Here is a 223,021-nt window from a genome sequence, read left to right on the forward strand (position 1 = left end):
TAAATTGGCGGACGGTTTCGCGTGAGAATTTATCGGGCATCGTTTCCAACAAATTCTCGTCACGGTATGCAAAAAAAGAGTGTCAAACGCAGCACCAGCGTCGAGCCCGGCGATATTCCTCTTTCATCTTCGCGATCGTGAACGTTTTCGCGCGCACCCTACCTCGTGTGCCCAGCGACGCAAGAATGAATGAATCTATACGTTCGCAGAAATAGGAAGGCAGGGCTGGAAAGAGGGAGGGAGGTGGTTGGCTGCTGAAGCCCGATAAATCTGGTCATCCCGAATTGAGAATGTAAAATACATGCGGTCCGCATCTGCGCGAGCGTGCGCGCAGAGATTTATCAGTACCGTGCTTTCGATGGGCAGGTACTGCCTCTAATTTATTCGTCTGTTTCATGGACTCGGCCCTGATAGCGCTGCGTCTTAATTCGGCCGATTTTGTCGAGGCGGTGCCGAGCCAACTCGTTACCTCCGTACTTTAATAATCTTCCCCGATGATATATCTCGCTAGCCACTCGTCTCGTACCGAGCGGTATCGCTAGCGTCGCAAGCGGTACAACCTGCTCGAGAGAGAGAGGATGATCAACGCGCGCTATCGATTAAACAGTGCCAGCTGGATCGAAACGGTAGGAATGAAATTTTTCGATCGTACGTAAGCTCGTTTTGAAAGACCAGTTGTACCGGCTGTTACGTTACGCGGTCCGCGAAGCGAAGAAATTCAGGATCCGTTACGATCGCAAACATTGCGTAACTTGACGTCCGATTCTAGACTGCCTGTGAACTTGTCAGTAAGGCTGTCCGGCGAAACCTGCTTCGGACGAGACTATTTATAACCGCGGAATCGATCCCTTTTTAAGATTACAGAGTATTTCTAAACGCGAACTGCTTTCGAAAGATGCTCCCGAAACTTTATTCCCTCGATGATTGTACTACTTGTTTATCATTTTCTATCGAACACACACGATCTTTGTCAAGAATGGATCACGAGTCTGTATACCTGTGCGTGGAAAGTTTCCAACGAATCGTGTACAATAAAGTGATCGAATAACGATGAAGAACCCCTTTACTCGAAAAGGATTCCTACGTGAACCTACGTCGACGTATTTTCTTAACGTTAACGAGCACCAAGAGCTTCCGATACCCGAATAGTCTCGTCCAGGTGTCACTGAGCATCGCCACGGACCTCGATGCTCGTTTTTACGAGGAAAACGGAGCGGACTGAAACTCGATTAATAATTGTAAAAGAATGTTCGATTATAATATCCGTTGGGGCGCGCACGGTACACCGGTAGGTTCACGCGGAGGTTACAGAAGGCAGCTAGTACCTATAGCGGTAACTTCTGGGCCTCTAAATCAGCCTCCGTGTCGTGATTCATGGAGGGCAACCTCCCGGGCCCCCCCTGCCCCTACCCGCGCGCTGCTCCTCACCTAAACCTCTTCCCCGCCTGTGATTCCTCCTTACTCCACCCCCTTTCCTCGCCCTCTTACGACTCCTTCGGCAGTGACCTCATGGGCGACCCTTTTACCTCTCGACTCCCTACCTACACCTTCCACCAATCGACGTTCTACACCTACCAGGATTGCCCCGCGACTCGGTCCATCCATTTTTCTCGATACTCGCGATTAATTTTCATCGAGATTCACGCGCACCGCCGATATTCCCCGCCGAGATTTCGCGATTCGTCGCGCCACGGATAAAAGCGTCGCGGTCGTCCTTTTACACGGGTTCTCCACGCTCGATTAATTTGCATCGAATACTCGCGACGGTAGGAATATTCGGCGGGAACTTCTCGTTTCGTCCTAACGGAGAAACGAACCGGCCACTCTTTGCCCTTCTCGATTCTACTCGGTTCACTCTCGCGCGTTTCTTATTAGCAATCGAGATTTGAATTCTTATCGGTCAACCTCGTCGCTTTGGAATCACTGGGAATCGACGAGTTCGTTATTTGTCCAGTTTACCTAGGATCGTCGAGATGTTTGCAAACACTTCGGGGAGAGTACTCGATTAACTGTGTTATTATCGCATTCGAAAGGACGAAATATCCGAAAGGTCTTACTTTTCGACGACATAATTCGCACGCTATCTTGTGTCTATTTTTACCGTGCAATTCCTTTCGGTTGGATTCACTCTATCGATAAGAACGCGAAGAATAAAATCTAGAAACGAAACGTTACTACTTTTCTTTGCTCTTGGAACATTAATAAGTCGATATACGGAGTATTAATAAGAGCAACGATACGATACACCCCTCCTGCGATTAAAAATTAGATTTCACCGAAGAACGTCAACGAAGCTTATCACCGACTTATGGACAAACGAAAATATCAAAGTGTGGTAATCGCGTCCTCTATCGTCTCTTGACAATACTTGAACCATCGTGTTAATTTTTTACGTACAACTTGTACTGCCGCGTTTTACCTACTGGCGGAGCACTCACCCCTTTGTAACCTTTCAAAGTCTAAACTGAGTATTTTCTATCTCCAATTTTAATAGTTCCACCCTCTGTCTACGACAAAAAGAAATCAGATTCGCGCCTCGTAACGTCGAGGAGGTTAACGGAAACTCTATAGCGCGAGTTTAAAATGAATATGCTCGGGAATAAACCGAGCCGTAAAACCAACGCGAGAAAATAAGTTCCAGGAGCGATAAATCCTCGAGACAGTCGAAAATTCGGATAATCGGAACGTATCCAGATGACGCCGTTACGTGGTTCGTGAGGGTGGGGGCGCGGTACATCAAATCCAATATTATTCCGCTAAAGAATTGGCGCTTAACAATACAGATACGCGGTATTAGAAGTACAGCGGGTCGTGCACCTTCGTAAAATATACCCCGTCCACGGAATCCCCTCGAGATATCTGTTGGAGAAGGCTATTTTCGAGCTCATTGAATAGACAGCCATGATTCTATGACCGCAGAGCGTGCCAACTCCATTGTAGCGCCCTCCGCCACTTTATTCCCTCGTTCTCTCTCTTATGCTGAACCTGCTCGTACATTTCGCTATGGTACCTTAACTTCAGGCCTCGCGAGCTTCAACGACACCACCTCGTACACCGGTGTACAGGGTGTCCCGCCAGAAACAGCCCACCGTTACGACTTTCCGATTTTGAACGATGGGAGGCGAGCGTCGCTCGCTGGGGCATAGTACGACGATCGTTTCTTCCTTGGAGGGGAATCGCGAAGAGGATTTTAAGGTCAAGTTCGTATTTTTAAAGACTCGATCGTCTTAGGAAGCGGATGGTTTGATAGATTTCGAGAATAAAAACGTTAGAATCGATGCGTCTCTGTAGTACGAATAGTTCGTTTACATCGAAGGTGAGACTTTGCGCGAGTTTGATATCTTGGAAGCTGAACGTTTCGGGATTTGACGAAACGTATACGAAAAATTGAAATTGAGAAAACAAAGTCGACCTCCGAGTCTTCTCCACACTTTCGCGCGTAAAATTACTATTGTCGCGATCTTCCACGAATCGATGCAGCTTCTGCGCTCAGTCTCGTCCCCGTTGTTCGAAGACATCGATACGAGCCGTTTACGGTGAAACACCCTATACGTGAGTACGTCCTCTCGTTCCGATTCGCGTGTCTCTATCTCCACGTTCCTCTGCGATCTCGCGAGTCTTCGTTGCGCAACGAGCTGTGTTTTCGTAATTTCTTTCAAGTTCGAGCAGGACCAAACAAGTCGCGTCGAATATATGAATTTTAATTTTCCTGTCGTACGTTCTCCAGGTCCCCACGGCGGACTCGAGTTTCGTACTTCGTCCCTCCCCCTTTGTGTCTCCTCTGCTCGACTGACATAGTTTCGTCCTCGGCTTGCGCACAGTTTCGATCAGAATTAGTTACTTCGAGTAACTTGCGTAAACTTTGGAAATTGCACCGAATATTCTTCGCCCCGTACCGCGCGAAACGAGTGTACTCATCGGATCGTAGAATGAAAAAATTGTTTCCTTCGGGTTAGGTTGGAATAATATTATTTCGGCTAAGATCGATTCGTTGAATTCGCGCTACCGTTGTTACCGTTCCATTTCGCTATTTTACATCCTCGATAAATATTATCTCCGATGAATCCACTTCCACTTGGCAACCTTCTTGAGGAAAATCGCTGCAGCGGCGCAGATACACGATTAGCTGGACGATTCTCACCGCGGTGTACGGCTCTTACGATAAATTAATATCGCACGAGTTAGTTGAAGTAGGCGTGACACGATGACGCGTTACAGAGATGCGTGACACACGAGAGTTGTAATAGAATCGCGCGCCGATAAAAGTGTAAGCGTACGACTACGAAAGTGTGCCTCGAATGCGTTCCACGATCACCAGTGTCCTTAACGTTAACTATGGTTGTTCTCTATTGGTGGTACTCAATGAAACGAACTTGAACGCGTTACGATTAATATAATAGATAGATCCACCTTTCGCGTCAGAAACGAACCGTTCCAAATTATTTCCTTCGGATAGCCGTTATTCCGTGATTACTGGACACCATTTCCCGCGCGTGGATCAAAATGGGGTGAATATTTCCCAAAAGAAGTGTCGTCGAGATCTTCGAAAGATCCGGTTTCCGGGAACAAAAGCACGCACGTTGCAGCGAGTGCCGCGACGACGCTCGAATAATTCACTAAAGTCTAAATAACGGATAATGGTTATTAACGGACGTTGATTCACCACCCCCGCCCGGAACCCTACGCAATTGCACACCTGGCAGTAATATCGAGGTTAATTCACCACCGAACCGTTCCAATTAATTATCGCGATTAGTATTAATTGGCTAATGGAAAGCCGAACGCGCGGCGGCGTCGACGGCGGCGGCGTCAGCGTCGCGTCGCCTAACGAGACCGCCGCCACCGCCGCCGCCGCCTCTTTCCTACAGCGGAACCGGCCCTCCGACGACGACGAGCTTTTTCATCGGCGCCGCGCGCACCAGAGGGCACACACTGTGTGTACACACAACGAAGGGATTCGTTTTGTGATCGATGCGACGGAAACACGAGAGAGTAGTTTCTAATTAATGGGCCTACTTCACTCGGGGGTAGACTCAATTATTGTCGATACCGCGGAGAACGAGCTGGAATACGAATTCACCGCGAAGGGAACCACTCTTCGACTCCCTCTCTCTCTGTATTTCTTTCTTTATTCAGTTCTCTCTCTCTCCTTCTCTCTCTCCGTCTCTTCCCCTTTTTTCTCTTTGTCCGTCTCGTATTTGCCTGTTTATGCAGGCGCTCGCGAATCCTCTCCGCGCGCGTGTCGTTGTGTGAGCTCGCGATACGTATCGCGGTTACGTGTGGGCGTACGCGCGTCACTGTGTGCGCGCGTACATACGCGCAAGGATGGAAATACGTAAGGAAGCAGGGCATGAGCAATGGCTGGCAGCGCTCCGTAATAATGTTGTCTTCGTCGGCTCGTTTTATTTGCCGCGGCGCAAGAATGTAGCCTACAGTCCGCCTCAAAATTCATGCCTCGGTTGCGCAACCCGATCGACTCGATCGGTTCGCTCTCCTCCTCGCGGAGGCACCGTTCGGCTCAACGGTTCGCGCCAAGACGGAGATTCGTCCCGCGAGATTTAATTGGCTCGCCACCACCTCGAAGCTTCGCCCCTGGGAGGTTTGAGAACGTTTGACGCGGTTCGCGGAATACGGGACGCGTTCGCGAGTTTCAAACTGGAACGAAGCGTCCACGCTCGGTGTACCAATCGAGGTACATCGATCCAATTATAGAAGTCTGAATAATTAGGGACGTTCGACGCGGTTTGAAAACGTGTGGCGCGAGTGGAACGATCGACTCGACAAGTTGGATCGATTTTAGAGTCGAAATCGAGAGACCGTTTTCGGTGATACCCTTTGAACAGTACAGAAGTGTCCCAATGGAGGAACGTCGCCTCCTCGAAGCTTCGTCGTTAGCGAGATTGACGATGTTTGACGTGGCTCGTGTTCGCGAGTTTGAAATTGGAACGAAGTGTCGGTGTTAGATGTTTTATTCGGTACTGCGTAGGAATGCTCCGATTATCGAAAAACGAACGATAGAGGACGTTTGATACGGTTTGCAAGCGTACGAGAGCGATCGATCCAACGAGAATTATAAAATTTTACAGAGTCGAGATCCTCGGTGACCCATTTAGAACTGTACGGTAGTGTCCCAATGGTGAAACTAGGTTCGGGTGGTTGATCGATTCGGGCTCGCAGGACGGTGATTCTTCGCAGAATTTAAATTTACCGCAATTTGTCGAGCCAATCTGTTTTTCTCACGCTCGGCAGGAATTTGGTCACGAATACGGTGTGGTTATCACCGGACCGTTATAAATATCCTCCTTATTATCATACAAAGAGATACCGAGCGGCTGGCATTAAAACTATGAATTTCCACGGGGCGGGGGATTAATGGCAGATCGAATGCAAATTCGCGACGGTTTAAGAAACGCGGAATCCGCGCGGACAACGCGTACCGCGGAACGAATCGACGCAGGGCGGGATCGTTTCGAATTAAAAGTTTCTCGAAAGGTTGGGGACGACGCGTACCTTCGTACGAAGGTACAAATGCGCGCGCGAAACGATCCCTTCGCGAGGGCACGGATTTACGACCGGTCTCGTAAACTTTCGAAAGAAAAACGATAAGGAAAGTTACGCGGAGCCGAATCAGCTTCCGTTTATCGCGAAGTCATTACGCGAACGAAAAGATTCATCGCGCGGAACACTCGATTCGCGACCGGTAATATTTCCGCGTTCCCGAAACTCGGTCGCGACGATCCTCCTGGAAATCGTCGCGATAAAAAAAATGAAGAAGGAGAAGAAGAAGAAGAAGAAGAAAAAAAAAAGAAACGCAATAAAAACGAGAGAAGAAGAAATCGAGGGGGAAATTAAAAAGGACGGTAAAGTCCCACCTGTGGGCTAACGCGTCGCTTGGTCGGTCGGTCGGTCGGTCGTTCGGTTGGTTTCTCTCCGCGCGGCAACATTTCACGTAGGTGAGGCAAACGACGGAGATATCTGACAATCAAAGCGCCGTAACCGTAGATCATAGCCGGGGATAACGATGGGAATTGGCTCTTGCAAATACATTAGGCGGTACACGCGGCGGGTGGGCCGGGGGTGGGGGCCCGTTCGGTGGGAAGAAGACGCGGAGGACCGGGAGAAAGTAGGGGTTCTCTACGTGGGGTGGGTGGCGGTACTGGCGGCGGTTTGATATCGGCGTAGTATTTCCAACGGTGATGCCGGGAAAGCGACGAGGCGAACGGGAAGCAGATAAAATAGAAAAATCGTCACCGATCTCGCGTCTCGGTTGGACGCGAACGGGAACCACCGAGGGGGCCACCGCCACCGCCACCACCCGAAAAAAGTATAAATTTCTTTAATGGCGCTAATAATTTCATATCGCGTAATTTACTTACTGCGAAACGTAACGCCAGTAGCTACCAGAGGCATTAACGAGGAGCCTAATATTTATGTTGCTGCTCGGTCCTCCGCCACCCAGATAACACCCTTCCTTCCAACCCACACCCTCCCCTCGAATTCTCCGACACCCACACCTCCCGTCTTTCCGTTCGTTCCACCTTTTACCCACCGGCGGAAAGTCTCCCCTCCGTTGTACCTCCGCGCCTTCGTAACTAGACGAAAGAAAAAAAGAAAGAAAAAAGAAAAAAGGAAAAAGAAAGAAGCGCGGTGCCTCCCTTCCCTCGCCACGAGATAAGTAGGTCCTCGCCGCAGCCTGCTCCGACCCACGATCGAGTTAAGGACAACGGGGAGAAAGCCAACGAACGGAGCGCCGGTGATTTAATACAGACATTTTTTTAAGGAGAACGCTCAACCCTCGTCCGCTCCGGGGCGAGGGCTTGTAATACAGGATTCGGGTTAATTTCGACCGAGAAACGTGTCCCGTGGAACGATTAGTTTCAATCAGAGCCATCGGGCCGTAAAGAACGCCTTTATCGGTGCACGATTCGGGCAACCCGGGAACATCTTGTCCATCAATTTCCATACCTTTCGTCGTACGGAGCCTTTTACGCGCTTCGTACGCTTCGAGCGGACGAGCCTCGGGCTCTCGACGACGACCATCGCCGGAACTTACCCGCGCTACTGTACTTTAAAGGCGTTGCTTTTGACAATCTCGATAAAGTCGAAGGTAAGCTTCGACGATCGACTTCGATTCCAAGAAACGAAGGAAACCATCTTCGAATTTAACCTCCGCCCTACACTGCGTTACAAATACCATACTCCAAACGAACAGGTGTACATCGTGTCTAGTTCCACAGCTTCGGCGCCCACTCCTCGAGAAGGTCCTCGTTAACGAGGTATTGTATCGTTCTTGAAAAATCGACGTTCTTTCGCATCTTCTCGAAGCTCGAGTTATTCGAAAGCTGCTCCCGAGAGATTCTACTTCGTACCGTAACCGTACACTTCGGTCGTTTTCGTCCGATTCACTGCGAGTACCAAATCCGCGTGTAAAAGTTTATCTTCCCAATACCTAAAATTTATCCCATCCTCAGATTCTTTCATAGGGATCAAAACTGATACATCTACGCGAGATACGCAATGATAGCTTGAATAATTTCCACGTTACAAAATTCGAAAAAAGACACGGTTAACCTCTCTCCACTCGGAGTCCTCCTAAGGGATGACCGGTTGAAGGTCCCCGTCCGCTCGAGCGGCGCGTACGTCTCCTGGTCGCGGAAGAAAAGAAGCTCGACGCGATCGAAGGTATCAGATACCGGTTTCCGCGTACGAAGGTCGAATCCTAGCCCCGGAGAACGAGGCTGAGACGAGCGGGGCACGGACCGCTTCGTCATCCCCGTCGGGTTCGTTCTCGTCGGTAGGATATCTCGGTTGCCGGGCGCGCATCCAACGCGGACCGAGTAATTATTGTCACCCGCTAATTGGTGCACGATAAGGATCCGTCGAGTCGCTTTTTCCCCGAGGCGCCACCTTCAACAACCTGCTGGCGCGCGTCGCGGCGACTCGTAGCCGGCGGTGGAGGGCCGCGAGGCGCGAATGTGAGCGCGCGCGGGAACCCACACGTGGCCACCGGCTCGTGTCACGGACGAGAACCGAACCCGCCGCGCACATATCTGAATACGAATGAAAAAGCTTAATGCGCCATTATTTACTTGATAGTGGACAACCTGGTTCCAGGGGTACCAGCACGTGTTTACGCGTTTATAACAGACGTGACGTAGAGTGGTTATATTCCGGCAGGGCGTGTGTGTCGGCCGCGGCGGGGCGGGGCGGGTCGGAACGGGCCGGGGGTGCGACGGAGGAGGGGAAGGGTTAGTCGAGAGAAACCGTAGGGGGATGGGAGGGGCTACCGGGGTGGTATCCGCGGGGGAGGGGTCGGTCGGAGGCGCTGTTTTGCGATGCAGCACGCGCATTACCGGACCGTAATGCGGCGTTGGGTTCACCGGTGCATATATTTTATTTAACACTGACAACGCGACGGAGGGGGGCGAAATTACGCGGTGTTATTAATGAAACTAAACTATTAATTTAAATTCCATTGTTCCATTATAAATAATTACCTGTTAATTACCGGTCGGACCGGGCCGGCCGTGTAATGTGATTGGAGCACAAACGATACGCGCCATTTGTTACGGATTCGCCCCCTCCCCTCGTCCTCGTCCTCGTCCTTCTACCCCCACCCCTCTGACTCCGGCGCGAGATTAATGTACCTTTTTCCGCGACTCGAACCGTACTTTTTCGTTTATTTTTTTTTTTTTTTTTCCGGGAGGACCGACGCTCGGCGAGAGGAGGACGGTCGATTCGTTCGGTGTTCCGCGGTACGCGGACACCCGCGAAATCGATTCGATCGAACGATTTTCGCGCCGATTTTCCCGCTCGACGACCGTGAACGGGTGGCGGCTGGAGGCCGACATTTTTGCGGCCACGCTCGATACGGCCACCCGGTGGAAACGGATCGAGAATTTTCCGAAGAGGACCTCGCGATCCCTTCGCTACGATTCTCCCCCATTCGCGTCTCTCCGCCGCGCGAAAGTTAAATCAACCGCGCGGACACTAAATTCGGGAGGCAATAATTATTCGCGCCCCGGTCGCGCACAAAGCTTGATAAACTGTGTTCGACTCCATTATCGCTGTTCTTCGTTGCATTATTATGTTAATCAAAATTTAACGATATTATGTAAGCAGATCGATCGAACCGCCCCTCGCTCACCGTGATGTTGCGTGCTCCGTCGAAACGGGACGTACGGGAAGAGAGTAATCGCGGGGAAGCTTAATTCCTGCGAGTTGAGAATCGAGCCGAGATGCTCCGAGTGCGTCTGGAAGATAGTCGCGAGTGCACTTCGATGGCCGTTGATTTGTAACAACGAAGAATAATCGGGTACGTACCGTCTTCTACGATTCGTGTTCGTAGCTGTACTACGTCCTGATTGTGCAGAAATGAAAGATGCAAGATGCAACAAAATGGACAGAAAATATATAAAACGAACGAAAATAAAGGGAGTACCTCTGCGCCACCTAGAGTCCGTCTCGACTCCGTTGTCCAATTGGTCGGTCAATTTAAAAACTGTACTCGATGTTCGAGAAACTCCGACGCACTTCAAACGCGCAACATCGGCGAGTGCTCGAGGCATAAGTGCATCCTCGAAGAATCCGCGATGACGACGACACATCGCGAGCTCGTATCTTCCGGTAACGAGACACGGCTCGTACCGCGGAACTCGTCGATTCCGGACCGAGAAGGACCGAAAAACGTTCGCGAAAAATTTCAACGAACGAAACGGTTTCGAGATATAATTAACCGCGAGCTGGCCAGGGACGAGCGACCGTGAATGAACGGCGGTGCGTGCGTGCCAGCAGGTATAAAGCAGCGCGTCTCTTAGGGCGGATTCAATTAATCAAAGCCGCGTCGCCCAGCCGCTGCTGATTACTCTTGCGATGCACTTAGTCGCGTACATGCGATTACACGCTGTGAGATAGACAGATGAGGCTACGTGCCCGTAGTTAATCTTCCGCGCGTCAAACGGTACAAACGACACGAAGTGGAAGGTGTGGAAGTAGGGAGAATACGTGGCCAAGAAGCTCGTGCACGTACACGCGGACGGCGTTCCCGCAAACAACTTCGCGCGAGCCGGCCCCTAAGTGACGCTCGTACGCGTCTAGCGGCCAGAGACGCGTCTTCCGTGATATAGAGCTCTAATATGCGAATGAATTAACCAAATGGAGCCGTATTCGTCGACGCCGTTGCGTTTCTCGCCATACCGGAGCGTCCTCGCGTTCCGCGGACGCTCGCGGTACAGGGCTGCGATCGAAACCCTACGAGGAGACGATTTTTCAAACGCGAACCTTAAGCCACGTTCCCACCTGTACAGGCGGGACCATCTTTGGACGATTCGCGACACGGTGGTTTCGAGTTGCGACCGAACGGAGGATAGAATTCTTCGAACGGTGTAGCGCTATTGGCGAAACTTAAGCCACGTTCTCACGTGGACGGGTGTGATTGTTTTCGAAAGGTTCGTCGAGTTTTGGGATACGAAGGATTCGAGCTGCGATCGAATTTCACGTAGAAGGCGATTTTTCAATCGGTATAGCGCAATTGGTGTACCTTAAGCCACGTTCTCACGTGTATAGGTGAGATTGTTTTCAGTGGGATACGCTCGTTTCGAGCTGCGACCGAATCCCACGTAGAAGGCGATTTTTCAATCGTTATAGCACAATTGGCATACCTTAAGGCACGTTCTCACGTGTACAGGTGGGATTGTTTTCGAAAGGTTCGTCGAGTTTTGGATACGGAGGTTTCGAGCTACCACCGAATCCCACGTAGAAGGCGATTTTTCAAGCAGTATAGCACAATTAGTATATCTTAAGGCACATTCTCACGTGTACGGATGGGATTGTTTTCAAAGGGTTCGTTGAATTTTGAGATACGGAGCTTTCGAGCTGCAACCGAATCCCACGTAGAAAACGATTTTTCAATCGTTACAACACAATTTGCACAATATGCAATTGGTATATCTTAAGGCACATTCTCACGTGTACACGTGAGATTATTTTCAAAGGGTTCGTCGAGTTTTGGGATACGTTCATTTCAAGCTGCGATCGAATCCCACGTAGAAAGCGCTTTTTCAACTGGTACACCACTACTGGCGAACCTTAAGCCACGTTCTCGCGCGAACAAATGGGACTACATTCTTAAGTTTGTCGAGCTCCGTAGGTTTCGAGTTGCGATCAGAGACAATTTTTGAACCGGTGTACTTCACGTGACGAACTTCAAGCCACGTTCTCACATACGCGTAGGTAAGTTTACTTTTAGAGAGCTCGTCGACGCGCCACTGTTCTTGAAATTGAAATTGGACGTTTGCGTAAGTGGACGCGTGGCTTCAGGAGACCGACCCAATCGCTTCGAAAGGAAGTCCATTTTGGGGATTTATTTCAAGGAACCGAGGACAAATTCGGACTTTCCGTTTACCAAAATACTTTATCAGTTCTATACCAGACGCGTTATAAATGATTTTCTAAAAGTTCTTTTGCTTCGGCAGCGATCCAGATTCAAAGATAAAGGTATCGAAGTTTTACCCGGAGATAGGTTACTCTGGAAACCCGTACTTTCGAAACTACGAAAAAAGAAGTTCCTTAAAAATGATCGTAATAACGACTGTAAAACGACGCGTCGTTTTTCTTTGGAAAGAAAGAAACTATTTCATTTTTTTCTCTTCGGAAAGAAAACTTTCCAGAAACTGTACGAAGATTTAGATCGAAGTTACACGCGTTACGGGTGTATTTTTTTCTCTTTTTTTTCCATCTTCGAGTTATTCCTGCGCACGAAAAATCAGTTTACTCGAAAAAGACGTCACTCTCGCAAAGTGCGAGAAAAAAGAATCGATCGATTTTTCCACCGGCCGATTCCCCGAACACGCGAACGCGAGGAACTCGTATTCGGTTTCCGCTTCGCGCTTCCACCCGTAATGAAGTTACATCGGTATCGGTGGCAGCATTGCGGCGAGCGTTTCGGGAAGTGATAAACGATTATGTTATAATTTAACGAAGCGAATCCTATTGGGCGAGTGCGATTTTACGAATACGTATCGAGAGGTCGACAAAATTTTTCGAACCGCTCGAAACGGAAAGTATCCTCGAAAGGAGAGAAAAACTCGAAGAGGCGGGGAAGAATAGAAGTAGAAAGCTGTCTTCGACGATTTCCCGCGCGACTCAGCGAACGGAAGAAGCGACAGCCTATAAAAACGGGTAAAAAAAGAGAAGAGATCGATGGGTACGGTTTTTTCGCTAAAATACCGGGCGGAAGTTGCGGGAACGGCGGGCAACGAAATCCATCGCTCCGTATTTATTTATTTGCGCGCTTCTCACGTTAAATGTAGCATTTGCACTATTCGTTCTGTCTACGGCGGGGGTCGACGCGACGCGACGCGGTGCGACGCGGTGCTCGCACCGTCGATATATTTTTCCGTCGCGCGGGTGTCCTCATCAATTAAGGCAATATTTTGATCGGCCAGGAAGCAACGGAAACCGCCGCGAAATCTATGCGGGATTAATTAATAGTCCGTCGTTTATAATTTACGCGTCACGCACACGGCGAACGATAAATTTTCAACGGCCGTGCGCGCACGAGACACCCGTAACAATTACACGGGCACACCGACGGGACACTTTAAATCGTCCGCGCGCGTACACCGTCGTCGTGTCCGCGCGACGCGCGTCGAATTCGTCGATTCGAGACGACCGCGCACATACTAAGAGGCACCGAGGTTTCGAGGTGAACGCCGCCCGCCCTGGCACACGCTCCGATACGCGTACGTACACCGGCGATCAGGAAATCACGCGCGGGAATACCTGTCCGTGGTTGCGACTCGTTTCGCTCGTAGCGCCAGGTAGAGTCGTTGCCAACGATTATCGATCAGATATCCCCGACGAAGGTACACTCGAGATAGCGAGAATGCGCGCCGGAACGAGCGAAATAACGCACGGACTCGCGCGACTCGTAACCGGAGAACCGACGGAGAAAATAATCGGGTCCGATTTTCGGTAACTTCGGAGCACTCCTAGTTACTTACTTGCGCCGGAATTTTTCGAAAACGCTGTATTACAATTTTCATTTCGATTTTATAAAAAGAAACCGAGTATCGTTTTCCTCTGGAACGCAAAGTTTCCAACGTCTCGAGAATCTCCCCGATCGTTCCGTATCACCGGGAAGACAACGTCACCGAAAAGTGACTTGTCTTTCGACGATCCACGATTTTTGGTAATTCGCGAGTACTCGTAGTTACTTGCGACGGAGTTACTCGGATGCGACGAAACACTGTATTATAATTTTCGATTCGATTCTGTAAAAAGAAATCGAGTACCATTTTCCTCTGGAACGCAAAGTTACCCTCGAGTCGTTTCCACCGTCTCGAGAATCTCTCCGATGGTTCCGTATAACCGGAAAGACAAAGTCACCGAAACGGAGAGCTCTTTCCGCGATCCACGCGCGGTGTTCCCCGAACAAAGTACGTACCAGGCAAGAAACACCTCTCGGTTTCGGTACCGTTCGCGATCGGTGGATCGGGTATCGCATACCGAAAAACTTTTCATCGTAAGGATCGTCGTGGCAACACCGTCGAGATAAATCTCCGAACAAGAGGAAGGAACGCTACCGCTTCTCGCGTCGCTGGTACACGGAATCGACATCGATTTCCAGCCACGGACGGCGTTCGATCCGAGAGAACGGGTTCCGCGAGTTTCGATTCGAGTCGCCGATACAAAGGAAAATTTCGTCCACGGTTAACGAGTTCGTGGGACAGAGGGTGGGGTGGTGTGGGTGTGGGTGTGCGCTTGGCGACCACGAGGAAGAAGAGAGTCAGGAAGATGACACAACGAAGACACAGTGCTGGCAGAGGAGGACGCGATAGGAAGGCATCGGAGCGCACCGGCGCCCTGCCTCGGCTCCGTCGAGGCGCCGGCGTCACTTCCGCCCTCGCATCCCGCTTCCTACGGCGTGGCTGCCTCCGCGAGCATCGCCGGTTCCGCCGGTTCCAACCTCGGGAACACCGTCGAACGCCGAAAAAGAAGAACCGAGACGCGGCGAGAATCGACGGGGGAAACGAGGAGCGAAGAGGGCGACCGAGACTCGTTTTCGCGTGCACGCGCCAGAATCGCGCGACCGCGAGCCGATTCCAACCGCCGCGCCGCGCCGCGCCGCCGATAAATAAATATGAGATGCAACCGGCTAAACAGCACTCGGGTTGTTGATCCTGCCAGCCGCTCGTATATAAATCAGTCCCCCGCGCATCGGGATTCGACTCGCGCGACCCCGACTCGAACTTCCCGGCCCGCGATGCACTTACCCGTGTCCCTCTCGATTCCCGTGGCGCTTTCGAATTCCATGCACCGTGAAAACCTTTCCTTCGCCCTCTCTCCGTCCACCTAACCAACGTCGCCTAACCCTGCCCCGAGAACACCGAGATCCTTGGGATTCCGATTTCGTTCGAACCTTCGACGAGAATTTTCGATCGCGCGTTTTCGTCCGCGTCTCGTCGATTTTCGGGGGCACCGCGGCTGAATTTCTGCGATCGAGGGGGGACGTCCAGAGCTCGCGAGAGACCGGAATATCGATCCGGCGAGTAACGCGTCGATGGAATTCCTCGTAAGGGAACGTTTCCCATCGGGAGGGAACTCGCGATCGATGCGAGACCAGAGTCTCGATGTCGCGGATGTTTCGTCGCGGACACGCGGGCCTCTGTACGGGAACGCGGATGCTCGATCGATCGACGGAGAATCGCTTGTCGACTCTGTTTCTCGAAAAATCGATACGGTGCGTAGCGTCACGACGATTATCGATACGCGAAGAAACGACGGTGGAGAGTGTGGCCGATTCTGGAAATTGGACGTTTCGCGTTAACGGGAACTTCGTTAGAGAAGATGCCTTCGTTGATCTTATCGAGAGCTTCGATTTCGAGTTTAAGATACTTACGAAGTACGACAATTTTTATCGAGATTCTGCGCGATAGAGAGCTTACTTTCGCGTACCCGATTCAGTCCGTAAAATTCTAAACTCGATGAGCGATGGATCGAATCGTTGATCGCAAAGTATCCGTGCGAGTCGTCGCAAATCTAAGCTTCCATCGAGCTCGGTAACTCGCGCTCGTAAACTCGATTCAGAGATCCCCGAAGCCGACGGTGTAAAAGTTGCAACACTTACCGAGATCGTTCGTCTTCGTCGCGTCGCTCGGTCCTCGAATGATCGCGCGATCCGTCCGCGAGCGAAACTCGCTAATTACACGGGTACGTCGTTCTAAAATTCCATCGGAACCGTAACTCACGGTCCCCCTGTTGTAAACTCGATGCGTTCGCCCCGGCTCCCAAAAAAGGGATAATAATCGAGAGGGTTGGCTTCCAAGATACAACGCGGTAGACGGAGGACGAGGGACGACAGGATTCATAATTTCACGCGAGCTTATTGCCGCCGGTTATTTATCCTCCCGGCTCATTCCACATGCAGCTCGCGCCTAAGTGCCGCGATTCTGTTCCGCGGTGGTTTCGTTCCCCCCACGCGTTCGCGTCCTTTCAGCGCTCGGATCTCACGGACCGTTTTCGCGTCGGGTGACTCACCACGCGTCCGACGCGTCCGACGCGACGATGTCACGATGTAATTTCGCGTCGACGACGTCGGTTCTGGCCCCTCGTGCGTCGTTCGCGCAATTATCGATCGATTACCCGTGCCGCTGGCCGCGTATTACCGGGCTAATTTATGAATAATTCCACGACCGGAAGGGACGTCGAAGACCGTCCCGAGATTGCCGCGACGCGGATCACGAGGGGACTGGTGACGAGAAACGAGCAACGAGGGCCCGCGACGAGGATCCGAGGATCGCGGATCGTCGAGGGACGGTTTCGACGTTGAACCCCACCAACGAACACCGAAGGTTAAGCGACGGTGGCTCCTACCAACGCTAGGAGAAATTACGGCCAAGAGCGCACGAATCTCGAGGGACCGATGATATCTCCGCACTCGTTTACGAGTACGTCCGCCATCGAGCTACGTTTTACGTACGTAGCTAATCTTCCTTCGAACGCTCGACGCCTCCCGCGAGCTACGGTTTACGACCAACGGACCAACGACTCGCTTATTACGCCCGCCGGCGAGAAGAGCGAAAATTACGAATCGTACTTTGTTAACACCTCTCGCGGTTACTTATTCGTTTCGAGGATCTTTGGAACGATGAATTTGGAAGCAAAAGCGTCGGAAAATTCGAAAGAAACGGTACAAAGTGGATAATCCGTGATCGCGAGCTCGCCTTCGGCTCGGATTACCGATACGTCGAGATCGATTCGACGATAGAAAAGTCGTACGATCGACGTACCGTCTGCGTCGAAGCGAGAGAGAAAGATACCCCGTGGGTCTCGCGAACGCGCGAAAGAAAAAGTGTTCCCGCGATAAACAATGAACTATTTAATTACCGCGCACCGTCCATCGATAAAACGAAGCTCCCGGATGGACCAGATGACAGGAGGAGGAATATCAAGGTCATTAGTCCCGTATCGCGATTCTTTTCGAGATAGCGGCTTTATTTACGGCCGTCCCGGCGTAACAGTCGGTTCGAACGGTTTCCAGGCAGATTTCGTAGGCCGCGTTCGACGACGATACGAATATTCGGGGGCAGTTCAGTGGCCAGATAGGCCCTCGGCCGCTACGTACTCGCGCTGGAACACGAAGGATAATCCTTGTGGATTATTGCGGTATCACGTGGGTCCATACGTGCTCGCCGGGAGGATGCCCTAGGACGTCGTATTTGTATGCCGTGGTATACACCTACGTGTTTGTATCGTACCGGGTTCTCCATGGAAACCCTTGCTAGGGGCCGGGCCTGCTGCGATACCCTAATTCCTAAATCTGTCGCCATAAGTCCTCGTTACAATAAATAACCCGACCGGTGTGTGTCTGGGGCTTGCGCCTCCTATTCCTCCGCCGCCTCCTACAGTCTTCTCCGGGCTACCTTTGGCTAACCGTATCCCGCGCCGTTCGCCTATAGTTTCTTCCTCGTAGATCTTTTCTATAAAGAGCCGTTGTTCCACGGACACCTCTGCTTTTTACAGCGACACGCTGGGCGGGACGAGTCCGGCCGGGAGTGGACCGTCGAAAACGAACAACTCGAACAACTCGAACGACTCGAGGGACTCGAGGCACTCGAGGCAACGGGTTCTCGTTAATGTACGCGCGGCTCGCTCCCCCCGACCTCGCCGATCGTACGCCATTTGTCCACGTCGCGCGAGACGCGAGATCGAAGGAAATATGGAAATCGATACTCGAGGCCGATGAAACGATCCGTGGTGATCGAGCGAGCGAGCGAGCGAACGGTGCACGCGCGCGACCGCCGCGAAGAAACGCGAACGTGTACTCGCTCCCGGCCAAGGAGTACGTAGACTCCATCGATGAAGACATAAATTCCCGTTCCGGCCGTGGACGGATGGCTAAGATGATAAACAGTTGGTAACCAGTTGTGCCGGTAACCCCGAAGAATGAAAACGAATGGAGAAATACGTCGTTAATAACGGCGAACGGAATTTATGCCCGCCGTGTCAATTATATCTTCCTCGTGGCTCGTAGAGTTTTGCTCGCACCGGTTGATTTACGAGCCGTGCTTTCTTGAGCGCGACCGCGCGATTCGTAATTCCTCGATAACCGCGCCGCGGGTTTTTTCGCCTACCCCCCACCTTAACAACGATGTAACGCGATACGTGCCCGCGGTCCTCTCGAAATTCGCGCGATCGGCGTCGCGTCACCGTCCGCCCCCGATTGACGAGTCTCCTCCCCTCCGTCGTAAAAATATTCCTGCTCGTCGCCGATACCTGATTTACGGGGCGCAATTACGCGCGGCTCGCGTCGCACCGGCTCGAAGATTACGTAGAACAGCGGAAAATAAATTATCGCCGAGCGGCCGGCCGCATTAACGGGGAACGCGCGCGAACCGATCCCGAAACGCGCGGGCGAGTGGCGGTTCTCTCTTTCCTTCTTCGCCCCGTCAGCCGCGTGATCGTTGCGTCTCATTTAAAGCGGGAGAGGGGGGAGCCGCGATAAAAAACGCTTGCCAAGCGTGAAATGATCCGTTCTATAAATCCTAATAAACGTCTACCTGCCCCGCGCAGACGTACATAAATAAAAGCTCGAGTGTTCCGAGTAGTCGCGAGCCCGCCGATCGGCCGGTGCTCCTACGCCAATGTGTGCGTGGTCACGCGCGTGCGCGCGCACCCGTTACAACGAGCAGCGCCGCACAGCTTCATCATGGACGCCGCGAGGAATAGAGTGCTCCGACTCGCTGCCTCCTGGACGCTCGGAGCGCGCCGCCGACAGAGAAAGAGAGAGAAACAGAGAGAGAGAGAACCGACCTGGAAAAAGATGATAACCGTGAACGGGGGACGGGTTTTTAAACGCGCGATGTAAACAAATCGATGCGACTGTTCGTTGCGCGTAATCGACTCCACGACAACGCTATTCTTCTCTCTCTCTCTCTCTCTGTTTCTCGAGCCGCCATCGATGGACGGAAAATTTTACCCATTGGACGATTTCCGAAGCGCGTAGAGACCGTGTTGCTCGAATCGTTGCATCGTTCGTCGAAGAACGACGCACGGTACTCTTTCCGGGCGATGCTCGCGACGATCGATCCTCTCGTTTCGCAATCGAGGAACTTTGTCGTCGGGTTCGCCTATCGTTCGAGGGTCGCGCTCCGTGGCTACCCGAACCTCACCGTTGTCGAGAGGAACGACGAAATGGAAATTCGCGGGGCGAGGAAAAAACGAGCGACGTTCGGGGTCAGGCGCGGTGTACGAAGACACGGTCGTACGCGCGCGCGAGCGCGATCCGCGCAAAGAAGCCAAAAGAAAAACGCGAAGCGGGAGCGAAAGCGAACGGGTAGCCAAGAAGGAGAGAACGCCCGGAGGGGAAACTAGCGACGAAGAGAGAGAAAGAGTGCGACGAAGAGGCGGCCGGGGAAGAAAGAAGAGACGCGTTTCGAAAGTGTACGAGGACGAGCCCGTTAAGGGGTGGGAAAGATGGTGCGCGGGGAAACGAGGGGTGGAAGTAGTAGTAGGAGGAGGAGGAGGAGGAGATGGTAGGGGGGCGGCACGGCGGAGGACGAAGGCAGTGGGGGTGTGCATTGCGGATTTATTCCCGCCAACACATTCATCATGGCGGATTTAGCTGAACCCGTAACGCATTGCCGTGGATATATATCTGCTTCCATCCCCACCACTCTCGCGTTCCTCCAACCTCCCTCCCTCGCGCTACCCCGCACCCCCTACCTATCGTCCTCCCTCCCTCCCTCCCTCCCTCTCACGGTTCCCCCTCGTCCCAATTTCGACCCAATCCACGCCGGTATATCCCGTATTCTGACAAAAACCTCTCTTTTTCAATGACTTCCCGACTCTTTCCGCAATGCGCGAGGCGAAAGTGCAATCCCGCCTCGTTTACGATTCGAGGGCCGTTACGGTCGCGTTACAATACGCCCGCGTTCTTCTTCCTCCCTCCGCTCGACCAACCCCCACCCCGTCCGTTCGTCCGTCCATCGAATCCCCCGTAAAACACTTGCCAATATTTTCCCCTTCTCGCGTTCGCTCGACGATATCGCGGATTGATGAGAGACCCGTCCGCCGCTCCTGGCTGCTTCGCGACACCGGGCATGATCGATCAGCGCCGGACAATTCGCGAATGGTCCGCTCGAAAACGGAATCGGCTTTTAAAATGTACGGTGCGACGCGCGACCGACCGTTGCTTCGACGTCGAATCGATAATTTCCAATTGCCGGGTCGTTTCGCGGACCGATGGACACCGCGAGCGATTCTTTCGAGGAAACGTATATATAACGCAACGACGCGATGCTCCTCGAGTGTAGGCCGAGTTCTCGGAACCACGGGGTGTGTAAATTTCTAGGAACATCGCGCAACGACGATCCACGCGATAAGGGGTTCGTTCGTTGGGCATTATCCGCGTTAAAGGGGAACAAGATCGTTACCACTCGTCACGATTGTTTCTTTCTCGACGATTCTTTGGCAACGCGCGATATCGCGCGGAAGGGCGGAAAGATGAACCCCAGATTCCCCGAAGATCGATCTAGGAAGCGTTGAATGTCGAGCTTGAATATTAATAGACTCGCGCGTCGCAAAAACGACGAGGGATATCGGTTAGATGCTTTTCGACGGATTTCTCAACGATCATCGAACGTTCTCCAAACGCTAATCTACGATACGGAATCGAGATTCGTAATGAAAAAAAACGCGCGTGCCTCGATGTAAAAATACTCGAAAGGTACTCGCGCAACGTCACGCTCGTGGAGAAAAAATGTCGCCGGAAATATCCCCGAGATCGAAGCCTCCTTTGGAAAACCCTTGGCAAATAGGGTTCTCGATGGATCTTTGACGCGTTATCAGCGACCGATCGCGATGCATCATGGGCGTAGCGTTGACAAACCCCTCCGAGCGCTTTCCACCCTTCGTCGCTCCCTCTCCTGCGCGGCGCAGATACGATATTACAGGGATCGGTATAAATCTATGGCTCATCCATCTACATTTTATCCCCGGAGAACCGGAATACCCGCGCAGGAGCGCGCAGGAGCGCGCCGAGACGAGCACGATCGCGCAAACACCGCCGAAGCCTGGCTTCTCCTCTTTTCCTCGTATCCTCGCGATCCCCCCTGTTCGCCTTTTCTCCCTCGAGACGGTTCAAATCCGATCTCCGGGCACGACCCAACCCCTCGCCCTCCCCTCTTCGCCTTCTCTATCGAGATTCCAATAGCGGCCTTATCGAAGGCTTTGTGCGATGAAGGATCGCAAGCCGCCGCTCGGCCACTTTCCGCGGTCCTCTCGATATTTTACCTTTATTATCATATTTCAGGTATTCGCAATCCATTTTTCATCGTAAGAGCGCCACGTTATTAACGACATCGCGGGACGATCTATCCACCAACGGAAAGACGGACGTTTCCTTTTTTTTTTCTTTTCTTCTTTTTTATTTTTTTTTTCCGCTTGCACACACGCCGACGAACGAGATCCCCTCCGCTAGGAGGAACCGGGCATCGCTTCGACCCACTTTTCTTACTACTCGCGGACCACGACTCGTTACAGCTCCCTTTTTGTTAATTTCTCTCCGAGCGTTGTTTCGTCGTTCACCTTCTCGTTTTACCACGTTTTTTCCCAGTTTTCGCGTTCGTGTACGCGCCCCTGCTTTCGCGCTCGTTTCCTCGCGACCTTCCCGTTGCGTTCCCAGTTAGGTAAACCTGTATAAACCGGGCCTCGGTGGCCGTAACTGTAAATTTATCGCTGTTTCCGCGTATCGTATTTTGCTTGATCGATTCGAAAGACGTATCGTTATTATTATCGTTACTCTCGTCGATTGTCGGCTTTAAACCGCGTCTCTGTCCGCCGTGCGTACAGTCGTTTCTCGTTTTCCCACGGTAATACTCATCCGTATATTTTACTTAATTTTTCAATTTATAGCGCGTGCAGTGTACTCTAGAGATTCGAAAAAAGAGTGCCGGTAACGCATCCGTGGATACGGTGGAACGCGAAATTTCAAAACGCGATTTATACCTATCCATCTGACGGACGTCACGTTTGACAATGATGAAAACGGAAGACGCAAAATGGACGGAATCCGCGCGAACGAACCATCGTTACCTCGCAACGCGTTGCGGACCCGCCATTAGCTGGACGATACTCGAAACACAATTTACACATTTTCGAATCCGTGTTACGCGTACTTCGTTCGGATAAGGTAGGGTATTTGCACGCGGTCTACCGATTAATAATTTCGAAGCAACGCCCTTTGCCGAGGGTCTAACGAAGGGCGGTTAATTTTCCCTATTTATTCAAAACTCGACGCTCGGTACAAGTTCTGCGGCGAATTTGCGCGTACACTTGGACTCTGATTTAAACGTTCGAGGTAGACTCGATCGATTCGAGAAATCGACATCTCAAAAACAACCGACCAGTGCCTCTTACAATTAGTAGCACTGTCTTCTACCGAGCTTCGCACACGCTCGAATATTATCGATCGCTGTTTTTTCCCAGCTGGTAAACACGTAACGAAGCCTCAACGACTTTCGTCGAAAGGACGTCGAGCTCAACGACGATAAAAACGAGACGAAAAGAATGCCTCGAACGCTGACTCGATAACGACCACCGAATAGTTCAGTTTAGGGGAACGTCGTTGAATAACTGGTCGTATATTGGCATTCCTTCGATAGGAAAATATGACGCGAAAACCATCGAAATCACGATTACGATTCCTTCGACATTACCAAAATTTCGAGGAAATTTTAACGACCATAGTCGCTCGCCTTCACTGTATCTTAACTATAGGGACTACAGGGACGTTTCAACGCGCAGGGAGGATCGTACGCTTTCCTCGCGGAAAAGGTTCGTTCGAAAGACTTCCAATCGGCGCGCAAGCGTGCAACAAAGTAACGGAATAAATAACGATTTCAAGCTCGATCTCACCTCGGTCTCGTCGATCGGGCCGCGTTTTAACGCGAGACACCGCCTGGAACGGGTGAAAAACGACGCGAGAGGAGAATCCCTCGGCGCCATCCTGCAAATATGGTGGGCAAGTTAGGCGAGCGAGCGGTTAGCCCGGAAAAAAACCTCGGCTAACACGACCGTCCGGCCTCGTCTCTCGTCGTTTCGGCTCGATCGTCATTTCCATCCGCGTGTTCGGTGCACGTGCAAGTCCGGCAAGAAACGCGCGGTCGCTCGTTGCGACACTTTGCTCGACAAAAACACCTCCGAACGAATATCGAGACAGATTTCGGGAACTCTCGCCGTACCGAGTTCTTTCCACTTTAACGCCGCATTCGATACTTCCGGGTGTCCACCGTGTGAACCGATCGCGAACGATTCGTGGTCGATGCGATTTTACTCTTCGCGGACACTATCTTCGGAGAGTAGATACTCGGTCGTTGAATCTATCGAGGAGTAAAATTTGTAGACAAGTTTCCAAGGGAAGATCATTGTTGATCGAACAAAAGTTTAAATTTGAAAGGTAGAAGGTAAGGGAAAATTTGTATCCGTGCGACTGTTTTTAACAACGAGTGAAATATTTCATCGTTCCTCTTCGAATGGAAATTAAAATTTGAATCGTCGAAATATTGAGAAACGAATCGAAATTCAACCGTCCACCGATAAATGTCGCGAATCAATTGCTACGCGTTGCATCTACTCGGAAGGAAACTAAGGAAACGTTTCTAAATTCGTAACCTCGAAAATTTCAGAAAAGGCAGCTCGCGTAGACGAGAACGATTCTGCGAGGAACTCATGAAAAATTAGCACATTTTTGTACGGGGTTGGTAAAGAGAGATCGATTCGAGAATACTCGGTTAGTTCGTGGAGGGTCGATCGGTAATTCGTGCACTCTAAACGGATTACCGCGAGTAATCGGACCCTTGGCGCGATGAACGTCGACGTCGAAACACTTTTTTCAGATCTACGTCTGAAAATCTGACGCGAAAATCACGATATCGAACTTTGGAAAACGCGAACGGCGAGAGTGTAGTGAATCGAATGGAAAAATGCAATCGTGCTAAACATAGTTGCGCGCTCGCGACGAACTGACGTCAGCCTCGAAAAATACGGAGTTAAAAATGGCCGTGGGGTGGGAATGCCGCTACATAGGGAAAACTTGCTCCGACCTATTCCCTCGTTGCTCGAACAAAGTGCGATTCACCATAGGACAACAGCTGTTCCGAGCAGCTATTGCGCTGGAAGACGAGGGGACGAAACGACGAGGACCGTTTCCCCTCCGGTTCTCATCCTGACGGGGAAGATGGCTTTCGATTCCGTCGTTCGAACGGAAAAGGTATTTCCAGTCGAATTTCGGCGCTGACGCGCGCGTCCCGCTTCTCTGAGCGGGTTTCTGCGATCGAAGGAAATATCGTCCTCCGCGGAGACTTCGTCGACGTTTTAACGTCGTTCGACTCTGCGTTCGACGTAAATTCCGGTAGATTGTAATCGACCGTTTCGCCGCCATCGCGGAAGAGCTTTGCGTTCGTAACTTTCGGTGTTGCTGTTCAAATTTCCCTGGATATTTTATTTCGTTCTTAACGCCTTCCTTCGAGACTTTCGAAAGCGAACCGTGAATCTCGGATTAGTTTTCAATTTTATCTCGTCTCCCGCGATTCTCGATGTTGGCTCGTCAGCGTTCCGTTCCACCACCGTTACGTTTTCGTTCCTTTTCGTGCTCGTTGCCACGCCGAAATACAAAACGAGAGAGCGGAATATTTTTCGATTTTCCGCGATAACGTCAAGTTTTTTCTCTAGGTCCGACGACGACGACGGCGAGGGGCTTCCAGCGGAATTAATCGTTCCGGAATAGCGGCGGGAATAGACGACGCGAATTAATCCGATCGGATAGAATATCGAGCGGAAGAAATTCGCTGGAGGTAAAAGTTACATTTATTTACGAAAAGCGAGTAGATTCGACGAGTCCCCCTTTAAAATCGAAAAATACGAAATGGTTCGTCGTTTTCGAGTGAAAAAGAAACGAAAAAAAAAAAAAGAAATCGTTCCCGAGCTCGTTTCTCCGCACGATGCACCGAACGAGCAAAAGGAATCGGTGTCCAGCGTTAAGACGCACGTCCGAAAAAACGCGTTTGAGATTCGCGCGTGGTAAATTGTCCCGATGTAATCTAAATTCTAACGAGGCTCGTTCGTTCGCGTTTCATTATTTTGGTCAACTTCCGCCGGGAGGAGCTCGTTAATATCGTACGGTCGAAGGAGAACGTCAACCCCTATAAGGGTAACGCGGCGGTCGACGCGTTAAATTGCGGTAAAAAGGTCCACGTCGATCGCGTCGTTTCGTCCGGAGGAGAAGATCGATCGATCTTGCCAAAAATGACGCAACGATTTAGCTCCGTCCCGGTGAACGACAAGAAATCGAAACGCGGCCGTTTAATTCGTGCCGTCTAAATCGTCCTTAAATACGATGCAGATGCCGGCGATGAATCATTTGTAAGTGCAGTTTCAAATTACATTAGGGGGCGGCGGAGGAGACGATAACGGGAGGAAGGGAAACGGTAAACCGCGCGCTTTATACGGGAATACGAAATCCAGGGTTTCTTGCCGATTCTCCCCCGCCGCCCCTACCCCGTGGTAAGTTATACGGAGTTCCCGAACGTAAAAGATTTCTTCTCGGCCGAAGTCCAGTTTCTTTTCGTCCCACGGAAACGTGGCACCGGTACACCTCCGGAACGCCGCGCGCCGCCGCGACGCTGCCCGCCGGAGGCTGCCTTCGGTGGCTTCTCTCCTCTACGGGGAGGGCTTCTTAACTTCTGCTTTCGTCATCAAACTTTCATGAGGTTCCGAATGATACGTCGGGGGCGAAGAAAAACTTGCCTCGAAATTACCGCGGTCCTCCGCGACGGAGCCCCGGAGTCGAAAATCGGGACGAAGAAACGTCGCGGGGCGGTGGAGAGAAGCGGAGAAGAAGAAAGAGGAGGAGGAGGTAGAGGAGGTGGAGGAGGTGGAGGAGGCGGAGGAGGAGAAGAACGAAGAAGCGAGGAGATCGGGGAGAGAGACAGGGGGAAGGCGAACGGGAGACAGAAAGGGAAGGGTGGAAAAGAAAGGAGAGCCGGGATACCGACCCAAATCCGAGAGACGAGAAAACTTGGCTCGTCGATCAGTCGGCGGAAGGAAGGAAGTTCCGGTACGAGGACCGCCGCTCGCCTCGACTCCTTGTGTATCTTTGATACCTTCTCCGTCCGCTCCAAGCCCCCGTCCCCGCTCCTTGGTCGCCGTCGACGCTCTTCGGCTCGGTTTCTTTATTCCGCGAGCCAGCCGAGTATCCACGGTTCGATCGTATCGCGCGAGCGGATGGAAAACCATCCACGGACGGGACGTTTCGAAGTTTCGCGAGAATCGCCTACACGACTCGGAATTAAACCTAGGAACGGTCAAAGGTTCGCGAAAGTCTTGTTGGAGAGGACCGGAAGCGCCCGCGACGAGAACGTTTTGAGTCTCGGATCGTTCGAAACGATTAAAAAAGAAATAAAGATCGTTTCAGAGACGAAAAGATTTCCCAGAGTAGCCCGATCGAGACGTTTGCCTCTGCTCCGCTCGCGAGGTTACAAAGTTTCCCCCTCGGAGGGTGCCTGCTCGCTCGGTCTGGAAAGGAATCGTCATTTCGACCGCAAATGTTCGTTCGAAAGTCGTGGAAAGTCAGCCACCGAGAACCGGACCACCGTAGCGAGGCATTCGAGAGAGAAGTTGGCCGGTTCCGGAGCTGGATAACGAACCCTCGCCACGGTGCCACGCGGAAACGCCGAGCACGTTTCAAGGTCGGCGACTTTTTCCAAAACGAGACGCGCGTTGCGCTCTTTCCGCTGATCCAGCGTGATTCTCGGAACCACCGTGAAAAATATTACGTTTCCAGGTTTTTTCGCGCGCCTACGATCCGAAGGAGTCCGACGAGTTTGACTCGTTTCGAGCTCGGCGTTCTCGGAGATTCAATCGGGAGCATCGCGAACCTGGTATCTCGTCTATGGGAACTCGTCCTCGTTCTCGACTCGATTCGCGGGAGTCCACTCTCTCGCGAAACGTATTCGAGGCGATCGTGAGAATTTTCCACGGGGGACGCGTTCCTCCTCGGTTCGAATCACCGGGCGGACGTTCGAGTTACGTACTCGTCGGAAAAGTTCGGCTCCGAAGCGCGCGACGTCGCGAGTTTCTCGCGCGGCAACCGGTACGCGGGGCTCGTCCCGGCGAAGCGGAGGTGGAGACGGAGGCGGAGGCGGAGGCGGAGGTGGTTCGCGGTCGGCGTCGTATATTCCGAGACCGACGTCCCCCGGATCAGGAAAGTCGGCATAAAGAATCCGAGGCGCGATACGTCGCGCGTCGCGCGCCTAAATCATTTTCCGTGACAGAGGTTGGGGGCGGGTTCCACGAAGAGGGGCCAGGAAGGTCGGTCTCGCGCTTTGGCTCGGTCCGGTCGGTGGTACGGTCGGTGGTACGGTCGGCGACGGGCGTCGCTGTCCGTATCTACCGTCGGCCATCAGCATTTTCCAACTTGTCTCACGAATTCCCTACCGCGTGCTCCCTGACGTAAGTAACAACATATATAAAAGTAAGTGACTCGGCTCTCTCGCGAGGCGGTGATGCAGGGTCCTCCTATCTGCGGAGTCTATCGGGCGGTAAACAGCGAGCGGCAGATAAGGCGAGAGATATATTATAGACACGGTGGCCGTCGTAGACGGGACGAGGGCCGGTTGCCGGCTGCCGGCGGAGTCCTCGTACTCGGGGCTCTAGGAAACGCGGCCCTAGCGCCTCCTCGACCAGCCTCCGACACCGAGCTTCCCCGCGCTCTATATATCTCCGTTCTCGGTCCCTTACCACTACGGACCGCGTTTTTCTATCTTTCCTTTCTCCTTGCTTTTTTCCCCTCTCTCTTCTATATATATATATATATATAATTTTTTTTTCTCCGTTTTATTCCGTTCGTTCTTCGCCCTCCTCGGGCTTCGCCCCGGTAAAAACGCCAACGGCGTCTGAATAGTCGCGCGGAGGACGGAAGTCGGTTTGCAAGCCAAGCACGGGGCGGCGGCGGTGGCGGCGGTGGCGGTGGCGGCGGCGCCGAGCTACCCCTTATTTTCCTCCTTCTTCGTCGACTAGCGCGAGTAGCTACCGACCCACACCACCCCGGTCCGATCCGCCACCGAGCTACCCAACCCATCTCGTCCTTCGTTCTTCCTTCGAGCGAGCAACCCCTTCTTTTTTCCTTCGTCCCTCTCGCTCGCCGGGTGGCTGCTGCTGCCGGTTTTCCTTCGCTCGTACGCTCCAAGTCGCCTCCTCTCGATGCTCGAACGCTCGACGCCCGCGATACATCACGTACACGTTGTTGCCGGTTCACCTTTTTTCCTTTCTTTGCCCGGCCACCCCCCTCTGGCCGCCAGCTCCCGTTCCCTCGACCCGATATCGCTTCCTCTTCGTCTCCCGTCCCTTCCGCGGCCCTTCCGCGTCCCTCTTCCCGCGATGGCCTCACCGAGACGCGTCGTATTCGCGTTGTATTCGCCCCTTCGCTGTTACCAACGCCGTAACACCGATTCGGAAAATTTCTTCCGCTCTTGATTTTTTGGCAATCTGCCCCCGCGACGTTCGGTGAACCGTCCACCGGACACGAGCCTCGATTTCGACGTTCTCCAGCGACGCGAGGGAAACTTTCGACGCCCTCCCGATGGATCCCCGGACCCCCGTCGAAACTCTACGGGGACCGGGCGAGGGGCGTGCGAGACGCTCGCGGCTCGTTCACGGTCTCCGCGCGTCCAGGAGTCGAATTTCGTCACGGGGCGGGTCGCAGCCGGCGTGGAAATTATTTAACGCGCAACGAAAGGGTTGGGCTTTATTTCGGCGTTAGCCGAGAACGATGCCGGAGAACGAGGGCGAGTTATTACACCCTTCCGCGATCTGCATAACCATCGCGCAACGTTTTCGCCCCTCGGTGGTACGCGCGTGCCCTCCTCCACGGACGAAAACCACTCGATAGAGGCGCGAGCATCGGTCCACCGCAAAAGCGATTACAAATTAACGCGCCGCTTCTTCGAGTTTATTACGAACGGCTCTCGAATACCCCCCCGCTCCCCCTCTACGCCCTTAGCCAACCCTCCTTTCGCTCCCCGGTCCTCCCGAGGGACCGACTACAATTATCGTGCCTTTTGTTTCGCAATCGCCGCGGCTTCTCTTTTTCCCTCATCCCGGGGGCGAGTGAAATTCCGCTTATTTTTCAACCTGCTCCCCTGTGTCGAGTTTGTCCGGGATTGGCCGAGCGCGACCAAGGCGGCCGTCTCATCCGCCATTTTCGCCCCGTGAATCATTCCCTCGATCGTGCCGCTTGAATGCGAACGAGCCCTTTAATCATCGGCGGGGAGAGCACCGCCGATCGTTTTTCGCGTCCTGACTGATGGTCCGACGTTCCACTAATTGTCCATATATTGCGGAATTCGATAGTATTTAGTCGTTATCCGCGCGACGAGAATCGAACATCAATTTTCGAACGCCACGGTGTATCGTTCGCGGCTCCACCGTCGGTGTATTCGACGAGTTTCGCAACGACCGAAGGATCGGGATTTTATTTCGTTTGTTTATTCGGATTGACGGATGGACACCTTCTCGCATGAGCGACCAGTCGCGAATGAAATTGGCCGGAGACGTTTCCTCCGAAGAAAAGCATTCCTCGCGCTTTTTAACGGTCTGCAAATTTCTACGAGGGCCTCGAACAAGAAGAAAAATTCTCTCCAGACGTCGCCAATTAATTTTTACGTTCTTCGAAACTCGCGAAACTTTTTCCCGGTACGCTTGTACAGGGTCCCCGAATAAATGGGAAATATTTTACGTCCCGATTCGATGCCCAACGACGACGAAAAAAGTTTATCGGAACGAACGTCCCGAGTCGTCTCGTACTCGAGACGTAACCAATTTTCCGTTCTCTCGTTTCGCGGTAGTTCGATAACCATTACGATTGTCATCGATGCGTCTTTCGATATATTTGTACAAATCTATTTTTAACAATGGTAAAATATTACCCCGCGTGTTCGAGGACACCCTGTACACACGTCTTATCCGTGCAAACTTCGAACGCAGCGCGTTCCTCGTTGAACTTTCATTTTCCGTGGGCAAACGAATCCCGCGAGCTTAATAAATAACAACGATATCGCGACATGCTTCCACGGTGTCGTACACAATATCGGTCGTATCAATTTCCATCGAGCAAGAGGTAAGACCGATAAGGTAATCTACGCGGCACGTGTTCGTCCCGGTGAAAGCACACGGAGACGATACTACCGGCGGCAACTGGTTACGCGGTGCCCTCGCGCGTAACGTAGGTACCCCGATCATCGAAATCGGGAAACCGGGCCGATTCTCGATCGTACCTGTGAATCGATTCCCGGACGATTCCTCCGTAGATCGACACCCCCTCGTACGAACGAATCCCGGAAATTGTGGCCGCTCGGGGGCACCGTGAGTACCTCGGGAGACCGTTCTTTGCCTCGGGCCGACGAACGCAAACGCGGGCCAGCGGATCGTTCCGGGAAGAAGTCGGAAAAAACGAACGCAAACCGAGAAATAAGCTGGCAAAAAGCTACCACCCGGGTTGCTCTAGATTTACGACGCCCTTCGTCGGTTCCACGCAACGGTGGAAATAGAGCGCGGGGGCCCCGGGGGCCTCGTCCTCCGTTCTGCCTTTATTTCCCAGGGACAATGAGGTACCGCTTCTTCTTCTTCTTTCTTTTTTTTTTTCCTTTTTTTTCTCTCCACCGACCGGCGAGATAAAGGACCTAACGCGTGACGGCCCGATCGGCGACGTTTCCGCAAACATCCTCGACCGACGCGACGCGTCCCGTTAGGTCACGAATTGTTACAGTTTCGAAAACACTGTCCGCGCGAGAGGGAGTCCACGGTTCTTCGAGCGGCCGAACGGGAACGACCGGAACGAGGGGGTGCGTTAATGCGACCAGTCGAGGTCGACGATCGCGTTCAGGTAACGATGTTCTTCGTCGCGCAGGTGAGACACTACCGTCCCGTGTTTTTTCTTTTTTTTTTCACCTACGAGACGTTCGAGAATATTTCAAGCGCTACGAGTTTTCGTCTACGTGGTCTCTCGCGTCGAGTATTTTCGCGCGCGCTTTCTCCAGACGATCGATAACGTTTCGAGGAATCTCGTACTCGGAGTTTGCGGTGGATAGATCGAGGCTCGTTTTATAGTCGATTCGTGGACAGAATGGAACTTTTTTTTTTTATAATTTTGGTCTTTTTTAAAATTAGTCCGAGCGGACTATCGTTGTAACCGGTGTTCGTGTGTTATTGTTCACTCTACGTTTGCAAAGTGTCCTTTTTTAGTGTATGATCAAAAATAGACCGTAGTGTAAACTGTCCCGATGATATCGACGGAAAAATTACATTTTTCTCACTATTGATCTTGGGAAGAATACATCGCGAACTATTCTAAGGAAAAATATATTCTCAATTTTCGAATATTCCGGTCTACGTGCTCAAAAAATACATTTCCTTTTCCGTTGAGGAGACACCGAAGGCCAGAAAGAATTAGAGGATTTTGTGGCGGTGACCGAGATCGAATCCGTCGCTGGTCTCTTCTTTTCTCGAAACGTCGGAGCCATTCAGAATTCAAGGTTCCCGGGGAACAAGTCCCATCGCCCCAATGAATCTCGACGAGATAAAAACAGCGCCGTACTCCACGAAATACAAGACATCTCGAGGTCAACTTTTACCGCCAGGTAAATCGCGGGATTGCTCTATTTTCTCTTTGTTGGGGCCAGAGGTCTCGACCGCAGTTTCGAAAGAAACGTTTCGTACGTTTTGCGTGTCTTTTCGCGCAATTTCGAGCCCGAAACGACCTCGAATCGGTTCAACGTTGCCGACGAAAAAGATAGAGGATCGCGAATATCGCTATCGGGAACCCTAAACCGAAGAGAGGTTGACAAAGAGAGCAACGATGGTTTCTCGAAGAAGCCGATCGTTCACTTCGAATACGCGTCGAATCGCGCGTTTTACGCTTGGGACGAAACGCTCTGCAAAATTTGTAGCATGTTCCGCGCAACGATTTACTCGTATCAACGAATTCAATTGCACACGTAACGTTTCGAATACGCTCGCGCTGAAAAATCAAGCCCAAAGCGTTCACCCTTCGCACTTACGAGCGATAAATATTGAATCTTTTACCGCGATCGATGCAAATTATTGTCCCTGTGACGCACAAAGGCGGCCGATATTTCTCGCGGTCCGAAAATCCGTGGAGTCGGTGGTGAGTAAAAAAATTGGATATTCGAACGAGGAGAATAAAAATCACGAACGATTCAATGGTGAAAAAGAAAAGAACTCTGGCAGCGTTGTTGGCTACGAGCACCCTACCAACGTATACGATTATGTACACACGGGTGTTCGGGAACGGAAGGTTCCTTTCTCGCGCGTGCACTCGGTTCCCAGTAAAAGGGTTAACAAATAGCGTACGACGCTCCGTGACAAACAAAGAGGCGGGCAAGATTTGCGCGATCGGAAAACAACGAGTCGTTTCGCGCGAAACGAAGACCCCCGGAGCAGAAAAGATGCAACGTTCGAGAATTCACGGCGCAAATATCTCCGTATCTCTCGGCAATGGCGCGGCATCGTCATCAATCGTCCCCGCGATGTCCTCCGCGATCAGGAGCGCTCGCCTTAAAACTCTCTCCTCCGTCTCCTCCGTCTCCTCCGTCTCCTCCTTCTCCTCCCGGCCAAGAAGGGGTTGGAGCTCGCGCCGGAGGAACAATACATCTCGCGACTACGTCGACCGATAACTTAATTCATAATTGAGTTCCACTGGTGTAACGGACACTCTGCGGCCAATATAATGTCTAATAATTCTAATAATTCGCCGGCTTGGATGCGAACCCGGAGCTTCCAGGGGGTTGGAGGGGGTAGATCGGGGGTGGCGCGGATCGCAGGGGCGAGAACGTTTCCTGGAGCCGTGCCCGAGCCAGGGAGCGCGGGACGTGGGACCAAGATGAGACGGAGGGGGGACCAGAAGGGATGGGAAGAGAGAACCGAAGGGAAGGAAGATAGGAACCGAGGGAGGAGAGAAGAGCGGAGAAGAAGGAATAGGTCGGGCGATGGTATGGGACGAGGAAATGGAGGGAAGGCCAATTAGAGGGCGGGAAGATTTATCTGCGGACGACGGGTGTGCGGATAGTAAGGGGTAGCTCGGTCTCCTCTGCCTAGCGAGCTTGTATTATTCCTTAGTTGGACAACCCCGTCCAAGACACCGACGCGGTCCAGCTGCTATTGACTACATTGGTTTCCATCCGGATTAACGATCGCTAATTTTTCAAGCCAACCGCGCGACCACCGATCGAGACACGCGGAGACTATCCGAGAGATTCCCCTGGCGTTTCGCGATATCGTTTCGACAAAGAGATTCGTCTTAGGGACGGTACCTCGGTTACGGACGACCGATGACGATCAACCGTCGCCATAGTACTTTCGAACAGGGATGATTTTAAAGTAAGAACGTTGTAAGAGTGTACTTTTCGAGTCGACTTTGGAGCGTCTGCACCCATGTGAGGAGACTCCATTGTAGAGGGCACGGACGAAACTGTTCTCGAGGAACCACGATAATCGTAATTTCGAACAGTGTTTATAGCGAAGCGTGAATGCTATCCGATAAATGTACTCTTCGATTTAGTTGCGATACACTCGCCATCGACGATTCATCCGCCGAGAGACTATTTTGGGGGGCATCGATGAAACCGATATCGACAAATTTGAACGATTGTACCTCGAGACGCGATAAGTGCGCACGTTGGAGCGTTCGAAATAAGTACGTTACACCGTAAGCGTACTGTTCGATCGAGTACTTTCCTCGGCTTTGTTTCCAGCGTGTGCTTACGTCACCGAGCCCACGATGTTTCACTCGCCGGAGATCGAAGGCCGACGTTCTCGAAAATAACGCGATCCACACACGAAATCCTTGGAGAAACGAGGCGAGTCGTCGTTAACTAGCTAATCCCGAGCCGCGACGCGCGATTCTTCATCGACGATTTAATTCCACGGAGCGTACGGGCGACGCGGAGCCGGGTTATTTCGTGGAAGGGAGTCGTCGGCCCCCGGGGCTTAAATTATTTTAATAAGAAGCCCTGACATCTTAACTGCCCGGATGGCTAGATCAAAGCGAGTGCCAGGTGATGTCAGTTTCTTTCAGTATTTACACGGAAAACACCGAACGTCCCGCGGACGTACGAGAAATCGCGTTATCTTGGTAGACGTTACTCGGAACCGGGGCCGGTGCGTCAGCCTCGACGTTTTTATAGGCCGCGGGCACGGAATTAGAATCCGTTAAAAATATATCGCCGCCGGGGGAAAACACCGCCAATTCCGGTTCCTCCTGAAACGCGGAAAAGAACGCGTCGACGACGCGGTAACGCGTTTCCTCTCCGCGATATCTGGAGAACGAGGTCGCCAGCAAAAGAAAAAAAAAGAAAACGAATCACGTCCCAGGGATTTGGGACGTTCGAAAGTTTCCTCGAGAGTCGTCGAAACTTTTGTATTTCTCGTTGTATCTTCGAGTGGGTAGCCTCGACGTAACGGCGAGATTCTCCCGATGAAAACGAGTACAAACACGACCGTATTCCGATCGCTTTTTCTCGAACGGAAATCGTTTTTGAAAAATTTTTTACCGCACGTAATCGTAACTAGTCGGAACAAGGTCGTGTTTGGACTCATTTCTGACGGGACGGTCTCGTCGATTCGCCGATAACGCTCTCGCGAAGGTACGATGAAAAAAATAAAAATTTTGAATATCGCGTCAACCATCGCGCCGATACTCGAGCGTCGCTCGCGAGTTCACGGTTCCGGGGACGATTTTTATCTCCACGGTGGTAGGGGACGATTCGGTGCGTTTTATCGAGGGTACGAACGCGACGCTTTAACGAGGGATTCGCCGCACCTCGACGGCGCAACCCCGCGTATCGCGAAAAACCGAGCGAAACTCGTCGAAAGACAACGAACGCTCCGATCGAGGGTCAACCCTGTCGAAAATCCGAAATCACCGCGCAGCCCCGAAAATAATCGAGAACCGTGGGAGAATTACGAGCTGCGAACACTTATTTCGAGCGCGGTCGCGTTGTTAGCGCGCCGTGTAATATCAGCGGCGGCAGCAGGGGCAACAACAGCAGCAACAACAGCGAGGACGCCGTCCCTCCGCGTCTCTCGCCGTTCGACCGACCGACCGGCCGGGCCCGCAGTTCGTTTCCGTGTTGTTACATAATACACGCTGCGGTGCGGTTACGCGGATGAGGGATGAGGTGCTGCGTTGCCTAATAACCCCCTCCCCCTTCCGCAACAATCCCCCGCGCAGCAGCACCGGTCGACGGGCAACCTATTCCCACACCCTTTCGAGGAAGACGCGCGCGCGAGCCAACCACCCTTGCGAGAACACACCGACGTCGGAGTACGCCGACGGAATACGCTCGCGGCGGAAGAGGGTGGGATGTCAGGTGTACGTATGCGTGTATACGTGTATATATGTGTGTCCGTGTGTCTGCACGCTCGTGCTCCACAGACCACCGAGCCACGGAGAGAGAGAGAGAGAACGGAGCGTGAAGTAATTATATGAGAGCGGAGCACGCTAGGACTCGTCTACACCTTGCACATCCGTATCGCTCGACCCGAGCTAAGGCGCCTGCTTGAAACGTGAGAATCGTGCATCAGGATTTCGCTCGCGAAGCGGCGGACCTTGTTCGGCTACGCCAAGCTTTTCCCCGGCATCTTGTACCATCGAGACGACACGGAGAGCCGGGATTTTTCCCACCTTGTCTTTCGCGCACCAATCGTCGGGAGAGATTTCGACCAGTTGCGGCCCCCGAAATACCATCCACGGATAAACAGCGACCGTGGAAGGTGTCCCGATCCTTTCCATCGTTGACTTCTAGCAAATCGTCGGAAGTTTTTCACGTTACCGCGGTCCAGACCACTCTTCGATTCCTCGAGAGTCACCGACCAGCCGTTGTATCGCAACTTCCGTGTACTTCTTCGAGAGAGCTTACGAAATATTTCGGCAGCGCCTAGATAGTTTAAACGTAGAATAGTTCGAATTCGTCCACGATCTCGTGCTTCTGGGAATACGGAGTGCCTTCGTTTTGACGTACCTCGCGTCCGGGGTTGAACGGTGAGGAACGATGGAAGGAGAAAACGGGCCGAGAAAGAAGATCGGCAAAGGGGAGAAGTTATACATTTAAGCGGGCACACCTATATAGGGGACGGGGGGATTCTTACTGGGATTCAATTACCGCAACGTTTGCGAGGCACGCTATTCCCACACCCCCGTAAGGGTCTACCCTTCGCGTTGCCTCCACCGCCACCTTTCCATTTCTTCAAGAACGAACAGGTGCTCTCGCGTCTGCTGTAAATTGCACCCCTGTAATCCGAAGTAAAGCGGTCGTTTTATCCGCGCCAGACCGAGATGGATGCCCGCTACGTCTTTCGGTAATGGGTCGCGCTTACGCAGACGGGGCTTTCCATCTTTGATGGAAATCTCGAGGGTTCTTGGCGCTCGTGCAATCGCCTGCGCCGTTTCTCCAGCGATCTCGAAACATCCAGGGGGGCAAGGAGGGAGGGGAGGGGACGTCGCGACGTCCACCGCCACGTGTGGATAATCTTTAAAGCGTTTCCAACCCTTAAACCGCGTCGATGACCTCGGCTTGAACCGATGGTTGTTTTCGCGGTTCGTACGGTGTCTCGGACATCGAACAGATGACTAAGGTCTGTTGTCGCGAGGCTTCGTGAATGTTGACGAAATTTAGGGGACCTCGACGATCCGGCCCAACTTCCTCCTGTTGTATCTCGTCCTCTTCGAGACGCGTCTGAACTTTTGTATACAATTCCCCACCCGTGCTCCGCGTGTTGATAATCGACTCGACTTTCGAACGTTCCGCGAGCCACCATCGCGTCTAGTGCTGGGTGAAAACTAGACTCGTACTCGTGCTATAGTCGGATCAAAAGATGGTTCACCCGAAGGACTAATATTGCATGGAAACGAAAGAAACGATCTTGAATTGAAAAATTGAGTCTGAAAATGTGTGGAACAGATTGAACAAACTTTCACGAGGGTAGGAAGGGATAAGCCGAGGAAAGTGAGCATCGAACGATACCGAAAAACAATTTATTTCAGCATTGCGACCGTGATGCGGACAAGCTACCCAATTTCTTCGCGCAAGGGACTCGGTTTCGAAATTAAATTTGGCGCCGATGATCCAAGAATGGGTAGACTGGAAAAATTCAAAGGACGAAAATGAAGAGGAAAGCTGAGAACGCAAGTTGACGGGAGGTTGTCCATTCGATCCCCGCGGGTACGCTCGTGAGACGACCAGTTCGATGTCTTCGGTCTCGTCGTACGAGCCAGTCCCAAGTACGAGGTACGGAACACCGTCGCGACAGAGTCCGGGAAAAACAGGAGACCGGTAGTGTCGTGTTAACGGATTACCGGGGGAACACGGTTCGCGGGTGTCATTAAGGGGGTCACCCCGGTAAAGAGGGCGCGAGATGCGTGAGGTCACTGGCAAAGTAGAGCCTAGCGGATCGGCGAGCGGCGTTTCGTTCGGGTTCGAACCTAGGTACATAATTCATCGAGCGTGCACCATTGTCGGGAGCTTCATTAATACAAATGGCGTCTGGTGAATTCTGGCCCGACCACACCCCGCGTCGTGCACGATAGTAACAAGGGCGTGTGGGTGTGTAAGGCCAGCAGCAGCAGCAGCACCACCAGCAGCAGCAGTAGCAGCCGGCATCGCATCCCTCTGGTATAGGCGAACCCCGCTGCTGCCGCGCGTCCCCCAACCCACACCCTCTCCCACCCTCTGGTACGACGACGACGACGACGACGACGACGACGACGACGACGACGGCGTCGAGACGCGCGGGACATATTTTTCCAGTCCTTGTCGACTTTCATGAGGGCGTCTTTCCGCAATAACATATTAATATCCCGAGGCATCGCGAGACTTATGGGCTACCGTCGTGAAACCTCGACCCTGGATCAACGCAGCGCCCGTTAAGGCGGATCCGCGTACCGCGACGGGGACACCGAGGACGCCTAACGCGGCGGCTTAAGCGTCGTAAAGCAACCGTTGCACGTTCCTCCGCCCCCGCGTCCCCACCGAGGTTATCGGCCAGGAATTGACAATGATGCCGCGCGCGACGAAATATCTTCCTCGTTTTACCAACTACCCTTAAGTCCAACCCCGTCCGCGGATTTATCGCCGCGTACCCGGTCCGCGATACCGTTCTTACGTAACCGTGGACGACACCGTTGCGTAATCGCGACGAAACTGGGATTCCGTTCGGAGCGGTGGGGGGAAACGTCAACGGAACAACCGTTCTACAAGGTTCTCGACGAGAGAGATTCAAATCGAACCGGCCGTCAACCATGCCGACACGCGTGCAACGGAATGAAACTCGATCGGCCAGTCAAGGCCACTTCCCCTACCGAGATCGTTCTCGTTCTCTTTCTCTCTCTCTCTCTCTCTGGCGACGCACGCCAGTCCGTTTGACGGACAGGAGCGGGTACGCGCTTGCGCGACGAGTCGAGACACGGTGGGGATCTGGTGGCCCAACGATACGGTGGGGGGTAGACTCTCGGTGGCCTTGAACGCCGATTGATTGCGTTCCGACCGTAACGAAGGGAAATGGCGATTAGATTTTTTACGAGACGACCGTCGAAACGTCCAGTTTGCTCGATCATCGAGACCGATCGAAATTGTCGAAGAATCCTTCCGTCGAATTATCGTTCGCTTTGCACGTCTCCGAATCTCGCTCGGATCGCAACCTCCTCTCGCTAGAGGGTTAAATTCAAAGGGTGCGTTAAGGCGAAGCAAGGGGTGGGATAGAAAGCGTTGCGACGATTCCCAGTCCATTTGGGCGTGTAAAAAATGTTGTCGAGATTTTCGGGTAGTTTCGAATCGGTGAACGGGGGGGACAAACGAGTGTGAGCATTTCCATTCTATCTACGGTGCGAATAATAAAAAGCTACGCAAAAAGCTGCTAGTTTCCGTGAACAATAATAGCGCGCGTACGGTGTAACGGGGGAAATATTACGGGAAGCGAGGCTCGCCGGAAGAACGGGCCGGGGAGTGGGGGTGAGCGGTAGGGGACGGAGGAGGAGGTGTTCACGGATGGATTGGTCACGGCCAGGGCCACGGGCAAAAAAAAAAAGCGAAAACAAACGCACAATCAAGGTTTACATCGCATTTATTTTGTTCCTTTTTTTTTCTTAGTAATTGTATAATCAAGGTAATATTACAATTCAGCGTTCAGAACAGCAACCGCCCCTAAAGTCTCTTTCCGTTACAACGTTCACGCATATAGGCAGCAGGTGCGGCCCTGGTCGCTCTCGGGTTACATACAATCAGGATCCAGATTGGTAAACAATTAATACTCTAATATGTTACAAAAGAGGATTGCTGCTTTGCCTTGTTCCGTGTGTTTCTTTCTTCTCGCCACCTTGACAACGTTTACGGATATGCGCGGGCTACCGCACTACGCACGGGTACGCCTACCCCCTAAACGTTCTAGGCCTATGCTCGCCTAAAATCCATTGAAAATGTTACAGCACAGCGGACCGACGAAGGGTAGGTACCTTCTTTCTCTTCGTTTCTTTCGTTTGTTTTCGTTTCGCATTCTTTTCGTATCTTCCGAGATCCACAAAATAAATAATTATTAACATATTACATTCCTCTTAGAAATACTGCGTTTACCTATTACTTTTGCGTGTCTCTTAGCGGCTATTCGTATACATTCGTTAACTAGAATAGTTGTTACTGCTTAGGATAGCGCCACACACACTTCGTGTCTGGGTAGGCGTCTAGGTACTAGGTAGGTACGTACAATGTAGTAAATCTCGCTCGCATCGGAGCGCCTATTCTCGTTCGTATTCTCTCGCTTCACCGAGAACCGCGAACCGAAGGGAAGGAAGCGAAACAATCGATCGAAAGAACAAGAAGAAGCGGAGGAGAAAGAACCCTCTAACCTTCTGTTTTTCTTTTCGGCGTTATTACCAAAAAAAAAGAAAAGAAAATAAAAGCTGCCCGACTCGAGAGGAACGCGAGCGCGCTTCGTATAAAAAACGTTTCTATATAATATTTAACAAAATTATCGAACATCAATATATATATATATATTTTGTACCGATCGAAAGAAACACGTTTTCATCGTGTGCCGCGTTCGATCGAGGGTCTCGCTCCGTATCTTTCTCTCTCTCTCTCTCTCACTCTCACTCTCTCCATCTGAATCTGAATCTCTATCTCTATCTCTCCCCATCCCGATGCAAAAGAGGTGGGGATGCTCGAGAAGCGATCAAGGCAACGATAGAAACGTGTTCTCGTGTCGTTCCGCAGACGATAAAAAAAAAAATTAACAAAAACATAACATCAACAGCAGTCGTAGCATGACACGCTCCGGAAGGGGTGTATCGTCGAGCGCGTACACGTTCGAGAAGCGGAGAAACGATGGTACGCCGAGTAAACGAGACACGCGGGGGAAGGGTAGACGCGATTACGTACCGACGAAGTATCGTTTATTTATTTTTTCTTTCTCTCTTTTTTTTATTTTTTTTTCATTTTTTTTTTTTTTTTTTTTTTTTGCACAACGATCCGCGAGGGGAAAAGAATTTGTCACCGGGATATACCGCGCGGGGAAGGAGTCGTCATCGTCGAACGTCAACCCTCCCCCTGATTCGTTCGAGAACCTCGACGCTCGTGGACACTTCTCTACTTCCTAAGCGTTAACTTACTAAATAGTTTTTTTACCTCTCTCCTTAGCGTTTTCGTTACGTATTTAAGTTTCGGGGAATTTGCGCGCACCCTACCGCACCGTACCACCGTCGGCCAGTAACAAAGCTAAACGGGGGAGGGAGAGAGAAAAAAAAAAAAGAAAAAGGAAAAACAGAAAAAGAACCGACGACCGACTCGATATTTTCGATTTTGCGGTTTTCGTTATACTTTCTTTCTTTCGTTTTCTTTTTTTTTTTTTTTTTCGTTCTTTTCTTTTCCTTCACTTCTCTCCGTTTTCTGTTCTTCGTTTCTTTTCACGGTTGTGTGTTCGTGTCTGTCTTTATTCGTGTTTTTGCTGCGTTGCGCTCGTTCTCTCCATCCGGTCGATCTTTCGCAATTCGAAACTCGGTGGAGATATCCGTGTAAGTGTGGGAGCTACTCCGATAACTCACCCCCTCTATCTACAACACTACTGCGCCAAAGCAGGAACTACAGATAGAGAGACCAGAAAGTGGTGGCTGGAGGGGGGATACTACGACAATACTAGGCTTGTACGGACGTCACTGTGCACTTGGATACTGATTGGTCTGCCGGAATATTGGTCAAAGTGAGCTACAGGAGGTTCCGGGGGGTGTGTGTGGGGGGGCTGGTTGGCGCGGGGAGCGGGAGGCGGGTTCGTCACTCACCGGGTGCAGCATCCGATTCGCCGCAACCGATAAATTGACGATCGACAGATACGCACATCGACCATCTATTTGGCATTACAGAGACAGTGGATGCAGCCTGCCACTCACCTGGAACAGAAATCAGAAACGTACGGGTTAGCTGACGCACGGGTGTTTCGATCGCTCGGAGGCGCCATTCTTTTCTCTTTCGAGGCGCGCGTTTAACCCTTTCGATTTGCAATATCGTGCGAGACTCGTGGTATGGAAATCGAACCGAACGCAAGGACCGAGGGTGAAGCTTAAATTTTTTTCTTGAAAATATTTGAAAAAAACTCGTAATGTTTCCAAAAAAAAATTTAGTTCACGAGGACAGTGAGGGTTGTGATCTCGATGTTGATTATACACGCGCTATCGAAACTCGAATCGTAGGGTAAGGGGTTAAGTACGATTGCAAGTAAACATATAAATAAAGTCTTCCTAGTGGAAGTAGAATATCGTTACACGCGTTGCGGAATAGTTTCCAATAAATTAAAAATGGTTATGATACAATAGCAACGCGTAACGACCATCTAGGATTTCACCCAAACCCTTTTCAAATCTTACGTATCTATTCCACAACGTGTATCGTTCGTGCAAGAATAATGGAGCATCTTTTCGTCCATCGGTATTCTCGTTCCAAAGCTTAATAAATCTAACGACCGATCGAAAGGACCCATGGTTGATATCGTAGAGTCGCTAAGTTAAACTTTCCATTCGTACCCTGTACAACTACAAATGTAATTTAAGATAACAATACTGGCTGCTGCCCACGCGAAACACTAATAAATTACGCGTTCGAAATGTCATCGTACCAAGAATTAGGTATATCCGAGTTGAACTATATCGACGTTGTCTAGGAATATTTGTTATTTTCTCTATGCCCACGGATCGTCCATTTTCTCCATGTTCTCGGCCGGTAGGCAACATCTACGTTGATTTTCTCTCGTCGAGGAGGAGGCGTCGGGCGACAAAGATTTAAAAAAGGAAATACGGAACAGCGCCATTCGTCTGTAGGGTGAGGGGGTGGCGGATTGTCCGTCGGTGCAGCCCGGTCGTTTCAAGGTTCGACTCTTCGGGGGTACGTTCATATGTTGAGCGTGTCGAGGACACGACGGGTCGGGTCGTCCGGCGCTGGTTCAGCTCCTTTTGTAATGGGATGAATGCACGTGGTGCCTTGTCCGGCCACACGCACGTTGAGCCCGAGCTTTCGTGGTGTCTGTATCTCGGGATATCGATAGCTCGCGTTAAGAGCGAAAGGGGTTGGGTCGGGAAGGTCTTAGGGTGGAATGGCAGGACACCGAGCCAGCACGCTGCCAATCCACTGCCAGTTTCTCTCTTCCTTTCTTGCGCCCCTCCGACGTTTTCTCTTCTTTTTTATAACCGTTTCGTGCTTTCCAACCCCCGACCCTCTAACGCCTCCCTTTCTTACCGCGTTTCGATGCTCGGAGAATTCGATGGCTCTCCACTCGCGTACGGCTTCTCCTCCGTTTCTTGGATCTCTTTCGGTCAATTTTTACAGGGAATTACGAGGGTCGAACGACCACGAGCTACACCCACCGCAGGTAAGAGAACGATGAGGAACGTGAGGGCGAAGACTCGTTCGAGTATCGAATTTTTTCGAACGCTCCACCGAAGAAGAAACAATTCGATACCTCAGAGGAGAGCTCTGCCCCTTTCGATTTTGAGAAAAGGTGGGCTACGCGGCACCGGGTCTGGACAACATGGCGGACGCGGTACGACGTTTCGTACGGCGGTGAAATATTTAAACTAGATCGTTGCTTCGACGAGACAACGGATAAAAAATTCCGCGTTGTTCGGGGATACGGGTAATTTCGAAGGTTCTTCCGCGCTAGTTTTCCGGCGTGTTTGCGTTTTTCTTTGTTCGTCGCGACTCTCGGTTGTACCACGGTGCCATCTTTCATTCCTCGAGCGGCGCTCGCGATCGCAGTCGCGGGCCAGAAAATGAATCACGAATGTCCGTGGAGGCGGAAGCGTTGTTCTTTATTTCTGGAAGGATTTCGAAAAAGTTGTTTGCCCTGGCCGCGTCGGCCGTCGTGACAAAAGCGGATAAAGAAACGGAAAGGTAGAGAGGATGTTCCCCCGGGTCTTGGCAAGGTCGGCACATTTTACAGCCGCAAACTCGCGCCAACTGTTCGATCTACCCTCTTATACGACCTGCCTCCTCGCTCGTCCTCGAATATATTCGCCCCGAGCGTGTACATCTCCGACTCGCGTTATTTTCATCGTTCCCATCGATTGATTTTTCGGCCCTTTGCGCAACCCTCTCGAGACCGATATTTATCCAACCGGATTCGACCGATAGGACAAACATCGCTCGACGAACGAAAATAGGTTAACCGATCGTGCGAGTTCGAGCGGATATCGTACGATTCGTTTGTCGAGCGGAATCGAAAGACCCATCGAGCCCTTTATACTCGATGCATCGTTTGTGCATACGCGTGGGTATACGTCTCGAGCAATCTTGACAAGATCGTAATACACGACAGAATGACAGTTACTATGATTATCTATAATAATGATATAAAATTAGATCGTTCAATAAGAAATCGTGCTATCGTCGTTTCAGTTTTCTAAAAACAGTACTACTGTTTGACGAACACGTGCGAAGTTTCACGTAGACCTCTCAACTCGTTCGTACAATCACAATTGTTCAAAGTTCAAGTGTCACAGTATTTTTTAAGATGGAAAAACCGAGAAAACTTATCAAACAACATAGTACATTAGATCACATTCAAAGTGAACTTACCAGCCGACAATTCCAGCAAAAATGAACCGTTCTCTTAATTAAATAACTAAAGAAACGTAACGCAATTACTGTTGTATCCCGATATAAAATTGCACGATAAGGCGATACGAAGTCAAAGCTGGATAGAACGAGTACCTCGAGAGAGAGATACGTAGAACGATAGACGCGACAGCGAAATGGAGTCGAAGGTAAAGTTTTAGCGAGCGATGATTCACGGAGCCCGTAAGTTGATAAAAAGTGGCAAAGTCTTCGACTTCGACGAAGAGCTCGCGCGGAACGAATCGACTGGCAGGAAGTACTCGAGAAACGTATTCAAGGAGATGCTACGGAACCGCCCCGCTGTAACGTTTGTTTGTAACGCGGCTGTATTTCATTTTTGCCGTAGTTTGCTTTTCGGCCTAGAGTCACTTCGCCTTCTAGCCCCCGGGGTTCTCTGGAACGAACGCCGGCCAGCGAGTGTAATGTACGTACACGAGCGTCGCTCCTTCGCGCATTTATCAGGATTTCCGAAGGAAGCCGGAGTTTTTAAGCCGCAATAAATTCCCGTTCCGCGTGCCTTTACGTCGAGAGTCTAATGTTGCTTAAAGCTCGCAAAAACCGAAGGCACAAATCTCGATGCGCCGCGCGGCAAAACAACCTTATCCGTCATCGCGGAGACGGTGTCTGCTCGCGTTACATCCGAACGAATCCTGCGAACGTCCACGACTCCGTCCGGATATCCTGTTCTAACGAGCAACCTTCGCTCGAAAGCAGTTCACGATGTTTCACGAACCATTTCACTGAACCTGGATCGATAACGTACCTGGAAACCAGTGGTCGAAGGAGAGAAATCTTTCGCGGAGTGAGAGTTTGCAAAAATCGTCTCCTTCGAATCGGGGAAGTATTCAGAACGTAACCAGATTCGATCTTTCGAGACACTTTGCTCGAGCGACATCCCGAGATCTCACTCTGAGCAATTAGGTACCAAATATGGACCATCGAAGTAGAGATTTTACAAAGAAGTCCTCTCGAACAAAGTCGTATCGCGTGACGATTGTCACGTTTGTAGCGACCTCGAACTAAAAGTAACTCAAACACGAGAGAAGACACGATAGTCAATGATTCTAGACGCGATGAATCTTTTGGAATTTCAGAATCGTAAACCCTTTTGTGGGATTATGGAATTGTTCAGCACAAGAGAAAATGTAAATAGAACGTTTATTTTTAGATAAATGTAATACAGTCGTGCAGCGGAGTACGGTTACGAACAACTGAAGAGATCGTAACGATCACGTCGGCACACCAACGGAAAAAATAGGCAAGCCGGTTTCGAGCTCATCCACCGTTCCTTGACTTCTCAAGTACTGCATGGTTCGATGTCGTTGTATTCCAACACCTTTGATCGGTGGTTAATCCGCGAGTAAATTAATCCGCGAGTAAATTAATCCGCGTTATCGAGCACGATTCACCGGAAAGTGTCCGAGTCTTGGTCGAGGATAACCGTAGCGGTCGAGAAAGTCGTCCGGATCAATTAGGTTGGCGAGCGAGCGAGAGAAACAACCCCTTCGTAACGAAGAGCTCGTCGGGGCGAATTGAATCGCGGAACGATTCGAGGAGGCGCATCGGGTGCGCTCGAGAGATTCGAAGCGAACGAATCGAGAAAAAATCACCGAAGGTAATATCCACGTGGAAGGACCGCGTTCCGGGATAGAGAGGGCAGAGAGGGAGAGAGCGGGCGAGGGGGAGGCAAGGGATGGGGTTGAGCACGGAGCGGTTATTATCTATCGCTCTCGTTACCACAGGTTGCTCGTAAACCGGCCGCATCAAGAGGGTGGGGCGTTCGGGTTGGAGAGCAGAAGCATAGGTAGGTAGATACCGGTACTCATATCGTTGTCGTCGTCCCGTACCCTCGTACCGCCGCCGGTAAACCCCACTCTCGCTATTTTCATCGGTTACCCCTGCAGGATATCGCGGCGTGGCGAATGGACGGCCGCGTCGAGGGGGCACTTGAAAAATCTCGACTTACGAGTGCCTTTCTTCCATCGATTCCCATCCTCGCCGATCGCTTGTCCCTTCGATCGGTTTTTTTTCTTTTCTTTTTTTTTTTTTTTTATTCTTCTTTTTCACGAAATCTTTATTTCGAAGAGACGTCGAGGATCCCTCCGTACGATAATAATGAATTTTTTCCCTTTCCTTTCGTCCCCGATTCGGTCGGACGTTCCACGCATCTTGAAGTAATTTCAATTTTTGAAATACTTTAAATTGCGCAAGGAAACTGTCACGGATCGAGTCTTTTGGCAATTTTACTTAACGCGTGCTTTCGATTATCGTACGAGTGAAACGTATCGAATATTTCGAGTAGTCGCGGGTAATACGATGTTAACAAACGGACGTGAAATAGAAAATGGTCGTCATCGTGTACACCGAAAGAATTACGACCGTGAATTATATTTACTTTACAGGGTATTATCGATAATATTCCGAATCCCGTTGCCTATATCGAAAGTCACCGACAAGCCGACATTGATTTTTCGAGCTACGTTTAGAAAACACCGTCCACCCCGAAAGTCCGTAAACATACGATCCCCAGGTTGCGCGCACGGGCACATTTTTACGTTTACCGATAAAAGACCATCCCCGAACCCAAGCGTCGCGACTATTCGGTATTCTCGATCGTGAGAGGATCGCCGAATTCTCGCAGGAGATACGTGGAAATCCGCAAACTCCCCGCTAAGACAGGGAACCATAATTTCGGTACGTTCGCAGTCTATAAACGCGTAGGGAACACAATGATGATCGATATTTCAAGTCCGAGGGAAGAGACCGCGCGCGCGAGCGAGAGAGAGAGAGAGAGCACGCGCGGCAACAAACGAACCGTGCGGCGTGTCGAGTGCGAGCAGGGACGAGGTGGAGTTGGAGGAGGTTGCGGAGGAGGTTGCGGAGGAGGTTGCAGAGTAGGAGGAGGAGGAGGACGAGGAGGAAGAGGAGGAGGAGGAGGAGGAGGAGGAAGAGGAGGAGGGTCGAGACGGGTAGACGGGACGGAGGAAGTTCGCAGAAGCATCGGATTGAGATCGAGTCGCAGGTTTTTTATCAGGGCGACGTTGCACGAGCGCGAATTGCGCGTAACCCCCGCGGGGCAACAGCACGCCCGTCGCGACAGGGGGCAGCACCAACACCGTACCGGACCGATACTGCGTGGTGTGTAGTTGCTGCGAGCAGCCGCTGCACCAGGAACTCATAAATCTCCGGGGATATAGATGGCTCTAGTGTCGCGTGAGGTTGCAAGCTACCCCATGCAGGGTGCCGTGGAACGCCCTCCCGCCCCTACTCTATCCCCCGTACCCAACCGGCGTCTCTCTCACCGGTTCTCCGTTCGTCGTCTTTCTCCCTTGGTCGGTCCGCGGTGGTGCGGGTTCTCGTCTCTCCGTCGTTCGAGAGCACGGCCCATCGGTCTTCCTCCGTTCTCGAATGCGTCGAATTACCGGAATCCCACCTTCGAAACCGAAGGTGGTCCCTTCTAGCCGAGCCGTGGCGGTTGCGGCCGTACGGCCGTACCCCGTACGGCCGCCTCTCTCCCTCGTACCGATCGCTCGGGAACCCCGCGATATTTCAACGGTCGAGTTGCACGGTGTCTCGCTACGAGCACGCAATCGTCACGGACGATCGCCTCGTCGAAACGTCGAGTTCGATGGCGCGGTACGCGATGTAAAATCGCTACGGGGAAAAAGAGGAATGTAACGCGCGGCTCTGACCCGCGCGACACGACCGAGACCGAGACCGAGACCGAGACCGAGACCGAGAAAGGAGGACCCGGAGAGACTTCCTTCCCAACGGAGGACACCACCTCTCCTCTATCTGCCCACGCGCGGATCTAAGAGAACCCGAAGCGTTACGGCCGCGCGTCCCTCGCGGACTCCCATCGATCCTGGCGGCCCGCGAGACCGAACACAGTTCCGTGTCTCGTATAATTGAATCGTCGAGCGGAACCGAGCCTCGAGACGGTGGACGGGGTGCTCGCAGGGGACGAGGAAAAGCATCATATTCGATCGCGGGTGACGAGGGAAGACGACGGGAATGGAACGAGCAGGAAATAAGAGGCTCTCGCGCCAGACCCGGCGATCTACGATTCGTGCCCCCGCAGTGTTTACACAGCCGACATTTCCAACCGTTCCCCGGCGAAATATTACCGTATCGCCTCGTGCCGGAGAGTGATATCGCCGGGTAATATATCGTTTCGTATGTTTTATAGCGACGCGTACTCGCCCTTACGGTGGGTGTACCTGGGAGTGCAGATATCTTGGGCCGGGTGCGACCGACACCGACTCGACGACCAACGTCGACCGTACACCAGGGGACCACGGACTTTCGTAATTTCGAGATGATCGATTTTTCAAACCAAGTCTCTCGACGAAACGAGAGTCCTTCCGTGCAACGTTTCAGAACGTTTCGAGCCAACTCGAGTTCCACGTCCATTCGTAATCTCTTCGAGTATCTAGGAAGACACCTAGGCTACGAGTATCCGATGATAAGTACACCGTGCGATATTCGCTCGGATCGTAGAGAAAAAAGAATCGCGAAGGAGTCTCGGATCTTGCGATTCCCGCTCGTCTCGAGAAGCAGAGTGTCCCCTCGAGAGTCGAACGAGAGGGTCTTTCGGCAGCGTGGAAACGCAACGTGAACGCGAACGTAACGCACGCGGATCGTTAACGATACCTCTCTCTTTCTCTCTCTCTCTTTGAAGCGAGAACGCGGAACTCGATTGGACGGACCGCGCCGGAGCAACGGGTCCGTGTAGCGTCGTCGTGGCGTCGCGTAAGGGGGAAACTCGAATCGGGCGGTTGCAGGTGCGAATCGGGCAGATTCGGCGCGAGAGTCCGGTTGAAATTTTAAGCGGATGAGTACGGATATCTCCGGGCTCGCAGACTCCAGGATGTGCCGGGGAGAAATGCGGGAATACCTATAAGCCGACAGCGAGAAAGAGCGCCCTGCCGAGCCAGAACTGCATGTTGGTACGGCTCCAGTGTAGGAGTAAAACGAGTACATAGGTCCGAGAAGGAGGAGACGGAGGACGAGCGAGAGAGAGAGCGAGAGAGCGAACCGACCGTGGGAGAGAGAGGAGCAGACGCGGGTCCAGGGGCCAGAAAGCCAGAAACCGAGCAAGCCGCCGAGCGAGCCAGCCAGACCAGCCAGCCAGCCGAGCCAGAGAAAGGAGAGAGGACGACGCCGATGATGAATCACCCGCCAGGAGTGAGCAGGAGTAAAGGAGAGAGGAGAGCAATAAGAGGGCGCGCTACGCAAAAAAGGCTCGACGCTGGAACGCGCTAGACCGAGTCGCTAACTGACTTATCTACACATCGGAGTATCAAGCCGTCCACGGCGCACGGCTGTGTAATGGGCCGTTCGGGGTATTTCGGTTGGACGAGTTTAATAAGCCGCGAAACGGTGAATATCGGGCCCGTCGAGGATCCCGACGTTTCTTTCGCGTTTTCCTTTTACGTTTCGCGAACGATAACCGCTCTCCGTCGACGATCGAGCGAAGGATTCCGGCCACTATCGAGACCGACTTTCTCGACGCGAATTTCGGAAAAGACGAACGATAGGGAGCGAGAGAGTAGGAGGAGGAGGAGAATCTCTTCTCGTTTGTATTTCTTGCGATATAAATAGGCGTTGATTAATCGCACCGCCCACGGAAAGAGCGCGTTACTCGCGGAAGAAATCGATGCTTCGGCTGAGCGAAATAATTCTCAACATCTCGAGGAAGATAGAAATCCACAGCGTCCGTAACGTACGGCCGACGATCAGTGGTATCCCAATTGAACGCTCGACGCGAGAAGAATGCCTTTCTTCGCATCGATGCTTATTGCATCGTAAATAGTTGTGGACGTGGACGTTCGTTCGTTCGTTCGTTCGTATCGTTCGATCGCGCCGCCCTCGGACACTCCGCGTTAGAGTGCGTCGATTAAAATTATTTTTAACCGCTAGGAAGCTTCGAAATCCGAGCGATAGGGCCAACGATAGTTTGGGCAAATGGACGCTCGACGCGAGAGGAAAGTCTCTTTTTACGATGATGTTTAGGGTGTTGATTGTAAGTTCGACGATGGAAATGGAGTTTCGAAGGTTTAATTTTTCGCGCGACGCGAGGGAAAAGTCTCCTCGTCCACGTGGACGATATTTCTCGCCTCGCGAACGGTCGCTGATGTTCGTTCCTTCGGTACGGTTTAATCGCGCCGCCCTCTCTCGACTCTCGGAACCGCGACTCGTTCTCGTATAGACGGTGATCCGGGCTGGGGCCACTGGAGGGCGAAACTGTGTCGTGGAAGGCGAGAAATCGCGAAGCGGTAACGCGAGTAATCGGTATCGAGAAAGCTGAATCCTTCCCGTGGGCACGCGAGCGGAGGAAAATCCGAGGGTTCGGGTTTCGCGTCGCCGAGGAAATTGGGTTCGTCTCGCGGAGCAGCCGGGGGACGAGGAAGCGAAAGAAGTTCCAGTATCGTCAAAGACCACGCGGATCGTGCCGGTGTGGACGTGTGCACACCGATACGGTTTATATAGAAGTTGCGTTCGCTCGGTCACGGGTAATGGTTTTACGAGCGTCAAGGGTGATATAAAGAAAATGAAAAACACACCGGCGCTGCTGCCAACATGCGCGGGATATAACTATGTTGTTGCCGTCCCCCTCCTTTCCGTCTCCGCTTCTTCTTAAGTTTATACACCCGAGGAGGGAAGCGCGAGCGACCGACCGAGCGCATACGTATCCGCTCGTCCGTTCACCGGCGCGCACGGGCGCACGCGCGCACGCACACCGGCCTACTCAAAATTCCGACCCTCCCCCTGTGATTTAACTCCCCGCGGAGTGCGTCGCAATTAGTTCTCATATTTCGCGCACCACTCGTATCCCCTGAACTTTTAACTCTCCTTCGGCGGCGTGCGCGCGACCGCGAGAACGAGAGCGAGAGCGAGACCGCGGACATGATTCACGCCGCCAAGAAACGTAAACTTTCCTTCGAAACTTTTATTCCATTGTCGGTTTTTAGTTGGAAACGAATAATTCAAACCGAAAACGGCCCGATGCCGGAATAATTTCGGGTTTCGCGACGCAAACCGGGGCCGACTGTTACTCTTTAACCCACTCCATCCCGCCATCATGATTTAGGAAGACGCGCAACTTTCTGGGCCATTGGAATAACGAAGGGACGCGGTGGAAGGGCTCGCGAACGACCCTCGCATTTTTTTTTTAACGCGCTCCGAACCGAATGGCTCGCGTCTAGGGGTGACTGCACCGCCATTGTCTCTTCTGTCTTTTCGCGCGGCTACCAGCTTTGCAAAGTTACATTCTCCGTTTCGAATTTCGACACGTTTCTCGCGAGATCACCGACCACGGACGACTCGACTCGAGTTTCGAGACCTATAAACGAGGACGGAGCGCCTCCTCGATAAAAGACTCTCTCCCCTCTTTAGAGTACAACGACGTCGAACCCTTGGACCACCGAGCTGTACCTCCGTATTCGACCTAGCCAGGTTTCTCCAAAGACCGAGCTCGACCGAGACTCCTTCCGGAGGAAGCCGCGTACCAACGGTGCCTCCGAGAACGGGAAAACAAACAAAAAAAACGAACACACGAGACGGAAAATTCGAGGAATATTTTTCACGCGCGGCAGGTGCATTTCGCCGCTTTTTCCAAACTTTTCGCGCCCGCCAGAAGTGCATCTTTCAGCCGGAAGTCAGAGTCCCGCGGAGTGTATCGCAATTAGGCAGTGTCTTCGCCCCCTCGGCGAACACTCTTCCGCAAGTTCCTCGCTTTTATGCGCGATCCGTGGACGCGGGAAAGTTTGCGGGAACTTTACCAAGAGTCTCGAAAGGTTATTTCGATATTGCAATGTGTGCAAATGGGTCGACGACGTGGACGCCGCGAGGGGGATGCCGATGCATCGGGACTCCTGAAACGCGCGAGGAATCTCACCGACAGGGGGATGCGGGGCCAAGGAACGCTTTAACGTTAACTATAATTCCTAGTTCGAACATCTGTACCGGTGATAAAATTCCGCGGACTTTTTTCCATTCCTTTCGACTTCGAACGGTACAACGATGATTACCTTATCCTCGTCGAGGGACCGAGTTCCTCGTAGTCGAACACCGTTGCGAGTTATCGGCGATTCGTTCCGTAGCATTGTTTTTATTGTTGTTACTATTACGCGTTTACTTCCGTATAGACTTTTGCTGCCAAACAAAACCGATCCTTCAACATTTCTAATTCCCGGTACAAATCCGGCGAACTCTCACCTATTACCTTCAAAAACAAAGCTCGGTTACTCTTTTCACCTTTGCTCGTCGGTACTTTGTCCGAGATTATCAAACTACCACACAGGTAATTCTACTCGTCGCTTCGTTCAAATTTTCTTGAAAATCTGACGCGATCGTTACTTAACTTCTCTCTTCGCCGACGTAATTGTCGTCTCGTACGTTACTTCTCGCTTTTACCTACGATTCTACTTTCTTCGCCGAGTATCGTTGTTTCGTTTCCCTTCGACGCGTACGATACCTCGACGAGACAAAGACGAGGCCCCGTTTCGCCACCTAATCCCACGTACTCGATAAACCCGACTCGATTCGAGTACGAAAGAATAATACGAAAAAGTGCCACGCGCGATGTATCGTCCGCGTACGGAACGAGCTGTCCGCAGGTAGCTTTTAAGGTTAACCTCGGAACTTATCGCGCGAACGGCGACGATTAAGAACGAGACGAACGTGAAAGGGAATCGGGATGAAATTTAAAAAGGAGAAAAGGATCGTTGGTAGACGTCGACCTCGATACGGAGAATCCCGAGGAATGTGTCCGAGGACGGGGCAATCGGTAAGGCGTGAACTACGAAATTGACGGGAGTCCCTCGCGCGGCGGATAGAGACATTAATCTCGTTCCGCGATAAAGTAAAGTGAACAATGATAAATTCCGCGCGGGATATTTATCACGCGCGCGGTCAAGGAACATTTAGCTCGAACCACTTTATTTCAACGCGATCTTGCCTCACGGGTGGTCTGTATAAATAAGCCGCCGTCCGAAACTGGAAACGCGCCGCGGCGTCGAGAGCGAATCGAGCGACTCCGATCCGATTCGTTTTACGCGGGTTTCTTTTTAATTAACGCCGCGCTGACGGCCCGTTATCGGTCGCAATTATTCCTCGCCGGACAGGATATGAGCGAGCCCCGGGAATTGATGGACAACGTGCCCGGTCGTTCTTGCCGCGTTAAACGAACCGTGTAATCGCGCACACGAGACACGTACCAGAAAACCAGCGAGCAGCGAGCAGCGAGCCCCGCGCCTCCCGTGTGCTTTTTCAGCCGCGCCGGAGAAGGCGTAAAACTGCTCGTGAAACGTTCGTCGCGGCGCTTTACCCGCGCGACAACTCGTGAAACACGCCCGCGCGCCCGCGCGCGCGTGCAAACTCGCGGAAGGAGGCAGTAAGTCGACTCGACCATGGTGGGGGTAATTAAACTTTTAGAACGAAACACGACGCCAACGCTCTACAACGAAATCTACGACGAAACGACCCTCGGACGATTTACTTTCAATTCGTTATTTTCGAAAACGATCTCGATGCGATACAGATGTAATTAACGAAATTTTTCAACGTTCTTGGAAAAATATTCTCGCTGTTGGAATTAGTTCTCGTTACGGAAGATCCGGTGAAATTTTGTACGACGGTGGACAAATTTTGAAAAAAAAAAGAAAATGGCGAAAGACGCGAGATCGTTTGGAATTACGTTTCGTCGCGACTCGACGAATCGAGTTTCCAAGTACGCGATATCTTCTCGAGACACCGCGATACGAGGATTTTTGTAGACTCCGCCTTCGTTGGTAACCGCGAGGACAATAAAGTGGAACAGGAACTACCGTTAACGAGATCGGGTTAGGAAATATAACCTCAAAGTTTCTTTTGTTTCGAAAAAGGACGTCGTGCGAGCGGGAGCACCCGTGCATCGACGGCGTTCACTTTTATCTCGTGGAAAAGGATGGGTACCGAGTCAATTAACACTCCCAAGTTCCCGTTTCTGAAAAACAAGACCACGCGGGACACTATATCACCGGTGCGCGATAGCGTTAATGGAGAATAGAACCGGCGGGACGTTGACTCTGAAAAATCGACACCATCGCGGCGACGTCGTGCCTAGAAAAATTAAGCGGTTACGTAAGATAATTTGGCAACGTCGCAGCCAGCCATCACGTTGCAGCCCGAACCGAGCCGGCTCGGTGGTGTGTATCGCGTGTGTTAGAAATATCCAGCCAGACGGAGCGAGGCGTATGCCCGTCCTCTCTGTGGCTAGCCAAGACCCGAAAAGCGAGTAAAAGAAAAAAAAAAAGAGAGAGAGAGAGAGTAGAGAAAAAGGAAAAAAAAAACGAACGACCGAGGCATGGAAGCCTTAGGTTTTGTGTTGCGAGAGGTTCTCTAGTCAGGCTGTGCCGTTGCCTCTTGTCCCGTTCTACGACCCACACCGTCCTAACCTCAAATCCGAAATGGTGGGGGAACGCACGAGGGGAGAGAGACACGAGGGAGACTCGAGGAGGAAACGAGCGAGAAAGAGAGAGAAATAGAGAGAGAGGGGGTAAAGAAAAGATCGAGATGGCGTTACGATTCTCCGTTTCTCTTCTTTTTCATTCGGCGTCTCTGCTGCTCTTTCCTCCGTTGACTTCGGAGCCCGGGGATTCTGGGAGTTTTTAGAGTGCGGCCCCCTCATTGTTGTGTAAATGTGGACCAATGGCGCCGGCAGACGGGGCGCTGCACACGTTTTAAATGCTAATACCCGGCTGTACAAAACCGGGTTTTGCGAAATTCGCGGCTTCCTTCGGCCCGTACCCCACCCCGACCGGCCCTCGTCCCCACGGATCAGCGACGCGGTTATTAAGTTATCAAGCCGCGCGGAAAAGCTTTTGTTTATGCTCGTTCGCGCGCGTCCCGTTTATACGCTTCCGCACGAAATTCGCTAGCCGGTGGATCGTAACGCGGACTAAAATCCACGATTGTTCCTTTTGCCACCGTTAACGCGACAAGTGTGCAACGCGATTCGCGTTCGAACGTTACCACGAGCCGTACGGTTCTTGCTCGAAGACGCGAACAACGAAACGATTCGTCGCGTTAATTTACGCGTCGTTCGTTCCTCGCACAAAGAAGCGATTGTCGAGACGAGAGCCGATACCGTTCGGTAGGCTCGCACTCGAGCTGTCGCGTACCGGCGCGTGTTTAACCTCTCGACCGCCGAGCTCGAGTACGTTTCGGATAACGTTCCAGACACTCGAGATTACGAAACTTTTTAGTTTCCACGGGCCGAGTCGGCCGAGATTGTTTCCTCGACGCTCGCGGGTACACGGGACGGTGATTGTTAAAAAAATAAATCGCCGAATCGATTCAACCCCTACGGCGTCGATTCTTTCCTATAATCGCTCGAAGCGGTCCGAGAAACACGGTAATAAATATTTTTCGTAACGATCGTATTATATTTGTCCGCCCGATCGGATTACAATATTTAGCGAATACCGCGCGAGCGACCCGAACGAAAAGAAACTCGGGTGGGGGGAAAAGTATCCGTCGAGTAAAAGTGAATTGGTGTTCAACGCGCGAACGTTGTTTCGAATCGGCGGGAACGTTTCTCGAAATCCAATTATTCGTCCGTCCGGCGAGAGATAAATTTACTCGGGGCGCGTTGAATTTGCACGGAAATCATCAAGATGCCCCGATACGACGCTCCCGGTCGTTCGCCGTTGAATTTACGACGGAAAGTAAGCGCACGCGAAACGAAAGCGAAGATAATAAGCGGCGGAGCCGAGGCGATCGTTCCGGGCCCAAGGCTACGATGATTCGTCGCGGAGAGATAAGAGTGAACGCGGAGAGTGGGGCCTCGATAAATGAAGTACGGCATTAAGACGTAGGGAACTACAAGGGCGCGATCTGCCGGCCGATCCCGTAACTCGTAAGTCTCCCCACTACGAGCAACCGCCCCGTGGCTGCCGAAGCGGCTCCCCCTACTCCCCTGCTGCCCCTGCCCGAACCCTCGCCCCCGCTCGCCGACGCTCGCCGGGCAAGCGGATGTCCCGGACGAGCCGGATCGCACGGGCGTAGACTTTACGAGAGTTCAAGTGGTATCAGCTAATAATGACGGTCGTAAACGTCGCGATAGAATCAACAACGAAGAATTATTGCCAGCCAGTTACGTGGCAGCGAAAGGCGTAAAATGGTAATGAAGTGTAATCAAAACAAATCATAAAACAGCGGACAGCACCGGCGCCCGCGCCTCTCCGTAAGAGGCACCGGTAGCACGCTTCTGCGCGGAATTCGCACGCACCTGCTGCACGTAAACGGGAACCGCGTAGAATCTTCCGACCTTTCGCGAGGGTTTCACCGAACACTGTCTCGTTGCTCGAACTGGGCTCAGATTCGAACCGCGAACGATGACAGAGATCTTATCGGGATAAGAGTTGGGATAAGGAGTTAAACTGACACGAGTCGGGCGGGATAATTGTACTGGAATTTACTAAGAGAGTACGTCTACTGTTGATCGAAGACATCGGTCCGGGTCGAGTAACAGCGAGATGGTCAAGTCTCTCCTGGAGAAAGAATTTCGAAATTTTTTCGTAAACGTTGATTCCAGACTCTTCGCGAGACGAACGAGTGTCTATTGGTAAAATGTCGATAGACACGGTCGCGAGTCGCGGTTGCTCGAGTCGAAATCTATTTTTCGAAAGTCGCGAGTAAACCGAGGCGGAATGTTCGTTCGCGGGCGGTGGTCGCGTTGAAATTTTTCTAGGACGTCTGCGCGGGAGGTAGGTCAGGGTCTGATTGCAGGAAGGAAGCAGTTAGGCCCGGTTAAAGTCGTTAAGCCAAGTTTACGAGGTGTTACCGGGAGCGTAACCTGTAAATCTCAAAGGCAGTGGAGAGAGCGCGTGCCGGTGGCCGCCCTTGGAAAGGCCACGGAAGGGGTAATGGATATAACTGGGGTGTAAGAACCGAGGTAAGACTGCTCGAGCGCTATAAACGCTTTTATGGATCGTAAAATGTCTTCCTTTACAGCCAATAAAGATCCCCCCCGACCTACCGTTTGACGAGCGAGCAAGCGTTTGAGTATATGCGCGCCAAAGAGAGACGTAGAAAGAGAGAGAGAGACGGAGACGGAGTAGGAATATATCGTGCATCAATCTGTCGGAATCACGCTTTACTGCGCAATAAAATCACACGCTGTCGGTGCTTTATTTCGTCTTCATGAGGCCGGTGGTCGCGGTTATATTGGATTATTGACGAATAGCCGCGAGAATGCGTTCGTCGGGAAAATGCAAACCGTCGAGCCGAGTCAGCAGCGCGAGTGCACGTGTATACGGGTCGCACCGATTCACACGGATTCGCCTCGGCACGGACGACGGAGCCCGACGTTGAGAACCAGAAACAACACTGTAAGTTACTGTACGACCGCGTCGATAAAAACAAACCATAAAACGCATTACCGGCAATCATTGGACTACCGTGGAATGGCGTTAAGCACGGTAAGTAGGAGCGAGCTCTAAATTAAGCGAGGTACCGATCGAGGCGTCGGTAAGGTAGAACGCTCGGTTTATCAGCGGCGAGCGCGTCGGCCCGTGCTGCCATCTGCTACGGAAACGGGCAATTAACGAAAAATAGTGCCGCGGAGTACTACACCGGCGTTTTCCGCTTCGAAAATTTTTCCTCGTCGCGCTCGAATTCGGGACGGTTTCCGCGATTTTTCCACGGTTCGCCGGAATCGTGGCGGCGAGTTCCTAACGAATTTATTTCCGTTGAACGAAGATACGCGTCGATGGACGACGGTAAAGAACGACGAGCCAATGCGACGAAATACTCGTCGCTGGTCGTCCCCGCCTTAACCACGCCCTCGAGAGCCAAGGGGTGAGGCGGCCATAATTAAGCCAGATGTCGTTAAAGCCACTAGATGGCATCGCAATACCGTGAACGAAATCCCAGTCCCTACCAAAATCGCTCGTACTACTTGCCGACCCGTGTTTCGCATCGAACCGCACCGTTCGAGTCGCGCGTTCCCTCTACTTTCTTCGCTCCAATTGCGCGTAACTTGTACACGCGTATCGAAACCGTGCGCCCACGCGCGCGACCATCATCCCTCGGCCGCGAACCAACGGACATCCGTCGCGAATTCCAACCGTTTTTCGCGTCGACGTTGATATTTTTAAGATAAGCGGACACCGCTTCGGCCCCGCTCCGACCGAAAAAGATCGACTCTTCCCTACCGAGAGACACGCAAACCACGCAGAGGAGATCCGCGTACGTTCGCTGGTTCGCTCGCGACCCGCTCGGAAACACGATATCGGCATCGAGACGCCTTTAAATATTTCTAGCTTTTAGAGCCGGGCCAAGCGGACGCGATTTATCGCCCTCTATATACGGGCAAACTTTCCTATATAAAAGTAGATCGCCGAAATTCCTTTAAATTGCCTTTTCTTGTTCACTGTCAAAATTTATCTTCGCGTATATCTGCGCCGTGGCATCGGGCCCGGTACGGGACGGGACGGGACGCGGCGAAGAGAGGGGCTCGACTCGGCGTTGCCCCGTTCTTTATTTAGGCGACGGGAAAAAAAGGTGACATATGGAAGCGCGCCGCTAGAGGTCCGTCAAATTCTTCGGCCGTGACTCCGCACACGATAGCCAGAGTGCGCAGGCCTTTTCTTAATTGGACCCTGTCTTCTTCCTTCACCGCTCGCCGATCTCGCGGACAACATCGGCAAAAACCAACGGGCCCCGTCCCGCGCCGACAATCGAATGTAAATTCGAAACGCAAATTCGACGATCAGAACCGACCGAAAAAAATCCACCCCCAGACCCACCACCCATCCCGATATACGTATATCTCGTAATATTATCAGGCCACGGCGGCGTGCTCGCGAATTTAATGCCGGCCCTGCTATCGATGCGCGATTTAATGAGCGCGCGAAACAATGCAACAGAAACGGCGGCGGGGGCGCGTGCGCGTGCGCGCAACGCCCCGGCCTAACAAATAACGTCATAAATATGTAATTAATACGGTAATATAACTCAAAACCGAATTTATCGTCGCGCTAATCGATTTCCCGTCCCGATACAAGCCGACGTTACTTCCAACCGCGCGCTACAATTCGAGCGTGACGCGATTATAGTTTCTGGCAGTATTCCATGTTCCGACTAACGATCTACTTTGCCTCGTAAAAACCGCGCGCACGGCGCTCGCGCCGATGAGGAACGCCGACGATAAAGAAAGAAGCGAGATATAATCGTCGGTAGGGGAGGAGGGGCCGAAGAAACTGATTATTTCCGGTCGGTCCGAGCCACGAATCCCAGAAACGACGCGTTATCCGGTGAAACGAAACGACGAGGAAATTATAATGAAATCTTGCGCGCGGTCATTGTGCCGCCAATGTCCACGGACACGGAGAAGGGATCTGGAACCTTTCTTTGATCCGAAAATCGCCAACCGAGTTACCGAGAAAAGACCACCCCTATCGAGCGCGCGTTACACTCGGAATAGCCACTCTCCTCTTTAAGTGGCGGACCGACCAGTCCCGAAGACCCTTTAATCTACGCCACTCGCTGCATTTTTACTCACGGAGGCTACAATTTCCTCCGAAATATAACTCGGACGAGACATCGAGAAACGAACCTCTTTGATCCAAAGATCGCGAAACGGAGAACGAAATCTCCCCCTTAACGCCACCTAACCGACACCAGGGGTGTGTTCGACCGGAATAGCCAGCCCCCTCGTCGTTACCCAAATGGCAGACCGACGGGTTCGGAAGACCCTTTAATCTCCAACAGTCGTTGCATTTTTCTCGTTTCCAGTGTACCACAGTTCCACGGTGGAACTTACGGAGAGACATCGAGGAGACTCGGTCGATTCGATGATCGGGAATTAAGAAATCAATCTCTCCCTCGTGAAGCCCCACCACCGATCAGGATTTTTCTCCACTCGAGGCGCAGATTGACGATCGAGACACTTCGAGTCTTCGGTTGTCGATTGTTCGTCCCCCCTCCAGAGTCCGTTGCAATTACACCGCGAGTGTAACTCGAAATTACGGAGTGGGAATCGTTGGAAAAGATTACGTTTTCCAATGTCGTTAGATGCGCTACCAACGATGCTGGATCTACGCACAGGTAAACCCAGGCAATTGCCCAGAGGCGTTCAAACTTCCATAATTCATAGAATTATTTATACCTTTTATTACGCGTCGGTATTTTCCTACTCGCTGTAAAGATATTTCGCGTTTTTTTTTTTTTTTTCTTTTTTATTCCACGCTTCGAAGGCGCAATATTTCCCGGCCACAGACGTAAATGAATAAAACCGGGCTCTGGATACTGGCTCGTAATTTTTCGAACGACAGTGCATCGTAACTCGACTCCAGTCCCATAATTATTCCCGAGTTTAATAACTTCATTCTCGAAAGACGAATGTACTTTCTCGAACCAGAAACAAACGGGACGGAGCTCTATCCGTTCGATGCGTTTCTTTTTTTCTTTTTTTTTTTTTCTCTCTTCTTCTTTATTTTATTTTACTTCAAAAGCGTTAATTGGGATACGTAGAATCGTAGATTCCTCGGTTATCCCGATTTGGCCAACGGTGTTCGTTGCGATAGCGAACAGAGGCGGTAATATCTCTCATTTTTGGCTACGTTTTTCTGCTCAAGCAGTACCCACAGATTATTATCTGTAACTTAGGTTACGAATACCTTAAATTCTGCTCCAAGTGCCTATTACGGTCGACATTTCGGAGTGCATTCGTTGCACGCATTCCGCGACAGAAATTGCAATCGCTTGTATCAGATTCCGATCGCTTGTATCACATTTCTTCGATACGGCCGATCTATTACCCCGATGAAACACCGACGACCGAGCACTTAACGAAACACGGTTAAATTCGGGTTCCCGGATACCGAATTGCGCTCGTTCGTTTCGCGAATCTCATCTTCGACACCGACAATGCACTCTTGCACGCATCGCGATCGTATTTCTAATCAAACCTCGAGCAATTATAGCAGAATCGAGTAGTTGCGTTCCCGAATCTTCCCTGAAAGTTTCCAACCTTTCGATAAACGCGAATTCTACGCGTATAAGTTCACTTCCGCCCCGACAACCGTCGGTTGTCTATTTTAAACGTATTTCGTCGAAGGTAGGCTCGAAAACAACGATTAGCTTTCACGCATTTACACGTTTCGTTGTTTAACCTGCGTTTCGCTGCAAAAAACGCGCAACAACCGTACTATTATCGTTACTAAATTTAGTAACATCCACGATTAATTGTGATCGTGAAAACTTGAGTATTTTATTCGTCGACGCGACGAAGGCAAGAAAATCAACTTAGCGAATCTTTTTAAAGTTTCTTTTACGTAATTTTTCACCCAATGAGACCACGAACAATGAAAAAATAAATGACGTAAACTACTTAATAGAAACTGATATATATGTACACATTTAGGTGTCCTCGACGAACGATAGTCTACGCTATACCGAGTTTCATAGAGACTTTGATGCGCGATGCGTCATGCGAGCAGTGTTCTCGTCGGTGTTCGCGCATTTCGAAGGTACGTCCCGTAGTCTCGATACGGTTCGAAAATCGCGATTCCTTTTGGGCCGTGGTGGATGAAACACGAGTCGAAACGGCGACAACTGGAGAAACGAGTGCATCGATTAAACATCACAGCGGGTCAGTATCGTCGAATCGGGGTCCCGGGCAGCCTACAATTACGATGCAGTTCGTGGAGTTAATTGGCGAATTCCAGTGGCCGGTGAGATACTGCCGTGCACCGGCGAAAGAAACTTTATAAACTTTTCCGTTTATCTGAGCGAGCCACCGAAGAGATATGATTTGGGAGGACCGCGAATTATCGCGCGAATTTCTCTACCTCGTGGGGCGGGGGCGTTAATCGTCGCCCAGACTGATAATGAGATTTCGAACGAGGCCATCGGGAAACGCGCACGCCCTAATCTTATCGGTAATAAAGAACCGAGGACTCTATCGAGAAAAATTACACCCGTCGTTCAACGCGGGTTGGATATATTTTTATTCGCGACAAAAATTTCGTTCACCCGAGTCTAGTTGCGCGTTCGATAACGCTGCTTGAAATTCTCCACGAAATTGTACGTTAGGAAAACATTTGTAGAAGATATTCCGAACGAGCCGGCCACGTTTCTGCACTGTTATTCGAGTCCACTTCTGGATACAATTAGATTCTACCCGGTCAATGAAAAATAGTTTTAACAACCGGGTCGAGTTTCCACGCTGTTATTCGAGTCTATCGCGGATTATTCAACGTTGCAATATTGCGCGTGTTTGGTATCTAAAATTTTATGTAAATTGAAACACAAGATCGACGTCGATGACGCGAAAGCGCTCGGTGCGCGTAGATGTAATGCGCGAAGATTAAAGAAAAATTAGCCACGTGCAACCTGTGACTTTTAATCGTCTGCGAATAAATCGTTCGTTTCGTCGTTAACGAAAAATATTTCCCCGATTTTCGCGGATAAAGTTGTACGAGTTGCCGTTCAATTTCGAAAAAGAACGAACCGAGTTGTCGACCCATGGTACGAAACGTTAAAGAACAAATTGAGCTTCGCGCGTTCGCTACGATGTACCGATTCGGTTAACGAATTCACTCGTTGCAAGATAATTAAGACACTGCGTATAAAAGAGTCGGTTTACGGGCAACGATCGCGTGTCCGGTAAGGAAACAAACTTGCGAGAAACTCGAGAAAAGAATCGCGGAACGACGCAAGCCGAACGCAATAACGAGTCGAAAGGAAAGCGTCGCGTCGCTCGTCCGAGCCGGCACAAAGCGTTCGCGAACGTTTACAAGGAATCCTTTTCTCTCGGCTCGAAACACGGAAAGAATCGTAAAAGCCTGGCCCGGAGCCGGCCGAGACATTCGTGAAAGCGCTGAAAAACCGGGGACTTTTTTTTACAGCCGATATTGCACCCGAGCCGAGCGATTCGAAAGGTCGTTCGTTTCCCGAAAACGAATGGTCGCGCCCCGAACTAAAATACAAATTATACCGGAGAATCCTCGAGGTGGATACAAAAATTTCGCACCACGTTTTTCCGGCCCGTCCACGTTTCGTTTTTTTCTTTTCCTTTTTTTCCCTCCCTTTTCTCTTTTTCCTTTACCTGACCGAAAACTTTCTACTTTCTTTTTCGGCAACCCTCGCGCCTGTTTTCACTTCTGCCCTTTTCTTCTCTTTCACGCTGGTGAAAAGCGGAGAAACACGAATCCCAGTGACTTATCGTTCGAAACGAGGAAAAAGGAGTGGAAAGGTTCGCGAACATTGCACGAACAATTTCTAATGGTTTCTTTACAGCCGGTTCTAAGCGTCGATTTATCACGGGAACTGCTATTATCGTTAGAAATAACTACGAAGTGCGCCAAAAACCGGTCCGTGTTCTTTTAATTTACCCGCGGAATGTAATTTCACGTTCAAACTGCGAACAACTGTTTCGAAAGATCGTTCAAGAAATAAATATACGTTGTCCGAGCTAGTTTCTGCATTTTTGTGACCCGTTGTAACCTTGAACAAATGTTAAAAATGAATTTTATGGAACTGCGCGGTACGAAAATTATACGTTCCGAGTATAAAAATCCGCCTGGCGGACCGACGCGAGTCGTTCCACCGTACACGATCACGCGGCAAAGCTTTCGTTGGCCGCAGATCCGTACTCCAGATATTGAGCTACTACGCAAACAAAGATGGAACCTGACGTGGAAAAACAGACAGAGCGCCCCCTCATGTAAATCCGTCTCTAATTTCTGTGATCGAAAGCGTAGGCTCAACTCGCGAGCCACGAGTCGTAATCATCGGAATATACAGAGATGCTCCACCGGAAACAGAACTCACCCTTATTATCTGATATATTTTTGACCTTGACGAAAGATACTTTGGACACGATGTAGCGATCATAGGTGACAAATACGATACAATGGAATCTCTCGTGGAATTTTTATCCACTCTCCTCTTGGTCAATCTTCGTGATCGACTGGATAAAACTCGATCGAAAAACGCAAACGGATAATTCGTTATATTTCAAATAACCTCGAAACTCCGGTTCAAGCATCTACGATACGTTTCGATCTTCGCGACGAGGGAACCGACGGCGAATTCGAGGGGATTGCGCTTCGTTAACGTTCCGCGATATCCGCGAAAATATGAAAATCACGATGGAGCAACATTTCAGCTCGGCCGTTGCCGCGGCAACCCCTTGAGATGCAAGAAGGTTCAGCGAGCGCGAGTTAAATGCACGCAAACAGAATAACTTAGGGAATTATGAAGGCGCACGCTCGCAGGTGGTTTATCCTCATTAAGTGTACCGGCGAAACTTAATTTTAAAGGCCGGGAACGGCTAAAAGCCACACGCCCGCCATTCGTAACACTCTTTAGCCCCGACATTTTCTTCGGGATCCCGTAACTTCGCGCCGATGATATATCAAGGCGTAATGCGCGCTCACGAGGAACGGTTGTTCAACACCGAGAGAAAATCCATTACGTTCTCGGGGTCGCTTCAACCCCCGTTCGAATTTAGGTTACGTAGGGTTAACCTCCGCCGAACTTAAGATTTCCACGGATCGCGGGCTTCGAGTGGAACTCGTACCGGTTCTTTCGAATTGCGAAGAATTTCGGTTACACGAAGAGAAACTCGGTTTTCGAGTAAAGGGCTGCACTTCTCGGCTGGAATTTAAGGATCCTCGGTGTAACCGTTTCCTTGTTCGACGCTCGTCCAGTTTCCGACATTTCGGGTTTTCCGACGGGTTGTACAGTCGCGCGACAACGACAACGCTGAACCGAGTTTCATTCGAGTTGAAACTCGTCCGAAGAGACCGTAATGGCGGTTGTCGATTCCTTCGTACGATTTCCAATATCGCGCTTTCTCGTAGCTACGTTCTACCGAGACGTTGAATCGAGTTTCTTTATTTCGAGTCGCGAGATAGGTATTTATGTTTTCTAATTTTATTAATTTATGATTCCTAATTTTAGTTTTTTTTTCGCGTTTCATTAACGATCAAAAATGTACTCTACTTGAAACATCAAAGTAATACAAAAGATATAGTGTTTGTGCTGACGTTACTAAATTGGGCCCATTTTCCATCGTCTTTCGAAAAGGGGTGTTGCGAGCGAAGAAAAAGTGTTCCTAATTTATTTTTTCGCGTTTCACTATCGATCAAGAATGTACCCTACTTGAAACATCAAAATATTTAATACAAAAAAAGTATTGTGTTCGTGCAGTCGTCACTATCATAAATTGGACCGATTTTCCATCGTCTTTCGAAAAGGGGTGTCGCGAGGGAAGAAAAAGTGTTCCTAATTTATTTTTTCGCGTTTCACTATCGATTAAGAATGTACCCTACTTGAAGCATCAAAATATTTGATACAAATATAGTGTTCGTGCAGTCGTCACTATCGCAAATTGGACCGATTTTCCATCGTCTTTCGAAAAGGGGTATCACGAGGGAAGAAAAAGTGTTCCTAATTTATTTTTTCGCGTTTCACTATCGATCAAGAATGTACCCTACTTGAAGCATCAAAATATTTAATACAAATATAGTGTTCGTGCAGTCGACACTATCGCAAATTGGACCGATTTTCCATCGCCTTTCGAAAAGATGTGTCACGAGCAAAAAAAAGAAAAGTTTGCCTGCTCTTTGCCGCTTCGACGAAAATTTCGCTCTCGTGGACGAAAATGACGAGTTAATCGCGCGGTTTCGAACAACGATGTCACCGTAGATGAAAAGTGGGCGCTACGCTTCGTTCTACGCAGAGAAGACAATAGGTTGCCGAGGGAGAGGTTCGTCCCGTACGAGATCCGGTCTTTGCGTTATTGCGCGTTCAGTGGGACGTAAGTGGAACGATCCGTTTCGAATTCTCAACATCGAGACGGCAGATCACGGCGGACAATGCGATAGACCAGTTCGATCGCGATGCTCGATCGCGAGCGGCGACGTAGAAAATTGAACGGCGCGATTCGAACCCGGTACCCCGTTCTCCGTAATCCCCGTACGTTTACGATTGAAATTTGTTTCGATGTCCGGAAAACGTCGAAACGATCGTTTCGTCGAAGGAGTCGTCGGTTCGGTACTCCGAACGATAAGCGGAACTTTTCAAGGGCTCCGAATCCTACCCGACAGGTGGAATACGATCGTAGAGAGAGAGAGAGAGAGAGAGAGAGAGTAACGGTCGACACGCTATTGATCAACAAACACGATACGTTCGGTTCTTTAACGTGTTCGAGTTCCGCCGCGAAGCCCGGCATTACTTATGGAACGACCCGGCCGAAATTGGCCGCTGAACAGGTTAAACGGTCCAGAGAAGGAACATCGAACAGAGACGAAGGAACGAGAGAAAAAAAAGGACGGATAATAGAAACATCGGTATCGAAGTCACTCACCTTTAATATAGCTGTGTACATTGCGGTGCTAGCAGAGGGTGGTGTGGATTGGTGGTGGGATGGTCAGGGGGGCTCCGGTGCAGGGCGTACCCCTAGTTGGCCCCCTCCGGTCCCCCACCGGCCGCTTGCTGCTGATGCGCAGCCGCGGCCGCTGCTGCCGCTGCCTTCTGCGCCTGCGCCTGCTTCTCCTGTTCGTTCAGCTCCTTGATCGCCTGTATCTCCTTCTTCAGCTTCATCCGCCGATTCTGGAACCAGATCTTGATCTGCCGTTCCGTCAGGCAGAGCGAGTGTGCCATCTCGATCCGCCTCCGCCTGGTGAGGTAGTGGTTCGTGTGGAATTCCTTCTCCAGCTCGAGCGTCTGGTAGCGCGTGTAGGTCTGTCGGCCGCGCCTGCGCATTCCGTTCGCTCCTGCAACCAACAAAAGCACGAAACGTTCAAACGAGCTCGATCGCGTGTCTTTCGGGTTCGTTTCGTTTCGGGACCCCGAGTAACCGTCCGCGGGCCTACGATACCGTTTACATCGGCCGGCAAACGTTCGCGCGTCGAACCACGGTCCGCGGTCGACTTCCGGTGGAAACGTTGCCGGTCTCTGCTGCGAGAAAACGACACCGAAAGTCCCGTTTACCAGCGAATAGACTCTTGGGCGACCGAACGGACACTTCGTCGAAACGCAGCTTGGTTAACGAGTTTCGTAACCAGGGTTCTTCGAGGATACACCGTTTGCTTTGAAAATTATTTCAAATATCGTGAACACGGTGAAAGCGACCGACTCGATCGATTCTCGTACAAAATTGCCACATGGTCGTAAAGTCGTTGGACGTCCGTAAATCGACAACGAAATTTGAATGTTCAGAGATCGGTAAAGTAATTACTTGGAAACGAAGGTCCGAGTAAGGTCTCACCGATCGGTTGCCCAAGAGCGATAGCTACATCTTTAGAAACGAACGTTGGCGGTAGAACGTTTCGAACCGTTAACTTCCAGGACCCGGTTTCTGTTGCGGCATCTATGGGCTATTCTATGATAATGTTACGCGTCTTACGGTTTTCTGAAAATCCAAACGCGCGTCTCTACGAGGCACTAAGAGACGATCGATTGGATTCGTCGCGAGGTGAGCGCGAGAATCGAGTCGAGGGAATTATAAAAATAATTCGTTCGAAGTAACCGTAACCTGCGACTATAATTACTCAAAAATTTCACCCTACGAACCGTCGAAGATTAACCTCGAAGATAACCATCCCTTCGATTTTAATCGTTCGCCAAACGATCGGTTCCTTAAATTTCGAACGCTTCGTTCGCAGATATTTCAGCCTACCGTGGCAAGAGATCACTTTCCCTCGAAGTCTCGAATTTCCAACGTTAACGACCGCGAGCCGTCTCCGGGTAAACGTTTTCCAACGCAAAAACACACCGTTGCTCGCTGGTTCGCGACTCGTAACCTATACGCGCTCATTGTCCCTCCTAATCCGGTAAACTCGCGCGGAGCGTCGCGCTATAGAATTTCGAAGAAACCACGATCTCGTAATCCCCGTCTACTCGCGACAAACGGACCCGTCCAATTGCGAACAGCGACGTTCAGAGGCGTCCACGGTTCCGTGGAGGACACCGAAATCCCCGTAACGCTCGCGATAACGCCACAAGCAGGATGCTCTTAGGTGGGCGTCGAGGGGAATAGGAAGAAGCAAGAGAGATAGAGTGAGAGAGAGAAAAAAGCGAGAAGAGGCGCGTAAACGGTTTCGGATAGAGCGCGGGTCGTAGTCGGTGGCTCGCCACCGAGAGAAAGTAAGAGAGTGTACGACACCGGGATAGGTACTGTCGAACAGCCACTTGGGTACAGTACCGGAATAAACCCGTCTGTGGGGGCGCAAGCTCACCTTATCGGCCGTTACTGCCTCGTAAAAACCCTCCCGTTTCACCTCTGCACCAGAGGCCGAAGCAACCCCTGCACGACGCCCGTAAGCAGTCCGCCTCTGCCTTTCGCACGACGATTCGCTCGCATACGGTGTACATCGAACTATATAAACGGGCGTAATACGATTTCTGCCGGTCGACGCTACCCCTTTTGCTTTTTCCACCGCCTACCGACCGGACCCACCTCCGACTCGTTTGCTCGGAACAATTAATTTCGGTTAAACGCCACGCACCCGGCCCCCACAGTGTCGCCCCGGTTATTACGCGATAAACCGAGAAATTAATTTCACTCGAAGGGTTTAATTGTTATGAATAATTAATCCGGTAGCGCGCGAACGCGTCCCGTGCTACTCGCCGACGGAGATAAGTGACGCAACGATACCCACCGACCGATCCCCGTTCGACGAGAAATTGCTCCATCGCGAAATCAGATTTTTTTCGGAGCCACGCGAAACGCGAGAATTTTTCAAGTTTCGTTGCGTCTCGCGCGGATCGTTTATGGAAGAATGATCATCGATGGGGTTCGTTTGGCGATACGGTGGTAGTTATGGATAAAAGTCGTTGGCATTGGCGATCGGGAGTCATACTAGTTCTATTTCCGTTGTAAACCATTCGGTGTCCTCGTCGAACAGGACGTCAAAGTTTTTCGATGATGGGCGATTTTCCATCGCGGTAATTACGAGAGAAGCGAACTTACCGGAGAAATCGACCATTCCATCTACCAGGATCGTTAAGGATCGTTAAGGATCGCTAAAGGAGCGCTTCGAAGCCCGTAATTACGATAATTACGATTACGTTCCGTTCGCGAGGCAGCTGTTTACCAAAGTAATCGTATCCAGATTATCGATCTACCGGAGAAAGTGTTACCGACGATTCGATATAGCGGAATTGGCAAGGCATCGCGAAAGGAACGCTTCGAATTCCAATTACGTACTTCCCGGGACTGTTTACAAAAATAATCGCGTCCGAACGATCGAAGCTTCCATTCGCGATCGTTCGCGTAAAATTTCAAAAAAAAAAGAAAAAAAAAGAATTCCTCGTCCAACGATACCGACGTCGAACCCCGCGAGAACTCGATTAAAGCCGATCGAAAAACGTCAGCGAGCGATAAAAAAAGAAAAAAAAAACCAGAACGTCGCGCATCGCGATCGCGATTTTTCGCCGCGTCGGATCGAGGGACCATCGTCGATCGAACGGGCGAAATTTCCCAGGGACAATTTCGATCGAAATCACGGGGGCGAAACAGGGTCGCGAAACGCTCGATGTTGCTTTCGGTATCGGCTCGTCGTGCACACTTTCACGGCCGGACACGAATCGAAACGGCGAGCAATAAACGCGTCATATTTACAATCGTATCCGCGGCGATCTATTATCGACGAAACGCTAGCGACCGAAGTCACAGCGGTCGTGGTTTGCCCGCGCGCGCACGAGCGAGCGAACACCACACACCGCACACTGGACCGTTTCCAGTTGGCCATTACACAATATCGCGCGGACGAGCAACACGACACGGCGTACCGGAGAGTTCATATCGGCGTCATGTATATTATCGCAACGTAATCAAGTGGCTCGCCGTCCGAACGGCCACCCCTGACCGCCTCTTCTCGCGCTCTCCTCCCCCTTTCACGCCCTTCGTCGTTGCACAACAACCCCATGATTTTCATTTCTGGTTGTCGCGCAGAGGGTCGGGCGCACGGCCTCGCGGAGTTACGATACACCGTTTATAAGGGTTATTTGTCACGCGCGTACCTCGGTCGGTGTCTCCTTTCCATCGGCGATCCCCCCCTCGAAGCATCCCTGAAAGTTACATCGACGACGGGTGAACGCCTCCCCTTAGGTCCGCGCTCGAGCTCGGCTTTTCTCAGGGTCGATTCTCCCGATAGAGACTCGCTCGAACTTATAAATAAAACCGGGGCTTCGGCCAATTAAGCCGACCTCGTACGTCTCCGCGAAGCAGAAAACGCGAGAGATTCCCCCGCCGCACCCTCTGCTACGTGTCCGCGTCTACGCGCCCCCAGCCACGACCATCTCACCGGTTTCTTTAATTCTCGATAGGCCGTTTCTTCGCGTCCCTTGGTTCGATACCCACCTCTCGCCACCCTTCTTGGCACCGAGGACCGGATATATACCCAAAAGGGAGGGAAATTTTGGCTCGCGATCGTTACACCCCGTGTCCTCGAGGGTCGCTGGAGAAAGCGGAGAAAGAGTAACGAGGATCTTGGCTTCGTCGCGAGATCTTTCCGAATTGTCGTAGACTGCCGTCGAATCTTCTTCCATTGGTCGTCCCTCTTCCCCGGGACTCGGTCAGCCGTCGCAGAAACCCTACGGCCACCCCCGGGTTACGCGCGCCCCGTGGGAGATCGTGAGCGAAACGAAGTTAGGGGGAGAATTCCGAGAGGCTGCCACGCTCCCGGGAAAGTAAGAAGAGGCGTGCGTGGCTGTTTAACCAAGGGGGTGGATAAATTTTATGCCGAGACCGTGAAACGTGTTTCATCCGGGGAACGAGAAAGACGATCTCGGTGGATGGCGGCCGGGTGAACGGGGACGAGAGGGGGAGGGCCGGAGCCACCACCGTTTGCCGAAGAGAAACGCGAGAGAGGAGAGGAGACGCGCTCAGACCGGGTGAAAATATTTCCACCGTAATTCACGCGTTTCGAGAAAAAAAAAAAAAAGGATAGAAGGAAAAAAGTAAAAAGGAAAAACGCTTTCTCGTATATCGTTAGAAATCCCCTCCGCCCCCTCCGTTGGAATACCTATCTTCTCCCCCGGTGTTTGACGAGAACGAGAAACCCGGAGGGCTGCTGCTTCTCCCAGCCGAAATCGACTCGGAGAAACATCGACTCCCCGAGTGAAACTTTTTAAATCCCACCGGTTAAGTTATAGACCGAAATCGCACTCCATCGCGGAACCGAGCGCCACGGAGAGGGTTCGTTCGAGAAGGATTTCGAAAATTTAAATACGCACGGGGCGTATATACGAGAGTTTGCTCCGTCGCGTATTCACCGATCGTTCGAGGACCGAGAGCCGTGGCAGGAAGCTGGAACGTTTCTTCGTATCGGACCGATCCGACCTTGGAGATAAAGAGAGGTCGTGTTCGCGGCCACGGGACGCGAAACGAGGACAGGAATTTGGAACGCGGTGTAGAGGCGCGGCGATAGGAATGGCGTATACAACGTCGCAATAATCCAAAAGGGAGATTGCTACGGAAGCGGACGACGTTGGAAGATTCATGGCTGGGCGTAGCGCAACGCTGCGGTATCGGGAACGCTGAAAATTCCAGTCCGTTTCGAGTCCGAGTCCAAGGTTTTCCGAATGGACGCACGAAGGTCGAACGACGACGAATCGAATCGAGACCTGACGATTGACCCTATTCAACGAATCGTTCGATCCGAGGGTACTCGCACCGCGAGATATCGGGCTTCTCAACGAGTGAAGAGTACGCGTCGCGTTGGATCGTAGCTCGAGCGTGGAAAACTTCGCGGGGTTAACCGGATGGCATCGCGGCTCGTTTCGAGCGCTCCGTATCAAGGGGGATATTCTCTCGAATGGAAGGAACTGCGGAGCATCGACGTATCCGACCATAAACAGAGGGTGGAACGGGGTAGGGAGAGTTTCGGCTGTTGCCAACTCTAATAAGAACAGCCAATACGTTGATTGCTGCCGGGGATTTGCCGATATAACTCTCCTCCGCGGTTCGCAAAACACGATGCCAAAAGCCTCCCTTCGGGTCACCCGTTCTCCGTCTCTCCGGCCCCTTCGGTTGCGGGGCTCGCGCTACCACGCCAAAACCGGATCATACGCGGAGCCAATCAAATCAAAGTAAGTGAATTGCTCGGAAACACGAACGAAGGACCATCGCCGTGAAACTCCCCGTAGGCTCGCCGCGCGCCGCTGCAACCCCTGCGCTCGCCCCCCCCTTCCCTTCACGGAGGGGTTTTAGTTTCGAAGACGGTTACCGATGGCCGACATCAATCGGAACCCCGATGTGTTTCTTGTTACGGTGATTCGAGCGGCCCCGGGGTCAATTTAAACGCGGCCAATTTAGTTACCGTCTTCGCGTACGCATCCCCCTCGAACCAACCCCCTCGGGCGAGACTAGTGATGCAATACCAATTACCGTGTTTGCTTTGCCGATTCTGAATCACGCCGATCCATCGACATCGCGGAGATGTATCGACTCGTGGAAGAGATACAGCTCCTGGGAAGGATACGGAAGCGGTATGCTAATTCGATACCCTCGTGGGTTCAAACGGAGAAACGGTTTCCCTCCGTTCGCTAACGAACACCGTTATTTAGCGCACTTTCTCCGCCGAGACTTATCATTTGGAATTTTCGTTCGTTCGTTCGTTCGTTCGTTCGATTTTCCTTCTATGAATAATTCCTACCGCGGTAATTGTACATTCCAAGTCGAACGCCGAGAGCGAGAGAGACTTACACGCTCGTGCAACTACCGCTGCACGTGACTCGGTAGTTTGCAAACTTTTTGGAACGTTCGCGAACGAAGAAGCAACGCGGCGTTTAATATCGTTGATTCGTTCTTCGTGGTAAATCGTACGTGGATACGCACGTATAATTTTTCGAAAACGCAGGTCGCGCAGAACGTTTGGACCGTTGCGCGAGGAGCACTTCTACCTGCACGTGACTCGGTAGATTTCACACTCTTTGCAAAATTCACCCCGGTGAGGGGGTAACGTGGCGTTTAATATCGTCGATTTATTCTTCGGAGGAAATTGTACGCGCGCGAATTAAAATTTTCAAAAACATGGAACATCAACGTATGGTAGATTGCTCGATACGTTTGCAACACTGCGCGAGAAGCACTTGTACGTGACTCGGTAGATTCGAAACTTTTTGCAAAATTCACCAAGTAGGAAGTAACGCGGGGTTCGATATCCTTGATTCATCCTTCGAAGGAAATTGTACGCACGTGTGTACGCGTTAGTCGAATTGTTTAAAAACGTGGAACGACAACGCAGATCGGTTCGAGTGTCCGGACTGGTGCGTGGAAAGCAGTTCGCGCGCAAGAAGTGGGAATTGCGCGTAGAAAGCAATTCGCGCACTGCTGCGGTTACCGTATTCCGAGGATCGATGCATTTTTACGAACGGACGATTACGCAATCGGCATATATATCCACGGAGTGCGTTCGATTCGCGAAGAGTCGGCTACTTTGCGAAGCACCGATCCAACCGCATCGTGGATCCGCGGCTACATCGACGACAGAGTCGACCGGGCAGAGTCGGAGCGAAACGCGAGCGGAATAAACACGGTTCGTTCCCGTTGCTCTTGCCGGCGAACTTAAAATACAATTACAACCGTATGAATTATTCGCCACCTAAGAGTACCACCCTGCCGGCCCTCCGGTTCTTATCTCCCCACGTCCAAACACGCTCCCCCGACTTCGCGCCTTATTTAATTTAGCAGAGTTCGGTGTAGATCTCTCGGAGGGACTCGCGGCCCTAAATCGCTCGGTCGGTAGATCGTTCCGTCGAGAAATTCTTCACCGGAAGGAGAGCAAGTTAGCCGTATAAATCGCGAACGCAATTAGAAGACCTCTCGCTGTCCGAGCTCGAAACACGAGAGCCTCGGGAGGGCCTCGGGAGCCGTCCAGAAACTGCTGGGTCCTGTTCGCGTGTCGTAAGTTGTACGGCTTCCGGTGTGTCCCACCGAAAACGCGAACAGGCCACGGGCTCACGGCTCATGGCTCACGGTCGCGACGAACTCTGTTTGCGAGGCACGGGAGTCCCGGAGACACTCGGTATGAGAAACGCGTAGCTACGCAGCAAGATCGTAGCTCAACGTGGGATACACCCTCCTCCAGCCTTGCCAAGGTAGGTAATCCTCTCGGGGGCGTGAGTTACTGCCTGGCGTCCCTCGCGCTGTACTCTCTTCTGTCCCACCTTCTTCTTCTTCTTCTTCTTCTTCTTCTTCTTCTTCGTCGTCGTCTTCTTCTTCTTCTATGGCCCCGGCAGGGTCGAGCGTCTCTTTTCTTTCCTCCCTCGGAGCCTCCGCGTCCGTAGAGCTCGTCTCTCTCGTCGCACCCCGACCCGCGTCCCTCCCTCGCGGTTCCACCGGGGGCTGTCTCGTTCTCTCCTCCCCTGCCGCGTTCGTCTCGGTCTCACCGTTCGTCGGTTTAGGGGCTGGCCGGAGAAAGCGCTCGGGTGAAAGTCGGGACCGAGGAAAGGAAGGGAGGTAAAAGCGTACGCCGCGCGCCGCGCCACAGCTGGAGGGCATTAGTCAACTGTAATTAATAAGTTATGTACAACGGAGGCTAACGAACAGCGCCAGCGACGTGCCGGCGTTGTTATCTCTCTTTCGGCCCTGGGCAAACGAGGACGAGGAGAGAGACGGGGAATCGCTTTCAGGGTGCGACGACGGAAGCCTCGACGACCATAAATACGCGCGCGCGGTAAACCCTTGTAACGCGAATAAACCGGGGGTGCTCGCTCGGAAATAAGGAGCACCGTGCTACGTGCTACGTGCAACGTGCAACGTGCAACTTGCAACTTGCAACTTGCAACGTGCAACGTGCACGGTCCGCTACGTCCTGCGAGCGTCATCGAAGCTCTCCGCTACGGCGATGATTCGCACCGCGTTCCGTGGATGTTCCGTGGATGTTCCGTGGACGTTCCGTGGACGTTCCGTGGATTCGGCGGCTCTTTGTTTTTAACGGAGAGGGGACCGTGACCGAGTCCAGGGACAGGGTGGGGGACTCTCTCTCTGGACGCGAACTCGAAAGAGGTGGGACGAGAGACGGCCGAGATAGCAACCGCCGCGACTTCGTTGGCCGGTTTACGGCCAGAGGCAATTTTGTACGTTTGACCGCTTCCTCGAACGGCGAGAAGTAATTTGAAATTCAGAAATAGACTGCGCCGAGAAGATCGACGACGATGCGTCCGAACACGCTTCTACTTACTCATCGCGTATTCCGTTCAACGGGAGGTATTATACACCGATACTTCCAATCTTCTAATCCCGGGTAATCCCGTATTGGCACGGCGAACCTTACACACCTCCCAAAACTGAATGGACGGCAAATTCCACGAGAGGCTAGGTCGCTCAAAGAAGGACGACGGACGATTAAGAATTCAAGACCGTCCGAATGTGTTCAACGTCTCCCAAAAATGAATGAACTCGAGAGGTTACGTCGGGCAAAGACTGCCGACTTGGCACCATCGCGACGACCATCTGGCAACATTCGTGCGTCGTTGATAAAAACGACGCGTTCGCGGTCCAGTCCTGGAATTCGAACGATCGTAGATCGAACCGACGGAAATCGATCGACTCGATCTCGCTGGCGAGCGAATGGTGGAAAAATCGAGCGACGCGTCGATCGTTGCTCTCGTCCTCGCGGCTTATTGTTTACGGTTTACCACCCGCATTTCGTGCACGTTCGATGAACCAGATACATCGAACGCGCAATTTATTTTACCAAATTTACCGTGGCCGTAACGCCCTGCTCGAGTCGTTTAAAAAAGGCGTAACCGATCCGGAAAAAAACCGTCGACGACGTCGTCGTAAATATTAAACCGAAGGAACGATTCCGTTAATCGGATCTCCGGAACCGTGGATAGATACGGATCTTCTATCGCGAAAGAATAGATACGTCGATTTAAAAAAAACTCGAATTTATGGGCCGGAATTTGTTACTCTCGAGTTTGGGAACTCCGTTCGATTCTCCGGTCTCGAAGGAACTCGTATCGCCGAGTTTATACGAGAATAACGCGGCTACTTTCCCGTATCGTTGGAATACGATTGCTCGCGCGCGACCGAAAAGGGGAACGACGCGATCGTGGGAACAATAACGCGTTGCTCGTTTTTCATTGTTTTCGCTGCACTTTTCGAGCGATCGTAACGCAAGTCGGTAACTCGAAATTCGATCAACGTCGTTACGAGAGGGTTTATCGCGTAAATTGGCGAGCGAGTATTTTCCGCAATTACGTGGTTCTCGATCGTAGGAACGATTTTCCACGTTTCGCTCGGAAGTCGATTAAGCGCGAAAACGAGCGCGGCGGATCCGTTCGCGTGGGAGTGCAACAGGAAATCCTCGCGATCGTGGCAGACACGAAACTAACCGACCGACCGACCGACCGACCGATCGACCGCGGGACAAACGGGCACGAATCGCGAGCGGATATCGAACGCGAGCGCCGCTCGGTTCGTTTTCAGCGTGGCTCCCACGGACAAAAGGGGGATCGTTATTCCGCGCGGAAGGTTCCAGGCGTACGTTCTTCTAGCCTATCGAGGTAAACTCGTCGTTACGCGGTGCAATCGCGATCGGGGCGAAACGGCGCGGAGGATACGAGCAGCAGGAGGAGGAGAACGAGAAGGAGGTGGAGGAGGAGGAGAAAGAGGGGCCACGGGAGAAGTTACGCGACGCGGACAAGAATGTCGCCGGCAGCCAGCAGGATATACCATAAGAAGAACGAATGGAGCATTCGAGAATAAGATATCGGCTTTACGTGCAGCCACTTTTGAATAAGCGTGGCTGCCGCGCCGCGGGCAAGGTGGCGACTTTGCTCCCACGCGCGGAACGCCGCCATACACGGACAAGAACCGAGAAGAGTTTACCCCGGCTAGACACCCCTCGATACCGAACCCTATCCGCTCGTCCCGGTGATTACACCAAAGGCTCGTTCCACCCGTTTCTGCGGAACGCCGTGTATTCGTGCATCCTACTATATATGTACCTCCTCCGGTCCCGATATCTGTAACACGCATCGATATAATAACTCGTTCAAAACGATGGGCGTGGACGCGCGCGTATACGCCGCGCACGAGATGGATCGACGAAGGAAAATGAGAGCGCGATCGCCTCTCCTTGCCGCGCGCTCGCTCGCGCACCGACTACGACCACCGCCGCCATGTTTCTGCATACTTTTGAAAATTACGTCCAGCTACGCGCACCGTATAATATACACGGCTCCGATCGTTTATAATTTACTCGCGATACAATGTTGCCGGCCGCTTCCTTTTTTGTCATCGTCGTATCGTGTTCTTTCTTCGGAAACGATCGACGTCGCGGCCGGGTATTAAAGTCTGCTCGCTCGCTCGCTCGTTCGTTGGTTCGTTTGCTCGCTCGGTCCTCGAGGACGCGTTTTTCGTGTTCGCTCGATCGAACGGCAACGCACCTAAATGGGCAGGGGAACGATTAGCCCGATCGACGATTAGTAGTCCGAACGAATACGCGACGGGATCGTTGACGAAATCGCGCGAAGGTCGAACCCGTGACTCGCGTCCTCGCGTCCTCGCGTCCTCGCGCATCGATCCTCGACCGACGTTAACTATTCCGTGCTACGATATTCTCGCGGCAGGTGGGGCGAGACGTGGCTCGTTTAAATGTACGACATTATTTGTCCGCGTCGCGTCGAACGATACCGCAAAGCTCGAACGAGGACCGAGAACGCGCTTCGAGCAGCTCGCGGTATCCTCTCGCGAACCGACGCGGAATTAACCGAGAAACGATCCTCGAGTTTCCGTGACACCGGATCGATAACGCGCGAGCCGTGACCGATCGTCTTCGAAGCTCCATCCGGAAACGAGAAAAGAACTGCTCGGCTCGGCTCGGCTCGGCTCGGCTCGCTCGGTGTGCTCGCGAACGTTTGCTCGGCTAACAACGCGTGAGCGAATTCGAGAAACTCGGACGATTAAACGAGTACGCTTACACACGATCCCGGGTTGCACGCCATACCTTTTTCACCGGCCCAGACAGAGTGGCTCCGCGCGATCGAGCGCAATTTCAACGCGAATTCACGCTCGCCGACGAAATTCAACCGACTCCAGGTTCGATGGACTTATGTACGTGCGAACGACGAATGCAAACGGTCCATCGATTACGCCAGCGTCTTTAAGAATTACTTTCGGCCGATTTTACGTTGCTCGTCATCGATTAGAAATATATAGGTAACGTAACGCGTAAAAATAATTACCGCTCAACGACTTGGAACGAAGATACTTTCATCGCGCAAAACCGGGCAACTTTTGTCAAGTTTGTGATCCGTCGAACGGAATGTGGATTAAACACGACGTATATTCGCGAACTTTTGCCTTTTCGCGTTCTATCGTGCAACGATATCCAAAGGGAGAGCATAGCTCGCTGTCCAAACGCGAGCGATAACGAGATCCTGTACATTTACTAGGTTGTTTCATAAATTTTGCCGCTTTTTCCATGGTAAAAACAATAAGACACTTGGACTTTGAAAGATCGTAAATATACGAACGAGTCGACAGATCTACGTGAAACTTCACAGGTGTTCATCGAACAGTAGTACCATCTTTAGAAAAATAAAACGACGAACCTATGATACATATTTCATATCGAACGACGAAACTTATCGAGCAACTTATTATTTAGCGAAAGTGTTGCTAACGAATAACAGACCGGGTCGATTGTCTTTTTGAGGAGATTTGGGGTGTTCTTGTCGAAGGTAAAGAGATTCTTCGAACGTTGAAGGGCGCGAGCTGTAGCGTAAATATACGTTTACAAACAAAGATAGTGCAGTCGATAAAATAATGATAAGAACAATAATAATACGTGGAAATATAAAAGTTTAATCGTTTTAATAATCTTAAAAATAAAATTTCAATGACGATGTAATAATGATCGCGACGCTGGCTAAATTGTTCTGCTTTTAGTAGCGTTTCCACGTTAACGCGTTGTTTATTACTGCCGTTTGACCCGTCTAGGACAGCACGTGGACGACTCTCTCTTACGGGCCGCGAAAGTTATTCGCCATTCATTTTTTACAAATGCGCGACGCAGCTTTTTGCGTACAAACTACCAAAATATGTTAAATATGTTGACTTTTATCGTGCATCGCGCACGAGCTGAGCCGCGAACAGTCGGAACGGAGCAACGAAGGATGAAAATATTTTTGCAACCGTATTACGCTTACTCGCTGCGATATTTCTCGAGGCGTGTGTCTACCGATTTACGATCTTCGGATTCACGAACAATTAGTCGCGTTAGCGGCCATAATTTTACACTGTTCATCGATCGATTTCACTTGGAAAGGACAAACGAAACGGTAAAGAAAAAAAATCTGCGCGCAGAACGATAAAAACGTTTCCAAAGATAGAATCGACCAAAGATGTCGCTCGAGCGGAGAGCTAATAGTTACCAACGATAAATATGTAAACGATCGAACCGACTGAAAAAAAAGGAACCTGTTGCAACGCCGAATCGGCCATTGTCCGTCGTTGTTTATACCGCGCAGAAGCATCTCCGTTGAAGACAGACTTTGTCCGGTTCTCTCGTCGAAAATTGAAACTCGATCTCGGTTGGAGATACGCGACGCAGGTTTCCGGATAACGCGCTCACCGCGTCGAGCGCGTAGATAAAACACGCGCAGCGTATTTCAACGAAGAGCGATGCATCGACGACGAAAGGATTTCGAGCGTGCGATTATTCCGCGCGAGGAAACGGGAGTCGCGCGACGAAGCCGTCTTCTCGTCGAGGGGTTGGTTGGACACGCTGGCGAGAAATGGACGATCGACCGTGATCGTTTTGCTCGCGTTAACGCAGCGCCGAGTTCGAAGCTTCGTAGGGAACGAGGTTTCATATGCACCGACTCGATACGAGGTATCGCGCGGGGTGACCACGATGTCTTCTTCCAGCTCGCGAAAGAAGCTGAATAGACTCGAGCAGCGTGGTCGTAACGCGTTACAGGACGTCGTTCCGTCGCGATATTAAAAATATTCGCAAGCTGTCGATCGCGGATACCCCGAAAGAGACCGCGACGACGCGATCGCGTGTACACCGTCCAGAAAATTTAATTAACGCGTACACGCGAGTCGAACGAACGGACGTCGCGTTGTCTTGCGTCGCGTCTCGTCGAGTCGCGGGCATCTCGCGAACGACAACATCTACCTGGTAGGCAGAAGCGAGAGACAAGGTGGCTCTTCTACAACGAGCCAGCTGCTGCTCGCGGTAACTGTAATAATTATGCAAAGACCGAACGCAACGGTGCATCGCGAGAGAGCGAGCGAACGAACCGACCAACGAACCAGCCAACCAAAGGGACGAGGAAGGAGGACGTTCCAAGGAACGGAGCGCAAAAGGAGCAACGCGAGCCAAGATGGTGGAGGAGATGGCATGCAAAAGAGGCTTCGTAGGTAAGCGAACCGAGCCGGTTGTAAGGCGACACCTCGCGGCTCCATATATCTTTCTCCTTCTTTCTCCCCCGAGCAGTCGACGCCACCACGGTCTCCTTCCTTCTTGTTCTTCTCGTCCGTCGAAGATTTCCACCTCTCCGTCTCTGACTCACTTTTCGACCCCTCTCTCTCTCCCTATCCTCGTTTCTCTTACTCGCCGCAGCGGCGCGCTTTCTGCCCTTTCGTCCGAACGAAATCTGCCCGGCAAACGAAACACCCCGGTTCGTCTCCACCCCTAGCGCGGTTTTCCTTCGTACGTTCGTCGCGAGCGAGTTTTCTCCGAAAAGTTGCAACGTGCTTTCGTTCCTCGGGTAGTCTCCGGAGAACGCTCGTCGAGTGATCCAAGAAAAGAATTGAACCGAATGCGAGGGACCGGAGTTCGAAGCAACAGGGGCACAACCTCGGCGAAAAATTCTAGCGTCTCGGATTCGACGCGATCGAGAATGTTTCTTTCGCTAACGGGGTGGTTTTCTTCGCCACGTGGAAACAACACCGAAGGGTACACCGTGGGATCTCCGTTCGAATTTGTCGAGGTTCGAGGTCGCGGAACGAACTCGAAGATTGCCGGTACGAGGAGCGTCCACGGTGGGCTCGAAACACGGGGGTTGGTTTCTTTTCCACGTTCGGCGCGGCGTTCGTTTCTTGGCTGTCCCACGTGCTCGTTGAATCGGCCTGTACGTCATATATCCCAAAGTCCCCGTAGTCGATGCAAATACGCCGGGTATAAGTGGCCGTCCGAAAACAAGAAAGAACCGCGCGCAGAAGACGAGCGAAAAGACGAAAAAGGACCGGGGGTGGGTGTGGGGGCCCTCGGGGAGGAAGGTGGCGGAGTTTGATACAGGTGGGTAACCCCGCGACACCCTCTAACGAAACGGATCGTCTGTCTTACTTACATCGCCTCGCATCTATAAACTCACGCGGTCGGTACACGCATACGAAGGCCAACACGCGTGTATATCCCCCATCGGACGTGCATGGGGGACGCGGTTACCAGCGGGCAACCGACCCACCAACCACCCATATATCTGCGTCCTAAAAGGAATTCCAGAATATATTTTACATATGCTTTATTGCCGCCTTATTTCCAACTCTATGGGCACAGACCTCGAGCAGAGACCACGACGCGCGCGCGCGCGCGGGACACAGGAAGAGAGAGAGAGAAAGAGAAAGAAAGAGAGAGAAAGAGAGAGAGGAGCACTGCACGCGCGTACACTTTCTGCTCACAAAGGACGGCGCGGCTCGCCAACGCGCTACGTTTTTCTCCGCGTTTTCGTGTGCCCGTTTCGTTGCCGGGACGATTACCCGTTCCCCGTCCACCGATGGAAGGAGAAAACTTCGATGCCAGTTTTTTGGACGAACGGCTTCCAAGCATCGATTGCTCGTACATCCGACAGCCGCGGGCAAGAAACTCGGCCGACGACTGTTCGAGGATGAACGACGGCGACCGCGCCGTACCGACGCGATTCGTCCTTTCTTATTAATCCTTCAGCTTCTAGCCAGCGATGTCGCGGCGGCGAAATTCTTAGGTCGTCGGGGAAGTTTTTTCTTTTTTTTTTCTTTCTCTCTCTCTCGGTTTCGAATTCTAACCTTAACCCCCGGTCGCGAAGGACGCGGCTACGCTATTCCGTTCACGTTGCACCGTGGAGATTCGCGAGTTCCAAAATGTTGTCGAAAGCGTCGAAGGTCGAGCTCGTCGATGCGATAAACAAAGGAACGAACATTTCCTCGGTTTCGGCCAAGGTCTTTCGTACCGAGTACCCGACCTTCCAGTTACGGAGCGTCTTTCGGAAGAAAATAAATAAACGACGTTTCGAGAATTTCGAAGAAATTTCGTTCGTGGAAAGATGTCGCGAGCGAATAACGCGCGCGTCGTTCTTTCTATCGTCGGTTACACCGTATTTGCGTACATCGTGTCACGATAGACGCAATCGCGTTTCAACGTACCCGATTCGCGATCGATCGAAGCTTCGAACGTCGGTTTCCGCGCGAGGACACGATAGGGCCCTTCCTTCCTAGCGAGAAGATGGCGATATCCCGTTGGACGAGACGTCCGGCTTCGTTTTGTTCCCACAGAGTGTGGAATTACGGCGAAAGGAACCGACGTCGCGTTTATGAAACGTAAACCGACGACTCGTGGAGCAAGACCTAACCTTTGAAGCGAGATATCGCGCGGCGACGAAAGAAACGTATCGTAGCCTCGCGAGGAGAGTCGAACTTATTCAACGAATCGACAATAAATTACTCCTCGGCTTCGTTTCTTCCGCGATCGCGAACGATATAGAAAAATGCATTACATATCCGCGCGATACGTTACGATATTTTACTACCAACGGGGAAGGATTACTTTGCGCGCGGTAAAACCGGAGAGATATAAGAAAGGTATCGACGAAATATCCGACAGGAATATTTCCGAACGAAGATCAACGCACGAACAACGTGTACGTCGGTGGAACGTATTGCGTAAACCCGAGGGAACCCATAATTTTCGAAAGGTTACAATGTATCGATAGATCATCGCGGAGGGGGGAGAGACCGCAGAGGGCACGCCGGCTAGTTCCTCGGTAGCACGTCGTAGACTTATAACAGGGTAGAGAGGCATAAATGTATAATGCATGCCCCTGCGCGACTGCATTCCGCAGTAATGACTTAACTTGTACCGGTTAACAAGTACGGGGCTAGACGATTCGATAATTTGCAACCCGGGACGACCGTGATCCGACGTTTCTTTTTCCTCCTCCCTCCGCGCGTTGCGACTTTTTAACGCCGAATCGGTGAATGCAAATCGACCCTGTTCGTCCTTTCGTCAATTATATCGCGTCGGGAGGGTTTCGCGCGCACGTTTGCCTCGTTTTGTTCCGGGAACGATCCCCGTGACCGGTGCCACCGCGAATCGACTTTGCCGATCTCGAAGTCGAGCATCCCCCTGGAACTTCGTCGCTCGAGACCAGCCGAGTCTTCCGCGAAGTCGAGGAGCGAATATTCGCGCGGTCGATCGACGTTGTTCGAGCAATACTCGACGAACGATTCGACGGGTAGTTCCCGACGATAACAACCGGCCGAAATGGGAATGGAAACCGTCGAGATCGACTCGAGATACTCGCTCGCGCGAAAAAAATAAAAGAAAGAGAAAGAAAAAGGCGAGCGAAAAATAGGGGGGCAAGAGAATCGAACCGTTGGATAATTTGCAAGGGAATACGGATTACGAAACCCCCGCGGTACCCAGAATGAACCGTGAGAGAGGGTGGGGAGTCGGGGACGAAGCGTGGGTCTTCGGTACTCCAAGTTCGACGGGCCCCGACGGGGGGCCCCCCACCAGCGCAAGTGTATAACCGAGCGCGGTGAACGGTGGGGAGAGCCGGTTTCAACGACCAAGACGCCATCACGCTTAACGGCAAGAAACTATGATTACCGGGGGCCCGCCGAACTCTCGGTCGAGAACCCTCCTCGAAAATCGGGGCCCCGCGCGACCATCGCCGCAGCCGTTCGATGACCGAACGAATGCCACCCCTGATGCGATTCGCGCGAGAATAGAAATTTCGGGCCACCGCGGGCCCCAAATTGCCCCCGATGCTACGTGTACGGTGTAATAGTGGGAATAAGGGGTGGAGCGGAATAATGGCGCGCCGATCGTCCGGCCGGGCGAGCGCGACTCGTAAACACGTTATGCAAAATTCGGACGGGGGACGTACGTCCGGTTGGGGGAAAGAAAAAAAAAAAGAAAAAACACCGGCCGTTTGAATATATTACGAAAAGGCAACTTTGTTTCGCCGCAAAATTTGCCAAGACGCTTCGAAAATTGTACGTTGCACCGGCGACGGTTAAGATCATCGCGAACGCTGGCCTCGCTCGTCCCGACGATACGTCGAGCTTCCATTTTGAGGGACTACTCCCGGGGTAGGGGGGAGGGTTCTCAAGGAGGTGTCCCCCCTCCCCTCGACTGTCGTCCGGCAACCTTCCTATTGGAACTCGCTACCGTCCGGTGGGTCGTTCGAACGCAAACTGGTTAATTACTTTCGACGGCGGGGCAGAAATTGTTGCAACTTTTAGTAATTCGTTCTTTCCGTAGATGATAAAATTAAGATAATTCGAACGATCGTCGAACGATGTTGCGCTACCGCGGTTAGTATTGTACTTTACATCGTCCGATCATTGCAACGTATTATTATCCCGTACCGATAAATATCTACCTGTATGTATCGTTTTGTAACGTATTATTAGCTCGAATCGATAAATATCCATCCATCTATCAATTTACCTACTATTCCGGTCTGGAAACTCGACGTTGGAACTTTAAAAAAATGCAATGCGTGTGGCGTTCTCGGCTTGTTGGAACGTTGAAGATATTCGCTCGTTCTTTCGATCGGTCGAATACACGTTTCGAGGTGTATCGAAGAAACTTTTCGTTCTTGATTCGCAACGGCAATTCAGAGATTACTCGCGACTTCGCGCAAGAGAAGAAAATCGATATCGTGCGATACAGGGCGCGAACAAAGAAAGATTTCGACGATCGTTCGATGAGAAATGGAGTTACCAGGTTTCATTTTTCTAAAGACGGTACTAACGTTCGATGAACGCGCGCGAAGCTTCGCGCAGATCTGTCGACTCACTCGTACACTCTCACAGTATTTTTTCACGATGAAAAAAACGAGAAAACTTATCGAACGACCCGTTATAAGAAAAAGGTTCGGTGAACGCGAGGCCCGAAGTCTCGTCCGGTTTCGCGGCTCGCGTAGAATTCGGATCGCCGCCCCTTTTCGGCCGCCTCCGCGCGCGTCAGCGAGCTGTAACTCCCATTAATAATCGACGCGAAACGAGGAGTCACCGCGGCGTGGAAAAAAGAAATCGGCTCCATTATTCAGCGTACTCCGGTTGTAGTTTTCGTGTTCTCGCGTGGGCCGACCGCGAGCGGAAGGCAGAACGGTAAATGGAACCGGGGTGGGGAGAGGGGTGCCGTGATTATTCCGTCGCGCGAAAATAATAATGAACTCGCATAAATCAGGAAAGTTCGAGGGAACTAGTTCTCCTCCGGCTACTCCATTCACGATATCCGCGTGCCGCGATATGCGAGCCGGCTGCCAAAAATGTTCTCCGAGCACGGCAACTTTTCTGGCTTCTGGTTCGAAAATCCAGGGAATCCGGTCCGCGCGACACCGATTAGTCTCCGCGTCGCAACGTGTTCCCTCTCGTTTCTCCAGACCATCCCTCCCGCCCCACCCCCGCACCACCCCCGACCCACCCCCTGTTCGCTCGATTTCCACGAGCGCGGCAACGGAGCCCGGGGGAAGAACAATTGGTCTTTTTCGGCAGATAGAACACACACGGGCGGCGTTCCGGGTCCGGAGCTACGAGCTTTTCGGGGATCTCGACGTCTCGACGGGTTCAGAACGGGCAAGGTAGAATGGAAGTAGGTAACCTTTCGGGATTTCGACGTGATATATCGCGGCACGGCGATCTACGATCTGCTGGTCTCGGGGTGATATAGACGCTGGCGCAGGATGTTCTATGCAAATCGGGAATCAGGAAGCAAAAAGGAAGCCTTATGAAAATGGAATTTTTTCGAGGGACCTGGACCGAGCGTAAACTCGTGGAAACGAACGAAATATCGGCTCGATGCTTTCGGTGGCCCGATTCGGTCCGTATTCTTTGGTATCGGAGCCCCACTCGTCCCGAGAGGTATCGCGGACCCCCCTCGAAACACCTCGCTACCCGAAAGGATCGCGCGATTCGTCGTCGAGGAACGTTACGGGGCAACGAGCTCCGCTCGGGGAGGAACCTCGCCGCGGGTAACACCGAGCGTTCGCGCGCGGATAGGAATCGTGACGAAAGGATTCGCGGGGAGAGATCTCGTTCGCGTACGCCGGTATTTCTCGAAACGAGAGGAAGACGCGGAAAGGGATTGGCCGTTCGGATGGGTTACGTAGTTACAGGTTGGTCAGACTCGCGGTTAAGATGGACGAGGCGGCGCGGTACGAGATCTTATCCGAGCGCGGCAGCGGCCACTGAATCATCCGCTTTGAATAGGGCCTCGCTTCACTCCCTATATTATAGCTATAGGTACTAACCTTCTAGGTATGCCCGCGCGTCCACGGCACGATACAACGTCGCCTCCCGAAGCGAGAGAAACGGAGGGACGGGAACGGTGACGTCGGTCGGGAGGACAGAAAGAGGGGACACGAGCGAGATCGAGCCCGCGCGCTGTATAAACGCGTTATACAGTCAGAAACCTTGGTGCGCACTAAATTACCGCGCACGACACTGTCACACCGTTACCGCGGCGCTCGTAGCCCAGCCACCTTGCAACTCACAAGTCGCCCTCTACCTGCCCATGACTTACAAGTCGGCGATAGCGAGCGCTACCACAGTCTTAATCAGCATAAATCATACCGACAATGCGCCCGCTGACCGCCTTTGAATCCCGACACCATCCCCGCGAAAATGGGATCTCGATCTCGACCACGACCGTCCCTCGAGTTTCCAAGGGGTCTTCTCGCGCGTCCCGAGACCACGGGGAGAGAACCGACCGATCAACGATTACGAAACGAACGCGTGTTCTCGATCGTGTTCCCTCCTCGCCCGAGATTTTTTTCTCCAAGCTTCCGGATCGATACGACCCCTTACACCTACGACGTTCTTCATCCCTCGATCGATCCGCCTCCGCGAGCCTCGAGAGATCCTCGAATTCGGTTCGGTGGATACGAACCAGTACGTATTCCACGCGAAGCGGAAACGATCGTTTCGAACGTTTTCCATCGAGAATCTCAATCCAGCCGGAGAAAAATTCCCTCCATCTCCGACCGTGATGGCCGTTAACGGTGAACAAGCATAATGGATGTCGACCGCTCGAGCTCGTCGCCGAACAACGAGATCTTTGAGTGCTGTACCAACGGGACGCCGAGAACGGAGTCCGAATTCGGAGCCGTTGGAACGTTTTCAGAAATAAATCCGAAATCAGCGAGCGTCCGTTCGAGTCCCGCGAAATACTCGGTGCACCGCTGTACACGTGATCCTAAGTGTCATATAATCTTAAAATGGCCGCAGACGCTCGTGCTCGAGAGAATTGCGACGGGATTAGCACGCGCGGACCAAACTTACGGCCGCGTCGTACATCTGCAGGCGCAAGATTGCCGCCGCCGCGGCACTTTGCCTTTTCCTTCGAACTGAAATCTTGCGGCAATAGCGCTCGCGACCCCCGAGGCTCGCTTCGCCGATACACGTCTCGTGGTCATTACGCGTGAAATCCGAACGCTGCAAATAGCCCTGCCCCCGTCCTCACCATCGACTTTATCCGGACCGCCGCCACGGAATCCTGTTTTCTGGGTAAATTCGAAATTGCAGCCTTTCGGCGGCCGTTCTTCCGCCTCCTTCGGAAACGGCCGATCGTCTTCGACGAAAATCGACACCGCGAGGAATAATCTTCGACGTCCAGGAACAATTTCCGGAATAATCATCACCGTTTACCCGCTTCTGACTTCTCTCTCCCCTGACCCCAACCTTGGATACGATACTTACGAGAAGAAACGTTCCCGGTAATTCATCGACGATTAAAAACCGACAGAAATCGAAGGTTCCTCGCGGGAAGCAATCGACCGTGTCGAAACAACGATCCGAGCGCATTATCCGAAAGTAATATTCCACCGGTCGTCTTACCGCTCGCTCGTTCGCTCGCAGACGTTGCCTACCGCACCACCGTTTCGAATCGTTGAAGTTTCCAGTTACCACCGACGAGACAATTAACACAGTTTCGCGAATAGTCCCGCGAACCGCAGGATGCGCGTATCGCGGACGCCGAGCCCGCCATTACTCATAACGCAGCCGTCTTGTCGGAGATTAGATCGAGAAAAAAGGCCCGTGCACCGCACCGGGCAGCGTCTAGAAATCATTAATATTGATCAGCCGGATGATCGACGACTTTGTTAACACGCGCCGGATTCAATTAGCTCCTCGTGTAACGTTCGCGCGGCGCATGTAAACGCGCGTAATTTACGATTACAAAAGAGCTTGTGGCCGCAGCTTTTCCTCCACCACCGTCACGCTCCAGTCGATTAGCGATAACCTCGAACGATTTCTGACGCGCGGAGCCTTCAACGAACTATCAACGACTCGACCGTGATTTACAACGGTGCTAATTAATCGCTTTGGTAAATATCCAACGGCGAACAGGGGTGGGTGGGCGTTCGGTAGGGGGCGGTGGCGGTGGTGCTGGTGGCCGAGGAATTATCGTTTTTCCGCGTCGACGTTCGTTCCCCGGGCCCGCCGCGAAACGTCCAGGGGATCGTTTGCATTTTTGCCGGGAAACACCGTAAATCCAATGCGTCGACTTAACGACGTCGGAAACGCCGAGCCGAGTGCGCTATCGCGGAATATTTTTCTTCCGTTTCTTTTCGCTGTTGCTCACCGCTTCGTCCTCTCGCTCTACCTTTTTCGTCCCTTCGTCTCTTTCTCTCTCTTTCTCTCTCTTTCTCTCTCTCTCCGTGTCTCGTCAGGAAAGAAATTGCGGAGAATCTATTCTCCGCTCACGTAGAACGCGACGTCGTCGAGAGGAAGCCCGTAGGGCACTCTCATCTCTCCCCCTCTCCCCCACCCTCCCCCACTCTGTTCCCCTTCCAGGATCCCAGCGACTCCCACCACCCGTTCACCCTGTCCCCGGCTCGGGCCGGGACAAGAAGAGATCCGTACCCGTAATTGTAAACATTGGATTAATGCAAATGCGCGCTTAAAAGCTTAATTGCTTTGATAAAGTATGGCCGGTGCATTAAATTCAAATGCATGTAAATTAATTCAAATTTATGAGAAATAGGTGGACGCGGAGGAGCACTTACAGGAAAAGAGGGAAAATAAAAATTAGTCCCCGCGGGGCCGGCCCCCGCGACCGGACTCTTTTTTCGTTCTATCCCTCACCTTCTCCTGGCCACCCCCGGCCCGCCCCTACTCCCCGCGCTCGACGGTTCGCTCTTCCCTCTCGCCCTTCGACCGTTGTCCCCCTCGAAGCCCCGCGCCATTCCCTCTTTTTCACGAACGCGCCATGTTGCCAGCCAGATTGCCCGCTATGCAGGTTCCGCCGATAAATTCCGCCTTTGGTCTTTTCGTCCGATACACGTCGAATTTTAACGCAGCCGGATCGTTACCGCGCTGATCAACGATGTCAAAATCGACCGTACTCGCACCCGCGAGAGAGTTTTCTGGGAAACCCGCCGTTTCGGGAACGAACGGGCCCCGCGATAGGCCCCGTACCGGACCAACGGACGGAGAGTGGGGGAAACGGAGACACCGAGAGAGACGAAAATACGCGCGCAACCGGTACCACCGGACCCAACCCGACCCGATCGCACCTGTGATCGAATTATTCCACGAGAGATTCGTTCTCTCTCGATCGCTACGCGAGCTCCTCGACTTCCGGTGACGACCGCGCGGAACGATTCCCGCTACCCGTTGGACGAAATATTTCGACGAAGCATCGATCGAAATATTTTTCTCCACGGATTTCGCGTCGTGGCGTATGAACGAAACGGTGACGGACAGCGCGAACACCTCTATACGAAACCCATTGGAAAATGTTTCGGGCGACAGTTGCCTGACGAATAGCGTGCACCCAGGATACTCGGATCGACGTTTTCGCCCGCGTTGGAAAAATTGCAGCTTCGTTGTTCGAAGTTTAACTTCACGGGGTAAATAACGGCGTTGCATCGTTTCCCCGAATCCACCGGGTGTTTCGAAATTGTTCGCCCGTGCGTATCGCGTCCGATAGAAAAATATCGCGGACGATAGAACCGTCGGTGTCTCCGAGAGGAATTTTACAAAGGTTCTGTTCGGAACCCTCGATGCTCGTCGAGTCAAAATAAACAATTTTCGATCATCCCTTGCGCGTTCTCTCAGAAACGGAGCAATTTGTCGCTTCGCGATACGAAAATCGTGCAATAAACGAGACGAAAGACGCGTTCTTTGCCATCGAGTTACGGTTAAGAATTACATGCACAGTTCTGGTTCGAAAAAATTGGAAATGGAACTTTCTTGTTATTTAATACGTTAATCGTTATTTTTATTCGACGTTGCTACCGCGTATATATATATACCGACGATTGATATCAAAATACCATTAATTCGATGCGTTTGTACCGGAACAAAGTTTCGTCGAGTAGGATGTTTCTCGTTCCCGGAAAATCTAGAACGGATCACTGTACTCCGTGTTCCCGTGAACGCGAATCCAAAGGTAAACTTGGTCGCGTAAATCGAGCGCGTTCGTCAAAGCGCGCGTTCTACGTCCGAGGGTTTAATCGTTTCCGAGGAGACGCGGTTTAGGGGCAGTTAACGCGGCTCGAAGAACCTAGTCCCCGTGTCTACGACGTTTCGAAGTTAATCGAGTTAATCCCCCCATCGCGAGGAACGCGTACGTACGCGGCCGAGAACGCATAAACAAGCATTGTTGGGTCTAAGCTCCCCTTGAAACGCGGCGCGAGTCGCAAGAAGAAAGGGGCGTCCTTTTGTAACCGCGCGTAGAAACCAGTCGTATTTCAAACGCTTAAACGCGCGACCGACCAACGCTCCAAAACGACCGCGCCGCGGTGACTCGGACGCGTCGCGGCGTCCGCGAATTCGGTCGATTCGTCGACGAGTACGCGCGTCTAACGGTACGCCCGTAGGGACCGCGGACGCGGGATGGATGGTCCCCCGGGGCAAGAGGGGGCCCGAAAAAAAAAAAAAGAAAAAAGGAAAAAGAAACGAAAAAAAAAAAAAAAAAAAAAATTCGAAAACGGGAAGTGCATTTTAACGCGATCGGGCTTATCGAGCACCGCGGGAAACGGACGTCGGATATCGCGGCGAACGAGAAAGCCCCGGAAAAGCCAGTCACAATAGGAAAATCTTTCGCGCGGCCGCGCCACTTCGGACCCGCTGATAGATGCGCGCGTTCCATAACGGCGATAATGGTCGGTGGCCCATCAATTTCGGGGCCGAGCTTGATTAGATAGGCGCGTTTTATTGCAGCAAAAACTCAACTCTCGCGCCCCGTCGAAAACCGAGCGACGCTCTCACCCTCCTCTCGCGGCCATACCCCACGCGGCCACCCCTTACCCCCGAACCTACCCCGACCCGACCCCCTCCGCCGCGGCGACTTTATCGTAAATAAAATGGAATCGCGAAATACGAGAGCGAGGTGATATTTGCCGGTTGCACACGGCTGGCAAATACTCTCCGCGGGGGTCGTATAAACCACGCGGAAGTATTGTCCTGTCTATGATTCCACGGCCGATTGACGGTCAAGCGTTTCCATCGCACCCCGCACCCCACCTCCACCCTTGCGAAAAATTCGTTTCGCGGTCGACGAACGAGCGGATAGGATAACTCCCGACCTCGTGGAAGACGCGACGCGATCTACGAAAACCCGACTAAACGGATATAAATCGGCCTCGGTCGATATCGGGAACGGTCGTGACTGGCACGAATGGAAATCTATATTTTTCAACGGTGCCGCGGCTCGTGACAACTATTCCCCGGAATATAATACGCGATAAATAAATTGGAACGCCCGCGGGGAAATAGAATGGGGAACGAAATGTACGAATGACGCTCGGAGAACTCGGGATTTTCCTTTTCTCTCCAAAGGAGAGATTATTTACGCCGCTGGATCCTCGACCGTGTATCTTGTTCCTTCGCGTTGAACGACGATTCGACGGGGAGGGTTTTCCTTTCGGTGAAGTTTTTTTTACAATTTATACGTACCTCGTCGCCCGAAAATTAACGATCGCCGTAGCTGTCGTTCGATTCGTCTCTCGAGAATTATTTTTCGGCAATACGGTTCTACGTTCTCGAACGGAGAAATAACTGTGCATAGATGCTCGGTCTGTTTGTTTCGAATCGCGAGAAGCTTCATCCAAGCCTCGTCGATTACGAAACGAGCACGTTCTCCTCTACGAGCGACTCGTGAATAAATTCGAACGATCGAGCGGTCGTCGTTCGAAAATTTGGAAGCACTTTGGATGCACTCGGACGATCAAAAGGAGAAAACTCGGTGTCGAGCGAAACGAGGGTACGGAGGCCGGGTTTATCGAAACATCGAAGCTCGCGCGGCGAACGGGACGCCCCCGGTTCGGGACGCCTGGCGTACATTAACCGTACACGCGGCTAATAACCGGATTTGATTTTATTAACGTTCTCTACTAACATCGACTTAATTCGCGCTCGTGCTCGAGCGTCAATAAAACCGGCGGTATCTCAATGCATTAAGATTACGCGTGAAAGGCGGTACTCGGTGAAGCGTCCCGGATAAGCCGCGATGGAGTCCGCGCGAGCGAGCGAGCGAGCGCGCGCGCGCGCGCGGGCGCGGGGATGCGCCATTCGGGCTCGTGCCATTCGCGATCGCTCGCGCAATTTGTAAAACCGAGCAATTTGCCACGGAACGGTTTTATCTGCGGCTCGAAGATGAATCGATTCGAAGAGCCGGCACGCGAACCGCGAACGATTCTCTTCTCCTCGAAGCGTGGCATTAAGCCCAACGAGTCGGGCTACCGCTCCTCGGCTCGTAGTTACCAGCGCGGAGCCGGGCAATTCGTAACCTGGAAACGTATTTGCGACCGGGACGAAATCCTTCGCGTCTTACGGTCTTTTACGCGCGATCCAACCCACACAGAGAGAGAAGAGAGAGAGAGAGAGAAGCTCCGTCGAAGTTGGCCTTCGATCGAAGTTAACCCTCGGTCGTAACACGTTCGAGAGATCGTCCGGCGAGAAAAATCCGGGCGGAGGGAAGGTCGAGCGAAACTGGTACTCGGGGCTATGTAAAAAGTTATTAGGCGCGCGTCGCGCGTTTATGACTTATCGAGAATTTTGCGGTCGAGGACCGAGGAGACGGGACGCGCACGGGACGAACGCGATACGTCGGGATTCCGCCAAGGACGATCGGTGCATTTATAGATTGATAATAGCAACATGCACGTGCTACTAGCGCATAAAGGTCGACGCGCAGGTAGTCATTAGGCCGCCCCACGCCCAATACATTAAGTCGTTATGAAGATATCTTTAGCCTTTTCTCACCGACGGTAGGGGTTCTCTAAACACGTTCGGGCTCGCTGGGAATAATAGCCGGGGTACGGCTACGTTATCTCCGGAGCAAACAAGGTGTTTTCGCTCTCGTCTTTTTTTCCTGCCCTCTCTCCCGAGCGAGCGAGCGAGCGATCGATCGATCGTCGGGGGTACTCGTCGTGAATCGACTTTGTTGCGTTTAATTCCATACGGACGGAAATCAAGGAGGGGAAAGAAAAAAAGAAATATCACTTTCGCGAGGAGGCGAACCCCGCTCGGCAGGGGAAACACGGGGCGCCAGGTGAACGCAAAAATTCCTAAGGAAGGGGGCCGGGCCGGGCCGGGCCGTGCCGGGCCGGGTCGGGCCGGTCCCGCGCGTTCTATTCATAGACCTTCGGGTGGCTTTTTGCTCTCGGGTGTTCGTTCGCGGGTAGGTGCGCGCGTATGTATGCGCGAGGATGCGCGCGCCGTTCCTGCGTCGTCTTCGTACGCACCACCCCGAGGAACGAGGTTCGCTCCGTTTCTCGAAAAATTGCCGTCCGGTAAACAGGGTAATAATTCCGCGTACACGGACCCTGACGACGGGGAGACGAGAAGGAAGGAAGGAAACTAATAAAGAAAGAAGTTGTTTAACGTTGATTCTGGGCATTACTCTCCATTTTCCGAAGCGAGGTCCGCTCCACCTCCTTCTCCGTCCTCGTTTCGCCTCCCGCCACCCCACCCACCCCACCGCCCCACCCCCGGACCGACCAGTTTTATATCAGCAATATCGTCGCGAAATCCCGGTAAGACGCGAGGCGAGCAGCCCCTTCTCGTAGCAATTACTCCCATCCCATCGAGTCGAGCGCGACCCACACCATTCCGCCACTCTTCACCCCGTGTTCTTCCCACTCCAGATCCCGCCAACCACCTCGCTCCCTACCTCCCTTCCTCGCTCGCTCCTTACCTTCCTACCTACCTACCTATCTCGTGCCCCGTTCCGCCGCTCCCGTCTTCTCGAATGCCCAAGTACGCGTACTGCCTAACTAAAAGTCCTTCTCGCAAATTGCCGGTTATTACCGACGTTACGTTTATCGATGCAGCGGTTGCGTTTACGTCGGACCCGCCATTTCTTCCCCGCGTACCGTCCCACCGCCTCTCACCCGTCCTCCTCGCGCTCGGCCCCCTCGCAGATTACCCCCGGCGAAAACTTCAACCTCCGTACCCCCCCCCCCCGCCGTCACCCTTTCTCCACGGCTTTCGACATACCTTTCGGCCTCTTTTTACCTGGCCCCCGGGAAGCTTCGATCCGCCTCGCGCAAAACCCGTGCTCGCGAATTCATCAACGAACACGGGTAGCTATTAATTCACTCGGGGCCAGGTGAATCGAAATCGTGGCTCGTTTCGCTCGAATTACGAGATCGCGACTTCCTACCCGCCGGCCTAACGAGAACTTAGAACACGGCGTAACGCGCGACGGTTAACCAGGATCACGGACGCTTCCGCGGGGAGAGGAGAGAGTTTCGTAACAGTTCGCGATACCCTTCGACGCGTAACCGTCGATACGGATGTTTCCATTTTCGTTAAAAATTCAACCGGCACCGGTCCATCGCTGGTGATCGATACCGTGCGTTCGAGAGATCGCGGTAGACGCCTACGAGGGAAGTATTCTTAACCTCTTCGACGCTCGAGCGTGGTTAACGCTCCGAGTGCTCCAGACGAACAGAACACAGCTACGATCTGTTTAATTTTCACGCCTATTTACGAGCACAATTACGGCAGAACTGATCGTGAAATTAATCGCGCGGAGATTAACGATTGTTAAGATATTTTCCATCGGTGAAAAGATTAAGGGGTTATTCTCGTTTGAAATTTTAATTTTTCCATGCTTTCAGGATACAACGTAACGTCCATCGAAATCTTCGAGCGTTCCCGTGAAGCGTGGCTGTCGTCTGCGCACAATTTCACAAAATGGCGATCCTCCGAGGACGAAACATCGAGTCTTCGATACGTTTATCGACTCACAGGAAAGAAACAACTGTTACAGCCATCGAAGTTGGTTCTGACCTCTATCCACTCCGTTGTTTCGACCGATTTCAGCATCATCAACGCGACAAAGTCCTGCTCGCGTACTCGTATTACGATGTATCCAATTTAAAAAGGTTGGAACAGTCCGGTGGGACAACCCTCGACCGACAAACAGCGGTCAAAGCGGCAGTCCCGAGGCAGATTTTAACGAAACGCTAACGGTCTCTAATGTGTTAATCCGGTATTCCTGCCCCCGTATAGAAGACCCTTCGTCTATTCGAAAAGTTCGCGCAAACTCGTTTTCTCGAGTCTACGGGCCGTTCTCACCTGTCTCGATGTCGAACAAATTCGAACTGGACTCGTTTCTCTGCGCGTCGAGAACGAACGATCGAGTTTCGGTGCGCCACAGTTGAGCAAAATTGTCTTCGAACAAAAGACGACGAATTCGAGCAACCTAAGAGGAATTAGTCGCGACGATTACTCGATCGGACGGTTACGTTTCTTTCGTTCGTTGCAGCGCGTTCAACTCTCCACGTCGAGTTCTAATTTTCCGTTCGACGAGCAACGGTTAAACGTTTGTCTTTCGTTCGTTGTTCGAGGCTCTTAATTGGATAAAAATTGTGCCCGTTCCCGACACGCAAGGTGCGCTACACATTGCGAACATCTGGAAAATGTCTGTCCGTAAAGGGTTAATACTACTGGAGGCTTCCGAGCGGAAGCCGCGCCCCTTTTCGAAAAGCGTTGCAACCTTGCGTAAAAAATGTCCGCTTCGTCAGGGTGTTGGGCACAATGGACGACCGTTATCCGGACGGATCGATTCGTATACGATCGCGCGATTAAGTGAAATCTCACGGAAATTATCGGCTCCCGAGCCACCGCGGAAAACGTATTACGCGAGTCGAAAGATCGTGGCCCGGATATCCTAACAAAACCGGAAGACGAACACCAACGAGCACGCGGATCGACCAGCCCTTCAACGCTGAGGAATCGCAGCCAACTTCGACGTGTAACGCGTGTGCAGCCGACTTCGTTCGGGTGTTGCACGTCGCAGCCAACTTCCACGAGGCGTTACGGCAAACTTCGTCAAAGTGTTGCGATCGACTTTATCAAAGCTTTACACACGTTGCAGCCAACTTTGACCAAGGTGTTACACAATGCGGTTAACTTTATCAAAGTGTTGCACATTGCGGATAACATCGTCGAGGAGTTACGCGTTGAAACTTGAACGGAATTTCTACAAGTTGCAACTGACTTGGCCGAGGCGGTACGCGGTGTAGTCAAGTTCGGGGAAGTGTTGCAGGTTGCGGCACGTGAAAACGTTACGCGTTGCGAGTAATCTCGTCGTTGCGCATACCTAACGATCGTTTCAACCGTGCGTCTTTTAACCATTGCGGGTGCTACGACCGAACGAAATTCTCTGGGTCATCGTTGACGACTGGTTTCCCCTTTGTACGAACGATGAAAATTTTCCGATGAAAGAGACGTCGAAAGGTATCGCGGTGTACCGGATAGCTCGTCAATGCCGGAAGACAACCGACAACGAGGTGCACGCGGCGAGGGATCGCGGGTTCGGGTTTATCGCGAAGGTGTACCGTGTATCGTGCCGCGAAGAAAGGAAGGAAAGCCCGGCGACTGCGCGTCGTTCCCGGCGTCTTGTTCTCTCCCGTTCCCGATGCAAAAAATATGATCGGAGCCCGTCGACGCTCCCATGGGTATGTCTCGGGCCGAGACGATCGGTAGAATAGACGTTTTAGCCGGGCGCGCGGAAGACGAAGCCGAAGGTACGACGGAGAGGGCGGCCGCACCACGGAGCCGACCGAGCAAAGGGAAAAGAGGACCGAGGAAGATAAAGAGGAGGAAGAGGGATCGGTGAGCCACGGGCAAGATGCTGAACGCGGACCGGGGGAGCAAGAAAGAGGGATGGTGGGATCGAGAGAGGGAGAGGTAGAGGATCCAGAGAGGAGCGAGGTGGGGTGGGTCGAAGGGGGAACGGGGAGAGACACGAAGGGCCAGAGGTACGGGGGGAGGGTGAAAGAGTGAAGCGTGTACGAAGAAGAAATGGGTGGAAGGCCAACCGAGGGGCACGGGAAGGGGAGGGGGGATATCAAGAGCGGACCTCCCAAGTTGCGGCGAGATGGCGGATCATCATCATCGTCGCATCATCCGTGAGCCGAATATCTTCGGAGCTTCGTTATTAAGCATACGATATACGGGCGCAGGAGGCTCGTACGCGCGTTAAAAAATTACCGAACCGGCCGAGTATCGAAAATTCTTACTTGCGCGCACCGATCGACTTTTAGATGCAATTTGCCGGCGGAACTTTCCTTTTGGACGTTTTTCTCACCCCGGCGCGGGCCGAGATCGCTCGGATACCGAGACTCGCGTCGATCGTATAATTAGTTGGTAAAAGGAAGCTTTCGATGCCGTTGCTCGTCGAACGTGGACAAGATTCCAAGCCCGTCCATCGAAGCGGCCAGAAATTAAACACCGCGGCCGCGTCACGGGTTCCTGAGCTTTTTCGCGGTACCACGAACGTGTGACTGTTTCGTTCGAGAGTCGTTCGAGAGATCCACGAACGGTGGAAGTTTATCCTTCGTAAAGAAAAACGATCGTCACGGTTCAACTAAAGATCCCCGCCGCTCGTGGCTCGAATAAAGCATCCGTCGCAAGGTTGCCTAATGATCACCGGTCATCCGCTAACCGCAAGACGGTCCGGCTGGACGGTAGCCAGCGAACGAAAAACCCCCACGAGCTGTCCCATCGTCCACCGAAAGAAACACACGGGGGAAGAGATCGCGGCCGAAGTAATGGCCGAAATCGTTCGAAACGTTCGCTTTAATAAAGCTGTTCGTAAGTAATTCCGGGAGGCAAAGCTTCGAGGTTCGTTGGTTCGCTCGCTCGCCCGCTCGCGCGAGCCTCGACGGACGATATTGGGCCAACAGAATTTCGGGGATGTACGAGACGTTCAAAGACCGGGGGGACCCTGATCCTCGCGCGTGTAAGGGGAAGATAAGGCACCGTGTACCCGGCCTGTAATCAATGGCTGGCAAACGAAGTTATAACACAGATGACAAACAAACGTGGCCGGGGTTGCGTCGGCAGTCTCGGCGGACTGCGTGCCGCCGAATAGGGCTAATTCGATTCTAACCGAGGTTACGGCCAATCGACCCTGCTGTGAACAAGTACAACTAGAAGCGTCAACATCCTTGGTTTTATTATCTGTGTATCGTATATGAAAGTACGAGTATGCGTGTGTATAAGAATGAACAAATGTAAAAATATTCGGAACAAAAACAAGTGTACGTACAAAGTACATTAAAGCTACTAGTAATGTAATCATTCTCGTTTATTCCAAACCCTCGCTAAAATTTATTATTCGTCGGTTCTTTCGAATAATTCTCTAGGGAAAAGGTACGAGGTAACGGACGAGCAGAGTCGACTAGTTCCTCGAATAGGATAAGAAGACGACAAGTTGACATTGGTACTTGGACCAGATCGAAAGTATAAGGGATGCAAAGTGGAAGTAAATGCGTATTGTTGAGAGTAGCGGAGAAAATACTGGACAAAGGAGACGAAAGAGTTCGAGCGAAATCGAGCAATCCCTTAACTGCGAAACGACAGATTTCTTAAAGATTGCTAGGTTGTTCGATAAGTTTCGACGTTCGATAAAATTTATCGAACGGTATAGTGATAGATTGCTCGATAAATTTTGTCGTTGGATAAAACTTATCGGACAAGCTATTATATAAGCGCAATAACGAATGCGCAAGTACGTCAAAATATTCCGCACTGGGAGCACGTTTTCGATATCAAAATGGCGCAGCTAAGAAATTAAGACAGCAGGTGCATTACCAAATGGTAATATTATCGCGTGATAAATTTTCAGGACGTAGAAATCGTTAATCGTTCGTTCGGGCGTTAAATAATCTAACAATCGCTACCAGCGGGTTTCTCGAACCGGTCATTTCTATACTAGACGTTCCAGCGTACGTAAATCGTGACAAACTTCCTAAACTATCGCGATGTGCGCAGGCCGAGGTATCCTTCGAGAGCAGCGAGGAACAAGTTTTCCGAAAATTCGAGGATCGTCGCGATTCGAATCAGAGCGCAGAGGTTTTCGGTCACCTCGACTTGTAGATACGTTCGAGCAAACTTATTCGTATGGTCCTGTTGCGAGCACGAGTGCGCTCGTAAAGAACCGACGACATCGCGCGTTTGATACCGCGCGAATAAAAATTTGTCGACTGCTTTCGAAAATTCACGAGATTCGTCGTATCGCGAAGGAAAAAAGAAAGAAGGAAGGAAAGAAAGAAAGAAAGAAAGAAAAAAATGGAAATGAACGAACGAACCGGTGCTCGGTGAAACGCGAGGGAATCAAATTTTCGGACGACAGCGCGGAGCTCGTCGGAAGAGTGGCGTGGCACAAAAGAACCATTGTGTATCATCGGGTGGGCCCGATTCGCAGCAGAAATAAACGAGCCCGGGAAAAACGGGGAAAAGATAAATGTGAAGCGCGCAGGCTGCATATGGCGGGAGTGCATAGGCGCTTGGCGCGCGTTCGCGATGGCACCGTCGATGCTTTACGAGTTTTTCGAGTAAATTGGCAAATTGTAAGCCGGTGGGGAAGTAATCAGGGGAATTGTTACGGATGTGGGAGGTTGTTACCGGGACCGCCGATACACGAGTAACCTGATATTCGACCATTCGTTTCTCGACCGCGGCACTCTCGCCCTTTTTGTAACGGTAACACGGGTCTCCTAGGGGTGGAACCATTATGGACGTCCAGCCAGAATCCCCCATGGAACCTGTTTTTCCAATGGAGTCGCCATCGACATCTGCCGCTCGTTTCGGAGGAAATCTTGCGCGCCCTGGCGTCTCGCTTTCTCCGAAACTGGCTTCGCTCCTGGAAGACGTAATTTCCTCGGGCTTTTTCTTACCCTCGTCGACCCTCCTTAATTTCCGTGTGTACGCGTCATCGTTAAATGGAATCAATTTTTACGAGTTCGATAACGACGATCCGCTAGGTTTCGCGAACGACCGGTTCGACTTTTCTTCGATCGTGATTTTCGTACACCGAAAAAACCAAATTCGAGTTCGATCGAAGTAGTAGTCTGCAAAGATTTCGCGAACACCTTCAGAATTTCGAGAGATTTGTACCGTACTTTTTCCAAGGAAAAAAAACGTTAGAAACGCAGTCGAGAGGAAAGAAAACAACGAAAAGAATTCTCCGCGTAAATGGTACACGACTTCACCGAATGGAGAGTTTACAAGTTGAAGACTCGTCCAAATTCGCGTAGTCCGCGATTCTAAAATTTTGTTCGCGTTTCGTTCGTAGACAGGTCGGACCCGGACCGAATTCCCGTCCCGAGATCACGAAAGAACACCGGATGAAAATATCGTGAACGCCCCTTCGGCTCGCGGACGAGCGCTCGATTCCTCGGGTTTTATTTTATTTGCTGGCGAGTTTCGCGGTACCCGAGCGAAACGGAACACACAAAACGTAAGATCCCGATTCGTTATGTACGCGTTCCGGTGTATAAAACCGGTACGATACCAATACCCCGTTCGTGCACCTTATGAATAAGCAATAGGCAGTTTCATTGTGGTCTCATCTTTTATTCTTAAATGTTATTCCTGTCGTGACCGACCATTCTATTCCCAAGTGTTATCCCAAAGTCGAATCGCGTCTGGCCTTCCGGCACATCGAGATATACTCGCCGCTCGATATTAATGTCTTTATTAGCGATCGTGTATCTCTTTCGAGAGCCACGGAACCCGGGAGCGTGGGAGGATGCGATCGGGTGGCTGAATCGAGTGCCGCGGCTAAGGTAAACAGTGGAAAAGCAAAAGTGGAATCGAGAAAGTCGCCAGAGTCGTTAGAATATACCCGGCGTCGAAACGATAGTTTTATACTCGGTGGAACTTTCCCCTCGTCCCCGCGCCTATGACGACATTGCGCTCGCCTCTACGCGTAACTTTCGCGAGGTAATATCTCCCCTTTATCTCGAATAATTCCCTAACTTTTCAGACGAGCCCGAACGAATCGTTTTCTGTAAAAAGGAATCCGGCAAAGTACGCTCGAACGTCAAGGGGTGGTTCGCGCTACCCTTTGGAAGCGAGATCGTTCGAAACGTTGTTCTTCCGATCTTAAAAGAGCCCAACGCACAACAGGGTATTTGTGGAGTTTCGCCCGAGCTTGGAAAACCTTTGGCGAGAATTAGAGAAAATCGACGCTCGAAGACTCCCGATCGCGCTTCCGTGCTGAAAAAGCAACCCGTTCGCCTCCGAGCGGCTCGATCGACGCGCATTCCGAAGCTTTGGGTACGATTCCACGGGAAAAAGTGGCAACTGCTCGCGAACGGTTCTTTCCCTGTGCAAGGTTTAAACGGGAAGTGGTTCGAAACGGAGCGACAGGGAGGACGCGTATAAATACGCAAACGCTTCACGTATGATCATATTGTGCCCATTAACATGGCGAAAAGTTGCTCTCGGTCCCGGGAAAGCAAGGGAGCAGCAACCGCGAAGCCTTTAAGCCGCGGTACGGGAAGTTTCCCCACTGATCCTCGGTGCGAGGTGAGTTTAAGCCCTGGGATTCCGGAGTTACTGCCATCATGGCACACCATGCACCACCGCCCATAGATATAAGTATAGCCTCTAGCGTAGAGCACCGTCGACTGTACTCGTAGCCGGTGTCTACCCGTCCTATTTCGACCGGTTGGCTCGCTCTCGCCGTCTCGCTCTTTGTTCCTCCGTCGGAGAGCCCACCCCCTGCTTTCAACCCCCACCCCGTAGGCGGCTTCATCCCTCCTCCTCCCGCGGCGCGATCCCTCTGTGTACCCTCTTTCTCCGTCTAGCTCGCTCCCACCGTGCGGCTCATTGTGCGCTCTCTCGTCGTCGAGTCGTGCAACCGCGATCTAGTGCATCCCTATCGCAACAACGATCGTTCTCCTGGGCTACGGTAGCTGATATTTATGGCGGTGCCGGCGATGGCGATGTTGAAGTAGTTAAATCGCTGATAATAAATGCGAATCCGCGGGAACGGCCGCCGGAATGACATCCAATCTAAAGCCCTACCGTGCGATTCTACACGCCGGGACAATGTTTGAGGTTTCAATTCCCCCGGGCGAAAATATGCGACCGGTTCACCGACCGACCGACCGACCGACCGACCGGTCGATCGACCACGATTCATCGTCGCGCGAAACTTTTCGCAACGAAACGCTGGAAAACCGCCGATGGAACTCGATCTCTCGATTCTACCGAGAACTTCTACCCGTGCCGAGTCTTTCTACTCGCGAGAACTTTCTCTCGCGACCGGATCGCACCCTCGCCTACCGAACTTGGTCTTCGCTTCGGCGTTCGCGGTGTTCACGGTGTCCCTTTGCTCCGATAAGTCCGAGAATCGGGTCGAAACGATCGTGCACGAGACTCGATGGAATCGTTGAAAGCTTCCACGGTAGTGGCTCGGTGTTCGTAAATCGGGAACCTCGAGAAGATCGAGCGGAAGTTTTTTTTACTCCGAACCGTAGCCACTCGACCGGATCGCACCCTCGCCTAACGAACTTTTCGTCTCGGTGTTTTCGGTGTTGGCTCGTCCCGATAGCTTCCGAAAGCTCGTACAGAAGCGACTCGCTCGATGTTGGTAAAAATCAAGAGCCTCGGTGAGAGCAATGTCGAGCGGTGAATTTTTTTCCGAGCTCGAAGCAAACGTCGCTCGAACTTCGACCGACGATTCGATCGTCGACGAATTTGCGAACACGGACGAAAAATCGTGTATTCGACTCGATGAATCGCCGAAAACTTGCACGTCGGTGGCTCGTTCGACGCTCGTAACTCGGGAGCGTTGAAAAAATATGAGAAGCGAGCGTAGAAAATTTTTATCCGATCCGAGTCGAACCGGATCGCATTCTCGTTTACTAAAAGTGGACTTTGACCGGGTGTTCGGAACGTGTCGCACCGAGAACTTTTCGAATCGTATCTCGAGCGATAGTAACGTCTCGTTCGACGCTCGTGAATCTGGACAGTTGATCATCGATACGCGAGTCACCGACGGAGAATTTTCCATCGCGATCGATCGGGAGGAGAATCGGCGGGGCGAGTCGAAGGAACGCGAACAACGATCGTAATGTCGCCTAATCGCGAATCCGAGCAACAAATTTCGTCATTACCGGAGACATCGCTCCGCCGGGTACACGACTCGCCGTTGTCGTTATATCGTTGCTGGATGGCCAGCGACGGGGTGAGAGGTCACCGACAAAGGGGGATGCCATTATCGCGGTCAAGCGGTGTCGCTCCAATTACACGAAGCGTCGTTAGGGTTTTACAACGCGGGCTCCGATACTCCGACGTTGCTGGATGTCCCGGGGTTTTCGACCTCTAGCCCCTTCGGTCGATACAACCGTGCTGTATCGGCGCTGGCAAGATTAAAAGGACTTTGAAGAAGTTGCGACTAAATTAACGCGAACCTTTCACGATCCACGGGCCGAATTCACTCGAAATTGGAGCCAATTCGGTTCGTGTTCTACGAACTCGACGATGAATCAACTTTGTAGGAATCGTACACTTTGTTAGTTGTATACTTTTGCAATTAGTCTAGGAAATTGCGGAACGAGTGTCCACCGATTTTGAAATTTAATAGAGAATTCTGATACAGAAATTTCAAAGATACGGGGACGCGAAAGCCTAGAAACGATCGTCAAAGTACCGTGCATCCTCGATCGAATATACGACGCAGAAATCGACCGTGGCGCTGTATCGGAGGAAATAAATATAAATTCACCCCTAAGAAGATCGAGGAGAAGTTTTCACCGGCTCGGTGTTCCGACCGTAAACTATCGCCTTCCAATTCTCCCGCAACGGTTAAGATTGAAGTACGCGCTGAGCCATAATATTATAACACAATAGCGAAATACACGTTAACCGTAAACAATGCAAATAATCGCGTCGTATATTATACGATATATCCCGTAAACGAAGAAACAAATTATCGATAGAATCAACGTGCGGGGCGAAGAGGCGGGGGAGGGGGTTAGAAATAAATTTCAAACGCACCAAAACGTCGTAAAGTTTCCAACAGCTTATACATTCAAAGCTGATGATTAACAATCGAATTGACAGCTCGAAATGGCGAACGCCTCCGAACCTTCCCCGCTTCGACGGGAATATTTCCGCGCGAAATCGATTCACCTGTTCGCTGAAACGAGAAAAAGCTCGATAGCGTAACCGGGCCGAAATTCGTCGTGCCACGCCACGAAACTCGTAGCCGTTTCCCGGTAATGCGACGTAATAATCGAAGATACTCGCGTAACCGAAGGGTGCTCTCGAGGAGAAAATTTATCGACGATGCAACTCGAAACGACGATCGATTAAGGAATCGAGGCGTTCGTTCCGGGCATGGGAATCGTCGGAACGCATGCGCCCCTATTAACGTTACCCCCGTCCCCCTTGCTGCCCACCCTCCCGTCCCCCGCCGCACCTCGCCACGCCGCACCGCGCCGCGCCGCCGAAAACGCCGTATACAAAACGCCCGAGCAAATGGCAAATAATCTGATTACATTTGCATAAAACCGTGCCAGCGAATACAGCGTTGATACGTGAGCGTCGGGGCCAGCGTGGTACGCGGGAGGATGGCAGAGCCCTCGAGGAGGGAGGGAGGGAGGGTGGGAAAAAAAAGATAATTCAAACGAGAGAGGGCCGTCGGGGTGTCTGGTGAGAAGAGAACGATACGCGGCGATGAAGAAGAGAATGGCCGGGGGTTGTTCGAAGAAACAAAAAACCGAATGAAAAGAGAGAGAAGGAGAGGTAGTCGAGTCGAGTCGAGTCGAGTGGCGTCGCGTCGCGTCGCGTCGCGTCGCGACGCCACGGCTCGAGGTTCTTCCTCGTTCTCTCGTTCTTCTCCCGGTGAAGAAGGCTCGGAAGGAGGCGGGGGTGTGGATGGTTCCGATGGTGGCGAGGAAGAGGGCGGGTGGAAAGCAGAGGCCGTCGGTCCAACGCGTTACGGCGGTGCAACGAATTTTCAGTGGCGGCAGCTTCTTAAGCTTCATGCAAGGCAAATCAACCACCCGCTCCCTGCCCCCGACGCTTCCGGAAAGCGAAGTGCTATTCCCGGATTGTGCCAGCAGACCCTTTTACTTATATTTAAATTCGAAGATGGAAAGGTCGCGCGAGAACGAAACCGTATATACACGGACGAACAGGGACAAATGAACGCCCGCTTCTCCTCTCCCTCTCCCTCCCACTCCCTCTCCCCCTCCGTCCCCTCGTGGAGCGGAAAGAACGACTATCCGCGGAAGAGGAGCGAGATTCGTGTACGAAGAGCCCGGGAGAGTGCTGCAAATAACCAAAATGGCCGGCTAATCCAAATGGAATCAGGATACACTTAAACGAATTGCACGCTCCGTATAAATCATTGGAAACCGTGGGATTGATTTGCATATCCGGAGAGGGCATTACGCCACCGCCGTTCGGCCCTGTGTTCCTGCGGTAACCGGGGAGGGAACCAGAAACCCGCCGACGTTAAGGAAGGGGCTGTCTAAAGTCAGACGAGAGCATTCTCGAGATTGGCTATATTTCAGGCAAGCTCCGAAACGCTGCTGGCCGCGTTTGACTGAAACGCGCCTCTTTCCTCCACCCCTTGACCCCTCCCCACCACCGAGCCCACAGGTCGCCCGATGAAACGTACCAGAAACCGATATCCCACCCGTCGAGCTGGAGAACGCTTCGAAGAGGGAGCACGGAGTTGCTCGCGCGGACCACGAGGAGGGCCCCCATCGGCTAGAAACGGGGGCTAGGAGAGAAATTTATGCGGTTGATCGCCGTCGCCGGCCTAATTATGTTAATCGCCGTCGAATTTCCGGCAGGTGAATTTATCCCGGCGAGCTTTACTCCCGTTCCGCGCCGCGCCGCGTCGCGTCGCATCGCGCGCGCACGAGAAACATTACCCCGCCGGCCGGTAATTAGAGCGAAATCAAATTGCGGCGGGGAAAGGTTAAGAGAGAGAGACGGGTATCCTCTTGGGCGATGGCGTGATGTGTGGACCAATAAACTGACGCGGAGTCTAATGGTCCGAGTGCCCGGAAGATCGATGCCGCTATTGGATTACCTGCGTCCGCGGGTACGCGCGCAACTTAAGCCCCCTCCTTCCTTGGAAGGATCGACGAGATCTCGAAAGTGCGCGGCAATGGTTTCGAAATTGATAAGAGATCGACGTCGTGTACCTTTTTCTTTGCACTAACAACGAGAACATTGAAAAATGAATTTTTGTACATCGAAGATTCTCTTTACATCGTACGCGCGCAAACTAAACCGATTCTTTCGTGGAAAAATCGACGAGGTCTAAAAAGTGCGCGCCGATACTTTCCAAATTGATAAGAAATCAACGTCGAGTATCTTTTTTTTTCCACCAACAACGAGAACACCGAAAAATGAATTTTTGTACATCGAAGATTCTCTTTACATCGTACACGCGCAAACTAAACCTATTCTTTCTTGGAAGAATCGACGAGATCTCGAAAGTGTGTGCCGATGCTTTCGAAATTGATAAGAGTTCGACGTCGTGTATCTTTTCCTTTGCACCAACAACGAGAACATCGAAAAATGAATTTTTTTACATCGAAGATTCTCTTTACATCGTACGAGGACAAACTAAACCTATTCTTTCTTGGAAGAATCGACGAGGTCTAGAAAGTGCGCAGCAATGGTTTCGAAATTGATAAGGGTTCGACGTCGTGTACCTTTTTCTTTGCACCAACAACGAGAACACTGAAAAATGAATTTTTCTACATCGAAGATTCTCTTTCCATCGTACGCGCGCAAGCTAAACTTCTTTGTTGGAGCAATCGATGAGGTGTAGAAAGTGCGCGCCGATGCTTTCGAAATTGATATGAGATCGACGGCACCTTTTTCTTTGCACTAACAACGTGAACACGAAAATGAATTTTTACAGCTAGAAAATTCTGTTTTCATCGTACGCGCATCGTCGATTCGAACTGCGCGGTGGAACGATGCAAGCGAGACGGAGATCGATGCATTTCGTCGAGAAAGTTTAATAATTACGTACGAGGGTGGGTGGGTATACGGACGAGGTCATTATTTCTTCGTTACGTACCACGATACGTCTGGAATTGAAACAAATAGAACGATAACTAATGTTTTAGTCGTTTAAAAAGTTTTCCGACGTAAAGATTCGTTCGTTTTTTTCTCACCCGTAATCGACAAACGCAATACGTTAGTTGCGGAGAGATAATTAGCGGTAAGAAGGAGTTTTAAAGTATTCGTTGATCGTAATTTCTTAACAAAATGAAGTCGCTACGAGTAATTATGAAATTCACGCGCAATCGCTACCATTACGAGACGATGTAAAATCTGTAAAAGAATCTGCAGTTTGATTCGTTTTTTTTGTCGTCAAAATTTTGTAAAAATACCGCACCTTCGAAATAGTTGAATTTTCGCGCGAGAGAGCTATCGATACGTTATCCCGGATTCGTGAACCGCGACGTTCGTTTTTCATCGAGGCAATTTTTACACTTGTACCACGCGTTTCCCTCGAAACGAAAAAAGTGGTTCACGGTCCCTCCGCTACGAAACGAGTAAATATATCCCGCGGAGAATAGGATTCCTCTTTTTCATTCTTTTTTTATTTATTTATTTATTTTTTTTTTTTTGCTTAGACGTAATTCGAAACGAATCACGAGAACTCTGAAAAAGGTGACTTCGGAGCATGCTATAACGAGTACCGTATACTTTGTAGCAAGATCGTTCGTGCTTTATTTGCCGCAATAATAGACCACTTTATTCCTTAATCTTCGCTTCGGCCCTGCCCCCTTTATCGCGTATAATTAAAGAAATAAAACAAAAGATTCGTCTCTTTAATCACGCCACCGTTGGAACAAGTTGCTTACTTATTATCTAAAGATCCCCCGTCTTTAAACGTATCATTACACTCGTACGAGAAATAAATTCGCGTTTGCCGCGGGGCAAGGCGAGTAAACTCGTCTTTACTCGATTTTAACTGCACGTACGGGGGGCGTTCCTGATTAAGAAATTAAACAGTCGGAGTCATTGGATGAGAAAGCGATAAACGACGCGTTACCGTTGCCCCGCTACGAATGCACGAATATCGTTGAAGAACTCGTATTCGATTCGAGTTGTCCCCCTTCTTCGGTTTCTAGAAAATCTATCTCGCGGAAGTCGGTGTACTCGCCACGGAGTCGTAAGAGAAACTGTCGGGTCGTTCGAACGATTGTTCAAGGTACCGTGGTTCGAGGGACGAGCCACCTGACTCGGCGGAGGGTTGATCTTGGAAAAATCCTTAGGATTCGCAGACACGCGCTCGAACGAAAGACACCGGCGGGGGTTACGGAAGCGTACTTGCATTCGTGGGCTCTCCCATAAATAGGATCCTTTTGTACCAGGTTTTTTGTCCCTCCGTTTCACGAATTCCCGGTGCCGGCGCAGCGAGAAACGCGTATCGAAAATACGGGTGAAAGTTGCGAAACAATGCAAGGAACGTCGTGCCGTAAGGAGAAAGAACGAGGGGAGGCACGGGGCAAAAAACTATGCGGAACAAAGGAGAAAGCTAGTCATAGAGTTTGCCGGACGGGGAAAATACGGTGTCAAGAACTCCCGGTGAACCTTGACGACCGACCAGGTATTTTCCGTGCCCGGTGGAATGCCTTTGAACGAATGAAGCTGTTATCGAGATAGGAATTGCTCGAAGAAACCACTGCCGGCGTTGTCTACGACCTCGGTGTTCGCGTCCGATCGATCGCGCCGATCCACCGCTCGAAACTTTCCATACTTCGTATTCGATCCATTGTTGTACATTACTTATCGCGGATCTACGAGTCTATCCACCATTTGCACGGAAAATTAAACGATCGAAGCGTTCGCTACCGAGTAACCCGTCTCGATCGCGAGATCGTACGTATCGAGGGAACGGGTCGTACCGGTACATCGCGATCCATCGCGCTCGATTTATTTCGAAAAATAAAACACATCGCCCGTACGAAGTGCAAATCTCCAGCGGATAAACGTTATTACGACGTAATACGCGAAGCGAAACGACCGAGTTAATAATCGAAATTTAACGCAGCGTACAGATCGGTCGTTCGGTCGGCGCGTAACGAGAAACATCGGATCCGTTTCGAAAGAATCCAACGAATTTTTACGATCGGACACGCACCGAACGGGAATGCCGATGCCGCTCGATAAGATCGCGATTACTCCTCTCTATTACAACGCTAGATTCTCTATGTATTTCCCCACCCCCACGAGAAGTCTTTGCACTTTCCGCTAATAGTACCAACTACGCCCGTAATGAACCCATCTCGCGAATGCGTTCGCACGCAAACATTGTTCGCCTCTGCGTAGATTTCTTTACCGTCTCGCGTTTATTCCGATCTAAACTCGATCTCTTTGGCGCGGTTTCGTTCGGTGATTTAATATCGCTACGTTTTCTTTGTACGTAAACCGTGTATTCCCATCTTCCCTCCGTAGGCATTTGCTCGAGTAATTATAGCTCGTGATACACGTCGGGTAACCAAGTACATCGGAGATGCGCGATTCGACGAACGGCGGACGAATAAAAATCTACGACGAGTCGTTCGCGTTTCTTTTTTCCCCGATAGCGAAATATTTCTCCGCGCGTCGAATTCCAACGTTCGTCTCGCGTTCGTTGTATCGCTACGAAGACTTCACCGCGTCGAAGGAACGAACCAGACGCACGTAAACGGTCGAGGAGACAACGACGTCGAAACAGCGGAGTCGTCTGAGGTCGAGGAGCGTTGGGAACGGTCAGGGTGGCGCGCGGGACGCATTGTACATCATAGAAGCCCGAGGGTCATTCACGAGCGAGTAGAAAGCAGAGCCCTCCGGCCTCGGGATTTCATTATATCGCAAGAGTCGCGTCGCGGTGCCATTATTCACGCGCCTCCAGTTGCGTGGGCCCGCGGAGCGCAAGAGCTACTGTCACCCGCGCTGAATTATAAGGGCGCTGGGACGCGGAGCTGTTAATGGTCGTTAATCGCGAACGTTCCTGGCCAAGTTCGCGACGACACGAGACGTCGCCTCGACGTGACTCATGCGCGATTCGAACGCGCGAATCGTCGCGCGAACATCTACACGATCGATCGTCGGACCAACCGGCTCACCGAGGGAACCTCTCTTTACGATTTCACACTTTCGAGTAAACAATTTTTATTTCGCCCGAGCGTACCGTGCCAACATCTCGCGATCAAAATAATGCTGGAAACGAGCCTTCGAAACGGAATACTTTTACAATTTTATACTTTCGGGAAGTATTTTTTATTTTTCTCCGTTATCTCTTCCTTTCTAAGAAAGTACCCTTTAAGATTTTTAATTCTAGTAAATATTACTCGTTCTCCTGGACCATACCAACGCCAAGATCGCGCGACGAAATAAAGCTAAGAACAACCTTTGGAAGGAGACCCTCTTTGCAATTTTGTACTTTGCGTAAGCATTTTTTATTCTCCCCGGTTACAAAGCGTAAACTTTTCACGATCTCTTCCTCTCCAAGGAAGTACCCTTTAAGATTTTTAATTCCAGTAAATATTTCTCATTTTCCCGGACTATACCAACGCCAAGATCGTCCGATAAAATAATACTAAGAACAAGCCTTCGAAAGAGAATACTTGCGCGAAGAGACCCTTTGTGCAATTTTATACTTTGCGTAAGCATTTTTTATTCTCCCCGGTTACAAAGCGTAAACTTCTTCGCGATCTCTTCCTCTCCGAGGAAGTACCCTTTAAGATTTTTAATTCCAGTAAATATTTCTCATTTTCTCGGACTACACCGACGTCAAGATCGCGCGATAAAATAATACCAAGAACGAGCCTTCGAAAGAAACCCTTTGTGCAATTTTGTACTTTGCGTAAGCATTTTTTATTCTCCCCGGTTACAAAGCGTAAACTTCTTCGCGATCTCTTCCTCTCCAAGGAAACCACCTTTACGATTTTTAATTCGAGTAAATATTTCTCATTTTCCCTAACCGTACCGTGCCAAGATACGGTCGCGCGAACATCTCGTCGATCGATCATCGGACCAATCGGCTTTTACTCGGGGGAAGTCCCGTTCGCGATTTTTCTCCGTCGCGGAAATATTTCTTTTTTCCTCTCGGCGGCGGTACCGGCGCCAAGGTCGCGCGATTAAAATAATGGCAAGTACGGAATATAATTCGAGGATAAATAAAACGGCGCCGAGGCACCGTGCCGGGCGGTTTAATCCCTATCGGCGCACGGGAAACAATCATTTCGATAATACGAGCGGACAACATCGACGTGCAATTATTCGCTCGTTCGTTGCGTATTTTGTAATCTACGTAAAGCGAGGCCGATTGGCCGCGCGCGGGCGCGTTCGCCTTCCTGTAATTACACGCGGATTATAATAATAGATCGTCGCGGCGATGAAAAGTTTCCTCGCTTCCTCTCCGTGGTTCTCGAGCGAGAGATCGGCTCGACGAGGACGGATCGCGCGACTTCGGGCATTGCGGAGCGGCGCGCGCGGTGCGGCGATGTGGCCGCTTCGAGGCAACGATTTCAGCGCGCAGACCACCGTTTATTTATAGAATTACGGGGGCCGTGGCGGCGACCGATCGCAATCGTACAAACGCGACCGTTTATTCCTTATCGCGCGAAGAACGTGCTCGTTATTTGTATTAGCTCCGCGCCCCGTACGAGCGGAAAGGGGGATGGCGAAGAGAGAGAGAGAGAGAGCTGTACTCGCGCGTATACATACCACCGGGGGCCCCGTACGAGGAACTCGGGGGATGCGCGTTTGACGAGCGGGGAGAAATAAATAATCGTGAAACAGCAGCCACGGCAGAAGCGGCCGGTAACGGCAGAAGCAGCCGGATCCCTCCGAAAGAGCCGGATGGACGTTCCTTCCGAACGAAACCCAATTAAGAAATGTTTTGTCCGGCTAGCGGGTAGGTAGTGGGTACTGGAGCAAGAAGAAGAAGAAGAAGAGGAGGAGGACCGGTGGAGAACGCGGAGGAATCGAATAAGAGCACGAAAAGGAACGAAGGAGGCCAGAGGAACGATCGAATATCGCAGCGTGAGTCCAAGGGGGATCGAATCCTCGATCGGGGATCGAAGGTAGATATACTCGAGAGAGAGAATATAAGCCAGGGGTCCAGGTCTTTCGCATAGGCGGTAGAACGGCAGCTGTTTGAGTCGAGCAAATTAGTAGCCGGCACGTGATTGGTCTGTTGCCGCCCCGTCTATATTGCAATAACCACTGGAGCCACGCCGCAATACTTCCGAACGCAAAGCCCAAAGCCAAACGTTTCGGTACCCCCTTGCGAGTGCGTGCGTGCGTGCGTGCGTACGTTGGTTCGTTCGTTGGTTCGTGCGTGCGTGCGTGCGTTCGCCTTCACCTTTTTTTCTCCTGCTCCTCCTTTATCTGCTTCTCTATCCGTCCCAATCCCCCCTCCGTGCCCCTCTCGCCGACGAACCCCGTTTCGTCTCTTTCTTCGTGTTCTCTCCGAACCTCTCGAAACCCTTCCGCGCCGGCACTCGCAATTTACTCGCGATATCTTTATGCCGGAATTTACGAGCAGATAATCATCGGAGGGATGTTCCGGCATTTTTCGGCCAAATTATTATTATTTATATCGCGATACCCCGCGGACAGAGATCGAACGAGGTCTCGGTGCCCCGGCATTAATTAACCATCCGCGGTGATGCGCCCAGAGGAAAATGTCTTTATTACGCGGCATTTTGCCGGGGTTCTCTCTCTCTCTCTCTCTCTCTCTTGCACGCTCGCGAGGAGCCAACACCTGCGAACGCGAGCGCGCGTGCATCGTTCGTTCGCCGATTTCGCCCGACGAGCGGAGGGTACGGGAGGGTACGGGGAGAGGGGGCGCCCGGCCGGACGGTCTCGGCCATTGGGCGAAAGTCGATACGGAAACGAGGACCAATAACGGAAACGAATGGCTACCAGGAACGAGGATAAATCGCGCGGGGAATCTTGTTACCCCGGAGCCGTGTGTCGCGCGGCCAATTATGAAAAGTAGAGCCGCCGCGACGCGAACCGTGCTCGTGTACACCGGCGAGAAAAGTCTCGGACTTCCATCGGTGCCGATCGTTCCCGGGTTCGTTAAGGCCCCGAATATGGCCGTATATACCACCACCGGCTCCGCTAACGGACGGACGGACGGCAAATTATAGAGAAGCAGAAGTGCCGTTTGACGCCATACGGACGCAATTAAATCACGACGATGGTTTACGGGTCGCCCACTGTCTCTCGGCCCGACTCTCTTCGTTTTGCTCGGACTACGCGACCCCTCTCTCCTCTCCTCTCCGCTCCTCTGCCGTTAACGCGGCGCTCTTTCTCTCGTTGGAGGCAGCAGCAGCAGCAGCAGCTCCTCTCTCCGTGTACCGTGTTCCTTCCTCTCTGGCCTTCCCACCACTCGTGCCCGTTATCCCTTCGCCTTCGTGGTTCGCGCGCGATGCTTCCCGGAATTGAGGGAAAATAAAACTCCGAGGAATACAGCCACGGTGGCGGAACAGAGACGGTAGAAACGAGCGAGGACGGAGAACGGAGAAGGAGGAAAGGGTTGTACAGGGGATGGGAATCGAGGAGAGGGGCGTCACGGAACTCGTGCAACGTGAGTGGGCCTAAGGCACGACCGCTGTTGCTGTTGCTGCTGTTGACCGTTGCTGCTGCCGCTGCCGCTGCTGCTGCTGGCTGCTGCTGGCTGCCGCTGCCGCCACCACCGCCGCCACCGCCGCCACCACCGCCGCCGCCGTCGCTGCAGCCGCCGCTGGTGCACCGAGTCGAGGATCTCTCCCTCTCCGTTCCTCTCGGACTCTCTCGGTCTCTCTCTTTCTCTCCGGCGAGCGGTATCTACCTATCTTGATGCGATACAAGCAGCCACCTTCTATGCGATATAATCCCATTGCCGATGGGATCCGACGTGTTGCGCTGCTCGACGAAACCGTGCTAAGATAGAGGGGGTCGTAAATCCTCACTAGCTACCGTCGTGCTGACTCCAACGAGCTAAGTTCCCTTGCGCCTTATAAAGCCTAACCCCCTCCATCCCCCTGCCCCGTCCCTCCCCAGCCGTGGCTGCCTATCCGCGTCGCCGCGACGTTCCTTCCATCGAACTACACGAGGAACGACGCTCGTACGCTCGTTCCGTCCACCTATGCGCGTGTCATTAAAATCGTAACCGCGTTTTATCGTGCCCCGTTCCCGAGAATCGGGACTCGACGAGATCTCGGACGAGAGACCCGCGCTCGCAAACGGAACGACAAAAGGCGCAGTCTGCGCGCGCGCGCGCGCGCGCGAGTCCGGGTGCTCTCCGGCGCTTTTCAATAGGGTTAGAGATGGTGGTTCTACTTACTCGTACCGCGACAACGTTCGTTTCTTCATTGTCTTAGTAGTAGACTTTAGGGTTGTCCCTTACCTGGAACAAAACCAGAGAGCATCGAATTAGCAACGGGAGAATGCCCCGCGCGAGCGACGATGTACACGCGGTGCGCGAGACCGGGTTCGGTGGATGTACAGTTCGCGATTGGCAAGTCGGCGTTCGGATCGGTCGCTACGAAGTACGTGCGCGAAGCGAAGTGGTGGGGACTGTAGAGAGAGAGAGAAAGAGAGAGAGGATACGCGGCACGCGCGAACGTCTCGCGTTTCGTTGCTGGTCGTTCGAGATCGCCGAGAGGTTTCCAAGAATCGGTGGGGACCGCGAACGCGGAATCGAATCGGTCGCGTCTACCGAGAAGAGGACCAACGTTCTCGCGCGCAACGACCCAGACCTAGAGCCTTCTTCTCGCTCGCGACGCGATAGAGACGTTTTCAAAACTACGATCGGACGAGAGAACGTCGAAACTCGATCGATACTCGTGAAAATCGACCGTGGATTCGAAACGTACGTTCCGATACGTTTGGAACGCGGGCGTCGATCTCGGTCGCGAACGGCGACAACGCGCGCGACAATAGGCTCGCTGGTTGACCGTAAACCAGAGCGTAGACGCGAACGCTCGTTAGCCCTCTTCTCGTCGAGCGAGAGTACCGATCCATCCTCGCGGAGCTTTGGTCCCGACTGCCGACTTACCGAGTACGAACGGTACGCCACCGTCGCGGTGACCGGCGATCGACGACTTCCACGCGATTTCGGTTCGTAGGTCGGAAATTTACGATCGCCGGGTGTAACAGCGGGTGGGTAACGATCGGTGAAACGGTGCGCGGCCCGGTTGGACGTCGAGAGTCGTCCCGAGTAGTCGTTCGCCGGTCCGCGCCGGCACCGGAGAGGACGCGTACTCTGTGTCTTCATCCTCGTCGCGGCCGTTTCAACGATCGTTAAAGTTAATGCGACGTATACCGAAGTAGGGCAGATTACTCGGCTCGATCGCACGTACGCTCATTACGCGTTCCACGGGGCGCATAGCTTCATCGCGCTCGAGAGCTGCTCGTCGTCGTCGTCGTCCTCGTCGTCCACGTCGTCCACGTCGTCGTCCTCGTCGACGTCGTCGTTAACGAAGAAAACGCGGGACGTAAGTCGAAACGAACCGAGCGATCCGATTAAATCGACCGACGAGGCGGTACCGAGCGGTTAACGCGCGCGCTCGCCACCATTTGCGGCGCGGCGACGAGAGCTCGAGTTTTACCTCGGCGTTCGGGAATTTCGAGGAGCGAAGTCGTCGGATACCACTGGTCGGGCAAAAGAAAGTCGCCAGCGGCGCGGTGAAAAAGACGTACTGCCTCTCGAGAACGGGGAGGAGAGAAGGGGGAACGCGACGCGCAGAACCCGCTACGCGCTAGAAAGACCGATAGTCCCCGAGGTTTCGTTAAACGCTTCGCGAGATACCGAGGTGTACCCGAGACAGCGTTTCCTCCGTTCGAATCGATCGGTGCGCACGAAATCGGAGACTCGTCCGCGTGGACAACGCGAAAAACCTCGCGAAACGTTTTTGTTTTTTTTTCTTTTCTTTCTTCTTTCACCCTCCCTTTCTCGTCTTCGACCCCGTGGTCCCGCGAGATTCGGAGCGGAGAATTCCGCCGGGGAATTCGCTCGCGACGTATGGCGCGCAATTATCGGTGGGGGCCCGCGGTCAATCTGCCATCGACGTTCTTCTTTCGGCAGAGGCGTAGCGGCCATCCTTAACGAGGAATACGGAGAAGGACGAGCTGTCGAAACGGGCCCGGTGCAATTTCAGAAGAGGCCGTTCCGGTTTGATCGACGTTCCGCCCGCCCGGGGGGAGGATTTCGGGGGGTTGCCCCGTAGCCGCGCAAAACTGCGCGTTGCACCGGCGGAGCTCGCCCGGAACGGGGGAGACGAGGAGGACGAAACTCGAGGTAAAAAGGAAAGAGCCGCCGGGGAACGAGAGGGATGGGGGGGAGGGCCTTTAGGAAACGCGGTATTCAGGAGCCCGGGTCTGGAAAAAGTGGTAGGTTGGGCCTGTCGAGTCGAGTCGCCATCTCTGCCGGCGTCGCATCACGTAGCGGGGCCCCGAATGGCGGGTTCGAGATATAACGAGAACCGTCGTCCCGGTCGTCTTCGTCGCCTTCGTCGTTCTCGATCGTCCTCGTCCTCGTCCTCGTCCTCGTCGTCGTCGTCGTCGTCGTCGTCGTCGGCGGCGGCGGCGGTGGCGGCGGTGGTGGCGACGGCGGCGGTGGTGGCGACGGCGGCGGCAGCGTGCCGGTGAGAAAAAGTTGGACGATGCCCGGTCGCGTATAGCGTCGCACCATCCACGCTACCTGGTCGGTGGAAGAAGGACGAGAAGAAAAGCCGAGGAGCGGGACGAACGACGACGTTCGAGCCAACGGAACGAACCAAAGAGAGAAAGAGAGAGAGAGAGAGAGAAGAAGCCCGTGGAGTAAGAACGAAACGAACGGGGAGAGCAGGGCCCTCGTTCTTTCGAGCAGCCACTTTCGTTCCTGGCCGCATTCAGCGAAGGGGAGGCCCCAGGCAGGGGCTAATGGGACGCAATTAAACGATTGGTATCAAAGAGCACCGCCGGTCGCGCTCGCGGGAATGTCGCGAACTAGATGGCGATGCCAGGCCTGCACGGGGACCCACGGTTGATTCGCTGCCGGGGACGAGTCTAGAAAAATCTCGGCCACGTCCAATTCCATCTCATTAGTGGAGGGAAACGGCAGCTGATGCTTGTCTCTCTTGCGGTCTTAGCGCAAGAAGAAGAAGCGTTCGGAAGCCATGTATGGAACCGGTCTCCCTCTGTCTCCCTATCTCTATACACCCGTATATACTCCACCGGGAGAATATACCGGGTGTCGCCCACGTACCTCGTATTTCTTCTCGCGCCCGGGACAGCTGGGAAGGATCCGACGTTCTTGCGTACGCCGACCACGCTCTCCGAGGACGCGTCGGCCGCGTCGACCGCGTCGACCGCGTCGACCGCGTCGGAGTGCGTCGGTCGCGTAGGACAAGGAGAGGGAGAGAGAGAGTGTTGCACGCTCTCTCGACCTAGCCGCGAACTTCTGCATCGAGATTCGAGGATAACGCGACCCTTCCGCGCGAGGGCCGGTGCATCCGTGAACGAAGAGCGTGGAACGAACACACCGTGGGACGCGAGCGAGTTCGCCGCTCGAAATCCCGACGAAGGGAGGAACGCGTCGTCGACGAGGTAACGTTCGAGAACTCGGGCTTCGGGAAACGATCGAGCGTCGCGAAATCGCGACATCGACGAGCGGGTAAGTGGAACGTCGCGGGGGTAAAAAATAAAGTGGAAATCGAACTCGAGCGTTACGGACGGGACACCCCGTACATGTGGACCGCGCTTATATTCCGTATGTGCATACATTCTGAGCGTATATACACCGCAGCCCATACCTGCATGCACCGTGCACATGCATGCGCCGCAAAACAAAGCGAGCTCGTTAGGAGGTGCATTGCAACGACTCTGCACTCTTTGCTCTCCGGTACATCCTGCTGCCGGCCCGGTCCGCCGACTTCGGGCTCGAGCTCGGGCTCGGGCTCGGACTCGGGATCGAGCTTCGACTCGCCTCCTCTTCGCCCGTTTCTCGCCAGTACGAACAAACTCGTACTCGAACACGCTTTGGCTTTGTTCGTGGGTTCGGTACCAGTTGCCGAGGAAAGGGTAATTGCCTCGAGTCTCTCGGCAATGTTCGAGAGATCCCTTTGGTAAACCGTGGAATTGCGTATCGTGCCGTGAGATCGATCGTGTAAACTGCACGGCAGTCGGCGAACGAGTCTCTGATATACGGTTGCTCGGTGCGGCCCAGTCCACCTAGGATTTCCGAGATAAGACGGCTACTAGTTTCGCGCGCCGCGAGCAAAAAGGGGAGCTGCTCGCTTTCGCGAAATTGTTTCGGCCGTGCTTGTTCGGTTATTCCCATCGGAGCGATGGCGGAAGACGCGAGCGAGCGAACGCGTGAGCGCGCTCGGGGAATTTTCCTCCTCGCGGAGGACACCGCGAAAGAGACCGGTAGCCTCGAGGTCGAGTTAAACGCCCGAACGGTGAAATATCGGCTCATCGATGCCAACCGCTTCATTAACGTCGAGCGGTTAACACGCGCGGACGGTCCCCCGCTCGGGTAGCCGATCCGTACCCGGAGCGAAATTATTTCGCGGTTCCCTCGCCGCGTGCATACGCGGAACGCGGCCGGTCGAACGACCGAACGACCGAACGAACGACCGCTTCGGTTGTCGATAAAGAGCGGATCCTTCATAAGCGCGGCAAACCGCATAACTCTCGTCGGGCAGACAAGCAGAATAAGAGGAAATATGGGAGGTGATCGGCCTCTCCTCGAGGTGGAGTCATGCGAGCGGCCGTGTAGCCCTGGCTGCGAAGAGAAAGATGCAGAAAAAAGATCGCGCGAGCGAAACAGAGAAGGGCACCGGGCCGAAGCGAAAGAGGCCGAGGGAGAGAGAGCTCCGAGCGAGCGCCAACCGGGCCGACATAGCTCTCGACTCTCCAGGACGAGTTTATGCGATTTTTACACTCGATCTGATTTTTTGGCGGCGCGCCTCGCTCTCGCGAGACAGATATATGTCCCACGGCCGTACAAGAGCCGCGCGTATAAAGACATCGAAGCGAAAGCCAACGAGAATTCCTCATCCCATCCTCGGCTCACCCTTTTCCCTCTTCGCCCGACCTCCTCTCCTCTCCTCTCGCGGGCCTCGGTACCCCATCATCCTCTTTGCCACCATACTTGGTATACCCCTCTTCTTTCCCGGCCGTTTCTCCCTTCCCCCGACTTACACGGAGACCTCACCTCCCCACCCACCCCCCCGCTTAGCCGCGCCGCCGCGTTCTCCCCGTTGGGCCCAGCAACGGGAACAAGAATACGAAGAGTCGAAGGGCCTCGCCCATAACCGGTTCACTCTCTCTCGTCATCGCGCTCCTCCACTCCGCCTCGACTAACCGGCAACCGACTAACTTACCTACCTGATCCACATAGATACGTACCCACGATCGGACGAGACCCACCCGATAAACTCTTGCTTAATCGCGACCGTTGCGCGACATACATTCGCGATACCGATTCGCGAGCGAACGCGTCCCCGATCTTTTCCCTCCGTGATCCTACCGCCGACGATTCGACCGCGTTCAACCGAAACTCGACCCTAAACTCGACGACCGCGACGAGAGTCGTTTGGTCGATGCGCCCGTAACGCGTTCCGCGTATCCTCCGCGGAAACGCAGACAGAGAGAGAGAGAGAGACACCTGCGGTGGTTCGCGCGCCGCGAACCCGTAATTTCCACGTATTCCGGGGGAGAAGCGAGGGGAAAAAAGCGGTTCGACCGGTGACATCGCTCATCTGCCAAAAGAATGGTCCAATTTGCGAAACTCGTTCCGCACTGGAGGCGGCGGCGGCGGCGGCGGCGGCGGTGGTGGTGGTGGCCGCCCCGTGCGTCTTGGTCGCGCACGACGAAAAAGAGGTTATATCGTTCGATGGCTCGTTCGTTCGTTGGTTCGTTCCTCGAGAGACACGCGAGCACGCGAGCAACGAGCTGCTTCGCGAACGGAGAATAAGGGGGTTGTCGATTCGTCGCTCGTAGCAGGAAGAGGGAGGGAAAAAGATTTCTCGGAAGGGGGGAGGAGAAAGAAAGAAAGAAAGAACGAAAGAAAGAAGGAAGGAAGGAAAGAGAAGGAGAGAGCGAGAGTGAGAGAGAGAAGGAGAGAGTACGAAGAGCGCGACTCGGCGCGGGCATGCAGGCGAGTACTCACGCATACGGGCCCGGGCTCGCGTTCGTTGGTTCGTTGGTTCGCTCGCTCGCTCGGTCGGTCGGTCGCTTACTTGCGTACATAAGCAACGACAGGTAAGAGTGCAAAAGCGAGACCAAAGAGTTAAAAGAAGAAACGCTCGGAACAGCGTCCACTCATCACGCGGCGTGTAGCCGGCCTTTACATAAGCGACCATGCCGCCTGGCGGCGAGAGCGAACCAACGCTTTTACAACTCAATGCAGAGCCCTCCCGAAGGCCCCTCGAGGCTATCGTTCTCTCTCCCTCTCCCGGTCTCTCTGTTGCGTCTCCCTTCATCCCCTCGGTCTCTTCTTCGCGTCGCGTGTTTCTCTCCCTTAGGAGAGGACCAGTTGTAGCGGCGTATGTACGCGCGTAGGCCTCCTCTGCTCGCTACCCTCCCTCCTTTCTTCCTTCAAAAGACACTGTTCCCGCATTTATATTCCCGCGGAGACGACCGACCGGCTTATTCGCGTCCGAAGCGTTCGACGAAGCCGGGAGACGAAGCACCGGGACCGCGCGAAACACCCGCCCGGGCCCCGTTTCTCGACGTCCTCGGAATCGTGTCGAGGCCGACCACGACCACGATCACGACCGCGACCGCGACCACGACCGCGACCACGAATCCGACTCCGCGGAACGAGACGCGTATTTCCTTCCGGCGATAAAAATGTCCAATCCGGAATCTTCCGTCCGTCTAAGAGGCCGCGGTACATCCAAAAGTCGTAAAGAATCGTCGAGTTTCTCCCCGACACGGCCGGAAACTCGTTTTCGGAAACCGGACGCTCGCGGTGAAGAACAACCCGCATTAACTATGTATTTCGGCCAGCCCACTTTGCCGGGAACCGCGTCTTAATTAGCCCGATTAATAATTAATACCAGAGAGACTCACGGCCACCGGGCATCGTCTTCGCGCAAAAAACGATCGTGGGCCCGACGAGGGAGGCTAACGGGGCGTAGGAAGGGCGGACGGAGAACGGACGGAGAGCAGAGGGACTACGGGGGGAAGGGAAGGGAAACCAAGAAGAAGAAAGAGTTAATTATCGCGTCTGTACGATTTCACCACGAACACGATAATTAACCGGCCCCCTTTTCTCGTTCCCCTCCTCCCACTTTGAACGACGGCTACAGATACAGGTCGCGAGATATCCGATATTAAAAACGGTTAATGGAGGCTCGCGTCTGCCAAGTGTAACGCAACCGCTATCGCGGCCAGATACGTCCAGGCTTTAACGAAGCGCGACGCGATGATACGCCGCGTCGAGTAGCTGGTGTCTTTTATACGGGCACATTATCGCGCGTGTTGCTAAAGCATCTCCGCAAGCCGCGCGTCCTTGCCCGCTCGACTCGCTCGACTCGCTCGGCTGCCTACGATGATCGACACCTCCGAGTGGAGAGAGCGCGCCTCGATTTTCGTTCCGTTCGACGCGCTCGAAATACGCTTCGCCTTAGGATAATTGTTTTCCTGCGATCGCTCCGATCTCACTGCGCTTAGATCGCTACGCGCCCCGACGATACACCGATCTCCCTACCTACCGAGATCCTGCGAGCTTTTCGCGACGATCGACCAGCCAGCTGTTTTCTCTCTTCGTTTCTCCGCGTCTTCCGCGTCCCCTAGCAAAGACGACCGTAACCGAGGGAACGACGTTCCCGATATACGTCTCTCGTCCAGAAGACGAGAAAGTAATCGACGACTCGCCCGATGTTATCCGGTTATCTCGAACGCTCGCTTAAATTGATTTCGGGACCTTCGAACTGCGACCTCCCCGTCGGAAAAGCCAAACGACCTTATCTCCGAACGCCCTCTGATTTTCTCTTAACCGTTGCGCGACTTCGTTTCGTCCCGTCGATGGGTCGGTGGATACGAGTTAACAAAATTCGCGCGCGAAACGGGGGACTGTTCTGCTCCGGAATCAAAATTAAAAATGGTTTCTCGCCATTGCGCGGAGAGCAAACGTACGGGAACGAGATCTTCCGAACGTGGAGTTCGCGATCGGTTTCCTACGAGTACGAGAAATATACTTTGTTCGCGAACTGTGAGTCTTTCGTCGAATGGACTCGAAGGACCGAATGTCGAATGAGCCAAAGCTCGCGTCTAAAAAGCTCAGGCAGAGGGAAACGCGAGCGAGAGGATCGAGATACCGATACGAAAAACTTTGAACACGATTTTCTCGAAACCGTATTTTTCCAAACGATTATCGCGAAAGTTCTGGTCGATCGATCGACGCACAGTTCGGAGAGAATCTTTCCCGTTCGTACCAGAAGCTTCGAAATCCGATATTCTTTTTTTTACTATTTTACTCGACGCGCGAAAGATAAAACAATAAACGCGAAAAATCGACGGTCCAACTTTGAAACGTCAAATTTCTCCACCGCGCCTAAATAACTGCTACTCCAGCGATTTCGATTATTTTCACGCGGAAAAAATCACTCGTGCTCTCGAAACGTAGACGAGAGACGCGTGCACGAATCCAACGTAAACGCGCGTTACGGTTTTGCTCGAAAAAATCGCGAAGAATGCTCGAAAAATTGTAGTCTAGATCGAAACGCTCGAAACGTTCACGGACCGCGCTGGTAGGCGCAAATAGCCGCTCGCGTTTGAGTAACGTCTTACAGGATTTCGTAACAAAAAATATTCCACCTTCTTTTTCGAACGACGCTATCGTACCTTGCGTACTTTTGGGAACGTTTTCGAGTTAATCGTACAGATTCGTCGAAAGTAGAAACGATAGGGACGAGTCGTCGGGCCCTTTGACCGCTCCACTGGCACCGCGATACGACGGCTCGAAAGAGTCGATTCGTTCGGCCTAAACTACGTCGGGCTCGTAGTTGTCGATCGTGGGAAATTTTAACTTGTACCGCGTCCTCGTCGAGCGGAAAACATTACGCTTTCGATCGCGATACTCTCACTTTGAGAACGTCGAAATGAAGTATTATTAAAAATCGACAGACTGAACAGAGCGTTTCGTAAAAGACACATTAGTCGTATCTTGTACGGACGAAGAATCGTAACGAATTGAATAATCGAAAATACGCTTGAAATTTATTTTAACTAGCAGCGCGTCCTCGTCGAGAGGAAAACATTGCGCTTTCGATAGCGATGCTCTCACTTTGCGAACGTCGAAATAAAGTATTATTAAAAATCGTTAGATTGAACGGAGCGTTTCGTAAAAGACACATTAGTCGTATCTTGTACGGACGAAGAATCGTAACGAATTCAATAATAAAAAATATGCTTGAAATTTATTTTAACTAGCAGCGCGTCCTCGTCGAGAGGAAAACATTGCGCTTTCGATAGCGATGCTCTCACTTTGCGAACGTCGAGATAAAGTATTATTAAAAATCGTTAGATTGAACGGAGCGTTTCGTAAAAGACACGTTAGTCGTATCTTGTACGGACGAAGAATCGTAACGAATTCAATAATAAAAAATATGCTTGAAATTTATTTTAACTAGCAGCGCGTCCTCGTCGAGAGGAAAACATTACGATTTCGATCGCGATGAGAACGTTGAAATAAAGTATTATTAAAAATTGTCAGACTGAACGGAGCGTTTCGTAAAAGACACATTAGTCGTATCTTGTACGGACGAAGAATCGTAACGAATTCAATAATCGAAAATACGCTTAAAGTTGGAAAGAAACATGGTAAATAATAATTTGGAGAAGCCAATCGACCACGAACGAGACGACCCTACCGCCCTAATTTACGCGTTATCGTCCACGAACATCCTCCTCCGCGAAACTTGCTAAACCTTGCCCTGTCCCTTCCCCCGGATACGCGTCCTCGACCTCGACGGAGGATTCGTTTCCACGTCGACGTTCAAACTCGATACCCTCTCCTCGACGTGTCCTCGATGTATCATTTTCAATCGTCGTTACTTCCACGTTGAATTCCGTCGACTCATCTCCGCGCGAACCTTCGCGGCGAGTCGCGCGGAGAATTTTGTCGAGTGTGTCCGCGAGTGTTTAATTTTGCGCAACACCGTCTCGTACGCGCTCGTCGATCCGCGGAGTAGTCGAGCGTAAATTAATGCGCGCCGACACCATCACGGTGCTTCCGTGGTTCTTCGATGTCGTAGAAACGAAGCACATCGACACGGATTCGGACGTTGCTCGCGAGAGTTTCGGACTGGCCGCGGAACGTACAACTTTGGACGCGCGGAATTTCAATGAGAATCGGCAAATTGGAAACTCGTTGGCGAGTCGAGAAACATCTCGCGGTGACCGTTCGATTCCTCGCGGACGATACACGAATCTGGAACGTGGAGCACGAACGTGGCTCGCGATGTTCGACGACGTTCGTCGATTCGTGGAAGGTTGTTCCGCGAGCGGATTTCGAACGAACGGGTACGGTATCGCGTTGGTTAAGGTACGAGCCACTTTAGGGACGATAAACCGGGAAAAATCGCAAACCCGGCGTCGTTGATTCGTTACGAGGGTAATTCGATCCGATCGTTACGATTTCTCGCCGAAAGAGCCCACGCGTCCACATTGGACGCGCGCATTCGGAAGACGAGTATTGGGTTTCCGGCTCGCGTTTACGCGCGCTCGACAAATACGTCGCGGAATAAAGATAACGCGCGAGCGAAACTGACCTCCCGTTTACACGCACCGTAACGATTCTTACCGGTTCTTAATTAATTTCGTTTCGACGTTTCTCTTAAAGCTCGAAGATTATTACGGCATTGAGCGATCGTTTTATTGCCGCGCTGGGACTAATTAAGCGGGCAAAGCCGGCCGAGGAAGTTGCATTAACCGCGTCAAAGCAGTCCGACGAAGTCGCTCGGGCGTAAAAGCATATGCGCGATTAACGTGTACGCACGATTACTTTACTTTATGTGGTTTCACGTGGCAGTTAATTATTTATCAGCCGGTACGCGTCACCGGACCGATAACTTTACACATTATCGAGCGGAATTTGCAATATCTCGCGCACTCGCTCATTTTTTCACCCACTCCTCCACCGATACGCGCTTTCAGATTAGTAGGCTACGACACGGTGGCTAATTTACAAATGAGCTCGTCACCCTCCAATGAAAACGTTCCCTCGTAATTATCGCGTTTCGTTTCTTTCTGTTTTTTTTTCTCTTTTCTTCTTTTTACGCGTTGCGGGATTCGACGCGTGGAAAAGATCGACGAGACCGAGGCGAACGTTAAGTACCGGTGACGTCCGGACGAATAATTCTCATCGAGCCGCTCGCGACGAAAGTCGCGGGACGCGAAATATAGTAATCGTTGAAATCAATCGTAGCAATCGTCGCTCAACGAGATACGAAACACCCGGCGAGAATTGCGTTGATCGCGCGGCAAATAACTTAATCGAACCGGCCGACGGCAACCGTTACGAGTGCCTTTTTGCGAGGAGCCTCGAACGCCCGACGATCGCCAACTATTATCCGTACCTATTCGTTTATTTCGAATCGAACCGCGACCACGACGACGTTTCTATAAAAATTGCTATAAATACGGATTAAACGAGAAAGTATCTCGCGGGAAAAATTATACGAGCGTCGTTCGATGATACGCGGTGCTTCGTAACGCGTAATTCAGACGGGACGAGGGCGATAGCGATTGACCAATTAAGGAACGACACCGTAAAATGGGCAGCGCACTTTGCGCGGACCTTGGTAAACGTTGGCAATTATCTCGATAAATATTGCGTTCTTGGATCTTTGCACCCGATGCGTTCCCCGCGTTATTTATTAAAAAAGACTGCCGGCCGGCGGCAGCCTTGGATACGATACGTTGAAATTACTTTTGCCGAAAGGCGGTTTCGTAACGACCGATTATCCAATACCCGCTTGCTCAATGGTGGTACCGGAGGAATTATACGAGCCGCGGTAAAAACGTCATCGGCGAGTAATGCGTGCGGACAAACGGTTCGATTATGATTACCTTTTCGCCGTAAGTGCATCGTTCCGAGTCACGCGATTCGTCCAACGATTACCAACGGAGAAACGAGGGGCGGAGGTACGCGTCGGAATCTTACACGCCCGCGACACCGGTTCCCGCCGCCATTTATTTATCGCGAGACCATTTTTCCTTCGGATTATTCCTTCGTCGCGGTACTCAACCGCGGTGTCGCGATTATCGCGCGCGGTTTCGCCTTTAACGGCGAAAGCGAAATCGAAGCGGATCGTGCATTTTAATTTGTCCGGTGTTCTCTTTGTCGCGCGAACAACGACGATGGAATACTCGACGAGGCGATTGTTTCGATCGACTCGAAAGCGCCACGAACGAAAAACTCGTCGCCGGCTCCGAATAAAACATCCGACTATTTACATTTTAGGAAACCGGCTAGGGGGACGTATCGCGCAATTAAAATGCTAATCGACCAGCAGGAATCATACGCGTACAGTTTATGCGAGGAGAAAGTTAACGGTCGGACGCAAACGCAAAGTTGCACGTGGGACGGGATTCGAAGTTCCGCGTTTCGTAGGCGTTCGCTTCTTCGTTATTCCACGAAAATAAAGCGGTCCTTCGAACGGATGCTTCGAAACTCGAACTCGACGCGCGAGCGTCGCAACGGTGCACGGGCAACGGGGAAAAAAAAAAGAAAAAAAAAAGAATGGAGGAAAGAGTAAACTCGGAGCACATAACGAACTCGCACATACGCGCAACTCGTGCACGCGCTGGATACTTCTAAACGGTTGGTCGAAACACGGAGCTCGTATGTGCTCTCATAGAAACACGTGTCCGGAAATTTATACTTCTCGGGTTGCGAACCGAAAGAATTCCTTCGCGATAAATATTCGAGGTATCCTCCGTAAGATCGTGGAGCTATTCGATGCATTCGCGATCGCGAGTTACCGCCAGTTTCCATCGTTCGCGAAACAGCGGAATAGAGTATAAATTGGTCGTAACGAGGTGTAGACGAGTATTTTTACCGCGCGTTCTATACCCGGAGGGTTCTCGAGCGTTCCATCCGCGAATGTCTACGGAATTCGAAGCGGATTATCGTAAACGCGGTACAATCCTCGGTAAACGCCCGATACTTTCCTTAACGAGGTACTCGAGTACCCTCCGAGTTCTCGACGCTGCAAAAGCATACTATACTTTCCAACGATTCGATCGTCCGCGTCGAACGAAACCGCGGTACGAGTTTACTCGTTCATCCGTACTTCTTTCCGACCATTGTACGATCACCTCTCCCTGGACCACGCGACGTTCATCGAAAACTATCTCCGGATCGTTCGAAGAAAAAAAAGTGTCCGCCTACGAACACGGCCGACCATAACCCCCCGCTTACGTGTTGCTTTGAGAGTCGAACGTAAACAGAGCCACAGCGTCGTCGACGCTCCACTGGTATCTCGGGTAAAAGTTCCATAGTCGCGTTAATCGTTCCCTCGTCTCGCAACGCGATTCGAAATCGTAAACGGAATATCGTTTGACCAACCGCTTCGAAACACCCTGTACAGGGAAGCGTCACAGGCACACGTGTGTAATCCTAAGATGGCTCCATCGCAGATGCACCTCGCGCTCGTTTCGACGATAAAGGGCACGGGATTGCCGGCTGTTGTTTACGTACCACTGTCTCCGTCCATTCCGCGTAGGCATCGCGGTAGCTGGACGACGATCGTAAAACGTTACCGTGAAAAACCAAGGGAACACGGTTCAACCGAAATCGCGTCCGAGAAAAGCGAACCGCGGCGGCACGGCGGCCATGTTGATCTCTCGCCCCACCCGATTGGTCGCGAGCGCTCGCGAGTGCCCGCGAACACGCACGATCGTGGCGCCGCGCGGCGGCCGTCCCGTACTCGCGCTCGCGCGCTCTCATCGACCGGTTCTCATAGCCGTGCGCCGAGCTCGACTCCCATGTCCCGGCGTGCTCTCGCGCCGCTGGATCTCGCCACCCGTCGCCATATTGGCCGAGCGACGAGTTCGGGACGGGGTCTGCGCAGGTCGGATGCCGCGGAGCCAACCTTCGCCTCGGATACACCCACGTCGCGTATTTCGTCGCTAGATTTTCCATTCGTCGATACGCCGCTATTTTTTATCACGATCGATTCGATCCGGCAGACGCGGCTCCGAGTGCGCGGATCATCGAAGTGATCTACCTTCGGACCGGGAACCAACGTTCCCGGGAGAAAAGACCAGCACGTGGACGGACGGAATCGCGTCGACTCGCGTTTCTAGGTAACGTTCGAGCATGACAGCCGCGCGCGCGTGTGTGTGTGCCAGCGACGTGACCGGAGCATCCCGTACTCGACGTGTCCGCCTTGTACACCGCCTCGACACCGGTAATCGTAACCTACCACGGTGTACAGGGACCTCGACCGATCTTCGCACGGATTCGGTTACGAGGACGAGCGCGAAAGTCTCTCGCCCGAGCTGGATCGACGACACCTCTCCGGACGCATTTTCCTGCGCTCGCGCGTGTCCCTCGTACGAACCTTCCAACCTTTCTGTACCCGTTCCACGTGTCGCACTCGCGCGACTCGAGCCGAATTCCTACGCGGGAAACTGTCTCGCGCTTTCGACGACGTTAGACGCTAGAAAATCGATGATTCGGTGGTGGACGTTGGCGAGAAAATACTCGCGCCGATAGTATCGAATTTACCCAGCCGGCGAATCGTTCCTTTGGGGCGCAACGTTCTTTCGAACATCGTCGTTCATCGATTCTCGCGGAGGGTAGGGTAAAATGCGAATCGAACGTATCTCGATCGTTCCACGTGGCTTTGAGACTTTCGCGACCCGAATACTCGAGCCTCGTGTTCGAAATTTCACCGAGTGCCGAACGACAATTTCGCAATTGTCCCGCACCGAAGGTTTGTAAATTCGATCGCATCGAGCGCGCGAGAGAACGACGACGCAGGGAATCGAAACGGCTCGCTCGGCGGCCATAATGGCATCGATGGAACGAATATCCGATTTTCGTGTCGGTTACGCTCGATCGAAGATCGCGGCTTCGTAATTATGCGTTCGAAGCCGGAGAGACGCCGCGTTAGGCAGACGTCTCGCCACGAACGGTGGTACGCGTGCGTTTTTCGAACGCACATGCACGCAATGCGCGGGTGTGCGCGTCCCACGCCGTTGCGGGCGTGTTTGTGTCTGCGCGGTAAACCGTAAACGTTTACGGAGTGTTTGTAAAAAGTTTGATAAACGAACGATCGCTCGTCGATTCGGAAAAAGCGGCGCGACGAGAGCGCAGATATCGAACGCCGAACCAGCCCCGATAAACGCGCGCTGTGAAATTCAATCGTTGAAATATAATTAGAATTCTTCGCGAATCGATGCAGAGATTTCCGCACGGTGTATTCGAGGGAACGTCTCGAATTGAAACGTACCGACGCAACAAGCGTTTCGCGCCCAGAACCTCACCGTTAACGTGCCTAAACGCGATCCAAATCTCGAGCTCTCGCGCGAGGAGGGAAAACAGAAAAAAAATGAAGCTCTTGCGCGTACACGCAGTGGCCGCGAACGGGCCTGGAATCGTAAATAAATCGTCCGGAAATGATACCGCCGCGCGGAATCTACGCGAGGAGAAAAAACAAGTGGGGCCCGAGCAGCGTCCACATGTTGAAAATAAGTCATCATCTAGAAGCAACTTTTTCCGCGCGGGAGAACCCGAAATAATACAACGCTCGCGTTTGTATTACCGTGACTCGAAAAAAAAAGAAAAGGAAAAAATTCAGGGGGGAAAAAAAAACACAGGAAAAATGCGAGAGTAGGCAGGAGGTCGAAAATAAATCGTTCGAAGTTGGTTAATAACTCGTATCAAAAGTTCGCGAGACGAAACTTTCGCAATTACCCTTCGCGCTTTTACGAAAACGGGGCAAAAATTACTTCCAGCGAACCGATATAACTCTCGATAAGTTCCCGACCGAAATAAGGACCGGCCGATTCGTCTCGCTTTCTCCTCGGGGCTCCGGCGTTTCTACCCCCCGAAAACGTTCTCGAATCGACGAGGCGTATTCTTTCTCTCTCTCTCGCGCACCTCTCCGAGTTTACATCCCCCCGAAAACGCACCGCGGAATTCCAAGGAGGTACTCGGTTTTTCAGCGAGCGCGTCACCGGGATCTACGCAGTACTCGCGCGCTTCCTGATTATCCCACGCCTCGAAGTCCCTATCTCGAAAGATATTCCGCTCGCGGAATTCCCAGAGGCCGTCGGTGCTGCCAGTCACCGATCGCGGGTTTCTTTTCCGCCGCGCGTGCCTATCTACCGCGCGATTACTCCGTCGCCTCAAACTTTGTATCCCCGACGTGATCTCGCCACCCGTGGAATGCCAAGAAGGCTGTCTCCTCGTCTTCGGAAAGCTGCCGTTGCGGCTACGTTCGGCTGCTGCATCGCGAACGAAACCCACCGGATAGTTTCGCGGCGGAGCTAATTTACGCGAAGTCGAGCAATAAACATCGCGTCTCTCGCTAGAGAATACCGGCGAACGTGCAACGCAAACGCGCGACCCTGGAGAACCGAGCGAGAGGGAAAAGCGACAAAGTGCGTTCGTGTGTACGAACGAGAACCATACGCACGTAGGGCGCAACAGTAGCCGTAGCGCCGGTTAATTAGGGTTTAAGTTTATGAGGTGCAGGCGCGCACGCCCCACCCCCGCCTACCCCGTTCCACCGATTCCCTTCGCCTCCCCCGGCCACGGCGGCCGACAACGCCGCTCCCTGCCCCACCGCGGCCTCTCCACCCTTTCGTTCGACGCTTCTCCCTCGCTCTTTCTCATCCTCGACCGACGCTGATACTTTCTCTCTCCTGCTTCCTCTCCCTCTCCCTCTCCGCTACACCCCCGCGTAACCCATCCCCCTGCGCGCGATTCACCAAACCACCACCACCACCACCACCGCCACCGTCACCACCACCACCAACGGCGGCAACATCGTCCTTTGCATTCTACGCGCATACATATGCTTACACGGCAGGGATTAATATGTGCGTGTGCACACGAGGATATCAAACTTCACACGCGAGAGCAATAACAAATGTTGGACGTTCACAGCTTCACAGGTTTATCGCCGTTACCGCCGATTTACGCGCGGCCGTGATAAAAAAAAGAGAAAGAGAGAGAGAGACAGGGAAAGAGAGGATCGGGGATAACGGCTCGGCTACCGAAAGGACGGTGATTACCGTCGCCTAAATGAAAAACCCGATACATTATTGGCTTTTCACCGGGAACCGCCGAGAACCCCGCTATCTCATATTTGCTCCGGAGGATTCCCGTTCGACGCGATTTCTTTTTTCAAGATGCTCGTCAACCCTTTTTCACCAGCGTTCACGAGTCGTTTGGAGCAGCACGCGCGATTTCGCCTGCGTCCCGCGGGCTCTCGGAAGATCCGCGCGTCGTGGGTTCGCCTCGTTGGGAAAACGTCGCCAACCAGCGATAATTATCGGAGCGAGGTCGTTGTCGTCTAGTTCGAACCTTGGTGGAAAACGTCTCTAGGGATCGGGTGCACGCGGATCCGTGGTCGAAACGACACGTACGAATCCACGGGTCCAAGTTTCGTCGAGTAGCGTCTGCTCGTCTTACGACGAACGAAACGCTGACGGGAATTTCGCTTGGAGTTTCATAGGTGATTCGCGGGGATCGATCGAAGAACACGCGAAAGCGACGTCGAACACCGTTTCTCGAAAGAAATCAACGACAAGAGTCGCGATATCGTCGAACACCGTTTCCCGAAAGAAATCGACGACAAGAGTCGCGATATCGTAACGATACGCGTTCTCGATTCTTTCTCTCGGCTCGGTTTCCCCTCCGCGGCGACGTCCATCGTCCAACGACAGATCCATTAGAGTCGTTGATAGCCACGCCGCGGAGCTCGAAATAATAGCGTTTTAGGAAAGGTCCTAAAACCGAGCTATCCTCGGGCTTCGGCTTTCCTCGCATTTTTGTATCGTTCCCGAGCGAGACGCTCTCGAGGCGATCCCTCCCCTTTATTACATAATTCAAAGCGTCCGTTTGTTACCCCATTGTCCGACGCTCGATAATAATTCTCCGCGTTATTTTATGCTATGTTTTGCCAGTTCGAGCACGTTGCGTTACGGTCGTGCGGCAACGCGAATCCGGGAACGATGTGCAAAATCCTTTGTGCAAGAAACCAGTCCCGCTATCGGGACAAAGTTACCGCTCCGGGGAACTAATGACTGCGCGATCTAACCTTAAACCGAGACCACGGGTATCTCGGTGTCGTCGCGCGTTACGGATATAAGCGATCGGTAATCCCGTTATTAACGAGGTTCGTTCGACGCTTAAGAGGACCTTGATTCCTCGTGTTCGCGAGGCGACAACGGAGGTATCGCGTCGAATCGCGATGTTTCGGTGATCGGTGCTACGAGCGGTCCGCGATGAAAATTCATGTCGTTCTCCGGTCTCCGTTGATACCTGCACGCACACCGTCCACGCGCGCATTATGACGATAAAATTACCATAAATACATTTTCAGACTACTTAGGCTTCCGATGCCACGTATCGCGGGTTCTCGATCGTATCGTTCACTCGCCGCCACCATCGGGCTCGATCCAGGAAGACCACGGCCACCACAATGGCCGCCACGACGTCGAGCCTTTTTTTTCGATATTTCTCGCGCGCGGACGATATCATCTCGCGCGTCCCGGCTCCCTTGAGATATTAGAACCGTAACGTCCATGAACCTTACCCGACGTTAATTACGTCTACTTGTGTACTCGTAATCCGAAAAGATCTTGCCCCCGAGTTGGCCCGGAACGGTGTAACTCGAGAAGCGATGCGAATATACAAGCGCGCGTTGTCTTAACGACTTTGGCACGAAACAACCTCGAAGAGGTCGCGCGTACGCACGCGCCGTGGCTAGGATTCGTCGGTGACGTCGACGTCGGGAACGATCGTCGCCCTTCGACGTCTACCGATCGACGTTGTCGTCCTCGAACGAGCTTTGTACTTTGTCGTTGCGGTATCGTTGCGCGCGCAAGCTGGCAGATTTTGATAATTTTTTCGATGGAAATCACGAAATTGAAAAAAAATTGCAAACACATGTTCGCCATTTTGTCGAGAACACCGACCGATGGCCCGTTCGACGTTCGATGCACAGCCTTCTCTCGCTCTTTCGTCCATCTTTATTCGCGCGATATCGTTTCAGTTACGGTGGATAAAGCTTTTCCAGCGAACGATCGAGAAAAGCGATACTTTCGATCGCAGGATCGCGTGTGCCGCGGTGTCTAGGACTCGCCATTTTGCGAACGACACCTACGAGAACCGACTCTGACGCGAACCGGACTCGTATAGCTTTCTCTCGTTGGACGTCCATCTTTGGATCGCGTAACGTCGTTCCCGTGGCGAGGCGGTTGGGTCTCGAAGGGTTCCCGGTCGAAAATTGCACGGTCCCGCGACGCCCAGGTAGAAATTGAGTCCTCGAAGGATCGCGTGTCGAGTCGCGCGGCTATTCTCTATCGTTTATCCGGACCGTGTCCCGGGCAGAAGGTGTCGTCAACAGCTCATAAAATCGGATCGGAGTGGATGCGGGCGCCATCAATCTCGTTCAGTCTGGAAAAGGGGATTCGGCGTGCTCGCGTGCTACGAACCGACGATATCAGCCGGAAATCTCCTGTCGCAGGTTGGTCTCGCGCGAAACGTTGCATCGCGTGTTGCCATGCTACTGCGGTCGGACAAAAACCAACCAGAGATAAGGCCGCCTCTTGGAAGAAGGGCTGAATCGGGTCGGGGGAAAGGGGACGGGGGAGGGTCCGTCCGCGTGATACGGCCGGGTTTCGAATGCACCGCACCGCACCGCACCGCACCGCACCGCACCGGTGCAAACGAGTCCGCCACTCGACGAAACTCCGGGCGTTCCCTCTTTCGTGATCTCCCGCGATATTCTTCGGCTCGAGCGCTTCCACGTTGCACACGTTTATGCAGATCCGCGCGCACGGCCGTGGCCGGTCGAGAGACCGACCGGCCGACCAGAGGTGTGCGCAAAAACTCGCGTGGGAATGCAGAAATGCAGTTCCTTCTTCGCTCGCGGCGAGGAGGTCTCTTCGCGAGTCGTTGTTGCTGTTACATCGGATAAGACCCGCCGCGCCGAAAAACCGGGAATCGTTAACGAGTTCAAGTGCGCACGTTGGAGTACGTCGAGCTAATTGCGCACCGGGCTCACCTTCTCTAACCGCCCTTGTACCTGCTACCTTTTTATCGATGCGACGAAACTCGCGTGTCTCGGCTTCTCGATAATGCGGAGCTTTTTGTACCTCGCCCGGATGTTGCGCCGATATTTATCCTACGGAAGACGGGAACGTTACTTACGTACATGTCCCTCGTTAGGGGGGCACGCTTCGACGAGACTCGATTTTTCAAAGTTCCCAATTTCACCGACTTTGTCCCTCTACGATCGTCCGCGATCCAGAATCGACGTAACGTCGTTCCAGCGAACGAAAGTCTTCTTTTTCGGAGACTCGCTCTCTTCGATACTTTACTCGTTCGTTCACTTCGTAACTTTTATCAACACCTTGCGCACCAATCGAAATCGTTCCGTGAAATTAACGAGCGCGATCTGCTTCGTTCTCCAAAGATCGTCGTCCTTCAGTCGTCCCGTCCGTGTTGTTTTCAATCGACCGTTAACGACCGAGTCGGTTCTTCCGAATAGGTGACACGCGCGGAGGTTCGATAACAAACGCAGCTGCGCTCAATTTTGTACTCCACTTGAAAATCCAATAACAGATCGAAGATAACGTTCGCGAAGCTCCAAGGACGCGACTTCTTCGAAAGGAACGCGGCGAGTGGTTTCGATCGCATCTTCACCCGAAATGGTTGTAAAAGTTCACGTGTTTCAATCATCCTCGAACGCTCCGACACGAAACGAGCAACACGGTTTTCGCGCGACGATGACACCGTTCGCGATTTGCGAACGATTTCGCGGGAAAAAATGGAACGATATTCGTTTTTCCCGTTGTCACGATCTTTACTCGATACCTGAACAAATATACGGGAGCGCGCACCGCCGGTGACTTCACTTATTATTACGTATCTGGCGCGGGGTACAGGGGCGAGGGCGGATGGTATATACGTATCAGGGGGGTGGTACGTAATATATATCTAACTGCACGGCGCCGCGTAATTAAATCATGCCGACGGTTTTGCAATTAAACTCGATTATTTGCTCGTCGCTAGCCGCCCCGCACCGGCCTCGATTTAACTCTTTCGAGCCCCGCGCGCCCACCCTACGGCACCCTTTTGCGCACCCATTCGTCCGATGCAATATCCTTCCACTTGATTCTGCCGGGCCAGCGAGCGTCTCCTCGCTTATTTCGAAACGCATTCCTGGAGGACGTTTAATCGGTGACGAAATTCAATTAACATTTAACCGGGGGAAACACCGAAGAAACGAACCAACGTTGTTCGTTTGGATGTTGATCCCGTCGTCGTCAGTCGATCGGTACGTGTGCTTTGAATTTTTTCAGTAAAATTTCACGGACTTTTTCCTATTTTTTTTCGATCGAGCGTCGGCTTTTACCGGTACCCTTTCGAATTACAAAGTAATTCCTCGTTCGGTCGTTTACGGGGTTACGAATGGATTCTTTCGCAGGGCGCGGAAACGATGAAATTACCACGGAATATTTTGGAAAGTTGCGCGTTGTCCGGCTCGGATCCCTCGTGGAAAAAAGTCGAAAATATTCGGTCTAAGGTTGACGGCGAATCTGCATTGTAGAAGAAGGTTAAGGTGCAGCAGGTAGTTCCGGTCCTCTCCTGGTTTATACGATGTGGTTGTTACGGGCAATAAAACGGCACCACCGTGACCATGCTTAAATATCTGTGTACACGGGGAAATTTAAGGACCGTTTTCGTACTTTTCCGCGTGCCCGCGACGAACACGGTCCTCGCGGGCGGAAAACGACCGTCGTGAATCAACGGGAATCAATCGATTCGATGAACGAACGAAAGAGAAAAAAAAAAAAATAAAGAACACGATGATAAATCAAAGCGATAAGGAGAAACGTATTCATGAGGTAATCGTCGATTCGAACCGAGAAGGTATTTTCGAAATTAAGGCGATAAATATTCGAACGTTATCTCGCCACAAAATGAGGTTTTTATCTCGAGGACGACGCTTCTTGCCGTGCCGTCGTTCGAAATTTAGAAAGCGCCCGGCGCGGCGAGCGGTAAAAAGATCCTATCCGAATAGTAGGAAAACCTGCGGACCACCGTGCCGCGTCCCAAAACTTTCACCGAACGAAAAGCGTCGCCTGCTTTTTTGCCCCCTTTAAAAATAACAAAGTACTCGGGGCCCCAATTCGGGGGAGACCAGGGGACGACTTTCGCCGAGGAAAGTCAGTTTCTCCGCTTTTTACAACTCACCCCCTCTCGGTGTACCCACCCCGAAAGGTGCACGCTCGAGCCGCTTTTTCGGGGCAATAAAAAAGTAAAAGTCTCGGTCTTTTGTAGTCGGGCGCGCGACGACGCCGAACATCCTTCGACGGTCGAGGAAAAACGGGAATCCCCGTTGCTTCGAGCGAAATCGTCGAACAACGAATCGAAATTTTCTCCTCGAACCATCGAGCTCGCGCTCGCCAATGGAAACGCTCGTAAAAAGTGTTTCCATCGAGCTTGTGCGCTCTGCTCTTCGCGCGATGCGTTCCCCCGTAATTTACGTCCGATCGGGATGAAAGGCTGGCGTATTTTACGGATAATTATAAAACGCGATTTACGCCTCGAAATCGATAGAAATTTTTTCGCGTGCGCCGCGCGGCTCGCTATCGGCGAGATAAATTTATAGGGACGGCCGAAGTAATTTTCCCATTAATTTCGTTTTCACGCTGAACGGTGATACACAATTATCGAGGAGAACGATCGACTACGGTGTGACGCAAAAAATAAATTGCTTCCGCGCATCTTCCCACAGTACCGGATAATATCTCGAATCGTGGATCGTCCAGGATCTTGTTTCGTTTCGGTTGCACCCTACGCCGAATTTCCCGGGTTTTGTTCGGGTTGCGCGTTTCCGTCTCGCTCTGCATCGTGTAATAGGGAGAGCAAAACGGAGGATGCGACAATATCCGGCGCGCCGGCGTCCGACAACTGATAACGCCAAGGGATGTTTATGCACGTGTTCATAATATGTTTCGAGTTATGCTCAACCCTTTCGAAGCATCGAAGCATCGAAGCTACCGCGAAACAACTTGGAATTAGAGGGACGTGAAATCGTTGGAAACGCAGAGTCCGCGTTTTCGAGTAGAAAATACACGTCAGCGTCGTCGAACCGTTCGAAATTTTCGTTACGACGGTTATCACGAGCAATTTCCGATCCCGCGAAGACGGAACCGAAGTTGTAAAATTTACAAACCGGTCGATCCGACGAGAAAGGGTTACCACTGCGAGAAAAAGTGGACGAATTTGAACAGAGGCTCGGGATTTCTAATTTATCCGAGGTGGAAAGTGCCAAACGAGTTTAAACAACGTAACGCACGATCTTCGTTGAAGCTCAAAATTACGCGTCCGAAACGTCGATTATTGCGATTTACTTACCGGTTCTTTTAAACGGCTCGATAAAAAATACCGAACCAACATTCCCGAACGGTAAACTACCGAACGCAATTAAGAATTCTCGACGTTTCGAATCGGTCGAACGCTCGTGAAATATCGACGATTCGCGCGAAAGTCGCGTCGAAAACTCGCGTTCGAAGAACAGAGGCTACCTCCGCGGCGAGTGTTCCGTGGTTAAAGAGAATAAAAAAAAAAAGAAGAAACAAAAAATCGAATTGGAAGATACACCGGGTTCAGAGCAGGGATTTAGAGTCTCGTCGATTCAAGGCAACGCGAAAGAAATATTGGAAACGTACGAGCGAAATTAGTTAGCCAGGTCGAAGCGTCGGTTGACGCGAAACTACGGCGATAATTCGCGGCAAATTTTATCGATGCCGAATGAATAAACCTATAAAAAGGGAAGTGCTTTCCCCGGCAGCTCAATGGCTTTCGTATCTATATGTAAATAAAGTAGAGAACAAGCGAGACAGAGAGAAAGGTGGCGGGGGTTGGGTGCGGGGAAAAGAAGAGGCGGCCATTTCTCTCCATGGGAGCCGGTGTAATTTACGCGAGGACCGAAGATAGCGAAGGGACTTAATTCACGTTCCGCTCGGCGAAAAAATAGGATGGAACCACTACTACGAGACGGAACCAGCTCATTCGCTGCTCTTAATTCTCGTTGCAACGGGAACGCGCCGCCCTTATCCATGGCCAATTACCTAAGCTTATTAACTATTCCGGATAAACGAATCTCCCTCTCTCTCTCTGTTCCGTTCCTCTCCCGTTGCGCTCTGTCTCGCGAAATACGAAAATTCTCGCGCGAGCTAGAAAACGGTTCTTCCCCGAACCGTGAACGAGCCGCGAATAAAATAAAAATGCCGTAACGCGACATTCTCCCCGAGACGAAACGAGCGGGCACAATAGACACATTCCCGTGTGCCAGGTCAGCCCGTGACATTCCGCGAGCAATTATTCCCGATAGAAAAGAATTACTCGCTCGCACGGACACACGGGCATACGTTGGAAGAGAGCTCGAGTTTCCCCCGGCGTCTCGGGGGGCCGTAACACACCTCCGTCGGGTGAAATAATAGTTCAGCCTGGATGCCACACCCAGTATTGTGTGTACACTCGTACTTATAGCTCCCCGCGCGCGTCGCCTTATGCGCTTGCTTTGGCATTTTACGTAGGTATACGTATCGATGATATACACGTTCTATCTCGGACACACGCGACACACGAACGCCCCTGGCTGCGCAAGTGTAGAAACGTGTACGCACACAGGGGGTACAAAGACAAACACGTAGCCGTGGAGGACCCGTGGCTGGGTCTCCAAGATAGCGAGATACGAACGGTCGAGAGAAAGAGACCGTCGGGAGACCCGGAGAGCCAACGGGCGCGACCGAGACGCCCGGACAAAGAAAAGAGAAAGTGAGAGCGAGACCGAGAGGGACGAAGCGGGGGTTGGTTTGGAAGAATGGTGGGGTCGTGGAAGAACGAAAAGGGGGTTGCACGGGATGATGGCGGTGGTTCCTCCGTTCGTTCGTTCGTTCGTTCGTTCGCTCGCTCGCTCGCTCGCTCGTTCGCGTTCGCTTCTCCGCGTCCCTGCAGACGTCCCGGCCGCTGATCTACGATTCCCTCGCGCATAGCGGGCCGCATAACTCTCGTCTTATACCTCTCGGTGAGATCCGGACGATGATATTGCTTATCCGCGTGTTCGAACCGCCGCGCGATCTCCGCCCGAAATTCCCCTCCCGTCTCGAAAACAAAGAGGGGTGGCGAGCACGTCGGAGGACAGGAAAGATCGCTCTCGCGCCACTCGGGGTGGCAAATCCGCCCGCTCGTTCCACCGGGATAAAATATTCCCCGGGAATTTCAAATAGGATAACGTTACGGTCAATTTATAGTTAATAAATTTGCGAGGGGCACGCCACCGTGGATGGATTTTTCTCGAGAGGGTGCATAAAGTTCGCGGCCATTTATCCCGGGACACGCCTTCGGTGTACGATCGCGGAAAAAAAAAGAAATATATATATCGATAAGGCGTAATCGAATGTACCGGAGGGTGGTGTAGGTGGAAAATCGTCGGGAGAGGTTTCAAGGAGTAGACGTTACGCGCGTCGAGCATCGCCGCGGACACGGACAACCACCCTAGTTTCCATCGTTGCTTTCTACGAAATTCGACGAATCTCGTTGCGCGATGACGCAAGAGCCAGTGCATCACGGATGACGATAACGATGGTCGGTTGTCGGGAGCAGCGGTATCGCGTTGAAACTATTTCGATCAAACGCATCCGGTTTAACCTGTTAGCTGGCTCGTTTCTCAATCGGAAACGCCCGCCTCTCTCTCTAACCGCGATCAAAAATATACAAACGCGAGTCGACTCGTACGCGGTGAACGCGAACGGGGTGTTTTTTCTCTCGAGGAATTAACGACGCGATTAAAAACCGAGTCGGCTCTTATCTTTGGACGAAGAACGGCCCGGTGGTTCGATTTTACGACGAACACCGATTCGTCGAACGTTTCAAAGGAGTACGGAAAAAAAACGTAACTTCCCGCGGATCGATCCGACACGGACGCGAATTCGATACGATCGCGCGACGATTAACGCGAACCGTCTCGCGAGGGAATAGTCGCGAATAGTCGCGTAAATTCCATTATGACCCTCCGGCGCTGTCCGAAACACGTTATTACCGAACAACGTTGTCTCTGGCCGGAAGCCTCGAAAAGAATGGAACGAGAGAGAGAGAAACGTTCCTTCTCGAGGAGGAGACGAGCGAGGAGCAGAAGGAGGAGAAGGAGGAGGACGAGGATAGCGTCCGCCCCTTTCCTTGCGCGGGTTTTCAGCTCGTGCAAGCGGTTAACGCAGCCATTTCACGCCTCGGGAAGCATCCAGTTTCCTCATCCGAATTCTAACCGAATTCACGGAAACCACTCCACAGACAAGGTACGAGGATTTCTATTTAGCAGAGAGCGGAAGATGGCGGAGACAATCGAGACGGGGATTTCGGGGAGGAATTTCTCTCTCGCCGGTGCGAATTAATCCGTTCGTTCTTACGATCGCCACGCGAACTCTTACGGATCCTGTTACCGTAACAACGCGACACGCGATTCTTTCGTTTCTTCGCTCTGCGAAGTACTCTTATCGAAGTATTCCTGGTCCCACCGGTTCGTTACGGGTAATATTCCTTCGTTGCTGAAATGTTTCATCGGGGCGTTTCTCGAGCAGAATTTTACCACGGGGAACGAAACCTTCGAAACGAATCCGTACGCGAAGCACACGGATCCTCGAGTGTTACCGAATCGTGGTAACTTTCGAACGATTTCCGCGAGATGCGCGAAACCGGCGCGAGCTTCGAGTTTCGTTCGCTCGACGGACAACGCCGACAAAGACTCGAAACGATTCGCGAACGGATAAGCCGGATATCGAGACGCTTCCATCGTGCGGACCATCGACCCGAATAACCCTCCGTCGATGGGATCTTCCCACCCTTCCGGCCGTTCGATCCTTCGTCGTTCCTCGACGGCGAGCGCTCGAACGAGGCTCGATCCTCGAAACTCCTGCGAATCTACGATCGAAACGACCAACCCGTCGAGCGTGAAACAGTCGCGGGATCCTTTCTCCGCGCCCAAGGAGCAAAATTCCGCAACGTCCAACGATCGCGGGAATTCACCTATACCAATCGATCGCGTACCTTTCGTCTCGATATCGACGCTGCCTAGATCCGTTCCACGGAGAATCTCCATAGAGAATTCGACTTACGATGGATGCGCGAAATCGTTCGCGACGTTGAATTTTTACGGGGGCAGAGGGCCGTCGTGTCAGGTTTACCTCGTAAATCCGGTCCGCGCGACCCTTTCCGCGTTTTTCGCGGCGGAACGGCCTAAAGTGAGTATCGATCGGAAAGTCTGAGGGAATTACGGTCCATGAGCGATTCTCCATTGCCTATACCAAGTGGTTATATCTGCCATACGTCGTGTGCCATAGGAAAGGGGCGGCAACCGCAGCAGCACGACTGTCCTTCCTCTCGCCCTCCGTCGCCATAGTCCGTAGTCGGCTACCCCAATTTCACCCCCGAGAGCCAATATTTATCGATCACCCTCGAAGGCATCGTTCTGTATTCTCTTCGGTTCCCTCTCGCCTCCTCTCCCCGGTTTTCTCTCCCTCTCTCTATCCTTCTCTCTCTCTCTCTCTCTATCGCTCCCCTTCTCCGAGACGAGATCCCGCTACACGTTCTCCCGTGGCGAACCTGCTTCTTCGACATTTTTTTTCCACTCGTCTCTCATTCGAGAGAGGAAGAGAGAGAGAGAAAAAAAGAGAAACAGACGCTCTCCCGTCGCGACGTCGAGAGACGCCCGCAGCTGTTCCTCGCGATCCTTCTCCCCCGCGGTGGAAAGAGTTCGTCACCGAGGTGAGCTCCGAGCGGATCGGGGAGAGAGATGAAAATTCACCCCGCGAGTCTTTATTCTTGGAAACTCGACCGCCTCCCGTGTCGCGGGAGAACGCGGTGGGACCGGACCGAATTCGAGGAAATTCGAGGGCCAACCTCCTCCTACTCTCCTCCTCCTCCTCCTCCTCCTTCTCCTCTCCCCCGTTCCCCGGTAGCATCTGCGCGAGCACGCCTCGCCCCGCATAAATCTAACGGTGACGCGCGAGCGATCCGAATTCGACGCGAAACTTTGGAAATTCTGTCCGAAGCACCCTCGGGTTTTCCTCGTCGACGCGCGGATAGAAGCGCGCTTCATCGACTCGAGTCCCCGGCGCGTACTCCCAATAACGATTCCTCGTATCGGTCGAGCCGAACGTCGGAACGTTTCGTCGCGATCGTTCCACGAATCATCCCCCGCGACTCGACCGGCGCTGGAAACCTCGAGTTTACGAAGCGTTCGCGGTGCCTTAATCAAGTTTTAAGGAAGCACAACTCACCTTGCAACCATGTCCAATGCGGCTTAGCAATATCTTCCTTACCTGTGACAGAGAAAAGTCTGCATGTAGAGAGTCAGTGGTTTTCTCGCTCGCGGGGTGAACGGTTACGGATTACGATCGAGCCGAGTGAATCTCTCGCGTACGCGAATCAGGCGTTCGATGGATCGGCAATTTTCCAAGAAGACTCTCGCGGGAAGCTTGGAACGGGACGCTCGGGGAAAAGATGGAAAACTTTTCTTCGATCGTAGCGGTCAGGGTGACGTGCCAAAGGGAGCTGGCCAGTTTAAAGAAACCGCGATTGGATCACGATTATTGAAAACCGTGACGCAATTTTCGTGCGTTCTCGCGTCATTTCGTTGCAGCGTCTTTCGTCGAAAAGTGGAGCACCGAACCCTTTTCGTTCCGGTGACGTTTCGCTCCCCGAGCCGCCGAGTCGACGTAGCACGCGGAAACGGGGCGAGCGAACCGTTGGCAGGACATCCGTCACGGCGCGCGAGCCACGGAATTATCCAGATACTTCCCCGGTAGCGGTCATCGACCACGAGTAGCCGATCGCTCGGTAAAATTCGACCCGACTCGACCGTTTACGCGCAGGCGCGAACGGTCGACTTCTCGACCGTGAACAGAGTTCGTAACAAAAGAGGAGGTGACAACGCGTACGTATCGCGCAATAAGAGGCGTCGATGTACGAATTACGCCCGGCGAGAAATCGATCATCGAGCGCGCGAAACACCGTAAATCGTGGAAACGCTTGAGCAGCTCCCGGGCGCGTATAATGCCGGGAGTTCGCCCCGCCGATCGATCGGAACATTTTAAAACCGAGCCAATGAGAACAACTCGGCCGCCGGCCCGTCATAAATGAAGCCATAAATCGTACTTAGTCGTTCGACGCTGCGCGACGATATTTTCGGCGATTCGACAACACAATTTTCTATCGGATAGTTCAATTTCTAGATCGCGGATTCATATTTAAAAATATCCGCGCCAATCGGACGGGATTAAACAATTAACGATCCCCCGTGCCCCTTCGCGCCCCCGTTTCGTCTACCGTTCGACGATCTCCTCCGCCGGCCCCTCACCGCCCTTGTTTTTCATTTCGCTGGCAATTCCGCGCGCGTGATGAAACGTCGATCGATGAGCTACTGAATGCATTTTGTACGCGCGCACGGCTATCGACCGTCCCGGATTGTGTTCGTTAATATTCTATTAGACGTCGACAAATGCGTTCCGTGTTTCAACGACGGTCGGCGTTTAATCTCCTTGCCTCGTTATACGTTCGATCTGTCGTCGAGCGAAAATGACGTTCCACGGCACGGATTCGCACCGCTCGAATACCGAAAGTGCTTCGCTCGAGCCTCGTATTTTCCAAGAGGGTGAGGAACGATGCGGAAACCACGTACGCGAGAAACGGGGACTCGAACGGATGCGGTCGGATCGACGGAGACCCGAGTCGCGAAAGCTTTCGCAATTTTTCTGCGAAAGAATCTCGTCCTCTGGAAAGAAGAATTCGCGTAACTCGAAGAGAGGCGACTTTTGCGCTCGCGAGACGTCGAACGTCAATTGTGGACGGGAAGCGAAAGAAATTGGCTCGACGAGGACTCGAGTCGCGAAAGCTTTCGTAATTTTTGTACAAAGAAGACGGTGGAAGCAATTGGCTCGACGGGAATTCGAAACGGGAAAGCTTTGGTAATTTTTCTAGGAAAAATCTCGCGAGAAACGAGAATTCGCGCAAATCGAAACGAAGCGACTTTTGCACCCGCGAAGCAGCGAATTCGCTCTGGAGGCGTCGAACGCCGGTCGCGGACGTTGAACGAAACCATTTGGCTCGCGGAGAATTGTATGCGCGAAAACGATGCAAAAATCTCGAACGACGACTCGCTCGACTCCTACACGAGCCGAGAGCTGCTACGAGCGCGCTCGCGAGGCCGGTCGCAAAATCCGAACGAGAGCATTCGGATCGGCGGTGTTCGCCGGAAGGACGGGCGTAACGCGAGGAGGACAAGGTCTAATAGGGTTCGCGTCTGCGAACGGTCTGTAACATCGATCGGTCGATCGGGGCGTTCGTAAATCGCATCCGGCGCGGTTAATGCTCGCGATCATCAGCGAAAAGGATTAACTTAATTGCTCGAAATGGGAAATTTCAATCGTCGAACGACTCGGTTCCAGGACGCGGCAATTATGCGCGCGCCGCACCGCGCCGCTTGTAACTCACCGCAATAACAGAATAGTATAATCAATTTCAGCCCCGGGTGCCTCGAATTACGGTGTTTCAGTTACATCGATCATTAACTCGTTTATCGCGCAACCGGTCTAGTTAGTCACGATCGTAAAGCGACCTATTGAAAGTATAATGCAACCGTATGAAAAGGGGGGGAGTGGGAGGTGGCGAGGGGTTTAGGTAGCCGACGCATTAACCAGACAGAGCCGTTTACACGTATCGCGGGCTACGAACGTACCGACCGGTGTAATCTAGCATCTACGAACAACTTCTTTCCTGCCTGGCCGCTCTCTGTCATCCATATTCTAGTTATTTGCGCACGTGCACGGCCGCCAGCTCTGTTTATGCGTCTGTGGCGAGCCAGCGAGCCAGCGAGCGAGCGGTTGCTCGCCCGCGCGCGGTCAAACGCGCGATGGTTACCTACTTAAGTCAGATATTATCGGCAGAGGAGGCAATTCGATCGCGTGTACCGAAGCATGGTGCAGCGCTGATATAGAACTACTAAACAGGTCGTAGATCAGCTCGGTTAGTTATAACGATGCCTACGCCGCCCGTGGTACCCACCCTACCTCCCTCCTGAACCCCTTCGACGCTGAACCAATTCCCACCGGTGTTCTGGATCATTTGGCGGCCCGCGGCCGTGAGATGCGCGCATGCACCGGCAACGAACCGCTATCGCGATCCAGTAATTCGTCCGTAATTCGATCGAGTCTATGGACTTTCGAGCCGGGGTGGGGAGACGAAAAAAATAATGCAACAACGACGATCGTTCCACGAGCGATTTTTAACCTCGAATCGACCGGATACCGTGACATTCGAGACGCTTCTCGGGGATCGCGTTCACGATCCGTATGCCATCGACGACGGAGCTTCGAGCGTTCGATCCGTCGGCCCCCTCTTTGTGGAAAATTTTTTCTCTCGATCTCCGCGATCAGCTTCCGTACTCGGCGCGGATCTCGCGCGAAGCGGATCCGGTTGTAAATCAAGAACGAAATCTCATATTCCCGGCCGAAGGCCGTTCGAGCGTCGTTCGTTCCTTCGTTGGTGGAGATCGCGGGCTCCGGAACGATGAATTGATAATTCAAGGGGGGAACGACGTTATTGGTTCCCGGCGGAGTGACCGGCGTCGGCGAAAATCTGCAGACCCCGGTGACTTACGACACATTGCCGGTGACTGGTTATTAGATTATTGGTCGTATCGACAGCTCGTGCGTTGGCTGCCGATATAGGGTGGAGAAGGCGGGCGAGGGTGGGTTCGGTGGTCCGAGGATGGCGATGGTGCGTCGCGTTGGTCGTGGCTCGAGCACGGACCGCGTACAAATATAGACGGGTCCGTGGTGGACACGAGGAGGGGGAGGGGGGTTACAGGGGCGGCCAGAGGGGCGGGGGCCAGCGGCGGTGGGACAAAATGGGGAGACCGTGATAACGATAACGTACGATCGGCATTAGCTGGCGGCTTGCTGCGGCTGATGGATGCGCTAATTATCAGCAAGCAGGAGTTACAGTGTTTCGCGTACCCGTCCGTACGCGCGATGACTATGCGTTTCCGATAGAGACCATCGTGAAAAAACAGATTACGCGGCGGCTGCGGCGGTACGGACCGGGGCTAGCCGAGGGATCCACGGGGGGAGAGAGAGCAAGAGAGAGAGAGAGAAAGAGGGGAAAAAAAAAAACGTAACAACAACGGAAAATCCGGAATCGCGGCGAGCATTTTCGTTTCGAAATTCGAACGATCCCATTTGGAGCCGGCGCCGCTGTTTTCGCGCGTTCCATCGACGCCGACCAAATCCCGAGGCTACACCCGATGAAACCTTGCTGCATAATTCGCGAATCCACCGTGGCGAGCAACGTTTTATCCCCCCGATCCTCGAAACGCTAAACGGGGAAAATCGGGTGAAACGATGAAAAAAAAAAAGGGGAAAAAAAAGAAGAACGAACGAAAAACGTCGACGACGATCCGGTTGCAAAAAGTCCAGAACCGGGGGACGGTGGTGGTGCAGGTGGCGGTGGTAGGGGGTAGGTGTGTCGGACTCGATACTTTCGATAACGTTGACCCGAACGCGACGAACGCGGAATGTATTTCACGGGCCGGGGGTTACACGGACGCGGGATCGTTCCGCGCAAAAGCGACCGAGTAATCTTCGTTCCCTTACGTTCAATTCCGAAGGCCGGCATCGTAGCTCTCGCACATCCACGGCAGACCCATACGTATCCGGAAACCGCAAGCTGCGGTCTAAGCCCTGGATGCATCTACGTAACATAATCTACGATAGCGGGCAGCGCGTATACAGCACGATCGGTCGAGATCCGGTGCCCCGTAATGAACATGGCGCTTGTTTATTTAATGGGAAATTCGGTGGCGCCATAAAGCTCGAAGAAGGGGGTGAAACCTATTAAATTTATGTTTTCGGTTTACCCGCTCTGACGGATCGCAATGCCCGCACGCGTCGACCTCCCTAGCCACCCTTCCCCCCTCGTCGTGGTTCAACCGATCCTTCTCTCTCTCTCTCTCTCTCTAGCTCTCTCTAGCTCTCTCTCTCTCTCCGGTACCGCCATTTCTACCACCTACCACCGCCCACCCTTCCATCCTCCGGCTTCCTCCATCGTCGTCTCCTCCCTCTGTCGCTCTCCCGTGTTCATTGTCTCTCTCTTGCTCCGTTTCCAAACGTTCCACGGCTCGGTGTGTTTGTGTTTACCCTATTGGTAGTCCGGTGTAATCCAAACGGAGATATATATTCGCAGTGCCTAGGGGGTTCGGGCAGGGTTCCGTGAACCACGTTGCGGCGCCCATCGTGACGGACAGCGCCGCGTCAGCGCGTAAAGCATCGTCGCGTTTCTGCGGCTTGCGACCGCTCCGCGTACGTTTCGATGTACGCTCGCAACGGTCCAAGGATCCGAAATCGAACCCGCGAACCTCGAACGTTTACACGGATACCTCGACGAACCGAGGATCTCGGATCTATCAGTCGACACCGAGAACGAATCCTCCCGAGCGGCGAAGACGATCTTAATTCATCGTCGCACCTCGATCGAGATCGCTCGACATCTGTCTCGAAGGCTCGTTCGTACCTTTAACGGCGAAACGGATCATTGGCTATTCCGTTTCTTTTCGACTACACGGGTCGGCGATCGGTGTACGTACACGGTAAAAGAAACACACCGAGCTCGTAAAAGCAGTGGGGAGCGAAGGAGACGGTTAAACGTTGGGAAACCAGATCCTGGGAACCGTGCTGCGCCCTGATCCTTGGCTCTACGAATCAAGCTTCGAGAACGCTCTTCGCGATCGATGAGAGCGTCGGTCGCCGAATCTCCTCGCTGAATTTTCTTTCTCGAAGGTACAAGGGTTTTATAATACTTCGAAAGAATTGTATTCGAACGTGGACAAGATTCACACGTGGTTCTTAGGTTTTTTTGCCACGAATCTCGCGCGACGTTCCAAACGAAGGGGTTAACTCTGCGACGAGAACGATCGGTCGAAAGGGAATCGATCGGAGAAGTTTGAAACTCGCGAGCGTATTTAACGCGAATCGATCACGGGACAAAGTTCCCGAAAAAGTCGAGCCAACTTTCGCAGCCGCGTTATCGGGCGTCTCGCGACACTCGGGATATCTTCGTTTCGAAAAGTTTCTCTTTTAACCGCCCCGGGTACCCAATGCCCGGTAACCCCCCTAAGAATCTGGTACAGGAAAAACGGCCATCCTGCGACTTTATCCCTTTTGAATCCCTCTAATTACCAAATTTTCCTCGCCCTTAATTTAGCGTTATAATTGCTTCCTACCCCTTGCAAGGGGTCGGCCGCCGGTGCTTCGGCTCCCGCGATACCGCCACCCTAGCGCCATTCCTTATATCCGATCCCTTCTCCGAAATATCCTTACATACCACCCTCCTCCACCTCCACCTCCTCCTTCACCTCCTCCTACTCTTCTTCCTCGGCCGTGGAGCCACACCGCCCCTCTGTCTTTTATCACGGTGTTTCCAAATAGGCTAATAAATTCGTACTCGATGCGCGTTTAAACGACTCGAGAACGGCGTCGATTCCGGCGCTCGTTACCGATCGCGATAATTGGCCATCGACGAACGATCCCTTCCGGCGAGACCTCCCCGACGCCTGGTCCCGATGCCGGTAGACGACCGAGCCCGCGCGAAGATGGAAAACCAACGCGGTCGATTAAAACGTAACGCTCGTAGCGCGGACGAGAATTGCTTTACGAGCGGATAAACGTCGTCGCGAGTCGCCTCGACGACGAGGGACCGGAGTAACGGGAGCGTGGATCGGTGGGGGTGGGGGCGACCGTACGGTATCCTAGGATCGGTTTCGTCTCGCGAATTTCTAATTATAATTTCAGGTGTAGGTCAGAAGCGCACTCGGCACGAGGAATATGCGAATCGACGTTGCACGTGCAGCGCGTGCCAGTCTGTTTGCCCGCGCGGTCACGTCTCGGAGCGTTTATGTTTGCGCAACACACCGCCCCGCCGTACACGCGGGAGAACGTAAAGCCCGAATGGCTGGCTTTTTGCGTCACCGAATACGCCGCGATAATAAAGAGGTAATTTCGCTCCGTCGTCCCGCCGTGGGACGCGATTCTCCAAATCTATTTTCTCGCGCGGGACTATATTTGGAATACTCGTTCGGCCGGGTTTTCCGTTACGTGACTCGCGATCGCTCGCCAACGATCGGGAACCGACCGCGTGCCGAGATAAGGAGAGAATCGATCCGAAAACCGACAAACGGGTACAAACTTTCCGAACGAATTCGAAGAGATCGCAACCGTGCTCGCGTTCAACGAGCTCGTCGAGAATCTCTCGAGCCTCTCGAGTCTCCGTTTCGTCTCCCCGAAGTCGAAGGTTTAGAATCGTCGACGCGCTAGAAAAGTTCCTCGCTGGTAAGAAGACGAAATAGAAGTTCGGAAAATCCAAAATACGCGATATAAGAGCATCCACGTCATCGAGTGATCGAGTCGCGAGAGAAGGGGAAAAGATCAATTAAAATTCGAATAAAAAGTTTCTAGACGATTCCTCGTCGTCCGTGTCCGCTCGAAGGAGAATCTTTCGAGCCTCTCGAGCCCCCGATTCGTCTCCCCGAAGTTCAGAATGGTCGCCACGCGCTATAAAAGTTCCTCTTTGGTAAGAAGACAAAATAGAAGAACCGGTAAGTCCGAAAAATTCAAAATACGCGATATAAGAGCATCCACGTCACCGAGTGATCGAGTCGCGAGAGAAGGGAAAAAGATTAATTAAAATTCGAATAAAAAGTTTCTAGACGATTCCTCGTCGTCCGTGTCCGCTCGAAGGAGAATCTTTCGAGCCTCTCGAGCCCCCGATTCGTCTCCCCGAACTCAAAGGATCGGAATGGCCCGTGTACTGGAAAAGTTTCCCCCCGTTGGAAAGAGTAGGGAACGAGAGGAACGATAAGTCCGTAAAATGGGAAATGCGCGAGATAGAAGAGCATCGGACGTTGCCGAGAGTGCGTTCGCGAGTCGATATAATTTTGGCACGGCACTCGGATGTCGGTGAACGTCCCGTATATACGTTCTCGGTGGCATCCGGGAGCCGTATACGGCGTGGAAACAGCCGAAAACGGGATTCGACGTAAGAACGGTCGGAATCGAGCGGGTTTCGCGCGCGCTAGACGGTCCCCGGTACACAAAAGTCGGTTTACTTTGGAGTAGACGGGAGGCTGTGTATCCACCGGCCGACTCCGCGTCCGTTCTCGGCACGTATCGCAAAGAGTCGTTCGGGTTCCCGTCTCCGTTCCGACTCACCCACCAATGGATCGCGCGCTCGACGTTTCTTTCGCCCCGAGACTCGTATATCGAGCGCGAACGGAGCGCAAGCGGAGCAAAGTCTACCGGTCGAATGGCTGAAACTTCCACCGGGTCTAGGCAAAAATGTATCCGGAGCAACGGGCGTAGCAGTTATTCTCTCTCCGCGTAACGACCGCGAGATAACTTGTCCAGCGGTGAAATGGCCCACAAATAAACGCACGGTAAATCACCGGCCGAAGGAAAAGTTGCAACGACAACCGCGCGCCGGAAGATATTCCGGCATTGTATTCCGTCCGGCGTCGATCCGCTTTCTACGCGGATCCCGAAACTACCAAGGATCGCGGGTCACCGTTCTCGGTGAACGACGAGAACCACCGCGCGACGATTCCTCGATTTCGCCTACGGTCCAACGACCTCGAACGACCGCTCGATACCCCCCGTCCCGGACCAATTACAACGCTCCGCGTACGATTACGACCGTAACGACCGAACGACCTCGATCGCGAACAACTTCGACAACGAGCTCGACGTTCGCGAATTTCTCGCGCCCGTTGCTACCCGACCAACGATCCCGACGAAGAACAACCGTACGCGGTTTCGTCGTTCACGGGTGGAACGAAAGAAACCGCAAGCGCAACGTCGAGGCGAACGAGGCAACCGGCGAAAAGAAAAAGCTACGCGACAGCGGCAACTTTCTTCGCGCAATGTTTTATTTCGCCAAGCGCGAGCGCTGGAAGAGTTAAAGCTCGCATCCAACGCCACCGGCGAAGATACACCCGAAGTAAGCGGCGGGCGTTAGACTCGCGGCAGGAGTGTATAAAGGGCTCTGCCCAGTCACCGCAAACTCCTATCCCCCAGTACCCTGCGCACCCCCTAGCAAAGGGTTCGTAAAACTTGGGGACGCGAGGGATATTTACGCGTCACCGTAAACCGTAGGCGTCTTCTTACTTACCCTAGGATACCGTTGCGCGCCACCTCCGTTGGGTACGAGCCCTTTTCTTCGGCGTGCCGACGTCCACCCCGAGATCGTTATACCCCGCTGTCCAATGCCCGTGTTATTTACCTCGCTGCGGAAACTCGTCGCGCGAACTTTCTCCCGCCAGGAGAGAACGAGAGATTACACGCGCTAGCTCGCTCGCGATCTTCGAGCAATCGAGATCACCGATACGCCAAGCGTTCCCGAGTAACAGCTGCAGAGTCACCGATCGCGACGAATCGAGGATCGTGAAAACGAAATTTTCAACGAAACGTTCATCGAATCGTTCATCGATCCAACGAGACCCATTTCCCAGCGATCGATCGAAACGAGTCGCGAAAGGACAACGAATACAAACAGCGCGAACTTGGACCGGCTGTGTTTTCCTCTCGGTCGGTTATTTTCTTGGAAACGACGCTCGAGCGCTCGAGAAACCCAAACAGTGGTAGGCAAGACCACGAACGACCAATTTTATCGGTACTCTACGCACCATCGAATCGTGGATCGTCGATGGGGAATTCCTCGGACCACGTGTCGACTACCGAGAAATATTCTCGGCTCTTCGTTCGACGTCTCCCGCTAGGTACGACCCTCTTTTGTGGAAACGAATCGAGCGGAGGAACGCGAAGAGATTTCTTTTCTTTCTTCCTTTTTTTTTCTTCAGAAGGATATTCCGCGCGTTATACGCGAGACACTTTCTCGCACGGATGTTATTCCCGTGCGACGATTTAGCAATTTTTAGAGCTCGTAGGACTCGAGTCGAGATCTTCCGGACCGGTCGATCTCACGGCAATGGCCGATCGCGCGCGAGGTAAACGGTTTTCTAGCGTCGAGCGAAAAAAGAACGCCGAACCGGATTCGAAACCAGATATTTTCTCTGCCGGTGACTGCTTCGACCCAACCTAATTGAGATATCCGAGCCGTCGACGAATTCTCTCTCCCGAGGCCTAATATTCGAAAATGGCCGCGTAATAGCACACATTGCTTCACGGCCCGCCCGTCTAACCGAGATATCTTCGGCTGCGAATTTCTTTCGGAGTCGATGCCTCGAACGTCGTTGAATTTACAACGTTTCTCCAAAGGGCTTAAACGAAACGAACAAATGTACTTATTTGACTTTAAAATAACGTCTCTGTCGTAGGTTATACCGTAGAACAAGTCCACGGACAAATTGTCGAATTTTTCTACCTTTTACGCTACGATTGGGACAAACGTCGAGGATATCTTCGAATACCGAAACACCGTCATCGGATACACCATTTGGTCGATTTTCTCCCACACTTTCCATTCGTTCCGCGTCCATTCGATGCTCCGTTGGGACGCGTTCGCGTCGATACTCTGGAATATTTCGATACCCCGAAAAAGACGACTCGAGCTGTGCTCGCTCGAGAAGAACCGAGCTCGCGACCAATAATCGCGAAACGAAGATTTCATCGGTCGCCTCGTTGTTACCTTTCGAACGTGGAACACCTACAACCGTGAATCATCACCGATTCGTCTCGTGGTCAAATTTCATTCTCGTTTCGTAGCAAACTATTCTAATTCTCGTGTTTCTGAATACAAATCGTCGGTTCGCGAACAGTCGCGTTAGAAAGGAGAGGCGAGATCGAACGATTTTAGAACGGTCGCCATTCCAATCGGTGCAGAGTCACTTCGCGAGCGTTCCGCGCGACTTTCTATCCGTTCGTGATCGTCATCTTGGAAGTTTCGCGCGCGAAACACCTGTTTACCAACAGCTTTACCCTTGCTCCCCGAGACCCATCTTCCGCGCGAAATAATTTATCGGTATATTTTCGAATCGGAGGGTATTTAACGCGCGCCTGGTGAATTTCATCGGTCGTGGTCAACGCGCCGCGAGGATAGCCACGGACTATCCTCCCGTGCACGTATTTATAGACGATGTTTCGTCTATTTTCCACGTACTTCGCACGTACGTTCACCGTGCACCGTTACTTATACCGAATGCGACCGATGGCGGCCGTCGCGGGCATTCTCTCTCTCTCTCTGTCCGTATTTTTAACCCCCGGTGCCACCGGAAGGATATCCAAAAGTTAGGGACGCCCGAGATATTTACGTATCGTAAATCCCGAACGTCTTCTTCCCCGACCCATCCCACCGAGACGAAAACGTTCCTCCTACGGATTACCGCGAAGCTAGATGCACACCCCTTTCCTTCGAGAACCTCGGGGGTCCCTCCGTAATTATCCTACCAAATGGTCACATTGTTTCGCGTGCGGGCCGCGAGTAAATTAAGCGGAACTGCGTTTGACGTCTACCGAAAAAATACCTCCACCTTAATTGTTCAATTTCGGCGACGATTCGTCTTTGCAAAGGGTGAACTGCGATTACTCCGTTTCGAGATGCTTCCTGTTACGACGCGGGAAGTGAGTGTCGATCCTCCCCCGATTCCAACGAAACTTGGAATTTGTCCGTGTTTACGATCATTCTAACCGGAATTTGATCATCGTTGATCGACCGGTTAGGGAAAAATTGAAGAAATTTGGGATTTAATCGCCTATACTCGAGCAGCGAAGCGTGCAAAGGATGACGAGTCGTCTGCTAGTATTTCTGACGCAATGTACACTAGTATTTGGACGAATCGTGTAATTTTCCTACCAAAATTGTCACGTGCTCCGAACCGTTCACCACGAGCGAATACGCTTCGCGAGAGACGCGATTACTCCGTTTCGAGATGCTTCCTGTTACGACGCGGGGAGTGAGTGTCGATCCTCCCCCGATTTCAACGAAACTTGGAATTTCATCCGTGTTTACGATCATTCTAACCAGAATTTGATCAACCGGTTAGGGAAAAATTGGAGAAATTTGGGAAACGATTCAATCGCCTATACTCGAGCAACGAATCGTGCAAAGAATGACGAGTCGTCTGCTAGTATTTCTGACGCGTTAATGGCGCAATGTACACTAGTATTTGGATAAATCGTGTAATTTTCCTACCGAAAATGTCACGTGCTCTGAACCGTTCACCACGAGCGAATACGCTTCGCGAGAGACGCGTCGAATCGGGCCAACACGTTCGAGAACTACGCGGCGACGAAACTGACGAAACCCAGACTCCGAGAGACGCGTTCTCGTGAAATGTATCCTCGCTAGATCTCAGCTACCGTTCGAACACCGTTCGTATCCACCTCCTATCGCTTCGAGCGTTCGACCGATTAAAAATTGGCGATCTACGATCCTGGATCGATCCAAATTCCAATTGACGCGCGGATCTCACCGGACCTACGGCCGATTCTGGACCGACGCGGAACTCTTTTACTCTTTTTCGAATGGAATCGCGACGACGCGGCCGGCAGCTGCGCGATCCCATCGAAAGTTCCGTGAATATCGAACGACGATCTTAAAAATAAAGCCACGCTATTTCCGATATTCCGTCGCGTCCCGAGCAGATTGTGTTTCGATCGAACGACGACACAGCACAGAGCGCAGAACGCGCGATTCTGACCCGCGCCGAATTTAGGATGGTCGCGTCTCCTCTCGGTCTGCGCGAAATCGGCTCGTCAGCCTCCTCTTAAAAATATCGCGCACGATTCGGTCTGTCAGCATGGCGGACGCACCGGTTCTTTCGGCTCGGGAAACGCGAACCTCGTTCGTTCGGTTCGTTCGTTGGTTCGTTCGTTGGCTCGTTCGTGCATCTAGAGGGAGGGTTTAATTCCCTCGAAGCATTGTCCACGTTAGGTACCATTACACTCACATGGTCGTGCAATTAGCAATGTAAATGCCGGTTAGTTAGTTAGCGTGTTCGTAAAGCAAACGAAGGTGGGCAGTGGGACTAGATAACGGACCTCCCAAGCGAGTGATCATCTCAATTAACCTTTGATAACGCTACGGCTATCAATTGCTTTTTGCATACCGATCATTGTTTCTGCTTTTCCGCGCGAGTTCGGTCGTATTATTGATTCCCGGTATCGCGTCGACGGAGACGATCGACGGTTCGACGCCGAAAGTTACCAAACGCGACGCCGATAATCGGTTAAGGAGTATCGAATTCTTGCGGAGAAACTCGTCGTAATTCCACGCGGACGAACGCTCGCGTTTCAGATGAATCGCGAATCAGAGTCGTATCGTTGACGATACTTTTTTCGTTGTAATCGCGTGTCGTTAAACGGACGATTCGGGAAAATTGTGGAAAATTGTGGAAAATTGTACGCCGAAGGAAAAGTGTACCGCTTACCGATGTCGAAGTGCGTGTTGCGAATTGGCAAAGTGGTACGATTCTTCCGTGGTTTCGAGCGGGTTGGGTACCCTTCTCGCTGTTCGAACGATCGAAATCCGATCGGTACCGGAGGCAACCTCGCCACCGATTCGCTCGTAAATCGTATCACGCGAACGTATCGGTACACCTCGAAATGTGGATCAAGGAGACGTCGAGGAAGATGTCGCCGATGCCCGTAACGAACGTGCCCGGTAATCGTCTCGGAGAGTCGCACGACGACCGTTGAACCTTGCTAATGGAACGCTCGCGCGATAGTCGATCACCACCACTTAACATGTACGGGTATAAATCTCGTTGTCGAGGCGAGTCGAGGCGAAACAAGCCACCTAACGAAGCGCCGTGTCGATTCCTCGCGTGGCAAGGCGCGACTACCTCTCCTCTCTCGCCTCTCGAATTCCAACGGTTCCTTTCCGTTCCGTTCCGTACGCGGTACGTTTCGATCAACCTACCGCCGGATATCATCTTTTTCGGGGGTCCAACGTCGAACAACACGCCCGAACGCGCGCCGCGGAGCCATACTGCCTTCGCCTTCGGCTATGGCCGCAAGGGTGTTTCCCACGGACGAAGGACCTGCCCCTTGTCCCAAATTTTTCTGCCACTCACCGCGACGACCCGTTTACCCGTCGACCATAATGGCCTCGACGACCGATCCCTACTTTCTTCTAGCCGCTGCATCTGTTCCGTTGCATACCTCCCGTAGGATCTCGGAGCCTCGTCGAGCTCGACGTTAGAGGACCGAGATACGCGTTAGACTCCGGACAGATTTTCGGAGCGGCGAGTCTGTTACGCGTTGCGAAATCAGTTTCCAGGATTGCTCGTAACGATACAGATTTCGTCCGGTTATTTAATTAACGTTAAGTTAGATTTTTCGGGCGAGTAGTATTCGACGTTTCGATTCCTCGAGTTTCTTCGATCGAGGGTGTAGAGAGAAAATTTTGACGTTCGAAGGAAAGTCGTTGCGAAATAAATTTGCAATGTGGTTCCAAGGGTCAGAGATTTGATCCTTTTATTTAATTATCGGCAAGCCAGATTAGCAACGAGTATCCTACGATCACGGGAATAGAAAGAAGATTTTGACGTTCGAACGAAAGTCGTTGCGAAATAAATTTGCAAGGTCACAGATTTCATCCTTTTATTTAATTATCGGCAAGCCAGATTAGCGACGAGTATTCTACGTTACAATTCCTCGAGTTTCTTCAATCGTGGGTATAGAAAGAAAATTTTGACGTTCGAACGAAAATCGTCGTAAAATAATTTGCAAGGTCGTTCCAAGCACCAGAAATTTAATCTTTTTATTTAATTATCGGCAAACCAAATTTTCGAAGTGACCGGTATTCGACGTTGCGATTCCTCGAGTTTCTTCGATCATGAGAACAGAAAAATTTTGAAGTTCGAACGAAAGTCATTGCGAAATAAATTTGCAACGTCGTTCCAAGGGCCACAGATTTCCTTTTTTTATTTAATAATCGGTAAGCGTCGACGCGTACAATTTCTCGTAAACGTACCGTAGGAGTATCGCGAACGCAGCGATGTTCAAAGTAAGCGAAAGCGAAATACGAAACGAACATTGTTTTTCTTTCGTCGAATTCGTTGCGCGCCAAAACCGAAAATAATGGCGCAATCGGTTGCGCGAGTCGAGCTCGCACTATTTATTGATCTTTTCGTTCGGTATTCCGTTTCGCGCGTTTCGACTCCGAAATACCCCGCTTTCGAATTCGCTAAGACTTTGTCGTCGAACGAGTTCCATTACCGTTGTTCCTTCCTCCGTAGCGGTGCCAATATTTCAGAGATTCGTAGGGATATCCGTCGACCGAACTTTGGTCGTTGTAAGCGCGCTCCATCGATTTTTCGAGTCGTAGTTTCGAAAACAAAATTCCGTATGGTAAAAGCACCTCTACGCTCGTACAGCTCTGGTTGAATTATAGTTTTATTTATTTACGGGACGGATCCGTCAACGTGCAACGGCGCAACGATAAGATCGAAACAAACGCTATTTTAGGGAAGCTACGGGATTCGACAAAAGGGATAAAAAGAAACGGAAAAAATACGAGAAACCGGAAACAAAAAGAGGGGTCCGTTAAAGTTTCGAAGTGTCCATTGTTAACGAATTTCGGGGAGTCCAGAGGCAGACTTTGGCGAAAATTATTCGGAAACAATGCCTCTAGGTCGTGCTTTTGTTCGTAACCGTGGAATTGAAAAGTAAAAAAAAAAAAAAAGAGAAAAAAAAAGAAAAATATCGTTCGCGAGTCCGAGCTATCTCGTTGCAACGAAAAACGCGTCAAACGAGTCGCGTAACGTTCCCGCGAATTCGCATCGAGTCCGTTAAATCTTCCGGCCGGACACCGGGGAAAAATGAAAATTAAGCGATCCCCGATTGTTTACGCGGCTCCCGCAGCCATCGTGCATCGCAACCTTTCGTTTCTCTTCGCTCTTTGTTCTCGACGCGAAGTTACCGATGCGCGCGCCCTTACCGACCGAGTCCCGCGTTGAGGTTCGAGCACATGGTAGTGCGCGAGACGCCGCAACGATGGCGTTCGCATCTTTATGCCACACCCGAGATCCTCGTACGACGTTGGAGAGCCCTTCACGGCTGACAACCAGTAGCCACGTGCCGTTGATTTCTCGGGTACGGTTAGAGCGTGGCTCTAAACCGGGAGCAGATATCGAGGTGCCCGCGAACGCGTACCATTCGACGTTGCTAATTACATTCGCGGTGAATCAATGCGGAACGACGTTTTCGACTCTGCTGGTCGACGTCCACTTTGCGTTCTCGGACGAAACGAGAGCACATCCGAGTTACTCGAAAACGACGCTACCCACGATCTTTTACACTGTACGTCGCGGCAGGAACAGTCGGATCGTAACACTTGGCACGTCTTACGATTGGCAAGTACTCTAGCTCCCCGATAGCTTGGAACCCCGATGCGAACCAACGATAGAAAGCAACGAATGCAAACACGGAAGACGCGCGAGACTTAATCTCGATGCACGATTTATCGTGCACCTACTCGAACCAACGTTTCAATCGTACGGATTTCGGACGTCGTCCTTTTCGTCCGAACGAAAATTCAACGCGAACGAAACCAACGACCTGAATACAGTACGTTCCGACGATACGGTGGAGCTTTCGAAAACTCACGACCGACTCTCGAGCGCAGCGAGAAACCACGGTGTGCCCTTTAAAAGTCGTTCGCGGTAAAGGTTGGCCGATTAACTAGCTGGATCTCGATACGTTAAACGTTACCGGGATCCTCGACGAGACGCGTCGCGGAACCTTGGTCTGGAAAGCTTGGAGAAAAATCGGTGTATCGGGAGACGAGGATCAGCCTTTCGTTCCGATTGTCACCACGAGTCTTCTCGTCGAAGAAGCCAGTGGGAAAAATCGCGAGGATTCGTCGATCGTCCTCTTCCGGTAGTGAATTACACGAGGTCGACACGGTCGCTTAACGGACGTTGTTACGGGTGTTTCGAAGCTCGTGAAAGTGGCCGACCGATAACAAACTGCTCCTTTCGCCGCGGCGGTGGCGGCGGTGGCGGCGGCGGCCTACCACCTTGCGACGAAATTAGGCTGTCCGTAAAATGTAATATTATTTTTAGTTGGCCGCCCTTCCCTGTTCACCGGCGGCAGTAACCATAACTTTTCGTGGGCCCGCGTGGCGTGACGCCGGCTATCCACTCGGTCGGAGCTCTCACGCATATACCCAGAACGCTAATTCTCTCCTCTATCCACCCACGTTCACGCTCTCTCGTCCACCCTCGGCGCGCACGTTTCTTCTTCGGGGCCGGCCGCCCCTCCATCGATCCTCTTTTTCGACCGCTCGTACGCTCTCTCTCTCTCTCTCTCTCTCTCTCTCTAGCTCTGTAGCTCTGGCCCTCTCGATTTCGTCGTCGTATCGCGGTCCTCCACGGACCGAGCGAGCCATCGCCGTATTCGCTCTCTCGGCGAACCCGACCTTCAAGGTTGAATCGAAATTCTAGCAGACTATTTCTCCATCGACGAGGATCCAAGGTCCTCGTCCTCGATCCTGACCTTACTCAAGTTTAACTACCGGTTCGGATAATACCTTTGCCGATTTCATTTTCTCCCCGGCCCCTCTTCTCGACGGTGAACGAGCGCGGAGTCACCGGTTACCGCGTTTCTTTTCCTTCGAAATCGCATCGATTGTCGTCCGCTCGAAACCAACGTCGCGTGGATCTAATCGCGTTAACCCTCGATTCTTCCGAACGACCACTCGCCTTCGTTTAATTCTTCGGAAGCTTCTCGCAACGAGCTTTCGCGCGAAAATACCTACGGTAAGTACGAGGCTTCCAGAGGATTCAATCGAAGTACTCTTCCAACGAAGATGTCTCCGTTTACGGACGAGACGGTGGATCCTTCGAGTTGGATTTAAGAGATTTTAAGAGAGAGATCTCTCTCGGAGAGATCTGGCTTCACCTCGATACACAGTCGTTGAACATCGACGCGAGTCTCACACGGTTAACGACCGCTGATTTTCATTCGTTTTTCTCTCTCTTTGAATCGTTTTTGTACCTTACTTTGGATTTGACAAGGGGTAGGAGACCAAACGGTCCTTCGCGAACAGGTCTTACTCGATACGTCGGATCCTCTATCTAATGTCGAACGCTTTAAGCGAAAATTAAGTTTGCAAGTTGTGGGGATGTCTGTCCTCCGGCAGCGACGGTCTTTAAATTTTTTTTTGTCATAACTTGGGTCCGAATCTGTAAAGTGGAACCTTCGAGATGGTAATTCGTAGATATTTGACGGGAGAAAAAATATGTAACTCGCAACGGACGGAAGATTGTCCCCCCGGAAATATTGATAAGAGATATTCGTGCGTTAATACGGACGAGTATTGTTCAACGTTTACTTTCACAAACGCGAGAAATAGAATAATTAACTTTTATCGAATTGACCATGGGCAGCTTCCAACCGGTGTAAATTTGTACGCTCCCTCGAGATATTTCTTAATTCTGATTCTTTTACTCGCATTTGCACTTTGGTTGATACTGGGTTGTCCGAGAAGTTTTGTCGTTTCTTCCACTGTAAAAGAATACTATGACACTTTGAACAATTGTAAATATACGAACGAGTCGAGAGATCCGCACGAAACTTCGCGTACGTTCATCGAACAGTGGTACCATCTTTAGAAAAATAAAACAAAGAACAGAATTGCTCTATTTCTTATCGAACAACTTATCAAACACTCCGTACCTCTCACTGTTTCGCTAAATGTAACTTTCGCTAAATTTCGTTGCCCGTTAAACGATCTTTAGTAATCTCTTTTCTTCAATAATACCCACTGTGTATATTTTTCTTCGTAAATCAATGGGTTTATCGCCCATAAGCGAACGAACAAACAAATTCCCCTGGTTCGTGCATATCGCACGTGTGTCCAACGTTTGCATCGGATGCGTTGCACCCGATCTTCGATCGGACGATTCCTTAATTCGTTGCACAATTACTTTTGCACTTTGTCTACCAACCTCCCTCTCTTCTTATTCTTCTTCTATCATAAAAATTCTCCGAATCATCGCCAATCGACCGATACTTCACCCCCCCGAATCGTTCGCAAGATCACGATTCTTCGTAACACGCTTGCAAAATTTACGCGCGTTCTTTCACTCTATAATTATCCACGATTAATATCCCATTTCTCTAGACTTCACGCGTCGAATTTCAGGTGAATCGGTTCGACGTTTGAAAAGTAACGGGAAATTGAAATCGACCGGTGACGATTGGGACACTCCCTTAGTTCGCACGCTCTTGGAACTCGAACATTGTTGGTCGTTCAAGCTGGAGAATACATTCGACGATCGAAAAAAGATCGAAAGACGATTGTTGGAGGGTCCGGTGAGAAAGAGCCTAGGATACGAGGAATTGGTGACGTTGTCCAGGTCGAAGGCAGCCGGGGTCAGCGATCCTCCGGGTCGAGGAGGCCTTGACCTTCCGCGGATTTCATGGAATATCAAGCTCGCGAATCATTTGAACGGCTTCCTCTCCGGTTCTCCCGGCGTTTTCTGTCACGCAATTAACGTACGCGGCCGTGAGCAGCCAGGCTCGTTCCGAAGGGACCGGCCGCGACGATAAATCGCTCGCACGGGCTCCGGGGAGATTTAAAAACATTCGCGCCCCCGTTAGAATGTGTGCCGCGCGCACGGGTTTCACGATGCCGGTACGCGCGATACGCGCGATACGCGCGATACGCTCGAGACCGGTGAGGCCAAAAGGCCGTTGATCCAGAAGCGAGATCGCTATCAATTTATTACGCCGTTGATTTTCGTTCCCATTCTTTTCGCTCGGTCTGTCGATCAGAACCGCTCGAACCCCGTGCTGGATTCTTCGATTAATTAAATTTAACAACGCGCGCGTTGCGCAACACGCGCCAATCGGATACATAATTCGAACCTCGATACGTGTAAATGCGCAAAAGACGAGCTGCTACGCCCGAAACCTAATCTCGAAGTCGAACACGTCCCGTCGAACCGTAAATCGAATTTATTCCGAAACTTTAATCGCCGACTTCCTGGCCAGCGGGCGTTATTACCGGCGACCTTGGCCACTTCCGGATACTTCGTATCTTTTGACAATTGCACACGATCGTAAGCACAAACAGAGACAACTCTACGTCGTTCCGCGATCCTCTCGTCCGCGAATTTCAAACGTTTCTTCCCTCGCGTTCGAGAAGAGGCTCGCGCCGTATCCTCGCGTTGAGCCTCGTTTCTCGCACGGACACGTTCGTTCGTTTCATTGCCAATGACAACTTTACGGCCGTGTTGTCGTAACCGATAATTTCGTAATTGCCTCGAATTACACGTAACGTCTACTTACCGCGACGTATGTAATACCGGTGGATAAGATAATACCAGCGCGGTGCCAGTTTCCCGCGTATATTTCTTTTTTCGTCTTCCGAGACGCGCTGGTAAACAGCATCCGCGCAAAAACGCGAATAATACCAGGTTGTTCGATAAGCTTTGTCGTTTGTTCCATTGTAAAAAAACGCTACGACGCTCCAACTTTCAACGCACATGAATATAGGAACGTGTCGACGGATTTACGCGAAACTTGGCGCGTGTTCGTCGAATTGTGGCACCGTCCTTGAAAAAGTAAAACGACGAATCCAAGAGCTCCGTTTCTCATCGCACGAGGAAACTTATCGAGCGACCTATCGCTTGGACGATCTTTCGCGCGATCGATCGGTGAATTTTTCGACGAACGTTGCATAGAAAACGTTTAAACGTACCCGTCTCGCCTCTCGGTTCCTCTCGAACGCGCGAAGAGCAGAGAATTCTCGGTGGCCGACAATTAAAGTGATTTACGAAACAGAGACATTTTTCAGTTGCTCGTAAAAGTTTACACCTGTGTCGGGATTCGAGCGGCGGGAGTGGGTATCGGTCCCATTAATCCCGGGATCGATTAACGGCGTTTCGTCGGGAATCGACGCCGCTGACCCGAGGGTAAACAACGAACGCATCGCGGCCATTCGACGACATCGTAGGTAATAACTTGCCATTACGGGAACGATAGGCGCCCGAGAAAAAGAAGACACGTGTACCCCGGGTGTACCTGGAATCACTTCTCGCCGCACACGGTGGAGAAGGTGGAGAAGAACGGACGAGGAGGAGGAGGAGAACGAAGAGGAGGAGGAGAAGGAGGAGGAGGAGGAGGAGAGTGGTACGCGTCGAAGGCGGCCCTATAGACGGCTCGCAAATCATTCGGATGCATCATACCGCAATTACACGGCGAGAGTTCATTTAAATGCAATAAATAATACGCCACTCATTGTATCGTGCCATCTGGCGAGTACGTTCCGTGCGTTGCGCGCAAAGTACGCGAGCGAAACTCGGTCTGCAGCTTCTCCGTGGCTTTCGACGGAACACGTGTACCCGCGAGTATGTGGCCTGGCGAAAGTTCGGCAGGAATTTGTCGGTGTCGATAACCATCTCTCGATTCGAGATCCTAAATTCGAGGATTTCAGTTAACCGTAGCCTTCTATTTACGTCCGTTTAGGGGTTGGTGCCCTCTGCCGCAAGATTACATTAGCGCGCCTGCAGGCGTGGAAACCACTCGTCCAGAGGCGATAAGCTTTCGCATAGCCATAAATATTCTTCCTTCTTTTCCAAACCGAAAGTCTAGCACTACCCGCTCTTAATGGCAACGTAATATCGACGACTTTAAACTTTCTCTTTTTTTCGCGCGTCCCGAATGTTTATTACCGACGGTGTTACAGACTTTCCGGTATTCGAATCGGTATTATTACGCGACGCAACGTCCATCGAACCATCGTAAACACCTTACCGTTTATCGTTGCTCGATCGACGTCTCGGTTTCTATTATCGAGAATTCATTTTTCGATGTCGACCTCGACCACGATGCTACGATACGGACGATTTCGAACTTTTATTTCCACGTTCTCGTTACCGGTATACTTTGTTATTGGGATCGGTATCGTTTCCCTGGACGAGCAACGGAAACGCTTGTTATTCATTACTCGCGTACGTAAATCTTTTTTCTCGCCTACGATCGACGTTTATTTTCGTCCTTAAGAATTCACGTTTTAGACCGTGGCACCCACGTGCCAGTGACGTAACCGCCCATGACTCGAAACATTGAAAATTCGATGAAAACATCGCGATCGGATAAGGGAATTTTCGGACAACGAAACGATCATTTTTTTTTTATATTACACGTTGTTCGCTCCATTGAAAACTTTTTACTGTTGAACGTAGATTCTTCGATACGAGCAACAGTACAAAATTACGTTCTCTGTAGAATCACCGAGACCTTCTGAAACGTCTCGAATGATTCGAAACGACACTTTGATCCAGGAATTGCTCAAAGGTTCTTCGATACAAACAATCGTACAAAATTACGTTCTCTGTAGAATCACCAAGATTCTCTGAAACGTCTCGAATGATTCGAAACGACGCTTTGATCCAGGAATTGCTCTTCGAAGTTTCTTCGATACAAACAATCGTACAAAATTACGTTCTCCGTAGACCCTCTTCGGAACGTCTCGAATGTCAAAAACGATACTTTGATCCAGGCACAGCCCAAACCGAGTCTCGTCAGATGAACGAGTATCGCGCGCAAACATCGTACGAGTTATTTGTCGCTAGGAGAGTTTCGGATGTAACGTTTCGATATCGTGTTAGTCGTACACGGGAAGTTGTAACTCATTTCCATCCGAGTTGTCAGCGTAATCGAAGGTCGCGGTATCCGTGCGCTTCCCCTGGAAGTAGACCGGAGAGACCGCTCGTAGACCGTCGGCCGATTGATTCCTCAAAAGCGAGTGAGAAGGCACAGAGCTCGTCTTGGTGTAACGAAAATGCTCGGGTCACGTGACACAACGAACACGTGTGTATGCATAGGTGGAACGAGCGTACGTACGGCCGGTAGGTAGTAACCGAGCGACACGCGATCCGTAGGCCCGAGCCCTTAGGGTATAAATTATTGCGATTTCTTTCGAGTAACCCTTGTTTATAAGGGTGCGTCGGCCGATCGACCGGCCGATACGTCGTGACATCAAAGGGCCTGCCACGCTTCTCTGTCCGCCTTCGACCGGATCTCTCGGACCACGGACGAAGACGTGTCCGTACACGCGCTGCCAGTTCGACGCTATATCGTGACCGTTCCAGGAATGTGCAAATTCCTCGTCGAATTATCCCGATAGCGTACGGCCGTGTACGGTGGAACAGCGTCGGTGGCGGTCGGCCGAACTGCAACTTCGAAATATTTCACCGGGGACGGACGTTTTCTTTTTTGATGGGACGCCGGGGCCGTGCCCTTGGATTTATGGCCACATTAAGCGAGTCGAGATTTAGAACGATAAATACGGGAGGGGGGACAAACTATCGTTGTAACGCACGATTCGCCTAGTACGCGTTCCTCTTCTGCCTTAACCCATTGTTCGACCGGTGTTTCCGCGAACGTTTCGTCGTTCGCGTTCAAGGCGCGCACGGCTCGCCTCTCTTTTCCTTTTTCTCTCGTTTTTCTTTTCGAGTCTATTTTCTTTTCTTTTTCTTCGTCATCCTACACCCCCACTCCCCCACTCCCTTCTCCTCGTTTCTCTCATCCTCTCTTTTCTCTTTCCTGTCGCGCTCCTCTCGATACACAATTTCGTAATTTCGTGGCTCGATGTTTGCCGCGCGACGATACGAGCTCGCACCTGTTCCCGCCCACGCACCGTCCTCGTCGGAACCGCCTTCCTTCCGTGGAACGATTCTTAAAAAAGTGAGTTAATAAATGTTAATCGAGAACCGGCCTTAATTACGCGCGGCCGAGGTTTTTGCGAAATCTCCGATCGACACCGTGATACGCGGCCGAGATGTCCAGTAATTAGCGAAATCTCGCCATCGTGGAGCAATAAATATTCCGGTCACGTGATCTATCCACGGCGAGGAGGCTAGGCTCTTTGGTTGCCGCTGAGTAAACATTAGGATGTTAATGTTATGCAAGACCGTTCTTGCTCGTGCAACACGGAGCAAAGATTTTTCGAATTTATCCGCTCTCTACAGTGTTGAAGAAACGATGCGAGTAAATTATAAACGCAAAAGGATCGGGGCTAGGGTTGGTTGCAGATGGAGATAACTAGGAGGAAAGAATCTCGGCGAGCGTGTGCACCCGTGTGTTTGCGTCGAGCGTGCGTGCGTGCGTGCGCGCGAAAGTACACGCACGCGCGCGCGCGCATTTCTGTTCCTTCTTATCGCTGACACGTTTCGATACGCCGAACGAACGTGCGATTCCACATTTATCCCCGATATTTCGCAAATATAATTACGCCAATCGTTGCGTTACACGGCTGGTAACTAGATTGCCCGAGTACGTATAATTGATATCCCTCGATGCAGAGCGCGCGTGGAAATCGCGCAGCGTCGAAGATTGCCGCGCATTAGGCCGGATTCGCGCTACTCGTCGATCGTTCGTTCGAACATTATTCGATACGGTTTGCGTTTAACTATTCACGTTGCCCGCCAACGAGCCACCCGACCGTTTCGAGCTAAATCCCGTTGAAAAATGTTTCGAACGATCGCTCGACGAATTGTCCGAGACCGCTCTCGGGGGTGTAATCGAGCCTCGGTGTTTTAAACATTGGCCCACATTTTCGGAAAATTGCGCTAAAGGATATCAACGATCACTGGGTTATTCGCGTAAATACGTACTCGCGGGAAATCGGAAGGTAATTTATCGTTTCGTTTTATTTCGAAGAATCGACGTTCTCTTCTTTCCACTATTGTTTCCTTTATTTCGAGTTCAATTCGTTCATTGAAGTCTTTCCTAGGGAGACGTCACCTCGCTTCTCGATCTCGACCGAAGTTCGAATTTAACGCCACTGGACCTCGCCGGAAGCTCGTTCGGATACCTGGATGTACGGCATCTTTGCGTCAACCAAATAAGCCCTAACTTACCCCGAAATTGGAATAATTCCAACTCTTCTGGAAGACGTCCAAACCCTTTTTGAACGTGCAAAGCTTACCCCGGGGTCCGTTCTCGTTGGCCGTTTAAGATTCAAAATAAGAGGTGCAACGTATTTAAAAAAAAGAGAGAAAAAGAAGAAAATGATAGCCCGGTGCACGACGAAGGTTCGTAGCCACGAGTGCGTTCCGGGGAAATGTAAACCGCCTTATCTTTGCCACGGAAGAAATCAGAAACGAGCATCGCGGAAACAAAAAGTACAGGGTTTTTTCGGGGAAAGGTACTTATTCTACTTATTCTGCTCGTTAAATATTCGCGTAAACGTAGAAGACTTCCCTCGCTCGATCGCTATCGTCGCTCGACGTTTTTTTTTAAATTAACAAATCGGTTCGGAACCGTCCAAGAGTGTCGAAAGACGTGGAAATTGTGCACGGTTCATTCGTCGATTTGTGCTACCTTCAACTCGTCGAATTGTGTTTTATTATTTTACTTTTATTATTTCTATTATTTCAAAGTCCATGTATATAGATCATAGGACACCTTCGTCTTCTTTAGATCCATACCGCAAACACCGTCGATAACGAATCGTTTTCCACTATCGTTGTTATTCTCGTCTCGTTTGTTGTCGTATTTTTCTCGAAACAGCTGAAACGGTTCGGTGACTGAACGGTTAAAAAACGCGGAAGAATCGAGATCGCGCGGAGGCGGTGCAACGTGTTTGCGTTTCCTCGACGTCGATCCTCGGTCGCGGATCGAGGATCGAGGATCGAGTCGCGGTACACGGACGCTGGGGGTCGAGAAAAAGATGCAACGATACGGAGAAAGGACCCGAAAACACCTAAACGGCCGATGAAAGACGAATGGCAGCCGCGTTGAAGCCCCATGGGTGCCACGCTAGCCGCCGTGCGGTTCAGGGTGGTCCGACAACTTTCCGTTGCAGGAATGCAACAACGCAACAGAAATCGTCCCTCTAGTCTTCCCTCTAGGTTTTTTTCCCTTCTTTCATTTTGCCCCCGCCGTTTTACTTTTATTGTTATTATTATTATCGTTATTATTTTTGGACGGTCGCGGCCCCCGATCTTATAAGCCTGGTGGAAGGTGGAGTCGCCGATGCCGGATAGGAGATCGGAAAGGAGGGCGACTCGGACGAAACGGGCCGTGGAGAAGGATGAGAGAGGGAGGATGAGGAGAGAGGAGGGAGGGAAGGAGCGGAAGGGGAAGGGAAGAGAGGGATATACGCGTGTATCGCCATGCATCATCCTTCGCTCGTTCGAGAAACCAAAGGCCACCGCAGGGTGCGTTACCTTAGCTGCTTTGCCTATGGGCGCCTAAAAACGCCAGGCGTTTCGTTCTCTAACGGAATATCCGAACGCTTTCGAAATTCGTTCCCGTGGCAATTTGTACGATCGCGGTACACGATCCTCGAATTTCACCCGGTGACGATCTCGCCGAAGCGAAAACGCGATCTCGAGTTTCTCGCGAACTCGACGATGGCCAGGTTTGGCGCCGGATCCAACTTCGGGGCGGGTTTCGGGAAACCGGTCGCCCCCGAGTCACGCGAAATTCAGCAAACGAATTGATAAATAGCGTCGAAGCGGTCGGTACCGTTAATATTTATTTCGGCCGTCAACGCGCGCAACGTATCGCTCGTAGCCGACCTCGGGATTAAATTAATCCCTCGTCCAACCATCTCCGCCCTGTACACACTACCGCGATCGTTCTTGCCGGCGAATGCGAGTTCGTCACGGGATTCTAGCCGCGGAGAGCTCACACAGCCACGTGTTTGAGAAACCCGCTCGAAAGAACGGGAAAACGTACGAACGCTCCGAGACGGATCCATCGGGAGAGCAACGGACGAAAATGTATTCGAAAATCGTACCCGAAATCGTTTCGATCGCGTTTTCGCAACGTTTCTCGCGCAAGTCCGAGGATCGTTCCCAGAGACCGAACGAAACTCGCTTCAATTAAGAAGCGAAACGAAGCCTATACGTTTCCATCGAAATGGTAAAGGGTAGTCCATTGTGTCTAGGTAGCGTTCGAAACGGCACCTTCTGGATCTCGGTAGTCCAGTTCGAGCAACGTAGCGCCCATTCCGAAATCAATCCGGCGAGCCGTACATGGCTAACCTGGCAGTCGATGCCTTAAAACCGATACAATTAAGAGTACAAAGAGCAGCGTCAGAAGCGGTGGCGATAAATCGTCGGCCAAAAGGCTCGATACGAAGCCACCGATCCTCGAAACGTTTTGCACGAGCTCCTTCCGGCTGCGCTCGGTCACACACCGTCGTTTCAGGTTATCGAAACCGTGCGAGCCTATACTTGGAATACAGGAATATAATGCGGGGACGACTATAGGGGGTTTGCGAGCTCGCAGCGTGGTACCATCGGAGCACGGGTAATGAGACGGCCCCCGACCAAGAGGAGTTGATATGCCCGCGCGCTGCCTATAGTCCCTTTTACCATAGAACCGTGTGTTGCCCTATACGTCGACCGACTAACAAACCCGACCGACCTCCGATGCTCTCGCTTATCGATGTGAGCAGAAGCACACGCGCGCGCGCCCGCGCCAACTCGCTCGCGACCAACCGACCAACCGACCGACCGACCGACCGACCCTGCCTTACAGCGAGAATACTTTGTAAGGGCCTCTGTAATTGCGCCTCCACCGACAAGAAATTATGTAATTGCACGCGCTCGCGCCAGCGACCGACCGATCGACCGACCGACCGACCGACCGACCGCGAGCGCTTCTCGCGATATTTACGCGCTATGTAAATTACGCGCGAAACCGCTTCGCTTTCGACGGGTGTAAGCAGCGAAATTATTGCGTTAAACGAAGACCGTTCGACGCGTAAACGGCCCGCCCGTGCGAGTCAATTACGGTGTCTCCGTTTTCGCCGTTGCCGGTCTTTAAGAAAATTCTTAAACCCGTTAAAAGCCTGTCCGATTAAACGGCGCGAAGAGTGGGATCGCGTCGATCGAGTTCGCAGAGATTCCGAGTATCGTCTAACCCTCGTTGCAACAGATCCCGGTGGTGTGTTTGTTGTTTATTCCTTGGATACTGTTCGTGCACGGTTCGTTTCCGATCGTTTCTTGCGTCGAAACGACGAGAACCAATCGGTGAGATCGAAACACGCGAGAGAACGCGTTTTCTCGCGTTGAGAGCTCCCGAGCTCTTAAAGAAGAAACCAAGTTACACGGTGCGTCACGATCGATGTAATCGACCGTGATATGTAAATCTCAAAGTCGTATCGACGCGAAGAGTAATCGAAAGAGGCAGTTTTGGAGCGGCGAGAAAAGAGTTTGGAAAGGAATACGAACGAAGCGAACGAAAAATCACGGCCACGTCGTTCCGGCTGCGGAGAGGAGCAGCGCAAAATTGCCCGCGCGTCTCGTCTTCATAAATATTTGATCGTCGACAATCACCTCCCGTTCCCGTCTCATAAATTGCTCTAGGTAAAAACGGCCGTCCGACCGATGGGGAATTCGAGCGCGGTTCTCGTCCGTACGAAAGTGCGAAGCCAAGTGACAAAATCACCGCGGTGTACGATATCGCGCCGATTTTCCAACCGGCCGGGATACACGATCGGGGTCTGGGTAACGCAACGAAACGTTCGACTTGCACTATAATCGTTAAACGATCACCGACTGAATTAAATTATCCGTAATCGGCCGGTCGATCGGGCTCGATCGTTGGTTCGGAATCGTGGAACGTGACCTCGTGTGTAAGAGACCGCGGACTTGCCTTCGGTGGGCCTCGTCTCTCGATATTGCTATCGATCACGAACGCTCGATACTGGAAAAAGGAAGAAAAATCGCGCGAGCGAGCGCGCTGCCGTCTCGCGATGTTTCTCGTCTCGAGCAGCTCGCGTTGCTTTCGTTCGAGGAACGCCGAGGGCGAACCGTGGAGTCTCGGTTTTTCTGTAATTTCAACGCTCCGCGACGCGAACGAGGGTAAGTTCGAAGGTTTTGCCGAATCGCGGTTCACGAGGATCGCGCCAGCGTTTCGAAGAGGCAGCACGCGACGTTCGAAGAACGCGAGGAAGCATCGAGAGGCTGCGTAAATAAAGCGCGCGCGATACAGCGCGCGATGAAGCGCGCGCTCCGAAACCGATCCGAAAGACCACAGATCGTGTAGCAATTTCGGCCGCATTTAACCGCGGAAATTATTGTTATCGTAACGTTTCGAAGGAACCCTACAGTGCTCGTGTCGGCCATTGTTCCTCGGGAGGTTTACTCGACGCAACCGGGAGTTTACAATTCTTCGCGAGGATCGAGGCAATAACGCGCCGTGTTCGATTCGACCTTACAATATTCCGCGATCGGACATCGCGGATGAAAACGTTCCGCTCGCTTCCCGAAGATCGTGCGCGCGGATAAAGCCCAAGTTAACGGGCATGAAACGCGTGCGTCGGTTAAACGCGGAACTTTCCGTCTACGTAGAGGCTCGCGTCTTCGCCAACTATCCGATGTTTCGCTCGTACGTGACCGTGAAACGTTGAAATTCGATATGAAAAAAAGAAAATCGTCTACCGTTTCTCCACGAGCTACACGCAACTTCGGAATCGCGTAGATATTTCTCCGAGGAACGGGTCCTTCTCTGGATCGAAATCGGGAACAACCAGATCGGTATTTGTCGGGTTAATTGGCGAAACAACCTCGCGGAAACTCGATTTATACAGATCGGTGACTTTTTCTCTTTTCCAACGATCGAAGAAAAAGAAAAAAATAACGGCCACGGTCGAACGATCAAAGCGTATCCGTATTCAAAGAAGCGACACTCGCTCGCGCGCGACCTCGTCGAAAGCTATGCACAATTACTCCGCTTTGTTTATCGAGATAAGTGGCTACTTTGCGTTCGTCTGAATTATTATTTCTACCCGTTAGGAATAATAATTTCGATAAAAATTGTTTCAGCCGGGAACAAATTCCCGACAGCGGTCGTATTTTCTCTACTTTGAGCGCTGGTTCGTTTCGTACGATGTTACTTCACATGGAAAGGATTACGAATAGGTATCCGGATATCAATGAGCGTCGTTACGGACCTTGTCGGTCGTAGCCTAATTTCGGGATAGTCCTCGTTCGAGCTCGTCCCGCTAACTTGTAAACTTTACCCGTGCACCGATCCGAACGCGTTCGAATTTTCCTCCATTAACGGTTTCCCAGTATCGAAGTCTCTGCTGGCCCTTGGCGTTCCTAAATAGAAATACCGACGAGCTAATAAAGTCGGGCATCGGTTTTAACGAATTTCAGGGGAGCCCCGACAGTCCATAGAAGCGTGGCGTAGCTACCAGCCATTTATCCAACCCCTTTCCCCTACCATCGAGACCAAGGTCACCTAAATCTCAGCGACCCAAGTTGCACTCAATATTGTGACCGAAGGTGTAACGTATCGCGTTTCGTTCTCCCCCTTTCGTCCCTGGCGTAGTTTCGCGCGCGTTTTCGTTTCGTTTCGTTTCGTTTCGAACTGGTCGCATCTCGATCGTTCCCGAGCGGCTCGGTTCTACATCCGAGGCGTTGATTCGATGCACGTTTTAGATAGGCGAGCATCGGCCAACCAGACGCGAAGATAACGAGCTGCTAATACCAAGCTTGAAACTTACGCGCCTCGGAGTATTGAAACTTCGCCTTTCCTCTTCCCCCGTGTTTTTTTTTTCTTCACCTCCCCCCACCCCCTCTCTCTGCTTCTTCTTTTTTTTTTCCAGCGTGTAATCCGCGAGGCGCCGCCGCGAAGCGCCAACCCGCCTTACCATTTTCGAACTAATTATCGGTAGTTTGCACTTCCGGGTCTCGTTAATCTGATCGCGCTCACCCTCCTCCCCCCTAGCCGCAGTAGCTATTTTATTTTTCAAAGCAGCGTGGAAATTGAATAGCATTACCGTAACGAAATTCTGTTGTTCAGCCTTATGAATGTTTTATGAATTTCATTAAAGAACGACGTCTCCTTCTTTATTCCTTCGGTCGGTGTTCCTTCGTTCCTCGCTGAACGTTATGGGATACGCGAACGCGTACGATCATCGCAGCTCGATGGACTGCTCGTGGAACGCAGGACCGGTAGGCTAACCGCACGACGATACTCTCTCTGTCTCTCTGTACGCGTCACGTAACTTTCGTTTTCTGGTATATCGGATTCGAATTGCTCGCCGTTCGTCGTTACGTTTTTCGAATGGTGCGCGAACGTCCGAGACCGATGACTCTACGCGCGGGTCGAAGAACTTAACGCGAGTCCGTCTCCGGAGTTGCGAATCGCGCTGTGAACAGTTCCGTACGAGCTGCGATACATTTTCGAAAGAAAGAACTCGACGAATCGATGGTTTCGAATCGTAGCTGTAGTTGGTGCACCGATCGCACCGGTCGATGTCGATTCACCGAGAAATCGAGACTCTCGAGAGCCTGGAAGTTACACGTATCGATAAGCAGCGTAACGAAGATCGCGGTTCGAGCAACCGACGCTGATAGGAATTTTTCGAAACACCTGAATCCGCTCGAACGCGACACAAGCGAGAGACGCGGGCGGGCTACGCCACCGAGGGGTTAAGTACATGTACCGCGGCGATTATTTTGCGGATTTAGTGGGCACACAAGGGTCGGCGCGTGCTGATAATGCCACCTCGGCCCTCGTCCCTTCGGCGACCTTACCGAGGGAATGCGTCCTACCCGCTGGTGGAAGTGATTTTTCCAAATTCCGTGGCAAATTAGTCCCTCGACCTTCGCGCTCGGTTAATGCTTCGACCCTTATACGGGTTTACGACGTAATCTCGATGAACAAAGGAGAGAAAAAAATAGCGAGCCCCAACGTTTCGAAAATCTCGTCCGATCGCCGTACACGTTGGTATCGATCCGCGCGATAAATCGCGATGCTGGAAGGTGGCGCGGTCTATCCTCGGATCGCGCGCATCCTTCCTTTATCTTTAATTATTTTCATGCCCAATCGGGCTACCGGACGAGAACTTCCACCGTAGAATTTATTTTCTTCTCGTTCTCGATACCTCCCTTCCCGCCATCGGCTCGTCCCCCCCTCTACCCCCCACTCTTTCCCTCAATTTTTTACAACTAACATACAAATTTAAACGCAATCCACACTTGCGCAACGGACGGCGTACTTCGCGCGGAGGTACAATTATGCAAAAATCGAGCGTATTCCGTCAGATTGAGGGGTAGGTTTAACCACACCTGCACGCAGAGCCAGACATACGATTAAATCCATGGGCATGGATAATGAGATGCGTGTTCGACTTTAAGTGGTGAGCCACAAGTGAGGAACCTCCGGCCAACCGGTCTGAATATCGCTGATGCCTACTAGAAGGCTCTCGGCCTTCGTCGCGTTTACGGGGGAAAAGTGATGCGAAAACTGGGCGACGATCGACCGTCACGAAATTTCGCCGGTATTAATGCGCGGGGCTCCCTTTAATGGTCTGTTATTTCCGTTTAACTACTTAGTCGGTACAATATAAGTTTCTCCTCGCGCGGGAACGCCTTTGCTCGTACCGGCAGCCTTGCGAATCGATTTGCTCGTAAAATTTCGCTCGGTTCCCGGATACGCGAACGAACGGCCCGAAGATATTCGAAGATCGCGGGAAAACCACGCTGGACGGACCCTACGGCCGTAGGACCGATCGTTTGCCCGCGGTGCTTCGAATTTAACAACGATCCGAGGAAAAAACGGGCAACGATCCCGAACGCTGTTGCGGTCGATGGCTGCGGTCGGGAGAACCGGGGTCCCGCGGGCATGTGGCCCTATGGGCCAGCGGAGAAAGGGTCGCACGAGCCGCGGAGTGGGGGAAACCAGTGATGGACGGACTCCGCGCCACGGGATGGTTCTGCCGCGCCGATAACTTTCCGAGCTCGAAAATGGCATTCGTGCCGCCCGTTGTTGATTCGGTTGATCGAGGGGCGTTCGAAAAAATCCTCTGCGTTCTCGAGCGGAAGGAGCTCCTATCCGACGCAACGACGCGATCGTGGGTGGCCACGGATCGCTACGTATTAACCTCGATTATATCCGTCGTCGATTCTCGCAATTTTAGACGATGGAACGTCCACGAAAATTGAGAAACGATCGAGCCCGCCAGAAATCGATCGCGTTCCATCGAGAGAGAGAGAGATCACCGTCCTGGATGAGCGCGCGTGCCACGACCAAGATATCCGAGAATTCGAGGACGCGGAGAAACGATTCGAGCGTACGTCTTCCTCGTTTCGAACGAGAGAAACCTTTAGGCCTGCGCTGAGACCTATCCGCCCCTAGTTTAATGCAATTTGTGCGCGTTCACCTGTGTCGGGGAACACCTTGTGCGTATACGCAGCCGCGCGCATACACGGAACTCTTGACCCATAAAGCATAGGAACTCGTTTCCTATGACGTGCCCTCGCGTACACGGTGGAGAGAAACCATAGGAAACGAGTCGATGCCCGTCCGGGGCGTCGCGCATCGAAAAACCGTTTCCCATAGCGGTGAACTTTGCACTCGTGGCCGAAGATAGAACGCGACCGTCTCGCGTACGCGATAATTGGTGCAAACACGACGGAAAAAAATGATTAATTTATCAGGAATGCCTCGACTCCTACCGAGACAAAACGCTCGCTCCGTTTCGATTCGTTTCTCCACCTCCTCCTCCTCCTCCACCTCCTCCTCGTCCGACCTTGCCAGCGACTCGCAATGATATAACTTCAATAATTTGTTCCGTCAAAAGAAGAAAGGAGGTATATAATAGGGATCGTGACCCGATGTAACGCGATACGTTGCTGGTTGCCGAGTCCGCTGTATTCCCCGTGTACTCGCGCGCCTACTCCGTGAGTACATTAGATGCACGTCCACGCGTTTCGCAAGATCCCCGTCTTCTTCGAATTGTTAATGCACCAAACACTCGCTAAGCCAGCCACGAGCTTTTGGTAAAAAAATTATCCGCTCGGGGCTCGCGGACGCGATGTAGGTAGAACAATGGTTCTATCGCTTCCTTCGTTTCTGTTGCTCTTTTTGACGATTCTATTAAATTGGAACGTTCGACGCGATCCGTCTTCGCTCGAATCGACGCGGGAACTTTCGCGCCGAAGTCTCGAAGAAAAAGAAAAATCGGGTATTCGAATTTCGAAACGTTTCGCGACGTCGATAGCCCGTTCGTCCCCTGATTTCTGAATTTTAAAATCCAGAGCGCGCGTATCGTTCGTGGAGAGCACTCGACGGAACGTGGACCGACTTCTGTCGAAAAACTATCCGCGTTGAAAGAAAATACCGTCTCGAGTGACTCTTGAATTTTAAAATGGTCTTTTATTGCGCGATACGCGGTCCGAGATGAAGTATACGCACGGAGATCGAACTCTGGCACCTATCGAGAATTGTAAGAAACATTGGAGTCGGTTTGTAAAATTTTGTCGCATCGGTGACCCGCTCTAATTATCGCATACAGTGCGTCGATCTTCCAGCGGACGTTTCGAAAGTGTCCTAACAGGGAGGATACGATCGGGGATGAAAAAAGCGCATCGCTCGGTGGAAGTTCGAACGCGGCAGTTCGTTACACCGATCGACAGAGTCGAAAGTCGTCGCGCGACAAAACATCCACCGGCCACTTCTCCCCCGGGGCCGATAAAAGACCAAATAGAAGGTGGCTTTATTAGCATACGATTGGCACCGTCCATCTTAATGCCCCTCCGCCGTGGCCCTCTTTCCCTTTCCGCGCATCTTTGTCCCCCGTGCGCGTATCTTCCAGCAATGTTTATGCCCGTGTTTCTTCGATGTATCGGCTGTAAACGCGCACGCGCCTTCCTCCAGTGAGTCCCCGAAGACGATCTTCCTACCAATTTCACTTTCCTTTATCGGCTCGTCCCATAAGTAATACGAATTACTCGAACGAGTCGAGCAACTCGAACGAGAACTTACGCTCGAACAGACTCCGACTGTCGCGCTCGAATAACTTCGAATCGTTCCGACTATTGACGCTTGAAAAACTCTCAACGATCGAGGATCGTCCGTGTTAATTGACCGAAGAAAATCTTCCGCGATAGTTGATTCACTTCTAAATTTTTAAGGAGACCAGATCGTTGAGTCGATGAACTACCAGTCGCGGAGAAAATTATTAATAGCGAAGATTCGTGTTAATTCACTAAAGAAAATCTTTCGCGATAGTTGATTCGTTTGTAAATTTTTACCAAGACGAGATCGTTGAGTCGAGGAATTACCAGTCGCGGAGAAAATTATTAATAGCGAAAGATCCGCGTTAATTCACCAAAGAAAATCTTTCGCGATAGTTGATTCGTTTGTAAATTTTTACCAAGACGAGATCGTTGAATCGACGAACTACCAATCGCAGAGAAAATGTTTAACGGCGAAAGAATCGTCGCGTTTTCTCTCACCGGAAAATTACCCGTGGAACGTTCCTCGATGCCGCGCGCGTTCTCGACTCTTCCGAAGCGATCTAAAATTCTCGGTGAAACGAGTTTTTCCGCGACGCGGGACGAAGCGGGACGAAGCGGGACGAAGCGGCCGCGCGCACGCAGATTTCTTCAAATTCGCCTCGTCTCGATGCACCCAAGGTTCGTAGCGTTCGACGCGCTCGCAAATTGCTCGTTCGTAGTTCCGCATCGCGAGCCGGTGCATCATCGAATCACGGGGCTGGCTCTCGTCCGGAATTTCCACAACGTTCCTTCCGCGGCGTAAAAATCGCAAGGACCGCGATATTTTCCAGGTAAACCGATTAGTCGCGGAGAACGCTGAAAGCGGAACCTCGTTTCGCAGCGGCCCGTTGCAAAAACTCCGTCGGAGACGTCTTAAGCGGAAAACTCGTTCCAGAGATCGAACGTATTATTATTGTTCGCGCAGTTATCGTAATGATCGTCATTATTGTCATCGAGAGTGTTGCTAAGACGTTCCTTTACGGTAACAAGTTTAGCGCAACCTCTCCCGAGACACGATCGAGCAGGGTATCGAGGAGAGAGCCCGAGCAGACGTGGCCCGAGGCCGCGTCATCGTTATTCAATAATCTCGGAGCCAGAGCTCTTCGTTTTTATCCGGTGCAGAGGCTTTTTCGATATTGCGGTTCTCAAAGCCTACGATCCGGCCCGATTAACGTTCTTACGAAACGGCGCCGACAAATCCGCTCGTTCGCCAACCACCGAGTTACGAGAATTTCCAATTTTTACGTATCTCTTAACATCCATCGCGCCAACGTTCGATTACCCTAACAGCGTCATCCGAGACGCGAATAAACGTTCCGTACGAACGATGGTACGAGAACCGGGGGAAAATTTTACTCGAACGAAACCGACCTATCGCGAATCATTCGCAAACTTTAATTCTTCGATCGTTCCGCGCCAAATGTTCAATTTCGCGATTCAAATTCCGAATTCTTCTCCAAAGAGTTCTACCGACGAAGAGTTGCCGGTCGTTGGTTCGTCGTTGAAAATTGTTATCCGAATAAAAAGTTTTCCCGTGTCTGGTCGGAGACTATAGACGTTCGAGAGGCAGGGGGCGTGTACTCGCGCCGAGACGAGGTTGGCGCGAAGAGACGAGAGACGAGAGACGAGAGACGAGCAGTAGGGTAGTCGAACGACACGGTGGGGACGGCCAATCGGTGGCCTTGGCCGATCGGTTCATTCTATTCCGACTATAGTGCAATGTTTAACTTGGGCTCCGTTAAGATCGCGATCCGTGTTCGTGCCGGAACGGTTTCTCGAGGAGTTTGTCTTTCGCGCGAGTTCGAGCCGCGACACAATGCATCGACGATGATTCGAAACGTTGATCCGCTTTTATCCACGGAACACCAACCGGGCAACTTTCTCGGAAGAAAACGACCGGTTGCCCGGAGAAAAGTAAAAAGTACGTTTCAGAGTTTATCGAATCCGAAATCGGACGGTTCTTCGAATCGTGGAGCGAAGAAATATCGTTGGCCGTTGGCACACGCGTGTAAAGAAGCTAATGGAGCGTGGTTCGACTAACGAGGGAAATGTTTGAGCATTAAATACGGTATTCTAACGTTGTAAGAAGTCGGGAAGAATCAGTGCGACAACCCGATAATTTGTAGAGAAACACGGTTGTAATTCCTTCGCAAAGAGACTCGAAACACGACCAAGAATTTATCGTTTATTTTGCGTTACTCGTCGCGCGAGATGTCGCGGGAAAGTAACGTCGCGCGCGGGCACAGAGGGAGGGGGGGAGGGAATTATTAAGGCCGTAGATAAAAATCAATAAGAAGGGCATAGAAACTTCTTACAAAACAGTCTACACCTACAGATTTTATCCGAGCCGGGCATTATCATAATAATAGCGGTTTATTAATGCCGAAGATCGAACGCGGCGATACCGCGGTAACTTAATTCTTCTTTGTTTTAATTATAACGCGTTCCGGGCACGGAATGGGATTCAAGTTTTAATCGCTCGCGCGATCTCCGTTCTTCCGCGACGATCGATCACCGAAGTCGAAACGCGATTCGCTCGGAAAATGACAGCTCGAAACGCGAAATCGAGGACGAATCGCGTGGCCCGTGGTTCGGGTTCTCCACGGCGCGAGAAAAAGGAGTCTCGAGCGTTGTTAATTCTCGCCCTCTCTTCCGCTCTGCACTCTTCGTTAACCGTATACCTCGTCCTCCCTTTTCTTGTAGTAATTTCCATAGTCTTGTGCGAATATAACGCATTAAGATAATCATCATCGGCTATTAATTTATCGCCCCCTGCGTTCGGATCGAGAGGATAGCGAGCAGTCGCGGCGCGGGCGCGCGCGCGCGCGTGCGCGTTTCGGAAAGAGGATCTCCCGTCGATAAGATACGACCGATTCGAACGCGCCCGATTTCACCTGGAACGTCGAGCTTCCAGCGAACACTGGAGATGCGATCGGGAAGTCGTCTCGCTTCGACGCGGAGCCGAAGAACGAGTTCGCGCGAGAGGACGCTGCCGATATCGTGGAAAAACTATTCGGAGGCAAGAAAAAAAGAAAAAAACGAACAAAGCCGAGGAAACGATTCCTTCGAAACGGAATTCCTTTGACACGTTATCGAGGCGGTGTTCCTTTATTCGCGAAACTTTTCAGCTTCGCTTTCGAACAGTCTTTATCTTTGTTCCGCATCTGTATCGAAACCCGCGGTAACTTTCGAATAACGATACGGAGATAACACGGTTCGAAAGCGAGGATGAAAAGTTTCTCGGTAATTCGCCGAACGACGATCAAATTTCCATCGTCTTCTCGTTCGTGGTTCGAAATTTTTTTTCATCCGTAGGAACGTTTCGCTCTGCGGTCTACCCGCTGGTCCCATTGGCGTCGCACGACCAGTTCGTCCCGCGTTGGTACTCTCGGACGAGGAAATCTTATCGTTCGAGAACGTTGGTTACCGATTCGAGAAACACCGGTGCTACCCGAGCAAACCCAGAACGACGCGCTATCGTTCGAAGAATTACGGTATCGCGTATCGTGGCTCGTGGATCACCGATGGCGGCGGAACGCGTAAAAAGCCGCTAATAAAAGCGCGGGAATTCGACGCGAACCTGCACCGTTGGATCTCTCTTGGAGCAGAAAATTGCTCTTCGGAATTTTCAAGGTCTACCAAATCTCGGAAAGGGAGGTGCGGAGAATCCTAGTTTTTGCGCGGAAAGGTCGGAAGACGAGGCCGGATTAAGGCGAGGATTCTTACGCTCGGTGGATTTACGCTCGCTATTTCTCCTTCTACGATGAAGAAGAGCCACTGTCGGCAGTTTGTCCTGTCTTCCGCCACGCACTCTTTATTACCCCGTTCTCTCCCGCCTCTCTCTCTCTCTCTCTCCCTCTCTTTCGTGGCGAGCACCCGCGCGATTCTGTACAAGTTCAACACATTTAGGGGGTTATCGTATTATGTCGAGTCACGAACTCGTTATAGCACGGCAAGACGGATCGGCGCTATAAAACCACTTGGTTTCAGTTTAACCAAAGGGTGCACGATATAACTGGTTTACATTTCGCCGCCTTCCTTGCTCTCTCTCTCTTTCCCTCCGCCTTTCCCGCGCTTCGCCCCGTCTCCGCCGGTTGCACGGGAAATTTTTTACGGAAACCATGCTGCCTCGAGTCTTTCTTCGAGATACGATCGCGCTTGCTAGGGGTCCAGGAAGCCTAGGAGGAGATATTAGGTCCGCGCTAAAGTTTCTACCGTGGCCTGGATGTACTCGAACCAAGGATGCTCCGGCAAGTTTCGCCCAAGGTGAATTCAGTCGGTCGGATATAGAATCGAGGACGGATTAATCGACCGTGGATCCTTTTTACGCGAACGGAGGGACGAACGAACGAACCCGAGGGTTTCGTTACTTTTCGACCGAAGAGAGAACGGAATATTTGTCGTGGATTCGACCAGCTACGAGAAGACGACGATCGCGCGAGCCCAAGATTACCGAACTTGGTGTAACGGATAAACGTGACGCGTAATTCGATCGAGTACAAATACTTTGAAGAAAAGAAGAAGCTTCTCGATAAGGGCAAACGGCGCGTGGAAATAATACGAATGAACCTGCGCTCGATACAACGCTCGAGCAATATTTTTCGCAAATATCCGATCGATATTTGGAAACATCGTTGTCCGTCTACGTTTCGAAATAACGATGTTCCCGGATCGATCCACGCGCGAATGCAGCGGCGCGATAAAATCCGATCCAGGAAACGGATGGAAATATACACGAAACGCTGCACCGCGAATGGAGCAAGAACACTGCTGGAAGATACATTGTACCCAAGAGACAGGAGAATAAACGAAAATCGCGAAGAATCTCCGAGAAGCGTCCCCCGCCTCCGCTGCCGCATTCTATCGAAACCGGCACTTTCGTTTCGCGCAAATTTCAGAGTTTCGCGAATAAATTGCTAGGCTGTTGGCCCGAGCGATGCAACACCGAGTGGCGTGGACGGAGGACTGCATTCACCCGGAGGAGGAACGGCCGCCGGATACTAACCAGTCGATCCACGTGCTTGTTATCACAGTAACGATATCGAAGACGACGACGACGACGACGACGACCACGACGACGACGAGGACGACGAGGACAACGTGGAGGAGAAAGACGAAGACGAAGACGACGATCTCGACTCGCGAAGGAAGGACGCACGCGCGTGAGCGCGTGTTCCGTGGCACGAACGCCGCGTGCGCGCGTGCAGAGACGCAAAGTCGAACGTCGCGGAGGCGAACGTGGGAGACGAAGCGCCGACGAAAGGTGTAATTTTAGTTACAAAGAGTAAGTAATGAGCAATCGACAGTCTGAATACCAATCTCGGTGCCTGGTCGTGGCTCCGTAGAGGAACGCCGGTGTCCGTGTTGCGAACGCGGCCGAAGGCGATCCTACGGGCGAGCAACAAGATCGCGTCCCGCGAAATCCGCTTGGAAAATTCAGTAGCTAGCGCGGGAAGCGCGCAACGAACTCGCCGGGTGAAATCGATCGTAGATTCAACGACCTCGCGACGATCGGGAGCAATCTCGCGTCTCCGATGGACGATCCAGCGCGTTGAACGAACCGCGACGACTCGAGGGGTCACGTAACGTGCGTTTCGAGTCGGTACCGATCGTGGAAGTATTACTCGAAGCAATGTTTCTCCAACGGTGAGATAAATATATTTTCCAACGCCGCTTCCGTGTTACGAAATTATAAAACAAAGAGAAGTTTACTTCGGTCGAAGATCCATCTTCCGTACGTTATCGTATACTTTGAAACGCGGACGTTACACGCTGGAAACTACAATCGCGGGTTACTTCGTTACTCGGAGCAACTTGTACGCGGAACGACTCGCATTACAGTGGCTGATGCGACGGTTATAAATATTGAAACTGGACTTCTTGAGAAGAGAAGCGGCGAGAAGCACACCCGTATCCTTTTCTTGTTATTGTTTCGCTCGAGCCGCGAACAACGACAACATTTTCACCAGGAAACAGTATCCTTGTCTACTTGCGACCTTTACGATTTTCAAATTTTCCGTCCGGTGAGCTATTACCTCGTCGAAGCAATTTGTTCGCGTTGGAAAAATACGTGTATCGATGTGCCCGTGAATAAAATTTTGTCCAAAACTTGTCGAAAGCGTCCAAGTTGTTTTACGATAGACACTATGTTGGAACGATTCGAACGAAACTGAACGAATTTTCAAAGCGCGGTCAATTATCTACGAGTGTTACAATTTTTCTCTCGCGGCAAAATGGCGGGCTTCGAAATCGGAAACATCGATTCTCGCGTGTTAACCCGGCGGTGTTTCGACGAAAGAAAGAAGAAAAAAAAAGAAGACGTTAAAAGTATTTGTACGGAAAAAAGAAGACCTCGTTCGCGGTTACGTTCGAGATAGTTTCGGAGGAATATCCCTCGAAAATTTCGGGGGAACGTTCCCCGAGATATCGCGCGCACACGTATTCACAGGTATTCGAGAAAACCGCGATTCCAGTTTGGGTAAACGGCGTGGGCGCTGGCCGCGATTACAGTTTCGATTCCCTGAGAATTTCGCAAGTTCGTCGATTATGCAGATCGCGGACGTAAGGTGTTTCGCGTACGCGTACCACGGTCTCTGTGTCCCGAGGAAAGGCAAAATGCCGAAAATCGAAGAGCCCGGGGTAACCCCTTAAAGACAGTGGTTCGAAAGCTCGATGGCCGTCCGACGGGAAACGTTCCCGGGGCGAGTGAAATTTTCGCTCGATCGTGTGTGTAATCGGGCAACGAGGAAACCGGCCGAAACGCGATTACTGAAATTGAACGAGGGTACCCGATGCGAGGTTAATCAATAAGTGGCGACTCGTTGAGGGAATGTCACGATCCGTAAGGAGGAATTTTCTGGTTCTCCTGGTTCGAAGTCACGGACTGGTTCCCCTCGTTGGAGGCCCCGCGCGCTCGACTGGGCTCCTCTCGACCGGAGGAGAAAATTGTTGCTCGTAGGACGCACGACGAGACCTTTCGGCAAACTGTATACACAGTCGACGATAAGTACGGATCTAGGAGAGCGGAGAGGTGTCTTCGAACGCAACGCGGACCACCCGGGCCCCGGCTCGTTACGCAAGGCCCCGCGGATCGAACGGAGGATTCGCGAACCGAGTTCCAACGAAAGACAACGATCGCTAGGATTCGTACGGTAAGTTCCGGGGTGAGGAGAGGGAGGCAGGGGGGAAGGCTCGCTACTCGACCGATTCGGATCTCCGGGTGCTCGCGAAACTCGTTTCAACGAGTCGCGCATGTGACGAACGCCCGCACGCTTCCAACTGCAACACTCGCACGCCGTGTCAGGATTCCACCGTAAATCCCCCCGTGGGCGGGGCGTGAACGCGTTTGCGTTGATGCTGTCCAAGAATAGCGTGCAAAGTGTATCGAATTTGTACGATTCACCTCCGGCCGTTCCCCCCGCTCGCTCTCCTCTGATTACGATCGCGTTGATATCTTCCTTTTGCTCCGGCGGGGGACTCCGCTGGGATCGAGTTGCTCGGGAACACCGCACGCTATTGGTACGAGAAACTCCTCGAGAGAGAGAGAAAGAGAGAGAAAGACTCGCGAACACCACGGACCTCGAGATATTAAAATTTCGAGAATTCTCGTCGTTGTTCGTTCCCTCGTGGCGTTACCCGGCCCGATCGGGACCGTCTTCGAGGGAAAACGTTTCTCCACTTTTGGTTCACTAGCCCGTTAGAACGCGCGACAACCTCGTCGGGGACACTCTCTTCCCCTCGTGCGACAGGATCGAGGGAAACGTATGCACCGAATTTGTCACCGTAATAAAAATCGACGAGCAACGGATCTAAACCCCGGACAAACTAGAATTTACGGGCGACTCGATCGTTCGAGGAAGCGCACGCCGAGACGAGATATCGACGACTGATCGAGCTCGACTGGGCCCACCGCGCCAGAACCCGGAAGAGCAGGTCCCCGGGTTTCGTGGCGGGTCTAAAGAAGGTAAAAGGTAACAGTTATGTTCATTGTCGCGCGGCTCGACCGGACGTTTTACGACTGTTCCGCGTAAAAAAAGGAGGCTAACGGTGACCGGTTCCTCTCCTCGCTGCACAAGTCCTGTTTATTGGTTCGGTGTAACGTTGGAGCGTATCAGGAAGCCTCGACGAGGGCTCAGTCCTCGTACCCGTAGCCGCTCTCCTCGTTGCAAACTCTCCGTATCGGAGGACGAACGTGACTGCGCGACCGTTTGCCAGTTTTATTGCGGGTCGAGGCAAATTGCGGCACCGCCCGAGACTTTTCCGTCTATTCTCTCCCGGTTCTTTTCGACCGAGCTTTTCTTCCATTTTTTCCTTCTTTTTTTAACTTTCTTCCTTCTATTCTCGTAAACGGACGTCGCAACGTAATAAACGTCCAAGTCGAACCGATTCGCGTTAGAAACGTATCGACCTTCGTCGAGGATCGAGGTTCTCGCGCGCGCCGAGGAATATCGAGCGAATTTTACGCGTACGATTCCTTTCGTTGGGATTTTGTATTTTTCGGGGAGTTTGCGTTACGTTCAATCGGTACGTTCGAAACTCTCCTCTTAACGAAATGAATAAAATTCTAACCAGGTCGAATCGTACCGTTGGTCAAAGATCGAGATAAAAATATTTACTTTGCCCCCGGTTGAAACGCGTCTTTCGAGAACAATTCGTACACAATGGATAAAATTGCACGCATTCGAACGCCATTATAATATTTTGCGCACTGCTGCAACGTGGGACGCGATTTATCGCGACCGGTGTTGCAACGTGTTTATTTATCAAATATACACAATGGGCGCAAACCTGTACGCGTTAACAAATAATAATGGTAATAATAAATGGAAAACGTCCTTTGGTTCGTATAATCGGTCGCTAAAGTCTGCGTTAAATCCTATGAATTGCGCGGGACGATATTAAATTGTTCCACGGTTCGGAGGAACAGTTTCGAAAATAGTAACAAATATTTATTCGATTCGTACGGTGGAAGGACGAGCGTAAAAATTCGAAAGAGTCGGTAAGCGGGTACGATGAATGAAAAATTCGTCGAACAATGTAATTTAAGGTTGAACGGGACCGAAACGAAACTCGCGAGAAAAGGTCGTAATTATTTCGATGTCGTTTATCGTTGACCGCACATTTCCTGCCCACTTTTGCAACAACCGCGTACCCTTAAATTCCTCGACACTCCTCCCCGTCGTCCTGCGTGCGACTGTGCTCGCATTAATGCCAGATTAACCCCTTGACGCTGACCTCCCTAACTCGTACGAACACCATATTTTTCGAGGTACGTCGTATAAAGTTTAATTTTCGAGGTAAGAGTTATTCCATATACTCGAGCCTGTTATTATCTTCTATGTAACAAGGATAATAATATACATTTCGTGCGCGTTTTCCATAATACATTGTAAGGAGACTCGAGGTAATATTTTTTTAACCCGCTGGCGCCACACTCGAGTCGGGGACCCAACGTCGCGCAACGGTTGCATCGTCGCGATTGGATTGTTTAAAAAATTGCGCGCAAACGATAAACCTAGGCTACGAGTATTTAGCTATTCGATGGAGTCCGGTAACGGACCGAAAAACGGAGTACGTTTCAGGTAGACGACCGCTACAGGGTGTCCCGTAATTCGTGGCGTAACCGAGGAACGGATAACTCCTCGTCCGAAAATAAATGGAAGAAACGTACGACGAAATATCCTTCGACGTCGATTTCGAAATAATTTACGATTGATCAAAGACCGTGCGAGAAAACCGTACCGTCTCGAAAAAATTCTAACCTCCTTCGATCGAATCGAATTAAAGACTCGTATAGATCTTCCACGGTCGAAAACGCGAGAACGCACTCGGGTCCAGTTCGAAGATCTTTTCCTCGAGTTCGCGGAACTTTGCGATATTTCAAAACCTGTCCAAACTCTACGAACGAAAGATTACACGAATTATGGGACATTTGGTATAACGGATCGTCGTGGATAGAGACGGGTAAAATACTTATCTGGATAAAGATTTCTAATAACGAACGAAAAATAGAGAACTTTCAAATGGGTTGTTTATTCGTTCGATAAAAATTACGATCCGCGTTACACCATCGAGCGATATTTCACATCGAAGGAAAGAAAGCTTGTCCGAATAATTGTCGCGGTTAAACGGAGAATTTTTATTCGTCGTCGTCGTCGTCGTCGTCGTCGTCTATTATTCGAACAAGTTCTCGCCCACCTTTGGCCGTGGATCGTTTCGTGCCCACCTGGTCAACGAAGAAGTTAACGAGACCGCTGAAGAAGCGCATGTACATGGAACGTGTGCTCGTCTCCGGAAACGAGGTTTCTTCGCCGGCGTTTCGATTTACGTTGTAAGTAAATACGTCATAAGGTCGATGTGTACGCCGACTGCTTTCCAGTCTAAAGCTCGCTGCGCGCAATATATAATATGCGGTTAGATGCAAGACTACTTTTAACCGCGGCCGTAAATCAAACAACCGACTGCGTGTGTGCATTCCTAGAGAAAACCTGCTCCGAGTGAAAAAATAACCGCGGCAGCGCTCGAGATCTCGCCGGTTCTAATGAACGTTCGCTTCGCAAAACGAGAAACACTGTCGATTACATTTCTGACCAATGACTTCCGTCAAGGCGACTCTTCGTTATTGGATGGACAAAGCGCCGATTCTGGTTACCCGCTCGCGTTGGAAAATGGTCGTCGTCGTCGTCGTCGAACGCAAGTGGAACGTGAAAGAGAAAATCTTCGCGGAACGAATTAATAACAGGAACGTAATTACGAAGATATTTTGGAAAGCAGACGTATATACGTAGAGAGAGAGAGATGCGAGTTAAACGCGTATCATTGTATTTGCTTTTATAATCGAAAAACACCGAGCAAAATTTCTGTTCTCGAAGCTTTCTTCTCGTAGCGGTTCGACTTCGAATACACAACCCTTGGGGAAGAAACGTTGGATCGAACGGATCGGGACGCCCACGGTAAAAGTTATTTACATATTAAAAGTAGAAAACGCTTTCACCGCGAGTGAAAGAAGTAGAATGGAAAAGCTAAGTTGGCTCGAAGCGAAGTATACGCGAAACAAGACGGTGGGTAAACGTAAAGAATTTCGAACGCGAAAGATACGTTTACTGGGATCGTTTCGTTCCATCGACGTTCGCTCTGTTCTCATCGCGTTTCTTCGCGGCGGTAGTATTCCACCCTGATACGGGCGCGAACAATTTTTATTTCCGTGGCAAATCGTAAGTCTCGAATCGCAACGTCGAACGTCCACTATCGGCGCGATTCCTCGCGATTCGAAGAGTTCCGCGAAAAGCGTTTTAATAAGTTACGATCTAACGAGGAGACGGAGCATTTTTTATTGGAAATTAAAGTCGTGTAAGGGTCTCTAAAAACGACATCGAGGGCCTCTCGGACGATCCGAGCCTCGGGCTACGGTCCAATTAACCCATATATAGCTCCCCTCTCCCGAGACAAAAGGAAATCGAGTCCGCTCGTTTGATCGATTCTTTCCGCGATTTGCATCGCGAGCGCGTTACACTTTCCTGCGATCGTCGAACCGCGGGGTCATCGAAATCGAGCTTACACGATCGCCGAACAAAGGTCCCGAGGCACAAGCTCGGAAAAGACACGCGCGTTCGTAGACGTTGCGCTATTATTACCACGTAGTAATGTACCGATCCTTCTGGCAAAATATTTTCATTCCAACTCGACCGTTCTCCGCAACATCCGAACTCTACGTCATCCGGACTCTCGTATCATCCTAACCCGGCGTCACTGAACTTGATTCATGCTCCGAAATGGAATTTCTTCAACCTTGCCCTGCCTTACATCACCCTTACTCTTGTTTCGAAACCTTTAAAATCCCAAACAATCGCTGAGAATACATTCAAGGTCTGTACCTCGGTATTCGATTTACCAGGTTGTTCGAGAAGTTTTCTCGTTTTTTTCCATTGCAGAAAAAAAATACCACGACACTTTGAACGATTGTAAATATGCGAACGAGTCGACGGATGTACGCGAAACTTGACGCACGTTCGTCGAAGAGTAGCGCAAATCTTTGGAAAAATAAAACGAACCTGATAGCTCGATTGCTCATCGAACGACGAAACATATCGAGCAACCTATTGCCTTTTAATCTTCTCGAAAACATCGTTATTTTTCTCGACACTTTTTCCAAGCATTCGTCGATCGACGGAACCATTTAGATAACGTCTATTTAACCCTCGAGCAGGCGCGCCGAGTCTGCCGCACTCTCAATTTGTTTTCCGTAAATTACGAATAAATACCAATTTTTTCTCGTCCTTGTCGTTTAAATGGAACGTTTCACTATTTTTTATTCGATGAAAGAGCAGTCGAGCCGCATCGGGCAGCAACGCGTAACATGGAGGAGAATACCGGTCGGTCGAATAACTGAAATATAGCTTTGCTTCGTTCCAATCTTCCTTGCCCCGTCATCTAGTCTCGATCCTATCGATTAATCTGCAACGATTCGCAATTGTTTCGCCGAAGCGTTTAGCAGAGGTACGCGAATGAAAATTTTCCACGTTCTCGTTGCAACTGAACCGAACAAGAAGCCGTAAGTACTACTTTTACTTGTTAATTCGCTTCCAATTTCACGCTACATCTAAAACGTAATTGTTCCCCGTGGATTCGAAAAACAATTTTGCCATTTCAACGGAACGGTTTCACTATATTCGAGATTACGCGTTCAACGTGCTCGGTCGAGTAATACCGGTCAGGTAATCGGGATTTCGCGATCGGCTCGACCGTTCGGGAATGATTATTCGGATTACCGGACAGTTTCTTTTTGTTTCCAGATGCCGAGAAAGTGGATTAGAAAATCGGACGAAGAAAATTAAAGGACAGATTGAAAAAAAAGAAACCCTTAACGATACACTAATGAGAATAATTTTGCAGGATTTTCGAGTAAATTGAAAAATACAAAAAAGAAACACGAATACCGTAGAGCCTAAATTAGGTCGCCCGATGGTTTTGTTTCTTTCGTTTAAGAACCACGGACGGGAAACCGACCGGTACGCGCCATTGATCGGGGACTTCCGGTCGGAGCTCGTTTTCCGTTCTTTTTCATATATTACAGAAACGATTAATTTCGTGCGTTTCGTATTTGATCGCGACGCAAAGAACGCGAGATGCTGTCCATCGAGAACAAAATATTCGATCGATCGTACAGGGTTGTTTTCGAGCGACGTTTCTCGAGCGATCGGTACTCGCTCGTTCCTCTTACTCGCGTCTACGCGCGATCTACGAGCGTCGAGACGCTCTCGGTGCACTTTGTCACAATTGGCGATCGCGTTATCAACGTTACGCGATCTATCCAGCGATACGCGGTCGCGGTTAGCGTCGAACGTCGAGAAATCGCGGCTCGAAATCGGTATTTCTCGATCGCGGAACAAAGACGGCGTCGAGAGCAAGCTCCGAAAAGGCACGCGCGTTCCCGGCTATTATTACGGCGTTACGTGGAATTACCGACGCCGCGATCTCTCGTCTGCATGCGCGGTCTTGTTACAAAATCTTCAAGGCCTGGTCGAACGATCCGCGTTTATCGCCGCGTTACGAGCAGGAAAACGAGACTACAATGTGGAACGAACCCGCGTGGAAAAGTATGAGGGAGGGATGGAGCCAAGGGGAAGGGGAGAGACGGAAAAGGTGGGGCGGAGAGAGCGAGAGAGTAAAAGAGTAAAAGAACAAGAGAGAGCTACAGAGAAAGAGAGAGAGAGAGAATCGTGGCGCGCCGAGAGCGACACCGGTTACAGTAGCAGTAAATTTCTCGAGCTAATGGTGCACAACAAACGCTTGTCCGTACCTAACCTCATAATGTCCGTTCACGCCGGCCTAATATCGTTTCCCGCCGTTTAATAAATACGTCGCGAAGGTAATACGTCATAACTTTTCCACGCGTCGCGATCTCGTGCACGCGCGCGCGGGCGCGTTCTCTGTTTCTTACTCGCTCACTCTTTCTCTCTTTCTCTCTTTCTCTGTGTGTAAGTCGCCCGCACACCCACCCACCGTACCGAACGAATACGCGCGCGCGAACACGCGAGACAGAGACGGAGATAGAACACGCACGTACGCGATGTATTACGTTGATATTCGTCGAACGGTTACCCGCGTAATGTCGTTGAGTTATATGGTTCTTAACCGAGACTCTTAATCGCGGGATAATGTTGTCGGGTTCTCTTTCTCCCTCTCGCACGGCCACCGATGCACGCAGTGTACGCGCGCATACCGATAAAACAAACGCGTAGTCCCGCGCGCGCACGTGACGAATGCGTAATTTCGCCACGGACGAATGATCGTCGTACGTTTTTAGTGGCACAAAAAGGACGCCAAGATTAGAACTCCCCGGCCCCCGCTTCCCGCGCAACCCACCCCCACACCGCCCCCCCCCTATCCCCGCGTACAATCCAACCCTGGTCCCTCTCCCGCCATCGGCGCCATACGACGTGTATAAAGTATTCATTGAGCATGAGTGCAGTGTCGATGGGCGTGATTCATGCATCTGGAATTCGGTGGCGCTACGAGAAAATTAATTAAATTTCGTCGATCGCACGGCCGATTTCTCGCGATCGTTTCGACGCTCGTTTTTCTCGCGTTTCTTTCTTTTTCGCGTTCTCGTCTTTTTCTCTCTGTCTCCCGCTCTCGCGCGCGCACACAGAGAGAGACACACGTTCTCTCTCTCTCTCTCTTTCTCCGTCTCTTCGTCTCTGTCCCTCCGTCTGGTCGTCTTCGGGTGCTACCGGGGGAGACTCGCTCGTCGCGAGAATATTCATTGGAAGGCAGAAGAAACCGAGAGTGGGGAGGTCGTCGAATATGTGTCTCTCTATTAACGCTCGAACAACGCCGATTAACATGGCCGGCAGGTAATAACGGTTGTGCGCGGTTAGGTACGGAGGGTGAGCGGTCGAGAGCCGTTTATGCGCGTCCGTTTAAAAATGCGAGATCGAATCGTACATCATCGGGAGCGTACGACGGGAAAGAGGCGGTGAAATTAAGAAATTTTCGTTCCGCGGCTAAAAGCCGCGCAGCGACGATCGAGCGATTATTTTCAAAGGTCAAGAGGTTTCGGGCGAATGAGTTATGCCCGTCGTCCTTTCCCACCCGCGTCGGCGGTCAATAGCTACGAAATAAATGGCTACGCAAACGTTTCGATTTAGTTCTCGCATAAAGCCGCGCGCGGTGACTTATGCCGTTCGGCGAATAACAACTTCTGCGCGTGAAATCGACCGAACGACGAAATAAAGAGAGGCGAAACGAAACAACGAAACAACGAGGAAAGTAACGGTGGTGCTCGCGGATAAATAAATATTAATTCCGCGTTGTCTCGGACGCGAACGCGAACGCGAACGGAACGACGATTAATAGGCAACAGGGCCAATCGTGAAGAAAAAACGCGACGCGTTACTCACGATTCTCCTTTCTCGTGGTTGCATCGTTCGTCTCGAAACGTTCGACGGAACGATCGACCAACGATCCACCTTCACTTTTCGCGCCACGCGCCCCGCTTCTGCGCGATCCCGATCGAGGGAATCCGTCGCTGCGGTTCGCGATCGGCCGCTGCTCGATATATTCGGAACTTTTTCACGACGGTGGGCCGGCCGTGGATTCGTCGGGACCCGATCGGAACGGAGAAGGCAGAAGAGGCCGGTAGCGTAAAAGCATTGTTGTCGGGTCGCAGTCAGGGTGGCAGGTGCTGTACGTAATGGCCGGCCCATCCGGGCAGACCGGAGAGAGCAAGAGAGAGAGAAAGAGAGAGAGAAAGAGAGAAAGAGAGAGAGAGCCGTAGGCAGGTCCGCCGGCGCAAAAACTGTTGCGTGAGTTACGAACGTCGAAGTCTATTTGCGGTATCAACGGTCCCCCTGATTACATCGACGCGTATTAATTGAATACGGGACCAGTCACGGCGAGGCGAGCAGTCGCGCAGATGGCGCCAGAACGCGGCAAAGAACGATGCCCGAGGAGGACGCGAAGAAACGGATCGAATATTCTCGCCGTCGAAGCGCGCCAGCCAGCCACACTCTCTTTTCTCGTGGCTGGTTGATGGAAACGGTGCGATACGGCCGCGCGATGCGCCGGCGATCATCGATTTCAACGAGTTCCACGTAGACGCCGAGGCATCGCGTCGAATCCGTAAGTAACAACGCGATGGAAGATCGATGGAAAGAAGAAACGTTTAACCGGCCCGATGTAGATTGTTGGGTTTTATCGTGGGACGGACGAGTCGGAGGAACGTGTTCCCCGATGAACGTTTAATGGGTGCCTAATTAAAGAGGCTCCTGCGCGTCAAATGACTCTGTTCGACATCCTCGAGAATCGTTTCGACATCGTCGGAACGACGACCGGAGGATCGTTCGCGTTTCCTTTTTCTTTCTTTCTTGCTTTCTTTCTCTCGTTTTTTCGCATTTGTTTTTCACTCTCCACCGCGACGATTTTATTCCGTTTCCAGTACGCGGCGGTCTTTCGGCGTCCGAATGCACGATATATACGAGCTACATCTTCATCTCGGAGCATTCCGCAAAAACGCGAGCAGGAACACTTTTCGATTCAATTATTTTCCCGTGTACCCATCCTTCCTTACGGCCGCGGGTATACGTATCCTTTGTCCGCCGGTGTAGTCGTTCCGATCGTCGAGCACCTAAACACGTTCTTCGTGCCTACGAAGCGCGGCCGATCCAAAGTATGCATTATCTCAGCCCGGAGCAGCGAAATGGCAGTCTACTGTGTAGACCGAGCAAGAAGCCGAACCGATCGAAACCACGGCGTCGCTGCTGTCAGCAGCCTTGAAATCTCCGTCGATGTCGTTTCCTCTTCGATTCGATTGCTCGTTTATCGTTTCGACGCGGATTTCCCGATTATCCCCGATGAAATACGGTATCGGGTCCTCCTCGCCGAAATACGCGCGAAACGGAGAGACGAGAAAGCGGGGGGCGAGGGCCGATATCGTGGACGACGTCGCTTCGTAGTCGAGGAGCGATCGGTGCTCCGTTTTCGGAAACAATCTCAGAAACATCGAGGCGTAATTGATAAATTGCCGCTAACGACAACGGTACACACCGAGAGGATTAATCCTGGCCGCGAGGGCGATAACTCCTCCCGCATGAAATTTGCAAAACAGCGAGATAGCGTACGGGCCCGTTGCCGGGTGTATAAAGGCGAGCTAGCGCGGCGCTCGTACATGCGAACAGCTCGTCCATCAAATTGAGAACCCTGGTAGGCAGGCAGCCGGTACGCTGCCGGCCGAACGTGCGATCACCGCCTATGCCCCGCTCGGTCGCCTGCTCGCTCGCTCGCTCGCTGGCTCGCGCGAGCGCGCGGGCGCGTTACGCGCCGGCTCACGTTCCACGGGTTTCTTTTCCTTCTCGCAGCTCGTAGGCACGAATAAACCATCGCTATTGTTTACCACCGGTGGACGACGTCTGGCAGCCCCTCGATGAAGACGCTAACCCCGTCACTCTCGGAATCGTTGGTCGCTTACAACCGAAGAACACGTGTAAACGGTGTGTGTGTCCTCTTGGCGATTCTAGCGCGAGATAACGGTGCAACATCGCCGCGCTAATATCGTTCCGTTTATCTCGCGATCGTTCGTTGTGCACCTCGAGCTCCTCGTCCCCGTGGAAACCTTTCCCGGGGATTTCCCCTACGAGGAGTCGATCCGAGACCGATTTTACCGGTGAGTAATTTCAAATACGAACTCGCCTAGTTCGAAAGTCGATCGAGGCTCGATCATCGACGACCGTACGAAAAATCGCAAAAAGAAACGGTTTCGTTGCCGGTCCGTTGACGCGAACCGCGAAGATAGCCGTTCCTAGCCATCTGGCGGTGGTCGCGGTAAACGGTTTTTAACCACCGTTCAATATAGAACTCTAATACTCGATTAGTCGCTCTTTACCGTTCGAACTCAAGTACTCGCATAAATAACTCTCGATATCTTGTCGCTGGTAGTATCGGTCCGATATTGCCGCGTTACTCGCTCCGCTCTCGTTGCCCATTAGCATCATCCTTTAAGCACGATTGTCGAACGGTTTGCCGCCTTTTGAGCACGCACAATAACCGACGTAAAAGCATTTTCGTGTGTTACGGCCAACGATCGAAACGATGCTCGGTGGTAACCGGCGGTAGATCGTATCGAGTGCCCGTTGCAATTATTTTGCACGCGTAAAACGCACGGATCGGAGCTGACCGACCGTTCGCCAATCGCGCGAAATAACATTACTCGTGTTTACGAGTGCCGGCCGAGTTCTCTCGGGAGAAAAACGTGGGACAGGATGTAAGTGATTCCGCCGATCAGAAATTACACTTTCATGCGGTGAATCCCCAACACCCGTGATTAGTGCCTCCAAGGTTTTCGCGTTGTAACGCACCGAAAATATAAAAATCGATCGACGATACTCGGTTCGCGGATGAAATTATGCGGCAGGGTTTATGCAAATTACGAACATCCCGATACATTTTGATCGATGTTTACAATTAGTTTTAATGACACGGCTCCGCGGCGTTTTATCTCACTGCTGCGTCGCTCCGGACGCGCCATTTTTTTTCCCCAACAATACCTCCGCCCCCTCTTGTCCCCGTTAACGAGCACAAATTGAAAATCGATCGACGAAACGCCGCGTAAGATGCCGTGTAATTTCGTCGATCCGTGACGCGTGAAATTTCGAGCCCCGCGTACGCGAGAAACGCTCCCGGTTTCTTTCCTTTTTCCTTCTTTCCTCTTTTCGCACCGAGTCGAGCGTTCGCGCGACACGGAAACCGGAGTGACATCGATCAACGGAGAGGGTGTCGACCCTCTTCGCTGTTAATTCGGGGCACGCGTCTCGTTTTCGAAGCTACGAACGTCGCGCGAGTGCCACCACGTCCCCCCTCTTAATTGCGCGGAACGATTTCTCCAAGAGGACTCTCGCACGAAATTGTTCGATTTCGAATCGAAGCGGGAGATCCTTGCATCGACGGGACGGTCTCGGTGGCGAACGATTCCGCGTTCGCAGCGACGTTAATCGTTCGACGTAATCCGTGTTTTTATCTATTCGCGAATAGAACGGGTTAAACGGATCGACCAAATATTCTCGATAACGCGTCGCGCGTACGCGACGCTTGCTCCGTATCGTATTTGTTTATACGATGAAAGTTCGGTGAAATAAAAAAAGCATCGGTGACGCGCACATGCGAGGTCGGTCGGTCGCGAAAACCGGCGCGTAGTACGTGTCGCGCATGGTAGAAACGGATCGCGTGAAAAAAAAGAAATAAAAGACTGGGTGTTTCGGTGGCACGGTTCGGTTCGAATAGTGTTTCTCGTGGCGTTCGATCGCGGAGCGTTTGGGAAACGTATGACGAAACGGAGAGCGGAAGAGGTTTCGTTGGTAGGTATTCGAGGAATTCGGTGAGCGAGTAGCGGGCGGACTTCCGATCGAACGCGATGGGCCGCGTAATTTTCAGAGGGCCGAATGTTTTTCGAGCGAACAGTACGTGGAAGCGGCGGGCGTGGAGAAGGGAAAAGGGCGTAGTAAGTCATACGGCGAGGCTCGTACGTCATCCTCCATCCGGGCCAACGGAGCAACACATGGAAAGGGTCCGTGGATCCACCATGCACGATGAACGCACCTACCTACTTGGGTTGCCTCTTTAGGTCGCGGTGCGCCGGTGTTGGGGCACTGACACACGCGCAGGCTCGCGTACGCGCACACTTCGACCGGCTCGTACACCTCTATAGGTAGTAGAGGCCGAACCACTTGGTCACGGGCGTGCAACACGCACGCCTATATTCGACGCAACTCCGCCACGATTCGATCTTTTCAATTTTCCGATTGTAAATTACCGCCTTAAATGGCACGTGAAAAGGTCGCCGGAAGCGTACGCAACGGATGCGCCGCGGCCAGAAAACAGGGACCGGGCATCGAGATGGAAAGTACACTCGGCCATGTTCGTCAGCCATTGAAGTTTTACCTTCGAAGAGACGAACCGAGTGTACACCTTCGGGCGCGCGTACTCGCGGGGCACGATCGATCGATAAATATTCCTATTTTTTTTGTCCCAACCGGAGAGTGAACGGGAGTACGGAACCGACGAAAATAACGAGCGAACCGCGAGGGGGAAACAACGAGTGGAAATCAACGATGGAAATCAACGGTGGAAAGAAAAGTGAGTAAACGTAATAATTTACGAGACGGTTCCCGCGGACGGGTTCCCGGGAATTAGAGGCTCGCGTGAAACGGATCGGTAAAAAAAACCCCGGCCCATAAATGATTTGTACAATGAACTTGCCCGTGTTCCGTTCCAGCGAAACATTCCTACCGCACACGAAGGAGGGACGCGGAACGATCTTGGTCGATACACACGAAGATATGTGCTCTGTATTACCGACGAGCCCTCGCAGCGACGATAGCGGTAAGCGTGGAGGCACATAAGGAGGAGGGGTAAACGAGCCGAGCCACGATTTCGTCGTCGTAAACGTCAACGTTACGGTTACAGCGTTGTTCCTAGCTGGTTTATATTGAACGAGGTTGCTCCCCGAGGTACGTAACACCTACTGGCAACCGTCGTATCGCGGAGTAGCACCATACTCGTTTCCGACTCGAGAGAGAGTGGCGGGAGGTACCACGTGGCTTTTACGCGGGAACCTCCGCCGCCTCGGCGCAAGAGTTCAAGGTTTGTTAGCTCTATCCTTTCGTACACACCGCCGGGGCTAGACGAGCCGCCCAATAAAGATCCCCGTAACGATGCGATATCGACGCGCGTTAATCGAAAAAGGAACGAGAAAATAACGCCCGGATCGTTAACGTTCCGACACGTACTTCGCATTTTTCTAATCAATTTGGGGAGTTTGGCCGACCGCGGCCGGCCGCGGTGAAATTATTACAACCGGGGAGTAGTCTTGAATTATTTAACGATTCTTTTCATCGAACGTTCCCGATCGATTTCTTTTTATCGGACATTGATTTTTTTCGACCATTACGATGCAAACGAGCGCGCAGTCCGTCGGTACCGATACGGTACACATCGAGAATCGCGACGCGCTTTCCTGCGTGCCCGTTTAAGACCCACCGAAACGAACAACATTTTTACCGACCAACGATCCCGAATCGTCGAACCCGATCTTCTTCGCGTTCTTCTTCGTTTCTCGAACGTTGCTCCTTTACGCGATACGTGGGAACGAACGAGAAAAAAAAATCTTTCGCGAAGAAACGAACTCGTATCGTCGAGAACGCGTTTCTCGAAGAGAGTGAATTTCTCCTCCGGTCGAACACCGATTTTTGCCTCCGAGAGTCGCGAGACGGGATAACGCCCAAACAAGAATTAGCATTCCGAGGAAAGCCTCGAGGAAACGAGGTACTTTGGCAGAAACGAACGAACCACGGGGTGTACAGATAGTATTCGAAGCTCCGTCTTCGCGCCCTCTAATTACCCCATAGACGCAGCCCTTCAACGAGGGACCGTAAATTTTCCAGTTCGCGTTTGAAAACAGCCCCCCCTGGAAGCGATACGGGCACGACGGAAAGGAGTTTCGCGAGTCGAACGATGCGTCTTGAAAATCGTCCGTTGGGACGTAAGAGAGGAGTCGGACGAAACGAAACGAAACGAAACGAAACGAAACGAAACGAACCGAGCGTTCGCGGAACAATCGCGATGCGAGCGCGTTGCCCGCTCGTCGATGTTATCGAAATAAATGTTGTCTATCCGTATAAAAGTGCTCGTATCTATAACGATTCGTTACACTCGCGATAGCGTTATACTACTTCATTACCGCAACATTAACGGGCGAGACATTTACATTTGAAAACGGTGGCGATACCGACGCTACGCCCGGCGCTCGTAAATCACAATGAATTTCAACCGCGTGTTCTCTTTGATGTTTATCACGGCAATGATACAAATGCATTCCGCGTAATCAAGTTTCTCAGACGATGGCGCGCGTACGCGCGCGTATTCGACGGTTAACGTGTCCCGAGATCGTGTTCCCGTAACACCGATCTCCGCAATAAAACCGAGTTAACGATACCGTGTCTATCGCTTCGCTGATTCGTGCGATTTGGGCGCCGCGATCGGTCCCGCGATCGCTTATTGCGCACTTAGGAGAGACGTTAACGTAAATAGTGCCGCGGGCGCGATAAATCGTGCCTCGGATACGCCATCGCGGTTTATTATTCTCGGGAATAATTGGAAAAATCGGCATACCGTAGGAGACAATCGAAGACGGAACAAAGTTCTCCCACGATAGCAACGTTACGATTGGAAGTGCGCGAGAAGGTGTCCGAGGGAACGCGGACGATCTCGCGAGTACGCGCGACCGAGATCGGTTTCACCGCGGAGCGAACCAATCGAAAATCATTTTCGTCGTCTCTCACTCCTCTCTTGCAGCGGTCCCTCGCGTAAACCGGTAACCAGAAATTTAAGAAGCATCGCGATCGAAAGCGCGGAACGCGAAGAAGAGAGAAAACAAAGCGCACGTTCCACCGAGGCGCGAGAACGGTGTAGTTTTTTTCTTTTTCCTCGCTCTAAACGTCGTAAATCGTTGTTTATCATCTGTTCCGAGCCGGTGTTTTTACGGTGCGCGCTAGGAACGATGGTAGTGGTAACGCTGTCTCGACGGATTGGTTCTCCGCGCGCGCGACGATAAAGCCAAATTATTTATTACAGGCCGGGGCAACGAATGCCGGTAGACACGTTGATGGCTCTATATTTACCCGCAGACTTTAATCTACGATGAAATAATCCATAATCCTGTATCGATAAATTTTCCTACGCGCGTGTATCGCTTGTACCGGCAACACTGAAGAGCACTTGCCGGCGCGAGTGCGAAATGAGTCAACGACTTTCGATCCGCGAAGCACATAGAACCTGTTCCGCGAGAACGCGAGCCGATCAATTGCCTTTTCCCGTTCCTACGATTCCTCCTACGATCGCCGCATTCCGCCGCATCGTCGACACGATTTGCAACTCATAATCGGACGATTATATCTTCCGTTTCTCTCGCAAACACCGGGGAAACGCGAAACCACTTTCCCCTCGATCCGAGCACCCGGGACGATTCATCGAACCGTAAATCCGTTTTCAGAGCGGCCGAACGGGAGGACCGAGGGAATCGCGGAATTCTTTCGCGCCCGTACGGGAGCACCGACGAGAACTCGACCCGCGCCGACCGCCTCTACGAACGTTGAATCCTCTCGGTGCCGCGGGACCGTTTCAACGTTACCGGAACGCACGGAGAACAAAGGTAGGTGAACGAAATCCCGTTTTTACTCCCGTCCTCGAGCGAGCACGCGTGTCTACGTCACGAAAGCTCGTAAAATAATCTCTACACCCTTGTACGCAGCACGGGAGGGGAGAGAGGAGCTCGCGTGGTCGAGCAGGAAGAAAAAATATAGGCGGACCTCGAACCGGACCGTAGCCCGCGAGAACGAGGCTAGAGAAAGAACCTCTCGGGCGGGAGCGAGCGAAACGGGACCAGGGGGAAAAAAGGATCGAGGAACCAAGACGAACGGTCCAAGGATCCAGCTGAGACTCGGTGGAGAAGAGGCGCCCGAACGAAAAGCGAGACAGAGCTCGGGAGAGGCCTCGGTGATTATATATCTGCCTACGAACGAGCGAGAGGATAACAGGGAATCTCTTCAACGGGAGGGACGAAGACGTCGCTAGAAACAGCTGACTACCGGAATTCGGGGTTCCGGAGGGGTGAGTACGACGTGGAAGCCACTTGAACCCCAATTGGACGAGGGCTTCCCCATTATACTCGACGTACCCGACGATTTTACACGCACTTGACTCCATTCTACCTAGCCACCGGACGTAACTTTATCGCGACCGATTTTCCACGAGCTTGCGGCCCGTGAACGTAAACTTTACGCGAAACCTCCCCACCCTACCGATTTACACCGATGGAGACCGGACTTTTTCGCCGAGCTTTCCGACGTGGGAAAAAGAGGAAAGGAACGCGACCAATTTTCCTTACCTCTTCTCTCCCCTCTCTCTCTCTCTCTCTCTCTCTCTCTTCTTTTCGATTTCTCCGCTGATCGGAGACGGTGCCTTTATCTTTTTTTTTTTTCCAACCCGTACCGGCAAACGCCGCGTTCGAAAGAGCGAGGGAGCGCGGCCGCTGGCCCGCGTATTAATGATAACTCGAGGTGTCACTTTGCACGTCGGTTTCACACGGACGGGTTAGTTATTACCAACCCCCGGCAGGCAGGCAGGGAGGCAGGCAGGCAGGCAGTCGGGCGGGCAGGCACGCAGTTGCATTCGTTCGCGCAGAAGGCAACGGAATATTTTTAGTCCGCCGGAGACAATAAATCCGTTATCTCGGCTACGCTTCGTGACGGATACGTCGTATTTCAATCGACGCACAAATAGAGTCGGCGGAAAAAAAGAAAAAAAATATTACCGCGACCAGTTTCGAACGTAACGCGACAACGTCGAGGCCCGCGTTCGACGATCGTACGGAATCGTGTCTTCCATTTTTCCGAGAGAAACCGACCGAGGGGGAAACGATCCGTTTCGATCTCTCGGCGAGAGAAGCGCGGGGTCCGGCGAGGAACGCCGAAGAGTCGCGTATCGGTGTCGAAACACCCCGACACCCTCCCCCCCTACCCCCGTCCGTTTCCTGTTAAATACAACCGATTTGGAAACTGGGTAAGCAAAGACGCGAGATGGAAAACAAATGCGTTCGATCCGCGTGCGTCTTCTCCGCGTAATTCGAGCGTTGACCGTGAAACGGGGAACGCGATTTAACCCGAGCGAAGTCAGCCAGCCAGCCAGCCAGCCAGTCGGCCGGCCAGCCCGGGTAAACTCGATTCCACCACGCCTTTCCCGACCACGTGGCCTTATACTCTACCGACCGGTGTGCCGCTCTCTCCCCTAAGCACTCGTGTCGCTTCTATATTTCATCACGGCTGTTACGATAATCGTTGCGCGACAGAGACCAAACGACCGCGAATAGAACCGACCGAACAGGGACGGAACGAACCGATAGATGTTACGAAACGTAAACTCACCTGCTATAGCCATCCAGGGGTAGAAGGTATGGTTGCCGGTGGGTTGCTGATGTAGTTGCGTGGCAACCGGTTGGCTCGCAGACGAGTTCAGACTGCAGGTGTTCCAGGACGACGTGAGGGACCTCGAGGAACTGTTGTTACCGGGACTCGATGCCGGATCACCGCCTACGAGACCACCGTAGCTACCGACCCTCGTTCCTTCCGGTGTACACGCGGAGGGACGTACCACCGAATTGCTCTGGCTGTTAGCCCCCGAGGTCGCTGACTGCCAAACGTCCTTGGCGGCCGCGGCTGCCATCACGGCGGCGTAACCGTTCTGATGCGCCGCTGCTTGATCCTGTTGCTTGCAGTCCTTGCTCGCTGTGGTCGAGTACGAGGAGGCGGTGTGACCGCTCGCCTCGGGTGTCGTCGAATAGAGTTTGCAGGCCGTCGCGACGCTCGCGTCGTACGGCGAGTCTTGGGGTGGTCTCGTGTTGGTACCGCCGCCGGGATGTATACCCAACGAGGACGAGGTGTGATGATGATGCTGGGTGGAGGCGTACGGCGACATACCGAGACCGAGAGGGAAACTTCGATAGGCAGCGGCCGTTGCCGGATCGTGGTGCTGACTGGCGGCTCCGGCCTGATGGTGGTGGCTTCCGTAGAAGCCACCCGCAGTCTGCTCAAAGTACGAGTTCATTATCCCGAGTATTTTGAATCACTTGCACTGAAACACCGGCACTCGAGAACAACCAAAAGCGTACCAAACGAGAGGAAGAAGCCTTCGTGCGCCCCGTTTTACCACCACCTCCGTGACGGATACCGAGACAACTGTTCGTCGATCGTCCCGCGGAAGAACGCGGACCGCGCGCAAGGCTAACCGACCCGATCTACCAGTCCGTTGCACCGCTGCCGATTCGATACACCTCGCGGCTATCGTTTCACGCGGTTATCACGCGTGGCGGCCGATTCGCGCCAAAAGCCGTCTTGGCGGACGCGTCGCGTCGCGTCGCGAACCGATACGCCCGATACGCCGTTCGACGCGGCTGACGACAGCTGACACCGTCGACGAGGAACCAGCAAACGGGCATTAAACCGCTTTTAAGAGGTCGTAAAAGTCATCGGTGGGTAGGCAGGGTTTGTAGGTAGGTAGGTAGACGGGTAGACGGGTAGATGGGTAGGTATAGAGCGGCGACGGTGACGACAACGGCGACGGCGGGTTGCACCCGAAGTGTCAATGTCAGTAGGCCGTGGGATTGTAATTTCGAATGGGACTCATGGCAGCGGCGGGGGCTGAGTTTTATGGGTTTGTTATGGTTACGGCTACCGGCGAGAGTATAAACCGGCGGTCTAGGCGGTGGAAAACAGGCGATGATCGTTAAACCGTTACGACGCAATAAACCGGGGTAATAAGACGGGCTATAAAACCGGCTGTGTGGATCTGTACCGCGTGCGCGCCCGTCGACGGTTCGGTCGGCCGGCACGCGACGATCTCTCCCTCGCGAACACCTCCCTCTTTCTCTCTGTATCGTTTCGAAATAATGTATGTACGATTTCAGATCGGTCAGGCCCGGGGCCCCGTATCGGAAAGTCGGTCGATGTGTTTTAAAGGGGGCCAAAGCGACCGCTGACTCTGTCCGCACTGCACACTAGCACTAGTCGAAATGTGACTTCGCTGATGACTGTGAGAGGTTCGGTACGAAGCGACGTACGAAGGGGATCGTAACGAACCACGGTATGCCAGTGCGGTGGTCCACGGCACACTACCGCTTTTCTCGCGCCCCGTGTACCGCCACTCTGTACCGTCCTCCGTCTCTTGCTCGCTCGTTCGGCTCCTTTCGCCTCTCTCTTTCACCGTGGTTCTCTCCCGCTTCCACCACCGACTTTCGTCGCTCTCTCCCTTCCGAGCGAGCGCTCCTTCTCGCTCCCGCGCGCACACTCTTCCACGGTGTACTATGTGCCGACGAGGACCGCGCGCACTGCTGCTTTTCCTCCTTGTCTTTCGCGCGTCGTCCCCCTCTCCGATACGATAACCGACTTCTCTCGCTCGCTCCGTCGTCGCTGCTCGCCCCCCTCCCCCGCACACGACGCCCCCTCCACGCTAGCTCTCTCGCCCTCTCGTTTCCTCTCGTTCCGTCTCGCTCCACCTCTCGACGCCGCGCCACGCCGCGACTCGTCCCGTCCCGTGTCTCTCGCCTCTCGCCTCTCGCCTCTCGCCTCTCGCCTCTAGCCTCTCACCACACCGACGACCACGTCCCTCGTCTCTCTCTCCACTCTCCTCTCTCCTCTCTCGTCCTCAGCTCTTTGACACGCTCGTTCTCTTTCTTTCTCTACGATCGGAGACTCGGCAGCGCCCCCTGTCGAGCGCTCCGCCAACTCGACGACGTGCCGCGAGATTAAATTCGTGCCCGATGCTTCGAAACCGTGGTGACGTGCCGAGCCGTGCTCGAGCCGCGTCTCCCGCGTTCGAGGCGCCGGAGCGGATAAGACGTTCGGGAGGGACCGGCCACGGAGAAGGACGGACGAGATCCGAAGGACGGAGAAAAGAAATATTCCGACGGAAGACGCCGAGAGACGGGGAAAAACAAAAAAGAAACGACGACGAGAGAGCACACGCGTCGGAGTATAGGTTCCGAGACGCGCCGTGCCGAAGAAACGGAGAAAGGGAAAGAGAAGAAACGCCGCGGAGGGAGCGAGAAAGAGCAAGACGCGGTATTGCGGCAGCTAAGAGGGAGACGAGAACTACGAGGCCGCGGCGTTCGACGACGGGGGGTGGACGGGGGGGGAAGAAAACAGGGTGCCAAGGGAGGAGGTTATGCTTAAGGACCAATCAGAATTGAATTCGTCACGAGTACGGCGCCAGCACGGCACGAAAATTCCTACGCCGGTTGAAAGTAGTTCCGAGTTGGAACGACGCCCATGACCGGCTAGGCACCGCCCCGTGTTTCCCCCACCTAGCGGTAACCGCGCGAGCAGCCGCGGATACAGACACGTCGGCCGCCGTGCGGTAGAGCGAAAGCTGCACGCCACACGCGCGTCACGCAACCTTCCTCTCTCCTCCCTCCGCCTCGCCTCGCCACGCCGTGCCTCGCCTCGCCTCCACGCTCCGCTTCGCTCCAACTCCACTCCACTCCACTCCTCTCTGCTCGGGCTCCTCTCCTCTTTCCCGGTCGCGCGGCTCGCTCGCTCGTGGGGATACGTGCACCGCCACCTCTGAGTTTCGCCGGGAACTAACGCTGCCAGATCCATTCGGACGTTCAAACGACCAACATCAACGAGGCACCTTGCGATTATCGTTATCGGCGAGAGCGGTCTCGCGAATCGACTCTTACGCGCCACCGTTCGATCGACCGACACCGGAAATAGAAACGGAGAAAGAGGGGAAACCGTTTCGTACGCGCGAAACGCGTTCTCCTCGCGGAGACGCAACCGGTCCGATCCACCGGAGCGCCTCTCACCGAACCGTTCGATGACGACGCGATTGGGAGTAACAACGACAGGAATGTTATCATAAACGTCTTTTACGAGATACTTGCCCGTTTTACGAACCAATTAGACTACGACCGTACAATTAAAACGCCGTAAAAGTGGGCCTCGCGAGCCGAGCCGAGCGGGCAACCGAGCAAGCGCCGTGGCGCGCGCCGCACCAGTATCGGGAATGTTTATTGGGATGTAAATGTCGCTGGATTATCGCCCCCGCGGTTCGCACCTCGTAAATTATTCCGTAACGAGCCGAGTAATGCCCATCATAAGCTGCTCTCAGGGGCCGGACCGGACTATTTGCTCGTTCACTTTCGCCATTATGAATGTTTAGGATATAACCCACCTACTTCGAAGCGTGCCTCGGAAAAAGGGTTCGCAAACGTGCACACGTTTCGACGAACGGTACCGTTTACCAGTAATTGTTCAAACGTTGCGCAAGTTCCCGTTTATCCTCCGGACACCTCGTTTCTCGCGTATTTGTCGCCGAGCGAGACGATATCGCTCTTTGTTCGCGATCGTCTCACCTTCCAGGCGACCCATTGTCTTCGTTCGTTCGATACATCGCGCACCAACCACTCATCGTGCATCTTTCGGGAATCGAAACTCGAAACTTTTCGTCAATTCGACGCGACATCGTACGGATCGGACGTCGAGTCGCGATCACCGTACCATCGTCCATTTTTCTCGCGGTGCGCGGGAAAATCGACGAAATTGAATTTCCAGAATGAAAGCGATGCGCCACGGTTGCGCGTAGGTAAGAAAAAAAAAACTGTTGCGAAACTCGCAACCGTGAGCGCAGTGCGCAAAGTCCTTTGGCACGCGTAGAGGTACGCGGAAGTTCCGCGTCGCGTTCTTCGTTATTTCGAGCAAGTTTCGCGGTTCGTCGAGAGAATCGTCGAACATTCGGTTCGATGGAGTGCCTGATGAAGAGACTTGATGCAGTTTTCGCTTTTGTGGGACTCCGACAGGTGGCAGCCCGTTTGCTTGAAAATCATGACGGCAATAAACTCCGGTTTTATGACCACTTGAACAGAATCGTAAAAGTCAGGGCCTTTAAGCTTATAGCATGGTAGGACGCGTGTCGAATATGGTGGGGGCGTGAAGAGAGCCACCATAATGCAGAAGAAGGGGAAGGGTGTCAGGGGCTGTGTGGGTAGCCAAAATGGGCCTAAATGCCCCTTTTAAAACGCCATTGAAGATAACCGGGCAACCACTAAAAGGGGTTTATTTAATGACCAAGGTTGTTCTCACAGAACCGGACACTCCGTAGCTACTGACGACAGTTACCTGATGGCTTCATGATTATTACAAGTTTTTTCTTCCTTTTTCTCTCTCTCTCTCTCTCTCTCTCTCTCTCTCTCTGTCTCTGTCTCTCTGTGGCGCAGTTACGTTCGACCAACGTCCACCTGTTTTACGAACGGTTGCGTACCGTGCTCGCCCCGAAAGGACAACGACGAAAAAATAGAGACGCTGCTCGGTAGTCTAGTGACCTCGATGGAAGTAAACGTCATTTTTACGCGTTCCTGGCGAGGGAAACGTTTCGAATCGACGATGATCTCTCGGTCACGCGCACGAGCGCGATCTTTTTTGTTTCGGGCACGGCGAAACGAGTTTGGTTAATTTTCGCGGTACCGAATATCGCTAACGATAAATTCGAACGCGTATCGGCGAGTACGATCGAAGTAACGATCGCGAGCGAGCGCGCGCGCGCGTGAGCGCGTAACCCGAAATGATGGACGCCCTCCTTATGAATTTCGAACAAAACCAAAATGACCGAGCGGAATTCGAAAGCGGGGGGGAGGTATTAGAGGGCGTAGCTATAGCAACGAGAAGATGGACACGAAAGCAAAGGGGCCGTTGCACCCGACTCGAGCAAATCTGCACTCTTGCTAAACCAGCATCCATTCTTCATCGCTCCGGTGGCTTTGACTCTTCTGGTCTCCTCCAGCATGGTTCAACGCACTGCTCGGACTCTCATTTTGGTTGGTCTTTCTTTCCTCCCTCCTACCTAACCCTACTGTGCTCCGTGGCTCGTTTCCTTCTCTTTTGCTTTCTTATACGCGCTTACTCTCTCCGCCCCTCTCCAGGGAGACCGGGGATGAATATTCGATCATGAACGAGCGTCAGAATTTCAGATAAGCGCGATTCTCGTCGTCGTTATTCGCACGGATCGAAACTCTTGGGGATCAACCTGTGATGTAGAGGCACTCGCGGCGGTAGATGATAATGGCGTACTGGGCGGTGCATCGAACCAGAGCGCGATACTTTGCGTTATGCGGGGAAATTTATTTAAAAATACCGGGAACGTTACATTTACCAACCGTTTGGAAAAAGACGCTCGACGCGTAATCGATCCCGAGGAACAACCGTGTTTCGAGAACTAGTTGGAATTGTTCCGTAAACTCGCGAAAGATATTCGAACAAAGAGATCGCCTTTGTTTGCCACGAACGGATAAACGTTATATTCTCGAATCCATCGTTGATTCTAATCGAAACGAAAATCGTTTCTAAATACACCCGATGAGAATTCTTTTGCCTACCGTACGCCAACTGGAACATTTTCTTAACGAATCCACCAATAAATTGATATACCTTCGGTTCTGTGATCACCGGCAGTTCCGATTCGTGTATAAAACGTTGCGATTTTAACTTGTAAAATCAGCCGCGCGCGTGTAACGAAACGTTATCGGAAAAAGTTACACGACGCGATAAAATATGCTTTACCGTGCGAAATACAAAATGGAATCTACGATGAATAATACGCGTAAATTGTATAGCGAAATGATGTGGAAATTGTATCGCAAAATGCAACGAAAATCTTGCACCGAAAACGCGCACGCAATGGTGGCGATTACCTTTTCGTTCGTTCATTTTGACGTACGTGCGACACTGAATTGCGTTTCGTGTACGATTTGCAGAGTTCAATCGTAAGATTTTTATGGAGAGAAAAAAAAAATATAAAACAGAAAACGACTCGCGTGTATATTGATCCGCAGTACATCGGAGAGGAAGGCAGGATCGCGTGGAAAGGACACGGAAGAAGTCCTCTTTGCCATCTGGCGGTTTCCTGCAGTATCACCTGGCTGCAAAATATCTTTGCAGCTCTCTACAGTTCTCGCTGCCGATATTTCCAGCGGGGGAAAAATGCACTCGCATCGAACACTTACACAGGGTATATAAATATTTTCTGGCCCGGTTTCGGGTCTAAATAGAAATTCAAAGCGCTGCTCGGTCTTCCGATGCAAAAGCACTAAAGAGAAACGAAACGACCACTGTTGCCAATCCTCCTCGTGCAGCTGCACTCGTAAATCGTAAGGTGGAACGCGAATGTTCGAATAGCTGAACAGATTAATATGCGCGGGCAGTTTGGCGTCTTTGGTTAGCTAATCTTAACGATAATTTTACACGCAACGCGGTATCGCTGGAAAATACGAAATCGCGTACGAAAGAACAGAGCCCGGGGGAAAGACGGGAGGAAGTTCAACGCGGGAGAAGAAAAAACCAGCGGAAAAAGTGGGGGGGGGGGGGGGGAGGTAAAAAAAATGGCAAAAGAGAGCCCTACAGCGAAGACAGCACCTACGTAGACGTAATCGGTGAGCAATTTATTTAAACACAAGTTGAAAACTCGTTAGACTCGATGGCGGCCTACCTTACCGGTCGAGAAACCTGTTCGGTTGCGCACGAAATATTAAGGAGCGTTCACACGTTCCACGCGTCACGCGGGCGCAACTTTCTTGCGCTTGGGAACGCAAGTTGAACAAAATATCAAAATTATCGGCTCGCACCTGTACTTAATGGGCGTCGTTCGTTCGACTCGTCCCGATCGGAAAGGCTACTTTACGCGTAGAAATAAATCGATGAACGATAATTGGAGTAGCCAGCTGCGCGGTTAAATACGATCTCTGCTTTAAATATTAATAACGCATATCCAGCGTCGGTATCGCGTTAAATCGTGAGCATCGACGACCGGGATGCCATTGTCGACTTAACAACTTCTATCGTGCGTCGATGAAACGCCTAACAATTTGCATAATTCCACCAGCGATCGGAATTCCGCCATTTATCGATTCGAATTTTTTCGTCGGCCGTAGACGTCGCGATTATCCGATAGGAAATCGTTCCCGTGTATCGATCCCGTTTCGCGGATCGATCGGAGCCAATAGCGCGGAAATATCTCGAAACGCGCGTTTCCGAGAGAGACGTACCCTCGCGATGAACGTTCACGCCGAGAGAGCGTTACGCTCGCGCGCAAGTATAAACATGGAAATATACGATTCATTAGCGCGTAATCGAGGGCAGCGACGAGTAGCAAGTACGCGATACGTAATGATAGGATACAGAGAATGCTACGTGTAACGAAGAAAGTGTGTTTGCGACGACAAAGAGGATAATAACGGTTGGTTAGAAGTAGCCGTGCGCCCGAACGAACGAGTGGCAGCTTACATGTAAACAAACAAGTATCAATGCGTCCAAATTGAAACATAAAACGAAACGAACGAGCCCATAAATACTTAGACCTAATGGTAGGGTGCGGGTAAGCTATTGCTCGAAGATCGTTACTTATGCGAACGTTGTAAGAGAACGTGCCCGATACCTTTGTAAATACTGGCGTGGGTTCTCTTTAAATAGCGTTTTTCATCGAAATCCTAATGTCGTTATTTCCGTCGCTTTCGGCCCAATAACGCCGATACTCGATATTAACTTTTGAGAAAGCCTCATTGTCACAACTATCGCGGAATAATCGTAAATACGCGAATAACCTTAATCTCTTCTCAATAGTCCCAAGTATTCTACGATCGATTGTCGTTCGAGCGATATCGGGCTAGGAAACTTCTATCGCTAATCCTGGCAAACATTCGACGATATATGAAAATAGCAACAATCGTCGTTACTTTTCATCGACGTGTGCCCGTCTGTCTCGCTCGGTGTCACAACGTCGTAAATCCCTCGCAAGGTAAAAGATTCCTACACCGTTCGCTAATCGCGCTTCTCGCAACTCGCGAAACGCGCGAAACGCGCGAATAAAACTTTCTTTGCACGGAGTTTGGCCTACCAACGCGACACAAATTGTTCGATTCGCGGCATCCATCGCCTCCGGTGGTTACAATTATTGCGCAACCCGCATTTCTCATTCACGGTAACAATTCGATTAAGAAACATACGATCGTTGCGCTCGTCCCGCGAAGAAAGGCGGACGATCGTTCTCGTAAAGAGGATTTCTAGCTAAGAGTTCGCGGAGAACCCATTTCTACGGTCGGACAATTTCTGGTAAATCGACCAACGATGCTGCAAAATTAGAAACCGTTGTAAAATTTCAAATTCTCGAATAATTAACGCGTTCGAGTTCCCTTAATTACGGTCGCTCGGGGTGTTTACAAGTTCGAGGAATATCGTCCGTACGATTCAACTTTTCGATAAGTGGAGAACGTGGATACGTCATGGGGATAATGATGTGTATCGTTCGGGAAGGACGGTGGAATATTGTTACCGAGTTCGCAAGATATCGTTCGAACGATTGAACCGTGAGACTTTCTGAAACTGGAAAACGTAGGTATATCGCCGAGATAATATTGCACAACGTCGAGAGGAGAGGACGGAACATTCATTGTTATGAAAATCGATAAAACTTTCCGCACACCGAGTGCAGTGTTCGCGTTCACAATCGCAACGTGTTTGATTTTGCATCGACCACATCGTTTTAGAACTTTGTTACAAAATTCTCTAGAAACGCACACTTTCGAAAATTTTGAAAACGATCGCCAATAGCTTTTCACTTTTAACGTGTATTCGCTTTAACATATATCTCGTGAACGTTTCTGTCACAATATTCGTAGCTACGTACCGTTTCGCAATTCGATGCATCGTAACGCGAAGATTGGAAAATCTTACGGAAATTCGTGCGAGCCGTAATTTCGATTTAATTCTTCTCGATCGTGGTAAATCTATAAATTTAATATTTCGCATATCCCCGTAGGCCAGGCACACGATCCGAAGTAAAGCGATAAAAGAAAAATAAATACGTACGAGGTAAAGTTGTTCGATCGAAACAAATTTAACGACATTTCGGCTACGTAACGGTCTCGATAAACGTGTTTACACACCGTTTGAACATATATCGATTCGTTGTAATATCACGTCGCGTCTCGTCGACGACAAACCGATCTCTTTCCGTAACAAAGATACATTTAACAATAACTGCAACGCACAATACCGCAAATTAGTTTCTCTGGCAACCATTTTAGAATACCTTACACGCTAAACGTACAACCAGTGCAATAATGCGCGATTTAAACCAAAGAGAGAATTCTCTTTCGTACGAGCATCCTGTATAAACAAGGTACACGGTCTATTTGCTCGAACCAAGATAAGATTCAACATTTCTGATGGAATGACCCGATAACTGGGCTGCAACTATGTGCACCTTTGTCTCGCAAATGTAACGCGTACAATTTACCAGGCACAAAGTTCGTTAACTCATCGTGGACCAGCGTTTCGTTTCGAAAATATTCGAAAACAATTTGTTCACCGGTACTAAAATCTATTCGAATAAATACCCGCTGTTCAAAGCACGAAATTTAAATTTAAACAAAATACACTGCGAATTTTCGTAATACGCTACGTAATAACGCTAAACTCCGTAATACGCTACGAATAAAAAAAAGTCTCAGTTTAATCGATTTCCCTACTTCTGCATATGCACAAAATTTAGTAAACAGTATGACTTTTTATCGCAAGAAACGTTCGTAGAAACGTTCGATTGTATTCGAAAAACGATTACACATTTTCTACATCCACTAAGATCGTACGCACGTTGCGTCGTTGAAAAAGGCAATTTATTTCGGAAAAGAATAATTGTTCTCGATGGGTAAAGTAATTTCGGGCGTGGAGCACGAGGAGAGTGAACCTCGTTTTCGAGAAGAAGAATAATCTGACACGTAACGGGTAAACTCGTGTTCTTCAACTCGAACCGAATAATTGAAATTCCACTTACTTTGCTCCGCAATGGTGGTCGATTCCCATCGTTTTCAGGTAACCGCGGTGTCCGAGGTCCGGCTTTGCATCCTGAAACAAATACGTACGGCGTAAAACGAACGTTCCTCCTTCGAATTTGAGGAATTGGCCGTCCGCGAACGGGGAGGACCACTACTTTGTATAAATACGACCATTGAAGCGAATCGGTGACCGGTCCCGTAAGTTCAACCCCGATCCGAATAACGAACGATTCAGTTTCGAGTTTACAATGATTTTCTGTTTCACGGGGACACTGATGGTCTTTGTGCTCCGGGTATCGTGACATTAAGATTCCAAGAGGGTGGCCTGACAGACGACCGGGCAACGCCATATTCACTGCTTTCGTTGCGACGGACTTTAGCATCGTCTGTCGCGCAACTAATTCCTCGTGTTTTTCTCGAGCTTGAAAAAAAATGCCGGCATCCAAGAGCACACGGCAAGTGATAGCGCTTGAACGGTGGTATTGATATTGCTCGATCGGTTTCCGTTTTTCAATCCACTGGAATTTTTTTGCGCGCTGCCACCGTGGCAACGCTACAACGACAACGAAGACACACGCATTCCTTCTGCGTAGTCAAAACAACGAATAAAAAAGACCACGAGTCGAAGACTCGGCGAAATTCGCGCGACGCGATTCCTCGTGAGTTTAGAACCAGTTCGAACCCGATAACGTTCAACTAACTTCCACGAGACGTTCCGAAAAGGAAGCCTTGGTGTCGCAAGATAATTTAATACGTTTCGCTACACCTATGCCCCATATAACGAGAGGGAAACTTAGACAGGCCGCAAACTTACAATCAGCGAGTCTATCGGGCCGAGATTATGGGAGTTAAGTGTTACGTAACGAAAGACATCGACCGTATGTATTAATACCCCGCACGTCGGTGAACCGTTGAGGATCGTGCCAGCAATAACAATAATGCATTTCTCCGTGGCTTAGGTTGCGCTATATAAGCGAGTGCACGACATGGATTTGCAATTCAAACGTCTATGAGCATAATACTTATAAATCGAGAGAGTACTTGGCAGGGGTATGTACAGAGGGACGGGAGGGTGAACGAGGATTTTTAAGAAAGAACGAAGACGAGACGGAAATATAGAAGGTAACGTTTATCGCGATTTTTCTCCATCGAGGGGCTAACGAGAACAATATTTTCTTACTCGACTAGAATCGGGCGTGATCGAGATCCTCCTCGTTTGAGTTGAATCGAGTTGGTTATTTTTGGCGAAATAAATTTTTACCGTAACTTTGAACAATTTGTGAAAAGCGAAGAGGCCATTCTGGAGTGAGAACAAATACTTGGAAAAATAAGAGTCGAAAGTTTGAGTTATCAAAGTTTGAGAACAATTGAAATTAAAATTAATCGCAAGAGAAGAATGTATTTTTTGCCCACTTGGGTTCTATTCCCATTTCTCGCAGAAAAATAGTTATAATTGTACCTTTAGGCAACTGTGCAAAAAAGTCTTTAAATAATGCAATTAGATACTATACGTCGCATTATTTCCCCTATTATGTAAACAGCAATTAGCTATTCGCTTCCTCTATTTAACGCTCTATCATCACCTATTATAACACCTATAATTACAGGTAATTGCTATCCTAATTGTGTTTCCATCACTGTCTCTAGATGAAATTAGTTTCTAAACCTCGATCGCCAATTTTCAATCGACTATGTTGTTAAGTTGTGAGAAATTTCATAATTATGTAAATACGTTGGAATATAACGATCCATTGTGCAAAGGTATTCTATGGGTCAATTGTAACCGAGCATACTTTAGAAACATTTCACAGATTATTCTAGATTTAACTTTCAGTTCCACGCGTACTTGCTCCTTCACTGTGTTTGTAATATCGCGCGTTAATAGCGTACATTAAATCTCGTTCCTTTCTGATCATAATTTGCACAACAATATTATTTATTCGACTCGGTTATTACTTTGTTAAGATAATGAATTTGTATCTAAAATTATCTCCATCCGTAATGCACGGTAATTAAGCCAAACTAGTTTAGAACAAAAGTAACACAGGTGCTCGGAAGTATAAAATCAATTTCGTACAATAGTATTCAAAATTAATATTATTCAACTACAGAATTATTGAACAAAGAACGATACATAAGATTGAATGTAAGTACAAACCGGAAGAAACAAGTGTAATTACGCAAAAGAATTGCATTTTCATCTCTGCTTAATCATCATAAATGACAACTGTACTTACCCCGTTCATTTGTAACTTCACGAACATTCTACCGCGCTCTTCCCAATATGCGCATAATCGAATAATACAAGAACGAAAAATACGCACGACTATTAACGCATTTTTAACAATATCACTTGCAATTCTTGCCTCGTCTCCATAAACACGTTTATTCTTTTCGCGTCGCAATCTTTACGTCAATTTAACCACTTTCGGTGTTTTAATATTTTTATCCGCGCACGCAACGATACGAACCGTCTCGTAAATTAAGAAACGACTAATAAGACAACTTAACTGCGGTTTGGTTATTATAATCCTCGCTAATTGAATAATATTAAGTTTTCGCGGGAAAGGAGAGGATAGCCACAGGTTCGGCGGTAAATAAAAAATTAACTAGCCATGTATCACCGTGTTTTCAACGAAACTATGACGTATACCGATATTATAAAGGTAAGAAAGGTTAGGTGGAAATAATAAGTGACCGGAGATGATGCTATTCAACACGTGACCGAGGAGATACGTTCCATATATTTTAAACGCTTTGCGTACGTGTGCGGTTGTACAGAAAGTAACGCGCGGAATTTCGGTGTACGTGAAATTATTTACTATTTGGTTCGCATTTGCTCGTCTCGTTAATCGTCTTTTACGCTCGGGTAACGGGCGATATTTCAAAACGAAAGAAAATGGCCTTTCAGAAGACAATAACTGTACCGTTGCGGTACGAAACGGTAACGAATGTGTAGCCAGCGGCTTTGAAGTATAAAGAGGAGCAAAAAAGAGAGAAGAAAAAAAAGAAAGAAAAGAAAGAAAAAAAGAAATGAAAAGTGTCTTTATTAGAAGCGAGCCGTGCCGAATTTGAGCGAGTGTCTTTCTTTGGAACGATCGTTTCGGGTCCACCATCATGATCTTCTTCATGGTGGTCGGTTAGAAGGGGCGAGGACTGGATTTAAGGACGTTCTAGGAAGGGGACGTGTTTGAAAGAAAAGGGGAGGACTTCGGGTCTTTGTAGCCGAGATACCTCCACTGACAACTCCGCCTTTAAAATAACTTCGGATCGGCTTCGTTAGCTTTGCGGCCGAACTAAGGCCCGTGTAAACTATTTTACTAAATTATTCCCCGTGTCGCGGTTTATTAACCGCGTTGTAGCATAAAAAATAGGCCGCGCTTGTTAAATCAATTTAGAATTCACTTATTTCTGAAATACGCGCCTCCGCGATATTCCGTTTCGATAAAAACGTTAATATACGAGGCAACGAATCGCGCGAACTTTGTTGGTTGAAAAAAGAAAATTGAACGGAAACGTTCGCGTATCTCCCCGACGAATCGAGAAGATGTAAAATCGCCGGAAAGAAAGAGGGAGTGACTCGGAGGTTTGTACAGAAAATACCTGCTACCCTGACAACTCCGCCCTCGAAATAGTTGTAGGCTTTCTTGTCCGGCATTCCTTTCGTCGCCATCAAGGTCAAGGTTGGTTAGAAAAATCTAGCATGGCGGCACTTCCAAAAACCTGACATTCCGTTCACGGACACGTCAGCCGCGATCTCTACGAACGTATCGTGCACACCGGCAAAATGAACCGTCTCTTCGAAGATAAAAAAAAAAAGAAACACGTCTCTGATACGAAATGCACTTTTTTCTAAAGAAGAAAAAAAAAATTGCTCAAAAACCTTACGACGTTCTATCCTCGATCGAATTTCTGTGTACCTGCGTCATTGAAGGGTATTTATCGCGTCTTCGTAAATCTGTCACAGGACTGGGGACAAGTCGAAGCGAAACAAAAACGAAAAGTGACGATGAAAAAACTCGACGAAAGGAGGAAAAGAAACGGAAAAAAAACGATGAAAATATTTTGAGTTCGACGAGAAAGTTGGCTCGCGGCCGCTTCTCTCATGAATTAAATATTTCATTGTGCAACGGCGAGAGCGTCGTCGTAACGTATTGAGATAAGCGAGTCGAATAAAATGATAAGGAGAAAAATAAAGTCCGACGCGGCTGAAATTCCCGGGGTAGAGAGTAAGAGAGAGAGAGAGAGAGGAGAAAAAAAAAAAGAAAAAAGAAAAAAAGATCCTCGAGTCTTAACAATAGCGGCATCAGCGGCTAATTAAAAGGAACGGTAATGCAAAAAATCTGTGTCGCAACGGAAGATTTAAGGGGAGACTGCGGTGAGGGCGCGCAAGTCAACGGGCGAGACTGTACGGAGGCCAGGGAGAAGTGGGTGATGAATAATGGATGGTACGACGTGGCTATCTCGTGCCCAGTATAGCCTGTAGGACTTTGCCGTAATGGTCCGTAAATTGCTGAACCGTAGGGATAATGAAATCGCCGCGGTTGGCTCTGTAAACGCTTCGTTATTACGCGTTTCTGTATCCCCGCGCGCGATCGCGTACCCGTACTTATCGAGCGTCTCGATATTTCGAACGATTAGCCGTGCACTTTTCCAACGGGTTGCATTTCCAAAAGACCCGGGGACGTTTCCCGATGCACCGTTTTTGGCACTTTAACCAACGAACTCGAACCCCGATGGTTCTCGACTCGCGGTGAACGGAACGTCTCGAGCATTTGGGGAATCTTCTTATCCGTTGACCCAGCGAAGACGGACCGTGGCCCTTTGGTGTTCACTCGGTCTCTATCGCGAATTCTATCGGGAGAAAAGGACGGATCATCGGCAAAGTCGATAGCCACGGCGTGAAAAGCTTTCACAACGTTGCATACAGACGCTCGTATTTCGTTCCGTCGTGTATGCCGTTTTTTACCGTTACGAGCTGTAACTGAAGTCGACTTAAATTATGACTGCCTTATCTCACGTCGTGTATACGGTCCGGCACGAAACTTTTTCGTGCCTCGAGCCACGCCGGTAGCTATTTTTTTACTCGATACTTTGCTCGGTTCTAAACGCTTTAATGGAGGAAATCGGTGTTTCTTTCTTTCTTTCTTTCTTTCTTTCTCTCTTTCTTTCTTTCTTTTTTCCCCCCCGTTTTCGCGGCGACAGGGACGCGAGAGTTCCCGATACAATATCGTATTTAACGGGAGTAGAATGCCTCTCTCGTCGAGGAAGACGGCAAGGGAGCGCGTCTCGGATTACAACAAAGCACATCCAGCCGAGATACTTCTGACCTCAATCGTGAGGGCAAATACGAGATATCGTATAATCGTTTCTTCGATGGTCTTAAGTAAGTGCAAGCAGGTAGGTAAGCCGGGCAAAGGTAAATAGGCGTGCCGCACTGTTTGGACAGAACTACCACCAGGTGGCACGCCCACCTAATTTCCCTAATCTGCCATGCAAATCGGCGACATTACGAGTTCTCTTTACTCCGGTCACTGGAAATTTCATAACAGGTAAAGCTCTCCCGGTGGGGAGCTCGGTACAACGGGTGTTCGAGCAGCGCGGTGTATTTCCGTCAAACGCAATAAAAGGGAAGCAACCCTGGCTGCCGTGAACGACGTTATTGCGCGGTTCGAGGCAAAAACGCAATGGCCGATAATTTCACTTTCGACGCCGAAGGATGCACGATACGCGCACGATCGGTGGACGCGGCGACGTTTCGTCGTGTATCGCGTGTTTCTTGTTTGTATCGCTGATACACGGCGAGTTTCGTCGTCCAATTACTCAAAATTACCAAGCCGCGCCGGCAGCGCCCGTAGCGCTCGACGAAAGTGAAACGAGAACGAACACACCAGATGAAAAGAACACAGCCCGATACTTGGCGCAAACTTCTTGCAATTATTTCACGTTGCCCCGGTGTCTGGGCGCTTAATGCGCCGGCGTGATGCGCACGTTAACGGCGTTATACACGATAACCCTAGGCGCTAACAAGAAGCGACTAACGCGGTCCCGAACGTTTCAGATTAACGAGATTGGTCGCTACGTAAACGAACTTCCTGTTAGATGCGTGTGCGAACATACTCGTTCGCCGTGCAGGAACAAAAAAAAAAAAGAAGGAAAAAAACGAGAAAAAAAATATCGCAACACGGGTATCGATATCGCGCGGGAAATTTCTACGACATCCACGCGATGTGGATGTTTCTCGCTCGAGCGAACGTGCCAAACCGAGCGCGTTATTCGCGAGTTTACGTCGCGTCTCGATGGACGAAATTATCGGTTCGATTTCGGGGCGATACTCTTCCTTCTTTCCTCTTATCCGATTCGAGCCTCGACGATACGTTACCAATTAAAGATCGCTCGTTGCGAAGTTCGCGCGATCGTATGATGTCCCGTGATAGGAAAAATTACGACTTCCCGGACAAGACACGCGAAAGAAATCGCGACGCGATGGCGGCACTTTGCTCGTCGCGGTTTTCATCGGGCGGAAATTATATCGGCGAGAAGACCGCGTCGCTGCACCTTTTGTTCGTCGGGAATGCAATTCGATATCGAAAGTGCTTCTGGTATTGCTTCGTTCGTATAATTCGTGGTCGGAGAGGCGAGGTACCGCGCGCGATCGAGGGGACGGGGTTCGACGTCGAAATGACGCGATATAAAATTCCTCGAGAAAAATATCGACGGAAATTCAAAGCGTCTCGTTCGCTCCGGGTTCCGAAGAACCAACGCGATGCATATCGCGGAACCGTCCGGTTTAGACTTTGTAATATTACAGACGACTTCTACGGTTAACTGTACGCGCGATCATAGAAACAATAGAGGTGAGATAGGATCGCGAAACAGAAGTCGTGGATTATCGGGGTAGACCAATGCTCCTAGATATCCTGCGCGTAGGCTTGGACAGGGTCGTGCCGGGGTACGCGGTGTACACAAGAGTGGCGACGTGGGCTGGTAAGCTTTTCATCAAGTGGGTTCATCGGGGCCAAGAAGAGCCTCAGGAATGTGCTTGATCCAAAGAAGTGCCGAGAGAGTCCACCGGATTGAGCCGAAACGAGCGAGCGAGCGAACCAACGAGCGAACCAACGAACGACCAACCGAGAAAGAGCGAGATCGACAGAGAGAGAGAGAGAGACGAAGAGGGAAAGAGGGGCTACAGACTACGCGGAGAAACGGCAAAAACATGCCTCGGCTAACACTAGCCACCCTTCCCTTCCTTTCGTTCCTTCTGTTTTGACTTCCTGTTACTTACACCCGGAGAAGCTCGATTTTGTATTTTTACACCATCCTCTTGTGTTCTTAACCCGGTGATCCCCGATCGAGGCTCTCGAGGTCTTTAACACCCGCACGATGCCACCGTAAGGACACTTTTTCCAACGAACCGATCCAATATTTTACATCGTATTGTTCTCGTAGGCGGTTCGAACGCTCTTTGGGAGAGAAGAACGCGTCGCATGGCCTAGATAGCTTAATTGGTTAAAATAGGCACCCGGTCGAGCAAAGATCCGGCTTCGTGTCTCGGTCCTGTGCTAGGAATCCGATTGGCCGAGTTTGTCGCTTCCTACGCGTCCTTTGACGAATTGCTATTTCGGTCCAAAGTGAATTTTCAGTTAGTTTCGCGGCATGGAAGTCGTCTCCTTCGCGTTCCGTTTGCCACGTAGAGCTTGTGGGCAGAGGTGCCGCTACGTAGGCTACCGTTGCCAAACCCCTTTCATTTTCTTTTTATCTCCCTCTTTTTCTCTCTCTCTCTCGCTGTACATACCTGACCGTCGATTAATATCCAGATTCACCGCAACAGATAGCCATTTACCAAGTTCGTGTTCGGATGAAGCAATTCTAGCCAGATTTTTCCAACGGTGTTCGTTCGTGTTTGCGATCGAACGCGATCGCGAAGCGCTCGAATTATGGTTAAACGCGGTGTAAAAATTTGTACGCGATTCCTTGTAGCCACTCTTTCGTTTCGCCCGATCGGAAATATATTCCCGGACGCGTCACCGATATCGATACGTTTCGCCGATGAATAAATTCGTATTCGATCGGGCGGCAAAATGCTCGACGCGGTGCAAAAGATAAAAAACCGTGTGAAATTCGCGCGCGAGGAACGCACCGGGATCGTAAAATCGGTAACTTTACCGGAATTTTGTCGATGAGTTTATCCGAGATCGGGGAATATTTACTAGGCTTATTTTCTGCTACTTGTAAGCAAACACGACGGTGGCTACGCGAGGGGAAAACATTTATCTGATATATAACACGTTTATAAGTTCCGCGGAGACGAGAGGCAGCATGAAACTCAAGCTAAAGTACTCTCAGCTTGATAGGCAATGAAGTGTAAGTGGATATGTTTCGTGGTCTGCTAAAATGCGATGATATCGGGCTTCCCTTGCACCGGTGAAAATAAATGGATAAATCAACAAACGTAATCCGGCTTAATGTCGCGATTATTTGCTTCTGTTTCGCCAAAAAAGAAAGCGCGCAAACGCGTTTATTTTTAAAAACTACGCCGACCGCGCCATAAGGATAAAGAAACGGTTAAAAATACAATCGAAGAAATAGCCCGAGAAATGCCGTTGAATTCCCTTGACGAATAAATCGCCCGTGTAATCCCGATAAATATCGTTTCGCTATTCTTCCACCGTTGCGAGAACGCTCGTTGCGGTACAATCGACGACAACGAACGGGGCGAAGTTACGTTACAAAATATTAACGATCGAATAGTCGGTCGAGCGACGCGATATCCGAAGAGAGCACGAAATACGGGAAAACGGTGGACGGCGAAAGAAGCTTGTAAACGGTACGAACCGCATAAAAATGTTGGTGCTGTAGGAAAAAAACATGTGTAGCGGTGAAAGCTTTATTTTGTACGCATTTCTTATTTTTAGCGAGCTCGTAGTTTCCAACGTTTCATTGTTCCGCTCGGTTCGTTCGTATGGATTTATCCCCTCCGTTGGAGTACACGTTTACGTTAGGACGCGCGGTTCGCCCAATGTCCCTAGGAAATTATGCGCGATTTTCGGATCGCTTCGGTACGACGCGAGAATTACAAATTCTTCGTCCACCGAGACGGAGGATCGTGGGATCTCGAGTGGAAAAAAAATATTCTCTGCGAAGCGTTGCTCGCTAGCGTTCCCCTCGAGGTTCGCGCGCGCACGACGAACGACGATGCTCGTCGCGATGTTCGAAACGGAAATAAATTTCGTATCGTGGCATCTCGATTCGTCTGTGTACGATTCGATTCGAACGCGAACGGAAAAAGTGAAATTATATTTCAAGTACCTGTGGAGTAGCGTCAGCCAATGTTGGCAAGGCGTGCGAGCAGTGTAAATCGCGCGATGGTTGCTAAGGTTGCAACACT

The 223,021-nt window shown here is 51.5% G+C and overlaps 1 protein-coding gene across 3 annotated transcripts; it reads right to left on the minus strand.

The window, feature by feature from the left end:
• Positions 1-39,675: 39,675 nt before the first annotated feature.
• Positions 39,676-205,144, minus strand: Ubx (ultrabithorax). 3 transcript variants are annotated; one of them, XM_076305926.1, is made up of 4 exons: positions 203,180-205,144; positions 143,719-143,760; positions 67,090-67,498; positions 39,676-41,685 (listed from the first exon to the last, which is right to left on the minus strand). In XM_076305926.1, exons 1-3 carry the CDS (start codon positions 203,856-203,858, stop codon positions 67,182-67,184), a joined length of 1,038 nt encoding a protein of 345 aa, XP_076162041.1. In that variant the 5' UTR covers positions 203,859-205,144; the 3' UTR covers positions 39,676-41,685; positions 67,090-67,181. The 3 variants fall into 3 exon arrangements, with proteins under 3 accessions (XP_076162041.1, XP_076162040.1, XP_076162042.1); XM_076305925.1 differs by having other exon boundaries at positions 39,676-42,007; XM_076305927.1 differs by lacking the exon at positions 143,719-143,760 and having other exon boundaries at positions 39,676-42,007.
• Positions 205,145-223,021: the final 17,877 nt, after the last annotated feature.

This window comes from Ptiloglossa arizonensis, chromosome 3 (assembly GCF_051014685.1).
Source record: "Ptiloglossa arizonensis isolate GNS036 chromosome 3, iyPtiAriz1_principal, whole genome shotgun sequence".
Lineage (NCBI taxonomy): Eukaryota > Metazoa > Arthropoda > Insecta > Hymenoptera > Colletidae > Ptiloglossa > Ptiloglossa arizonensis.

Excerpts from the sequence above, each read along its gene's own strand:
- Ubx (XM_076305926.1), bottom strand. The coding sequence starts at position 203,858 with ATGAACTCGTACTTTGAGCAGACTGCGGGTGGCTTCTACGGAAGCCAC. Across the intron at positions 143,761-203,179 it reads CCCCTGGATGGCTATAGCAG|GTAAGGAAGATATTGCTAAG; the intron begins GTGAGTTTACGT and ends TCTCTGTCACAG. Across the intron at positions 67,499-143,718 it reads GCATTGGACATGGTTGCAAG|GAGCGAACGGAATGCGCAGG; the intron begins GTGAGTTGTGCT and ends TGTTGGTTGCAG.